Raw genomic sequence first — 237,348 nt, 5'->3', positions numbered from 1 at the left:
GGAAATGATTTATTTTTTTAAGTAATACAATAGAACTGCACAAGTAATGTAATATATGAGCACAGCACAGACTGGCAGGAATCGTGAAATGCAGGAAATACCCTGCATAAAACTTAAGTATCAAGGGCAACATTTTCACTATCAGAAAATAAGATGTAAAACTGGGCTTCCATTTCAAAAGATAATGTGTACTTAAGGTACTAATATGTACCATTTAAAAATAAATTATGTACAGACTAGGGCTGTCAAATGATTAATCACGATTAATCACATCCAAAATAAAAGTTTTGTTTACATAATATATGTGTGTATACTGTGTATATTTATTATGTATATATAAATACACTCACACACACATGCATGTATATATTTAAAAAAATTATATTTATTATGTATATATAAATACACTCACACACACGTAAAATATAAGAATATAAATATATAAATGTATATACATGTAAATATTTTCTAAATATATAATTTATGTGTGTGTATTTATATACACATAATAAATATACCCTGTACACATACATATATTATGTAAACAAAACTTTTATTTTGGATGTGATTAATCGTGATTAATCATTTGACAGCCCTAGTACATAATTGTTATTTTTTGTTTTTGTATTTATATTATGTAATGAAAGCTTTTTTTGTTTTGTTATAATAACAAGCAAAAAAAATAACATTTTATATTGATTTTATCATGCCGTAAATTAAGTTAGAATATAGAATCATTGTTGGACTGTTTTAAACATGCCAGTTTTTAACATACAGATAACACTTATTGAATGAATATAAGTAGATATCTAATCTTAGCAATACTGTGTCTCAGTGAACTGAGCAGATGTTAGGATGTTAGTAGATGTTAAGATGTAAGTTTAGAACTTGCTAGAGGAAGAGAGGAAATTTGCTGACATAATCCTAGAATGGGCAACCATTCACACCAGAATAGTTAATTGCATATATCAGTATTTCATAATAATAATAATAATAATAATAATAAAAACATACTCCTCATAATCTTTGATGAGATAGCCTGCTATTTTCACATCTGTAGGCTGAAGTGAGTAGAAATAGACCTTATCAACAATAAGTAGAGCTACAGTCTATATGACCCAAAACAAAAGAAACCTGATTATTACTTTACCCTTTTTGGAAAGAAGTAAAGGCAATCTAACAGTCTGTAGAGTCATAATTACATAGTTTGTATGGTCAGTCAGACAGTAGGGTAGGGAATCAATACTTATGTAGCCTATATTGTATATTAAAATAGCATGTGTGTAGGCATTAGGTGTTGTCCTCTTCTCTAAAAAAAAAAATAAAAATAAAAATAAAAATGCATTAAATACAGCTGGCTACTACATCATCTATTGTGTCTCTGGGAGGCTGTCCATAAAGCGTTTTGGGAAGTCCCATTCGTTTTAGTGAATCGGTTTGTTTAAATGAACCCGTTTAAAATGATTCACTGATTCGTTTGCAATTCCTCAGACGTTAAAAGAGTTCCCAAACGTTTACACAAGCCATTTTGTGTCGTTTTTGTTAAATAATATTAGTATATTTCTATTTATCTCCACGTTTTAGATAATTTTACATAAATCACCGTGTTTTCAGTTGTAAAGGTATCCCTAACAATTCGGTGATTTGTATTCGGTTCAATTGAATCATTACAAAACTCGACTCCAAAGAACAATTCATTCGCGAATCGGACACCAGTATACGGCACTGAAGAGTAACTTCAGCGTAAGATTAAGCTCTGTCATAGAAGACAGACGGATCGACCGCTGATAACGTATAAAAAACGACGGAGTGATGCTCAGAACTTACTGCGATCCGAGTTTGCATAGACATAGATTCAGGTTTTTAGAGTTTTTTTATTTTTATAATTATTACTAACCTGTTATAGGAGTACTTTTAACTAAAATAGATGTTCTCGGAACAACAGCATTCAACACCATACAAAGTTTGCAAAAGTATGGCTATGTTCGTAAAAACAGGGTCGGACTAATTGCGAACCTAATTTCCAAGCGCGTCTGTTTCCCCAGTCCGAGCGATATCCTCCTGGAACATGACATGCAGCGGTGTTATTTTGCGCTGTGAAAAGAGTAAGACAGTGTTATCCTCTGTTTTGATTTTCATTTTAACTTTAAGTTTAATTAGAGCGAATTGTTTTAGGTGCAATGCGCGGACGAATGGGAAGAAGTACGTTTCTTTTGACGCTTTTGACTACTTTTAGCGGCATTGTCAACTCAACATACGGAACATGGAAGAGCAGCTTTCATTCAAATCGTGTGAACAACGTGGAAAAGCCGTCATCTCAGCCGCACATCGTCTTTATTATGGTCGATGACCAAGGATTTCGCGACGTGGGGTATCATGGGTCTGAAATAAAGACCCCAACACTGGACAGACTCGCTGCAGCAGGAGTCAAACTGGAGAATTACTATGTTCAGCCTCTGTGTAGCCCCTCAAGGAGCCAACTGATGACCGGCAGGTGGGATATACAGCATTCATATGAATAGGCTAACATCTCTAACAGATATAATTGCCCCAAAAGTTTTTGTACACTTCAGCAACACTTTAAAATCAAAGAAATTCCATTAGATAACAAAGTATCATTAAGGGTGTCTTAGTTAATCACATTAAAGTTTGATAACCTACTTTTTGTCATTATTTTGAACAGCATACTATATAAAATAACCTTCTTTTGGGTTAAGTTTGTTCTTTGTAATTTTTAAATAAATGTCACTTGATCTTTGATATTTAATTTGTTGTATAATGTAATACATTTAGACATTTTGCAAATGTGGATTGAGTAACTAGCCTAAATATTTTTAGACTATACCCTATTACCCCTGTACTGTAAATACATGCACAATGTGCTTACTTCATAGACAGATATGTAGTGCTGTAACTACGTCATAACTAAACAATTTATTCATTTTTGGACAACAAAAGTATACCACAAACCCGTAATGGCCTTTTTTGCAATTGTAGATACTGCCGCAGAATAGTATCTGTGAAAAGTATGCTAATTGTATGGGATACTCAGATGGGACAAGATTGTGTTTTTGTGTGCATGTTCTCCACCCACAATAGTGTTAAAAGGCTGACACCAGAGTTCCCATAGTAGTGAAACATCTGGTCCACGCCTCAGGAAACAGGAAGGTTGCTAGGAATCTCTTTTGGCAATTTGCTTTGGAAGTAATGAATGAATCAGCCCCTCCCCACATTCATTTACAATGAATGTGCTGAACAGAATGGCTTTGTGGCTCTCTGTAATGGGGATTTGGGGTAATATAGATCACTCCAATGTGTATGACTGTTGTGTGGTTGCCCTAGAAAATTCAGAACACTCAGAATATATATGAGATTAACATCACAAATATCAAAAGAACTTTGCGGAGGTCCTACAGCTATAACACCAGTAGATAAATCTACCCATAGCTGCTACACTGTACTTGACTATTTTCAAATCTTATTTTACACTTAAGTACACTGCTTTTGAAAACCACAGTTTGAGCTCTTTAGGTTGATTTAATTTAGGGAGAAGCACAAAGATAAAACCTAACCTGGCAAATGGTGACCTTTGTTCCACCACTATCATTTTATTAGTAAAACTGCACCAAAATCAGAAAAATAAAGTGTTAAAAAAGCAACTACCTACCCTTCAGCTGTTTTTAGTAGTTAAACAGTTAACCTTTTAAACTATTATTTTTTTTAAACCCGCTATATTTGCTTAATCTTGAAAATGCTCTTCAACAAAAAGGGTCTTGACCAAATAAGATTACATTACAGAAAAAGAGGCAGAGTTGTTTATGTTGGCTTCTGCCAAGCCATCTTTTAAAGGTCTAAATGTAATTGAGAAGGATAAGCGTTGGTCATGTTTTTGCTGAAAAGCTTTATGCTTCTCTGATGGGTGCCTAAATCTGATGCCTTTTGATCCTAAGTCCAAAAACACCACATCTGCCCATATAAATAGCAAGCTCAGTTTCTCTTGCTAGCGTTTACCCTTTTAAGGTGTTCACTGCACTGATAAAAGAAATTAACTTCTCATAATCTTCCAAGTCTGTTACATGTTTTGTCTATTTATGTAACATTTTATGAGATAGTTTAGGTAGCATTTTATAAAATATTATTATTTAAGCTTATACAAAGGGTGCACAAATGACCCCACCTGTATGGGACAGTCCAGCTATAGCTAAAAAAAATTGCCAAGTAAAGCAAATCAAATCAGATAAACCCTAATTAAATTTTGGTCTTCAACAAGCTGCTGTATCAGCACTACATTAGAATGAATAGGACTGTGCTATATGTTTGAACCTTATTTGACACACCCAATTCCGTTCATAAGCACTCTGCTAACAAGCTGATGACTTAATGAGAAAATCAGATTGTTTAGATAAGGGAGACATTTAAAATGTGCAGTTTTGTGAAGCTCCAGCATTTGGAAAAACTGCCATAATGGACAAGCCTAAATGGTTAGATGCCTTTTAAACTGTATACTCTTAAATCATAATAAAACTCCTGTGGTGACTTGGGCCATTAAACTATGGTCAAAAAACAAAAAGAAACAAACAAACATAAAGGCACAAAAATGCGGTCTGCCATGTGCACTATATCCATTCAAGTCTTCTAAACCGTCTTTGTGTAAGTAATATCAGAAATATTGTGTATGTAAAATCTGCTCTAGTTCTCCGAGTATTTATGAGAGCTCATGAGAGAAGAACAAATTATACTTCTGAGTCAGATAATATTAATCGTGTGGTTGATTCACAAAACTGAAATATTTGTTCTCTAGTTCAACTCACTGACTAGATGTTGTAGGAAGAAAGAAGATCAAAAACATGTTTGTAAAATTATGAGGTTGAGTAAATGATGAGGGAATTGTCACTTTTGGGGGAACTAACCCCTTAAAATGAATTATATGAGAATCAAAAAATCATAGGATGGCTCTACTGAAATCAGACAAAAGGGCCTTGAGATGGTTAGTCACTGGGTTACTGAAAAGAGAAAGAGGGTGTAACGAATGGCTGGTGTAGTGGGAATGAGGGAACATGTTTTAATGCTCTGTGGTCTGAATTTGATTAGCTGTAGAGAGGAGTATGTCCCACTTATTGGAAGCAGATGTGGGAGGATGTTGGAGCAAGCAGAACATGGGTCATCAAGGCTTCCAGGAGTGCCTGGTTGTAGATTGTTATTTATTTTATTTTTTTTCTGTTGGATTTGGTGGCCAAAACATGTTTCGTGGGAAATTTGGGTTGTGTAGTAATTTGCTACATTATTTAAATTTGAAAAGTTACACTGGCTGCTTATAAACCAGAATGAGATTGGACCTGTGGTGTAGTGGGTAGTGGATAAGTGCTGTTGTTTCATGGGGATGGAGGTTTAGGCCTAATCCGATTCCCCCCTCTTTGTCTTCACTTGACCTGTCATATAAAAGCACCACAAGCACATTAATAAATATGCTGGTCAATATATTGAATATTCACAGTGATTCACAATATTGAGAACATTATGAATATGCTTTTTTATTTGGCCATTAAGATTCCTACAGGCTCATATACTGTGTCCAACCAAACATGATGCAATAAAGTAACAATCAATAAACAGTAACACTTACATGTAAATCAGAATCAGTCTCAACCATGACACTACATTTTTGCTTGACTTCTAGTTCTGTGGCATCAGGCTGTCAAGATCCACAATTGACAATTAAATAATATTATGATAATCAAAATTATCTGTCTCTCCTTGAACGTCAAGGGCATAATTAAAGGATAGTTCACCCCAAAAAGAAAATTGTCATCAATTCCAAAAAGGTCATAAAGATGTTGTAAAACAAATCCATATGAATGAATGAGCAGTTTACTTCAAGCCATGTGAAGAGATATGATTGCTTTAAATGATGAGCAGATCTAATTTAGGCTTTCATTTACATCTAATCAATGATAAACACACACACAGCACATTAAAATTTGGTTGATATGGATTTATTTTACAATAACTTTATGAAGTTTTATGTGCTTGGACCTTCAGTGGATGTACAGAAACCTTTCAGGTTTCATTAAAATAAATAAATTTTTATTTTTATTTTTTTAAACCAAAGATTAACCAACGTCTTATTGTTTGCATCGACATGAGGGCAAGTAAATGATGACAGAATTAAAATTTTTGGGTGAACTATACCATTAAGGCTTTTGCTGAAGCCAAAAGTAGAAAGGTTATTTTTCTAATAGCTGATAGGAGTCTGTAAATTCTTAAACATGATGTACAGTTAATCAAATGAAGGCTTTTCCTGAAGTTCATACAAAGATGAGTCATTTCTAATGATGTGGAATTTTGATGATGACCAAATTAGCAAATAATTGTTTTGTGTAATACGGTGCAGTTCAAAGTGAAATCATTGTAGTTAAAACTGTCTTTAGCAGGATATTGTGTGTGTGTGTGTGTGTGTGTGTGTGTGTGTTCTGTGGGGAAAACTAAGTGACAGAATTTACATTTTTGTGTGAATTTACACTTTAAATGTGTTTCATAGATTTGCAAATGTTTCATAGAAACTTTGTGTTTCAAAGATTAATTTAGAATTTGAGTTAGGTGGATCATATATTTGTAAAAGAGTCATTGTCACAGCTGTTTGCAGTAAGCTAATTGCAGCAAACTTTATTTACTAAAGGTAAATAAAATAAAATGGCTCTGGCTCCATCTTGGTCTCTGGCTTAGACTTTGGGTCTGTAGTAAATTAACTCAAAAGGGAAATGTATATAAATAATTACAATTAACTATAATTCATTACAATTATTTATATCAGCTGCCATTAGTAACCGTAGCCATCAACTAATCTGTTCGTCCAGCGAACATTCAGTGTAAGTTCATATCAACTCTAAGAAAGGATATTTTCATGTCCACAATTACAATTAATTATAATTTATTACAATTATTTATATCAGCTGCCAGTAGTACCCATAGCAGTAACATGTAAGCAGTAACATGTAGCATGCTTGCTGAACTGTGAGGCCTCTTCCATACTGATCACTACCAACTACTGCTCAACACCTACACTGAAATGTCACGGTTCCTACATATGATAACAAATAATATAGATAAAAAATAAACATTTCAAAACAAAAACACAGATACTTACAAGACCAAGTAGGAATGTCCTTTATCATTTGTTGTTTGACCGTTGCTCTCCGACAGGTAAACTTAGTGCTCTCTCATGTAAAAACATTTAACATGACATCATATTATCAAATGCAAGTAAACTTTTGAAACATTTAAATTAACATTATTTTTGGCATAATAAATAATGCTATAAATGAATTAAATAAAATATAAAATAATGCTAATCTCTACGTGAACATACTTTGAGAAAAACTGCATGGGAAGAGATTAGGTTTTATTAAAAGTCAGGGGGACACCTCCCCCGTGTATTGTACACCCATGCTACAGGGTGCCACCTTAGAGGGATGACCGTGGGTTGCTGACCCCTGACCTAGAGCGCAATGAAGCGTGTTTAAAATTCAAACAAGCAAGCATATAAAAGAATGACCTGCTGCATTTCATAAACATAGATTTGCTTTTATTATATTAGAGAATATTCTGTTCTATAAAGCACTTTTAATATTGTTTTATTATTTAAGTTTTACGCAGATATATATTTTTTGACAAATTCACAATATTAAACATGTAGTTAACATTGTGAGATACTGTTAGGGTATTAAGTCAATTTAAAACAGTTTTATGATAACTATTGCTATATTATTGTAAACGTCTATGACTGAACCAAGCTGAATCATTGCCAGAAGTGGCCTGGACTCTACAGCCAAATCCAGGCGGGTTATGGTGAACAGGAATCGGGTCAGTGCTTTACAGCCGCATCACAAACACATGCACAAGGGCGAGTAGTTTGCCACACTCAGCCTTGATAACACTCGCCAAAGCCGAGTCTGAGCCAAAGGCGCCGAGGGGCAGCCAAGCTCGGGCTGATTACTACATGTTCTCTGGGAACAGTCCTTTTAATTATAAACCACAGAAGAACAGGTATTCCAGCAAAGTATCCACAACCAAACAGCAACTTAAGCAACATTCATAACAGGCAGGGATTGAACAGAAATGGGGAATACTTATGCCAAAGCAAGAGCGGAACTAATGACTTAATAGAATGAACACAGGTAAACAGAATGAACTAATCAGGACACACAGGAAACTAGGTCAATGAAATAAACTAAGGCCGGAGAACAGGAACACAAACAAAAGTCTATAATTGTGGCAAATATGAATACACACAAAGCAACCCAGCTGAACCAAACAGAGGAGACAGGAGCCAAAAAGAGAACAGAGATGATTCACCAGGTAAATGTCCAAAACACAGAACGTAAACCTAACAATCATCATTTCAGCTTTACTTTAGGGTCCATATGGTATTAAAGTGACATTCACAATTTTTACATTAATGGATTAATCTCTCCAGAATCTCCTTGATGTAAAGCAGAACATTCTTACATTCTTGAGTACCAGGTTACACCATGCATGGTTAAGATAATTTTGATGGAATTATTATTTGTAGAAAGTTATAAATAATTATTACTGTACTGATGTTTTCGTTTATGTTTTTAAATTAAAGAGCATGGCAAGCATGAGAACAAATACTTTGTTGCGTGCTTACATAACCTTTGTCCAAATGTGAAGTTAGACATGGAGTAGAACAAACACTCAAAGGACGTGAAATGGAAAAACTGTCATTATATGCAAGAATGTATACAAAATGTCAAAGGCCTGTCATAAAATAAAAACACTGAACACTCTAAAACACTTCTCAAGTTTATATGTGATTTAAACATTCACTTGGCTGTTGTCTTAGCTGTTTCTCTTAAAATTCTTTAGAAAAAATAAAAGCAGTAGCAAAAGAGACAATTGTTGACAATAAGAGTATAGAGATATAATATTAAGCTGGACAATAGCCAGATAATTTAGTCTTGGACCAATTCAATGAAACATTTCTGTTGATAATGTTTGACTGCAGAATAATCTTTGGTACTTTGGCAAATCTGAATTGCCAAATCACAGTTTTTAGATTTCCAGTTTTAGATTATAAAACTCTAGAGGAGATGAGCAGATGAGAGATTAAACTGGGATGTTTTCCTCAAGAAAATCTAAGTTCTATCCTGACAATTCTCTGAAGATTTTAGCATGGTAATGGATATCAAAATGTTAATGTATTTGGTCTTGGCGGAATAGATCTGCTATGCTGCTGCTGCTAAATTGATGCTACTATTGGTTATTGCTGTTGTTGTAGATTATTGCTGCTGCAAGCAAGTACATGAATTTGCTACTGCCAATGAATATGGTGATAGAGTGATGTGGGTATTTAAGACATACTGCTGCTGCACAAATAGCATATAAAATAGCAAAATGCTCAAGTGGACGCTAACCAGCCATTTAAATTGAAGCAGTAAACTCATTGGCTGCATATGCAACATGAACCAATCAGCTTGTGCCAAGTCATTTAATGCTGTAAATATCAACACTTACTTTAAGTACCATCAATTTGTGCCATCTAGGGTTTCTATAAAGAACTAGACATTTAAGCAAAGTCATTATTTGCTCTAAATTTACCTCTCTGCTGTTTAGAACAAGAAATTTGATTTGACTTGATTTTCATAAAGTGATATTAAAACTATATCATATAGCCTATATAATTATTTAATATGACAGGAAAAATTGACCATATCTAGAAGAGGTTGCAAACTCTTTTCTTTCTGATGTCCTTAAAACAGTGTGTGTACTGTCTTGGTACTGTGTTTGTAAAATGAAGAAACGGTATGTTTGTGTTTATGCATCTGTGCTATTTTTATGTGCTTGTGATTTATTTAATTTATGCATTGTTTAATGTTTATATTCATTGTGGAGAAATGTTTACTTGTACATCATGAACAGCAAAACACTGTATAAGTGTGATGATTTGGATATTACTTGATACATGTATTTGCATGTAGAAGTAGAAAAGCTATAGATGTTAAGGTACTTGACTGAAATATTAAAGGGTTAGTTCACCCAAAAATGAAAATTAGTCTTAATCACCCTCAAAGCATCCTAGGTGTATGAGACTTTCTTCTTTCAAATGAATCCAATCAGAGTTATATTCAAATTTGTCCTGGCCCCTCCAAGCCTTTCAATGGGGGTAAGTGGGTGTTGGTTGTCAACAGTTCAGAAGACATAAAAAAAATAGCGCATCTGTAATAAAACATCCCTCACATGGCTCTGGGGGGTGAATAAAGACCTCCTATAGCGAATCCATGTATTTTTTGTAAGATAAATATCCATATTTCAAACATAATAAACACTTTTTTCTCACTTCCGCTGACTGTGGTACATGGAAGACGTTCAGGCAGATGACGTAGGACATATGCATCGTGCGTGTGCCTCTGAGAAATGCAGGAGCAAAGGAAACAAAGTTTCCTTACTTTAGCAAAGGAAAAGCCTCTTGGCTTACAGGTATATCGAAATCCTCCAATATTTTTCTTTACAAATCCTCATTTTGTACGGAGCCCTGCACATGACATGCAAGAAAAAATAAATAAATTGTGCGCACGATTTACTTATTCATTCCCTCAATGTACTAAAACGTGCACACGATTACTATTGCATTCCCTCGATTTGCTAAATCGTGCGCATGATTTAGCAAATCGAGGGAACGAATTAGTAAATTGTGTGCACAAATTACAAATCGAGTGAACAAAATAGTAAATCGAGGGAACGCAATAGTAATCTTGTGCACGTTTTAGTACATTGAGGGAATGAATTAATAAATCGTGCACACAGCCTACTATTTTTTTCCTGCATGTCAAGTCAAGTCTGCTTTATTGTCAATTCTTCCACATGTACAGTACATACATACAGAGAATCAAAATTGCGTTACTCTCAGACCCCCGGTGCATACAGATAACACAAACAGTAGAGTCTAAAAATCTAGATCAAATATAAAATATAAGATACAACTATACAGTAAGGGAATGTAAAAAAGACATATAATAAAAAATAAAAATAAAGTTAAATAAATGTGTAGGGCTCCATAATTTTGTGCTTCTAATACGTGAACAGTGTTTTGTTTTGTCTCCGCGTTCGTCACTAATCACGCAACGTCGATGTCTTCTGTCATCCGCTGGAATGGCTTCCCTATATGACAGTCAGTGGAAGAGAGGAAAAAAGTGTTTATTACGTTTGAAATATAGTATAAAATATACATACTACACTATAATAATATAAACACTATAAACTGTATTTAGTCAAAAACATTTTAATTTTCAGAGTTGATGTTAACTTCATTTTTACTAACGTAAAAAAGATGTCAGTTTTACAGCTTTTTTTTTTTTTTTTTTTTTGGATGGACAGTTAAAGTAATAGGTCATCTAAAATGAGGACCAAATGTCTGTTTTATTCAGTGCTTATCATTTATTGTTACTAACTGTTGTTTTATTTTTTATGTCTTAGATATCAAATCCACACTGGCCTCCAGCATTCCATCATCCGACCCAGTCAGCCAAATTGCCTCCCTTTGGAGAACATCACCCTTCCTCAGAAACTGAAGAACGCTGGGTACTCTACTCATATGGTGGGGAAGTGGCACCTTGGCTTCTATAAACGTGGCTGTATGCCTACACAGCGTGGCTTTGATACCTTCTTTGGCTCTTTGTTGGGTAGCGGTGACTACTACAGCCATTACAAATGTGACAGCCCAGGAATGTGTGGGTACGATCTTCATGAGGGGGAAGAAGCTGCCTGGGAGCAGGACCATGGCATCTATTCCACCATCATGTATACTCAAAAGGCAATAAACATCCTGGCCTCTCATAATCCTAAACGTCCCATCTTCCTTTACTTGGCCTACCAGGCTGTACACTCACCCTTGCAGGTTCCTGCCCGTTACCTTGAACGCTATAAGTCAATCCCAAACTTGCATCGCCGCAAGTATGCTGCAATGGTCAGCTGCTTGGATGAGGCAGTACGCAATCTAACTCTTGCTCTCAAGCAGTATGGCTATTATGACAACATGGTTATGGTGTACTCCTCAGACAATGGAGGTCAACCAATGGCAGGAGGCAGCAACTGGCCACTAAGAGGCAGTAAAGGAACTTACTGGGAAGGAGGAATACGAGCGGTAGGGTTTGTACACAGCCCTTTACTGGTCAAAAAGGGAACTAGAAGCAGGGCTCTGATCCATATTACTGATTGGTACCCAACACTGGTGATGCTTGGTGAAGGTACTCTAGATGAAAACCAGAACCTTGATGGTTATGATGTCTGGGAAGCAATCAGTGAGGGACGTCGCTCACCTCGACTGGATATTCTCCACAACATAGACCCTGTCTACACCAAAGCCAAGAATGGCTCTTGGAAAGCAGGCTATGGAATCTGGAACACGGCCATCCAGGCAGCACTGCGTGTAGGTGACTGGAAGCTCCTGACTGGTGTGCCAGGATATAGTGACTGGATTCCACCGCAGACTTTCTCCAAACTGCTGTTAGCCAATCGTTGGCACAATGAACGTGTGAACTGGGATCGAGGCAAATCTATATGGCTCTTCAACATTACAGCTGATCCGTATGAACGAGTGGACCTTTCTCGACGATACCCACATGTGGTGAAGAAGATGCTAATCAGGCTTCTTCGGTACAACAAAACAGCTGTGCCATGCCGCTACCCTCCCAAAGACTATCGCTCCAATCCTCAGTATAATGGGGGGGTCTGGGGTCCCTGGTACACAAATGATGATGAAGATGAGGATGATAACCTTCTCTCATATGATTTGGAACAGATGAAGAGTTGGAAGAAAGCAAAACGAAGAGGAAAATTCAAAAGAAAGACCTAAGGTCTATAGAAGTTTATGTTGTCTCCCATTTTGACTTTTGTGGTACCTTTTGTGGTATGAACTCAGGGATGACTGTAGTCTTTAACTTCCAGCACAGTCATTTTCACTGATTTATAGATTTACCTCCAATTTCAATTTAAACGTCAGTAGTGTGTAATTTAAATATTTTCTATTCCAGTTCAATGTGCAGAGAACTATAGGTGATTCATTCAACTTTTGTCTCAAACAATGCTGCAAGTTTGGGTAAGGACAACTAGTGGCAGATGAGAAAAGTGGAAGAACTCTGGTGCTACTAAAACCACAAAAATGACAAGCCTTCAATGAAAATGAAGAAAATAAAATAAAATGCATGATGAGGAAGGAAATCACTTGAATTCCTACTGTACGTCTTACAGCTTGAATAAATAAAAAACTAAAAAAACTTTTTGGGTTGCATAAGAAAGTTAAATGAAATTAATTATTGGCAAAAATTTGAATTCTATTACTGTATATATGTCTTATTTGATGTTTTGCCTGGTCTGGCACCAGTGAAACTTGAATTTAAGATCAATACATCTTTTTCTTATCCTCCTGTTTTCTCTAAATTTTGCTGTGTGTTACATTTCAAGTATCATTATGCTTAACTTGCTTAACATACCACTAATATTTTAGTATGTACCGTTTTACAATACATAGTGTATTCAACCAATAAGTACACATACTAAAATACACTCAAGCAGTCATTTTTTTCCTCTTGCAGTAGTTTGAAAAAATGAAGAATTTCTGTCATTTGAATGACTGTAAGTCAATACTAAACGTTTCTGCAAAATTGATTGTCCTCAGCAGGGATTTTAGATTTAGTCTGACAATTTAAAAAATACAATAATGAAATGAATATGGGCTCAACATATTATTAAAAAGAAATAAATAAAGAAAAGTATTGATTTTTTTCATCCTTTGGTACTATTTTTCAAGGTATAAACAAATACTTTGTACACTTACAAAAGCAACGAGCAAATTTTGTCATTAACTTTGTTTCAATATCTGTGCCATTGCAATGGTTTGTCCTGCCAAAAGTTAAATCTCTTTGGTGCACAATCACTTTCCACATAGCTGTATGATAAGCAACAAATACATATTGTATATTACTGTGCCATGTCACACAGCAGTTTCACATTCATTTTGCATGGTCTAATTGCTTGTTACTTGAATCTTGTTGCATTGTGCCTGTTTAGGACATGGTATATTACTTTCCTGCAGTCCATGTTTTACTGAGATTGTTACAGTGACTTTCAGCTGTGTGGTTATGTCAGTCAGTAAGCCAGATGCATATGAAGCTCAGAACATTCCAAAAAACAGAAAAAAAAAAATGAACATGAGTTTTATTGTTTGGTGCTACCCTAGAGCGTAACAAAATGACGCAGCTGGATTATGTAATCTGGACCATTTCCTTGAGAACAATCCAATGTCCCTGGCCAATACGCCACAGCTGTCTTCATAAAACTCATGTGAAGCAAAGCTGGAACAGATTACAATTCCCCACATTTAATGTACCAAATAACTAGCAGAATGACACCCTACCAACTTCATATGTCAACAGGAGGTATTAAGCTTGCCTGCAGGGCTGGATCTCTTGGCAGTGTTTTGCATTCCTTGAGGCTGAGCTATTCCATTTTTTTTGTAGGTATGCTGTTGGTTGGTTCACATTTGTCTATGCTGTCACTGGACTGTTATACCTTGTTAGAGGAGACACTTTCTGTATTGCATAATGTGCCCACATAGTAAAATTCATAGGCATAGTTCTAAGACATGTACTGTTTTAATTATACCTACCACAATATTTACTAATGGAAATAGAATAATTATCCACTGGCAAAGCTCTCAGTTGATTTGGAAAATGTTCCACAAACAAAATGTTAATGGGCCATAGTTACCGGATGATAAGGTTAATCGCAAAATGCCTGGCTAATACAGGATATGTTGGTAGGTATATATAAGCTATGTATTGATTTTGATGTACATAAACGTCTATGATAGGATATGAAGGTGTATTATGTGTATTTGTGTGTGTGTATGTAAAAGTCCTTCATCTTTATACATTATAGCTTTGATAAAGTTTGTTGGCTTGCATATTTGCATAAACTCCTGTTTCCTGTAATGGCCAGTTTAGCCAAGCATGACTGGAACTCTTTCTGGCAACCAGCAAAGGTTCGGCAGGTTCATATTTTTACACCGTATCTCCTTTATCCCTGTCTTTTCTCTTAAAAAGCTGCTCTTTTTATTTTGGTCTCTCTCATTCAAGTTCTATTACTACCTCTCAATCTTTTGTTTTTCCCTCAAAATTCTTGTAAAAACATGCATATGCAAATATTAGTATTTATTTTATGGCCATATATAACTTGCACCCACCCTGAACCCAAACACAAGAAATGGCATACAGCAGATAGGCTATATCATTCATGTAGCCTTTGGACTAATAGTGGTCTCACTTGGCAGTTTGTTTGCACAGAGTCTGAATTAATTACAATCATAAACAGAAATAGTTATAATGACTTAAATGTGTAGTAAAGTTTTTAGAAATATAATTGTCACAAAAAAAATTTCTGACAATAAATAAATAAATATAATTGGCCTTGTTGCAGTCTAAACCCTATTCTGCTGAAGTCAGGCTTTACTATGTTCTTTAAAATCTGAGAATGATACATCTAAATCTTTCAATTCACAATTTCATTGATCAAATGTCTCACTGCCTTTGTCTTTTTGCCTTTGTATCAAAGCATTGCTTAAAAAATAAAAGAAAAGAAAAGAAAAGAAAAGAAAAAAAAAGAAAAAGAAAAGATTCATTCCAATGATCTTACTTGGATTTATCTCTCAAAATGAATAAACCCTTTTTCACATGACATTAGGCAACTTTTGTTTTGACTCAGAGAAGTATGTGCATGCTGGAGCCACCAGCATGGAGTTCATTCAGTCTCTTGTCATAAATTTGGCTAGAGAATGACTGGCGCATCTACTCAGCTACTCTCACCTACATAAAAGGGTGATCAGTGAGATTTGTCATTTGCAATCAGGGAAAGAGTTTTTTTTTTTCTTCTTTGCACAAAGTTTCTGGCAAGTTCAACAGCCAGTGCTCCACACAGAGATCTGATCTCATCATCTTCCAGTCTGACTGGGATGACATGAAGAAACAGAACAAACTGAGACAGACTAAATTCAGAAGAACTGTGGCAATGTCTCCAAGATGCTTCAAGAAACCTACCTGCAAAGCTACAGTACTATTGAAAGTTTTAGGGACTTGTGTAAAAATGCTGTAAAATGAGGATGCTGTCAAAATAATGTTATAAACAGATTTTCTTTATTAATTAACTTCTATTAATTAAATTAAATCAACATTTGGTGTGACCATTTTTTTTTCATCTCAGTGTTTATTGTTTATTTAAAATGAGACAATTCTGCTATTATTTTAATCTCCAATTCTTTATTATTAAACCTTTATTTTTACAGGCAAGTCATTAAGAACAGGTTCTTATTTACAATGGCGGCCTGACAAGTGGAATAACCACTTAGGGAAAGGGAAGTAGGGCTAAAATAAATACAGAACATTAGAAATACATACAGGTTAGCAATTACATAAATATAATTTAAAACAACATAGTGGACAACAGACACTTATAACCAGCTAAGTGTACAGGTACATAGGAAAGTGATAGATGGTGAATCATCAATCTATTTGCTTTGAAAAAAAAAAAAAAAAAAAAATATATATATATATATATATATATATATATATATATATATATATATATATATATATATATATATATATATATATATATATATATATATATTATGTAGAGAAGTAACTGCATATGTCCGTGAACAAGTATAATATAATAGTTTTGAAGGATGAAATTGAAATTAGTTTATCCAGTTTGAGAATATTTTGCAGAGCATTCCAGTTGCGAGTGGCAGAAGATTGAAAAGATGCAAGACCAAACGCAGAGTTGGTTTTGGGAATGCTTAATTGAAGATGAAGAGAGGACCGGGTGTTATATGTGACGGGCTTTGGCTGCAGCAGGTGACCTAAGTAAGGCGGTGAGTGGCCGAGAAGGGTCTTGTAAATGAAAGTGAACCAGTGAATTTTACGGCGATTGTGAAGGGAGGGCCAGTTAACAGATGAATATAGAGCGCAGTGGTGTGTACTGAAAGGAGCATTTGTGGCAAACCTGATAGCGGAATGGTAAAGAGCATCAAGTTTTGATAGAGTGGACTTGCAAGCAACCCTGTATATAGTGTCTCCATAGTAGGTAGAATGGTCATTTGAATAAGAGTAAGTTTGGCAGAAGTGGTGAAGGAACAGCAGTTTCTGTAAAGGAAACCAAGCTTGGCTTTGACCTTAGATTGCAGCTTTGATATGTGGATAGAGAAAGAAAGTGAAGTTTCCAATCAGATGATCAGGTGATGTTAAGGGCAGGAGGAGGCATAGTACCCTTACGGTAAAACCACATGATTTTTGTTTTGGAGGTATTGAGAGTGAGTTTCAGTTGTGTAAAAGACTGCTGTAGTTGGTAAAAGCTATCTTGCAGGGTAGCTTGAACAGCATCAGGGGAGGAACCTGTGGCATAAAGGATTGTATCATCAGCATATAAGTGAATGAGTGAATTACCAACTGCCTGGGGAATGTTATTAATATAAATTGAGAAAAGTGTAGGGCCAAGGATGGAGCCTTGGGGGACACCTCTGGTATCTAGCAGTTTAGTTTTTTTAATTCTTCGCTAAGCGGGGAAGTCTTGGCCTAATGGTTAGAGAGTTGGACTCGCAATCCAAAGGTTGCGGGTTTGAGTCTCATACCGGCAGGGATTGTAGGTAGGGGGAGTGAGTGTACAGTGCTTTCTCCACCTTCAATACCATGACTGAGGTGCCCTTGAGCAAGGCACCGAACCCCCAACTGCTCCCCGGGCGCCGAAGCATAAATGGCTGCCCACTGCTCTGGGGTGCGTTTCCCAAAACCATAGTTGCTAACTAAGTTAGCAACTTTGTTGGTTGCAATGCAATTTTACCATTGCCAACCAACTAAGTTGCTAACAGGTTAGCAACTATGGTTTTGGGAAACGTACCCCTGGGTGTGTGTTCACGGGGTGTGTGTGTGTGTTCACTGCTGTATGTGTGCACTTTGGATGGGTTAAATGCAGAGCACAAATTCCGAGTATGGGTCACCATACTTGGCTGTATGTCATGTCATTTTTTATTTTTTTTTTGTCTTCATCAGAATTTTGTTTTTTCTTTTTTATTATACTCGGAATTTGTGCTCTGCATTTAACCCATCCAAGTGCACACACACACACAGCAGTGAGTATTGAACACACACCCAGAGCAGTGGGCAGCCCGGGAGTAGTTGGGGGTTCAATGCCTTGCTCAAGGGTTTCATCTCAGTCGTGGTATTGAAGGTGAAGAGAGTGCTGGTCATTCACTCCCCCCACCGACAATCCCAAGGCCGGTACTGAGACTCAAACCCACAACCTTTGGGTTACAAGCCCAACTCTCTAACCATTAAAGGGATAGTTCACCCAAAAATGAAAATTATGTCATTAATGACTCACCCTCATGTCGTTCCAAACCCGTGAGACCTCCGTTCATCTTCGGAACACAGTATAAGATATTTTAGATTTAGTCCGAGAGCTTTCTGTCCCTCCATTGAGAATGTATGTACAGTATACTGTCCACGTCCAGAAAGGTAATAAAAACATCTTCAAAGTAGTCCATGTGACATCAGAGGGTCCGTTAGAATTTTTTGAAGCATCGAAAATACATTTTGGTCCAAAAATATCAAAAACTACGACTTTATTCAGCCTTGACTTCTCTCCCGGGTCTGTTATGAGCGTGTTCACAAGACTAGTTTAGTGATATCCGGTTCGCGAACGAATCACTCGATGTAACCGGATCTTCTTGAACCAGTTCACCAAATCGAACTGAATCGTTTGAAACGGTTCGCGTCAACAATAAGCATTAATCCACAAATGACTTAAGCTGTTAACTTTTTTAACATGGCTGACACTCCCTCTGAGTTCAAATAAACCAATGCGTGATTCAGACTGATACACAGCGCGTCTGAACTGAACTGGTTCTTTTGGTGATTGATTCTGAACTGATTCTGTGCTAATGTTATGAGTGCGGGTAAACCAAAGGCTTGAATCAAGGGCAATCATCGCCAATGAAGTCATTACGTCGAGCGCAAAAAAAAACTGGTGAACCGTTTTCGGCAACCGGTTTATTGAATCAAACTGTCCGAAAGAACCGGTTCGCGGAAAAGAACAGAACTTCCCATCACTACCGGTGATCCGAAAAAACCGATGCAACCGGTTCTTGACTCGAGAACGAGTCAATGTTTCGTTCGTTATCTGGCTAGGTCAGAAGTTCAGTCAGTGTACTGTTTGAGTAAATGAATTACTCCGGGATATTGGTTTACTTGAACTCAGAGGAGTGTCAGCCATGTTAAAAAAGTTAACAGCTTAAGTCATTTGTGGATTAATGCTTATTGTTGACGTGAACCGTTTCAAACGATTCAGTTCGATTTGGTGAACTGGTTCAAGAAGATCCGGTTACATCGAGTGATTCGTTCGCGAGCCAGATATCACTAAACTGCAGTGTTGTGAACGTGCTCATAACAGACCCGGGAGAGAAGTCAATGCTGAATAAAGTCGTAGTTTTTGATATTTTTGGACCAAAATGTATTTTCGATGCTTCAAAAAATTCTAACGGACCCTCTGATGTCACATGGACTACTTTGAAGATGTTTTTATTACCTTTCTGGATGTGGACAGTATGCCGTACATACATTCTCAGTGGAGGGACAGAAAGCTCTCGGACTAAATCTAAAATATCTTATACTGTGTTCCGAAGATGAACGGAGGTCTCACGGGTTTGGAACGACATGAGGGTGAGTCATTAATGAAATAACTTTCATTTTTGGGTGAACTATCCCTTTAAGCAACGACTGCCACCAGATTTTATAAGAGATTTCCTGGCATGTTATAATAGTTTTATGATTTTTTTCGGGACATCATCCATTACGTTTGCAATTAATGCATTGCATGGGTAAAACACGGGGGAAAACGGGGAAGTCGTGGCCTAATGGTTAGAGAGTCGAACTTGCAATCCAAGGGTTGTGAGTTCGAGTCTCGAGCCGGCAGGAATTGTAGGTGGGGGGAGTGAATGTACAGCGCTCTCTCCACCCTCAATACCATGACTGAGGTGCCCTTCAGCAAGGCACCGATTAATATATTCACACCCGGGCGCCTCAGCATAAAGGGCTGCCCACTGCTCCGGGTGTGTGTTCACAGTGTGTGTGTGTTCACTGCTGTGTGTGTGCACTTTGGATGGGTTAAAAGCAGAGCATGAATTCCGAGTATGGGTTACCATACTTGGCTGTATGTCACGTCACTTTTTTTCACTTTCAAAATTAGTATGGAAAGTTATTTTATATTCGTATGTAAGAGAAAGTAAACCATTTCCACCTCTGAAATGTCTTTCCTTATGCTGAGGTCATCTATAGGCTTTGCGGGCTATTGGTAAGTGTTGGAACTGGAGTCCAAACAGCCAGTTAGACTACTGTTGTTGAGATCATGCTCTGCAGCATTGTCTGGTTTGGGAACTGCAGTGTCTCTGACCCCCCAGAGAGACTCCTCTCAGAGAATTCATCAGCAAAACATTGCATCTGCAGTGCATCTAGAATTATTGCTGACCCCTCACACCCATCCCATGAATGTAACACACTGCCATCTGGAAAAGGGTTTAAGAGTATCTATACCGCCACTACCAGACACTCTAACAGCTTTTTCCCGTCAGGCTGTTTAAGTCTCTGTCACTCCCTCCTACCCCACATCCCCCATCCCCTTCTGGAAATGATCTGACACTTTAACTCTTACTGCTCATAGTTTACATTACATTCTAAAAAATGTCTGTAAAAATACATCCCAGTGTGCAGTTTTATTTTGAAGGAATTTTTTTGTACTGATTCTTACAGATATTTTAAATGCATTGCATTATAGGTAATATAAAAAAAATTACTGCTCATTTTATGCCAGGACATTATCTGTTTTTCTACAGATGTTTTTTCTTCTTCTTCTTCTTCTTTTTTTTTTTTTTTATCAATTAAACATTTATGTTGACATACTATTGATTATTACATTCAACTTAATATTGTGTATTTCCAACTTCTTTTAGAATGTATTTTTCTTCTTTTTTTTACTATTTTCATTTATTTATTTATTTAGTTTTATTGTATTAGTAACATTGAATATTGGGCAGTGGATTTCTAGTTACAGTTTTCTGTAATTCACTACAAGAGAAAATATCTATTATTAATTGTGAAGAACTGACAAAAGGAATAGATGTAAGTGTGTGTACCTCAAAGTAAGTTCACTTTCATAAAACAACCTCATAATAAATATTCAGGTGAGTAAAGAGTGACAAATAGACCTAATCTGAAATGCCAAAGGAGGGAAAGGAGCTTTTTATCATCACATTGATTTTTAAGACAGTAGTAGATGAGGGAGAATGCTCCACCGGATTTACAGGATTAGTAATTTAAGAGGATAATTGGTCATCCCGTTAACTCAAGGTGACAGTGCTCAAGGATGAACAGTACTGTATGATGCTTCATTTTAGACTAGCGTTATCAGTCTATACACAAGTCTACGGTCACACATTTGCTAATTTCCTGCGATTTAAATAATCTATATACACTGTGGTCTTTCCAGACACTCGTACACGCGGGTTTGTGCCACCAGAGGGAGCTCTTACACTAGATTCAACAGCCGCTGTTACAGCAGGAAGCGACATGTGAGAGATTACTGTTGGGAAACTCGATTCACTTTAACGAATCGGTCAATCGAAATGATTCTTCTTTCCATGTGAATCATCACACAATTACAGATTTGCAGCTCTTTTTTTTTTTTTTGTAGTGAAATTAATTAAGCTAAATATCCTACTATTGTTTATCATAGGCTATATGTTTTTAATGGGTTTGTGATTGTTACATGCCAATTCATTCCAATTCATTTCTCATAAATGGCTTCATATACAAATGTGTTTTTAATACTTGATTGTAACAAAAAATGTAATTATTACAATGGGAAATGAATAAGAGATAATTAAGATTGCACTGTACTAATTTCAGACACATTTTTTGCTGACTGTATAAATTAAAATGCAACCTTTAGCATTATATTATAAAATACTGAAAAACAGAAGCATTTTCACAAGTGTTCTTGATTCTTTTACTTTGGTCAAATAACAGCATTAAATATTGTTTAATTTGTTTTCTAGTTTAAAATGTGCAAATATATATATATAAAGGCTACATATGTTGGTTTCAGTTTTATATAGTCTACGTTATTTTGGTATTCTTTCTATGTATATTGCGGACAAAATGAGCACGACATTTATTCATATATAGGTCTGTGTGAATTGAAACATTGACGTGTAACCTAATGAAAGTCCCCAAAAACTCGAATGATTCACACACGCTCGCGAATCGGTTCTATTGAATCGTTATAAAGAATCGGTTTAAAAGAACGATACGTTCACGAATCGGACATCTCTTGATCAGAAGAGGTGCGGCGCTTCAACTTCAGATAGGTGTCAAAACAGTGGCAGTCACAATCTCATACCTGCAAGAGGATTTGTAGTGACAGACTCGTACATTTTCATTTCTTTCCAGAGTTGAAACATTTACTTTCGGTCTGCACTGAGGATATACAGGAAGAGGTAACCGCAGATTTCACTTTTGCGCTCAGATTGTTCTTTCCTTGGCTCTCAGCATGGCTTCAACAACCTGCACCAGGTTTACCGACGAATATCAGCTGTATGAAGAACTGGGAAAGTAAGTATTAGTTATGCACACGCTTCTAATAACAATCTTCAACGTTTTTTTTAGAAAAGTGTAGGATGTTTAAAGGCACTGACAGTTACCTGTTAGTCCTTAACGTTACCTGATTCTGTACGTTACCTGCGTTCGGAAATCTCTTTTCGGCTCTTTCATGTGCTGTTATGACGTTATACTGTGCTGTTTATATTATTCTTTTCCCCTTTTCGGCGGGAAAAGTAACAGCGGAATTCCCCCATTTAAAACGTCATGCTTATTTACTTTAAGAACGGAGTTTTGTTGACGTTGAGAAGCATGTTCTTACAAATCGCACATATATTCTATGAATATTTAGTAGGGATATTCAAGACGAGGTTGTAGAAAAGCTTAAAACATGTTCTTTAAGAAAAGGCAGAGGGGATCGGAGTAGAATTTTCACAGGAGCAGGGAAACTCTGCATTACCAGAAATATATACACAAAGAAAATAAATAAATGAAAATAAACGTAGCTAATATTCATAGTCTTAATAAATGAAACAAAGTTGATTATATGTATATATTCTTTCTGATTTCCAGAGGAGCCTTTTCTGTGGTGAGAAGATGTATGAAAATCTCTACTGGTCAGGAATATGCTGCCAAAATCATCAACACCAAAAAGCTGTCTGCCAGAGGTGAGTTGAGTCTGTGTATGAGTTGAGCTCTTACATATGTAGCTTTAACTTAATATGTTCGGCCTGTTACATGTTGAAATGTTCAGTACTGTTTCATTATTATGTGTGTTATTGTGGTTGTACTGTAACCAGTTAGGTCATTGCTTTTGGACATGTACAAAACCACAGCTGTTTTCGGCCATGTAGTGTTAATAACGTAGTTACTAGAGGAAGCATTACTATTGCTACTGTTTATATTTAGGGTTAAGTAGAACGAACCCCTAGCCCTAAGTATTAAAGGGGTCATGAACTGCATTTTAATTTGTATAATGTCTCCTGAGGTGTGCTTATTATGTTAGAAGGATTTTTACATCAAAATTGTACACTGTAAACAGCTTAGAAATAATCATTTGTATATGATAAAATAATTAAGGCCTAATTTAGAAAATAAAAGGCCTTTTCTACCCTGATTTTAGACTGATTTAAAAAAACTGTTTAAATGGGCAGGTCTCCTTTAAGACCTCATTGTAAATGTCCGCTGATTGAGTAATATCCATAGACTGTATAAAAACATGGACGTAGAGTCCGTGACGTCACCCGCAGATTTCTGAAGAGCATATTTGAAGCACAAAGTAGGCAGAGCGGGGCGTCGCCATCTTGGCAGCACGTCACCGCGCGACTCTCCCGGATAATCGAAAATGGCCAAAAAGGCGGGAGCTGGTTGCTGAAGCCACGCCCACCTAGCTCGACGGCAGTGTCAGCAGCGGCAATCCACCTGTCCCTCAAGTGACCACGCCCTTAATTATGCAGAACTTTAAGGCTTAATATAATTTAAACGGATGAGTTATAAAAAAAAGAATCACCCCACTCACAGTTGTCATGAAGGGCAAAATTAGCTATATAGACCAAAATAATTTTTTGAACCAGGCTGTAAACATGTTTTTTTTTTTTTTTTATGTTTGGTTGTTTTTTTTTTGGGTGTGTGTGTGTGTGACTGCACTTTTTTTTGCAGCCTGAATCGGGCAGTCGATGAATTACAGTTTTAGTCACTTCCTTGTTGGCTTCACAAGAGAGAGTAGGTGGTTGCTGTTCTGTAATATCTCTGCATATGAAATAATTATTACATTACAGTTATTACATTTACTACGTTTTTACTATCAAAGCTACCGAGATGAACTAATCCTTAAATGTGCTGATTATAACATTAAATTTAGACCTACTCCCATTGCAGCACTAAGCATTGTGGCCTATCAAAGCCTTATCTGTCGAGCAAACAAATGCAGTGTCCTCACGATTTCTGCAATCTCATGAATGTTTTCATCATAACAGTGCAGACACAATGTAAATAAAGTATTCAATATGCAGTGTAGACAGTGTCATTGATTTTACTGAGAGTTTTGGCCAGTAATAAACTTGTGTGATTGACAGATCCACTGCTTATAAAGGGAGAGTTTATTGATCACTTTCTGTATGTTTCATACATAAAATGCCACAGTGATAACAGTGATGATATATGTTTTTTAGGACAGCTTAGAAGTATTACTCATGTATTTTATGTCATAGAATAAATGTGAATATATCTTGAGCATGTGTTAACCACAGACCTTATTTTAGACATTAACAACCCAATGACCTCAGTATGATGGATCCAGAAGTGCTAAAATGCTTACTTGTTTCCAGGTTTTAACCTACAAAAAAGTAATCTCTACAGTACTTTGTTACTGTAAAAGTCTTTCTGTAAAAGTCTGTTTGCAAAGCCTGAGTTGAATTGGGACTGGTTTAGCAAAGAATCCATAATGAAATGTACCCGAACAAACAAATATTGCTCTACTGAGACAATCGCATAGTTGAAAATAAACAGCCACTTTACTTTACAGCCTAACATTACCTTCCAGAGGATCCTAATGTTATTTTTAGTACAGTGATCCTGTTGTGCTTCTCCTGCCTCTCACTTCACTAATGCATCAGTGGCTGGGCCAAAGAGACCATGATGAAGAAGCAGGTGTTGATCTGTGTCTGTGCAGGCAGTCTCGTGCTGATTTAATCATCTTTATTACGTAATAAAATCCTGGAAGTAGAAAGTCATTTCGGCAGCATGGTTTTCAATAAAAGCTGTTTTTAGCTGTTTTTATTATTTTTCTAATTAAGCAGACTTGCGATTTTTGAAATAAAAATGGGCAAAAATCCCAGGGACAAGAATATCATAGAAAAGCCGGTAAATAACCACCTAGCAACCACCTAGAAAACTCTAGCAACTGCATAGCAGTGCGCCCCAAACAAAACCAGTCCAAACATAACTGCATAACCACGCCCAAACCATCCATAATACTGTTCCATTGTGGCTGTGAGATTTGCATGGGCAAGTACCAGAAGGTGTAAAATCCTAATGCAGCCTTCGGGCCGTAGGACATGTATTGAGAGACTGAATCTAAAACGCTTGGTCACACAGTTTTGTACAATTTAGATGATTTATACATTCCTTAAATACTTTCATTTTTTAATCTCTCCTATTCTGTGCCAAAAATGTTCTGTTCTAGGTTTCTGTGATTTTGAAATTGTAATTCTTTTGGAGTGTATAGCTCTACCGGGGTTGCGTTTTCCAAAACAACTATGGTCACAAATTCCGTCATTATTGAAGTTCAGTGGAACTTGCGACCATAGTTAGCTAACAATACTTTTGAGAAACGCACTCCAGATTACCACTACTGATTTAAACTGCTCAGTAACATTTGATCATATAGCACCACACATACAGACTTTGCTGGAAAATTACAGGTGAATTGCCATAAAGAGATCATGTGTTAACAGGCCCTTTTTAAAAATACCGGTAAATTACATTACATTACCAGTAAATTGCCGGAATCGCCGGGAATGCAGTGTCTTGTTCTGGTGCAATATGGACACACGACACGTTCCGAATTAATAAACTTTTAATAAACTACAGAACAGCGTGAACCAAAAGCAGCGCACATCACGCATGCAGGGCTTATATGCTCCGAAAACAGACATGGCACTAGTGATACAAAACACACAGGTCTGTTAAGAACAATACTTTTAATATAGACAAATTATTATTAGGCTGGGCTACTTTAAGTTTTTTATGGCTGCTGTATTCGCAAGTATTTGCCAAGCAAATTAACTACACATTTTTATCATGTGTAAAATTACTGATTAACATGGCGGATAAAAGCAGCTCGTTTTTTTATACACCAACAATATACTATAGGCATACTACTTAGAGAAATTAGATGATTTTTCAAACTTGATGTGCTGTTGTGGTAGGCCAGTTTCAAATCGCATATTTGGCACACTGCCTTTCTTGTCCTCACTCAATTTAAAGTGCTCCCACACAGCTGAGGTGTTCTGCATGTTTGTCTTATCTTCCAGATGAAATGAATCATGACGTTCATGAGCTTCACTCATGGGTGATTCATATTCAAACGAATGAGAACCATTTTGCGGGGGATGCCAGGGGTTAAAAAGAAAAAAAGAATATTCAAATCTCAAAATTGAAAATTGAATGCCAACCCACCGAACGAATATTCAAATAATCAAATATTCTGGTCCAGCCCTAGCAAACGGAGATATCTAATGTCTTTTAAAATTCTTGCAGTTTAATGCCCACAAAAACGGCTCACAGGGACTACAACGAGCTACTTCCCAGGTTTGTTACGTCACAAACACAGAAATTTACATAAACCCTGCCCCCGGGAACATGCAACAAAGGGGAAGGGGCCATGTTGCACAGTTTTAGAGAAGAAGAACAGTTGTTACAATGCCATCAAAACTAGGGGTGCACGAAAACATCTATTCATATATGAATCGCGATTCCATCTTCTAGCGATTCTAAAGGAGTCTTTAGTAATTTTCCACATACTGTACATTATTGTTTCTCCTCTATGCCCCGCCTTTCTGAAATGCATCGATTTTTACAAAGCTCATCGTTCTGAAAAACAAGGTGTGCTCTAATTGGCTAGCTATCCAGTGCGTTGCGATTGGCCGAATGCCTCAAGTGTGTGACGATAATGTTACGCCCCTTACCATACTGTGATGCCATGTCCTGGAGCGATAAGATAAAAACAATAAAACTCATTACAAACAAGGCATATGTTGCAACCAGTGGGGAAATAATTACGGATTATAATGACTTATACTGTCTTTTTATGCATTGCATATCGCGCCGCGTAAACATAAAACCATGTCTGCATTTTGTGATCGAGAAACAGCAAACAACAAGCGCTACTCTACACTGCTCAAAACTTGCGTTTGAATTGACAGTGGCAAATTCTTTAAATATGAAAACGTACTTACAGGCTGTGAGTCAGAAGCACCAGACTGTCCTTGCAAAGTTGGAGTTGCCCCACTTTATAGAAACAACATTCGTGCACAGCTTTTCCAGGTTCAGGGAAACAGTCCTCCGTAAAATATGCTGCACACATGTGAATATTTGGGTTGAACTGTTCTGGAACAGTGTTGTAAATACAACTTAACCACTGATTTCTAGTTGTGTCCTTTTTTGGAAGGCCAAACAAAGTATTTTTCCTTTCAGAATGAAACACAGCATCTCCACGACATGGAGGCGGCAGCAGCAACAATACTACAGTGAGAATCAAAGTTACGCCTTCTTTCTTTGCGTGGTGTTATGCAAATCTTCCCACACAGTGATGTAGACATGTGGGGGCGTGTTTAAACGAGGTGTTTTAGGAGGGTGTGGACGAGTCTTAACTTTTATGAAGAATATCTTTTTGAGTTTGAGACTTTAGTCTTTGCAACTTTAGGGATCTCATCAATGCATAAACAACTTGTAACACTCCAAAGAGAAAGGAAAACTTTAATCAGGATAAAACCATATATTAAAAGCTAACATAAGCAGTAGCATTTACAAATAACGGTGTATCTGAATGTATGAGACAACAACAAACAAAAAACATACCATCAAATTGATAAGCATCATAGACGACGTCATTGTTTACAAAACAACTGGAGCACATGCCACTGAGCTGGAGGGGTGTGACATTTAGACGCACACTGGCTGTTTAGCAAATCACAACACACTGAGCCAGCTGACCAATCTGAGCCCATCATGTATTTCTGAGGCAGGGGCTTCATAAAAACAGGATCACATCAGAGCGTTCAAATGAAAAGGGACAGAGCAGTGTAGAATAAAGGCAAGATATGTGAAAAATGTTTTTTTTTTTTTTTTTTTTTTTTTTTAACGAAGCATTAACACATATTAGATTGCACCCCATAAACACAATCAAGCCTAAAAAAAATAATAATTTGGTTTGTATTTTTGTATGCCTGTGCAGTTTGTAAAATAGTTTATTTTTGTTAATTTTCATTTTGTCATTTTTATTAAAATGGTACAGTGCAGTTTTATCTTTGTTAATATTTTATTATGATTAACAGTAGTCTTTAGACTGTAGCTTTGCTTTAAGTTGTCTTAAAAGGTTTTTTTTAATCATTTGACTTGAAAGGTAGTCTACCTTTAGAAGCTTGTGACATCACTTGCCGCCCACTGTAGAGCAGGCCCATTGCTTGCTTTTTTGGTCCTTCATGGGTCAATCTGTCAGTAGCATAATAGGCCAGGGGTGTTGTGGAAGCCTTGTGTTTTATGTCTGGCTGAGCTTTCAGAGGCAGCTGTTTGCTGAGTGCAAGCGTGGGATGGCTCTGGTGTCCCAGTATTGACTCATACTGACTGAGTCTTTAATAGACTATCAGGCGAATGAAAAAAAAAAATCAGTCCTTTGTGTATAAGAAAGACCCCTCACTTAGTTACTGTGAGGGCTACAAAGAAGTGTACAGAGAATCTAACAGTAAAAGCTGAAGGTCGACATGCAGGAGAAAATGTTGGAATGGGGTAGTTGGATGTGAAATTTTCCTCAAAAAACATCAAAATTAACAAATTTTAAAAAAAGTCCCCCCCCCCCACTCTCTCTCTCTCTCTCTCTCTCTCTCTCTCTCTCTCTCTCTCTCTCTCTCTCTCTTTTAATTTAAGGACAAAAAAATAAATGAATAGAGACTTGGACCTGAAAGTTAAGACTCCACTTTCAGGTACAATGCAAAGAAGACTAGATCTTTTGTAGTCAATTTTAGGTCACTTGAAAGTGGTCTAAATTCAGCTCTTTTAAAGAGGACTCAAGTTTTTTTTTGTTTTTTTTTTAGAAGCAATTGTATGGTATTGTATGGTATTGTAATTGGAGCACCATTACATCACAGAAACCCAGGGTAAAAACTATAGGAATAGGAATAGAGTTTCTCTGGGGATCCTGTGATGTGTATATATATATATATATATATATATATATATATATATATATATATATATATATATATATATATAGTCGTGCAATATGGCTTATAAATAAAGTGTCATATTGCTTTTATAAAACAGTTTGAAGGCACAAATGTGTAAATACAAAAGAAACAACAAAGGAGTGTCATAAAAACCCTCTTGTGTGTAGAACTACTTTGGCCACGTATTCAAATCTCAAGTTCACAGTTTAACAGGTGAGCCCAAGCATCCATTACTAATTCGTCATTACTATAGAACTAGAAACGAAGGAACACTGAGTTGATTCATTGAAGCTATTATATGTAAAAGTATTATGTAAAATAGTTCAAAGCTATATGCTATAAGATGTATGCTAAAGAATTGTGTGTGATTATCTGCTTTTATAAAGCATTTATTCGTCAGGTCAATCTTATATTCATTGTTTGAATGTCCTCTGAGGAAAATAACGTCTTTGTGGTAGCATCCTTTCATTGGTTTAGGGGATTTCTGATGAAAACGTTGGTCACTGCATTTTTTGGTTGTGTCTTACAAGGTGTTGTTAAAAAGTAAAAATAATGTCCTTGTTTCCAACCTTGTTTCAGTCCCTTTCAACAAAAATTGCCCGTTATATATACCCAAAACAAATTATATGGCATGTTTAACTACTATAGAGATATCAGTAGCAAATTCCAGAAGAACTGGCTGAAATAAGGCTGTTCTCACCAGTTGTACGTGAACACTGAAAGGCTGCTGACCTCCTGGAGCTTACATCTCTGAAAACGTCAAAGCAAATTTTCAAATGGGCATCCTTATTATGATTATATGATTGATATACCAATTGACTGTGAGATTTTTCCATTTTATATATATATATATATATATATATATATATATATATATATATATATATATATATATATATATATATATATATATATAAAGGGGCATCTAAAAAAATTATAACATCATGAAGCTTTCTTATATTATAGATTACATGTAAAGTAAAACATTTAAAAAAAATGTTTGTTTTGTTTTAATTTTGATGATTAGAGCTTATAGCTCATGGAAATCAAAAATCCAGCATCTCAAAATAATAGAATATTTCCTAAGATCAATCAAAAAAAAAAAAAAAAAAAAAAAAAAAGGAAAACAAGAACAAGCATATCAGAAAAGTTCAAATTCTTTAAAGTATGTTTATTTATGCACTCAATACTTGGTCGGGGCTCCTTTAGCACAAATGACAGCATCAGTGAGGTGTGGAATGTAATCAAGCAGCCTGTGACACTGCTGAGGCAATATTGAGCCTTCAGCTTGTCTGTATTGTTGGATCCACTGTTTCTCATCTTTCTCTTGAAAATGTCCCATAGATTTCATATAGGGCTCAGGTCAGGCATGTTTGCTGGCCAATCAAGCACAGTAATGTTATGGTTAGCAAACCACTAAGAAGTGGTTTTGGCACTGTGGGCAGGTACTAAAGTCCTGCTGGAAAAGGAAATCAGCATCTTCATGAAGCTTGTCAGCAGATGGAAGCATAAAGTGCTCCAAAATCTCCTGGTAGACGGCTGCATTGACTTTGGACTTGATAAAACACAATGTACCAACACCAGCAGACGCCACGGCACCCCAAATCATTACTGACTTCGGAAACTTCACACTGGACTTAAAGCAGCTTGAATTCTGTGCCCTTCCAGTCTTCCTCCAGACTCCAGACCTTGATTTCCAAATTAAATTCAGAATTTACTTTTATTTGAAAAGAGGACTTTGGACCACTGAGCAACGGTCCAGTTCTTTTTCTCCTTAGCCCAGGTAAGACTCCAGCTGCAGTCCACTACTTGTGAAGCTCTCCCAAGTGTTTGAATTCGCCTTGCTTGATGATATTCTCAAGCTTGCGGTCATCCCTGTTGCATGTGCACCTTTTCCTACCCATTTTCTTTCTTCCAGTCAACTTTGCGTTTAATATGTTTTGATACAGCACTCTGTGAACAGCCACCCTTTCAGTAATGACCTTCTGTGATTTACCCTCTTTGTGGAGGGTGTCGTTGATTGTCTTCTGGACCATTGCCAAATCAGCAGTCTTCCCCATTATTGTGGTTTCAAAGAACAAGAGATACCCAGAATTTATACTGTAGGGATCATTTAATGAATCTTAAATGTAAATATTCAAATATCTTGAGATACTGGATTTTTGACTTTCATGAGCTGCAAGCACTAATCATCAAAAAAAAAAAAAATTTATTTGTGATTTGAAAAATCTTTATTTTGTTTTCCAATACATATGTTGTATATATCAGGAAAGATATGTGAGCATGTGTGTCTGTGCACTGTTTAAATGTGTGTCAGAGAGAGAGACAGCAAGGGAGATGGAGAGCAAGAGAAGCCCATTTAACTTTCATCATCCACTGAAGGTCACCGCTGAATAGGGATTCCCTCTTCTTGACTCTGGGTTTGCACTCTGAATATTTAAAGATCTCTAGTTGGAAGCCTCTCACCACAGGGATTTATTGGCATGTTGATTCTGAATTAATCTCTCCCACTTTCTTTTTTTTTGTTTGTTTTTTTCTCTGCATTGGTAGTAGCCCATGTGGACTCATGCAATATTGAGTGTTAAAATAAATAGCAGTGAGCTCCTTTGATTTCATTAATTCTGCTTATGCTTTGACAGTCTAAATGGATGTGTCTTTATACAAGTTAATATTCATGGGCACAGTATCATGTGTGCTTGTTTTGTTTTAACATCCAATGGTAATTAAGAAACAAAAGATATTCTTAGTTCTTTAATTTGGTTCCATGTCATTAAGTGAAATCCATTGGTCTGTCAGCGCAGAATGAGTAGAATATAAAATGGCAAATGTATAATATGGGTTTGTTAAATCAATAATTTATACTGTACTGGCATATTAATTTCTAGTGTAATTCATAAACTTTTTTTCCATCATTAACAACACGTTCAGAACATTTGTATCAGTGAATACAGGGGATCTTTAAAAATTGATGCTGGGAAAGCAGTGGAGACTAGAGAGAATTAATGTATAGAAGCAGCAATGTTAAAAAACCGAAGTGCCATCAGCTGACTAGGAGATTGACCAAGATAATTCAGGATTCTACAGGAGATTACAAAGCTTTGTAAAGAGAATAATCACATAAAGCAAGAGCTTGATAACATAAAGAATTGGCCATCATCAACATATTGATGCTATATGGAAGCTAGGGCTGTGACAGTCGCCTTGACAACCCCATCAGACCACCGCGGTTTTTTACTGCCACCGGCAGTAGTGCATGTGATGTCACGCACTTTATAACAAGTGTAATACAAAGTTTTGTATGCAAGTATAATAACAGTAATAGTTGCAAATTGTTTTATTTAGACTGTAAGTCTATGGTGATTCTTAGACTGATGATTCTTCTGCACAATCTGACTTTGCTGCAGCCTGGAATTGAACTGCTGGTTTCCTCTGGTCAGAGGAGAACTGGCCCCCCGACTGAGCCTGGTTTCTCCCAAGTTATGTTTCTCCATTCTGTCACTGATGGAGTTTTGGTTCCTTGCCGCTGTCGCCTCTGGCTTGCTTAGTTGGGGACACTTCATTTACAGCGATATCGTTGACTTGATTGCAAATTATTGCACAGATACCATTTAAACTGAACTGAGCTGCATGATGACATCACTGAATTCAATGATGAACTGCCTTTAACTGTCATTTTGCATTATTGACACACTGTTTTCCTAATTAATGTTGCTCAGTTGCTTTGACGCAATCTTTTTTGTTAAAAGCGCTATATAAATAGAGATGACTTGACTTGACTTGACTATGGTAATTCACACATTTCCTCTAATGCCGTACACAGTGTTTCCTTTAGATTGGCAGGTTTGAGCACAGGAAAATACAGTTTATACATTCAGCAAATTAATTTTGTGTTGGGTGATGGAGATTGTTGGGAAATCAAATACTACATCGCCGATCTGGAGCCATCTCCATTCATGTCACCCATCCGCGTTTGTACAAGTTTCTTCAAGTTCCCATGATCACAAATGCCTGGGTGGTCAGGTTTGGTGAGGCTTTCTCCAAACTGGCCAAATACAAATGAGACAGCAATAAATGAAAGATGTTAACAAGAAATGTGGGAACAATTCCTATTTCAAAGAGAGCGCATGCAGACGAGGAGTTAAAGGGTTAGTTCACCCAAATATTAAAATTATGTCATTAATGACACCCTCATGTCGTTTCAAACCCGTAAGACCTCCGTTCATCTTCGGAACACAGTCTAAGATATTTTAGATTTAGTCCGAGAGCTTTCAGTCCCTCCATTGAGAATGTATGTAGGGTATACTGTCCACATCCAGAAAGGTAATAAAAACATCTTCAAAGTAGTCCATGTGACATCAGAGGGTCCGTTAGAATTTTTTGAAGCATCGAAAATACATTTTGGTCCAAAAATATCAAAAACTACGACTTTATTCAGCGTTGTCTTCTCTTCTGGGTCTGTTATGAGCGCGTTCACAGCACTGCAGTGTAGTGATATCCGGTTCGTGAACGAATCACTCGATGTAACCGGATCTTCTTAAACCAGTTCACCATATCGAACTGAATCGTTTGAAATGGTTCACGTCTCCAATAAGCATTAATCCACAAATGACTTAAGCTGTTAACTTTTTTAATGTGGCTGACACTCCCTCTGAGTCAAAATAAACCAATATCCCAGAGTAATCCATTTACTCAAACAGTACACTGACTGAACTGCTGCGAAGAAAGAACTGAAGATGAACACCGAGCCGAGCCAGATAACGAACGAAAGATTGACTCGTTCTGGAGTCAAGAACCGGTTGCATTGGTTTTCGGATCACTAGTAGTGATGGGAAGTTCTGTTCTTTTCCATACAATAAATGAGACTAACCGGTTTGGTTAAAAATATGCAATTATTGAGAAAAATGCTGCTCTCCAGATTTGTTTTTGCTAACTATCAAATTATGGGTATTGAATGGCTTTTCTGAGGTAAATGTAGTGTTGTTACATATTGTTTGCAAGCTGTTTTACTGACATCTTTGGGTTGACAATAACAATTAATCTGTTTTCATTTTGATGAACCGATATAGATTTGACATGTACTTGACCTGATATATCCAAGCAAATCCATATCAGATCTAATCATGAGCTTGTGAATTAGAATGAAATCATTTTGTGACATCTGTGTTAATATTAAAAACCCTTGTTAGATATAGAATATTGATTGTACACATCTGTTATGGCCAAGGGGTTGTGTGATACCGCTGTCAGATTTGGTACATTTGTTGCAAACAACAGATAATGTAAGGCTTAAAACATGCTGTACATATTATGCACCACATTGAAAAGAACAATGTAAATGCTAGAAGTATGGATGCTGATATTTGAAACATTTTGTGTAACTGTGCCTGAAATTGAACCAGACAATAGAGAGATATGGCCAAGAGGGTTCCGTAAGTCGAGGAGCTGGTAGTTTGACAGTAACCAGACATTTGACGATCAACATGAAACATGGTCCACCTATTTGCTAATTTTGGCCATGAACCACCCACTTAGACTGGAAGAGGCTGTCTTACTAACATTTTAAATCATGGTTCACTTTCTTGTGATGTTTAGGGGAATTTTAAGGCAGACATGAAACCCGATAATTCTGAGAACAAAATGGAATATGCAGGTGTGCTCAAAGATTTCTTGTTTACTTGCAGTGTCTGAACAGAATGTCTTTCAAAGGCAGTTTACAATAAAAAAGAATGTGTCATTTTATTTCATGTTCACACATGTAGGCTAATAGATCATATTTGAAAGTAAATGTGATAATGATTATGAGTATAAATGTTTAATAATCATTTGACTGAGATTTAGATTAATTTTCAAACATACGGTGATCCAGCAGCAAGAATGCGTGCACAAAACAGAAACAGCAGATTGGCTGAATGAAAATTCAATTCACAGGTGGCGATTATGGAACAGTAGTGATATAGTTTTTCCTTGGTTACTGCTGTAAACAAAGCAGCACTGCACTTATAAACATTACTTTAATATGCATTATAGAGAGGTAAGATGAAAATAAGATACAATCTAAACCTTTCTATAGACAGTCAGATCCCCTCAGCGATACATTCATAGAAACCCCCAATTCAGTATTTAGGACTCTCTTCCAATATTTTGTACGTCATGAACAGTGGAGTTTGCTCTGCCTGCTACTGTACAGTATTTTCACATCTTTGCGTCCGTCTTCAGCGTCTCTGGCCTCTGCTAGTGGCCGTTTACAGACTTCGTAATGTTTCCACACAAATTACATTTTGGAAAATGTTTGCAATGCAGTTTGTGCAAGTCTTTAACAGAGTTTGGTTGAAATAAAACAAAAATACGGCCACTTTCCGATTGTGTAAGTTCCAGGGGTTCACCTCCTTCAGCCATCCTACACAGAGTGCAGCTTTTGTTTAAAGGTGAGGGTGGGTACTGAAAATGTGTTTGTTACTTTACTTAAGGAGAATTTAGCTCATGTCAGTGCTCATGAACAGTTTGTTAGCTAGCTCTGAAATTATTTTACAATTCAGTGATGTGAAAAAAACTATAAATAAATTTGATTATATTAAATCATGTATGGGAATCATGTAAAATCACTTTGAGATTACTTAAATTCGTCACTTCAAAATAACTTAACTTGATGAGGTGGAAGTTATGTGAGTAAATTATGTTTTTAAATGCTACAGGAATGTATTTGCAGGTGTGTTATAAATGCTCATTACAGACACAAATATTTATCCACTTTTACTTAATTTTATTTAAACAGATCTCAAAAAATGGTCAGACAATCTTAGCGTCATGCACTCATACACACACATGCCAAGTCTTATGTAACAGTGATTAGCTCACCAGAGAGAAAACTACAGCTTACACGTGCTTAGAGCACACATAAAGACAAAAACAGAAAAACCCCACAATTTCTCTGTGTTTGGGCAACCGTCCATTCTCCAGTGAATTCACCACTGACATGCTGCAGATACATCAAACAAGCATTTCACAAATGTTTGTGTTGGTCAGATATAACCAGAGGCTTTCCGGCAGCACTGTGTGTCTAAAATTAGCTAATTTAAAGTCAAACCAAGAGAGACAATGCTATGTTTACCCGGTTTGAAATAAAATGATGATGAATTTCTGCTGTCTTCTTAAATATTTTTTCTGCCATTACTTCCCACGCATTTTCCCACTTTCGTCTTTCAGTGTCAGCCATAGGTTAGCTTCTTTTCGTGCCTAGAACATGTCTGTTTATATCCGAGAGGTTGACTTCCTCAGGAGCTTTGCCAATATATCAGACCAGATGTCATTGTTATGCAACCCAAGACTCTCCATTCACAAATCTATCATATGAGTTGTTGTGGATGATGTTTTTATTCCCTTAGTTGATAAGATCTGATTTGGCTAGAAATCTCTCTTAGTTTTCTTAAAATCATTGTTAAGCTTTTCCAGAGAATTACCGTTTGAACATGTGAACAGGACCTTTTTAAAAATACCGGTAAATCATTTGGCAATTTTTCTGGCATTACTGGTACTTCTAGATCACATATGAGGTTTGGATGTGCTGAAGTAAGAGGTGTGGGCCAATCATAAAGATGATGCAATTATTCTGTGTTGTTTACATTAAAGGGGTCATATGATGTTGTTAAAAAGAACATTATTTTGTGTATTCAGTGTAATGAAATGTTTTTATGTGGTTTACGGTTCAAAAAACACATTATTTTCCACATACTGTACATTATTGTTTCTCCTCTATGCCCCGCCTTTCTGTAATGTGTAATTTTTTACAAAGGTCATTGTCTGAAAAGCGAGGTGTGCTCTGATTGGCCAGCTATCCAGTGTGTTGTGATTGGCCGAATGCTTCAAGCGTGTGACGGAAATGTTACGCCTCTTGCCATACTGTGATGCAAGACCCGGCCAGAACACTGGCGCTACAAGACAAAAAACAATAAAACCCATTACAAACGAGCCATTTGTTGTATCCAGTGGGACATAATTACGGATTATAATGACTTATACTGTGTTTTTATGCGTTGCGTTGCATCGCACTGCGTAAACATAAAACCATGTCTGCATTTGTGATTGGAGAAACGACAAGCGATACTCTGCACCAGTGGTTCTCAATTCCAGTCCTCGTGCCCCTTAGCTCTGCATATTTTGCATGTCTCTCTTTGTTAACACACCTGATTCAGATAATCAGCTCGTTAGAATTGAGCTCCGTGCATGAACTGTGTTCCCATTGACATGGTCCTTACACAGTGTTCATTACTTCCTACTCCCTGAGCAGGGGAAATCTGTTGAAGTTTACCTCACATTCATTCAAGGATTTGCGCTGTGCAAAGTTCTTTTTACACGGACAAGTGTGACATCATATACCTCTGTAACTAAATACAATTTAAATTCACGTCTCGCACATTTTAATGCACTTTGAATGGAACATATATGTTTGCTTCAAACTGGAATCATGGCAGAATATCCTTTGATGTCCACTTTGCAGGGCACTTGCATTCGAACAGAACAAAGGTCTGAAGCCATAAGAGAAACATACAAAATATGCAGAGCAGGGAGGCGCGAGGACAGGAATTGAGAACTGCTGCTCTACGCTGCTCAAAACTTGCATTTGAATCATCAGTGGCAAATCTTTTACATATGTAAATACTTACAGACTGTGAGTCAGAAGCACTGGCATTGTAGTCTTCTCTCCCAGGTTCAGGAAACAGTCCTCCATAAAATGATCTGCACACACTCGAATATTTGGGTTGAACTGTTCTGGAACAGTGTTGTAAATACAACTTAATCACTGATTTCTAGTTATGTCCTCTTTTGGAAGGCCAAACAAAGTAGTTTTGCTTTCACAATGAAAACGCGTCTCCACCACATGGCGCCTGCAGCAACAGCGATAATCAAAGGTTACGCCTTCTTTTTTTGTGGCGTTATGCAAATCTTCCCACATCGTGACGTAGACATGTGTGGGTGTGTTTAAACGAGGTGTTTTAGGAGGGCGTGGACGACTCCTAACTTTTATAAAGAATATCTCTTTGGGTTTGAGACTTTAATCTTTGCAACTTTACAGTTCTTATTTATGCACCAAGAGCTTGTAACACTCCAAAGAGAAAGGAAAACTTGAAATCGCATCATATGACCCCTTTAAAGACCTGTTAACACAGAACATGTTGTTTAATGTGCTGCTTTTTAATTGTTTATTGATGTAAACATCCCAGACAAACGTCTTTGACTGTTGTGCCATGTCTCGCTGCTTTTTCAGCATCTTGTTCATGAGCTTTCAGCATTTTGTTAATGAGCTTTCAGCATCAGCACATTCTGCGTGATCTGTCCCTTAAGACTGTCAAAAAAAAAAAAAAAAAAAAAAAATATAGACGGATAGTGAAACGTCTTTTCCAATGACTAACATCACTGGGTTTATTGGTATTTTGGTGCTGGTGTGTAAATGGTATGTTAACTGTAAAAAGACGGAAAGCCAATGCTTACAGTATGTGAACAGCAATGTCTATTGTGATTTGTATTAGTAGAATAGAGATTGTTGATGGGTGTTGTGCAACATTTTTGAGTTATTATTTTATATATTTATTTTATGAATGTTTCGGTTACGTACGTAACCCTCATTCCCTGATGGAGGGAACGAAGATATTATGTCGTGACGACATATTGGGGTCTCACTTGGGAACCCAATCATCTCTGAATTTAAGAGAAAACACCAATGAGAATTGGCTTGTGGATTTTTCATGCTGAGCCACTCCCCGTGCACATGGGTATATAAGGCAACAGCGTGCATCCTCTCATATCCCGGCAACAGCGAATAGTTCAGAGTGGAGTGAGCTCTCACTCCCGGTGGTCACGGCTCGTCTTGGGATTGGTAAGCCAAGGCGATTGTATTCACTATCCAGTGGGCCAACCTCTGCTCGGAGATGGCCTTCCGTTTCTGCTGACCTCCAAAGCAGACAAGGAGCTGCTCAGAGCTTCTGAAACTTTGGGTGCAGTCCACATATATGCGTAACGCTCTTAAGGGACACAGCAAAGCCAAGGCTAGATCTGTCTCCTATATGGGCAGCGCTTGCAGGTTCACCACCTGATCTCGGAAGGGAGTGGTTGGAATCTTGGGTGGGTATCCAGGACGGGGTCTCAGGACAATGTGAGAGTAGGCCAGCCCGAACACAAGGCACTCTTCACTTACCGAAAATGCTTGGAGGTCTCCGACCCTCTTGATTGAAGTGAGCGTGATCAGGAGCACTGTCGTGAAAGATAGGAACTTCAGCTCAACTGAATCAAACAGCTCAAAGAGACCCCTATGAAGTCCAGCCAGGACAATGGAGAGATCCCAGGAGGGTATCAGGGTTGTCCTAGCAGGATTCAACGTTCTGGCACCCCTCAGGAACCTAACGATCAGGTCAGGGACCGGCCGTCCACTGCATTGTGATGTGCTGCGATTGCAGCAACATACACTTTCAAGGTGGAGGGTGACAGCCTACGTTCTAACCTTTTTTGCAGGAAAGAAAGCGCAACTCTAATCGAGCATCTCTGGGGGTCCTCTCGGTGAGAAGAGTATCATTTTGTGAACAGACTACACTTCAAAGCATAGGCCTGCCAAAATTGAGCTCCCCTGGAATGTGGACGGCACTCAGCAACTTAAGCCACATCTGACTCCAGAGGAGGAGGACATGATTGTAGACCTCCCTGATGGTTGATGTATGAAACAGCTGCAGTGTTGTCCGTGCGGACCAACATGTGCTTGTCCAACAGCAGCGGCCGGAACTGCCGCAAGGCTAGATGCACTGTCAGCAACTTCAGACAGTTGATGTGCCAAAGCAGTCTGTATTGGAGGCATCTGTCGTGACAACGACATGCTGGGACACTTGTTCTAAGGGCACCTCGGCCCCTCTGAAGGAACTCAGCACCGACTGGGCACGTTTGTTGGTGAGACGTGCTGTCATTCTCACCGAGTCTAACTCCATACCGAGATAAGAGATTCTCTGCACAGGGAAGAGCTTGCTCTTCTCTCAGTTGACCTGAAGCCCCAACTGACTGAGGTGCCGAAGCACCAGGTCCCTGTGATCACACAACTCCTCTCGCGACCAGGCCATGATAAGCCAGTCGTTGAGATAATTGAGGATCCTGATGCCCACTTCCCATAGTGGGGCAAGGGCGCCCTCCACGACTTTCGTGAGCAGGGGGGGACAGGGAGAGCCTGAAGGCATTTGGCGGATATGAATGAATTAGCATTTTGCTAAATGGCTAACGGAGCTAAACAGTGTTGCCATTTGTTTACATGCCACAACATAAAATTGCCCCTTCCCCTTTGTTGCGTGCTCCCAGGGGGCAGGGTTTTTGTAAATTTCAGGGTTTTTGATGTCACTAACCCAAGAAGCATGGTCTTTGAGCATCCTAACTTGTTGTTTATGTCCAAACGGCCACATTACACATAACTAAAGTTAAAAAGGTGAAATTGTAATCTATGACTCCTTTAACAATGTGCGGTTTCGGTTTTTCTCTTCCAAATGCTTTACAAAGGCATAATTTTATTGACAGACGGCTCCTTTCAAATGCTCACATGCAATTTTTTGTGCGTTTGTTGTGAAGCTGTTCATGGCTGAGCATATTCTGACCTACAACTCAGAAAATTAATTATTAATTAATTTATTACAAGTAGCTTTGCTGCCACATACATACTTTTCTTTTCATGTTGGTTCTTTGCAGTGCTGGGATATATCCTGGCAAATGCAACCTTCCAGTTCTATTAGTTTTATTAATAAGCAATACTGGAAGTAAGTCATGACTGTACATTATCTCTTATTATTATTTATTGATATATTCAGACTATTCTGGATAAATACAATATTTAATTGTACACAACTGATGTGATTTCATCACCGGCCTGAATGGATTTGAGTGATAGTTTTTTGCTACTCACATAGCTTGGATAGAAATTTTATTAAACAAATAATAGTTAGATAGTGGTCATGATGATATTTAAATAAGATCGATTGCTAAACACAACCTTTCCTCCAACTAATACGCTCGTATAGGTCGTTTGTCCAAATCCCTGAAATACGACCCATCAGAGCGTATACTACAATTGCGCCCCTATCGGCAAAAGGTTGTTTTCATATTAATGTTTTGTACTCTTTTATTTGCACTGTGATTTGCGTTTCGTGTAGCTCAGTTGGTAGTTTATTGCGTTATACCTTGATATGCAATCATGCTATCATGGGTTCGATCCCAGAGAACGGACGTGCATGTAAAATGTATATGCTCAATAAATAATAATTTAGCATGATTTCTGTGAGGGTTAGGTTTAGGGAGTGGGGTTAGGTGTGGTCATTCGAACGAATAAGCCACCTAGTAAAATATGTACGAATTACTGTGAGATCGGTGTAAAAAGTCCACACGTTGCATTTAAATAAACATGCGTTTTGATTGGTAATGACGTTATACGTCATTTCATGACGACAGACGCAATGCGATACTGTCATTATTTTTACGCCCGCTAGAGGCCACTTAACTTTAAAACGTAAATATAGGTCGTAATAAGGTGCTTGCACAAACGACCTATATGGTTGTTTTTTGTTGGAGGACAGGCTCGCTAAACAACATTACAGTATAAGACAAACTCAGCTATAGTGCTATATGAGAACTTATTCATAAGCAGTGGTTGTGTGTGCCCTCAGATGTACATTTTTTGTTAAGCTGTTGGCTAAAGTTTTTGTCACCTGAAACCAGAACCCTTAGAAAAGAATAGAAAAAGAAATAGTAGGTGAGATTGGCTTTATACTAGAACAAAGACACTGACGGGTTTCATGTTGTGATATTAGAATGGTGCAGGGTTGTCAGTTTATAAGCAGGTTGTCAGGTTCACCATTACTATATCACAATGAGAAGGAGCTTGATTATTATTTAATTATTTATTCTCGGAAGAACTGAGTAGAGTGTTGTAACTATAGAATAACCACCATTATCAGCTAAATGTCTATATTTGCTTTTCTTATCCAAAAGCTACTTTACCACACCACTGTCTCATCTGTGCTACATACAAACTTCTATCCAGGTAATCCATAGACATTTTACCCATCACAGAATACTGTCTAAACAGGCTCCTCACTGTATCTATTATGTCTGTCATGTGCAATTAGGTGGATAGCTAGTATTTGATGTGATGTGGATCTCTGCAGACTTACAGACATGGTTCCTCTAGTAATTACACCTGTCTGAATGTCTCCCCATGTTAAGAGAGATAGGAGAGCTCAAGAAGACAACATAATGAGGTGCACTGTTTTAAAACCACAATAATGAGGCTGATTTACAAGCTGTTCTTTTACTGTCATACTTTGCTGGCAGAATAACATATAACAGGGTTCACGTTGTTGTAGACAACTTTGGTTTTAATATCAGTTTTCAGAGGTAATGAGAAGCATTTTAATTGGTCTAGAGGCCTATTAGCAGTAATCACAGTTCATACTAATGACTGAGTTTTGAGCACTGTGAGCAGCAGATGGGTTTTTAAGTTCCACTTTTTAATTAAGGCTAAATAAACATAATAAAAATGGAGGAAAAAAAGCTTAAAGCATCAGCATTTTGGGATTATTCTGGATAAATAATATAAATAATACATACTTTAATGCTGGCCTAAATTCCATTAATTCAAATTAATAAGCATGATTAAAACATCAATATAAATAAGCAACAATTATAACTCGGATGATAGTGACTCAGATGTTTTTCAGCAAGAAAACTATCAAGTAAATCATTGTAAAATCACTGCACAGATTCAAGTGACTTACTGTTTTTGAAGAGTAACTCTAACAGCAGTTTGTTAAAATGAACAATGTTCAATAAATAATAAAATGTCATCTAATCAGCTATGCTGTTTACTGTTTTAGTGATTTGTCTCAGGATAGTTTGGTATGTTTATGGTTTGACAGTGTTAATGTAATTTGTCTTGGCGGACTAGATCTGCTACACATTTTGCTGTTGTTATTGCTTTTGTATAGAGATTTGCTCCTGCCAATACATACAATGAGCATGTAGTCATGCCTCTGCTGTGCAAATAGAATACATAGAATTACCTGTAGGAGATCTAGACAGTTGGAACTTGTGGATGTGGAGGGTTTCAGAGGAACTGCTTTGAAATGTGTAGCGTTATTCTACTGTATTGTTGACGTAAGTTTAACTGAAACAGGAAGACAGGGTGGGACATATCAAACAGCTCTGTCCCTTTTTTAAAATAGCCAATAGCATTTTGTTTATATTACAGCTTGGGCTAGAGCCCAGTCATAAGCTGTCAAATGGAAGCTCAGTCTAATAAATTACCCCTTTAATGTCAATATGAAATTGTTACTAAAGCAAAACAGTGATCATAATCATGCTGAGAATGTGTAGTGTAAAAAGTGTTTAATTTATTGGTGAATGGGGGTGGGGGGGTGAGGGCAGCATTACATGAATAACATTTTACAGTTAAATTCTGGTTCTCTTTGAGAGTTCAAAAATTAAGAGCTCTAACACAGGTTCAGTGTACAAACTAAACAAAGAAAAAAGCTGGTGTATTGAATCGTACTTGAAGTTTAAAGGAGACTCAGTCCTCTTTTAAGTTGTGATATAGGCCTAATGTCTCAGTCTAAATTACACTCACATCAGTGAATTTGGAAGCCAAACAAATTAGAACATAATAATACTGTAAACTGAATGATACTCTCTGACAGTAGGTGGCACTTATGGAACAGCAGAGATATGAGGGGGAAAAAACCAATGGAAGGGAAAAAATGCCACGTCATTTCCCTTCAGAAATACATTCATATAAACCCCCACCCAGTATTTACATTTTTCTTCCAATAAAGCCTGCTCTGCCTGTACCGTATTTTCTTTGTGTGCATCTGTTAATTTTTGCAAGTGATAAACCTATTAATTTTTATTTTTTTTATTTTTGCAGTTTAGCTTTTATTTTGGTGGAAAACTCCAGCTTCTGTGAAAACAGGTTAACAACGTGTTTTATTACAAATCTAATGAAATACTGTAAACATTTGCCCATTAAAATGTTGAAAATTATGCTAATGTGAAAACAGAGTGTAACTGGTGCCCATTGCATTCTCAGATGCGCGCTAAACTCACAGCACATTTAAAAAGAGAGTTCACTGCATTCACTGTCAATGGAGCCGCTCTGAGACGTGAAAAAAACCAGGTCACAAGCTAATCGCATGAACAAAGTGTGCACTTGGCTTTGCCCACACTTAATTCCAAAATCCCACTCCTAGACTAAGCTTTAACACGAATAGAATAGAATAGTATAGAATAGAATAAGATTGACTGATGTGATGCTTTTATAAATGTAAACAAAACACATGAATATTGTCTGAAATAGTTCATTTTAAATAGATGAACTTATTTTGTATAAAGGATTTACAGTGTCCAATGAAGAATTTGAAAATTGACATTATAATTCATTGTCTTATAAGTGATTACACTGTAAAACATTTCACGTTGGTTAAACTTAAAAACGAAATATCACCTGCTGCCTTAAAATGTGAGTTAACTCAACTTAAAGATACTCTTTGTTTCAACTCAAGAAGTTACGTTTTACAATTTATTAAACTAATCATTTTAGGTCATTTGTTGTTTCAACTTGATGCTCTGAGTTAAAACAACTTACTATGTTTCATTATCAGTTCAAGAAAACTCAAATCAGCTCATAATAAATATGCTTGTAACTGGTCTGCTCAAAAATTAAAAAAAAAAAAATGATTGAAATAAATTCAAGCATAGTTGTACAAGCTTTAACATTGGTTTGAGAATAAAAATTATTGTTAGGAAAACAGGTTTTAAAAAGCCATTTAAGAACACAAGTGCTTAAACATCCATTTCATCAAAACATCAAAGTTTCTCTAATATTATACAGAACTAGAAGAAAGGTAGATGAGTGGTATAAAAGAGGTATAGAAAACGTAACTGGGGGTGGGGGGCAGGCATGAATTGGGGAAAAATGAGGAGTGGCAGGCCGTGTGTAATGATACAAAATAACGGCTCATCAATTACTTTAAAGATCACAAGTGTACTCTGTATAAACAAGTACATGTAACTTTTTGACCTTTGAATGATTTGCACAATATATGGTCATTGACTGTGTTGAACAATACTCAAGTAGTAAACTCTTACTAAAAGCAATAAGAACAAGCATGTGAAATTTGTCTATTTCTAATGATGCTCAAAGGTTTTTACTTATAGTAAACACTTGAACAACATTCAGCATTTGAGATTTCAGATAAAGAAAAAAAAGAAAATTTAATATTTTGTTACAGTTGTACTTATATTTGTACATGATATTATTGATGACATGTTTAGGCATGATATATAGTATAGTACTTAGATTGACTGACAGTCAAAAAAGCATTTTAGTATACATTATTACTGATTCTGGGATAAAATAATAATAATATGATATTATTAAAATACAAATACAAAATAATACATATATTGCAATAGTTAAGTGGATTGTCTTTTTCCCTACACATACTGCTCTACAATGAATTCAGTATCATCAGTACATTAAGGTGTAAACATATTTTCTTACATCACACAACTCGATTATCTCAGAAGTATCCTCTGAAAGGAAGCGTAGAAGGCCAAGTAAGGCAGCTTTTCTTCTGTTCCGATTTGTATCCTACATACAATTATAAACAAGACTTAGTGACTCCAATATATAAATTAGAACACTTATATTAGTGCAAATTGAGTTCATTTTTATTCATACCTCCTTATCAAGGCACTGTATAACACTGCTAAGACTAAACCTCCTGCTTGATGATATAGCTGCTTTGTACAGCTCTATAAGACACCAAGGCATCTAGTCCATCAAAGAATGACTGCAGTTGATCAGTGGTGACTACTCTGTTGAACTGTGTCCTTATTGGAAACAGACACATAAGACAGGAGGAAAAATGGAGCCACAGAGACTAGTGGTGGGCAGCAAGTACAGATGGAAAGTAATCACATATTTAAATCACATGGCATCTTATAGCATTAATGATTAAAGAGGTCATGACACAAGTAATTAAATCAATAATAATAAGTAAAATGAATGTCCTTCACACATCTTGACTGACTCAGGAAAACTCTGTAGGGTGACACCTTATATCATGAGGTGACAATAACTTTGAAGAGGAATCAACAGCTGTAACTGAGTGAAAAAGCAGAGCATATCAGTAGAAGCAATATAAACTAAGTGTATGAAATTGCACTATACAAAAATTAGTAGACAAACAGCTGTCAGAAATCTTTAAAAGTAACCAACTAAACTATAAGCATTGAAAACCGAAGTGAAATATTAAGCTATTTTAGCATTTGAGGCTCTAGTAAACTGTAAAATTAGCGAGGTGTCCTTACATTGCCCCAGTCAAGAGTGTCTTCATCTGTGAACACACGGTCAAGCAGCCGCTGCCTGGATTTGAATTATTTTTGAATTACAATACAAATGCTTGGTGTGGCCAAAAAGCTGAGAAAGACGCTTTTTGTAAGCTTAATGTATCACAACACCTTAATTCCACAAACAGACGTGCAGCAAAATCCAGGCGACGGCTGGCTTGACCGGGGTTTCACAGATGGTGGCTCAATTGTCCGCGGTCTTACATTCGCGGAGCACGGTCAATAAAAATAAATAATAATAACTAACGTACAGACTTCAGAACGAAGACCAACTAAAATATTAGCACTGTGAACCAAAGTGATATAACGTAACTATTTTAGCGTTTGAGGCTCTGAAAAACAGTGAATTAACAAGGGAAAAAAATAATTTTCACGCAATAAATCGCAACATTATTTGTTGCGTTCAGCGTGACCGCGCTTCACTGTGCTGATATAGCCGATGTGGAGGATGATGTTTTATGTCGATGAAAGTACCAACACTATATAATAAATAATATTTTAGCATCCAGATACGTCAGGAACATGGAAACATTTTGATTTTTGCCGAATGAGAGAAGTAGCATCAGCTTCACCTTAAATTAATTTGTTTTTGGATTGACATTTTTATAGCCTAAACTTTAGAGGATTTGTTTCGGAGAGAAACTAATAACTGTTTTTATAATGTTTGTAAACATTTTGCTTTAGTCTACAGGCATTTTAGCCTTCATTATTTTGGAAAGTAATAGAGCAAATAAAATGCAACGTTGGCCGCGACTTATGTTTTTTTTCACTCTCAAAACGCAATCTTATACAAGTGTATTTTTTTTAACAATGCAGCAAACATTTTTAAATATCTTAAAAATACTTTGATGTCTTTAAAGTGTTGATAGAATTTTTTTAGTAAAGATGATGCTGTATTGGCTGAGAATAAGCTCAGCTGGTTATTGGCTAATGTTTCCAGATCTCTTCTTTTTTTCTCTCATTTATTATTATTATTAGGCAAATTATAGGCAAAGACAATTGTTTTTTTTTTTTATAAAGTTATTAACCGGGATTTCTTCCACCCAAACCGGTTTTGGAACGGTAATAATATCAGAGGAACGCAGTAACAGAAATGTTAAAATATTGATTCTGCTAGGAGTGAACCAATTGATTTTTTTTTTTTCGTTTTCAAGCCCTGCATGCAATGCTGCTAAAATCTATTGCCTTTGTATTTCAACCTTTGATTTGTTCTAACACTTAATTAACATGCAGTTAGTTCAGGTAACTTTGCCCTAAATTCCTGTGCTTCTGCAAGTGGCATAATCTTGTGCTAATCTATTTAATGGTCTGTATTTAGCTTAGCTTGTCAGTTGATGTTGGGGCATTTTTTCTGAACTGAAAACAGGCTGTAGTGATTATTTTAAAAAGCTAAATCAAATTTCTCAAGACAAAGATTAAGTTAGTAAAACCATTGCATTATATATATATTAGGCATGGGCCGGTATGAGATTTTGACGGTATGATAACCTTAAGCAAAAAATATCACGGTTTCACAGTATCACGGTATTATTGTTACAGCTCTGAAATGTGTTATTTTTAAATGACTAGCCAAAAAAAAAAAAAACAGCTGGACACAATATATTTTGTTTTTGAGCAACATACAGAATATTAGAAACAGTAGAATTAGTTTATTTTTTATTTGATTTGTTTCGACAAAAGAAAAAAATACTGACATCTTTATTTAACCTAAATCTGTAATTAAAGATATTTAATATTAGTTTTAGAATTCATATACATATAATTTAATATCATTTAGTTATATAATAATAATCATACACATAATTTGATTTAATAATAACCCAATTTGATGCAAAAACAGAATGTTCTGAGGATTGTCTTGCACAGGATTCTTGTTGTGCTTTTTTTCTGTTATAAAGTCATACACACCTAGCCCCCCCCCCCCCCACTCACCCCCAAAAAAAAAAATCACGGGCTATATGAAGGACTGAGAATAACAGGGTCTTTATTAAAATATATATACACAAAGTAAAACACTGAAATACAGCACTCAATCACCTTAACTACTACTAATAATATCATAGAAAAACATGACTTTTTAGTGTTAGTTTTAGTCTTTTTTTGTAATTTGGGTTATTTGTCAGGGGCAAGATTCAAAAAGGTCAGAAAAAGTATTGTGTAATAATAACTCAACAAAAACATCATACAATTTTAGAAAATATTCTCTCATAAATAAAATCAGTACATAAAATGTACATATGGGGCACACATATGTAAACAGTCTCAACACTCCGCAGTAAGTGCAAAATGTGTAAGTGACGTGTGCCAGTAAAATACCTAAAGAGCCAACAGACTAAAGAAGACATACATGAACCGAATGTGTTCAACCCATTTTGAGCCACAACAAGACATTTCTGTCAGATTGTCAGGGAGCTTAATCTGAGAAAAGAACATGACAAATAACAAAAATAAAAGAAAACTTTAAATACAGCATAATTTTTTTAGTGTGTGTGTGTGTGCTGGGGGTGTGTGCATGAGTGAGTGTGCATGGGTGAGAAAGAGAGAGAGGGCTTTACTTTAGTCAAGCAATAATTTTCTATACAGAATTCACACCCTATACAGATTCCACAGCTGTACAATTTTCACACCCTATACTAAATTTACCCTATACAATAGCCTACTCATCTGGAATGAAGGAGCAAACATTCAGTGTAAGAGTAAAAAAATGACATAACATTATTTAATATTTATACTACGGGGCCGTTGAATGCTTGAATCTGATTGGCTGACGAACGTTCTGAGGCGTGACATTATTTTCTGGGAAAAGCATGGCGAACGTAGTTCCAGGCAGCTCTCTTGACCGCATTACAGTTCCATATCACTTCGCATAGTAAAACTGTAATAAAGGAAATTACAGGACTAACAAAAACAACAACATGACAGACGATTTTCCAAAAGTACACATGACATTTCTCACTAGCGAGGTAATAACAGCGCTGTTTAGAGACGCTGCTGCAGTCTAATTCACACAATGTCTGTCTGTTTTTTTTTTTTTTTTTTTTTTTTTTCTCTCTCTCTCTGTTTTTTTTGTGTGTGTGTGTGTCTCTGTCTCTCTCGCTCTCTTTCTAATAACTTAATTAATAACTGCATTATAATACTATCAACGGCTCAAGCCTCCATTACCAGCTTTAAAATGACATTGTGAAACCAGCAAAAGAAGCGTTGGATGAGATGCGGAAGAAATAGTCCTACCCACAATAGCGATTAAGTACAAAAAAACCGGACTAATCCCTTAAAATATATCATCTGATCGATGTCTTGAGGTGTGGTAACCGTGGTATAAGCGGAATAATTGATTCCGCTTCGAGCCGTGACCGAATCACCACCTCAGGTGTGCATTATTTTTCTAATAATTCAAACGGCCCGTCGTCAATTATTCCTAACTTGAATCACAGCTTAAATAGTGTTTTGACATCGACAACCCAAGTGCATTTTACCTCAAACTTGCGTCTAGTTAACTTTCTAAAGTAGCAATCGCTTCTCGGGTCGACATTAACACACTGACAAAATTTATTCAGAATTAAAAATATTTTTATACCACTTTTTAATGTGTGATTGTGTAATGGTTTTCACGAGATACCAAACTTTCGCGAACTTGCTTCCAACACTCGTTCTCATGGAGACGCGGTGTGCACGGAGGGGAGGGCTGTGCGCGTGCGCGCGAGAGTAACGTTATGTGAGAGAGACGCGTGAGTGAGAGACGCAGGGAAATGAAATGCAGCTGAACGTTTGCTCTATGAAAGACATTGACAAAGACGAAAACTAAGGACATTTAATCTATAATTTTATTTTATTTTAGTTAGGTTTTGCCAAACACACATTACAGTTTTGGTTAGTTATCGTTTTTTTGTAATGCCTCGTTTTTATTTTTATTTCAGTTAACACAATTTTTTTCCCAACTAGTTTTCGTTTTTTCGTTTGTTTTCGTTAACGATTATAACCTTACTATTACTTTTCCGACAACGTTGAGTCGTCTCACCCGACAACCGCGACAATCTCCTTCTAGGGCTGCTCATGCAGGCTCAGCTCAGGTGCCGGTCGCGTGCAGCGCTGCAGCCACGTAAAGAGAGTTTGCCCTTCCCCTACCGACTTTCACTTTCGGACGGGTGCCCGAATATGGAAGTGAATGAGGCTTTGCGATTTTTATTTATTTATTTATTTATTTTTATCTAGGCCTACGTGAAATTCTGCATCCATTGTACGATTTTTTTATTTATTTTTTTTCCACCTCGGAAGGGCAACGTGAGTCGAGAAGGGCATATGGGCAGTTGCCCGGGCAACCTGAGCAACCCCCCTGTGCACGTCCCTGGTTCTGACAAGCTTTGTGAAATTATACTACATGCCTGAACGAAACCATCAGCAGAAGCTCAGAATGAGATGCATATTCACTCTCTGACAGCAGGAGGCGCCTCTGGAACACCAGATACAGCGTTTCCTTGGTTACCGCTGTAAACAAAGCTGCTCTGTGCTGAATCACTGCTTTAATATGAACTATACAGAGACGAGATGAAAAGAAAATACCACGTAAACTTTTCAGAAGACAGTCAGCTCCCCTCAGAAACACCTTCATATAAACCCCCCAATCAATATTGAGGATTTTCTTCCAATAGTTTGTGCATCATGAACAGTGAGTGATCTGCCTGCTACAGTATTTTTCTCTGTGCGTCCATCTTCTGCGTCTCTGGCCTGTGTTAATGGGCGTTAAAAGACTTCATATTTTCACATAAATGACATTTTGTCGGCATTTGTCACCGTCGGCATTACGTTATTTTCATCATCAAGAGGGCTCGCGCACCCCTTGGTACTGCGCTTGTGTCGAGCTCATCTGTCCGCGCTCATCTGCGGTTCAGTATACTTTAGAAAGCTGTGCGGACTCGGCTGTGCGCGAGACTGCAATGAACGCTGAATGTGAAGTGTACCCAGGCCATCCTACACACACGTGACTGACCGCTCACTCGCACCAACAGGAGGAGGACGGGTCAGTGTTACTCTCTACACTGCACTCAGCCTGAGGGATTCCTACTCTTTTAGTCATTGAGGAGACCTGGAAAACAACACACTAACGGAATAATGGAAAATATTAGTGGTTTTGAAACCGTGACATTTTCAAATCGCGGTATACCTTGAATATTAATCCTCATATATATATAAGAAAAGTGTCCTAGCGAAAGTAAACTATATATATATATATATATATAATATATATATATATATATATATATATATATATATATATATAGTTTACCTTCGCTAGGACACTTTTCTTAATACTTAGGCTACCAACTTTCATCTTGGCACATCAGTGAATTTAACATACGAAAATAATAAAACTACCAATTTTTTTCATGTCTCAAATCAGCTCATTCTTCCATTACACTAGTAAAGTTTGTGACCTAACACACTTATTCACTCATGAAACAATGACCTAAAAACACTAACACCAGTTAGACAGTATTTCATTTTGAAGATTTGGAATGCATTTCAATATGTAGAAATGTGGCAAAATGCTGTCTTACACAATGTTGTATAATGTTAAGTGACATAAGTATTGAGAAATGGGCAAGCAAACAAATAAATAATGAATTGTTCCTATTTATAATGAATAAATAAATACTTAAACATGACTGGAAGAGATCCTCAGAAGTTTCCATTTGAATATAATTAAAACCTTGTGAGATGCTGTATTTTCTCTTTCATCCGTATATACAAATATTTTCATTTGTTCTATGTTTATTTATATTGTAGAAAAAAATTCTGAATCATACTTGTGAGAGATATGTTATCTGCCCATTGTTGGAAGCCAGTCTCTTATCATCTTAAAATGAAGACCTTGTTCTATGTGCGGGTATTATGCAAATGTGACAGGAGATGTGCATCAGCGTTTCTTTCTTTCTTTCTTTTTTACGTGAATGGAAATCTGAACTTTGAATACCTCTGTAATTGGCTACTGTGCATGCTCAATGCATGATTAACTACTAAGCAAAAGAAACTTTAAAAAAACTCATGAATGGATAATTATGTTACTTTATTTAAGCAACCTTAGAAGTTCTGTTGGTGTGCTGTCAACATTTGAACCATATCTATTTCATGTTTCATGTCATTTCTTGGTGATTTCCTGAGGCAAGTGAAACTTAATGATTTTTGCATGCTGGATGATATAACGGGTGAAAAATTCTTACATTGAAAAAGGAATGCAAGCCACAGACTTGATAGTACTGTACACTACAACAAGTAGAATTAAAATGTTGAGCTAAACGTGAGACATAAAAACACACATGCTTTTTGTCCATGACGTTCCTGGGTTGGAACTTCACTAAAACTGATAATAGTTGCAGTGAGATTTCACCTCAATACATCATTCAGTTATCTTTAGCTTCCACCTTTTAAAACCAAAAACCACCCATTTTTGAAATGGAATCAACATGCCCTCTAGCAGCTAGTGAAGAATGAGAGGAATTTTTGTTTGCTGTTCATTAACAAGTCAGAACATGTAGATAGACAAAAAATATGTATGACGCATATATCAAAGGGGGACGAGGCCCAACCACATTCATGCTAACCCAACTCAACAAATTTCCTCACAGTTGCTATGGAGACTGCACTGCATTCCTTTGGGGGTTTAGATGACGTAATCCCAGATTATACACCCCAAAACATACACACACTCACTCTTTGGCTTTCATCGTAAAACAGAGCTCTCATTCAGAAAGCCTTTGCCTGGAACAATGGATTTGATGCCACAAATGTCACGCATATCATCTTCTACTAGAAGCGTTGCTTCAAGCTGCCTCAGACTTTGGTCATGTCTTACAATATGTATTGCAAAGGGAATCTATTTCTTTGAAGCAAATGTCGGAAAATATGTTGCATTACAAATTCAAAAGTCATTCCTACCATGCAACACATTATAACATTAACATACAGTATGTGTAGCAATATTAAATATTAAACTGACAAATATTTTAAAGATGGAAATCATCAGTTACCTTTTATCATAATATCACATAACATTAGATTTTAAATAATTGTTGTAAATTCTTTGTTTTGTTGTATTACTCTGTTTCATCACATTCAAACCTGTTTACTAAAAACTGGTATGTTAATGAAAAAAAAAGGTTAAAATATAATGGTTAAAATTATAAACATCAACTTCAATTGACAATACATAGTCATGTAGAAGACAACTTTATTGATGACTTAATGTATGATGACAGTAGCAGAATGAATTTGGAATGATAAAAAAAAAAAAATTTGCTACCAATATTCAAGAAAATGCCACCAGACTCATCAGAAAGCACTTCCTATTGGATCAGGACAATGACCCAAAACACCCTGCCAGTTCAGTCAAGGAGTTTATCAGGGCAAAGAAATGGAAAGTCTTAGATTGCCCAAGTCCCAATCTCCAGATTTAAATCCATAAATTTCACCAGCTGAAGAGTAGACTAAAGGCAGAAACTCCCCAAAACAAGCAACAGTTGGAATTGGCTGCGTTAAAGGCTGGGAAAAGCATTTCAAAGGATGAGACCAAGATTCTGGTGATGTCTATGGGTCGCAGACTCACTGCTCTGATTGCACGCAAGGGATTTGCAACTAAATAATAGCTTTTAATCTTATACATCTGCCTTAAGTTCACCTGTCCCAATACTTATATATAAACCCTCTATTGCATGAAATATTATTAATAATATTATCATGTTTTTACTAATCATGTTTTTACTACTTAAAATGAGCTAAATAACAGATATATATAAAAAAAAAAAAATTAAGAAAAAGTTTAAAGGGGGGTCGTTGGTAAATTGTTGCCATATGGCAACAATATGCAATTGTGGAAAGTACCATAAAATCAATTTTTTTTTTCAAAAAACTCATTTTATTTAAACCAAGACTCACAAATCCATCTCATACTTAGTGAAATGTTTAAACAAATATTTATACAGTAAAAACATTATATAATTTCAACAGTTATCTGAAATGTCTGGTAATAATAATCAGGAACCTGGAACCTGTCTCACTGAAATACACTATTCATTTGTTTCATTTCATTTCATTCTATTCATGCCTTGTGAAAGTCAACAAAGCAGTTCCTCTCTGCAGTGAAGCAGATGAAAACTGCACACTTGGAGCACTTGCTTCTCACAATGCCCTTGCATCCTGGCATTTTGCATCTGCCCTTCTCAGATGCATGCAAGGGCCAGTGGTCTGTGCGGTTTCTGCGGACAGGATCTGGCGGGACAAAGCTTTGGGGCCCTCTTTTATTTTTCCCCACCACAACAGCTTGTGAAGGTCTCCCCTTCCTCTTGTTGCTCACCTTGCTCTTCATGCACAAGCATGAGGCCACTTGGATTTTGAAGTCCAACAGTGGGAGATGGGCAATCTCTGGCATCTGGGACTGGCAGTCTCTTCTGTAAAGCAGCCACGCATTTACCAGGGTCATGTCAAGCATGTGGAATACAATGCGGTGGTACCATTTCTTGGACCGGATCTTGGTGTGATAGAGGGCTTAAATCACAAAATAAAATAAAAAATATATAATGTTTTTACCTTTAAAATATAGGCAAAAGTTGTAAACATAGTCTCAGAGTAGTTTCATGCTATGTAAGTCAATGGGACTCCATTAGGTTGAATGCAACAGGACGTTTCCATACAGTATTTGCATATAGTTGCCATATGGCAACAAATGTATTTTAGCATATTACAAAAAACATATAAAATCAAAACTGAATGTAATGTTAAAAAATTAAATATTACTTACCCCAGATAGTGATTACAATTTTTTATTTGATGAAAATTTTCCAAAATTCTGAATAAAAGGCAATCTTCGGGAGCCCCAGACAGTGATGTTTGCATGTCAATGTCCATGAGTAAAAAGGACTGGCAAACAGGATATCCTGGTCATGTGACCTCATAAATTGTATTTCCTTTAAAGTAAAAGCCCCCTTTTCACAACTAACTGTAAAAACGTAGATTTTATATCACAGCTTTTTGGAAAATTAAAATAAAGTAATTGTTGACATATGGCAACGCTATGCAATAGAGGGTTAATGGAGAATATTGACCTATTGTGCGCCTTGTTGCCGAGCCCCGCCTAGGTATAATGAATGACAGGTTGGGGGCATGATCAGCTTGGAACGCATTTTCAAATCCACATTGACTAGTCTACACTGATCGCAGGGTATTTAATGAAAATGCAATTCAAACCTCTTAAGTGTAAGTGTCAATGCATTTAAGAAAAAACAAAAGACATTTAAATCACCATTTTTGCTATATTTTGCTGCACATTTGGCTCAGAATGCATTTTGATTTTTCACACTGCAGTTTGCTACATTTATCACGTGGTATCACGATGGAGAAGCAATCTCAAGTGTCCTACCCGTAAGTCTAAATGCATTTAGGAAAAAATGGCATTTAAATTATAATTTTGCTCCAGTTTTTGCTTGGACTTGTTAAACATATCTAATCAATTTGAGTAATACAATTTCATTTTAATTTTGCAACTTATAAAACATTAAAAGATTTTTTATTTATTTTTTTATTTAACATAGTAAACCTAGTGTAGGATAGTGGAAAGTGTTTTATATATATATATATATATATATATATATATATATATATATATATATATATATATATATATATATATATATATAATAATATATTGTCTTATATATATATATATATAAAAGATTGTCTTGCTCTTTTTAGGCAGAAGCCTTATTCGATTTAATATTGTATTTGCTAATAGCCATTTCTGCAGTCTTCTCGTATGTCCTGTAAATGTAATCCAACTATTCAAATGAGCATTTGTGGTGAAAAACAATGCAGGGTCTGAGTCCTTAGCTCATTTGAATAAGGCTGGAGTTATCAGATGCACATTTGCATATACAGACACGGGGGAGGTTGCCAAAAATAGAGGATTAAAAAAAGAACCATAGATACATAAACAGACAGCAGTAGTTTGACTGACAGACTGACATTGCCTAAAGAACATCCAGAGAGACAGTAAATGAAAGATGGACAGCTTGCTAGAGAAGGAGAACTAATGGGCATTCACCATAGTTATAAAGTAATATGAACAAATAATGGCATAAGATTCAATTCTTGGTAATCTAAAGTTTTCATGAAAAGGAAATTGAAGTAGTAGAAATGGAAGTAGTAGAATTCCAGCATCTACAAGTCCTTGCTGTGTGTAGATTTCTTCAGTGCAGTCTATTCAGTTCTAAGTCTGTTTGTCCAGCCGCTTTATCGTGTTAGCAGCCAGTGGTTTTCTCTTATACTTTAACAAACTGATATTTCCACATCCCCCTTTTGTCTTGGGCCCCATAAAATTAGGTTACTGCCCTGCCTACACAAGTTGTGTCTGTATAAACCAATCTAACACTTTGTCCTAATGAGGCGTGACAAGACAATTTCCAGCATCAAGTAATTTTTCTTCCACACTGAGAGCAAGCCGCATGTTAAGTGATGTGGGGCGAGATGTGGCAGAAAGATGGCTAAAATTCAGTTAAGTCAGTTTTTCCTCATTAAGTGTTTTGCTTTTGTCCCTTTAATGTGTAATGTAAGTATATTTTAACACTGTATTTAACACGTCAGCACTACCATAATTTTGTGAGGTATATCCTCATCCTTTGATAATTTTTTGAAAAAGAACACATTTGAGTTAATTGATTGAAGGACTGATTCACATAAACATAAAAATGCTGTCGTCATTTATTCACGCACATGTCGCTCTAAACCCATATGGCTTTCTTGCTATTAATGGTTGCTCTTTTTCATGCAGTTGCAATGAATGTGGTCTGTTTCTTTTACAGAGCTATTGTATGACTGAATTTTTCTACTTTCATGATGCAGTTGTGTTCATGCAAAAAAAAATGTGCATCTTGACTCCTACCTGGTCTCATTGCAAAAAAGGGTATTTGGGGGCACTTTTTCGCGAGATGCGAAATACAAACCAATAAGTACATGTCACTGCAGTTTCATTAGAGGCAGTAAAACTCTTGACACCTTTTATTCCTTTTCACAAGTTTACAGAGTTTCGATTAATAAAGCGTCATTTTCGCACAATTACTTGAAAAATATTATGTTATGACTTCAAAACAACTGGAATATGCTGGAAGATTTAAAAACGGATGCTTTTAAATGTTAGCATAACACATATCCAGCTCCATATCTATGGGTTTTCATAGACGGTAGGTTTGTTCGGTAGCTTACGGAGTACGGAGATGTACTTTAGAGGTGAGGAGCTCCGGTTCGAATCCCGTGTAACTACGGTTCGACAAAACAGTTCAAATCTGCATAAGGAAGTTCAAATAACACAGTTGCATTAACAAATGCGTTTTTATATCAGTTTTGCATTTGTCAACATTATCGGGTAGGTTTAGGGTTGGGTTTGGTGTAGGGCATATTTCCAAAATGAGTGATTAACTTTTAGCGACACACCACGGATATTTAAATTCTGAACCAGTGGTACCTGTAGCAACATAATAAAAGCACAACAATACATACCTATATCAAAGTAATAAAAACGTGCCAGGGTTCACGTACTGAACCTGTGTTTTAACGCCACTCAGTGGACATTTCTCTTTGAAACTGTGGCGAAATCACCAGGAAGGTACGCAAAAACGGTGTTGCAGAAAAGTACCCAGAGGTATTTATTTTTATGAGACCAGGTTGCTTGACTCATTTGTGTCTAAAACTAGGAAAATTAAACATTTATTTGAAAATAAAAAAAATATAGGCATATGTTTTCGAAATAACTGTGCACCACTTGTCACATGACTTCACTGCTGCATGTTTAATTCAAATTTAGCACAGACAAAATGAGGTCAATATAACAATATGGTTTGAAATATTTATCATTACATTCTGCATGCTTCACAAACACAAAGCTGTCACTGGGGAAGTAACCTAAGATACAAAAACTAAAAGGTACATCTTATTTATCCCTAAATAGTATATTAAAAGTACATATTAGTACTTAGAGTGTACATATTTACATACAAAAGTGTACCTTTTGAAAGGGTATTTCTTTCTCATTTCATTCCACCACTCTATTTCAAGTTTCTCTTTCACCTCTTTTGCACTAATTTGCTTCTTATGCAAACTTTGTACCTGCCAAGCTGCTACTGAACACCAGGCCTCTGTTGACCTCTGTTTACTTCTGTTAATGTGATATTTGAATGAATGAAACTTGCATTAGCTGGAGAGAACTATGGTTGTGGAGATCTGCCTTATACAGTAGCACCACATCAAAATAATACAGTTTTTATCAGTTCTTAATGTACTTTATTTACTTGATTTTTATACTGTTTTTACAAATAGTGTTTTGGGAGCTGTTGTCAAATTTAGCTCAACTCTGGGTACAAATTTGTCTCAAAAATATAGTTAAGTAGCACAGTAGGTTTTGTACACTGAGTGGATGGCCCGTTTTACTCTTATTTTAGGTTTATGTTATCTCAGAAGATATGGGAATGTTTAGAAAACCTGCTTAAAAACAATAATTCTTTTGCAGTTTTGTCTAGTGTCAATACTGGTGCAGATATTGAACACAATTCAATCTAAAACTGGAATTTCTTTAATTATATATCGATTTCTGCAGTACACTGAGCTCCATCTACCATTTTCCATTTAACAATTTTTCAATTACAATCAGAAAAAAAAAATCCATTTGGACATGGTAATGACTTATTCACCTATTTTTCTTTCTTGCACTATGCATGTCAATGGACAGTTGACTTGATATGACAACTTTGAAAATAGCTGCCCCATTTCTGGCATTCGCTCAATTTCTGTCAGATGGGAACTGACTGAACTGGGTCAATGCAACACTTAAAATATGCAAAAACTAGATTTGAATGAAAAACTCTCCATCTGGGACATTTAATGAAGAACATGGAATTTGGCCAAACTTTTCTAGTAATGAGGATAGGACAAAATTGATAACACTTGTCCACAATGAGTAACAGGCTGTTATTTTACATTAACATGAAGCCACAGACAGAAAAGGACATTTAGACTCTTGTCACTATTGCAAGCAATCAGTTTAATCCTGTTATGTCACAAGTTTCCATTCTTCCTTTTAGACATGTACCTGATTAGACAGACTCTAGACAGCATGCTGTGCCTCATTAATGCCTCAAGCGGTTGGGATTATGGCGGCAAAAGCACATCTGATTGGAGCTCTGGGATTAAGACTTCAGAGACTAACAATCTTATTGGCTAAACAGCATCTAGAGGGATTGGTGAATTCCATTTCCACCACCCATCCTACTGCTGCTGTCTCCTTATGAGCAAAGTGCTCAACTTACCAGAGGCCAAAAGTATCAAAAGAAAATATTTTTTGTTAATAGTGGTGTGCAGTATGTATCAAGTCCAGTAAATTAAAATGTAATCAAATTAAAAGCACATTTTTTTTTTCTTTCCAATTGCTAAAATGCATTGGTCAAAGCTGAATTCACATTGACTTCTGTTTTGCTGACTTTGTGAAGATTTTGAATGATTGAAACCTGTCTGTGGATAATTTTTCATTACTTTCACTTGTAAAACACTTTATATTTGTGCCACTTTAAAAAAAAAACAAAAAAAAACAAAAGCTAACACTGCTTTCAAAACTGCTAAAATATTCTTCAGAATAGAATAATGTCATACATCTGCAATAATTCTATTGAAATATACTGTATAGGAAATCTTAGTATAACATTTACAATAAAACTGTAATAATAATTCCAAACACAACTTTTAGTAATATCAGCTGAAAATCATCATTTTGTAAAAGGGGACGACTTCTAAATAATTTTGTTTGGAAACATAAGTGAAAGAGGGCAGGAAATGTAAAATATGAGGATATTTTCCAAACTTAATTTTTTCAAGCATAATAATAATAATAATAATAATAATAATAATAATAACATTGCGGCATTTCTTGTTACATATGCTTCAGTAAAGTCAATCAATTGGAATGGTGTTATTCATATACCATAAGGACTGATTGATGTGAAAATCATTCTAACTGCAAAGATAAAAGTTCATCAGTTATGCAATGCTCTCTGTTGTTAGTGTTTTTAGGTCAGTATGTTGACAGTGTGTGCCTTCTGAGTGAGAATTGATGCCAGTGTAATTGTTAAACAAACAAACTTATTTTGAAATGTATGAAGTATTTTGGTGATTTGAGAGGGTTTTGGAAGTGATGTTAACTGTTTGCCAATATTTATGTTGGTAATGCATAGTGTATGAAAAGTTCTTAAAAAATTGGTTGTATTCAGTATTATTAGATATTACTGGCACCCATTCACAAACAGTACTCTTTGTCTATATCCAGGGGTCGGCAACCTACGGCACGTGTGCCAACAGTGGCACGCAGAGGGATAAGCGCTGGCACGCGAGCAACAGGGAAAACTACACACTGACGTACATTTAGAGTTAATAATTTATCATAGTCACACAGCCTGTTAGAAGCTATAAATACTATTAAAGTGTGAGAATTAACTTGCGCTAGTCTACGGAGGCGCGTGTGACCGCTGCACATACTAGGCGCCTCAGATCAAAGCCTCAGCGTCAGCGGTCTAACAGCACTCGTCAGTGTCAAAATGACTGAGATGGCCAATCAAATCAAAGTAGGTGGGGTTTACTGTTGACAGAAGCAGAGTGCGAAGCGTCAATTTAACGTTAAAGAGAGCGAGGTAAGATGAAGGTGCAAATAATTTAATATTAGTCAACTTTTAACGATACGTTTTACGACAGAAATGTTAAATGACTGACAGCTATATCCAGTGATGCAAAATTTTCTGAAATATGGCCATTTTGAGAGAGAGAGAGAGAGAAAGAGAGAGAGAGATGTATAAATTGTCTACGTCTGTCTCTCTCTCTACAAACAATACAGCTGAGTTTAGTTACTTAAAACAGCGATTTTACCCCCCTCGTTGCGGAGAAATATAATGTAGCGATTCAGTATCGATTAATAAAAGTCATGTGGCAGCTCTGACAACAAGTTTCTGAGCTTTTAAATGTTACTTTTTGTACATCGATCTCAGATCTCTGTGTGTGCATGCGCGCATCAATTAATACAGTGCATTATTAGAACAGTGATTAAACTTGTCTCACACACGCACACATACAGTGGTGTTCAGTATGGTCTTATCGGGCGATGTTGGCACAGTGGTTAAAAAAAACGAAAAGGTTGCCGTCCCCTGGTCTATATCAATTACATTTGCAGTGTATTGATTCTGGTTTGTCAGGTAGCTGCAGAGCTTTCAGCTCAAGGCCCCCGGCAATCACAGGCCCCAGGCTGCTAGTCCCATTGCCCTGGACCATAATCCACCCATAGTGGTATCTTGCACATTTATACAGTTAGACACATATATACACCAGCACATTCTGTCTTTATTTCCATCTTCCACCTTCATTTGCACACCAGAACACAATGATTTTTAAAAGGTCAGTACTTAGGTGAATTTTCACATTGACCAGAACTTGTCCTCTGTCAGTGTAAGAATATAATATAATTCCACACATTTTACTTTTACACAAAAAATAGATGAAGTTATAGTACAGTAAAAGATTGTCATAAAAATATCACAAACAATAAAAATGTGAATAATAATACATAGAAAATAAAATAATATATGCTTTCATTTTTTGTTTCATCAACAAGATTTGCATGAAATTCACCCAAAAAAGCTTTAAGACTTTTTTTTGAAGTATTCACATTTCATCAAAATTAAATATTAGAGTTCATCATTAGATTGCAATACCTGTTGTTTGTTTGTTTATATTGTTTGTATATTTGTATGTTCTGTCTAATCACTTGACCTCAGAGGAATGAGAAGAAACAACATTTATTACCTTTTTTGGTTTTCCTCATTTAAACAAGCAGAGCAGAGTTCAGATCCAAAACATTTATGTCCTGTTATATTTACTAAATTTCTATTGCTAAACAAACATTTACATTTTACATCATTCAGCAGAAACTTTTATCCAAAGACAAGTTAAACAGTCAAGTGCTTCTAAAAGAGTCTGTGTTGTTTTGTTGTTGTTGTTGGGTTTTTTTTTTGAACAAACACAAACATATTTTTTTTTTGTTTTTTTTGTAGATCACCAAAAACTGGAACGAGAGGCCCGAATTTGTCGTCTGCTCAAGCATCCCAACATTGGTAAGTGCCGACACACACACATTCTCCAGTGAAGGTTCACTTGCCATGGCCTTACAGCACTAAAACTGCCACTTTTTTATGAGCTGTTTTATGTACAGCATTTAAAATATAATAAGTATTCAAACAAGTTGTAGCATGCCAATGTTCAAGCTTCAAAGTAATTTTTCTGTCCTCAGTGAAAGCAAAAATTACCTAGCTGTCTGGTGAGCGTGACTGGGATGCGAGCGAAAAATGTAAACCCTGGTGTGGATCCAGGGCAAAAAAGTGATTACAGAATACTTTTAGCATGTATTGAAAGCCTGGGGAAGCCCATGAGGGCAAAGAGGCAGTGGCTTAGACATGTAGCTTCAACTCCCTGTGCACTTCCTTGGCTGCTGAGGCTACCCAGTGTCAAAATGAAGCAACCGACAAAAGACTCTTATCACTTGTTGTAGCTAGTTTGGAGAAAACCTTGTTCATACAGCATTGCAACATTGCATTGCAAGAGTATCGAGTATGGATTTTCACTCTGCTTTGAGCACGGTACTCTGTTTTAAGTTATATTAAGACAATTCAATTTCTTTCATAGTGCTCACATTCATGGATTTTTCAGTGCTGAGTGATTCATCCTAATTAGGTCACGCAAATCTGACCTCTAGTTGTTAAGGTGGTAACAGCTAAAAATGGCCATGTTTTTCTGCCCACACTCACCCACCTCCTAGCCAGCTGCAAGATTACAAGCGTGGGTGAATTCTAGCAGTAATTATGGCTATAACACAACGCAACAGATAAGCTGAAAAATTTAGTATCACATTCCCGCCCCCATATGTTCATCCATTACATGAGAACACTAAGCCATTGAAACTATTCAGTCTGTTTTTGTTCCAGAGTTTACATCAGATGACAGAAACTTTTTACAGTTTTATTCTAATTTAAATTTGACTACCTTACTATCTGTCTGTCTGTCTGTATTCATTGGCATTACTTTAAACAGAACAATATTGCCAAAGCTTGTAATTTATGTGCAAAAAAAAAAAAAAACATAATTACAGTGAAAAGATCAAAATATCTGTATATACTTTTTGACACAAATATGACAGCAATGCACAATTAATACTTCAATGTTTGTGATTCCAAATTTTAAGTAATAACATGTTTGGGCATTTGCAGTCAACAGTCAGATTTTCATTATTACTGTATGACATCTGTTACTCATAACATAAAACCTAGTGGCTTTCCTAAACTAACAGAGGGATTTCTCCTCTCCAAAGCAACCATCAGCTGGAAAGCCATTCTCTTTCTGTTACTATGGCAACAGGTTTGAGCAACCATCTGTGTCATAGATGAGAGAAGATGCATGAGATATTTATATAGAGGGGATTCCTCCCCATCTCTTTGTTTCCCCATGTAATCCATCCATATTTCTAAAACAAAAGGTCAAGCCTTTCGATTCCTTTTGCTCACTTTAATCAAGTAGCTGTCATGATCTCTTTGGTTTCATTGCAAGATTTCCACTTTTCATTTTGCTGTGTAGCAAGACTGAGTTATTGTTAATACTGATGTGCAAAGGTCTGAATTCTAAATACCTAGACAGCATTTTTAGGCATCGTAGGCGTGCTGTTTATGTGAAGGATGTTCCAGTTAGCAACAATTGATGTCTACCATATAAATACCTATTTTTGTCCATTTTAAGGTAGCCCTTTATGTACCCACCATTTAACGTAAGAACGGGTGGCATCTTTGGAGTCAGAGTAGCTGTGTCAAGCTGGCATCCCACCACCAGAGTATTTTCACTTTCAAGGATAGAAGGGATAGAAGAAAGTATTTTAACCAAAAAAAAAAAAAAAAAAACAAAGAAACACACATCAGTTTTAATGGATCTGCTCTTTATTCATCTTTTACAATGAAAGGAAACAGAAGCAGAAATAATTCAAATTTATGGAGTAAATGAGTCTATGAAAATCTCACTCCCTCTTTCTAATGAGTATGAAAGTGAGCTGCTCCATACAATCTAATCAGTGTCTCTCTCTCTATGTTTTCTCGACAGTGAGGCTCCATGACAGCATATCAGAGGAGGGTGTTCACTACCTCGTCTTTGATTTGTGAGTGATTTTTTTGTGTGTGTGTCTCTGTCTGTATGAGGTCACGTCTCCGGTTCTCCTATTAAATGAGTGTGACTGTTAACGAGAGCTCCTCCACTCACCAAATAAATGAGACTGAACCCAGATCAGGAAAGAGCCACAATAAGTGAGCTACTTAGACACTGTAGATTGCCATGATTGCGAAGCTACAAGCTCATAATTTAAATGAATTAAACAGTCAAGTATACATACTTGATATACTTGCTGCTCAAGGAACTTTTCTGATTTTTATTAATGGAAAAACAGTTGTGCTACTTATGCAGAAACCATATACTAACATTCAAATGTTTAGTATGTGTGTGTGTTTGTGTGTGTGTGTTTTAATAGAAATTAATACACCAGTCAGCAAAGAAGCATTCAATTGATCAAAAGTCAAATGTTACAAAAGATTCTAGCACAAATAATTACTGAGCAGCAATGCAGTATATTAGAATGATTTCTGAAGGATCATGTGATTCTGTAGACTGGAGTAATGATGCTGAAAATCCAGCTTTACGAAATAGAAACAAGACAGAACTACAAACTAAAAGTAACATAGCAAAAGTAAAGAAACTGGATGTCAATTTTTGATCATTTCCATGATCGATCGTCGTTAAAATTAATGATCAATTAATCAATTAATCGTTAACCTTAATGCCAATCAAAAAAAAAAAAAAAAAAACGCTTTCTCACCCGGATTACAGGGGTTTTAGTCTGAACAAAAATAATAGTAGCAGGATTATAAAATGAATAGATGTGATTATTATGATCATTTGATAAAATGAAGAGAGTGTGCCATACATTTGAGATAATTTTACTTTGTTGACTATTTCCTATCCCCTCACAGAGACCGCTGAACGTGCCTCTTTAAATGGTTTCATGGTGCTTGTTGTTGTATTTTAAAACACAATTGCAATGTTTCAACTAACATTATGGCATTTAAAATAAAATTATCTCAGATGTAACTGTGGTGCGTGTGGCTGTTCTGCGCATTCAGCGAACCGCTTCCATCGTTGCTGCTGCATCAAAACACTGTTGCTCACATCAAACATTTTTATGTGAGTATTATGCCCAGTACTTAATTTGATCCTGCTGGATCCTGTTCCGGGAAATGTCAGATTTTGAATTTTTGTGTTCCAGTAGGCCTGTTTGTTTTTAAAAATCCAGCATTTACAGTGCACTAGATGGTGACAGTGCGTGCGTGCATACAAGGATGGAGCAAGTGCGAGTTTGGCTAGATTTATTTTGAAGTTATTGCTCACGTCTCATTCAGCACAAATCCAAATGTTTCCAAATTCGCAATGTATTTGAATGTTAAATTCTGAAGCACCGGCCAGATGGCAAAAGTTCAAAAAGGAGATAACTTGGATGTGAGGGATCCAGAGTGATTTTCTGAGCCCTTTTCCTCACTCTGGATGTATACAGTTCTTGAAGGGTGGGCAGGGGAACACCAATAGTAGAACTGTTTCAGCAGCTCCTGTGGCAGGTTAAACTTCCGCAGCTGGCGAAGGAAGTACAACCTTTGTTGGGCCTTTTTAACAATGGAGTCAATGTGATTGTCCCACTTCAGGTCCTGAGAGATGGTGGTTCCCAGGAATCTGAATGACACCACTGCAGCCACAGTGCTGTCTATGATGGTGAGTGGAGGGAGTGCAGGGGGGTTTCTTCTGAAGTCCACTGTCATCTCCACTGTTTTGAGAGTGTTCAGCTCCAGGTTGTTAAGACTGCACCAGACAGCCAGCTGCTCAACCTCTTGTAAGCAGACTCGTCACCGTCCTGGATGAGACCGAAAACTGTAGTGTCATCTGCAAATTTCAGGAGCTTGACAGAGTGGTCTCTAGAGGTGCAGTCGTTGGTGCAGAGGGAGAAGAGCAGTGGGGAGAGAACACATCCCTGAGGGGCACCAGTATTGTCTCGCTAGCTGTTGCCTATCTGTCAGAAAGTCAAGTCTGCTTTATTGTCAATTCTTCCACATGTACAGTACATACATACAGAGAATTTAAATTGCGTTACTCTCAGACCCCTGGTGCATACAGATAACACTAACAGTAGAGCCTAAAAATCTAGATCAAATATAAAATATAAGATACAACTATACAATAAGGAAATGTAAAAAAAAGACATATAATAAAAATAAAAATAAAGTTAAATAAAGCAGCGCAAGGCATATGGCAGATAGAGTGCAACCAGTGAACAAACAGTGCAGATAAAAGATTTTTAGTGCAAAAGAAAAAAGCTTATTCAGCCTGGTTAAAGTGACAAAAGGGTTCAAGAGCAGTTATTTTATTTAAACTGACTGAACAGGTAGTAGAATGAGGTCAGTTCCAAGGTGAATGAGGTAGTGAGCAGACCAATGCTGCACAAAGTGACTGGTGCATGTCATTGTATGTTAGTGGAAGGGGGGGTGGAAGGACCTGGGGATGTGGGATCTGGGGGGGGGTTCATAGTTTAGTGGTGCCTGGGGTAGAAAAGGGACAGGAGGGGGGCAAGTTCGGGAGCGAGTTCAGCTTCCTGACAGCCTGATGGATGAAGCTGTCCTTTAGTCTGCTGGTCCTGGCCTGGAGACTCCGCAGTCTCCTCCCTGATGGCAGCAGACTGAAGAAGCTGTGTGACGGGTGGGTGGGGTCACCTGCGATGCAGAGGGCTTTTCGAGTGAGACGGATTCCGTAAATTTCCTGGAGGGAGGGGAGAGAGACACCAATGATCTTCTCAGCTGCTCACACTATGCGTTGCAGAGTCTTCCTGCAGGACGCGTTGCAGGCGCCATACCACACAGTGATGCAGCTGGTCAGGATGCTCTCGATGGTGCCTCTGTAGAAGGTGTACATGATGGGGGGGTGGGGCTCTGGCTCTCCTCAGTTTGCGGAGGAAGTAGAGACGCTGTTGTGATTTCTTGGCCAGTGCTGCGGTGTTGTCGATCCAGGAGAGGTCCTCTGTGATATGCACACCCAGGAACTTAGTGCTGCTCACTCTCTCCACAGTCGCACCGTTGATGGTCAGAGGAGCATGCTGAGTGTGCACTCTCCTGAAGTCAACAACAATCTCCTTCGTCTTCTCCACGTTCAGAGAGAGATTGTTGCACCACCCGGCCAGGCGGCTCACCTCGCTCCTGTAGTTTGTCTCGTCTCTGTTGCTAATGAGACCCACCACAGTCGTGTCATCCGCAAACTTAATGAAGAGGTTGGAGTTGTGTGACGGTGTGCAGTCGTAGGTCGGCAGAGTGAAGAGGAGGGGGCTCAGCACATATCCTTGGGGGGCCCCAGTGTTCAGAGTGATGCTGCTGGATGTGTTGCTTCCGATCCATACTGCCTGAGGTCTTCCAGTCAGAAAGTCCAACAGCCAGTTGCACAGCGAAGTGTTGTGCCCCAGCTCAACCAGTTTGTGAATGAGCTGTTGAGGGATGATTGTGTTGAATGCTGAACTGAAGTCTATGAACAGCATTCCGACGTATGAGTCCTTTTTGTCTAGATGGGTGAGTGCTGAGTGGATGGCATTAGTGATGGCATCATCGGTCGAGCAGTTGGACCGATATGCAAACTGGTAGGGGTCCACAGAGGGGGGGAGTGCAGACTTGATGTGGTGCATGACTAGCCGTTCAAAGCACTTCATGAGAATGGGAGTAAGTGCAACAGGACGGTAGTCATTGAAGCAGGATGGAGGTGGCTTCTTCGGGACTGGAATGATGGTGGTAGTTTTGAAACATGTGGGAACAACAGCCTGACTAAGTGAGATGTTGAAAATGTCTGTGAAGACATCAGTGAGTTCTGCTGCACAGTCGCTTAGTACACGCCCAGGAATGTTGTCAGGTCCCGGAGCTTTGCGTGCATTGATCCTGCTGAAGGATCTCCTCACGCTGTCCGGGGTCAGTGTCATCACCTGGTCACCGGGAGGAGGTGGAGTCTTCTGTGCAGTGGTGCTGTTTTGTTTCTCAAAGCGAGCGAAGAAGGTGTTCAGCTCGTTCAGCAGAGAGATGTTGCTGTTACAGGTCCGTGATGGGGGCTTGTAGTCCGTAATGGTCTGTATCCCCTGCCACAGGCTCCGAGTGTCTCTGCTGTCACTGAATTGATGGGCTATCCTCCTGGAGTACTGTCTCTTAGCCTCTCTAAAGCCGCGGGATAGGTTGGCCCTGGCTGTTCTCAGGCCCACCTCATCTCCAGCTCTGAATGCAGCGTTCCGCGTCTCCAGGAGTCTGTAGACCTCCCCTGTCATCCATGGCTTCTGGTTGGCCCGGGCAGTGATAGTTTTTGTGACTGTTACATCATCAATACACTTGTTGATGTAGGCAGTGACAGTCTCTGAGTACTCCTGGAGGTCAGTGGTGTTATTGTAAGTGGCAGCCTGCTTAAACATATTCCAGTCAGTTGTATCAAAGCAGTCTTGAAGAACCTCTGAGGATCCTTCCGGCCACACTTGAATCTGTTTTTGAACTGGTTTGGCAACTTTAATGAGCGGTCTGTATGCAGGCATTAGCATGACAGTGATGTGGTCTGAGGCACCGAGGTGGGGGAGTGGGAGGGCTTTGTAAGCTCCTCTCTGTGTGGTATAAACAATGTCTAAAATGTTTTTACCTCTTGTTGGAAAGTTAATGTGTTGTTGTATTTTTGGAAACACAGTCCTTAAGTCAGCATGGTTGAAATCCCTAGCTATGATGAGAAAAGCATCAGGGTGTGCTGTCTGCTGGTGATCCACTAAAAGTTTGAGCTAGGAACAGAGAGCTGGGTCAGTTTGGTCTGGAGGGCTGTTGGGATGATGGTGTTGAGAGCTGTAGAGAGCGGAGATTTGCCAGATGGACGCTAGGCAACAGAGTTCAAAATCCACGCTTTCTGAGTTTCACAACCGCACTGGCTCTATTCCCCTGTCTGCGCGTCCTGAAGCGATTGATCAGCGCAGCTGCTCTGCCGACTACAACGTTCAGTAAAACATCCTAATAATTGAAATCTGGTAAAAGTTTTTGTGGTGTGTTCTGCCCAATGTTAAGCAGTTCATCCCTGGTGAAACCGATCATGTTTGATAAACACAAAACTGGAAAAACAAACATAAACAGTACAAACACTGGAGAGCCAAGCACTGAAGCAGCCATGTGCGGGCACCATCGAGAGCACACGGCAGGATTATGAAAACAAATTGTTATTTTTAATTTAGGCCTATTACTTACATAGGCTATTCATTTTCCTTAAAGCATCCCATTTTGTCCAAGAGCTTGAAAACCTGTGCCCTAGGCTAGTTAGGTCCATGCAGAAACATGTGAAAGATGCTCGTATGTGGCGTTACCGTTTAGTGACATCATTGAATGCTCTGGAAAAACGTGTTGTCAGTGTCGATCACATCACCTTTTAATTGCTGTTTTGAATCCAGCAATTGTTTATTTACAAATTGTAAGCTCTGATTATGACAAGGGTGGTATAAAAGCTTTGTTTATTAGAGGAATAATAGGTTAGCTGGTAAATGTTACACCGCGACCATGCTTTTGGATGCCATTCTAGTCCATATAGCCTTTATGCGGCTTTATTCTGGTATGCCGGTTAGTCAAGAATTTCCACAAATTCAATAATATTTAGCCATTGTTTCTTTTCTTAAATCCTAACCATCTAACCCTCTAATTTTGCAGGTTTATTTTATTGTCTTTCACTTTTAATCACTGTTTTCGCATCTCTTACTGTGGTAAACATGCAGGAAGGGAAATGAAAGATTTCACGGTCATGAATTAAGAATTTGTTCGATTTATTAATTTGTTCCCTCATTTCAGTCAAATCATGGGTTATTTAAAGAACAAAATTAATGAAACATGGACAGTTGCCACAAATTAATCAGTCGTAGGAACGATTTAACAAGTTGTAGGAATGAATAGCCTATCTGTCCTGTGTCCCGCAGCCCTGCAAAGTGCACAATATGAAACAGTTATCTGGGGAAATGACTTAGTAACTACATTTCTATTGCTCTACATGTTGAAGTACTTTGTGTTGTTTCTATTTTAATGTACTTTTAAAGTTTAAATCACATTAAAAGCTTAATTTGTACATTATGAATGAATGAAGATGCATTTATATATGCATTTATGTCACGTCACACTTTTCCGCATGAGCCACACACAGCCCAAAATTAAATAGCTTAATCGACCATTGATAGCTTTAAATCAATTGCATCTCTTATCGACAATTAATCGATCATTGATTAATCGTTGACATCCCTACACTAAATACATTGCAGTATATAATGCAAAATTTATAACAGTTTGTGTCTTCTGGTTTGACTGGCAAAAAAGACATGCCATTTTTTCACATAAATTACCTAGACTTTATGTGTAATTTACAGTGCAGTTGTATTACAATAGTAATATATTACCTGTCTTAGGGTTAATAATAATATTGAAAATTAGTCATTTTAGTGTTTGCATGATGATGTACTGCACCTGGTCATGTAAAATGGCCTCTTTTTACTTGCTTGTTATGAAACCATGCAGAGGAATTGTTGGAGTTAATGACTCCCATGAGGAAGATGGCCATACCATTTATGAAGAGTAGGCAACAGGAAGTGTGGGTGAAGGCATCCTTTTACTTTGTCCAAATATGAATCATCAGACACATATTACTTTTTCCATGGCTCAGAATTTCAGCTCATTTTGAAGTTGTATTACTGAGACAGTCTACTCATTAGGCAGCATCACAACTGAAATAGAATGTTGTGACTGAATTGAAGCTTCCACATAGGCAACAGACACATTAAGACTCACTCAGTGCTCTCATTGTCATGCAAATAGTGTTATTCACATGAAGTGCATGAGAGACTTGACAAAAAAATCGCTAAGTGAGTTTTTACTTTGATTTTTTAATATTTAAGTAATATATGTTTAAAGAGGTCATGTGTTGCGATTTAAATTTTTCCTTTCTATTTGGAGTGTTACAAGCTCTTGCTGCATAAAGAAGATCTGTAAAGTTACAAAGACTAAAGTCTCAAATCCAAAGAGATATTCTTTATAAATGTTAAGAGTCAACCATGCCCTCCTAAAACGGCTCATTTTAACATGCCCTCACATGTCTACATCGATGTCTACACGATGTAGGAAGATTTGTGTTACGCCGCCTAAATGTGCACACAAAGAAAGAAGGCATAACTTTTGGCGCTGCTGCCATGTTGTGGAAACACTTTGTGTTTATTGTGAAAGCGAAACTACTTTGTTTGGCCTTCCAAAAGAGGACACAACTAGAAATCAGTGGTTAAGTTGTATTTACAACACTGTTTCAGAACAGTCTAGAAGTATAGACAAAACCAAAATTTTCTTTTTAGCCAAACAAGGTTATCTTATTATATTATTGTTACCTTATAGACTCAAGAATACATCCATTCCAGACACAGAAGACTCTCTGATTTGAATTTACAACATCTATTTTACCAACCAAACATGTTAGAAGTACACACACACAAATTTATATAAAATAAATAAAATAAATAAAAAAATAATAATAATAATCTGCTAATTTTTCTCCCAAAGACGAACCCCGGCTGGCCAGCCATCGGTCCCTTTCTCTGCTGATTTATACTCGACGTGTCCGCAATTTCGCTTGGGTGAGCGCGGAAAATATGACGTCATCGCGGTGTTGCTGGAAGTTCGCTTAGAGTGCGCGCGAACTATTCGCGTGGCGGAGTGCACAGCATTTTTTGTAACTTTCCGCATCTGAACATGCACGTCTGTGTCGGCGTTTGTGTGAAACAGAAGCAGTTTAATGTGTAGTTCAAACTCCATCAGGTGCTTTTTGACGGAAAACGCTTTTTTTGGAAAAAATTTTTGCATAGTTTCTCCAAGGCTTCTTATTTGAAGTACGTTTTATTTTTATTGTATAAAATAGAATTAGAATTCATTTAGATATTAATTATACACTATTTGCTTAAAGTTGTCTTGTTTGATGCGTAATACAGCCAATAGTTTAAGATTGTTTTAAGTTTGTACATAAAGAAATTATTAATTCATCAACTCATTCATCACAAGACTTGTACTGGCCATACTGGCAAATGACTTCTCACCGGTGATTCCGGACAGTTTTAGGGGACAGTTACTCCTCATCGCTCCCCTGTCATTTCAAAGAATAGTACAACAGCGAACGCGGCAAGTATATAAGCCTCATCCATTTGGGAAGGTGCGCTCGCAGTCAGCGGAGCCAGGCGAAAGTACAAATCCCGCTTATCTTTGTTTGTTGTCATCTTCTAATAATGGCGCGAGTGGGACTTGAGGAAGTGACGTCGGTCGCGTCTGCGCAGTGAGACACAGGAAACAGAAATACTGCAAAATAATAATAATAACGACTAAACGAGACAAAAATAACGTTAAAACATTTAGTTTCGTCTCGTTTTGGTCAACGAAAATGAAGATGAGACATTTTATCATAGTTTTTATTTTGTAAACCACATTTAGTCTCGTTTTTATTCGTCAACGATATTGCATTACACATTTAATTATAGTCATCTTCACATGACCAGCATTTACGTTGCGTCTTGTCTCGTTTTCGTCACATGATAAAGGTTCGTTGATGACGATATTTAGTCATAATTTTCGTTGACGAAAGCAACACTACTTGTATGGTGATCATAATCTACATCAGATCTCAAACAGAAATTACTTCAAACACTCGCTGTCTGAAAGTGAATTTTGAGCTAAAATTATTTTAAAACTCTTTAATGCTGCCGTTAGCTGTTAACTTTCTGAAATGATTTGTGAAACTCCGCCTTTGTTCATAACCACTCATCTAGCCCTAGCTGGCCCGCTTTGGCCCAAGGTTTTTGTCGTGCCAAAAAACCCAGGCCGTTGGCCCCGAGGAAGCACAGACGAGGCATGATCAAGCCCCGGAAGTGACAGTGGAAATGCGACTGGCCCTGGCACGCACTACTACGCCCGCTTTTGGCCCGACAGTGGAAACACGGCTGTTTAGTGAGATGGCAGACTCTGAAATCACCCCGGGCGTCACGCGCGCTTCAGTATGTGTGTAGTAAATTAAACCGCACGTCTGCTCCATTCATTAACAGAGACAAGCAGAACATGCATGATTCATATTTAAATCAACTTCTGCGGCTAAATATTTACAGATACTAGTCCATATCACAATTTGATTTAAAGACCTACTTTTGATTCATTCATTCAAAATTGGACAAATTCCGTGACATTCCGCATTAAACTGTGAATTCGATTTTTATTACTGGATTCCACAATTCTTTCAGTGTTTTCCGCATCACAGAAATCATAGGGCCCTGGGGCCTTCATGAATATGACTAATGTACTGATGAGTAAAAAGAATATTCTCGAGCTGATTTTTTTAACCTCCTAATTGTCCATAATGTTCACTATTATTTCAATGAAAAGTTATGATGGTCTTATTTAATTTAATCTGATCTGTTCCTTCCATTTAGACCACATGCCAATTGTCCACGACTCTTGACAAGTAGATTCCAGCCTCCTCTGGTGTGTCAAATGTTTTAGTCTCATCTTCTTTTGCAGTCACGATAAGTTTATGGGAATCGAAACCCATACTTGATGCCGAGATTTTTGCATTTTTTCTTTATTTCAGCAAATTAGTATCTCTGCTTCAACACATCCAAGGTCAAATCTGGAAAAATGTACACCCTTTTTCCTTTGTATTCTAGAGATTTCTCTCTGTCCAACTTCATGATTAGCTCTTTCATTTGGAAATGATGTACCCTGATGACAAACGCACTTGGATGATAATCTCTCGGTCTTCGCTGAGCTCTGTGCGCACTATCAATCTGGATAGGTTTGCTGAGGTTTTCTGAAACAGCAGTTTTGGAAGTAATTCCGCTATGAACTCGGTAGGTCTGCCGTTTTCTTCCTTCTCTGCAACTCCTATCAGCCGAATGTTAATGTGTCTGGAGTGGGACTCGAGGTTGTTACATTTATCTCTGAGTCTCTTACACACATCCAGTAGTTCTGCACACTGTTTTTCCACACGTCAGATGGGTTTCTTGGTTCATGGTAGCCTCTTCGATCGTTGTGACTTTTTCTGCCATGGTTGTCAGCGTTGATCGTAGCTCAGTCAGTGTTTGTGTGAACACTGCAAACGAAAGGAACCATTAAAGGGATGATTGATTGCGATTTCACTTTTTTTTAACATTAGTTAGTGTGTAATGTTGCTGTTTGAGCATAAATCATATCTGTATAGTTGCAGCGCTGAAAGTTCAATGCAAACAGAAATATCTTGTCTTTTAAAAGTCTGGCAGTTTAATGCCTACTAAAATGGCTGGTAAGGGACTACAACGAGCTTCTTCCCGGGTCTGTTACATCACGAACCCAGATAAACCCCACCCCCGGGAACACACAACAAAGGGGACGATGTCATGTTGTGCAGCTTTAGAGAAGAGGAAGAGAAAACTAGGGGTGCACGTAAAAATCTGTCATATATGAATCGCGATTCTGTCTTCTAACGATTCAAATGGATTCACAAGTTTCAAAACCAATGTTCTAAAGCAGAGGTTCTCAGTCCTGTTCCTCGCATTGCCCTGCTCTGCATGTTCTCTCTTTCTCTCATTCAGATCGTCAGATCAGTTCCAACACACTGTTCCATTTATACACTTATTTTCACATAGCAATGAGAAGCGTTATACATGGACGTGCGTGCATTTGCTGTACTGTATTAAAGCTTTAATCAGGATAAAACCATATATTAAAATCTAACAGAAGCAATAGCATTTACAAACAACAGCGTATCTAAAAGTATGAGACAACAACAAACAAACATACCATTAAGAGCCGTGCTTGCACAGGTTCTGTGTGATCCTCTTCATTAATATTCTCTGAGTCTCAATCGGGCTCAAATTGATAAGCAATATAGAGGACGTCATTGTTTAAAATACAACCGGAGCACATTCTGAGTTTGAGGGGCGGGATGTTCAGACGTGCTCTAGAGGCGGTTTAGCGAATCACAATACACTGACCAATCTCAGCCCATCACGTATTTCTGAGGGAGGGGCTTTAAAATAATAGCAAATAATCTAGCCGTTTGTCAGAGAAGGGACAGATCGGTGTTGAATAAAGGTAAATTATGTGAAAAAAATGTTTTTTTAAAAAACAAAGCATAAAAAGTTAGAATGCACCCCATAAACACAATCAAGCCTAGAAAAAAAAAACTGTCAACCACTCCTCTAAGGAAGGGCTGTTATGGTGTCTATAAAGTGTCTTGAGTGCTAGGAGAAGTTGTGCTAGCATTAGCGCCAGTTGGCCTTGGCTCCCCCATAGCATTGCTCGAGGCCTTGCCCTGATCGTAGTTTCATGTAGTTTGCTGTCTTTTTTCAGATGTTTTGGAATTGTAGTGGTTTTATTAACTTCTTGACTTACTTCTAAACAACTTTAAAAGTTAAACGTTAAATTTCAGATTCATTTATTACTAAATCATTCAGAGGATTAGCGGAGCTTAGACGAAAGCGGCTTTCTCCATGTGAATCGGCCAGAGGTAAATTATTTAGGATACTAGCTGATTTTTAAATCAATTGTAAATAAATCTGAAAACAATATTTGCATAAAGTATATTTGCTATAACATTCTGAACTGCTATAATGAATTTTGCTGCAGGGTTGTCTAGGTAACATTCTAATTCAAAAGATAGGTAGTGACATATGTGTTCAAGTAAGTGTAAAGTACCCTTCAGAGTCCTTACTTAAGTGCTCTGCCCTTCAGAGTGAGGAGGGCAGGGTGATGCTCAGTTTCGAATATAATTTGCCACAAGTTATTTGTGTCCAGTGTAGAGGCACTCTTGGAGATTTATTTATGTTATTTATTTATTTTATTTATTGATTTTTAAACTTCTATTCTCTCTCTCTCTCTCTCTCTCTCTCTCTCTCTCTCTCTCTCTCTCTCTCTCTCTATCTATATATATATATATATATATATATATATATATATATATATATATATATTTGTGTGTGTGTGTGTAAAGACAAGAGACATACACTGTATACTGTATATACACTATTGCATTCTCTTCACTCATAATGTCATGCCAAAAATGTAAATCAGACCTTCCTGCTTATTAAAGGTGCTGCAATTAGACTGTTTGATGTGTTGACTCTGAATGTGAACTTTTTCAGAGTCACAGGAGGGGAGCTGTTTGAAGATATTGTTGCCAGAGAGTACTACAGTGAGGCCGATGCCAGGTTAGTGCTTGTATGCAAATGTAAACCCATTTAAAACCCACTCATTAGAATGCATGAATTAAATAAACAGCTCAATTAGCTTAAATAGACAACACACTAAACTATAATATAAAGCATATCATATAGGCCTTTAACATATGGTATTTTTTCAACAATAATGGATTTACAGTGGAAGTTTATGGGGCAAGACACTTCATCCATTACAGTATAACTGCTTCTGCAGCTGCCATTCTCTCCTCCCACCAAATGAGGGAGCCATCACCAAAATACTAACGTCTGGGTTTCCTTCATACCTAATCTTATTCCCTCATTATTAGACTTCTTATATAGCCCATCCTTACAGTGCTTCTTTGCAAAGTCTTGTTTATTGTTTATGCTGGCAATTCTGAATGTTCTCTTCTAAATTGCATTTAGTGTTATGTTCAGCCTTGCTGCTTTGCCCATTTTCACTTTTTTACTGTTCTGGATTTCATTGTATGGGCTGCATTACAGTTCACAGTTTTGGCTGCTGTCTGTTTACTGACCCTGTTCTTACCCTGTTAAATCCTCTGCACATGCTTCCTTTCTTGTTACAGCATTGAGTTGCTGTAAAAATTACATTAGATCAGTAACAAGAAAGAAAAGAAATTATTCTGTCTAGCAAAGTAAACCACTGAGAAAAAGTTTAGAGACCTACATCTAAAACACACAGTGCAAAGGAATTAATAAATGAATTATATTCAGTTATATGTATGCTTTTAAATACTCCAGAAAATCTTGCCCTATAGACCTCCATTGTAAGTGCATTATTGTAAACACTTTTTAGCTTATTTTTACAAACTGACCATAAATTCAAACATTTTATGTGGTAAGAGCTTTACTTACAAGAAAGCCAGAACATTCCATACATACCAGTCACTTATAAAACGTAAAGTGCAAGTCTCGTAAGAACCATATTTTATTATCACTGTCTGTGTGTGCATAATATGGTTATTTTTCTCAGTCAGGTATGGGGGCAATCATATCTGTAACCTTATCATAGGTCCAGTGACTACGTTTACATGGACATCAGTAATCTAATTATTTACCTTATACTAAATAAGCCAATATTATGATCATGGTGTTTACATGAGTTGCTTTTAGAATATTCCTTGCATGTTCCCGTTTTACATGTTATAGTTCATAGTATTGTATATTAATGGCACACGTCATTACATCACCACACGACGCCATTCGATGTCCCCTCGGGAATTTCACATATAAACATATAGTTCGTCTTCTTAATGATGATGCCATATACAGTTTTGGGGGTTTCATTTTTAATTTTATGAAAGCTTCAAGTGCAGTTAATTATTTGTTCATGCATACAGACGATGGCTGTGTTGAAGCTCTTTTATTTGCCGTCAAACGGTTGACCACTATAATAATATGATTAAGGTGTTTAAATGTCTGTACTGCACTTCAATAATGTGACTAAAATAGGAATACTCCACATGTCTAAATTCAATTTCTGTTTACTTCGATTATGACTTTAGCCAGATTAAGGTAATCTAAAATCTCTGTTTATATGGTAGGTTCTTAATCAGAGTATTGTCTTAATCGTGTTAAAATCGGATTATTGTTGTCCATGTAAAAGTACTCAATGAATGAGCAAATTTCATAATATTGTTCATGTATCATAAATAAAGGTTTTCTAGCATTTAAACCTTCTAGCATTTTTTTAAGTGTCTGGCACTACAATGTCTTCCAATGTATATGTACTTGCAATGTCTGTCTGTAGTTTGTTTTTTTCTTTTCTTTCTATGCTGCTTATTTGCTGAGGGTGTTATCTTAATTTGGGTTGTTTAAGCTTGTCTTTTTGTGTGCTACTGTGATATTTTTATTATTATTTTTAAAAGAATAGTTCACCCAGAAATGAAAATTGTCATCCTTTACACACACATACATCATTCCAACCCAATTTGACTCTTCTATGTAACACAGAATGAGAAATTAAGACTTTTTCTGTGTTCTTTTCTGTGACATTACAGTGAACAAAGACTGAAGCATTCAAGCTGCAAAAAGGACACAAATGCATCATAGAAGTATTATAAATGTAGTCCAGATGACTCAATATCCCAGTTCATCTGAAATAATACAAACACCAAGGTGGTTATTTACTCCTCCATTCTTGGCCATTCACGTGAGATCATACAGTGGCATGAATAAGTTTTAAATCCTTTAAAAACATCTGGATTTTTAGGCTGTTTAATTTAACTCAAAATTATAGACAAACACAATCTAACAAAACTAATAACACAAAAAGTAGTGCTTTTCACATTTTTTTGGAGTAATTCATAGTAATCATGCACAGTCCAGGCCTTGAGGCAGTAAAGCAGCACTAAATCATGATGTTCCTTCAGCCATTCCTGCCAGTTGGGTTGAGGTTTTGGTGTGGATGTGCAGTGCCATTTTTCCTTTGAATAATAAAAGCATTTTTCTCAACTGTCCACAGAACATGTTCCCAGAAGCACAATGGAACATCCAGTTGGCCTTGGGAAAACACAACACACGCCACAGTATTTTTGGCCACAGTGGTTTCCAATGTGTTGTCCTTAGATGAACAATATTCTTGTTCAGTGCTATTTTTCTCTGATAGTTGGAACATGAGTTATGACTTCCAGAGTTTTCTGGAGGTTTTGTCTTTTTTTCCTGTGGTTCTTTCAGAATTCTCCATTGTGCTCTTAAAGTGATCTTTGCAGGATTGCTCCTAGGGAGAGTAACAATAGTCTAAAATTTCCCACATTTGTAGACACGGTATCTTACCGTTTATTCAACACTCACCTTTACCAATGCTTTTTGTAGCATTTTCCTTTTTTTGTGCCACTCTGTAATCCCTTTTTCAAAGTCCTGTGAAAACTTTTGGGCTCAAGGCATGGTTCACACTAAGAGATGTCAAACTCCTGGAGAGCCACAGCCCTGCAGAGTTTAGCTCAAACTCTAATTAAACACACCTGAACCAACTAATCAGGGTCTTCAGAATTAAGCTGGACATACACTGTGCGATTTTAGCAACATTTTTGTTAAATACCAACTCTCACTTTATAAGTAAATTGCATGCAATGTCAAGCCAAACCTCAGGATCTATGTGCTCACACTATACAGTACGAGTTGCAAACTGACTGTAATTGTAAAATTTTGGTTTGTTAACGGAGTTTAAATGATGAAGTAAAACAACAATAACATTATAAAATAACATTGTAACATACTTAAAAACCATTAGAAAATTTACAGTGAGTTAATTTCAAAATGTGGGATAGTCTTAGGCTGCAGTCTACGGATCAAAAATTAAAAGAAAGACCTTTACACAAAGGCTCTTGCTGCATGCTATTGTTATTAAACATAAATACACAAGGCAAGGCAAATGTTTTAATTTCAGTTCATTCTTGGCAAAAAAAAAAAAAGCATATTCATATGCAGAGCAAAATGAGAACGGTCCAGCATTTAGAAATAATTCTTATTAACTCTGCTATTAATCTTGATTTTTCAAGAATTATGCCTTTACTGTGTGACCAAAAACTGAGTATTTTCTGTTTTATGGCACCGTGCCATAAGGCGTGAGTAGCGGTCCACTTTGGCATATTTTTTCCTCATTATCATTTTTTTCCGTCAATACTGAAACACAGTGAACTAGAAAGCCTATTTTACCTGAATAATAGTTAAGCTTCAAAATGGGCAACATCACAAATATGGAAACGTTTAGATTTGTCCTGAATGAAAGAGGTAAGCCCAACCTTACCTTATGTTTCGCTTTGAATTATTATTATGATTTGTTTTTGTTTATAGCTAAGCCTATATTATTATATACTGCAATTATATTTATCAATTAGAATTATATATTTTTAATTCTTGTTCTGTTCTGATAGTTAAATTTAAAGGATTTGTCGTAAAGTGAGGGAAACTAAAAAATATTCTGTTGGTACATTATAACATTATTAGGGCTGCCGTTATTATTTCTGAATGTAATAAAATGCGACTTATACATGACATATTTTTTTTCCTCTCAAAAACAATTTATTTTTAGCATGTTTTTAAAAAACATGCAGCAAACGAAAATAGGTGATTAATCAGTTAAAATTTCAATGTTAAGCAGAATTTATACAAACGCGTATAAAATGCTTTAAAAACTTTAACTGAGATGTCTAGAGGGTATTTAATAATCAATAATCAAGGAGTATTTGCTTTCATTTTGAATTGGTTTGTTTAAAAGTAGACATTTCAAGCTTTCTGTTGATATACTTCTCATGTATGTAAGGCACCCCAGTTTTAAGTTATTTCATTATCAGGAGAAAAAAAAGAAAAAAAATGATTGCCAGGGTGCCTCCCTGTCATGCATGCGCATCAATAATTTTCAGCAAAAAACACTTGAATATGAATAGTAAAAGAGCACATTTCTTTTAGGTTACAGTATGGGATCCGCATTAAAAATAAATCTTCACAAGTCTACAACCGAGACAACCTGTATAACCTGTAAATTAGAGTTTAGACTATTTGACGTTATAAAATTATCTGGCTAATGCCGCTTCAATTCATTGATTTTGATTGTTTTAATAAATCTTTTTACATTAAATAATAAAGATACAATGCAGGTTAAGTTAGATATTATTGTACAAATAATTATAAAATGCTATAGACTGCGAATAAGATTTCAGTTCCACATTTTGCATTTGCATTACAAAGTTAATATTTTTTTACATGCAATGATACAAAAAAAAGATTTGTAATTAAGAAAAAATAAGTAGACAAATAAGAATAAATGTTGTGCGTCGCACTCAGCTTCATGCGCACCACGCAAATCTTGCACTCTGATATTTTAAGGAATATAATACACTCCTGTATTTAAATGTGGCTGCAATTTTACAATTTTATGAAGCCCTTTTTTACATCGTGTGCACTTTGTTGATTATAATGAGAGAACTTGAGTTTAAACGTGAGGACATTTTATTAATCCGTCCATTCTTTTCAGTTTCAATGATTTAGCTAAATCGTAGAGAGCTTTAATTTATTCATTTCTTGTTTTAGTTTGGCCTAAATAATGGGAGCGAAATTATTCAGTGCCTCACGTTTTACTAAAATAATGGAAATAATTTATAAAATAGGCAACAATTTTTTTTAATCAGTGTACAGACAGATATCTTTTCCCCAAGTAGTTATCTGTCAAAATAAATGACAGGTAACGAGGGGCAACCAAAATTTCTGACCAGAAATTCATCCGGTCGGGAAAGGATAATCTCCTTCCGTTACCCCCTGTACACAAAGCTGAAATTCGGCCTGATTCAAAAAAAAAAAAAAAAAACTAGTATGACTTGGCTCAAAATCAGGCAAAAATCGCAGTGTTTGCCCAGCTTGCCCAGCTGAAAACTAAAGGTGAGTGTGTTAGGGCAGGATGGAGCTTAACTCCCCGAGCTAAGTTTGACACCCATTTACTATCTTAACAGATTTGTCAGTAAAGAGACTTTGCATACCCTTTTGTAAAGGGCAAGGTACCTGTGCAACCCATACTTCCAAATTTCATCTGCATAATGACCAATTTTTTAATGAGTAATCAATGCAGAAATCCACATATTTTCAAAGGGTTCTCTGAAACTTTTTCCTGCCAATGTATAAGACATTATACAGGGTGCATGAAATTTCTTCGCAAACCTTCCATCAGTTGGCCTATTTGACTAGTTGATTAAGTAAACAATGCTCGATAGCAACAGCTTTTCTCTGCCCGAGTCCTGCAATAAATCTTCATATATCCCTCTGATCTCCCAGTTGAAGGTTAGTTTTAAAGTAACCAAAAGTTTAATGTTTAACAGTTTGCCAATGACTAATAATAATAATATATTATGTGTCAGGCAAGCAATGGTATGCACTTGTCAAGGAGGATTAACCCAACTCCAACCACTGAATCTATTGAGAGACATATAAGTATAGAGGACAGGTACACATTAATAGTGTTTAGAAAAAAGTCTGGACAGCATGATACAAAATATAAAGCCACTTCCATCAACCCCATCAAATACAAATGACAAAATCCTATTTTATATTTGAAATACATGTATCATAAATACTGCCCATCCCTGATTGCTACGATATGAGGTTAAGCTAAAACTGACATTTCTGGGTGAAATATTGATTTAAATCCATCTTCGTTTAGAATTATAACAAAAATTGCATTATTTTTAACAGCCTAGTACTCACTGGAGTACAGTATTTGTTCCTGCCCAAGCTAAATTTGCTTTCTGGTTGCATTGTTTGTTTGCCAGCTGCATTTATTTTCTGACTGTGCTTGCTGAACTGTTCAATCTCTCTTCTTTGGCTTCCTCGCTGTGTCTTTCTTTCTCACAGTCATTGCATACAGCAGATTCTAGAGAGTGTTAATCATTGTCACCTAAATGGCATTGTACATCGAGACTTGAAGGTTAGTATAACAGGCTTAAGCCTCCAACCTGCTGGCAATGTTCTTTAAAGGGGTGGTTCATTGCGATTTCACTTTTTTAATGTTAGTTAGTGTGTAATGTTTTAGTTTGAGCATAAATAATATCTGCAAAGTTCAATGCAAACGGAGAGGTCGTCTTTCAAAATTCTGGCAGTTTAATGCCTACTAAAACAGCTGGAACAACAAGTTACTTCCCGGGTTCGAGACATAACAAACCCAGATAAACCCTGCCACCGGGAAAAGGAAGCAAAAGGGGCAAGGCCATGCTGCACTGCTTTAGAGAAGAGGAAGAGAAAACAAGAGGTGTACGTAAAAATCTATTCATATATGAATCGCAATTCTGTCTTCAAACGATTCTAATGAATTCAGAAGTTTCAAAATCAATGTTCTAAAGCAGCAGCTCTTAATACTGTTCCTTGCGTCGCTCTGCACAAGCTCCACATCTCTCTCTCTCTCTCTCTCTCTCTCTCTCTCATTCAACTCAGCTCCAACAAAGAACTGTTCCAATTATACACTTATTTTCACACAACTATGAGAGGCGTTAAACATGGACGTGCGTGCAGTTGCCGTACTGTATTAAAGTTTACATCAGGATAAAATGGTAAATTAAAAGCTAACATAAGCAGTTGCATTTACAAATAACAACGTATCTAAAAGTATGAGACAACCACAAACAAAAAAACATAGGCCTACCATTAAAATCCATGCTTGCACATGTTCTGCACTATCATCTTCAATAATATCCTCTGTTTATCAGTCGGGCTCAAACTGATAAGCGACGCTGTTGTTTACAATACAACCAGAGCACATGCCGCTGAGGTGATGGGCGGGACGTTTAGACACGCACTAGAGGCGGTTTAGCCAATCACAACACACTGGGCTAGCTAACCAATCAGAGCCCATCGCCTATTTCTGAAGGAGGGGCTTCATAAAAGGAGATTACCAGCGTATTTCACAGAGAAGGGATATAGGGTAAAGGTAAATTATTTGAAAAATAATGTTTTTTAAAAAACAAAGCATTAACACATGTTAGACTGCACCCCATAAACACAATCAAGCCTAGAAAAAAAAAAACCGTGAACCACTCCTTTAAACAAACAATAAACCGTGGGTTCCCATTTTGGAAGCCTCCTCTGCTCACCCCAACCTGGTCCCTCAAAACACAGCTACACACCAATATATGTGTGTAGCAGTGGGCTGAGGGGTAATAACACAAATGATGACCTCAGAGCAAAGGTTGTGCATGTAGCACCTCAGAAATGTGCATAGTCAGGGCTGTGCGTTTGACTCTGTAGGACTCACTTTTTTATGTGTGTTGATGGTGACTGTACCCTTTTTGATTGAAATGCAAAACGGGTATCAGAACCCATAACTCAGTGATTTTAGTGGGTCAAGCACACAGTCACCCAAGCAAACACCACTTCAGGATTGAGATTTGGAGAGTAAGACAAGAGAGGTAATGATGATGATGGACTGACGATATATATATATATACTAATATATAACTATATTTAATAGCATACAAATATTTCAAAACAAAAGTTTATTACAACACAGTAGGGCTGGGCAATAAAGCATCTAGTCATTGTCACAGTTTGGATGTGCAAATAAACATGATGAAAGCAGATGAAGTTCAAATTCAGTCTTTACTAGATAATCCACAATATGTATAACAAAGAAGACAGAAGAATGCACACCTTACATATACACTGAAGAGACAGGACAATGAACAGAACAGGGAGTACTTATACCAGAACTAAACGAGGGGACTAATGAGTTGATTAACAAGGGACAGGTGAATGAGATGAAATAATGAAACACATGGGAAAACTGAGTCAAAACAAAATGAGCAAACAGAAAGTAAACACAGTAGGCTTGATCAGCTTCATATGGCACCACAAAGATTGGCTGCCACCTGAAAAAAGCAATACATTAGGCATTAAGAAAATTTGTCTAACTTTGATTGGCACTGCAGCTGCCTTACAATCACATGTGCCATCAAAGTACCGCAAGAGCAAAATAAGACCAGGCACTGCAGTTGCTCAAAATGGCTGCAAAACCCTTGATGATGACACACTTTATTCTCATTGGTCAGATTCTGTGATGACCAGGGGCCCGTTCTTCGTACGTCGCTTATTACATCCGAGATGAAATGTCACATCCAAGATGATATCATCGTGCTAATCAAGATCTGGCTAACTTAGTTCTTCAAACGCACCTGTTGTTGATGATTAATATGGCTGGATTGCGTTATTTGTGATAATTGCGCGTTCATGGTTTGGTTTAAAAGGGGTTATGTATCGATACTCGAAACCATGATCAGCAGTGCAGCGATTGGCTGGCGGCAACACAGCAACGTGACATCATATAATAAAAAAAGACACATGACAAGCCAAGTGAACAAAACTACATAAATGTTATGATAGATAAATGAAATGTGCACTGTATTTATTTTATTTTAATTCTTTACATGATTCCCAATTATTTATATTCACGATTTCTAATATGTGTACAGGCTTTACATTTTTATTTCAATGTAGCCATTAGCAATTCATTTAATTTTATATTTGAACAGATTTGTTACATGACAGCATTAATTCAAGTTTCTTAAGGGGCAAAATCATGTTATCTGCATCTCCTGCGCTCCATCAAGCCACTCACTGTCACCACTCAAATTAATGCACCATTCTACATTATCTGCATGTGTGTGTACGACTCTAATACAAATATGAAGTAATTATTTTATGACAAATACATTTTTCAGTGAGTAAAACTGGCTGTGTCTATATTAAAGACTACACAACATTATTGTATTATCTTTAAATTAATTTTTAAATGATTATAATTTTGAATTATTGTCCCTGGATCAGTAGGATACTCTTGTAATAAAGTAGCGGTGACTGGGACAGATTTTAAGTATCAATTCTGGTTAAAAAGATGCGATCTAATCCTGTTTACATGAAATAAGCCTGCTCCCGAGCAGGTTTAAGCTTAAGGATCTGTTGCTATGACAGCAATTCTGGGATGAGCTTCGAAGAACCAAACAATCCAAGATCATGCCAAATCATCAACGATCAAATCCAGCTAACTGAGTTAGCGACGTACGAAGAACGGGACCCAGGAAGAGGTGTGTTGCGTGTTTTTTCTTAGACAAGTTCCTGTATTTAAACTTTAAATTTAATCTTGATATTGAATATCTGATATTCAAACAAAACACACAAAACATTAACAAAAATAATGATTAGGCTATCTAATAAATACGTATTATTATATAAGAATAAAAATTTGGATAAAAAAATGTTTTGGATAACCTATTGCTTATATTTGCAAAATTAATGACGATGGTTTACCACACAACAGAAAGCACAAAGTGTCTGACCTGACAGTCTCTTTACTCCTTCCCAGATCTCGCCAGCCGGTAGCAGTTCATCTCGAACAAGCCTAATGAAAACAAAAAAATCACATGACAAATTTATATTTCAAATGCACTGAGAGTTGCTTTGGATAAATACATCTGCCAGTTGCATAAATGTTAAAATTTGCAATATATATATATAGAGAGAGAGAGAGAGAGAGAGAGAGAGAGAGAGAGAGAGAGAGAGAGAGAGAGAGAGAGAATATATACCTGGGGAGAAGATAAAAAGGAACCAATCATAAAGTGAAACTACAAAGGATTAACATAGGAAGGAACAGAGAAGAATTAATATTTAAGTCTAAACAAAGCAGATCATGCATGACTGGATCTTTATGGGCTTTTATCTGGCCATTTAAATATGACTAAATAACTACTGCTAATACCCTAATATCCCCTCCTTTGATTTACAAACCAGTTGACCCTTCCCTAAACTGCCCTTCTTAGTTACTGTTGCTTTGTCCTACAAACCATGCCACTCTCACACAACACCTCATGTTCTCACGCAGTGAAAAATATAGAGAAGCAAAGAGCAAACTGACAACATGCTCACAAACAAGACAAAGCAAAATGTACATTTCTTGTATGAAAAAAGGTCTCTGCTTTTAAAATGTAGGTTTTTTTTTTTTTTTTTAGAAATTCAAATAATAAATACCATTTTGTGGCTCTTTAATGTGTCGTGACAGATGACTATATTGCCTCAGTTCAAGCGGCACGTGAACTGATCATCTTTTCATATTTACTTAAAGCACAAAATAAACACGAATTAACATCAGAATGTATTTTATTTCAACCACGGAAAGACATACTCAATACAAACTATTTTTCAAGTTTAAGTCCACCGAAGTTAATCCACAGTGCATCTGGAAAGTATTCACAGCACTTCATTTTTTCCACATTTTGTTATGTTACAGCCTTATTCCAAAATGGATTAAATTCATCATTCTCCTCAAAATTCTACAAACAATATCCCATAATGACAACGTTAAAGAAGATTGTTTAAAATCTTTGCAAATTTATTAAAAACAAACAAAAAAAATCACATGTACATAAGTATTCACAGACTTTGCCATGACACTCAAAATGAGCTCAGGTTCATCCTGTTTCCACTGATCTCCCTTGAGATGTTTCTACAACCTGATTGGAGTCCACATGTGGTAAATTCAGTTGACTGGCCATGATTTGGAAAGGCTCACACCTGTCTATATAAGGTCCTATAGTTAAGAGTGCAGATCAGAGCAAAAACCAAGCCCTAAGGTCAAAATAAATGCCTGTAGAGCTCAGAGACAGGCAGTGGCAAGGCACAGATCTGGGGAAGAATAAAAAAAAAACCCTGCTGCATAGAAGGTTCACAAAAGCATGTAGCCTCCATTATCCATAATGGAAGATGTTTGGAACAACTGGGACTTTTCCTAGAGCTGGCCTCCTGGCCAAACTGAGCAATTGATGGAGAAGGGCCTCCGGCCTCTACTCACTCAAGGCCACGGTGTGTGACGCTGTTTCGTTGAGAAAGCGAAACTACTTTGTTTGGCCTTCCAAAAGAGGACACGACTAGAAATCATGTTTATATCACATTTATAATGGGTTTTATGTTTATGTCTCGTCGCTCCAACCGGATAGGGCATCACAATATGTTAAGAGGGGTAACATTTCGTTCAAAAGCTTGAGGTTTTCAGCCAATCAAGACACACTGGACAGCTGGCTAATCAGAGAACATCTCGCTTGTCAGACCGATGAGCTTTGTAAAATCGATGCATTTCAGAAGGCGGGGCATAGAGGAGAAACAATAATGTACAGTATGTGGAAAAAAAATGTGTTTTTTGAAGCTTAAACCGCATAAACACATTTCATTACACCAAATACACAAAATAATGTTCTTTTTAGCAGCATCATATGACCCCTTTAATCCATTTTGGAATCCATTAGTCTAAAACTGGAAATTGGCTGAGTTTACCATGGCAGAGGACTGTGAATGCACAAGATTCGAACCGCTTCCTGAACCTGTCTGGCCAAGTGAGGCTTCGAACGTCATCAATGACGTCATTGCTCTAAAACGATACAAGCCTCGATATGCGATTCACTGAAAGCTGCTGGGATTTCTCGACACATGCTCTGAAGCCTCGGCACAGAACGTAACATCACTAATAAATACTGTTGTTAATGCAGCGTTTCCCAACCCAGTTCCTGGAAACACACCACCACACTCTACCCAATCAAACACACCTGATTGAACTCATGAACTTATTAGTAGATTTCAAGACCTGAAATGGATAGGTCAAAAAATTGAGGCATCCAAAATGTCTGTTGGTATGCCTCGAAGTTGGGAAATACAGTATAAATATTCCATACATAGAAATGAATGCCTTTATTATTTTTACTAGATTTTAACAGTACACAGTATTTTTTCAGTAGTTAATGTACTTTTGAAAATATCACCCAGCCCTACTGCAAAGTGTCACGCATAATCATGCAACACTGAGACTTTAATTAATGAGAAGTTCATCACCTCTAAGCCAATGCTCCCTTACTCTCAATGCTGTGCACAGATAGTGAGTGTGTGTTTGTCACTAACCCACACCCCCTGGTGTTTGCATGCAGTCATTGCATTCAGCAGATCCTTGAGGCTGTTCTCCACTGCCACCAGATGGGAGTGGTCCATCGTGACCTTAAGGTGAGTAGAGACGCAGAGGGTTTTAAACACCAAGTCCTACTTATTTGTCCTCTTACACAGATCCAGTATCTTGTGTGGCCTTTATTAAGGTCTACAAATGGCTTATGAAATTGTAATTCAAATCATCTAAGATTATACAAGTGCTTAGTAACATATGAAGTCTATGTTTGTCTTGGAGATGGGAATCAAGTGATCACTGGTATTCATTTTTAAAATAATGAAGCCTACACAGATTTAGATTGGAATGGTGTTTTCTGTCCATCTTTAAACCAAATCCACCACAAGCTCTTGTCAGTGCTCTTGTCAGTGCTAATTTGCCAATCAAATGAGCCAGGTGCAACCAGGAGATTGTTTTCCCTCTTATTATCTTCACCTGAATTTGCATCAGCCTGAATTCTGCTAAGTGATTGGCTGCTGCCATAGAGTTACCATGGTGAACAGTGACTTTGCACCATAAAAAAGAACACAGAACAAAACGAAAACAATAGATACAAAACATTAAGTAAAATATACTGTATATTTAAATTTGTGTAATATAATTTGAAATATCAACGCTCATAGTGTAAGAATTTTGCATCCCTGCATATAGGCCTACATTTCTCTCCTACTAGCAGCTCTCAGATAATATGATCTTATTAAAGAAAGACTTCACCCATAAATTTAAATTTAATTTACTCACCCTCATGTCATTCTAAACCATTTGAATGTACAGTCTGTACATTGACCACAGAGTGTTGAGGTCTAAAATGCTCTATAAATAGGCAAAATGGGCGCATAGAGACTGGCTACAAGACAGATATTTGAATATGAATAAGCACAAATGAGATTTATTAGCTGTGGCAAGTTATTTGGAACAACATGAGTGTTGTTGGCCTAAGCACAACAAAGCAACAAGCGCTATATTCTCTTCCATGTTAATCAGAGTTTTTAAGTCCTTACCAGGCATGTCAAGGGACAAATTTGAATCAAACAGCACACAGTTGTGGATGCAGTGTTTTACCTTCCCTGTTTAGGAATGTCACTTGAAAGCTTGCTAGCAAAAAGGAGGTCTAACTTTCTTGTTATGACTTGCCCAACAATTTAAATAATGAGCTGTTGGAGGTGTGCTCTCAGAAAGTCATGTAATTAAAATTTATTGAAGTTATATATGGTTTATATAGAGCCCCTAAAAAGATTGTGTAACAGCCATTTACAAAAAACAATATTGTATAATTATGAGGACAAATTATTAGTCATGTAGGGCAGACATTATGGAATGGGGAAGGTTTTACTATGCTAATATGTAGGGCAAAAAAAGAACACTTGCAATAATGCACTACGAAATTCAAATTATTCTTAGGGGAATCATAGATCTGCTCTGTAAATCTACTCAATTTGTCATTATCTCTCTCTTGTGCGCACTTCTCTAACAAAGGACAACATCCAGCTATTCTTTATTTTATCCTGACACCTCTGTAATTAGCTTCCGCAGTACTCAAGTTTCCTCCCTTGCCTCGGGTATTTGAAGCTGAAACTTGAGTATAATACATGTAGCTTCTGTCTCTGTAAAGAACAGCACTTCTTAGCTGTTGTTTTTGCGAAGTCAAGACTAGTTTCTAGTTTGCTAAGGCTGGAAAGACCAGACACTGAGAATGAAAATTCATTCTGGCCACCCACAGTTGGTCCCGTGAATGATTTTGCTGTTGTAGGCTGCACGATTGGTCACAATGGCACATCTCATCAGCAAGGCTTTGTGCAAAATGAAAACTAAGTCTTGCCTGTCCGGTTATCTCTTTATTGGAGACATAATATTAACTTATTATGAAGATGCTTGTGGAAGCGACATGCAATTACAAATATATTGTAGTAAAGAAGCTGCAATGGCTCTCAGAATCAGCAGGGTGCTTCTGAAGGCCTACCATCCTGCACAATTTAGTTCCAACCCTAATTAAACACAGTTGAACCAGCTAATCAATGTCTTTAGGATTACTTAAAAAAAAAAAAAAAAAAAAAAAAAAAAAAAACAGCGAGGTGGGTTGGAGCAGGGTTGGAACTGATTTCCGTAGGCAGTCTTGTGTGTTAGCTGAACAAATTTAAGGATGTAGGATTGGTTTCAAGTTGGCAAAACCAAATCAATCTATTCAATCTTTGTTTGTACCATGACACTGATCCTCAACTTTCTCTGCAAACTTTGATTTTGAGTTCATGAATAACTATGGAGCAAGTGTGCATGAAAGATGTATCTCTGGATATTTTACTGGTTAAATCAGTAGCAAACAATCACATGCCGTGAAACATACTAAAACAGCAAACTATGGAGCCTCCCTGCCAATCATTTACTAGGCCACCATACCCTAGCCTAGCATAAAGTCAGGGCAACTCATTCTCACTCCCAACTTGTCACATATTGACATTTGGTCAGGATCCCTCTCTATCACTTTTTAACCCTTTAGCATCAGAAGTGCAGGGTGCTCCGTTGCTTCGAATAAGACACCTTTGGTGTCATACACAGACGTGATGGACATGGGAATATCGTCATGATGAAATAACATATTAGACTTTTAATAAATACATTTTAATTAGGGAAGGATTGGGGTTAGGGTTGTTTGTAAGGTATGGAAAAGCAATGACTGCATGTCAGTTTCAATTGCACTAGCATTTTAGCACCTTGATCATCCCAAGGCATAAAGTGAATGCTGAAACAACTAACTGCACCTGACAAATTAGCCTTGTGTCCTTTGCTAATGCTCTGGTTGTAAAATAATCACAAGAAAATTAGTTTTTAATAAAGTTTTGACTTCTCTTTCTAGATTCCCCTGACATAAGAGTCCTAATCAATGTATTGATGATTGGATATTCAGGTCTAAACTTATTTAAAAAAATACAAAAAAAATAATAATATGAATATAATTACTATAAATAATTCATTTCTGTCAGTAAATGCATATTTAATGAATTTATTACAAGGCTTATATGAAAGGGGTTGTCTGAAGTTTTTCAGTTTGTTTGAAGTACTGTCTATGGTTTATAATTACTGTAGTTCATTAACTTTCTTTCTTTCTCTCTTTCTTTCTTTCAACATTTATAACAAAAATAACAAACATAATTTGTCATGTGCAGAGTTGAATATCATATAATGATTTCCTCCAGTCTTAATGGGTTATGCAGAGATTGCTAGTCACCTATAACATTTTATGTACAAATTATGCTTTTTGCAAAGAAATGTAAATATCATTCACATGCATATAAAACAATTATGAGAAATATTGCAAAAACACAAAATGTCCTTTTTTTCCTCAGACATTTCTAATGCAACACCATTTGTTTCTAACAATTACATCAGAGTTGCAACATTGTAGTTTGTGTGATTATTAATTTTTAGATGAGTTTTAAATTAACTGTTTTTGCTCTGTCAAAACATTGTTCAAGTCTGGTCACATAGCTCTTCATGAAGTGCTGCATAACCCTGGAGGCTGTACTGATGTTTTCAGAAGACTTGGTTCAAAATATGTTTTATCAGAGCTTGTCTATTTAAATCAAAATTTTAAATCCATTTTTTGAAATCTAGGGAAAAGGTCATTATCTTTCTTTTCCTAGTACATGGTATTCTTGTACATTTTGACCCAAGTCTTCTACGAGTCATCAGTTTATTGATGATGAGTGATGTCATTTGTTCTCTATAACACATATAATTTGTATAAATTTTCTCAATATATTTTGAAGCTGTTGTTTTGTCTGTTACCCAAAGCCAGAGAATCTTCTCTTGGCCAGCAAACTGAAGGGCGCAGCAGTGAAACTGGCTGATTTTGGATTGGCTATTGAGGTTCAAGGAGACCAACAAGCGTGGTTTGGTTAGTAATCACCAAGCAGCACTGGTTTAAAAATGCAATATACTAGTACTGTGATGACAAGACAAAATGTGCTGTGACATAATCAGAGCATGTTAAAATGCTTAAAATCTTTCCAACTAAGATTCCCATGGTTATGCCTTTTATCCTGAAAAAATTAGGTGAATCTAGTCCACTTCTATTTAATATTCTCTTCTGGTAGTGTTGAAGATGCTGATCAAATTAAATCTAATTACATTATGCAAAAATGTTAGTGATATTTATATATTTATTTATTTATATTTTTACTTTAGACTTTGATGTGCATAACTTTTTGGTGTAATTTTTCAATATTTTGTGATGTTAGTGAATGCTATGGGATAGTCTAGGGAGAAGGTGTTTTTTTTTATTATTATTACTGTCAAATTATGTATGATAAAAATATCTAAATAGCTTTTGCATCTAAAAATGACTTTAATTAAAGAAAGGATTATTATTATTATTATTATTATTATTATTATTATTAGCACTAAGTTTTATGTGGGGGTTGTGTGATTAGTCTTACTTTTGGACAGACCCTGATGGTGTTAGGGTTTAATTACAATGATCTCTGGGGCTTTATACTCAGCTCCAGTTTTTCTCTTTGGCTGCTCTCTCATTATGGGCTTTTTGCCTCTGAGGGCTTGATGGGACGTCAGGGACTAAAGTTATTTTAGAATTAGGCTGCAATCCAAAGACAAAAATGCCTTAAGTAAATTCTTAAGAGAGAATTTAGAGGGAGCTCATTTTCTAGACTGTTTAAAGAAGAAGAAAAAAAGCTAAGGTTTAATTGAGGTCTGTGCTATATTTTGTAGGGTTTGCTGGAACTCCAGGTTATCTGTCTCCTGAGGTGCTGAGGAAGGAGCCTTATGGCAAACCAGTGGACATGTGGGCATGTGGTAGGTTGCTAATCACAAGCATTATGTGGATATTTTCTGCTGCCAATTAAATTGTATTTGTAACATTTCTGTTCATAATGTTCATAACATAACAGATCCTTTGCTTTACAGTCCGAGTTGTACTGAGAATTGTTTTCACTAAATAATTATAGCTGAATTGGCAAAAGAAAATCAATAAATATACATCTATGTACATTAATTACATTAGAGTTCCACATACTTCAATATATGATTATAAATGGAGTGATACAGTTTGATTGCAACAGTTGACGTTTTATTTAGTTTAATTTTGTTGGCACTATGGTGATAATAATGGGCCAGTTGTCTAAATAAAATACTTTTTCATCTTATTTGCAGATTTAAAGCTTGCCGTAAGTCTCTTGCAGTGAATATTTGATAAAGTGTGAAATGAAATCCAGAACAATATGAGAGTGGATGAAATCATGAGTAACCAGTTAGCAAATTATGTTTTCTATACTTGCTGTAATAGCAAACTCATTGTAATTCTGTAATTTAATGAGAAAACAACTGCATTAAAAGGAGCACAGTTTTCAACCGTTTTCTGAACTTAAGTTTATTCAGATAGGGAAAAAAGAGCTGTATTTGGATATCCTAGTAAATTCACGCTTTAAAAATTACTCATAAAATTAAATGTACAAAGTATGTCTATCAATAGGTCTGATCATGATTATTTATATATTCAGATTTTATATATATATATATATTTATATATTCAGAGTCCACCCCAACTGTCTTCTAGCCATTTAGTATTTACTAAATTATAAAAGTACTTTCGTTTTGGGTGGTTAGTAAGCAGTCTTTGAATGGTACATGGTCTCAGTCTGAGACTGGAACTGTCTATCTTTTATATAATATAATAAAATATATTGATACAATATACTTTATTATAACTTATACCTACAGTGCTTTGAATAGGTTTTTGCCCCCTTCCTGTTTTTTACTTGTTTTTTTTTGTTTTTGTTTTTTTTTGCATATTTGTCACACTTAAAAGATTCAGATCATCAAACTAATTTTAATATTACACGAAGATAATGCAAGTAAATACAAAATGCAGTTTTTAAATGATGATTTCATTTATTAAGGGAAAAAAAGCTGTCCAAATCTACCTTGCCCTACGTGAAAAATTAATTGCCCCCTCCTGTTAATTCATGAAAGAACTGTGATTAACCACATTATTTTAGAAAGTGGAGTAAAATTTCACTAGCCACACCCAGGCCCGATTACTGCCAGACCTGTTGAATCAAGAAATCACTTAAATAGAACTAAAACATTAAATAGAACTAAAACATAAAAAAAAACACATTAAATAGAAAAAAAAGTGAAGCATGCTTAAAGTGCAACACATCATGCCGTGATCTAAAGAAATTCAAGAGCACACGAGAAACAAAATATTTGACATGTATCAGTCTGGAAAGGGTTATAAAACCATTTCTAAGGCTTTGGGACTCCAGCGAACCATGATCAGAGCCATTATCCACAAATGGAGAAAATTTGGAACAGTGGTGAACCTTCCCAGGAGTGGGCAGCCTAACAAAATTACTCCAAGAGCACAACGACGACTCATCCAGGAGGTCATAAAAGAACCAAGAACAACATCTAAAGAAATGCAGGCCTCACTTGCCTCAATTAAGGTCAGTGTTCATGATTCAACAATAAGAAAGAGACTGGGCAAAACGGCATCCATGGGAGAGTTCCAAGGCAAAAGCCACTGCTGACCAAAAAGAACACAAAGGCTTGTCTCACATTTGCCAAAAATATCTTGATTATCCCCAAGACTTTTGAGCTAATATTCTGTGGACTGATGAGACAAAAGTTGAACTTTTTGGAAGGTGTGTTTCCCATTACATCTGGCGTAAAACCAACACAGCAATTCATAAAAAGAACATCATACCAACAGTCAAACGTGGTGGTAGTGTAATAGTCTGGGGCTGCTTTGCAGCTTCAGGACCTGGACGACTCGCCATAATTGATGGAAGCATGAATTCTGCACTCTATCAGAAAATCCTGAAAGAGAGTGTCCGGCCCTCAGTTTGTGATCTCAAGCTCAAACACACTTGGGTTACGCAGCAGGTCAGTGATCCCAAACACACCAGCAAGTCTGCCTCTGAATGGCTCAAGAAAAACAAAATTAAGGTTTTGGAGTGGCCAAATCAAAGACAAGACTTAAATCCAATTGAGATGCTGTGGTGTGAGCTTAAGCAGTCCTTTCATGCTCGAAAACACTCCAGTGTGGCTGAATTAAAACAATTCTGTAAGGAAGAGTGGGCCAAATTCGTCCACAGCGATGTGACAGACTCATTGCCAGTTATCAAAAACACTTGATGGCAGTTGTTGCTGTAAAGGGTGGCACAACTGGTTATTAGATTTAGGGGGCAATTACTTTTTCACGTAGTGCCAGGCAGGTTTGGACAGCTTTTTTCCCTTAATAAATGAAATAATCGTTTAAAAACTGGATTTTGCATTTACTTGGATTATCTTTGTGTAATATGAAATATTTGTTTGATGATCTGAATCTTTTAAGTGTGATAAAAATGCCAAAAAAAAAAAAGGAAGTGGCCAAAACCTTTTTCACACCACTGGACATAATTTTTTTCTTTCTTGAATAGGTGTTATTCTGTACATCCTTCTTGTGGGTTACCCTCCTTTCTGGGATGAAGACCAACATCGACTTTACCAGCAGATCAAAGCTGGTGCATATGATGTAAGATTTCTTACACAGATATACAGTATATCATATATAAGTTACGTAACAATAACATACTTGATTCTTTAAAAAATGCTGAGTATGCTTCATTTATGCTTCTTACAATACTAGATATTGTCCTGACATATTACATTTACAATTGTCCTCATTCAACTATTTTCTACTTATGATACTCTCTGACAATTAATAAAGAGAAAGCAACAGATGTAGTAACTCACTGCAAATCATAATTCTGTGTAATTTATTTTGTGTTAGGCAAATCATACTTTTCCATCAGAGAGTGAAGGAGAAAGTAACAGCGAATGAGCAGTCCATTGGCTTTTGTCCAGCTTGGCTCAGATGCCCAGCTATTTAGTATATGTGGATGAGACTAAATTATCTAAACGCCCTTCCAAACATTGCCTCATTTGGCTTCTTTGGACCTGATCTTCTGAAAGGCTCTATCTGTTATTAATAGGACATTCAGAATTTTTATTTCATAAATAATGTACTATTTATGCAGAATAGTACATTATAATGCAGCAGCATCACTTTAGACAATTTTTTTGTTTTCAGTCATGTTTCTGCACTGGACAATTTGTCTCTCTTATCTCACACACTCAGTTCAGTTCATGAAGTTCTCTCCTAGCTGATGATCTGAATCACGTGTTAAACATACTGTGTGTGTCGCTCCCCAGATCCAGGAATGAAAACCACTGTTCAGTGTGGTATCAATGAACAGCCTAAGGTCTGTTGAATTTGTGTGCATGTGTGTGTGCTTTCTTTCCCTAGTTTCCCTCTCCTGAGTGGGACACAGTGACACCAGAGGCCAAAGATCTGATCAACAAGATGCTGACTATAAACCCTGCCAAACGCATCACAGCAGCTGAGGCCCTCAAACACCCCTGGATCTGTGTATGTCTACTAGCTTTCTCTTACACACACAAGTTTGCTGTTCTATTTAAAAGGGGATGTAGACTGCATAGATTCCTAATGTTGTTTTATTATGTTTTATATTTTGTCCCTTAAAATATGGTTAGGGAGGTACAGACATGCATTAACACACACACACATTTTTATTATCTACACTATAATTGCATACTGTCATCAGTGTTGGGGAACATCACTTTTAAAGTAATGCATTATATTATATTTGATTACTCCTAATCAAAGTTATTCATTCCATTTTAATTGTTTTAAGCCAGTTATCATTATTATTGTGTAATGTTAATAAATAATGAAGTAATAATTAAAATGATTTTAGTACTTCACCAGAAAGTGTCTCTATGCACAATTACTTCTGCGTTTAGCTTCTGCTAAGATAAATTGCAGGTGGTGCAACTGTTAAATGAATGTGCACCAAATGTTTGTTACTGACATTGATTCTAAATAATGTGCAGGAATTGTATGCTTTTTTTCCCCCTGCAAAGATAGTTTTCAAGAATAGATCTGAAACAGTTTTTGATTTATTGTTTGCCTGTCTGTATCATAGCAACGTTCCACAGTGGCATCCATGATGCACAGACAGGAGACAGTGGAATGCCTGAAGAAATTCAATGCCAGGAGGAAGCTTAAGGTAAGGAACAGAGTCATGTAAATGCACAGACACGCAGCATTCTAATTGAAAACATATTGCACATAATGCTAAATGACAAATGCTAAAACATAATGCTGACTAATAACCACAAAAAGCACTTTTTAGCACTTCTTGGGGCTGTTACCTATAATAAATTGATTTGAATCTCTTTAAGAGTTGGATAATGTAAATTTTTGTTTCATATTGACTTTAGTCTATGTGAGTTTTTAGCCTGAATTACATAATTTAAAAGGCTTAACTAGATTAATCTTTATCCACTAGCATTGACTAATAATTTACACAGCTACCAAGACTCATGATTAAGTTGATCTTTGCCTTTCTGTTGTTTTTGGACTGTTTTAGGGTGCTATCCTTACTACAATGCTTGCTACACGGAACTTCTCAAGTAAGAAACTCTCTTCAGTTTACTTTCCATTTGCTTTTTAATAGTTGTTTTTGAATCATGCCAAAGGTTGAAGTTATGCTCTTTTTATATTTGGGAAGATGCTAAGCATCCTAGATAATAAAGAAGATTTTAACATTTTCATTGCAGAAGGGCTGTAAAATTAGCTGGTTTAAGGTCAGAATGGCCTTGTCCAATTACTAAACTGTAAAAGGCTAGGATTTAATAAATAAAATGTTAATGTGCAAATAAAATGTTAATAGCCCATTGTAAATGGGCTATATCTGTGTCATTTTTGTCTTTTTGTGCTAGAAGCTTGTGATATCCAAAGCAACAGCAAAATTACATATTTATCATATCATGGTTCAAATGCATATCAAAATAATCACAATTTTTATTTGTATTAATACTTATTAAAATGTACAGCCCTGTAACAAAGTGTTTCAAAAGTAGCATTTCACTGTATAGTAAATATTTTTGTTTGTCTTATTACAAAATGCCCCTAACCCTTTCCTTTCTTATTCCACTTTATGTTCACAATTATTCTTTTCATTTTACTCAACAGGCAAGAATCCATACAAGAAACCTGATGGTGTTAAGGTAGGTTACTGTATGTAAGCTAAGTATTAAACTTTGAAACATACTATACTGAATGTGCCATGGACATGAACTATTATTTTTGTCTAGCAAATGACAAAAAGTGTGACAAAAAAAAAAAAAAAAAAAAAAAAAATATATATATATATATATATATATATATATATATATATATATATATATATATATATATATATATATATATATAATTAGGTGAATGTATATATATTAATTAGGTGAATGTCTTTCACCCAGCTGTATTTAGTAAGTAATTTGTGGTAGGTAAATGGACATGAACCATAGTAGTATTCCTACTATCTATATGAATTGATGCTGCACCCCTGGACCTACACTTAATATATAACACAGAGCTGTTTTGTTTGGTTCCTGGTCAGCAACTGCATGTTTGTTTAGAATGTTTAATGAGTGAGCATGTGCATACATTAGTTCTCTTTTGGGTAATGGCTTTTTCTGGAGGATAGGTCAGCTCCAATGGGGACATATAGAGACATTTTTTTTTTTTTAGTTTGATTGGGTATGTAGGACTATGTATATAATATATATCTCTCCTACGATCCTGTACGCATTTTTTATAAACAATTCTCATTGCCTTTCTTACAAACAATTCTCATTGTCTACATACTACTTTGCTTTCAGTATTCACATTATTAATTTTATTTTATTTTTTTACACTCTCCCTTTTTAAATAAAATATATAAGACTCTTCTGTTCTTGAGGTCCAGCTTTTAGGGTCACTGAGTAACCCATATCTTTATATCTCACACACCAAATTACTGTTGTCACTCCAACTGATTCATATTAGCTAACACATGGGTTGTGCCTTTCGAACCATGTGAAAGCAGTGTTAATCTGTGCTGATGCTGAATGAGTTTTGGAATAGTGTTTTAAGTTATAGGCTGTATCCGAGTTTTATTCAAGATCAGGCATAGAGTGTCTGAAATTATCAAAGTAGGCATATGTTGGAAGAACTTATGTCAAATGTGACTTGATTTTTAGGGGATTATCAAAAATTAAAAAAAAAAAAAACCTTGGTTTTGAGAATGATGCATTATGGTGATATGGAAATGTGTGTGTTTGAAAGGTATCAAATCTGTCAATTTTTATAGCAATTTGTTGCAGTGAGAAGGCTAATTGTGTGTATTTAGAAAAAGCTGGGTATGTGTATAGTAGTTGCAAGTTAGAGTTCTAAGTTCATTGTGCAGTAATATGGAAATCTTTATGGTATGGGAGATATGAAATCTTGTTTTGTTAAATGGTATTAAATGTTTTGTTACATTTATAAGCTGTGAAAGGGATATGATTTTGGTTGTATTGGAGAGTGTCCTCACTGCAGACTGTAGCAAGGTGACGTCATGTATTTTGACGTCACGCATGTCTTAGTGTTCATGTGCAAAGTGACATAACGCATGCGCCATAACTGCATTATTGCGTCTTACTCGCGTTATTGCTAGGGTTTTGTTACTTTTTAATATGACTTTTTTCTTTTACTTTAGCTTTCATGATTTTGATAGTTTTCAAATGTCTCAGTAGAGGTAAAATTACATAGGCTTAATTATAAATAATTAAAGAGAACACTCTGATTTCTGTGCTTAATAGATGCTGTTTTGGGTACAGAGCTTACCATGGAAACATCTCTATGTCTGCTGCACCATAACTTCTGTCAGACAGTCAATTTATGCTTTTATTCAGTCTGTCTTCTGTTTTAGTTTATACTAATGCAAAAATTGGACCAAATATTTTCTTAAATGATTTTAAGGATGAAATGTGAGGTTTATCATTCTATGAAACTTTAGTTTTTACACTTTCATTGTTTTTATTTATTTTTATGCATTACATTTGTGCATGTTTCTGTGCTGTTTATTTGGCCACTTAAAAAAAAAGTTTAAATGTTAGTAAAAACAATCATGCCAATAAAATAGTTTGAAATTGAATTTAACACATACAGTACATAGTCTACATCCCATGTTTTGCCCAGCACCTCATTAAAACTATCAGGTAATCACAATAGAGATTTATTTAAATAATAATAATAATAATAATAATAATAATAATAATAATAATAATAATAATAATAATGTTGTCTGACTGCCTGAGGGAAGAAGCTGTTTCGCAGCCACCTGGCACTGGTCCTGGCTGCAGACTACTTAGAGTGCCCATGATGACCACTGTCCACCACCAAATGTGTCTACAATTGGCACATGAGTGTCAGTTCTAGACCATGGAGCAATGAAAGATGTTTGCCTGGTCTGATAAATCGCAGGACTCCGCTCTTGCCATCTCTAACATCCTTGTGTTCTTTGTTGAAGACACTCCAGTTTATGTCAACTGTTGTCATTTTAAACAATGATTTAGATAATACAGAGAACAAACAATGTTCAAAATAAGGTTGGAAGAAAGGCATTTGCATAGTTTGAAGCAAACTTTGAAACAATTTTATGCATTATCTCTTGCTTGTTGTAAGAATCTTGCATATCACTGTGTGTCAGCCAAATTCTTAAAATATATATCCTTATGTTGCAGTCAGCCATAGAGGGAAATAGAACAAGTTTAGGCCAAAACTAGACCTCCACTGTTGCTAAACATTTAGAAGGGGTCACCAAGCTCTTTTTAGTTTGGCGTTATAAGCATCACAGCACATAATACAGTGTGACAATAAACCACTATAGCATTCCCAACTTTATTTTTTATCAGATAATATTTTAATTATCATTAAAACCGTATTTGATTACCGTGTTTTAAAATAATGTAAATACTGTCCAGTATTAAACATAGTTAGCAACAGTCTCACACAGGCACAAGCGTTCAGCATAATATAATTTCATGTAAAAACATGAAAACATGACACGAGGCAGTGATTATGAATGTTAAAACAGGAAACGCTTGAAAAAAGGTCAGGAACCACTGGTCTAATAGTCTAGAAATGAAGGGGCTTAGAATAAAAGTTGCTTTTAACCAATCAAATTAGAGAAAGAAAAAAAATACTTCCAACCTTGCAATTTATGTATTGACTTGGTACTTCACTATAGAAGAGTGGTTTTCAGTTCCAGTCTTGGCAGTTGATGGGGTGCATTCGTGTATACCAGCCCTGGTATACAGTTTAAACTAAACTGAGTTAGTGTGTCTGAGTCCCAAACTGTGCTAGGAAACCAGCGCTATTCTATAGTTTAGGAGCCATGGATGTAATAAATGGCGCAATAGAAAGTCACATAAGTAATGAGGGTCTAGATCCAGACCATTCAAAGATTTGTGTATAATGAGCATAATGTAACAGGCAATCAGTGAAGTGATGATAAAATTGAGCTGATATGGCAATATTTCTTGGTTATAGTAACTTTTTTTGATTCTACAAGACATCCATTGGGTTGCACATTACATCCAAAGACAGATTATATTCTGAGGATCCAATAATTGAGTAACTTGGTCCAATGACTAATACCTTTGATCTGTCAAAATTTAGAAGAATTAAATCACTAGCCATCCATTTTTTTTATTGATATCACACTCAAATACACTCAATATCAGTTTGGTAAATTGAAATGTTTCAGTAGGTCTGGGGGAAATATAAACCTAATTATCATTTGTGTAACAGTGGAAACTGTTGCCATGGATAACCCAGATTGCACATCTGATGGCAGATGGAGTATTCTGACAATGACTTTCATACCTTTTATAGCCCTTGACCCTGTTATTTACTTGGCAGTCTATGGGACAGTCACAGGCCTCCTGGTTTTCATTCAGAATATCTTAAATTGTGTTCTGAAGACGAACAGAGCTTTTACGGGTTTGGAACGACATGGTGTAAGTGATTAATGACAAAATTTTCATTTTGGGGTGGAGTATCCCTTTAATTCTTGAGCCTATTCAAAAGAATGTCATAGTCTATAGCTGTGGTTCCCAACCATGTTCCTAGAGCTCCCCTAACACTGTACATGTTTAATCAAATGCACCCAATTCAGGTCATCATTTCCTTGGTAGAGATTCTGATTCCTTGAAATGAGTCATACAAGGGACACATAAGTGTTAGCTAAATTTTTAAGTTTGCATTAATCTGAATGTATTAAAATATGCCCCTTTTATAGGTTCAGTTGACACCCTTCAGGTGTGACTGTTGTCTGAAGCGCATTTTTTGCTAATGATGCACACACTACCCTCCGAGGCACTTAGTTGCCAGAGCCCCAAAAGGTTGCATTAACACCATCGCTCCTCAAGTTTCTAATTTTCTGGAGGACATTTTATCAGGCCATGGTTTTTGAGAAGCTTTTGGATGATTATTTAGATATCATGTATTATCAACCCACGTCAAGTTTATCTTTTCTCACAGAGGAACTGGATATTTTTCCGTAAGTGTGTGCTACTGTATGCTCCTTTCATTATGAACAAGAACACACACGCAATAAGTGTGTTTAGTGTTTTGACTTTAAACATGTTAAAGCAGTGTTTAACAACTGTTCAAACTGCATACACTATGATATTTTCAAGATTAAAAAGCTTCGCTCAAGGCTGGCCTTCTTATCGAGAAAAGTAGGACAATCAGCCATCCCCCATCAGCACATGTTGAATATCTGCTTTGTTGGACAAACCCATTTCACATCTAGGTGTCTTTACTAATGAAGTGATGATCTGAATTAGGTGTGCTTGATTAGGGAGGCATGCAAAATGTGCAGCATCGGGGGTCCAGTAGTTCTGCAGTTGCTGAGGCACTGCATGAGCTACATTGGATCTTGGGGATCTGATGTTGTGTTTGAGGCTATGGAGGAAGACCCAACAGATTTTTCCCTTTTTCTGTCATTCTCACCGGAATACATGCAACATATTTCTTCAATGGAATTTGCATGTGCCCAAGCCTGAACGTTTGTGATGCAATCTCCTTCAGGCTTGGTGTTCTCTCCACTGCTGCTTCAGAATCTTGACTGTCAGGCAGGTGTTCTTCCTCCAAGTAGTCAGAAAATGCATGAGCCAGCCCAGCCAGAGGAACAGTCTAAATTAGACAAACTCTTCTTGGCTGGCAAGAAGGTCACTGCCATTTTTTAAGGATCTCCGTAAAGTCCTGGAGGTCCTTAAAAGTCTTTCACTCAGCACACATCAATAATCATGCTGCTTCAGACTTTACCATTTTCAGTTTGTTGTAGCAAGGGTATACTGAAATGCCTACAGTTGAAGAGATTTTCAGAGAGAGACAGCCCCCTCAGAAAGATTGGTGTTTGCGGACTCACACAGTGGCACATTTGTGCCCACTCAGGCGTATAGATCTGAGGTCAAAAGCTACAGCTCCTCAACCATTGTTCCCAGAGGACCGCTCTTGGTCAGATGGCCCAAAAACAGACTGACGATTATGTCAAAGAGCAGAAGTGTATTTGTCTTTCCCCTCAATGTCCTCCAGATTCTCTTCTGTCAGTGCTGTCATGTTTCACATTTCAGGCAACAGTATATCGACCGTGCATCTTGAAACATGGTCTTCACACTTGTACTCCACACAACGGTAACTTTGAAGTTATTTATTTGAAAAAGTAACTTGATATTTTATTGTAGTTTAATAAGAATTGTTTTACTTCAAATAATCTGATTATGTAACGTGCATTACACTTGTAATGTGTATAAACCATAATACTCAGGTCTGGGCTTTGAACAGACCAGTTAAGTACATTCCCAATAGAGTCTGTATACCACTTTTTTTACAAAACTCACTGTGTTCACATATTGTCAATTTAGAACAGGAAAAAAAAATAAAAATCCAAAAACTAAATTCTCTACAATGCAATCGCATGGGGTAGCATTAATATTAGTTTTTTTAATTAAATATCTAAAACCCTTAATTATAAGAGAAGGTCCACATATATAAAGTTCAAAAGTATACTGTACAAAGTGGGATACAGTCTCTTTGTCCCAATCAAACATGGCAAAGCTGGAAAAAAGAAAAAAAAAAAAGTTTATGTAGACAAAGTTTTAATGTTTTTCCTGTTATATACAGTAAGCTTTGATAAAAGCCTTTCCTTTTCATGAGAGGATAATATAATTGTTGCCACAGTTTTTGCTCCAGAATTAGTACGATGAGAAATGCATAGCATGGTGATAATAAGGTTTTATTTTTATGTTTTACTACATCAAACTGCAGAAAAGGAAGCATAACTCTACAGAAGTTGCAATGGTGAGACGTGCTAGTTATAATATTCTCTTTTTTTGTATAATTCTCTAGTTACTAGTACTGTAGTTCTCTTCTTTATAGCTCAGTTTTAGATGTAGACTGAACACCTTTTCAGTTGTATACTGTTCTTTGGTAAAATTCTGGATTATTTAGAACATCCCAGTTTTTAATATTATAAGGACCCAAGGCATTATGCCTGTAAACATGTATTACATGTCTGCTTCATATGCTTTATGGTTTTCTTCATTGATCCCAACAGCAAAATAGGGGTAGGTTTAATTGGCTTAAGAATGAAAAGCATATTAACATGATTGTTACTGGAATATTATATTCAGGGTTACTTTAAGTTCAGTTAGATTATAGTCTCTGTAGTCTTTAGGGAACACTGTATGTATTTAATAGGAGTGAGTTTTTCTTTTTCTTTGTCTTCTTACATGACACATGTATAGTCCATCAAAAAAATAATGACTGCCTCAAGAGAAGAGGATTTTGAGAGGTTTGGTAGGATAATTTGATGCCAATGAAAAGTCTTTTCTGCTTCATGCTGTTTAATGATCTAGTTGTTTCCTTGGGAATCTGTGAATTACATTAACTTCTCTACAAGATTATTCTGTTGTGAACTTTAGAAGTCAGACTTTTATGCCTGTTAGACTTTTATGGCTTTTAAATAACTTGTCATTTCCACAGCATAATTCAGACAGAATTGTAAATGCCATTTTGCATAAATGACCGTTTCCAATGAAAAAACGAATTATTTGACGGTCCAATTTTGCTGTAGTTGAGGAATAGTTAATTGTAATTATGATCAAATATGCTATTGAACTATTACTTAAACATCCATGTAGCACAAGCTTTGTAATATCAGTTAAATTTTTAGATTTTAGATTAATAGAATTTGACGTTTCCCTTGCTGTTCTAAAGCTTTGCTTGTCTGCCTATGTCCCCTCCCACCTATAGATCAACAACAAAACCAACGTAATCACCAGCCCTAAAGAACCTGCTCCCTCTCCAGCTCTGGTATTTTGTTTGTATGACTGTTTGTCAGTTGCTTTTTCTTACCACTGGCTTCACATTTCTCTCTTTTTCTTTCTTTGTTGGCATGCCCTTTCTCCTTAAAATCAGTTCAGCACCTTCTTCATGTTTGAAATCCTGCATTAAAATAAGGCAGTTGGTCTAATAATTAGCGATATTCTGAAAGTGTGGGTATGTTTTCTGCATTGATATATCAATGCAGAGAGAGAATAATTCTAAAGTATTTCAAATAGTGGTAACAATTACTGTGACAAAAATGTGTACTGTGGACTAGAGTGCTAAATAAAGTATAATGTTTTATTTTGTTTGTATTACAACATTCAAGTAAACATATAAATAAGCAGACATATTTATATTGCTTATACTGTATATAGAACAGTTATATTTAATAATTAAATTTTATATAGGCTATACTTTATGTAATGATTGAGGTTTTAAGTACATTCTAAAATGCTTAATCAGATATGTCCATTGGTGTCATTAGTCCATACATATGCAAGTTCCATGTAGTCATTAATCAGTAATCATTAACACTGTGTGTTCAAAGAACACCTGAGTGAGGTACTAAATAAATAGACTGCTTCATTGTACAGCTGTTTTTACAGGGTATAATATATTTACAGACCATATTTGAAATGTTTGAAATGAATGTACAAGATTTTTTCCTGTTTGCAAATTTGTCATGCTGATAGTTTAGTGTATAGTTTAGTAAGGGTTTTGTGCTTGTAACTGATAACCCCACAATAAGAAAGTTTTCATGTTCTTAAAATTGACCTTATAGAGTTTATTTTTGGGAGGTTCACTTCATGCTGTGCTCAAGGCCTCTCCATGTAACCTTTGGTCGGTGCTTGTGTGTTTGTTTGCTAACTGACTATTCTTTCCTTGTGCATACATGAGTTAACCATGTTTTTAAAAGGTGCATAATTTTGTATTAAAGGGTTAGTTCACCCAAAAATGAAATATATGGCATGTTTTACTCACCCTCAAGGCATCCTACATAGGTGTATATGACTTTCTTCTTTCAGACGAATTGTCCTGGCTCTTCCAAGTGTTAGAATGGGTGTAGGCAGGTGTTTTTGATCAACAGTCCAAAAGTAGTTAAATAAAGTGCGTGCATCCATAATAAAACATGCATCACATGGATCCAGGGGTGAAAAAAGGGCTCCTGTAGTGAATTGATGCATTTAAAAAAAAAAAAAAAAAAAAAAAAAAAAAAAACTTTTGTAAAATGATATAATGTGTGTGATACATGTTTTAATTTGCTCCCATGAATGAAACATATGCAATAACAAAACAAACCCCAGAGACTGAATGAAGGTTTTGAAAGGTTGGCTTGTGTTCTTCCTGATACTTTCTTGTGTTACTGCATGCTTTGGCTGGGTATGCTGTTCTTTTGCTCTAGTGAAAATGTACTGTAGTAGTTATTACCCATATTTCCATCTCACTGACATGACCAATTGTCTAAACCAGTATGTTCTTCTTCTTTTCTAAAGTTCACCAAGCTTTGTTAGAAAAAGTTACTTTAAGATGACCTCACGTTGCTGACTTCATGTGATTATTAATTTCAACATTGTCATTCATTTCTGTCAGCTGAATTTGTAATTCATGTAATTTTTGCTAATTACTACTGCTAAAATTCTTCAGTAAATACTTTACATGAATATGGTTAAACATTAGATGCATTATCTTGCACACAATTTACATGGGGATTTTTAATGATAAACTGCTATCTACCATAATAAATTTACCTGAGCACATTCAGGACAGTAACATCTAGGCTCTCACTGACTCAGCGTGTAATCCTTGGTGTCCTTTAACTCTTTAACTCACTACTACTTATTCTGACACACTTTATCTCTTGTTATTTTGTTTTATCTTCCTTTCTCTCCCTACGCACCTCTATATCAGGAGCCTCAAACTACTGTTATCCACAATCCCACTGATGGAAATAAGGTATTAAGTGTTAGATAAGGATCAAGTGTTTTTGAAATTTTAAGATACATGGGATATTGTGAGTTATTTTGAACTTAATGTCTATGTAGCGTGTCTGATGCATGCTGTCTGTTATCTCAGAGATAATAATTCAGTTTGTAAAGATACAGCCTAGCAAGCAAGTGGAATGGAAGGTTTAAAGTCTGAAATGTTAAGCTTGTTAAGCTTGTTTACCCTCATTTAATTAAAATTTTTAAACAATTCTGTGCATATAGAATTGTCAGTGAGGTCCGAATTTTGTTAGAAGTATTGAAAAGGAATACATTTTACAAAATAATTGATAATTTAACTTAATTTAACAGTGACAGACAAGCACAATCTGACTACAGTAACACAAAAACAATTGTAAGTGTAGTTTTTTTATTGAATTCATTGAGTAATATTCAATGCAATTTTAAGAACAACTCAGTGTTATTAGTTAAGTCAGAGAGTGACTTTCTATAATTGTGACTTCGATGAAGATAATCATAAACTGGATGCAATGTAGCTTATTTAGACTACTAGAAATAATTGTGTGTTGGTTGCAAGGACTTTTTTTTTCTAGAATATACAGTTACAGTTTTTAAAATATACAGATACACTTTTGTCAGTGTATGAACAACATTTGTAGCATGTTGTTGATTACCAGAGTATAAAACTAGATACTGTCAGAGTTCACAAACGTATTATTGGCACTGTATGTTTGCTAGGGCATCATATACAGTACAATACTTGTCAGTGACAAGTTGTCATACTTTTGTTCAGATGTCTTTAGTATCTCAATAGTTCGGTTCACTTTGCACAGTGGGAATAAGTGCTGTTCTTGTTTGATTAGGAAATAGAATACATGATGTTGAAATTTTATAATCAAACTTTTCTGGGTCAATCATCACATCAAAATCGCATAATTTTTGTTTTATCTAAAGCAATGTTAATAAAATGCATCAAGTCAGTTATTCTGCAATGTGAAATAAGGTTTGAACCTTCTGGAAATTGCAGTTTGCTGGCCAAACTAGTGTTTATCTAACTAACCCAAAGCTCCTCTATCAATACATGGAGGTCAATTAACCACTTCATACCACAGGCTGGTTCCAGCTTCTTTTTACAAGGGGGTTACTATTTCTGACCATTTTAATCTTCATTTAACTTGAGCCTATTTAAAATTCTAATTATTAGTAAATTACTATTTACATTATTGAATTATTTGTTTGCTTGTTTGTTTATGTGTGTATTTTTGTTCCCTTTCAGGAATCATCAGAGAGCGCCAACACCACTATCGAAGATGAAGACATTAAAGGTACAGTTGAAACTAAACCAAACTTAAATTGTACATTGTACAATAAGTTGGTACCCTGTGGTCCAGTGCATTCTTGCTCTACCTATTATTCCTATAATATTTATATTTATATTCATATTCACCAGTTTAGTAAACAAAAAATGGTTGTTCTCAGACAGGAAACATCTGTGCTTCAGATTTCCAGGATTCTTAAGAAATATTTTAGTTGAAAACACTACTGTTGAACTGTCCTGCTTCAGGCCTAAAGTACCACCATAGGGTGATGCCCACTCCACCCCCATACACCCCACCAGTTTTTAGATAAGTGGTCAATAATTATGGGGGGGTTTTTAACTATTGCTTTCACACAATAAATATAGGTTGAATGCAGCCTTTCACTGTACTTATGTACTGTATCATGCTATTAAAAGTGGAAACAAGCAGAATGAACATCGCTGACCACCTGTTTCCTGCATGTGCACTTTATTATTAGTTTGGCCCGCTGTACCCAACTTGGTGGTCACAGTTGGTGAATATCTGTTGAGATGAAGGTTTTTATTTCAAGCTTTCTTTTCACATGACTGCTAACTTTCTGTTCCTCTTTTTTTTTCTTTTTTTTTTTGCTGTTATGAGCTTTGAAGGTAGAACAATGATTCTGTCTCTTTAATGCAACTGTGTCTTCTTGTGTAATTATGTGTAGATTAGGTTGTGTGATGTGAATGCGGGTGGTCAAGTGACAGTTTATGTGTGTGCATTTGTGCCATGATTTTTAATGGCATTTAATGGTATTTTAATTTGTTATTTATTTTCAAGTTGTAAAAGGTTGAATCTCATGACATCTGTTAATAACTTATTATTTTTTTAATGTATTTTTAATACCCAATATTTTCCTTTGCATAAAGAAACCTATTTGTACAGTAGGATATTTAAGATTTCTGTACATACAGTACATACCCCCCTTACTGCTTATATGAAATACAAAAATTATGGAATTGGTTCTTGTGTAACTTGCAAACTGAACACCATAATGTCAAATATAATAATGTATTTAAAAAAAAAAAAAAAAAAAAAAAACATTTCAACAAATCGCAACCATAGAACTCACTTAAGTCTGCAAAGTGTGAAAGATGAATGCATTTAAAAGGGAGATATTTCTGTACCATCTGTCTTTCCTTGCTGTTTCATTAATGTCTTTGTTTCCAGGGGATGCCCTGCAAACAATATATTATTCTGTTATTCACCTTATGTCATTTCTACTCATTTTATACTTTTTCTCCTCTTTTTAACAACCTTACCCTTGCTTTTTACCCTCCCACTATCAATCCGTGTCTTAATTTATTTGCTTTCCTGTCCACCAATCTGTCCACTCAATCATTCATCTGTCTTTCTATCCATCCACCCATCCTGTCCTTGATGTTCTTCCCATATTAATATAACCTCCAAATGGCACATTTACTAGGACCAGTATACCACCTGCCTACCGCTTCTCCTAGAATGTACAAACGCGAACGATCTCATTCCCAGCAGTCTTGTTCTTCCACTTCCTCCTCTGTCTCATCCTGCTGGTACCTCCCAAACATGTGGCCTGAAGAAGTCTGCTGTAACCGCATTCTCAAAGCCCTCCTGGCACTCTACCTGCTTGTTTTTCTATTCGCCTTTTTGGTCTTCCTCTACATCAACTCAACTGCCGATTGTGGCCAGTGCATTAATCCCAAGGCTGCTCCCAAACGGTCTCAGCCAATCCAGAGCCACATCACCATTCAGTGTAAGTGACAGGGGAGGGAGACAGGAAGTCAATGCACAGTTTTAAAATGATGTACACTGATAGCTGAACCATTAGACATGATTGCAAATGAGTAAAAATGACTTGATGTGTATACTTTTTTTTTTTTTCCTGGGATTTGCACACACAAGACCTCAGCTGTTGTTAGTGAAGCCAAGCGATATCTTATTTTAAGGTGCTGGATCTGGGTTTCTACTGAACTCTGTAACAGTATTTAATGTTGTGTGATTCAGTCTGGAATTTATTTACATTTTTGTTAGGTGATATATATCCAGAAGAATATATACTGTAAAAGTAATCCAAAGATTAAGGATTAGCTAAACATGCAGCTCCAAAAATGGTGCAACACAAGTTTCCATAAGGGAGTTCATTTTCATACATCCATTGTGTCTATAGAGCTATTTCATAATATTTTTTTTTGACTTTTGAAAACAAGTCTGCTGAAAACATGGGTGATCACGGCGCTCTCCGTTTATGAAATGAGATTTCTTTGTGAGTGAGCCTGCCCAGTGCTTAATTTGAGCCGGATCCTACCGGATCCTGTTCCGGAAAATGTCTGATTTTGGATTTTTGTGTTTGGTATTTGTTTTTAAAGATCTGGCATTAACAAGTGCATTAGATTGTGACATACTCGACATAGTGAGTATTTAGATGTATTTGGAGGTTATGTATTGGTCCTCAACATATTTTTGACCAATCAGCTTTCTTAAGCACTGATTGGTGCTTACTGCTTATTTTGTGAGCAGTGGAACGTTTAGAGAGAGTGTATGTATGTACATGATAATATATATAACAGCAGAGTAGACCAGTGTTCATGCTGAATGGCAAAGATTATATAACGGACTATTTAAAAATGACCAGTGCAACCTTTTATTTGTTTGATTGACTGTATTTAATTTTGATAATGAATAGACTGCGATGTCAAATTTGAATTGCTAAAATATGTGGTGTGTGTGTGTGTGCGCGAGACACTGGTGCAATTAAACAGCTGAAACAAAAAATACTCCATGATTTTTGGTCATACAGATAAGAATAAGACATAATTCGAAAACGCTAAATGTGTATACTTTTATTTTTGCACACTCACAATAAAAACAGAACATTTGTGCTTTTGTAAAATAAAGCAAACAAACAGGATGCGCGTTCTGTCATCTCAGTTCTTGGTTTCCTTTCCGTGAACTTGTTTGCGGACCGCTGCGCCTCACATCTGTTTTAAATCTGTTAGTTAAACTAAGTTTAAGTCTGTGAAGATATTTTTCACATATTTATACCTTTTATACTTAGACTATGATTTTATTTTATTTTTATGAAAACAATTTTTGTTATTTTTGTTATTTTATTTTTAAAGAAACATATACATTTTCCTTAAATCATCCTGTGACCCATTTTTGACTGAGGGTTTGAAAACCTGGGCTAGTTAGGTCCATGCAGAAACTGTTATAGTTGTGGCATTACTGTTTAGTGACATCACTGAATCTTCTGGGAAAACTGAAGTTGTGTTGTCATGTCAGTCACATCGTCTTTTAATTGCTGTTTTGGATCCGGCAATTATTCATTTACAAATTAAGCTCTGAGTCTGCCCAACATTATACAACAGAACCAAGCAAACAACCAACTCCTGTTGTGGTGGTTGATGGTTAGGACAAAACCTTAAAGGGGTAGTCAACCCAAAAATGAAAATCATCTAGCATTTACTCAACCTAAGGTTGTTCCAAAAATTTATAAATGTTCTTTATTTGTTGTAACTGTTTTGTTCACCAACATTTGTCAACATATCTTTTATTAGCATTCCACATAATAAAGAAATGCATATGTTTAGAATGACATGAGGTTGAGTAAATTATGACAGTATTTGAACTTTTGAATAGACTATCACTTTAAAGATAACAGATTAAAAACTGCCATTGACACTGATCTGCAAAGCTTACAAAGATGCTGTATTGTTGGTCAGTAATAAGCATTCTGCTCTTTTGGTTTATTTCTTTTTTGGTGGGCTGCAGAAACCATCACTATTAAACCCCTGACCACAAAGGCATTACCACTAAACAAGACAGCATTTCATTTTGACAATGCATCAGGTTTTCCAAAGAAAAAAAAGTAATACATAATGTGACATATTGTGACTAAAAAATCAATTAGTTACAATAGCCTTATCTATCTTGCTTACAATCAATTACATTATGTGTCTGCACTGCCATTGGTTGTCTGAGCATTGTGTTGCTCTTTCTTCTCATTTGCATTAGTCAAATCACCACCTTTCAGTGAAATCAAATGACTTTCAGTGGCTCTGAAAACCATTGAACAAACCTTACCATGAGAAAGATAGACATTTGTATGATTTGTAAACCTGGTTGGACACAATGAGTATATATTTAAACAAGATTTTCACACTCTTAAGAACATTTCATTTTCTTTCTTGTCATATTTAGTGTTCGAAAAGATACAGTGAGTGTGAATTTGGTGCTGTTATTTTATCACTGTCACTGAAGCACTGAAGCATCACTGCAAACATCTGGGGTTGTTCCTCATTGTGATTGTAAATGTCCCTCGAGGTGCTGGTGTAATAAGACTTTTACGGCTATTGTGATGCATTAGTGCCCTCTAGTGGCAATCAAAATAAATGCACAGTCAAAAAAAAAAAGCCATCTCAAAGCCGCTTCATGTCAGAAAGCACAATTTCACTGTCTGTCTGGAATTTTATAGGCTTTTTCTGTTCACCTTAGAAGATATATAATAACTGGAGAAGCTATCCTTGAGCATTTCCATTTAATGGCAGTTGTTAGGCTGTCACAAGACCCCACAGAAAACTGCCATCTTTGCTCATGGGTGCTTCTTTGTGCTGCCAGGTTTTTTAAGCCAATCATTCTGACTAATCACTCTAGAGCTGCATGAAAATGACGTCAATGCTGATGACTCCACAAGACCGCATAATCCCAAACCATAAGCGCCTGTCTTGAGCTAAGAACTGAAACAGACAGGGCAAAATAGTAATTCTTTGTGCTTTTAAGAGCCCTACAAAAATACTATAATATAATGAAATTTAAAGATTATTTTGAATTTTTTGATTGTCAGTGGAGAAAGAATGTTTTGCAGCCAAATAATGCAGCACAATGCACCCTCTAACTACTCCCGTCTACAGTATAATCACATTGGTTCAAAATCACACTCCATGTGTTAATAAACACTACATATGTTCTGTTATGGCTGTGATTTTGTCACTTCACTGAACATTTTTTCTTTTAGTGAGGAAGGAACAGTGTAGCTGAAAGCACAGTGTCTGATTAGGACATCTTGAGATGTGGGGGTGTATGTGACTGAGTTTGCTTGTGTGTAGGTTCATTCTTGTATGTGTAGATGTTCACATATTATGCATATTGTTCATGCATTGTGACAAGTACTTTACTAAAAACAAAATGGCAAGTACGTCAATGGTTTACATATGATGATAAAAATATTGTTTGAGGACAGTCTTGTTTGTGATTTTTTAAATTTGCACTTTGTTTTTGAATGCAAATAAATTTTCATAGCCGCTTGATATTTGTTAGTTTAATATTAAATTGTTTTTTAGACAGAAAAAGATGATTTTGTTGACAGTTTTCCTGGTTCTGGAGAATGATTTTGTTTGTGCTCCTGGACAGACAGCATGGCATAACTAGATTTTTTTATTTTTCTGATAAATGTGAAGAGCATTTTTAATTTGGACCTTAAATGTTGCATCTGTTTCGTTGTACTTCTTAAATTTGTATAAATTTGTCTTGTTTTCTAAAAAGTATTGTTTGTATTGTTTGTAGTTAAGCCTGTTGAGTTGTAATCCTTTATGTACACACTGAGCCCCTGGTTTAGTTTATGAAGGTTTATTTTAACCTTAGATGCAAAGTGTTAGACAACAACAAACCAGCCCAAAGACTGCTAGGAAAAAAAAAGAAAAAACTATGTGCTATACTGGCTGTGTTACACTCTTCCTGAACAAGTGACATTAGGCTGAGCAGTTGCAGCAACAGTGGCACCAGTGGCAGGTACTTGGATTTGGGATGGTAATACTGCAAATGCAGTTAGGCGTTGGGTTGAGGAGTGGTGCCCTGTGCAACCACCTGTTGAAATCCTGTCTGCATCCTTATAGTCTGACTCAGTTGTAAAGGCAGAAGACTGTGGGCATTACAGTCATAGTATTATTTGCTTTTCTTTTTCTTCCTGGCCAGTACTGCCTTGATGTTGAGGCATACAAAAAGTTTCAGCCTGCCTTGAGCTCAGCTCAGCTCGTGCACCTAGAGAGGAGGAGTTAGGCAGGGGATGGCAGGTCATCCCATGGAAGATTACGCAGATGAAGTAAAGCAGCTTTTATATCACTTCACTCCCTATAGTACTTCTCCAGCAGATGTTTAACAGATTGCCCTGCGCACTCTGTAAGGCCACTAGAGAGTAGTAGTGAGGGCTACTCCAAATGTGCTCGAAGTCTCGTGTATGTGCAAAATAAAAAAAATTATTGCATACTGCTGTGCATTATAAGTAATGAGTGGGTCCATGTAGGCACATGACCACTGTTTTGATATGGCTAAAGAACATACTATTTCACTATATTATTCCACTGTCTTCACAAAGAAGTGTCTAGAGACATAAAATGATTATGTCTAGTCTTCAACTATATTTTTGTCCTGTTGTTTTATGATCATGGCTTTTTTTATGCAGGCTACACTAATCACTTTTCATAAGTCAATGTAAGCTAAACAAGCCTGCACTGACAAAGAGAATCAGAAGGAAGTAAATACATATTTGGGTGATGTAATATTACAATACAATGTCATTAATCAATATATTAAAGATAAATAATGTTATTTAGATTACTAAAATAGCCTATAGACAATGATGAGCAGTAATAATTCACCAGACTGCATGATGCAATGACAAATTCAAGCTCACAACTTCACCTAATTAATTATTAATTTGTTTGGTTATATCATTTGTCATTCGAATAAGAGAACAACACCAATACATTTCTGGTAATCAAAAAAATTTTTTATTCATTATATCATTGATCAGATTTTTATTTATGTATTTTATTTATTTATTTATGCATTTATTTATTCAGGAAACGGCCATGCAGAATAAATCGCAACACAGCTCTCTCTCTATAGGAGATCTGCTAATATCCATTCTGTGCACTCACTGAGCGCTCTTTTCTCTCTATCATTACTAGACATGCCCCTTATTGCTAATTTGCTGCAAGTGTGTTTTGGGACATGGTCTGTCAAAAGCGTTTTCAAATATTGCTTAGTGCACCTTTGAATAATGCGTCTTCTAAAGGGATTTGCCAAAATCTGCATTTTGGGTCAAGGATACTGAAGACCTTGGCACCCTGCATGTCAACATTGACCAGTTTTCAGGGGATGATGTTGCCCACGAAGTTTCTTTCTGAGTCTATGCATATCCTTACAAAGCCACAGTCATTCTCTCAAGCTCAGCTATAATTTATTCTCTCATTGCAATGAGTAACTTCTAGGGCACACATTCAGGGGGCGCCACTGATCTTGTTATAGACAACAGGCTGTTTAGTGAGTGACAGTGAGTGACGTGACATTACAGCCAAGTATGGTGACCCATACTCAGAATTTGTGCTCTGCACTTAACCCATCCATAGTGCACACACACAGCAGTGAACACACACACACCGTGAACACACACCCGGAGCAGTGGGCAGCCATTTTTTATGCTGTGGTGCCCGGGGAGCAGTTGGGGGTTCGGTGCCTTGCTCAAGGGCACCTCAGTCGTGGTATTGCTGGCCCGAGACTCGAACCCACGAACCCCCTTAGGGTTAGGAGTCAAAGTCACTAACCACTAGGCCATGACTTCCCCTTTGCCAAGCATTGTGGTCACACAGGTCACTGAATTCCTATACCACAGTTCACTTTTTCATCATAGAATGAGATTTACTTGTTGATCAGATATACAGTAATGTTGCATTTAGCTCCTGTAAACCTTTTTTTTTTTTTTTTTTTTTTTTTTTTTTTAGTTGCCAGACCCATGTTTTAGTTGCAGTGCTGTTAATATTTCACTTTTCTGAGTGACATCATCCACTGTTTCACAATAGTAGGTTTCATCCGGTGCTTCTAGAGATGTGTCCAGTTCATTCACCCAGTTGAATTTGGTGTTTTTGAATTGCACTGCACTTCTGCAGCTCACTTGGGTGGGTAATCATAACTTTGAGGTTGAAAGTTGCTGGTTTGTGGGACAAAGCAACATTTTCCACTTGTCTGATAGACTGCAATTGCAATATATGTGCCATTCTTTTTTAAATTTCTCCAGTTGTAAGATATAATTTCATCAGAAATTTGTGGATTAATGTGGCGAAGATCTTTTGCCTTATTTAACCACTTCTGACACTATGTAAATTGTCCCAAGAAGCAGCATATGCAGTTCCACCAGAACAAACTTTTTATTTGCCTACATTAAAAGTTAAAGCAGTACTACCTTACTAATATATATATTTATATTGCTACTTTAAAGGGTTAGTTCACCCAAAAATACAAATTAGACTGTGTTTTACTTTCCCTCGAAGCATCCTAGGTGTATATGACGTTCTTCTTTCAGACGAATCCAGTCGGAGTTATATTAAAAATTGTCCTAGCTATTCCAAGCTCTATCATTGCAGTCAGCGGGTGTTGCAGTTGAACAGTTCAGAAGTCGTCAGATAAAGCTTGCGCATTCATAATAAAACGTGCCGCAGACAGCTCCAGGGGATGAATAAAGGCCCCCTGTAGTGAATCCATATGTTAATCATCTTATGTCGTCCGCCGGAACTGCTTCAGTGCATGACAGTCAGCAGAAGTGAGAGAAAAGTGTTTATTATGTTTGAAATATGGATATTTTTCTTACAAAAACTCATGGATTCGCTACAGGAGGCCTTTATTTATCCCCCAGAGCTGTCTGCGGCACAAAGAACAAGAAAATAAAATCCCTCCATAGGCACTAATACACTTCTTTAGTTGTATTAAATGTGCTGTTTTGTTTTTAATAAGAAAAATGGGTGACAGCGATGTATCTAGTGATGTATTCAACTCTGGTCTGACAGGTGTTGGGGGATTTTTCATACCAAATGTTTTATTTTCAAAAACATCTTGCACCATTAACTTTGATAACCATGTTCATGTGATAAATATGTCATATACTATAATATGTCATATTATATCATATTTTGTGCTCATATTATGCAAGGTGCTTTAATACTATATGGTACATGAACAAAACATGCTGCCTAAGGTACACGTCTGAAAACATGGTAATGCCCAGTGATTTTAATGGTAAGTGCTTTTGTGTAACTGTAAATGATAGCATAAATTTCAGCATATTGTTATTAGTGGATTTTAAGTAAATACTCCACTTTATCCATGTGCCATTTATATTCTCTCCCTGATAATATATTGTCGCATTATTTTACCGCAAATGACTTATTACAGAGTAAAATGATTCAGACCAATTAACAAATTTTTGCTTACTGTATGATGCATTTATTGAGAAGAAATGAAGGCATTGCTAGTAACAGTACAGTTCTCCACTTAATTAAACTTTATTTTGTTAAGGGGTTAACATTTGATTTACATTGATACAGTTGAACATACACTGAACATTTGATTTACATTGGTAGCTGGCCAGTCCCTTACAGACATATTTGTGAATCTGTTTAATTCATTTTAAAGAACAGACTCATAAGAGCCATTCACTGGAGAATCAAACATCACTCTCTTGTATGGTTTAAAATTAATGTATTTCACAGTCTGGTCTGTTCATCAGCTAAAGGATAATTATTACAGTCTTTTGCGCAGTTCTTCACTTTTTTTTTTTTCTTTATGTGGTTCAGCACGGAAACAGGAGATAATTAAAGTCACAGAGCTGCTGATCGAAGCCATTAATAATGGAGATTTTGAAGCATACACGTGAGCGTTTATTTCATTATTTCATGCCATAATTTTTTTTGTATTTATTTATTTTATTTTGCTTTCACTCTGTTAAAGAATGCCTTATTATGTCTTTTAGTTTTTATATTATGTTTTATTCCACAGGAAAATTTGTGACCCTGGACTGACATCTTTTGAACCTGAGGCTTTGGGAAACCTAGTGGAGGGGACAGAGTTCCACAGGTTCTACTTTGAAAACTGTAAGACTTGACATGATGTTACATGTTAAAGGAATAATTGATGTTTTCATACTAAGAAAGTGAGTGAGCTGTTGAGCTCCAACAATGAAAAAAAAAAAGAAGCATATATTCCAAGTCTTCTGAAGTCATGCTATAGCTTAATGTTATGATTAGTGCAAATTGTTCACAAGAACAAGGAAAAATATTGTTGTAGGATTTGCTTTGAAACTATTTTTGCTAGTAAATTTCACAAATAAAAAGTAATCACAGTATTATAGTATTTGAATTATAGTAAATGTGAAATTTTGAAATAGAAAGATTTTTTGTCAAACATACTGTAATAATATCCGTTTGATTTACAACTTCATAATTTATTAATTATTTAATTAATTGATTTATTTTTGAGTGAAAATGAAAATGAAAATCAGCTCCAGCATCAGCCACAACATGAGCACAACATGAGAACAAACTGTGTTTGGTTTTACTGATGTCAGACCTCGCACATTATATCTTCATATGACAAGTTTGATGTGAGAGCTACACTGGAGAAGGTTAACAGTGAATGACTGTTCCTCATAAAAAGCTATCATATACTAATGTTTATCATTTTTGTGTGTGCCATTTTGGTGCTTGGCTGTCCTCACTTTTGCTATAAAGAAATTAATGATAAAGCATATTCAAAAATATTCATATTTAAAAAAATACAAAAAAAAATCTAGTTTTGTGTTCCACAGAAGAAAATTGTGAAATGTGTTTGGAGTGATATGAAGATGAGTTTGTTTGGTATAAAATCTACTGCATTTTACAAGTGTTGTGACTAAAGTATTATTGTCCTCTGCTCTAGCTCTCTCCAAAGGCCACAAACCCATCCACACCATCTTGCTGAACCCTCATGTACACCTGATCGGTGAGGATGCTGCATGCATCGCTTATATAAGGCTCACCCAATACATGGATGTCAGCAATATGCCTCGCACCATGCAGTCTGAAGAAACGCGTGTCTGGCACCGTCGTGATGGCAAATGGCAGAACATCCACTTCCATCGGTCTGGCTCACCAACTGTGCCCACCAAGTGAGGTCTGTGTTTGTGTGTGTGCATGGTCCCATACATCTATGTTAGAGAGACCTGTTTTTCCAGGCTGGTTAATGCTAATTAATGTTGGTCTGATTCTGGACTAGCTTTTAAAGAAAAACAAGTATGTGTTGTATTCTGTGTTACAGCAGAAAGGTGCTACACTGTAAAAATAATGATTCCAAATACTATTGCAAACCATTGTGGGTTCCCTAAAGAACCTTCAGTGAACAGTTCCTAAAATAGTTCTGTTTTTTTTTTTTTTTTTTTTTTTTTTTTTTTCTTAGTGTGAAGAAGATTTTAAAGGGAAAATTCTGTCATTATTTACTCAACTTGGTGTTGTTCTAGTGCCCTTCTTTGTTTTTTGGACCACAAAAGGAGAATCTGTTCGTGCCCGTCCATATAAAGGCAGTGAATAGTGACCAGCATCAAGTTTTATAAATATGTCTCAAAAGTATCACAGTATCAGAAGTATCAGTCTTCTGTACTTTAATGTACATCAAGATGAATAAAACCACACAAAAAGTATTATGTGCTGTGTTGTCTCTGCTGAGTTGAATATCTCTGGACTGTAACTCTTTTTGTCAGATAGGTCAGAAAGACCGTTGACAGCTGACTTGCTGCAACCTTTCGGCAAACACAGCAGATAATATCACCTCAGAGAAGAAAGTACATGGATTATATTTTGTCACATTTATATAAATCTTGATTTCTCGCAACTTTTCTTAATGTGCTTTTCTGAGTGAGTTGGAGTAAATTTTCATTAAATAAAGTAAATTACAGGTTTTTTTTGTTTTTTTCAACTGCTTACATTTTCAAAACTTTGCCTCTTTTTTTCACAACTTTACACATAAATCCAAGAATTGCACACACAAAATGCAAAATGCCTCACATCTCTTGCAAACTTCATTCTGGAACTTAATTAGTAATTGCACAGGAAGATGTTACCACCTGCTGGGCATTGCTGCCTGTCGCACCTCCTCCAGTGCCCATGGGTCAGCCGCAGGGTCATCAGCCAGAAAACCACCATTCACCAACGTTTCGCTCCTTTAATTCTGGAACGTCTCCTGGTGGTGGAGCAGTGACAGGGATGTCTCCGTGTCACCCCCTGCAGCTGATCGCTGCTCTCCCTGCAGCTGTTGTCTGGGGTTAGGTGTTCTTCCCCCAACACCTATCTTTCCTCCTCAGCCAGAGCCAAAAGCTACCTTTCTCTGCCTCCTCTGCCAGATCCTTTGTTGCCCTCCTTAACCTCCCTCCGGTCACTCCTGCTTCCCTCAAGAGGCGTATGGTTGACAACCCAAGCAAACCTCTGCATCCGACCTCCACTGGGTAGATGTTCATCTTCCAGCCAGCCTCCCGGCACTCAGCAGCGAGTTCTGAGTACCTGGCCTTCTTCCGTTCGAAGGCGGCCTCGATTCCCTCCTCCAGTGGTACAGTAATCTCAATGAGGTTTATCGATCTTGCTTTGGTTGACCACACCACTATGTCTGGCCGGAGAGATGTGGTGGTTATCTCCGTTGGGAACCGGAGCTGCCTGTCCAGGTCGACCCTCATATTCCACTCCTGGTTGGGGGAGAAGGGCCTTGCTGTTTCTCTTGATCTGGTGCTTCTCCTTACCCCTCCTTCCGACACAAAGATGGTGGGGTCCTCTGCTGGTGGTGGTTGTTTGCTACCCTGTCGACACTCCTCCAGTACTTCGGCTAGCTTTCTCAGGACCTGATCGTGGCGCCATCTGTAGCGTCCCTGTGAGAGAGCGATCTTACAGCCTAACAAAATGTGCTGGAGACCTGCGTTGGGGGCATTGCAGAGTACACAGGATTCTGCATTCCCAAACCACTGTTGGAGGTTCCGAGGGCAGGGAAGCGTGTCGTAGGTTGAAACGGATGAGGAAGCTAAGTCTTGCCTGTGGGATCTTCCACACGTCTGACCAACTGATGTTCCGGTTCATGATTCCCTCCCAGGTTGTCCAGCTTCCTTGTCGACCCTGCGACACGGCCTTGATTTTGTAGCGATCTTCCTCCATCCTCGTCACCTCTGCTACCACCATCTCCTTCCTTTGCTTGCGATTGGCCTTGGACCAAAAGCATGGCGTCTCTCCCCATCCTAGCCCTGCTCTTCCTGCCTGAACTCTGCCCATGATCTCCCGGTGTTGTAGCCGACCGACAGCTTGATCGACCTCAGTTTGGGCATTCCACTTGAGGCCGGTAGGAACCTTAACATTTGCGTTCCTCACTGACTCGTCTGTGGACTCCCTCAGCTCGAGAACCAACCTGGTCTTTTCCTGCATGTAGCCCAACTGTATGGACTGTAGTGGCAGCTGCAGCATGTTTTTTCCAAAGAGACCGGTTTCAGATAGGCAACCCCAACCACTTTCGGATGAATGAGTTGGCTTTTCCATCCATCTTACTTACGGTTGATGAGGGAATCTCACTCATTTTCAGGGGCCACATTACCCTCCTGTAGAGTGTAAACTGGTAGCACCAGACCTTATACTTCCCAGGGAGTTGGCTTTGATCGATCCTTGCCAGTCCGTCAGAGAGCTGCTTCATGATGGTTTTCCCCATCTGTTTGTCAGATAGGTCTGAAGTGTACTGCCTCCCCAGGCTTTTGATGGGTTGCTCTGATAGGAGTGGGATTTTTTCCCCTCCAACAACGAAGGTGGTATTGTCATTTCTGACTCCTCTTCTGAGGGACAAGCTCCGGGACTTGGAGGGCTTGATCTTCATTTCGTCCACCCTCTTCAGCAGTCTTGATGTACATGCTGCTGTCTGAAGGAGGCTGGTGACATCATCCATGTAACTCCTCAGTGGAGGAAGCCTCTTACCAGTTGGGAGTTTGATCCCCCCAACCATTTGCCTTGCCCCGATGAGGATTATCTCAAATGCTGCTACAAACAGTATTGGAGATATGGTACACCCCATAGCGATTCCTACTTCGAGCCGCTGCCACCCGGTGGTGAAGTCCTGGAGGGAGAAACACATCTGCTAGTTGCTAAAGTACTGAGCTACCAGGTTCTTGATGCAGGTGGGCATGTGTAAAAAAATTCCATGGCATAGTTGACCAGCTGATGCGGGACTGATCCGTACGCATTGGCAAGGTCGAGCCAGATGACATGCAGGTCAGTTTTCTCCCGCTTGGCCTTCTGGATCTGGTCCCAGATCATAGTGGAGTGCTCTACACATCCTGGGAAACCTGGAACTCCTGCCTTCTGGCAGTTGGTGTCAACATAGCCGTTCTCGATCAGATAGTTGGTCATGCTCCTGGCTAGCACTGAGAAGAAGATCTTTACTTCTACATTCAGTAGTGCAATGTTTCGGAATTGGCTAATGTCTTTGGAGTTCGCTTCCTTAGGGATGAAGACTGCTACCGCTCTTTGCCACTCCGATGGAATGATTTGCTTTTTCCAGGCAGTTCTCATCAGATACCATAGCAGCTCTAGTACCTTGGGGCAGTTCTTATAGAGCTTGTAGGGGACCCCATTGGGCCCAGGTGCGGAAGAGGACCTTGCCTTCTCCACGACTTGCCTGACTTCGCTGAGCTTGAGGGGCATGATGTTAAACTCAACTGTCGGCTTTGCCGGCTGGGGTACGTATCCTGGAGTTCCTAAAGGGACGCTCCTTTGTGGATCACTGTACTGCTCTTTGACATGCTGTTCCAATTCCTCCCTGGTGGTTCCTAGCTAGCCTCCACCAGGGGACCTTCCTCTGTGATTCTCGTGCCTTCAGCAACGTTAGGTCCTTCGGCTCTGTGGTTTTTTCCCTGGCTTTTGGTCCTTCTTGTCTCACCTGCTGAAGCAGTGCAAGGTTGCTGTTGGCCTTTCTGTCCACGCTTTGTTTTCCCCTGGTGGATCCATAAGCCTCTAAACGTGGTCACTTTCTCCCATCCACATGCACACTTTCGGAGGGTCTTCTCCTCATTTGCTGGAGTTCTGGTATTCTCGTTATCCGTATTAATTGCCGTCGTCACCGTGTGGTCTGTCCTGTTGGGCCCATCTTTCGTCCCGCCTCTCGGAGGGCCCGCGGGTTGTTTCTCATTATGTTTCTTTGTAGTTAGCATTTGGGTGTCTCTTTCGCAAAAGACTAGTGGGTTAGGTAACTAGCCACCCACTCCCGGTGCGGTCTTTCCCTGCTGCCATCCAGTCTTTCCTGGCTGTCCTCCAGTCTTCCCTGGACTCCAACTGCCCAATTCACAGTAGTCACTGGGTTCGCCAGAACTTCAGTAATTGCACAGGAAGATGTTACCACCTGCTGGGCATTGCTGCCTGTCGTACCTCCTCCAGTGCCCATGGGTCAGCCGCAGGGTCATCAGCCAGAAAACCACCATTCACCAACGTTTCACTCCTTTAAATCTGGAACGTCTCCTGGTGGTCTCCCTGTCACCCCCTGCAGCTGATCGCTGCTCTTAGCACTGCACAGTGTCTTAATTGTTTGATTTCTGCATAGACCTGCGTTTGACTTTCAATATTTACACTACATGATGAATCAGGGGGCGGGGCTAAACTGTCAGTAATGTAGAAGCAGACATTGATCTTCTGCAGAGGTGGTGTTTATCCACACTATTCCATCATAAACTGGCACATTCCGCAACCGGTGTACACAAATATTAGCTATTTTTGACTAATGAGAAAGTTTTGAGTTCTGAAACTTAAAGGATGTTTTTATAGTACAATGATATGTCAAAAGGCAATTTTGATTTTGCAGGTATTTTATTGTACTCTTTTTTTAAAAAAAAAAAAACAACAGGGCAAGTAAATCACAAGTTAATAAATGACGAGTTAATTTAAATTTTTATGTGAACTAACCCTGTAATAAACTATAGTACCTTTTTCCTATATTTAGAACCTTTTGTGTAATTGATCAAAACCTTTATTTTTGAGTTAAAGTGACAATTAGTGGGTGTTTTTGTTTTGATTTTATTTGATTTGTTTTTGTTTCGATGCTATCCCTTAAAAAGTCACACTGTAGAACTTTGTCAATGTATAACAAAAAAAAAAGTTATTTGTGATGAGGTAATGAGTCATTTCTTCTTTTTTTTCAGTTAATAAAGTCTCCAGAGCACAGCCTTTCCTGTCAACTGAGCTTCAACAAGTGTCTGGCCCAACTCAATCATGATCTTCATAGTTTACTCTACTGTACCAGAGTCTTGTTTACATTTACTGTTGGACTAATAGAATATAGAAGGTTTCAGATCAGGATGTGGTGTGTTTGTATGTGAGTACATTTACATGTATTGAGTATGCTGTTTACACAGTATACTCATTTATGTGAAAAGCATGTTCTTACTTAGTACTTTAATCTTTTTTAAGGGTTACATTTTTCTATAACAATATATATGGAGCCATTTGTTAGTAATCTGTGGTGTTTTGGTACAGGGGTACTGTATATCAGAAAATAATTAATCAAGGTTTTTTTGTTAATTTGTTTGTTTGTTTGTTTGTTTTAATAATTTGTCAAGATCTAAAATTTACTTATTTCTTAAAATGACAAATATGAGCTTGCTTCTGGTTTTCAGTGATGTACATTTTGTGAAGTTATGTGAAGTGCTATTTCTGCTTTACACTTTGGAGTATTACCAGTTTATTTTTAGCACATACTGTAGGAAGCAATGTGCTATTTTCTTGGATAACCCAAAATTCTGAGAAGGGAAACGTTTTAGGGTTTTATTTTTTTTGCTCATGAATTGTCATACAGTTATCGTGCATCTGGGTATATGAAAAAAGAATGTAATAACTCAAACTTCACTACACCAGATAAGCTCAGATGCTCATTCTGTAAAAAAAAAAGCAAATAGCTTGCAAAGATAAGTTTCCAGATAAGTTTTTCCTTTCTTTTCAATAATTTGTTTGAAATTTAGTTTTGTTGTGGTAACTTAATTGCATGCTCGTTCAAATGTTTCTGCTTCTCAGTGAAATTTGTGGTACTCTTTGAGGAAAATCTAACAGGTTGGTTTCTAATTTTTATCTTTTATGAATAATGCATGACATTTCACTATTAGTCATCTCTCATACAGATCCAAAACCTTCCTCCCCATTTCTTATGTAAGTCTTTGTCTTGACAGACCAACGTAGACTGAAGATCTCATGCAGAATAAATTAAAGTCAATGTTCTGTACACATAATCCACTACACACTATTACTTACACAATACGAAGAATGTAACATGGTGAAGCCACAGTGTACTATTAAAACAGGCAGATTGTTTGTCAGATACAATTTTTATTCTTCTAAGTTCAGTTCATTATGATAATATATTAAGTTACAGTACAACATTATAGAATAAGGATATTACTATAGAGGAATTGATATAATAGATTTCTAAATATGTGAAACATCTAATAAAATGTGTGATTTCTGCAAAATACTTGTGTTGATTCTTTTTTTCCCATTTTATGCTTTTCAAAAATTAATTCCATCTAAACTAACCAACAACAAATTTGTGGAAGAATTAGCCATAAAGTAGGTATATGGTAGGCTTTATTATTAAAGTAATATTTCATTAAAATCAAGTACAACTAAAGCCTTTATGATTCCACAAACATCTGTGGTATACAGTTGATTGCCACAGATACATGTGCCTCTAATGATGATTTAACCAAATTTGCAGATCTAATTGTGTAGAGATTCATTATTGTACTGTACAATTAGTAACTGACACAAACTGTTTAAATTGTATAACAGAATATTTTTTTAATGTGTGTTTTATTTGTTTTTTGTTTTTTTGTTTAGGCATTAATGCATGCTGCATGTGTAAGCTGTCATTGTCATAGAAAAATAAGTTTAACTAAATCTCCTTTTCTTTTCTCTTTATTTTTTGTTTTTTTACTTCAAATCTGATGCTTTTCAACAGTACTGACGGAGGACACGGCTGCTTTTCCTTAAGGATTTACTCTAACTAATATATACAAAACCACATTATTTTCATTTTTGACTGTAAAGACAATTATATCCACAGTTTATATTTGTCTACAAAATTCAGGCTTTAATTCATTTTAGCATGTCTTTGATTCAAACTTGAATTCAGTAAAGTACAGTATAACCAAACTTTTAAATAGTAGTGTATGTTCTCAAAACTACAAAATGTAAGTTAAATTGTTAAAAGAAATTGAATCAAAGCTCAATTAAGGTAATATTTTCCTGTCTCCAATGAAATGTCTTTATTCACCTAAACAAAAGTCTTAAATTACTTAAATTCAGCATATTTTTCCTAATAGAAGATAAGGTAACAGTGAGATTAACGTTTCAGTTTTTTATTATTATTGTTATTATTTTACATCATTGCAACAGCAGAAAAAAAAAAAAAAAAACAGGCAAATTTTTAATCACTTTTCCTCCATGTTCTGAGTTCTACTGTAAGCACCTAGAGGAGCATCACATATAGGGAAGATACAAGTCAAGCCCACAAGCACAGTTTTGGAGGGGAACTCAAATTATTATTGAATTCAGTCATAAAAACAATATAAATATGGGACTGCACAAAACAGAAAACGGGATTAATTTAACATTCATTCATTAAAAAAAAAAAAATGTTTTCAAAAAACAAACATAGTTGCGTTGTCACAGAGGAGATCTGAGAACACACACATATTCTGTACATAGGTTAGACAGTGAAAACAAATAGGTCAGTGACACAAAATAGCTGGATAATGTGTAGATAATGACAGCATTCTTTCACTTAAAACTGAAAAAATCTCACGTAATCTGTGTAAAAACCATTCAGAAGCATTCTGGGATTAAGAAAGACTACAGCATGATATTTATTTGGTGCTTTTAAATTTCAATCATAGCCAGTATAAATACATAGCCAGTTATATCAGATAGCTGATTGCTTGCACTTGATTAACTGTGGTTACAAACTCACATGCCCCAAAGATACTTAGATGATATTTTATCAGGTCTGTTGTGAGATTTTTAGCAAGTAATCTGACATGTTTTTAATTACAGCAGTCCATTGATGCAGTTGTACAGCAGTTACAGGAGACAAAAGAGTATATATGACAGTGTTTTAAAACATTTTCAAAGTCAATTATTTACAAATGTCTTCACACCTTTAGTGGCCAGACAATGAGCTCAGCATTTGTTACTATGTTTAGTTCTGCTTCTATAGTACCACAGCAACCAAAATGACACGCACACACCCACACATACACAAACACACACACACACACAAAACATCTATGTTCATACAAATCACTCAGCAATTCAGGTTACACTATCTTTGGTCACAAAAAAAAAGAAAAGAAAAGAAAAGAAAATCAGTCAGGAACTGCTCTCCTAAAACAAAACAAAAAACATTCAGCCATAATGCAGTTAAAATGTTTCCATTATTTGCTATGAATGAAAAGATCAAGCAATAAATAGGGGATCTGGTAAGCAAGTGAAGAATTATTTTGACTTATTAGAAAGGGCTACAGATATAAATATGCAGAAATTTGTATTAAATGCCTGCCACAACCAAACACACATACAGCAGGAGTTGATGCTTTATTGTTTGTCCTGCTCTCCTGCGTCTGAATCTTGTCCTACATCAGGCTCTTCGGTCACCTCTGGGGTACAGTAGCGTTGAAGCAGCTGATGCAGGTGCTGCTGTAGGTCATCAGGTCGCAGGGAATCCGGGGTGTCCTCCAGTCGTTCCAGGTGGGTTTGTTTGGCTTGGCCATCCTTCACTACTGTGCTTTTCTGAGTTCGCGTCTTATGCATCCGGGTCCTAAAAAAATCAACATGGCAGAGTCACAACTGGTGTGAAAAGATGTGAACATCTTTGAAATTTAATTATTAGTTCATTATATAATAACCTTGTTAGCCATTCCTTTGTATAACAGTTAAGTTACACTCTCTAGACATTAAAAATATATAACTGCAAATGACACATCACTTAATGACCAGTCTTACTTTAGCAGCTATTTAACTTTAATTTAACTTTAATTTATCTTTAATTCATTTATACATGAATTCAGGTCAAAATAGAGGCTATAGACTCCATTTTTTGCAGGTTGCGTAAAAAAAAAAAAACGCTGCTGATTAGCATTGTAATACTGGCTACCAGCCTGAACTAACCAACAAATATGTGCTGGTGTAAACTGGTGCAATAAAAAAATAAAATAAAAAACAACATTGAATGCATTCATAAAAACTGTGTCCAAATCTGATGTTCTAGAAAGCATGCAATAAGTAAAGGAGGTGGAGCTTGGCAATGGCTCAAGTGAGTATGAGAATATGTTAGTAAAATAACACACTATAGCTTAGAAGGATACAAAGCAGGTTGGTTTTTATCACAAACATGCCTCTGCAAAGACATTTTATCTGCATAACCTCTCATATTTCACCAAACTTTCTGATTTAGCATAATACCCTTTTTTAAAATGATCAATAAACTATGAAAACAGTCTTCCTTTTTATTGTAATGTTGCTGTCTGTGCATGAAAAAGATCTGCAAAGCACAAAGTCCACTCCAAACAAAGTTATTCACTATCAGTAAGTGCTGTTTCTAAACTTCCTCAAATTCCTCAATTGTAGTCCTGAGAATTATTATTATTATTATTATTTTATTTTATTTTTTTCTGGAATGTACACATCACAATACCCTGAATTTAAGAAATTCCCCCCAAGGCTTGGATGAATTGCTCTAGTAGTGTGCTGTCATCATGTCCAAGAGACACTATGTCACAGATCTAATAGACTGACACACATACAGCTGTTTACATTCACGTTTTGGAACATAAGCTTTCAAAAACAGCATGTTTTTGCTTCCAGGCAAAAGGGGACATTTACAGTATGGTATAATAAATGACCTGTAGGACATTTTGAGCTGAAACTTCAGAGACGCTCTGAATCTGGAGACATCATTCTTGTTAAAATGGGCATAATTGGACATCTTTTAAAAATGCATTTCGTTGTAACACTTGGTGGATTAGGTATTAGTAACTGCTCTTTTATTATCACACCATTCTCCTAAACAGCTAGATGTTAAACGGACATGCCAATGTCCAGACCTTCTGACCACTGATCCATCCTCTTTGACCATCTCTCTCTCAACTAAATGAGGCAGATGCACTTTTCCAAAGCTTCCTACATAGCTCAAAGCCTAGAAATATGAAAGAGAAATTACTGAGCCAAGAAGAGAATGCAAACAAGACATTTTGTACCTCTTGAACAATGAGCTGGTGTTGAAATTAAAGCTATATGGCATACATAATATTTACTATGACCAATAAAGTATTTGGATACCATCCATGAAATGTTTAAATGTCACTGCATTAGACAAGAAGCACATATCTAGACCTTTTCAAAGTCGTCTTTGGCTGATGGGAGATCCGATGAGAGTGAAGGGTCTCCAATTAGTTTTTCCATTCGTTCACCTTGCACAACCATAGTTTTGATGACTTTGCTGACCTTCCGACCTTGGACAGGCTCTTCCTCGAACTCAGAAGATGTCGCCCCAATGTAAGATAAAGGTTCAGAGAACGTTACCTGAAATGCATAGACAAGAGATGCTAAATGATTAGCATTACCTTGACAGAGGAGGCCTATACTATATGTGTGGTAATGAATTAGGAGTTTTTAACCAGGGTTTTCTTTCTTCTGCCGAACACATAGGAAAGAATTCTGATAACCAAACAGTTTTAGTTCACATTGACTTCCATTGTATTTTTGTACATACAATGAAAGTGAATAAGAACTAGAACTGTTTAGTAAACAACACAAAGGTTTGGAATGACATGAGAGTGAGTAAATGCTGACAATTTAAATTTTTATGTGGACTATCCCTTTAAGAAGGTCTATAATGTAAATACATTGACTTTATACAATATGAAATATAAATTCAAATATTCAAATCTGTATAGTTGCTACAGCACAGTGTTGAGCACATGTTGAGGACACATTCTTTACTCACTCAAACTGCTGGCAAGTTTGTAGTTAAACTGTTCGTACAGAAATTGAAATTGCAAAGAAATTATGTATAATGAGTGCTTCCCTACATTATGACAGAAAAATGTTATGTGATAACTGAACCGCTGCACTGGGGCAGCTCTAATTGAGCACTGATGACAGGTGAGCATTAAATGAGGCATTAAATGAAAGATAAAATATGACAGGACAACAAAAAGAACAGTGAAAATAACACAATCACATACAACATATTTGAACTGTCAAAATTAAGCAGGGAAATTACTAAAGGAAATGTCAATTCACTAAACAAATATGATTGATATTCATGCTAAAGAATTATTGATTGATTCATATTATAGTATTGTTTTTACAAATCCAATCGAGGCTTCACACCTCGGTCTGCTCTCCACCGCTCTGCACCACTGTCCTCTTCACAACTTTAGAGAAACCGTCAGCCTCATCCACAGTGACAGCTTCCTGCTGCTGACCCTCCAGCATCACTTCCTCTCTCTCCACTCCATCTGCTGACACATACTTACGGATGACTTTCCTTGTTATCTGTGTGGAGAAAATTACACAAGGATGGAAATGATCAAGGTTATCATATAAACTTAAAACATAAGATATACTGTCTGTGCTACCATTTTCAAGCATTTTAAGAAAATAATAATGAAAAAGTGTTTTGTGTGTTTGCAATATTTATCATATTCTTTTCAAAAGGATTGCAGTCATTCTGTTTGTGTGAAGCTTAAAGGGATACTCCACCCCAAAATGAAAATTTTGTCATTATTCACTTACCCCCATGTTGTTCCAAACCCGTAAAAGCTTCATGCGTCTTCGGAACACAATTTAAGATATTTTGGATGAAAACCAGTAGGCTTGTGACTGTCCCATAGACTGCCAAATAAAACAGTGTCAAGGTCCAGGAAAGTATGAAAAGCATCGTCAGAATACTCCGTCTGCCATCAGTGATTCAACTGTAAGATTGAGAAGCGACGAGAATACTATTGAGAATATTGTTTTCTTTGTGTACAAGAAAGTATTCTTGTTGCTTCATAACATTACGGTTGAATCACTGATGGTAGATGGAGTATTCTGACGATGCTTTTCATACTTTCCTGGACCTTGACACTGTTTTATTTGGCAGTCTATGGGACAGTCTCAAGCCTACTGGTTTTCATCCAAAATATCTTAAATTGTGTTCCGAAGACGAACAAAGTTTTTACGGGTTTGGAACAACATGGAGGTAAGTGATTAATGACAAAATTTGCATTTTGTGGTGGAGTAACCCTTTAAGGCTGAGATTGAGACTAAAGGCCCATTCAAGAACGATAACTGTAAGCATCCGCACTAGCGGACAATATCATCTGTTTATTCCAAGCACACACTTGTCTGCTGCTTTAATCAAGCTTGTTATATCAGGATTGACTCTGATTGGGATGTTTTTATCATTCATCAGCTGGAAAAAATAAAATGTTCTGAAAGTGATTACAATGGTATCGTTTCTCTGCGTTTTTATCATCATAGCTGTTGTGTGGTTTATCACAGAAAAAAAAAAAATGCATGACACTAAAATAATCCAATAAACATTTAGCTTACCAAAAATACTAACTCCAGTTTTATATAATCAAATACACAAATATAATACATTTTTTAATTGTAAATGATAAGACAATTCATATTTCTTTAAAATAGCATGCATTATTTTAAAGGCAACCTACAATTAATCACTTAAAAGGATTATGCTGTAGGGTTTTTTCATTACCAACTGTAGCAGTTGTTGGGTAAAATCCCTGAATCCATGTAAAGACACAGAAAAGATGAAAGTTAAAGTATTTACCTTTTTGACCACCATGTTCCCATACTCGTCAGTGTATTTCTCTTCTGTCACAGTCTGAGGAGGGATTTCAGGCATCTCGTCACCCTAAAAAATATGATACAAATATATAGATGTAACAAAATTAATTCATGTGTTTTTAAAAGCTGTTTTAATTGAACATGTTATTGATAAAGAAATGTGTTCTGATTGTTAATGAGACACATTGAGTTTTTCTGTAAGATAATGGAAATTGACTCCACACCTATTTAAACTGATATACAGTCAAATTGTTTTGTTTTTTACTTAGTATATATTCACTTATAATTCATATAATAATATTTTCTTTCCTTTTCTTTTCTTTTCTTTTTTTTAAACTATGAGATTGAAAATGTCAATGGAAAGTCTTAAGACAAATACTTTTTATGGGAAATGAAATATAATGTTACTGTTTAATGCATATGTTTATTTATATATCATTGTACCAACAAATGAAAACACTTTTGTTCAATATAACACCAAAATATTGAAATGGGGGTCCAATGACACAAGCGCGCACACCCAAAACAGGTACCTGAATTACAACTCTGCGCCGCACCACCCTGGTGGTCAACACCTCCTCCTCTGAACTATCAGACAGCAAACCTAGTTCTTCAGCTATTTCCTAAGAGTAGCAGAGATGCATTGTGGTTGCATGTCTTAAGTACTGTCGTATATCTCGTATACTTGCACGTCATACCATGCAAAGCCTGTACTCTGGAAGTTCTGTTTACATGCAGTCATGAAATACATTGCTGCTTGTCAATTGTCACATTATATCCAACACATTAAGTTACTTAAGTGTAAGCAATGGAGTGCACACATATAAACTATGTTTATTATGTTTAATCAAAACACCAATATTAGTTTGCTGGTATTGAAATGTTTTAAAATGTTCCATTAGGGCTTGAGTAAGTTTGTTAGCATAGGCCAGGGAGAGACAACACTCTGCCTTCAGAAACTGAGCTCAAACATCATGCTAGATTGCTTACCCTGCCTAGAGAGTCATCATCGTCATCATATTCTGCTCCCTCTATTGTAGGTAGCTCTTCAGCAAATGAATGATCACCTGTATAATCATAAGGGAAATCCTTCTCCTCACCAACCTCACCAGTGTATTCATCCTCTGGCTCAAAAACTATGGGTAGGTCCTCACTGGCCCAGGATAAGGGCCGCTCATCCTTTTTCAACTGTGTGTGCTCTTTAAGTTTAGAGATGCCTGTCAGATATTCAGGGCTGCCCGATAAAGATGGAAGTTCCTCAACATGGTAAATTGTTTGAGGAACATCTAAAACTTCTGAAGATCCGACCTCTGGCTCAGATGTATCAGAAAACGTTTGCCGGCAATCAAAAAATTCACCATCTGACTCAATGCTATCTGCATGAACAGGTTTGGGCCTGGCTTTAAGATTGAGACTGTAAAGTGGAGAGTCAGCATCTAAAACTGCAGTGGCATCTAACTGCATTTGGTCACCTGTCAGCTCCTGAGTCACTTCCAGAGTACAAGGTGGCATCGCAGCTACAAGTGGATAAGTTCCAGGAAAAACTAAACTTAATTCAGGCTTATCACCACCTAAAGATGGTGATGCCTGTTCAAATTTAGAAACGACACATTTAAAATCTGATGAAAGCTGGACAATCCCTGCAGCACAAGATATTCTCTTGCCTAGAAATTCGTGGGAAGTGGATGTGTTTAATATAGGTGAAATGGAAGTGCCTGTTGATGGTGTTTGCATAGATCTTGAGGGTAAATTTTTATAATCAAGACCCAAACTAAATGCAGAAGAATCAGTTCGATTTAGTTCAACTCTTCTGTGAGAGTCTTTAAGATGAAACTGAAAAGAATTTACTTCTTGCAATCCACTTAATGCTTTAGTTTCTTCAGGTGATGAATCAGGAGTGGATTTGTGGGCCTCCAAATCAAAGACAGGCTGAGATCTGTTGTGCTCAGGTATGTTGGAGACACATGTGGCTAAATATGGCTCTTTTGATGATTCATTGGTCTTCAAGGATGCTATTAAATTTAAACTTTTTGAAACTGATGGTGTATCTCCTTTTCTCAGACTTGAATCTTTCACTTGAGGCACTAAATTAATTTCCTCTGAGACACTGTCCTGTGCAAAATGAAAGGAAACAAAACAATGTTTCTCCCTATTTGTTTAAATTACAGAAAGCAAATCCAACAGATTTTGCATTCCATTGCATGGAAACACTGAAAAAAAATGATATGCCTTAACATCAATAAGGACATCCCTTAATACTAAGATTCAAACATGCAGTTGAGAAAAAGTCTCATTACAAACAATGCAGTCTTAAAATTACATCAAAATAATTATGGTGAATTAGTAATCATTCTCAAAACTGACTATTCTCTTGTTAGTTGCAAAGTCCTCAAGAGTCGTCCATTTAGTCTTGATTTTTTTTTTTTTTTTTTTTTTTTTTGTTAGTAGATCAAGAACTGTGAAAATCTGTTTTACGCAGATTTGACACTACATTCCTCTTAGTTCATACATTGTTATGAACACACAAGATCCACACAGCTGCATGCTTATCTTCTTACCCTTTTTTTGTCATCTTTGGGGGCTAGTTTTCTTAAATCATGTCCTAGATCTTCTTTTTGTTGCTGTGGACTTTCCATGGTTCCCTTTTCATCTATTCTATGAATTTTGAGGCCTTTGCTAGTTCCTTCATTTGCAGATTCACTTGTTGCTGTGATTTTGTCCTGTTCTTCACAGTAAGTAATTGTCTTTGTTACACTTTGTGTGTCCTTTTGTGTTTGCTTGGATGCTATATCATGAGATGCATTTGGTTGTAGTTCATCATCAAATGAATGCTCAATCCTAATTTCAGAAACAGACGGAAGCTCCTCTATTTCACTTGGAGACTCGATTTGTTCCATGCTCTGTTCAAATGTCACTAGATTCAGCAAAGCAGGATCATTTTTGAGGACAGGTAAATCTTCCTTAATCTCATAAATGTCAGAAAATGACAAATCATTTAAATTCTCATAAATCTCATCTTCAGATTCAGTTGATTCAGGTTGATAAAATGTCTCACAAACTAAAGGTTCTGGAGTAATAGTTTCTGTTAGTTCTGTGTCTAATGTTACTGCTTCGGGTGATGGGTTTCGCACATCTGTTTCAAGACAGAACATTTGAGGTGATGAAGATCTAGAATCAGTGTCTGAAAAATCTGAGATAGATGATAAAGGTCTGTTTTCAGACATGATCCATTGTGGCAGTGGGTACCATAATGAGTACGATTCAGGATACACTGAGTCCATATAAGAACTTTGATCATTACTCACTGAAGGGGACAGTGGACTTAAAATGGATTTGTGTTGCATAAGTACCTCGCTAGATTCATATGTATGTTCATTTGGAACTGGTGATGGTGTTGAATATTCAGGTATTGGTGAATCAGGTGAAAGACTTTGAAATTCATTTACAGAGAAAATCGTCTCTGGGGATGAGGGTCGACTTTCGAACAAAAACTCTGCCCATGGTAATGAAGGTCTGTGCTCAGGAATTGGAGATTCAGGAGAGAGTCTCCTGTACTCATTTATAGATGTATATGATTCTGGTGAAGAGGCTCTCCTATCGGAAGAGTCCATTAGACATGCATTTAAACTTGTAAAATAAAACAAAGAATCAGTGGAAAATGCTTGATTTTTTACAAATAAATCAAACGATCCTGTTTGTACATGTGTTTGCAGAGAACTGGCATCAAAAGGTGAGGATGTTTCACTATAAGATACAGCTTTGTTGGAAATGTCATAATTGTGTTGCTCAGTGCATTCATTATTTGCCTTCTTTTTACATCCAGCATACTCAAACACACCTGACTTTGGACAGAAAGTTTCGCCTCTATATTGAGGATCATACAAATGGGAGATTAATGCTAAGGGAACAGCTTTGTACACAAGTTTATATTGAGGCTCCATTCTGAAAGTCTTGTTTAATGGCAGATTTGTCACAATGTTGGATAGCTCTTGGCCAGGTAATTTTTGGCTTTGATCATCAGTGTGATCATTTTCTATTTCTAAATTACATTGATCCACAGGAGATATTTCACCTGATGCAGGAGATAAGGGTCTATTTTCAGTCCATGTAACATCCTCAGATGCAAAGCTCGTCATGTCAAATTCTACATCAGATACAATTGATTCTAGGGAGGATGATCTGTATGTGGTTTTTGGAGCAACATTTACGTAAACTGATGACTTAAAGTCATAAATAGGTGAGTCTGGTGATAATGGTCTTTTTTCATTCAAGGATATGTTTGATTCAGGGGAGGAGGGTCTATGTTCAGTAGCTTGAGATGCAATTGCCCAAAGTTCAATATCTGACTCTGAGGTAGGTGACTCAGATGACTCTGATTGTTGTACATTTATTTCTGATATTTTATGTATACAAGAAAACTGTGGAACAAAGTCTGGAGGTAATGCTCTGTACTTTTCCAATGATATAAAGAATTCTGGAGATGTATGAGGTGACATTTGTCTGTAATCACTTAGTGAGTCAGGGGAAACGGGTCTAGGCTCAATTTCTGATATTACTGATTCAGGAGAGTTAGGCCTTTGCCCTATACTAAGGTCTGATGAATATAATTCATTTTCATCACTCAAAGAGACTGAGGACATTGATATAGAATCTGATTCTGGTATGAAAAATGTGGATGTGGATGGTGTGAACTCAGGAATAGGTGAATCAGGGGACAGTGGTCTGTTTTCTGTTACCAATATCATTGATTCTGGTGAGGATGTTCTAAGATCCATCAGCGAGTCATCAAATACATCTGTCTGCATTTCTATTTCTGATAATATCGTCTGATTAGATGTTGACCTGTATCCTGTTACCATTGTTGGTTCAAAGTGTGAAGCATAATACTGAAATACTGGAGAATCTAGCATGGGTATAGGTGAATCAGGGGAGAGAGATCTTCCTTCATTTATAGATTCTGGTGAATCTTCTGATGTTAAAACGTTAAGTTCCTCCTCTGACAATCCAGATTTAGGGGATGAGGACATATAATCTGATAAAGACCTATAATCTGGAACTGATTCAAAGAGTGCTGGGAAATACTGTGGCACAGGTGAGTCAGGTGAGAGCAATTTAAAGTCATTAACTAAGGTGTCAGAGTCTGTTGAGGATGCCCTAAAATAAGACAAATGAGATTTAATCTCACCTGAGGTGAGTTCATTCTCTGATACTAAATCCACTGAAGGAAGCCTATACTCACATGTTGATGCACTGTTCTCTAACTCATATAACTCGTAACCAACATCTGATGTCATAGACTCAGGCGAGGATGACCCATGACCTTTTATTGGCCTTGGTTCAATAAATAATTCTGAGTAATGTGGTATAGGTGAGTCAGGACATTTACATTCATTCATGGACACAATTGACTGTGGAGAAGAGCCTCTGATAAACAGGTCCTCAAAAGAAGGTTCATTTTCTGTTGTCCCTGAACACAGTGATTGAGGTGAACATGATCCACGTCCTAATACTGGCAAAGTAATCTCAGAGAATAATACACTGAATTGAGGTACAGGTGAGTCAGAGGACAGTGGTATACCCCCAGTTTCTGATATTATAGACTGGGGAGAGTCAGGTCTTTGTTCTGAAATAAAGTCAGTTTCATAAAGCGTATTTTCATCCTCCACACAGTCCAATTCCGGGGAAGTTGGACAGGAGCCTGTCTCTGGAATGATAAATGATTGTGTGGATAGTGTGAAGTCAGGAAAAGGTGAATCAGGGGAGACTGCTCTGTTTTCATCAGTTGATGCAACTGACTCCAAAGATGATCTTCTAAGATCAATCACCAAGTCATCAAATACATCAGTCTGCATATAAATTCCTGATAGCACTGATTCAGGGGATATTGATGTGTAACCTGTTACCATTGTTGGTTCAAAGTGAAAGTTATAATATTGAGATATTGGAGAATCAGGGGATAAAGATTTAAAGTCAGGTCTTTCATTATTTATAGATTCTGTTGATTCTGGAGAAGAATCTAGGGTGAAAACATTTAATTCACATTCCTCTTCTGATAATGGAGATTCAGGGGATGAGGACCTATAATCTGTTACAGAAACCGATTCAAAGACTGTTGGAATATACTGTGGTATAGGAGAGTCTGGAGATAGTGCTCCACATTCATTCATGGACCCATTTGACTGTAAAGAAGACCTTCTACTGTCTTTTAAAAGCATGGCAGGGTCAGGTGACATGGGTCTCCATTCATGCAAGGAGTCTGGAGAAAGTGGTCTTTTGTCAGTATCAGATAATATAGAATCAGGGGAATCTGGTCGATATTCTAGAGTAAGCACATCTTTAATGTAAGGTTCGCATTCTGTATTCTCTGAGCACAGTGACTGAGGTGAACATGATCTAGGTCTTGTTACTGGCAAAGTACTCTGAGGGAATAATGTCATGAATTGAGGCACAGGTGAGTCAGGGGACAGTGGTCTAATCTCAATCTCTGATATTATAGACTGAGGAGAGTCAGATCTTTGCTCTGGATAAAGGTCATACTGACATAATTCATTTTCAATGTCCAAAATGACTGATTCTGGAGTGGATGGTCGAGAGCCAGCGAATGGCATGATAAATGTGTGTGTGTCTATTGTGAACTCAGGAATAGGTGAATCAGGGGACAGAGGTCTGTTTTCATTAAGTGATGTGATTGACTCTGATGAGGACCTTCTAAGATCAGTCACTATGTCATCAAATAAATCATTCTGTACATCTGTGTCTGATGGCATTGATTCAGGGGATAGTGATACGTAACTTGTTGCCATTATTGGTTCAAAATGAAAGGCATTATACTGACTTATTGGAGAATCAGGGGACAACGATCTAAAGTCAATCCTTTCATCATTTATAGATTCTGTTGTTTCTGGAGAAGAATCTAGGGTGAAAACATTTAATTCCCATTCCTCTTCTGATAATTCAGATTCAGGGGATGAGGACCTATATGTTTTAACAGAAACTGATTCAAAGACTGCTGGAACATACTGTGTTATAGGCGAGTCTGGAGAAAGAGGTCTACATTCATTCATGGACCCATTTGACTGTGGAGAAGACCCTCTAATGTCTTTCAAAAGCATGGCAGAGTCAGGTGACATGGGTCTCCATTCAGACAAGGAGTCTGGAGAAAGTGGTCTTTTGTCAGTATCTGATAAAATTGAATCAGGAGAATCTGGTCGATTTTCTATAGTTAGCAATTCTTCAAGGTAAGGTTCATATTCTGTATTCTCTGAGCACAGTGACTGAGGTGAACATGATCTAGGTCTTGTTACTGGCAAAGTACTCTGAGGGAATAATGCCATGAATTGAGGCACAGGTGAGTCAGGGGACAGTGGTCTAATCTCAATCTCTGATATTATAGACTGAGGAGAGTCAGATCTTTTCTCTGGATAAAGGTCGGATTGACACAATTCGTTTTCAACATCAAAAGTGACTGATTCTGGAGTGGATGGTCGAGAGCCAGCGAATGGCATGATAGATGTGTGTGTGTCTATTGTGAACTCAGGAATAGGTGAATCAGGGGACAGAGGTCTGTTTTCATTAAGTGATGTGATTGACTCTGATGAGGACCTTCTAAGATCAGTAACAATGTCATCAAATAAATCGTTCTGTACATCCGTGTCTGATAAAATTGATTCGGGGGATAGTGATACATAACTTATTGCCATTGTTGGTTCAAAATGAAAGGCATTATACTGACTTATTGGAGAATCAGGGGGCAAAGATCTAAAGTCAATCCTTTCATCATTTATAGATTCTGTTGATTCTGGAGAAGAATCTAGGGTGAAAACATTTAATTCCCATTCCTCTTCTGATAATGCAGATTCAGGGGATGAGGACCTATATGTTTTAACAGAAACTGATTCAAAGACTGCTGGAACATACTGTGTTATAGGCGAGTCTGGAGAAAGAGGTCTACATTCATTCATGGACCCATTTGACTGTGGAGAAGACCCTCTAATGTCTTTCAAAAGCATGGCAGAGTCAGGTGACATGGGTCTCCATTCAGACAAGGAGTCTGGAGAAAGTGGTCTTTTGTCAGTATCTGATAAAATTGAATCAGGAGAATCTGGTCGATTTTCTATAGTTAGCAATTCTTCAAGGTAAGGTTCATATTCTGTATTCTCTGAGCACAGTGACTGAGGTGAACATGATCTAGCTCCTGTTACTGGCAAAATATTCTGAGGGAACAATGTCATGAATTGAGGCACAGGTGAGTCAGGGGACAGTGGTCTAATCTCAATCTCTGATATTATAGACTGAGGAGAGTCAGATCTTTGCTCTGGATAAATGTCGGACTGACACAATTCGTTTTCAACATCCAAAGTGACTGATTCTGGAGTGGATGGTCGAGAGCCAGTAAATGGCATGATAAATGTGTGTGTGGCTATTGTGAACTCAGGAATAGGTGAATCAGGGGACAGAGGTCTGTTTTCATTAAATGATGTGATTGACTCTGATGAGGACCTTCTAAGATCAGTCAATATTCCATCAAATAAATCGTTCTGTATATCTGTGTCTGATAGCATTGATTCGGGGGAAAGTGATACGTAACTTGATGCCATTGTTGGTTCAGAAGTAAAGGGATTATACTGACTTATTGGAGAATCAGGGGACAAAGATCTAAAGTCAAACATTTCATCATTTATAGATTCTGTTGTTTCTGGAGAAGAATCTAGGGTGAAAACATTTAATTCCCATTCCTCTTCTGATAATGCAGATTCAGGGGATGAGGACCTATATGATTTAACAGAAATTGATTCAAAGACTGCTGGAAAATATTGTGTTATAGGCGAGTCTGGAGAAAGGGGTCTACATTCATTCATGGACCCATTTGACTGTGGAGAATACCCTCTAATGTCTTTCAAAAGCATAGCAGAGTCAGGTGACATGGGTCTCCATTCAGGCAAGGAGTCTGGAGAAAGTGGTCTTTTGTCAGTATCTGATAAAACTGAATCAGGGGAATCTGGTCGATATTCTATAGTTAGCAATTCTTCAAGGTAAGGTTCATATTCTGTATTCTCTGAGCACAGTGACTGAGGTGAACATGATCTAGGTCTTTGTTACTGGAAAAATACTCTGAGGGAATAATGTCATGAATTGAGGCACAGGTGAGTCAGGGGACAGTGGTCTAATCTCAATCTCTGAGATTATAGACTGAGGAGAGTCAGGTCTTTGCTCTGGATAAAGGTCAGACTGACACAATTCGTTTTCAACATCCAAAGTGACTGATTCTGGAGTGGATAGTCGAGAGCCAGTAAATGGCATGATAAATGTGTGTGTGTCTATTGTGAACTCAGGAATAGGTGAATCAGGGGACAGAGGTCTGTTTTCATTAAATGATGTGATTGACTCTGATGAATCGTTCTGTATATCTGTGTCTGATAGCATTGATTCGGGGGAAAGTGACACGTAACTTGATGCCATTGTTGGTTCAGAAGTAAAGGGATTATACTGACTTATTGGAGAATCAGGGGACAAAGATCTAAAGTCAAACATTTCATCATTATAGATTCTGTTGTTTCTGGAGAAGAATCTAGGGTTGAAAACATTTAATTCCCATTCCTCTTCTGATAATGCAGATTCCGGGGATGAGGACCTATATGATTTAACAGAAATTGATTCAAAGACTGCTGGAAAATACTGTGTTATAGGCGAGTCTGGAGAAAGGGGTCTACATTCATTCATGGACCCATTTGACTGTGGAGAATACCCTCTAATGTCTTTCAAAAGCATAGCAGAGTCAGGTGACATGGGTCTCCATTCAGGCAAGGAGTCTGGAGAAAGTGGTCTTTTGTCAGTATCTGATAAAACTGAATCAGGGGAATCTGGTCGATATTCTATAGTTAGCAATTCTTCAAGGTAAGGTTCATATTCTGTATTCTCTGAGCACAGTGACTGAGGTGAACATGATCTAGGTCTTGTTACTGGAAAAATACTCTGAGGGAATAATGTCATGAATTGAGGCACAGGTGAGTCAGGGGACAGTGGTCTAATCTCAATCTCTGAGATTATAGACTGAGGAGAGTCGGGTCTTTGCTCTGGATAAAGGTCAGACTGACACAATTCGTTTTCAACATCCAAAGTGACTGATTCTGGAGTGGATAGTCGAGAGCCAGTAAATGGCATGATAAATGTGTGTGTGGCTATTGTGAACTCAGGAATAGGTGAATCAGGGGACAGAGGTCTGTTTTCATTAAGTGATGTGATTGACTCTGATGAGGACCTTCTAAGATCAGTCACTATGTCATCAAATAAATCATTCTGAACATCTGTGTCTGATATAATTGATTCAGGGGTTGATGATCTGTAAAACGTAGGTTCAAAGTGAGCATAATATTGAGGTACTGGAGAATCTGGTGCAGATATTGGTAAATCAGGAGAAAGAGGTCTGTGTTCATCATATGATTCTAGAGAAGCCACTGGAGTAAAAAGATCTACTTCATGTTCCTTTTCTGACAATGCAGATTCAGGGGATGAGGACCTAAAATCCTTAAAAGGAGTTGTTTCAAAGGATGTGAAAAATTGTGGCAATGGTGAGTCTGGTGAGAGCAATCTAAACTCATTCAGTGACGTGTCTGATTCTGGTGTGAATGCCCTGAAACAATTTTCTACAGTGTCCAAGTAAGGTTCATATTCTGTAATTTCTGAGCACAGTGAATGAGGTGAACAAGATCTATGACCGGCTACTGGAAAGGTATTCTGGGAGAAAAATCCACTGAATTCAGTTACAGGTGAGTCAGGTGATAGGGGCCTGAACTCATTAACTGATGATACTGATTCAGGAGACAAGGGTCTACACTCAGTTTCTTCAAGAGAGTCATCGAGCACAAGTGATTCTGGGGATATTGGTCTAAATTGATGATGTGACGAAAGTGGTTTGCATTGACTTTCAAAATTCAGTTCAATCTGAGGTAAATCCTGACTATTCACTGTACACTTGACAGGTAGGTATTGTTCAAAAGAAACGTGAATTTTGGATTCTGCAGAGGGTGGGTATATTATTTGCTCATCATGTAAAGTTGTTGAAACATCCCCAGTGTTGTCCAAAACAACGAGCTTGGAGCCACCTTTGTAGTGTGGATCAAATATTTTGGCAATACGATTGCTGAGCATAGCTTTTGACACAAAAGTATCCTTTGGTTCTGGCAATTCTTTCACGCTTTGTTCTTTATTGTATACTGATTCAGTGGGCTCAGTAGCTAATATTTCAGTGTATGTTTTTTCTATTGGCTCGCCTTCAAAAGTAACACTTTCCACTGCAACCGTGGACAAAGGAACATATTCAGGCTCTAAAATGAATGATTCTGGGGACTGAGATCTTGGCTCACAGATCACGGGTTCACAATGCGAATATTCAATATCAGATGTTTCTAATTCAGGAGATGAGTCTCTTTGGCTCCAAAATTGAATGACATTAAAGTGTAATGTGTTTCTATATACAGGCAAAGGTGAATCAGGTGAAAGTGGTCTGTGTTCATTTATCGATGTAAATGATTCAGGAGATGATATTCTGGTTTCAGGCAATACTTCTGATATTGGTTTGTTTTCATTATCTGAAAGGTCTGACTCAAATGAATCAGATCTATACAGTTTAGTTGGTATGAAACTTTCCCACACTGTTTGAGTAAAGCTGGGAAGAGGTGAATCAGGGGAAAGGCATCTCTGGTTATTGAGAGATGTAACTGATTCAGGGGATGATGGGCGACTTCCAGCTAGACACTCTAATGATATCAGATCACAGTCTATGTCTGAAAGTTCAGAATTTAGTGATGGTGATCTGTATCCTGTCATAAGTGCTAAAGAGTAATTTTGTACTTCTGTTGCAAAACATGGAACTGGGGAATCAGGGGGAAGTACTCTATATTCATTTACAGATGCAGTTGATTCTGGAGATGATGGTCTTAATCCAGTCAAAAATGCATAAGGAGATGGAGTATAGCTTTCAAAGCTTTTTTCAGTGGAGTGTTCGCTATCTAAAATGTCAGAACCGATGGACATAGGAGACCAAGATCTATTTGATTCAGGTGATAATGATTGGCAGAAAATCACAGAACCAGGTGAAATAGGTCTTTCTGTGTCATCAGTCACCTCCAAATAATATGCTCCTAGTGAATCTTCTGTATATCCTGTAAGAGGAACCATTTTTTCGCCAGTTGCATGTAATGTTTTGTATTCTTCAATATGTATTGTGAATTCAGATGTGTAATTTTCAAAAGTTGGCAATGGCGTAGCTGGTCTAAAATCAGGCAATGGAGAGTCAACAGAGAGAAGAGTGCAGTCATTCACTGAAGTTACAGACTCAGGTGAAGATACTCTTAATTCAGCCATTAATATGAATGAGTCTGGTGAAGACGGTCTATATTCAAACGGTACTGGTGAGTCTAAAGACAAAGAATCCACTGATTCTGGTGATGATCTATATTCAGATGAAGTCATTCCAAGGTTATCAAAATATTCAAACTCTAAATCTGGTGACAATGATCTTAGCTCAACTGGGAATGTTAAAGATTCAAGTGTAAGAGGTCTACACTCTACAACTTCCGCTGATATTGAGGTGGTATATTCCGTTTTTGTGCATTCAGCATCTGTTGGTTTGGTTAGAGTGATTGGCATGGCTATTTCAACTCTTGCCTCTGAAGAACCAGAATCAGTTATTGGAAGTGATAACATATGTGGCTGCTTGGTAACTGAATCAAGTGACATTTGATTGAGTGTAGAAGGGGTAATCTTCTCTGTAATGTCTGTTCCACTTACAAGTGCAAAAGACATGCTAGGTTGTTGAAGAGGACCGGAAATGATTTGGGATATGCTTTGTACTCTTTCAGTGGACAATTCTGTGATTTCAAACTGATTAACATCACTATCTTTGGAAACATCTGAAGATTCTTGTACACAGACAGGAATGATGTTACAATTCCCTTCATCCACAGAAGAAATCTCATTTTCAGGGAACCTATAAGTCTCTACAATAACACTATTTTCACATAGCTCAGGTAAGACATAACTTTCACCAAAAAGGGTTCTATAGAATTTGTCAGAAACTTCCTCAACGTGGCGCTGTATATACTCCTCACTTGGTTTCTTTGGAAGTGCAACCTCATATTTATTCGATGAGGTAGATGCAAATTCTGTCTTTCCATTTGATGGGGGTGTAAATAAATGTATTACACTGGAGACTGGTGAGGTAATATAATCTTCAGAATCTTGCTTGAACTCCACAGACAACTTATTGAAATCTGGCTCTGCATTCTCAGATTCCAACAGGGTGTGCCCAAAATCTGACAAGGTTGTTTGTCTCTGTCTCAGCTTGTACTCTTCAATTGAATTAATAGGTGGGACATTCTGTTCATCATCCTGTTGGGTGGATACTGGGATAAATTGACCCCCAGTAGCTCCTAACTCTTGGAGAGGATCGTTCACAGTTTCATGTGTATTGTCTGATGATTTGTTGGAAATAGTGCCACCTTTGCAAACTGAGCCATAAACGTGAGACTGCAGTCTCCAGGGAACAGCTTTGTACAGGGTGAAGAAGGGACTTACTTTTTTAATAGTGCCTGGAAATTGTTGCCTCAGTCCAACCATATCAACAGAACTATGTGCTGAGGCTCCGACCACCCTGACAAATAGAGAATCAAATTTAAATAACTTATTACAGTATATTATTAAAACATTTTTAATTGTACAGGTCAGGAATAGAATTAACTTACTCTGAACCCATCTCTTTGTCTGTCAGCAACCTCTCTTTCTGGGTATCATCAAGGGAAGATACATTGCAGGAGAGATCCTCGACAGATGCCACCAGAGGCCCAAGTTCAGATCCTTTTTGGGTGACTTCTGCTCGCCGAACTGGCCTGGGGCTGTCCATGTCCTCCTGTAGGGCTGAAAAACCTGCAAGGCCAACATAGTTTCTGTTGAAATGTTGTAAAATTGTTCTAAAAGTGAAGAGATTCATCATCTGCTGGAAAAGTGATAAATAATATTATGTAACTTTCTAAAAAAAAAAAAAAAAACACCAACCTAATAAGTTTCAAGTCATTATCATCCATACCTTCACTATGATCCAATGATATGGTTTGCTCAATTTCTGCATAGGTGTGTGATGTCTGGTCTTGATTGGACTGGATGATTTTTGTTTCGATGAGATGAACAATGTCCATACGATTTATTTTTGTAAGTGTCTTCATCAAAGTTGTCTCTGCTGATAAGCGGAGAGATTATGTTATGTATATTTTTGTCTACTAGAACACAACGGTCAACCAGACAATAGCTGGGTTTCCATCACCCTGCTTTTATGCGCATTTTGAAGTATCGCATCAGAATCGAGTGATGGAGACGCTGAATTTCGAATAAAAATGCCTTAATTTGCAAAAAAGTTTTATGCTCGCTTGAGGTGGTTTTTGACTTGTGTGAAAAAGGGTTAATTGGAATAATGGGAGATGGAAATGCTTTTCGCGAATAAATTCCTCCAAGCTCATCAAAAAAGTAGTGACTGTAAATCCAGACTAACCAGCGGACCGATCTTGTTCCACAGCATCTGAAATGTTGTTATATGGTCATTCGGAAATGCCCGAGCAAAGTCTTTCATCAAAGTATTTCTGTATGACTGCCTCCCAGAACTGTTAAACGACTGCGTTCCAAAACAGCAGCATCTAACACGGAAAGCAATAACCACATTCATTGTGTTTCGTCTGCTCGTTCTGAGGTGCAAGTAATTTATTATATAGGAAAATTATTATATTAAGTAGCTTCTCCTACTTTTCTTAGTGATGTACTGTATAGTGCCAGTTTATTAGGAAGTGACGATTTTGTTCTCTTTGACTTATTGGATGGAAACGGTGCTTGTTCGCAAATGTTTTGTGCGATATTCCAATTTTGCGCTCAAGTTAAATTTGCAACTTTGGATGGAAACCTGGCTAATGTTACTGGTCCTCCATCTTTGGCAGGATCTGCTGCCAAAATGACATAGTATTGTAATTTGTTTCTTTTTACTATGCACATAACACTAAGCATTACTATATTGCCCCAAGTCAAAAGAGCCCCATGTCTCTATGTCTAATTTTTCACCCAATTTTTCAACCAAATATGATATGTCTGATCACTTAAAAAAAGTCATAGCATATATTTCCTCATTTAGTCAGTCAGTTTACAACAATGGTGAGTTAAGTGCCAGAATGAGGAAGGGGAAGAAAAAAAAAACATTTAAAGCTACGCTACGGAATATTGTCCTCTATTTCCATGATACTGAAACATACAGTTGCATGTTACTTGCAAAATATTTATTTTACATCAGTTGTTTTTTGGCACTTCTTTACAGCGTGAATGAAGATGATGATTACCCCATGGTTACTGGTGCTCTCTGTATCAGACCAGATTTGTCATGCTGCACCAAAACAGTAATACGATATTCCGACAGAGTCTATTTAAGAAAAAAAGTCATCAGAGCAGGTACCATATCTGCCACTGTGGTTTGAACCTTGTTTTGACACAGGCTCTGTTGCTTTTCCTTTTTGATTACAGACTCTCTGGAGTTTGATGTTTTGATGATTCCACAGAGGTTAAAAAGGGTTGATGTTTAAAACGGTCCATGTTCATCACCAAATAGCTGATTAGTTCAAATTCAATGCTGTTTTGGGCACTGTTTTTAATGTACTTGCTCAAAAATTTAATTTTGTTTTTAACCAAAGATTTTCCTTGATGCATTTTTTTTTTATCTAATTGTAGAAAGTTTATTGAATTAAAATGAATTTTGTCTTTTTAGCAGTTGCTTCTGAATTAATTACACAAAATTGGATTCAGAAGGATGCTGCACATTGGTGCTGGCTGAGAGGGAAGCTTAATTATTTAAATTAAATCTCAGATTTAATAATGTTTGCTATCTGGTGAATAGAGCAATGCAAATTTAGATATAAACTAAAGGAAAACACATGATCAGTAATCTTACCTGTAGCATTTTTGCCCTCCCTTTCTTTCCATAGCCTTATGAGGGCATGGCTTTGGTCTTGTAGAGAATTTGGATTCTCATTTCTTATCTGATTGATCTGTACCTCACTGAATTCAAGCTCTCGAGCCAATTCTGATTGAACAAAAACACATTGGTAATAAATCATGTATTTAATTCAGACCAACAAAGTATTATGAAACAAAAATGTCCTAACTGCAAGGCAATATGTGTGGAAATAAGGTTAACAATAATAAAAAGTAGGTATGACAATTATTGCAAACATACGGAAGAGGATTAGGGCCACGCAATAATAAAAAATAAAACCATCTTGAGATTAAAACTCTTTAAATTTTGAGAAAAAAGTCAAAATAAAATGTTGCAATAAAACTAATTAAATTACAAGAAAAAACTCACTAAATTTCGAGAAAAAATTCGGCGGAGGTTAGAGAGTAGTGTATTTGGGATTTTGGTATTATATGATTTAGTGTGTTGTTGTTTTTATTTTGTTGGACTAAAATTTTCTTGCTTTTCTCATCAAATATCACATTGGAAAAGTGGAAATCAATTGCTTAAAGCGTGTTTAATAGTAATGTATTAATAAGGCTATAGGGAGGGCTTATTTGTCCCAATAAGGCAGCATCTAATTAATAATTTCAACAAATAAAATCATTGTTATTAAAATCAATGTTATTATTGCATCTTGTTAATGTACAACAACATTGTGGTGAGGTTAGTATATTATATTATTTTTTTTTTTAGTTAGCATCTAATTAGCTACTATTTATTTACACTTATTGCAAAGATCTGCTACTTTTACTTAACGTAAATATCTAAATTAAATCTCAAATGCTGCTGTTGTCACTTAGTGTAAATAGTACATATAAATATTTTCACTGTAAATAGCAACTAACAGGGGTGTCCAAAGTCCGGCCACGGGCCAAATACAGCCTATGGATGAATTTTAAATTTTCTAAAGCTTGTATATTGTATTTTGGGATGTTATATGTGGCCCGCCAATCATAATTTACAAATCATGCAGTTTCATGATGTCAACACAAGGTGACAGCACTAAATTTTAGGCCAGATGTATCAGTAAAATGTGAGTGACAACAATTTGATAACTCTTATGTGCTGTCATTTCTTTAGCGCACCAAAAGCGGAAGAGCGCTACTCGTGTGAAGCGCGCTGCACGGGCCGTTATTTGCTCTGCCTAAACAGCACAACACAAGCCCAGAACAAATGCATTTACTCACAGGTATCGATCAGGCGACCACTGAACAGCGCTGTGAGAAACGCTTGAGTTTGAAGCTGAGCTCTCTGATACAGACCACAGATGTCACAGTGATTTAAACTAGTTTAAAAGAAGATGAAACCGCTCTGCCATTCTCAACAACACTGACGTGGAAAACCGAAGAAACACAGTGTGACAACAATCCAGTCAGAATACTTTTCAATCCATAAATTAATATTTATAATGGATTTACTGTAGTAACACTAAACCTACCTACTTAATACATTATTATTAAACACTCGTTAAGCAAATGATTTCCAATTTTCCGATGTAATATTTGAGGAAGAAAAGCGAGTTTGGAAAAAGATAGACTCGAACCCAGATGATCGTATCATTCCCTACTCCCCAATGCATCACTCTACAACCCACCCCACTGAAGACGTTAATTAACGGCGTCCAATGAGATGAAATTAACAAGACATGAGTGTGTTTATTCTAGACTTTTTTTCTCGCAATTTAATGATTTTTTTCTCGTTTTTTTTTTCATTATTTAATGAGTTTATTCTCAAATTTTTTTCTCAACTTTTTTCTTGAAATTTAAAAAGATTTTCTCGAAATTTAACAACTTTAATCTCAAGATGGTTTTATGTTTTTATTATTGCTTGGCCCTAATCCTCTTTCGTACAAACAAATGCAACTATAATGTAAAAGTATCCCAACCTCTTAAACAATTCTACTATTTTAACCACAATGTCTTTTCCAGTATTGCTGGGTCACTCTTAAACCGTATGATGAAGTATTGTACTGCATACTGACATTTAAAAAAAAATGTCAGTATGGAGCAGTGGTTCCCAAATGAAACCAAGGCACCTGTTTAAAGTTTATATACAGGTCCTTCTCAAAAAATTAGCATATTGTGATAAAAGTTCATTATTTTCCATAATGTAATGATAAAATTAAACTTTCATATATTTTAGATTCATTGCACACCAACTGAAATATTTCAGGTCTTTTATTGTTTTAATACTGATGATTTTGGCATACCAGCAAATGAAAACCCAAAAATTCCTATCTCAAAAAATTAGCATATTTCATCCGACCAATAAAAGAAAAGTGTTTTTAATACAAAAAAAAGTCAAACCTTCGAATAATTATGTTCAGTTATGCACTCAATACTTGGTCGGGGATCCTTTTGCAGAAATGACTGCTTCAATGCGGCGTGGCATGGAGGCAATCAGCCTGTGGCACTGCTGAGGTGTTGTGGAGGCCCAGGATGCTTCGATAGCGGCCTTAAGCTCATCCAGAGTGTTGGGTCTTGCGTCTCTCAACTTTCTCTTCACAATATCCCACAGATTCTCTATGGGGTTCAGGTTCAGGAGAGTTGGCAGGCCATTTGAGCACAGTAATACCATGGTCAGTAAACCATTTACCAGTGGTTTTGGCACTGTGAGCAGGTGCCAGGTCGTGCTGAAAAACGAAATCTTCATCTCCAAAAGCTTTTCAGCAGATGGAAGCATGAAGTGCTCCAAAATCTCCTGATAGCTAGCTGCATTGACCCTGCCCTTGATAAAACACAGTGGACCAAAACACCAGCAGCTGACATGGCACCCCAGACCATCACTGACTGTGGGTACTTGACACTGGACTTCAGGCATTTTGGCATTTCCTTCTCCCCAGTCTTCCTCCAGACTCTGGCACCTTGATTTCCGAATGACATGCAAAATTTGCTTTCATCCGAAAAAAGTACTTTGGACCACTGAGCAACAGTCCAGTGCTGCTTCTCTGTAGCCCAGGTCAGGCGCTTCTGCCGCTGTTTCTGGTTCAAAAGCACACGCCTGTGCACGGTGGCTCTGGATGTTTCTACTCCAGACTCAGTCCACTGCTTCCGCAGGTCCCCCAAGGTCTGGAATCGGTCCTTCTCCACAATCTTCCTCAGGGTCCGGTCATCTCTTCTCGTTGTGCAGCGTTTTTTGCCACACTTTTTTCCTTCCCACAGACTTTCCCACTGAGGTGCCTTGATACAGCACTCTGGGAACAGCCTATTCATTCAGAAATTTCTTTCTGTGTCTTACCCTCTCGCTTGAGGGTGTCAATGATGGCCTTCTGGACAGCAGTCAGGTCGGCAGTCTTACCCATGATTGCGGTTTTGAGTAATGAACCAGGCTGGGAGTTTTTAAAAGCCTCAGGAATCTTTTGCAGGTGTTTAGAGTTAATTAGTTGATTCAGATGATTAGGTTAATAGCCCGTTTAGAGAACCTTTTCATGATATGCTAATTTTTTGAGATAGGAATTTTGGTTTTTCATGAGCTGTATGCCAAAATCATCCGTATTAAAACAATAAAAGACCTGAAATATTTCAGTTGGTGTGCAATGAATCTAAAATATATGAAAGTTTAATTTTATCATTACATTATGGAAAATAATGAACTTTTATCACAATATGCTAATTTTTTGAGAAGGACCTGTAAATACTTTCTGTGTAACTTTGTATATTCACTGCATTCCTCTGTCAACATCTAAGCTCTCTGCTCGCAAGTCACTATAATGGAATTAACATAATAACAGCATTTCTGAAAGCTGGTTAATTGATATTCAAAAAAGCCGCTTACCTGACCAGCTGAAACCAAGGTGATCTGCTATTACAGCCAGACGCCCCTCTTTCCTGTCAGCCTCATCCTGTGGATCTACTGCAAATTCCAGCAAAGCAGCAAGAGCCACGTAAGCACATAAATACAATGCTAAAAAAAAAATCTACAATTTATCATTTATTGTTAAGATAAATAAGGTCACTGGCTTTCTCATGTAGAAAATACATCAATTAATATTTTAACTATACTTTTTAAACCAACATTTCTGACTAATTTCAACTTTCAAGCAATGAGCAAATACTAGATAAACTATCAATCATGAATAAATACTATGAATAACTTTCCTAGGATGTGCGAACATTGTAAAGAAACCGTATCTCACAACTCATGTTTTAAATTTAACCAATTCTGTCATAATGTAATATGTATAGTGAATATACTGGCAAAAAAACACTCTAAATACACCCCACTGCATTTGGTTTTATATTAATGTTGAAATTTAAGTCAAATAAAACGAAAAGAGACAGTCACAAACATAGCCCATACATCAAAGCAGCACCACGAAGAGTTGAAGCATTAGTTACAACACAGAGAAGCAGCACTTTCATCATTGAGGTTTCTGAGGCAGATGAGAAAGAGATAATGGGCCCCAAGAGATGGGGGATACCTTGACTTCGGACTTTATCAGCAGGGATTCGTTCCATCTGCGTCTCAGCAGGGTTGTCCAATCGGGGCCTAATGACCAAGGAATCCTCAGGGAAAGGCATTTGCATGTCAATGAAAGGTTCACTCTCTATTACTGATGCATTAATGGTGCTGCTTTCATCATTAGATAAGGCAGCAACTTCATGTTTGTCTTTCTCTGCCTGAGCCAAACTCTCGACTACCTTAGCTGCTTCCTGACTAATCTCTTTAAAAAATGCAATGGACTGTTTGTTTGTGTCAGTTGGCCGATCCTTTTTTTGTTTTGCTGGTGTGGAAGTTTGAACTGGCTGGCCAGGCTTTCCCCTGATTGGTAATCTTGAAGGAAGTGTCTTAGTTGTGCTGGATAGATCAGTACTTGTTGGACGATTCTGGTCCTTTTTGGCTGGTTTCTTGGTGGAATCACTTTCACAGAAGCTCTTGGCTTTGGAAGACTTTGTATAACTGGAGGTTATGGATGGGCTTGTGTCTGTTTCAGATTTTCTCCTTGATTGAGGTTTTATGGGCAACTTTGACTTCTTGTTCTTGGCAGGTTCTACATATTCAGACCTGAGGGAGCTGGCCTTAACAGGGATTCGGGATTTTGGTTCCTCTTCCTCTTTGGAGGTGGACATATCTTTTCTAGCCGTAGATGATAGAGACATTGCTGTGTAACTTTTAGAGACAGGTTTACTTTGGGATTCTGTCTTTTCATGGGTTTTGGTTTTTTCTATTACTGAGTGCTGATCTTTTGAGGACTCTTGGTCTTGTTGGGAATGAACTGATCTAATAACTGTTGACACTGCTGTCTGGACATTGGCTATGACAGTGTCAGAGGAACCAGGATCAGATACTAAATGTCCCTCACTCATAACTTTGTCTGATTTAACCTCTAACATTGTTTGGTCCTTTTCTAAAATTTTGGTTGAGGCAGAGTCATCCAATTTGATTGAGGTTTTAGACTTTGAAAAATCTGACTTTGTAGCTGCAGCCAGATTATCCCCAGCAGGAGAATGTACAGATAAATCTGTAGCCTCTTTAAGGAGGTCTTCATCCTCCTCTGGTTTTATTTGCAAAGACAGGTTGCAACCAATCTCATTCTCAGCATCATTGGATGCTCTAACAGGTTCATTACCTTCATCTTCAGCTATGCCCTCTACAATGGGTTGCTCTATTTGGTAAAATGCAAACCCTTCCTCCTCGTAACTCCTTTTTGTCATGTCTATTGCACCACTTCTTGTCATCTCAAAAAGTTTTCCTTCCTGGAAAAGGAAAGGATTTTGTTCACTTGTTGGTGTACCCTCCTCAGTGGGTGTCCTTGCTGGTGTTGTGTCTGGAGTCGCCCCTTGGGAATGCCGATCTACAGCCAGACCCAAGATCCTTTGCTCTTCCTCTTTGAGTCTTGCTGCAAATGCATCATCATCTTCTCGCATTGAATTCCATGCGTCTGTCTCTGCTTTTGCTGTAACTCCTCTAGATTCAGTCTTAGGAGGTTCCTCCTCAGCATCATCTTCCTCTGTGTCATCATAAATACATATTTCTGGTTTAAATGTTTCTTTTGTTTGCCCAATAATTATTGGAATAGTATCAATATCTAAGCTGCCACTACAAATATCAACATAAGATGTCCCTGCATTCCTCATGTAATCCCCTTTAATCTCATCCGTTACATTAGACTCTTCCTGACTATGTGATTTGTAGTCAGCATTTTGGTAATTAGCTGCCTCCTTCTGCTGTTCGTGACTGTAAACTTCTTGATTTCCTTTTGATCTTTTTAAGCTTTGCTCTTTTTGTTCATCAGTTATATTTTTGCTGTTAGATGCAGTTTTGTTTAGCTGTACTAACTCTGAATCAACATAATCTTTGTCCTTAATTTTCTCACTATGAGATTCTTGAAGGTGTGGTTTTATGGTATGCTTTTCTGAGACAAACTGAGGTCTCCTCATTGCTGATTCAGCTGAAGATGCTGCACTGTGGGCCATGGTTTGTTGAATGTCGTCAGATGTTTGGGGGCTCATATGAATACCTGCTGGAAAAGGAGAGGGAGGTTGTACTTTAATGATCGGTTCAACAGACCGTCCTATCTCTGAGGCTTGTTTGAGTTCACTAAACCCAACATCATCCACAGAGGATGTTTCATGTTTGGATGCAAGCTCAAACAGTTTGAAGCTGTCATCTTCTGCATCAGAAGCTAGCAAGGCCTGAAAGGATTCACAATCTTTTCTATTGTCCTTTTTGTCTTTTGCATCTTGCTCCATTTCATCAAATGTTTTTATTTTGGCAGCCATTTTAAACATCTCTTCTTCTGGAGTAATTTTCCTCTGTGTCAGGCCACACTTCAACTCATCATCTTCTACTGTCTCCTCTGGGATTACTGATGGCTTACAGGGAACAATCAGGACCATGGGGTCTGGGGTTTTGGGATTGACCTCATAACTTACCTCTTCAGAACTTGGTGTGTCAGGTGAGAAAGGACTCTTACCCGAACTTGTCATCAGGGATGTCTGCTCACAACTGTCATCGTCGGCATTACCCTCCTGTTCTTTGAGCATTCTACTACGCAAACTGTCTGGGGGCATTTCAGGGGCTTTGGAGAATGTCAGGGGCCCTGTGGTCACACTGGGTTGTTCTACTGTAGGTGGAAAAGCCAGGTTGGTTTTCATCTCTATGGGGCTGCTTTCTAAAGAGTCACGGCACGGGGATTCTTTTGTTGGACTAGGCTCAATAGAGTCTGGGGTTTTATGGGAAGAGTTGTCATCCATCAAGGGACTACCCTCTAAAGAGTCCTTGTGGCTAATATTAAAAGAGTCATCAGCTACTGGACTAAGGTTCTCTGAATCTTGGTGTCTAAGAGGTAGCACTAAACCACCATGATCCTGTGTAGCTGCCCTTGAGGCCAGGGAATCAGCAGAGGTTGGTATTGGTTGACCATCAAAGGATTCCTCATCACTCAAAAAACACTCTAGGGTTTCAGATGTTCTTTTTGTCAGTTTTCGAGCTTTAGATGGCTTGGATGACACAGAAACAATGTCCTTATCCATAGAAGTTTGTTCACCCTCAAAGTTCACCCCCCTATTTCCATGAGGAATAGACATAGACTCACTCTTTGTTGGTTCATCCACTGCTTTGCTCAATGCTGGATGATGAACTGAAGCTTCAGATGCCTGTTCATTAGTTGTCTTCATCTCAGTAGTAAAGGAAACATATACTTTACTTGTCTTGACTTTAGGGGTGACTGCTACTGATTTTGAGGTCTTTGCAAGTATAGACTGAGCTGTTTTTTTAGGTGATAATGAGAGGCTCTCAGGGCTTGTTTCTGGAGTCTCAGCCAAGCCCTCATGTTTGTAACTTTCCTCAGAACTCAATGGGGCTTCTGCTTCAGCAAGGCTGGCACTGGGCGAGTCGACCAATGCTACATGTCTAATGCTGTCAGAGCTGTCATCAAATGCACTGTTCTCTGTACCGTTGCCAGGCAAAAGATCTCTGTGCTGTTCTGACCAATTTTGAGGAATTGTTGTTGTCATGCTTGAGTGAGTAAAAGGACCTGCTGACACTATTCCAGAAACCACAGCCTTACCAATCTTTTCCTGTGGACACTGATGACTCTTTTGACTTGCTTTTGTATCTTCTTCAGTGTCTTCAGATTTTTTTATGTGTGGACTACTTTTTACTTCTTTTTCTTCATGGTGATCTTCAGGCTTTAAAACATCAAGAGACACTTCATGTGGCTTTATTAGGATAGCCTCTGGTTTACTCACTGTTGTGTCTTCTGTTTTGGAAGGACCTTTGTGCTCAAAGAGCCCAGACTTTCTTTTTGAGGGGTCTTGGCCAGTTTGAAATGCTCTCATTAGTTCTCTTACAGACATGGTTTCTTCTAGTCTCCCAGGCTCAGACCCTGTTGACCTAGAAGGAGACTGTTTCTGGGGTGAAGAAGTCTGTTTTTTCAGGCCTGATGTTTTCTGATCTTTGACAACAGAGGATGCTTTGGCTTCTGTTGCTTTATATGGAGGTTTTTGGCCTGTTTGTTTTTTCTGACCTTTTTGTTCTTCCTCTACTTTCTTTTGAAGAGCCTTAACTTTCTCTTTAATGGAACCGATTGGTGTCTCCTCAACCACTGGTGAAACGGGAGAATTTTTTTTGTCTCCAGGGACGGGTAGAAAGGCATCCCCTTCAGACGACTTCCCAGTGCTTTTACTAACAATACTTTCTTTTGTGCTAGATGACTGGGTTTCATCTGTATGTCCTTGAAGCCCTTTTCTTCGTATGGGCTTTTTTACATCTGTTGTATGGGCCTTAGTGTCTTTTGCCACTGTAGGGACTATTTTCCGACCACCTCTGCGCAGAACAACCTCAGTGAACCTTTGCTGTGATGGAGACTCTTGGGATTCAGGCCTAGATGCATCAGAAACATCCAATAAGTATTCCTTAACTTCACCACTGGGAACAGTTTCTATGCCAGGCCTGTCCCTAGCACCCTTTGGTCTCTGTGATCCTCTGTTGATTCGAACTTCCTTCAGAAGTGATTCTTGAGATTCAAAGGCAGCCATCATTTTTGCCTCTTCGATTTCACTTTCTGTTAGTAGAACCCACCCCTCATCCATCCTATATGGACGGCTGTCTGTTTTTATAGACTCTTCCTTGTCACATGTTCCACTTCTCAGAATTTCACTAACTTTTTCCAAATCCTCTTTGACTTTTTCCATTATCTCAAAAGGCTCTGCTGACACCTCCTCCACCCCCTTATCTAAATAATCCCCTTGCATGGGTCCTGCTTTCTCTGAGGAATCAGTGGTCAGAATAGCAGTCATTTTGATAAGGTCTTGTTTCATCTCTGACACTTCAGAGAGTAAATCTGGACTTGCAAGGGCAGGGGAGTCTCGGATCAATTGTGTTTTCAGGAATGATGTTGCAGTTGTTTCAGTGTCTTCATCATCTTCCATTTTGATGACATTTAAGGAGCAAATTAACCAAAATTTAAATTAAAGGGACAGAGATTGGAAAAGGAGATAAGGGATAAATTCAAGTTTCAAGGACCAGAAGGCATCAAGATGACAAAGAGCTAAGTGGACTGTGGGATAATGAGTGGTGGAGAGTCTACTGGACTCATGGGAAAATAACAACTGCAAAGCAAATACTAATCAAATCTTAAAGACCACAGAAGAATAAGCAGGAAACTTGCTTATTCACATTTGGTTCAACAGCACACTCACACACAAACAAAAAGACAAACTAACGCGATAATTAAAAAGGGAGATGAAAATAAGCCAACCCAAACACTTGGACATGTACTGAAAAACAGTGACACAAAGTAGACATTGCTCATGTATAACTCATGACTACAGAAGAAAGAAAGAGAGAGAAAGAGAGAATTCAGAGAATTCAAGAGAGAACTTTATAAAACTGAACTTAGTAAAACTATTTTTTTATTCTTATTTTATTTTTTAAGAAAGCCAGTGATATGCAACTAAAATGGAATAACAGTAAAACATAAATGTGATTTTAGAATGTGGAAATAAATGCATTTGAAAAACAACATAAGCAGAATTTTTTTTATTAGTAGTAGTAGTGGCAATGATGAATAGTGTTAATTAAACAAGGTGCAGTTCTGAAAAATCATTCACACACACACACACACACACACACACACACACACACACACACACACACACACACACACACACACACACACACACACACACACACACACAAGACAGCATTCATAATACTCTATGTTAGCTGTTATTTCCTTAGTAAACTAACATGTTATTGTGTACTAAGTTCCATGTAGTAATAAATCTGGATTCTAATTTTTACACCTAAACATTAACATAATGCATGTACTATACTTGTAGGTCACATTACATAGTGTGGTGATTTTGATTCTCTCTAAAGCAATAGTAAGCAAACTATACAATGTTAATATCCAACTGATAAAGCCACACATCTAATAAATAAATAAATAAATACATACAAATAAACTGGTATATACAGGTTTATATCATATGCCCACTTCAGTTTTTTGTACATTCTTACAGCATATAAAGAAAGGGAAGAGTCTTGCAAGGCTGGGTTATTTAAAAAAAAAAAAAAAGGCACTAAAAAGGTAATGAGGGTGACTCATACAGATTTAGATGGAAATCATAATTTGCTTTGCAGATTGTTATTGTGTAATGAAGGGAACAGGGCTCTAAAACAGTTGAAAACATAAACATCACCACAGTATGAATGAATTTCACATTGTACAAAAAAAGTGATTATTCAAAAACCTCTCCCTCTATCATGATTCATAAACTGATCAGAATGATACTAATATGAAAAAAGAAAGCTACACTCACTAATATCACCTAAAATAAGAAAATGGGGACCACAGCTCTGCACATTTTTATTTCCCTTATTCAACTGAACTGTGTGAGATAAGAGAGACATACAAAACATGTAGAGCAATGGGTCCCAGAACCAAAAGAATAGTTCACCAAAAATGAAAAATTATCCACAAGTAATCCATACAACTCCAGCTCATCAATAAATGTCTTGTGAAGTGAATATCTGCATGTTTGTAATAAATCCCTAATTAATATGTTTTTGACTTTTTACTTTTTTAACCACCTCTATCCATAATATTGCTTTCTCTTTAGTGAAAAAGACACCTTATCTAAATCAGAAGAGAAATACCCAAAGGTCAAGAACAGTTTACAAGCAAAAACTGTCCAAAATGGTTTTAAGTTAAAATGCCTTAATAAAGGATGGATTTGTGTCTTACACGCATGCAGTTTTTTACTTCACAAGACCTTAAATGATGGATTACAGTTGATGCAAGTCATGCAATGCTAAATGTCTCTAAATCTGTTCCGATGGAGAAACAAACTCATTTATGTTTTGGATGACATAGCATGAGGGTGAGAACATTTTTAGGAAATGTTCATTTTTGGTTGAACTATTCATTTAAAACCACTGGTCTAAAGAGAGAGAAAGGTTGAGTAGTCATTATAAAATGGGTGCTTTTGTGTCTCATATCCGTATATTAATTAACATAGCACAATGCAATTAATTACCACCTAAAGAAAAATGTTTGATAGAATGTTTAAAAGTACACTACATAACTTTTGGTGCTCTAGCGGTTAATAAACAAAATAATTGCATCTTGTGAAAGAACACTGAAGCCAGAGCTACTTTGCATACTGAGCTACTTTGTAGTGTCCTGCTCGGTCTAAAATAGTACCAATATAAACATTATAGGTGTACCATAGTGAGTCAGAAAAAGACAAAAAATGTTTTGGTAGATGTATTCACAATCTACCTGCTCATATAAAGTTTGTAAATTTTGTACAAAAAAGTTACATAGTGTACCTTCAAAGTCTTACAGAATTTTACTGTTAAAATTTGCTTTTTCCATAGCAAAAGGAACCCATTTTATATATTTTATATAGACCCTTATGTATATAATTTAATAGTAATTTTTGTTGTCAGAATCATTACCCTGAAACTTACATTAACTTTAATTTAACTGAGAAAAGTGTTGTACAACAGGCAAATAGTTAACTCACTCAGACACAAATAATTGTTTTGGAATGTTAATACCATGCTTTTTAAGTTATTTACAGTGGTGACATTCTCAGTTAGTAAGTTAAGTGGAAAGGTGTCTGGTGCAAGACAACATATTTTAATTAAATTAGACATCTTACATTTCTCAAGTGTTCCGCTTGTCTGTAAAGAAAAACAGGTGAAGAAAATTCAGTTGTATACTGTACATGCTATGCATTAATAGACATAAATATTTTTATATGTCTGGATACTGACATTACATCTATCACAGCTGGTACAGCAAACAATATATATTTATGAGAAAATGTGTGTAAACCCTTTATAATGATCTGTATTTTATGAAATTAAGCTATTGCTACTAAAAAAAAAAAAAACATTTGAAGAGCCATTCATGACATTCTAAGGGTTACAAAACATTTTCCCAGTATTAATGTTCACGCAACAGCTTATCTCTGTGCACTAACATAATACTACTAGTACTATTAATAATAATTAAAGCCAGCGAGACTGAAGACTGGAGTTTTGAACTGAGACAATAGAGGAAAGCAAAGGACATTTTTTGTAAAGTGCAAAATTGCAGTTACCTCCTCATCAGGTTCTTGTTCTGAATCTGATTCCTTTGAGGAGCAAAAAGCAGCAAAAGAGGAAGAGAGCGCCGGGAAGATAGAAAGGACAGAAGTAGAAGAAAGACAGAAGGGGACAGAGAGAGCAGGCAAAGCAGTTACCACAGCAACAGAACATGTCTGTGGCCAGCCAGTGAAGTGTGACAGGGGTTAAATGCAACAGAAATGCATAAAAGCATTTATCAGTTTTAACCCCAACAAATTACAATATTAAACAAGGAAATAAAATAAAGAAAAGAATGAAAAGATGAGTTGTGTAATAGACTAAAATTTTATGGTGCTTCATCTATGTCTGATAAAGTTACTCACATGTTAAAGTTTATATAAAGCTATGTAGATATTGTGGCCTGAAACAATCATATAACGACAACAAAATGAACGTAATGCATGCAAACCTGCCATAAAAGCTGACAAAATAAACAAACACAAAAGAAATGGAAATTTCACTGGACAATGCATTTTGCAGCTCTGTAATGTCAGTAATAGCGTAGGGCAGTGTTTACCAATCCTGGTCCTGGAGAATCCCAACACTGCACATTTTCGGTGTCTCTTATCTGACACACACATTTGAGGTCTTGGAGTCTTCACTAATGAACTGATGAGTTGAATCAGGTGAGTTTGAATAGGGAGACATCTAAAATGTGTGGTGTTGGAGGTTCTCCAAGACCATGATTGGGAACCACTGGCAAAGGGCATGAACTTACCTTAGAGTAAGCTGGCAGAGTGATGTTTAAATTGCATATTGCACTATGAGTCAAAGTCCTATAAGATCTTGGCTCTTTTGTGAAGGACAAACGTCCACAAGGCTCTTGAGTGTTGTCTCGTATCTACAAGTGATTCATCAAGTGTGCGGTTAAACCATTGTATCAATCCAATTCTAATTCTTCAGATATATCATAGTTGACTTACTTTGATAAAAAGAGCCAGTCGATTCTCTTTAAAGGCATAGAAGCTGAAGACATGATGCTGGCCACTTTTTGTTAGAGGAACCAGGTTTCCAAAACAGTCTACATAGATTGGTTTACCTTCTAATACCTAGAATGCAACATAACATAACAATAACAGTGTCTTTGTTAAAAATGCATTCAAATGTGTGTGTGTGTGTGTGTGTGTGTGTGTGTGTGTGTGTGTGTGTGTGTGTGTGTGTGTGTGTGTGTGTGTGTGTGTGTGTGTGTGTGTGATTGTTAAATAATTTCCTAAATGTTGATGGTAATCAATTTTTGGGAGAATGTATCATATTCTTTTTATGGAAATCATTACTAAATTATATATTGCAAGAGCGGAAAGATCAGGAACCATGTGACTAAGAAAATAACATGTTGATTAATGTGAGGGGAGCAAAACAAAGTTAGGATGGCTACTAACTTATCCTAAACTAAAGAGAGTGTCTATATAACTGGTCAGAACCAGAACAAGTCATATACTGTAGCTAATCTAGTCTAATTTAAACTTCGCCCCAAAAGCTTTAGTTTCCCACTCATTTACTAAATGGTTTGTTCACGTTAAATCTGTGAAATAGAATGCATTGCTAGAAACTTCTGAACCACTTTTCTATTTTTTTTTTTTTTTTTACTTTCTTTCCTTCAGTCTTTCAGCTTGTTAGACATGTGTTACAACAATCAACATGTATTATAATGAATAAAATATATTTTTTAATAAAGTACTGTCTTTGAAGAGTATTGTATTTAAAGGGAAGTATCTTGTGCTCTGTGCTTACAAGTTAATGTCTTAATCTTTTTACCTTACTAATAAATAGTGATTTTACTTTACTATTATTCTAGGTGGTCAACAAAAGTAATAATCTTTCAGAGTTGATAATTATGGCCAGTTCAACCAATTGCAAGATGATTCATTTGATCAGCTGTAAAACAATAAATTTGTTACTATCTCAAATTCTCTGTAATTTAAATGCTCCCTTATAAATACGAGACATGTCTGAATCTGCTGTAAACCAGAACATGTAAAAAAAAAAGGACAGTCTATTCTGTCAAGTTGCATCAAGTTGCTAAACACTTAACAGCAATTTTTTTCAGTTAACACTGCAGCTGTGAAAATTATGTTGAATTCCAATTCCGAACAACAATTCCAATTATTTATATCAATTAATGTAAGTATTCCCCGTATACCGTTTTTTAGGAACACCTCTTTATATGCAGTAAAATTTACTGCAAACAGTCCAAAAAGGCTTTATATATATATATATACAATTAGTTGAGAAAAACTAGTTTAGACAATACAATACTGAGAAATATCTGCCTGGGCTGCAATCAAGTGTAGCAATACCCATGACTCACCTCCACATCTCGGCTTCGTGCCACTTCTGTGAAGTTCTCTTGCTGCTCCAAAGTTTTGTCCATTTTATCATCAGTCATACAGAAACAGCGCAATCGAGCCTCAATAGGGTCATGTGTTTTGGCAAAGATGACGAATTTGGCCATGTAAGGAACACAGATGATCTCACGATACACCTGAGTGGCGAAGTTCACCGACTCCTGAACCTGCCTGCAGTCTATGAGCCAGAATCTGATGAAGAAAATATGGGAGATATTGGTGCTTATTTTAATTAATTATTTTAATTAATTCATTATTGTTTGTTTGTGGGCTTCACTGAGGATTGGCGGCTAGAATGGGAAAATTTAATAAATTGAATAATGCTCTACCAGGCAATGCTTGTAGAGAAAATACCTGGCAGACACATTTGTGGTGAAAGACACAGAGTCACTGGTGAATGTTAATGGTGTAGTCCCAGTGATATCTTCCCATTGAGCAGGAGTGGTCCCACCTAAACATGCAAAAAAATGGTCTTTGGTTACAAAATTCAAATATGTTTATAAATTTAGTAACAATTTTTGTGGTATTTTCAAAGATTTTTAATGGTTTTCTTGATTTTTTCTCTCTTTCTTTCTTTCTCTCTCATTTGTCTTTTTTTCCCCTTTATAAAAATGTACAGACTGTAAAATCTTCTTCCAAACAGTCATTTTTAAGTGAAGATTCAGGAACTACAACAACAATTATAAACATATATAACCAGAAAATGGTAAGCCTTTTTATATCAAATCAGAAGCACACCATTAAACTCAGTGGAAGTAGATTATCGACTGCAATAGGCTCTACATGACTTAACCTATGCCACTAGTGCTACAGTGTTACACTTAACCTTTAATACACCTTTAATGTATATTGTGCTACCTTAAGAATGAAGAGCATTTTGTTTGGTTTCTGTATATTCCTGTGTACTTTCTCACCTGTGATGCTGCATAGCAAACGTAATGTAGGAGCATCTCCACCTCCAAAGCCACCAAGGATTGGGTCAGCGGAGCTCTTCGGGACAGGGATGGTCATGGTTATGGGTTTATGGAATTTCCTCCTCCGTGGTTCCAGAGTGACTATAGGGCTGAATGTGGCTTTATTACCCAAATTCTTCCTCACTACATCAATACTCATTGGTTGAGCCTGGCCAAAAAGCAAAAACAATAATGAATACAACTATCATAATGATAGGTTCAGAGCAAATTAATAATGTAAAGTACTGTAACACAATGGATCTCATTGTAATTTGTTCAAAATGTATTTAAATATTGTGACTGTTACCAACAGAATGCATGTGACAGCACAACAGCTCAATAACATAATAAAGCATTAAAATGTTATTTAAAATAACTATTATGTAAGTTTGAGAAGTGTAACTTTCATCGTAAACTTTTAAGTAAAATCAAAAAGACAGTGGCACACTGTAAGTACATTGTACTATTTCTACTACTTTGAATTGAATTACTGATTACTAAAATCAATCTTAATCTAGAAGAAATTGAACAAAATATTGTTGACACATCGAAGGAAAAAAAAAATGACTGTTATAACATTATTATAACATTAACATTATTATAATATTATAGCTAAATTAACAGCAATAACTGACAAATAAAATAAAATTAAATTAAACTAAAATAAGCTGTGTGCACTTTGATTCTACATTGTAATATTTTTTATTTAATCTCCATGCTACCTGCAGGCCAACACGGATGCGTTTAGTGAGAGCTCCCTCTGGGAAGACAGCCTGTACTTGAGGGACCACTGTGCTACTCAGAATACCACCTTCTGGACCAATGAGATTACTGTCTTGCTTAATTCGTGACACCACAGCAAAATACTGTGGAAAGTCCCGAGTGATAATGCGACAGATTCGCTTTTTCTCCAACTCTTCTGGTGGGTCCAGTCCTAAAAAAAAATATATATAATTTATACATAATGTATAGAGCAGCCAATGAGAAAGGGACCATTCAATTGTGCAAACCTGCATGACTATGTTAGAAAGAAGGAAGGTTATCATTTGCATTGGTCATATTCATGTTATGCTTATCTGTGGATGTGGTTTTTTTCTTACCCTCATCCATGCCGTTGAGGATCTGGTTGAGCTCTTCTTCTGTGTACTCACAATGATGCTCTTTCCAACTCTCTCCCGTTTCACTGCGTAAGATCACCAGCTCCCTCTCTTTTCCTCTTAGCGCCGCAAAGTGAGGGATCTCCACAATCACCGGCCTAACACCCAGCAGGAAGTTAAAGAATGTTATTCATAAAAACCTGTGTAAGTGTGTGTGTTTATGTATTTTGTATTCTATATTTGTGTACAAAGTCTATATATCTACCATATTATCTACAGTTAATCTAATAAATTTAGCTCTGAAATAACTGTAATAAATGATCTTGAGAGGCTTGCTGTTTTAATGTAATGCAATTGGTAGAATAATATTCAGAAACGGGAATGAGACATTTCCTATTACACTTACTTTTCTCTAGTTCAGTAACTGCAAAGATTAAAAGCAACTGGATCCAGTTTATATCATGTAGGCTCTACATAAATAATGTGTATTATATTGTATTACTATTGTTTTTTTGTTTTTTTTTTGTCTTTTATTAGAATGTTTAAAAACAAACTCAAAAAGAACATATTTAAAAAGAAAGTTTATGAAAAGCAACTGGTCTTGGCTTTTAATTCGTTTTAACTTCAGTGCTGAAACACCTTGATATGCCCAGATATCTCTTGATGCAAGTCTTAATACTTGATTAAAATTCTACTGGACATACCTACTAATAGACTACAGCCTAAATGAGTGAAAACTTTCACAAATATACTACAAAGTACCTGCCACATATAATAATATTCATATTATATCGATACCTAAAAATGCACACAACCACTGAAATTCATGCTGCAACAAAAGTAGCTCAGCAAATGGCAAAAAAAAAAAAGAAAAGAAAAAGGATGAGCACAAAGAGCTGGGCACAAACATTCATCTAAAGGAGCTAAATGAAACATGATTTAGAACAACACACTTCACTACAAATAGTATGACAATCACTACAAATAGTGTGATTTTGGAATGTTTTGATCATGAATTCCCAAACCTGTGAAATTTTGATAGCGATGTATAGAAGTATATCCACAATTTGTTAATCAGTTTCAACAAGTTTGGAAACACTCATGAGTAATCAAGACTAAAATGAAAAAAAATACCATACCCTATATGGTATGGTACCATACACTATATATACACTATACAGAGACACTTTACAATGAAAGCAAAATACAACACAATTAAAAAGAAGATAGTGTGAAAGGAGAAAGTGGGGTGTGGGACTGGCATCCATTGGTTGTTTTATGTGTCACTCCTACCCCAGAAATTTTGTCCCTGGTGGGCCCAGTTGCAGAATGCGGCTAACCAAACTCTCACTCTCATTCAGAGGGGGCGGGGCAGTAGGGAGGTGGAGCTTACTGTCATCCAATAGCAGCAGTGAGAAAAGAGAGCATAGATGGCATATTGTCGAGTTTCCTGTGTAGATCCATTTCCATTTAGAATAGAAAAGTCAGAAGAGCTTAAATTCCCCATTGTTTTTAGTAAGAGTACATTCCATTTTTTAAAAAAAAGATTTTGCAATTAGGTTTTTTTTTTCTTCTGGTTATTAGAAAAAAAAACTGTAAAATCTGTAGTTTTTGTAATACATGGGATTATTTTGACACTGTCTGCTTGATTAATTGTCAAATGCTAGAATTTTTTTTTTTTTTTTTGAAAAATCATCAGTAACTTTTAGGACACGGAAATATACTGTATATCAGATATTTACAATATATTATTTTGTTGGTGATATAAACGTAATAAGCAACTAATATTGTAATTATTTCCTAGTTTAGTTTCTTAAAGACCATGCTAAAAGCCTGTTCCATGCATGGGACTCATGGGAGCATTAAAACAGAAACATCATTAATAAAAATCTTTTCAAAAGTTCATTTTCCAATCTAATCTGAAACTGTCCAAATATTCATTACTACATTATTAAACTATTTGCTTGCATCATCATTCAGTCATGTTCATGCTAGTCTCCAGTTGGCATTTTGTTTGTGTCCAAATATAATATTTTTTTTTTATTATTATTATACATCATCCGAATAAATAAGCTTTCCATTGATGTATGGTTTGTTAGGATAGGACAATATTTGGAAGAGATACAACTATTTGAATATCTGGAGTCTGAGGGTCCAAAAAAAATTAAATATTGAGAAAATCACCTTTAAAGCTATCCAAATAAAGTCCTTAGCAATGCATATTACTAATCAAAAATTAGGTTTTTATATATTTACAAAATTTCTTCATGGAACATGATCTTTACTTAATATCCTAATGATTTTTAGCATACAGTAAAAGAAAAATCGATAATTTTCACCCATACATTGTTGGCTATTGCTACAAATACTGTATACCTGCGCTACTTATGACTGGTTTTGTGGTCCAGGGTCACATATACTGTATGTACTGTATAGGTATATTTCTTAATTAGGTTTATTACTAAATGTTTTTGCATATAAATAAAAATTATTTTGTTCATTTAGTAAAAAATGTGGAAAATAATTTTTTACTAGATTTTCAAATACAAATTTGAATCTATAACCCTGTCCCAAATAATACGCATAATCTCTTGTGCACAAAGGGGTCACTTGTGAGAACACTTCTGAAACTTAAAAGGACAAATAGGACACTCTGCAGTCTTCAAGTTCACGTTCAATTTTGCATGACTGCAAGTAAAAGCAGGCAACATTGTCTACCTGATCACAAAAATGGTTCCTCTAATTAAAACAATTTCCCCTTTAAACCATGTGCCCTTACTACCTGGTACATGATGGGCCCCTTATGTTAAATCAGGCGGTACATTCTCTCATTTTCAGAATGGCTAAATTATAGAACAGTTTTGGACCACTGATGTTTAGTAAAAGCATATCCACAGTTGTGCCCCTCCCAAAAGAAAGGCTTCTTCTTCATTGTCCTTGAGAATCTGCTCTGTCGGTTCCACCATGTTCCACTTTTTGGGCAACAACAGTTAAATTGAGCATTTTAAAAAAATTTTTTGTTTTTCGCAATAAAGCCTTACAGAGATATTCCATGAAAACTGAAAATGGCCTTTGTTATTATTGTAACCTCTATTTCCTGATTGGGGGAAAAAGTCAAGGCATTGTGTTGTTGTGTTGTGTTATGGCAGGAGGAACACTACAGTACATCTCATTCCCTCCATCAGGGAATGGAGTTTAAAACAGTATCCAAGAATTTCCCTATCTGTCAGTCATTTTGATGTTGTGTTTAACTACTGACATTAGGGGTCTCAATGGAAAGTGTCACAATCACTTAACTGAGTTACGAGGCTTGCATAGAGCAGGTGCTGGCAAGCAACTGTGTGCTGGGTAACAAGAGAACCCGGCTACATCATAAGCTTCACAACGCCTTATGTAACCTGTGTAGTCATTTTGATCTTTTCTGTTCTTTTTCTCCCACAGTTGTCTGCAGACCAGAGCATTAAGGAAATGCTCTTTCTCCCAAATGGGAGAAGGAAGGAAAGCTACTGAGACCACATCCTGCCCAAAGGGAGGTTAATATGTGGAGAATACATCACATGGATGAGCACTAGAATATGCAGATGCAGATGCCATCTTTTGGCGACACTGAGGACTTCAGTTGATGCAACGACAGTGCATGGGTATTCTTTAGCGACTAGCTGTTGAGGGTACATAGGTTTTGCACTTGCTACTGAGGTGCATTATTGAATTAAAAAAGTGCACTTTGTAATGTCCACTATGGTTTTGCACACCACTACAAATGGCTGTCCCCTCAAATAAGGCTCTATATAAGGATGTGAAGCAATATCTGACACAGCCCTGTAATTGCACTATATGTAGATTTCCATTTATCATTTGTTAGTCAGCAAGGGAAAAACATATAAAATCATGGAGCAATTTAAGGAGGATTAATTTTTTGCTGGTACAATGAATTTCACTGCAAGCCATTTAGCAAAATAAATAAATAATAAAATATTAACAAAGCTTAAGGTGTTACAACCTTGTTAAATACAGAAATGCAGGACCGACATCAGTCATTTTGATAGGAGATGAGTAATAAAAGCAGCAAACAAGTCCATAACAACATTGTACAATATTTCATCAAAGCATTGTTAAAATTGGAAAAACTGCTCCCTTTGAATATTATTAGTATTATTACATATACTACTAATAATAACTATTAACAGTTTATTGTTATTTTACACTGTCAACAACATTTTATCTAATTTGGAATTAAAATTAATGCATAGTTCAGTCATAAAACTCTCATGGGTAGCCGACTGGATCTTTCAAGCTGGCAACACAGTAAATCAATATCTCTTTCCTTTCTATGCAACCTTATTTATTTCCCCCCCAACCTGGTCCAACTCAGTACTGTGTGCCTTTAGCCCTCCTCCACCCCAGCACCACTTTTCTAGATCTGCTTGATTTTTACCATGCAACAGTAACATGTATCCATTGCAATTCTAAGTATGTTTCAGTATTAAGTAAAAGTGGAAATGCATACATTAAAGCTGAAAGGGAAAAAAACTTTTTCAGAACATTCTCACCAAAATATATGCTTGAGGGAAACAGTCATGGCTTTAAATTAAAAGTGTATGGTTTAAATTCAATCAATTTTGTTTGAGGGGTATAATCAGAAGCAAATATTTTATCACATTTTCTAAAATACCATTTTCAATGTAATTTAGTCTATTACCCACCCCTAAATGTTACTTAAAACAAGAAAAGTGTGATGGGTCATTTAACATGTAGATAAGAAGGTCCTTTCAGATCTAAAATAATCATTTTATTCAGAAAGTACGTTTATACTGGTGTGCAAGAAATGTTCAAGATACTGTGCAAAATACTGGTGTTTCCAGCATAGCCCAGTGCACCAGACTACTTTCAGCATTGATTAAAAGTTAGCATCTCTTTTTATTATAATTTAATAGTCAATATAAAAAGATAACATGTTCAGAGTTTAAATCATACACATTATTTTGTGTCTGAATTTAACTAACGGTCTGATCTGCCAAACAAACTAAAATCAATAGCTGCTTACCCAAGAAATTGAGCTCCAGAGGGTCCAACCTCAATCAGCCTGCTAGCTAGACCATCACCCTCTACCATGGGGGGCATGGTGGCCAGTCGGTGCCTTTTCACCAGTCTACAGGTGACTCGAGTAGGGGCACTGCATTTCCGTGGTGGAATGATCAGCCGTAGACCATTGTGGCGGCATCCACGCATGGCACCTCCACGGGCATCCACCATGAAGCTGACTAAGAAACTGCATTGAGGATGTACAATGTTAATATGTATTTTAAAAAGGCACCATATCTTCAGATGAAATAAGAGTTTAGTGATGTTTAATAAAGAACCACTTCAATGAAAACCATATGCATGTCATGAAATCACAAGTCATTTCAAAAGGTGATCATGATATTCCAGCCTGATATTATTTAGTAGGTATTAGTATGTAACATTTACAGTTAAAACAATATTTTTTTTTGTATGCTTGGATAGATACTGAAATGTACAATATGGATGGACTGACAACATCTAAAATGTAAACATTATTTGTGTATTTACACCTATAAAAACTGTAATATTAAACCTAAAACTAAACATAACCACTGTTTATAAAAAGAATATATAAATGTAATTTATAAATATAAGTTTAATATTTGTATTCTATGGCAAACACATGTAAGTCATAGTTAATTCCAAAAATGTTATTATTTTTTAAGATTTAAAGTGACGGCTTAATTAACATAAATTTTGAATCAAGTTAAATTAATAAATTAAATGAGCAACTGGCATAAACAAATGCAACTGAAATCATAACCTCCATGATCATAAATACAATATCAACCATAAATTTCATGAATTCGATATTCATAAATGATTATTTGTAAATATGTATGCCTTTACAGTTTTCATGTGCAATTAGCAACATTTTCAGATGCAATCAATATGGTAATATTGTACATTTTATTGTCTATGCAAACGTAAGTAAATGTATGTGTGGTAGAACGTCTTGATTACATACGTAACAATCATTTCTTGATGGAGGGAATGCAGAAGTTATGCCGTGACAACATATGGGGATTCACTTGGGAGCCCCAATCATCTCTGACTTTAATGGGGTCCATGGAGAGCGCCACAACCTGAACCCCGTCACAACCATAATGTATCGTAAATGTTGACAAGCATCCGCGTGTCAGACAAATGCCATGCAACGGTTGTAACCTACCCAATGCTCCACCGCAAATTCGCTGCCCTTGGTAACCCGCAGGGACCAGAGGGGAGTATAACACTGCTGGTGATGGCCATGCCGCTGTTCCTTTCACCACAGAAATTTCTTACCACAAGGGATTTCGACCTTCAATGAAAGATTTGCTTCAAGTCTTTCCTATTTGTTTTTACAGTTCGGCAGTACCGGTGGGGAAGCAAGCCTTCAGGAAAAAGGTGCTCAAGAGCTATATCCTACCCATAGAGAGGTACTGTATCATGTGGAGACACTGATATGGACTGACCCAGGCCTGGGGCAGTACTACATATGGAATGGGTCTCTGAGGCAGGTCCTACCTGAGAGTAGGGATGGAATGACTGCCAGCAGAGACTGACAGAATGATCTGTCAAAAGAAGACATGGGTTACCGAGAGGGAAACCTTACCATGGAGAATACACATATGGGATTGCCAGAAGTGAATCAAGCCATATGGACACCTAGCCCAGTAAAGGGGCTGACCAGAGACCTGGGTAAGCTAACACCTGATGCTAGGCCTAGCACTGCCCAGTCTGACTGCCAGGGGTGCTGGAGGATACTCAACCAGGGTTCGCTATCTGGGGAACTTACTGCAGGAGGAAAAAAAGTGCTCGGATCCCCGGGTGAGGGGGAATGGCGCAGCAAACATGACACTGGCCAGCTGTTCCCATCACTTACCTGTTACCCAACACACTGGAAGAAACTGGCTCAGCGCGGAGACTGTAAAATCTCACGAAGGTGTTCAGTGTTGCCCAGCCTGCAGCTCTGCTGATGTCTGCCAGAGAGGCGCCATGTGCCAACGCATAGGAGGAGGCAACAATCCGTGTGGAGTGAGCCCTCACCCCCAGGGACACGGCTAGCCTTGGGATTGGCACGCCAAGGTGAAGGCATCCACTATCCAGTGGGCCAACCTCTGCTTGGAGTCAGCCTTCCCCTTTCTGCTGAACTCCGTAGCAGACAGAGAGCTGCTCAGAGCTTTTTAAGCTCCAGGTGTGGTCCACGTAAATGCACAATGCTCTTACAGGAAACATCCCGTAGACTGGATCTGGATCTGCCTCCTCCGAGACCAGTGCTTGCAGGTTCACCTCCTGATCGCAAAAAGGTATAGTGGGAACAATGGGCACGTATCCAGGCCGGGGTCTCAGGGCAACGAGAGAGTAGGAGCTTACCGAAAATACTTGGATGTCCCTGACCCTCTTGATGGAAGAGAGCACAGACAGGAGTGCTGTCTTATCAGACAGGAATTTAAGCTTGACTGAATCCAGTGACTCAAAGGGGCCCCTCTGAATTCCAGCCAGGACTATAGAGAGATCCCAGGAGGGCACCCGGGGTGGCCTAGGAGGATGTAACCTTCTGGCACCCCTTAGGAAACTGATGATGAGCTTTCCCAGGGACTGGCCGTCCACTGCATCGTACATACATTTTCAAGGTGGAGGCTACGCTCCAACCTTTCTTGCAGGAAAGAAAGCACTACTCCAATCGTGCATCTTCGGGGTCTTCTCGGCAAGAAGAACCACAGATCGCAAACAGAATCCATGGCGAGCGAGCTTTTGACATGTGATGTGATCGTAGACAACCCTGCATGTTGATGGTCGCAGTGTTGTCCGTACAGACCAACACATGCTTGCCAAGTGGCAATGGCTGAAACCGCCGCAAGGCTAGTAGCACTGCCAGCAATTCGAGGCAGTTGATGTGCCAAAAGCAGTCGAGGCCCTGTCCAGAACCCAGAGGCTGCCTGCCCGTTGCATGTAGCCCACCAGCCCATACTGGAGGCATCCGTTGTGACAACGATATGCCGAGACACTTGTTCTAAGGGCACCCCGCCCTGTGAAAGACATGGTCCATCCATCCATCCAAAACGACGGCATGAAGGTCAAGTGAACTGTACCGCAGCGCTATGCCCCCCTCGGGACTCGGGAGTGTATCCAGTGCTGGAGGGGTCTCATATGAAGCAATCTGAGTGGCGTGACTGCAGCTTTGGATGCCATATGCCTCAGGAGCCTCTGAAAGTGTTTTAAGTGGTACCATCGTCCTGCCTCTGAAGGAAATCAGAATGGACTGGGCACGCTCGTTGGTGAGACACGCCGTCATACACACCGAGTCTAACTCCACATTGAGAAAAGTTATTCTCTGCACAGTAGAGAGTTTGTTTTTTTCCCAGTTGACTTGAAGCCCCATATGGCTGAGGTGGCAGAGCACCAGTTCCCTGTGATCGCACAACTGTTCTTGCGTGCGGGCCATGCTTGAGATAGTTGAGGATCCCAATGTCCACTTCCTGTGATGGGGCAAGGGCACCCTCCGCAACTTTCGTAAAGACATGAGGGACAGGGAAAGCCTGAAAGGGAGGAACCTGTACTGCCATGCCCGACCCTTGAACGCAAACCATAAGAACAGTCTGTGTCAAGGAAGAATTGAGACATGAAAGTAAGAGTCCTTCAGGTTGACCACTGCAAATCAATCCTGGTGTTAGATGCATCTGATAATGTGCTTCTGCGTCAGCACCTTGAACGGGAGCTTGTGAAGGGTCCGATTCAAGACTGGCAGATCAAGGATTGGCTAAAGGCCACCACCCTTCTTGGATACGATGAAGCAGACTGGGGTCTGGGCAAGATATGTTCAATGGCCTCTGCCTGCTTCTGTATTGCCAAGAACTGCTGGGCACAGCCCTCGACAGTGTCGCTGAACAGCCCAGTCTGTGAGAAGGGAGCGTTGAGAATGCGTGCTTTGTCGAAGTCTTTCATCTCTGCTAGGTTGAGCCAGAGATGGTGCTCTTGGACCACCAGAGTGGACATTGCCTTCCCGAGGGACTGCATCACGCCTTGGCTTGGTGAACCTGCAGGATAGCCATGGCATGCAGTGCAGAGTCGGCCTACCCCACAGCACCATAAGCTTTGGCCGCAAGAGCTGCCATCAGCTTACAGGCTTCTGAGAGGAGACGAGGACACTTCCTCCAAGTGGTGGCGTTTTGCGGACACAGGTGCACCACAACCGCACTCTCCACCTGGGGAATGTCAACGTACCCCCTTGCAGCCCCGCCATCAAAGGTAGTGAGGATGGAGGAGGCAGACGAGTGGCTTCTGGGCCGAAAAAGGGGCTGTCCATGACTTCATCAGATCCTCATGCACCTCAGGGAAGAAAGAAACCAGAGCAGGGCATGGTCGCAAGCCATGGCCTGTGCCAAGGAACCAGAAAAAGCATGACCATCAACTCTGGGTCCGATTCGGTGGTGGTGGCGACAACAACCGAGGGGGGCAGCCCCGCCGAATCTTCATCCCCAGAGGACAATATACCATCCCCCGATGCTGCTATCGACATCTGATCTTCTATCGGTGCGCCGAATGAAACGCTGGGCACACCCTAAGACGGCACAGCAGAATCACCGTGGAGCCACACAGAACAGCTGCTACGAGAGGGATGAGTGGTCTGTGGGGACTGGCCTGGTGGAGAGGCTCTCACTGTAACCCTCAGATCGCCCGGAGCACTAGCCAACGGTTCTCTGCTCGTGGCAGAGAAGCCAGTGCGGGAAGTGACAGAGGGAGCCCTTCCTATCCCCGTGAGGAGAGAGAGGCGCAGTCGCAGAGCCATGCTCATACGCTTACAGGTGAACACATGAACCATACACGAACGCAGCTTCAGCATGCTGGATGCCTAGACATTGAAGACTATGATTGTGGCTGTCAACGGAGGATAAGAACTGACCACAACCAAGAGGACACAAATGGAACGGCATCTTTAAAAAGATGCAAGTCGTCCGTGATTTGCTCTTTTAGTTGAAGTGCCCAGGGAAATCGCTGCAGACAGGGACACCACTGTTCATACCATCACGGCAACCAGAACAGCTTCCAGACAGAAGGATGAAATGGCTTTGTGGAGATCAAACATGTTCATCCACTCAGCTCCAAAGCTAAATTCTGAAGAGTGGATGCACCTGTCGCCTATTTATACCCATATGCACTGGGAGTGGCTCAAGTATGCAAAATCCACTAGCCAAATTTCATTGGCGTTTTCTCTTAAAGTCAGAGATGATTGGGGATCCCAAGTGTCACGACATAACTCGTAGTGACCGACAGATAGAGAACTACATTAACTACAGAACCACACTATGTAAAATACATACAAATACCCATGAGATACCGGTGGATATTCAAATACATAAACATGATCAAAACAACATATATCAGTGTTTGATTTTCATGCAAACACACACACATAACACCTGCACAAATTGTCTGGAAATGTGGATATACAATCCTAGAGACACAACATGCACAGCAAACATGTTTATGTATATGAAAATTCTGTTTGTGTAAAGTATACATAACTATATGTAAGTATATGTAATTTTGCAGGAATTAAAATTCTTATGCAATCACTTTTGTGCTGGTTATGGTAATGCCCTTAATTCACTTTCAGAAGTTAACTTGGTTAATCTGGATCTTTGTACACCAACACAAGCTTTCTTATTCTTTAAAATAAATCCTCAGAGAATGCATGTCAGCATTAAACAAATTATCACAGACTATTTTCTGCTCCTGAAACAAAGTGCACACTCTACTATTGTTCTTTCAAAGAAAACAGTTTGGTTGTTGTTGTTTTTTTTTTTTGTTTTTTTATGGCTCAATTTGTATAGGTATGTATCTTTGATACATTTAAATTTAAATTAAGCTTTTTTAAATATTGTTAGTAATATGATATAATATAATATAATAATAATAATAATAGTATGCTACAGTAATGGTGTAATATTACATTATACTTGGTAAATTTTGTCTGTCACAAAATCCACGATTAAACATATATTAAAAACAAATGAGAAACAGACAAATACTGTGTTAGTCTCCAAGAAATGTTTGTGAAATGACAAATAACATTCAGATGACTTCAAACTTGCAGTGCCTTTTAGCATATTTAGGGACTACTGTAAATATGTGTGTGTGTGTGTGTGTGTGTGTGTGTGTGTGTGTGTGTGTGTGTGTGTGTGTGTGTGTGTGTGTGTGTGTGTGTGTGTGTGTACAGCGTTTCCCACAGACTACACACTATGTGTGGCAGCACTTCCCCCAGGTGAAATATATATGTATATAATGTTAATGTAAAACAGCAGACGGGCTTATTAAAAGTCCAACTTCATGCTCTGCCAGTAGGAAGTGCTTTTGAAGCGACAGAAATAGTGGTTTCCCTAGTAACAGCTGTAATCAAAACAGCACTGCGCTCATGAATGCTAATATCAGGCATTATAAGAAAGATGAAATAAAAATGACATCAATACTTTTCTAAAGACAATTGGTTCCCTTCAAAGATACATTTATATAAAATAACCCATGCCGCATTTTGACTCATGTATATTCAACAAAGTCAAAGTCTTTTGGAAAATGTATTTGTGGCAGTCAGTGTTGATATTGTGGCAGGCTGCCACAAATAAACCAATGTATGGGAAACCCTGCACACACACACACACACACACACACACACACACACACACACACACACACACACACACATGCCTATTACAAATTGTAATAATCCAAAAGGCATAGCAAGAAGATGGCAGACTAGGTGATTCCTGTGCAGAATGCACACTGAAAGGAGCAGAGGAGGTCTGAGGTCAAATGACACGTTGCAGTCACCTGCTATTGTCATGGTCATGACATGGAGAACAATGGCTGAAGACCAAAAATACCATCCATCAGAGAGAAAAAGTCAGAAAGAGAGAATGAACTTTGAAAAACATAGGAATTTACAGTAAGTAATAAGTGATATAGTAACTTTGCATTTTCAAGGTCACCATCCTACAAGTTTCTGGTTGTTAAAAATGTGTGCAGATTATGTATGCATATTATATAAAAAAAATAATAATAATAATACCAAGGCAATGCCAATAAGACCAGTAACATATAAAAAAGTAAACAGATTAAATTGTGTTTCCACATTGACCATTAATACAAAAAGTTACAGTATTTTTGTGTATGAGTAAGAATGTGTTTGATGGGGAGCATGAAGTTGTTTTCCATACCCGGAATGAGCAGGACTTGAGGATAGTGCTATGTTGTCCAAGTTTTCAGTTTCCCAGCTATATGAGTCCTTTTCATTTTCTCCTGCAAGTGAAGACACCTGGAGTGGATAAAGACATCTTTGTTAATATTTGGGCTTTATCTACTAATACAGATATGAAGTGCAGAATTCAAGAAGCCAGAATCTTTAAAAATGTGTATATTTATATAAAAAAGTTGACTAATCTGTTCATTAATCATATCAATTATTGAAGGCCACCACAGGTTATCACAAATGAAGGCCTTCATATAAAACTTTATTTTACAATAAAAATAAATAAATAAATATATATGCATGAAAAAAATCCTCAACTTTACCTGGTTGCTGTATATCATATCCTCCATCATCCCATAGTGTCTTGCAGGGTAGTAACTTTGGTGAGTGGGTGTATAGGACCTGTCCAAACTAAAAAGATAAAAAGAAAAAACATACAGTTTACACAATCAGTAGGTTGTCATCTTTATTTATATATCACTTTATACAATACAGATTGTTTCAAAGTCATGTTAGTGTCATTACTGATAAAAATCTATCCATTCATGTAGCAACTAGTTCTTAAAATACACTGTATTAGAATAAAAATAGTGGGATCATTTTCAATATGATCACTGATTCGTAGAGAGTGCAGAGTTCCTCACATACCTTTGCAAGCGACTATGTCAGCATTAGCAGAAAGAAGAATACGTGAGTTACAAATAAATTTATACATTTAAATATAAAGCATTTAAAATTATACATTGTTATGTCTGAGTTATACTAAGGAACTGTAAGTATTCTGAAAGAAAGTGAGAACTGAATATGAAAAATGACAATTTTTCAAATGAAAAATTTCACTATAAGAAAATAGCAGGTTTTTCGAAAAGAAGTATAACTCTATTTATCAACTTATATTTCAATAAGTATCAAAACTAATGTACCTGTCTGATCGGCCTCCTTCTAAACTGAAGCGCAAGTAGTTCATGCCATCCAGGTACTGTCCAGGTAGAGAGTCATCTCCTAACTCTCTCAAATCCTCTGCTCTCAAATATTCTCCACCATCACCTGTCATGGTGTCATCACCTGTTGACAGACAGATGGTTATTACTGTTATCCCATCCCATACTGTATATCTACAATTTACAAACACATTTAAAGTATATAAACAAGATTATTATAATATAATAATCACTTGTTTAAAACGTAAGAGACCTTGAAAGAGAAAGAAAAAAAAAAAACCTGGACGCATTATAGACACACAAAAATGCACAAAAGCTTCACTTTACAGATTCTTTATTCTTTCCAATTATATTTGTTAATGACTGTATATTAAAGCCTATATGATTTGGTACGACAGCAATCTACAGTGAAGCAGTCCTAGGGCAATAACATCAAGGGTAGGCTAAATGAAGCAGCTCTGCCACAGTATGGCCAGCAGGGGCAGTGTCTCTAGCCTGTGCTGTAAGCCAATGAGCTGACATACTGTAGACCGACATTGGAGTTTGGCTTTCAGTTGCATATTGGCTGCCTAAAGTGTGGAACAATGGGAAAAACAACACAAAAGTTATGTAATATAATTAATAAATAATTAGCAATTTAACAAAAAGAAAAGGAAACTGTCTGAGTTTTAGATCTCAATGATACTATACTGTATGTGTTCAAACTTCCACACTTTTATTTTCTCCCTTAAAAATCAAAATATTTGTGTTGGTTTTTAGTTAATGTCTCTTTAAAATAATTAGCTGTATATGGTAGTGTACTCCAAAAGGTTGACAAAACACTTTTTAGTACATATATACAATATTAAAATATACAGTCTTCATGGGGGGAAAGGGGATGAAATTAGAATGAGATAAATAAGATAAAAGAGATAAAATAAAACTGAAAAAAAAAACATCAAGTAGCTTTCAAGGCAACATTTCTATTTTTTTTTACTTTAAGTTCAAGTATCTAAAATATATTAAAAAGTAATAAAAACTATATATATAAATTATTATTAGTAGTAGTAGTGGTAACAACAATAAAATAAATAGTAATAATAACAAAAACAAAAATTACTAAAGTTACTTAATTACTAAAAGTTTAAAACATGAACAAAAACTCCACTAGTATGATACTAAATTAACTGCTTAGTAACACCTACTTCTGCCTAGCAATAGTCATAGCTATTACTGGGATATTGATGTGTTTTTAGAGGGCTGGTTTTGCCAGGATGTGACACTAAAAGGTGATATTTATAAATCTAATGCCAAAATATTACCAGCCATGCCTTAATTGGGTCAGTATGTACACATTTTACAATTTTTACATATTTTACATATAATTTTAACTTCCAACTGGGAATTATTTGACCTTTTTAAAGAAGAATTTTGCTATTTTCAACTTATAAAAAAACACCAATGTTTAGTAGACTGCTTATTAACTTATTGGCTGCCCTACAATTCCAATAAATTACAGCAACAATAAAACAATAAATATAATTTTTTTTCATTATGTTTCATGAAAAATCATTAACCACTACAAAGTCAAGTCAAGTCACCTTTATTTATATAGCGCTTTCAACAAAAAAGATTGCGTCAAACCAACTGACCAACATTAATTAGGAAAACAAAAAAACAAAGTTTAGACAGTCATTTAGTAATATGGATTTAAAAGTAGCCAATTCCATCATGCCACACACACTTCCTGCATATACAGTACAACTATTATTAATATCAATAAAACCTGCAAGATCATTAAGAAAGGTTGAGCTTTTACACCACACCAATCCATGCTCTGTCACTCTATACCTTCAAAATCAATAGAGTCATCAGACATAGCCCCATCATCTAGCTGTCTTGGAACTGCAGGAAATTCCATGTTAATACACATTAGAAACTAGAATACAACTAAAAAATCTGTCAACATATTACAAGTGAAAACTTCAGACTTGCCAACATACTTGAGGAAATATTCCAGGACTGAGTGAGTGACTGACTGACTGATTAAATAAAGGAGTTAATAAAATAATAAAGCAATAAAATAATTATTTGTCACACTCACCCTCTTCGTCAGACACATCAAGGACTTCTGTCATGGTCTCTGGCACATTTAGCTTGTGTTTCTCTGTCACCGTCTACATAGAAACAAATGTGTTTTTTGTTTTTGTTGTTAATAGTTCAAATCCAAAACGCACATATTTTTATGAACTTCATATGAATGCACATTCTTGGGTAAACTTACCGTTGTTGTAGTGATAATTTCCTCTGTGACTACCCTCAGAGTGTCAACCACAGAAATGTAACCAAGGCGACGTGCGATGGCAAGAGCGGTGTTTCCATTCTACACAGTAGAGGACATAATATCAACAACAAGATTAGACATTTGCTTTCTTTTTCTTTGAAGCTGTTTTTTCCTTTTCAGGGGAACATGTATTAAAAACGTCTATAGGGTCCATTTTATGCTGATTTTATTGAATAATGTTTAAATGGAGTGCGCGTTTGTATGTTTGTGTGTGACTGTGTTTATATTTACTCACCACAGTGATGGCATTGGGCTTGGCTCCATGCTGGAGTAAGACATTAATGATGTGTGTGTTGCCTTGTTGTGCAGCCTGGTGTAGAGGTGTGTAACCATTCTGACAAGAATACAAATGTTATATTTCAGAATATGCCAATAACACATTGCAATCTTTTGTCTAATTAATACATTTATGTGGAAATCAATTTATGCTGTGGTTATATAGTTATTTTTGATTTATTTAAATATAAAAAGGTCTTTATATTAATATTAATATTAAAATTCATATATTAAGAAATACCTTTGTTTTAGCATTGACACTTGCCCCACTCTTCAACAGAAAATTAACCATCTTTGCATTTCCGTAGTGACAGGCAACAATAAGAGGTGTGTATCCCAACTGAAATAAAGATCATATTATTAGCATCGGTGATAGTTATTGGGAAAAATGTCTTTGGGATATAATAATAATCTTCTTACTTTTGTTTGTTGGTCAATGTTGGCACCGTGCTTAACTAAAATCTCACCAACACCTACTTTGTCTTCTTGGGCAGCAAGATGAAAGGATGTAAGTCCACTCTGAGAAAACATTATAAATAATAAGTGAGCCAATCAAACCAGAGACATTTACACAACAGAGCTGGAGTTCATCATCACAAAAAATCTGAAATAAAGTTTGTAATAGTCTTGACCTTAGCTATTCTTAAACAAATATAGGGCTTATAAGTGAACAAAAAGTCATGCACAACACACATCCATCAAGAGGTCAGATTAAATGGAAGATCGGCTGTTAATAGTTACAAAATGGCTTACCTGTTCTTCCATTTTCTTTTGTCATGTAAAACCTCAGTTTTACATACATGACCACATGAGTATATAAAACTATTCAAAAACACACAATTGTTGCATTGCTTTGTCCCATTGTTTATTTTTTGCTTGTTTGTTTGTTTGTTTGCTTGTTTTTTTTGCTCTTCTGTAATGTTAATTATTCCACTAGATTCATTTGATTTTGTATCTTTGTCTTATTTCAAATGTATTATGATTTATTGTGATAATGTTTCAAACTATGGAAACACAAAAGACCAGATAGCTAATTTTATTCTATTTCAAAGTGATGGAGAGCATATTTAATTATCATTCAATGTTTTTAAAATGCCTAATGCAATTTTGCAAACTCTGCCTTAAATGTCTTTTTTACAATGTTTGAATTTATTTGATATTCGCTGTTATTTGAAGTATTTTTATAATAATTCACCTTAGTGGGAACATTGACATTAGCTCCTCTTTGCAGAAGCAGAGCTGCCATCTCACTGTGTCCCTCTTGGGAAGCCAGATGGAGCGGCATCACACCCTGTTTGGTCTGGATGTTGGTCTCAGCTCCGTACTGTAGGAGTGTTGTAGCTATTTCCATTTGATTCTTTTTTGCTGCTATATGAAGGGGAGTGTATCCATTCTACATAAACAGAGAAAAGACACAGAGGACAGTTAGGCTGGTGAAGCTACAGAGAGTTTGCTAGAGAAAAAAGAAATGTTAAATTAAATTGCAAAGAAAAAAAGGCATGTCATATATATTTTACGATGACATCATCTCACCTTGGCTGTGGCATGGGGAGATGCTCCTTTGTCCAAAAGCAGGAGCGCCACCTTCTGGTTATCATAGTGAGCAGCAACATGTAGAGGAGTAAGACCATTCTGCTGGGATGATGGCCAGTGCAACATGATTAAGGGAGAACTGTTAGCATTGCAAAAAGCATTAAATCAAATCTGATGACACATGGAATATTTGATGAAAAAGCAGTGTTAACAGGGATTGTTATAGCGCGGTAAGTTTGAAAGTAAAGTTATCGTCTATATTAGAGTGCAAGCTCGAGAGCAATCAAAACCTGGTTCCTTATCAAAGAAAAAAGGAAGAAAACAATGTTGTTTCTTTTTCTTAACAAAATGTTATCAGTAATGAAACAATGCTTACCAGTACTCTTGCAGTCAACATAGCCTCAATGTATTTCTTTTAAACAACATTCCAAAAATTCTATGAATTAGGCTAAAACCAGTCATGTAAATATATATATATATATATATATATATATATATATATATATATATATATATAATAAATGAATAAAAAAACTGCACTTAATCATTTTGTCTTAATCTTAAAATTTGCAAAACAGATTGTCAGTTCAGTTTGCTTGTGCCTACCTTCCCAGCAATGTCAGGGGGTGCCCGTCGCTGTAGAAGTAGTTTTGCCACATCCAGGCTACCGTATTTTGATGCCACATGTAATGGTGTGAACCCTTTCTGTAAATATTTAAATGCAAAATACAGATAAATCAACTGATCCTTGTCAAACATAACAAACTAACTAGATGTATATTACATAATACACAATACTAATATATACTTAGTATAAACATATTCAAAACAGAAAATCATTAAAAACTAATAATATAACATTTTAAAGTAAGCCACAAATTACTGTAAAATTATTACAATAATTTTTTCTATCAGCTACTGTACTGTCAGGTGGACAATTGCCATGGGCCCTGTGAGAAGATGGGCAGACTAAATATGTTTTGAGATAGATGAGTGTATAGAGCCCACAATTTTGTACTGGGTCCAGTGAATTGAAGCAATAGCTCTGGCTGTCAAACAGTTCTGCTTACTCTTTACTATATGATTCAGATGTAGTTTTTGGTACTGTCAGCAGGAAGTGACAGTGAATCCTTCTGAACATAGTACTTTCTAGTTAATGTGGACTAATACCACAATAACTCAGTGGCAGTAACAATAACCGCAGTATTTTTACTATATCTGTAGTTATAGTTAATAACAGTTAATAATCCTTGAAAATAATAATAACTTGCAACATCTACATATCTGACACCTTTCCAACAGTGACTATTGATTTTGACATCAATATACAGTATTTTTTTTTTCTTTTTCACTTGCTGTGTGTCAAGTAAGGGTGACTATTGATTTTGACATCAATATACAGTATTTTTTTTTTCTTTTTCACTTGCTGTGTGTAAATCACTACAGGTACATGTAAAATCTTTTTTTTTTTTTTTGTCATTACACTGTATTATTTTCTTGCATTTTATTAGCCTCTGACCAAAAGCTACATAGGGATTACCCACTAGATATTTAATACAGTTTGTCTTCTTCAGTAGACAATACCTTTTGCAGATTCTACATAATGTAATTATAAAACTTAAATATATTTTAGATTCATTCACAATGATACTGGTTTTAAAATAGATTTTTTCAACAGTGAGGTGAAAAGGTTCTCTGGCTATTAACCTAATCTATCACTAACCTTGGTAGCTAAAGACTCCCAGTGAGCAATCATGGGTAGAGGTTAACCGCCCATTGCCTCAAGCAGACACAGCACTGAACGAGTAACGTAGGCTGTTCCCAGATGTCCCTCGCGTGCAGCGATATGAAGGGGTGTGTAACCATTAATGGTTGCTGCATCTGGATGAGCCATGTGTTGTAGCAGGAGCTGGACAATCTCTGTCTTACCCAGACGAGATGCAATGTGAAGCGGAGTCTGATCCTCCTGATGGGTGAGAAGTGTGATATTGGTACATAGGTGCATATAGGCACATTTTGAGTAAACACTGTGTTAAAGTTATAAGTTTAATTTCAGCAGTTTGGTGTATGTCTCATCTGTTGTCATTAAATTGTATTATTTATGGGCTAAGTATGTGCATTTTATTAGCCTCTGACCACCCTGCTCTCACAGACTCTTAAAAGCTTATAGTAGTTACCCACTACTTTTGACATTGTAATACAGTTTGAATACCTATTCTCTCTCAAATTAATACTTTTGACATTGTAATACAGTTTGAATACCTATTCTCTCTACTTTTTCACAATATGCTATTTTCACAATATGCTAATTTTTTGAGAAGGACCTGGCCTTTATCTTACCCTTGCTCTTGCATCCACCATGGCTCCATTCCTCAGAAGACAGCGAACAACTTCCATCTGTCCAGCACGGGCAGCCATGTGCAAAGCAGTCTCTCCACGTTAGAATACAGAGAGTGTATTTAATGCTCTAGACCAGAGATTTTTTCTTAGCTTAACCTCCACGGTTTAAATAATTAAAACACAAAGTGGGTTTCGAAAGGTAGGCTTAGGCATCTTCATTATCTTACCTTTAAGCCAGAATTAAAAATATGTTTAAAATGAAAAGGCATTTCTAGAATGCTTTGCACCAAATTCATGTTTATTCAGTGTACTCATGGATATTACTTAAATATACTGTATATTTATGCATAGATTTATTAAGCTCTATGTGTAAGGCATGCTGTGCCTGCAGAACAGTTTGACCATTTTTAAGGTTTCATGATGGAAGACACTCACTATATTGCTAACATCAGGGGAGGCTCCATTCTGCAGTAGTAAAAGAACAATGTTGAGGTGACCCATGAAGGCTGCCACGTGGATTGGTGTGAGACCAGACTAGAGAGAAAGATAGATGAAAAGATGACAACAACATCAGTCTAATTATCTAAATCAAATAAATCATCAACACACATCATCTACTAAGTGCTTCTACCAGTTAAGCACAACATGCACATATGAATATTAAGTACATACTGGTATTGTTATACAATTAACAAAAAGCAAAAAAAAAAAAAAAAAAAAAAAAAAAAAAAGGCCTCTTACACTAGCTTGCTAAAAAAAACAACAACCTTATTTTGTGTACTGAGTTAGGCTAACTGAGACTTGTCATAGCACTTGCATACTGCTCTTTTGTTGATTTTGATTGCTTCCATTGTCCTCATTTGTAAGTCACTTTGGATAAAAGCATCTGGTAAATGACTAAATGTAAATGTATTGTGATTATATTGATATACAGTATTGATCAGTAAAATGAATAGACCCAAAACAGATCTATTGTGTTCTGAATATATGTTTTTCTATGCTGACTGTGCATGAAAAAATTATGGAATTGATCAGAATGTGCTAAAATAATATATTTATTAGTAACTTTGAGTTATGTATGTAACCCTTGTTCCCTGAGCAAGGGATAAGAAGCTGCGTCAGTAGCTGACACTATGGAAACATTTGGTCAGTCATAAAATGGTGATTTTGTCCAAATTTCCAGTAAGTCATAAATCAATTTCCTATTCAAACGTGCAGAAACAGGATGGCATACTGTTCTAAAAAACCCATCAGGACACATTTGGCAGAAGTCTCCATGCTGGCAGATGGACAGAGAGAGGTGTCAGGTGCTCTGTCACTGAAACCTGTGACATAGGGCTCTGAATGGCCAAGTGTCTGTCTGAGCCTAAATGAGGTGACACGATCACCTGAGAATGTGCTGGAGCGAAAGAGCCTGCAACGTCTTGAGCCCAGTATGAATGATCGGGCACTGCTTGATGGAAATACAACACCGCAGGCATATGGGAAGAGGCATAACTCCTAAGGGGCCAGTGGGCTACACTCCTTTTCCTTACCAACAGTTCAGGGATGATTTTCTTGAATCAAAGACCAGGAAGACTTATCAGACAGGTCAATGCCCAATACATGGTTGCTGGACACACCCCAGCCTTTTGGAGGGAGAGGGCAGACCATATCAAAACTCCTCTGCTACTCTTTATGACACTGGAGCAAATTGCAAATTGCAAGAACAAACCTGCAGACATTACCAGGGCTGGACTGGGACAAAAAAATCAGCCCTGGCATTTTTTGGTCCAGGCGGCCCACCACCACTTCGATATATATATGTGTGTGTGTGTGTGTGTGTGTGTGTGTGTGTGTGTGTGTGTGTGTGTGTGTGTGTGTGACCACTCCACTATACCAGTCAAAAGTAATTTTAAACAGTAAGATTTTTAGCATCATTACTCCAGTATTATTTGCTGCTCAAAAAACATTTATTATTATTATTATTATTATTATTATTATTACTATTATTAGGTTAAATACAGCTGAGTGGATTTTTTTCAGGTTTCTTTCATGAATAGAAAGTTCAGATTTATCTGAAATATAATTTTTTGTAACATTATAAATTTATTTATTTTTTTTTTTTATCAATTTAAAGCATCCTTGCTAAATAAAAGATTTATCTGAAATATAATTTTTTGTAACATTATAATTTTATTTATCTGAATGTTATATGTATAATGTTACAAAAGCTTTTTATTTCAGATAAATGCTTATCTTTGGATCTTTCTATTGGATCTTTCTTACTGGTAGTGTATGTATGTCACATCTTGTTTTGGATAAGAATAAAACGTCAGGTCCAACAATATTGTGTCTTTTTAAATTTAAATCTAGCTTTATTCGCATTGGCCCATGGAAACCTCTATGAACACTAGGGTGACGATGTCCTGGCCAGGATTTCTATATTTCTATAATATCCAGGTTTTGGCTTTGGTTTCCTGTTTTCATACTTAATGAAGATAATGATCGTTTGACCAATAACATGCAGACACTGTACGTAATCGACCAATTGTGGTGCGTGAGAAGGTGAGATCTACAGAGTACATTCAACGAGATGCAAATACGTGTACATATTAGTGTTCGACTTGAAGCAGCACTGAGGATACCGATCGGTGTATCACACTGAAGTACCGTGAGAGTGATTCAAGAAGCCGTCTGCTCTCTAGAGCTCTCACGGTACTGGGACAATTGGTCTGTGCAGCGCAAACAAAGACAAAACGTGGATATTTTAGGCAATATAGAAATCCTGTCCAGGACGTGTCCTGAGAAAATGGCACGTTTGGTCACCCTAATGAATAACACTTGAATAAAAATCGCAGTGGACGAATTTACATTTTTCTTAAAAAGTATACGTATTCTACACTCATGGCACGCACACACATTAGGATAGGAAAATGCCCAGTATGCCCGATTACCAGTCCAGCCCTGGACATTACAAGCTCTCAAGTGTGTAAAGGAATGAACTGCTTGAAAATAGCTGAGTGCTGTTTTCTTGATGACAGATAAAAGCACAGACAGAGACACTGGACAGGGGCATTGAGCAAAAAGCTCTTCTTCTTTTTTTCTAATCTCTGTGAGATTTAGCCACAGATGCCTCTTTGTCGCAAAACAAACCTGCAATGGAGAGACTGACTGTGCAAACCATATGATTTGTGAGTAGAAGAGATAGATCAGCAGAACGGCGATGTTTGACTATTTGTGGGGTAACAAACCTGCAATGTAAAGACATCCTCTTAGCATGCCTGTAGTACTGCCATGGCCAGCAGCCATGTAGGACTTGCTAATCAGGAAAGATGTAGTCCTACAAGGATTCGATGGAAAGGTAGGTTTTGTTTTCAAAGATAGGACCAATGACAGTGATAAATTTCCTAAGAAAGGAAATAACCTTTGAAATATTCATATACCCTTGCTTCACTAAACCTATGATGGTGGTAAAGTCAGAAGTAGCCAGATTAGTGATACGATCTGAACAGCTGCTTTGAAGATCTTGATGACTCATTATGATAAATCTAGAATGTGGATGCAAATTACAACCAAGCAGAAAGCACTCATCCAACTTGGACTGCTCTCCCTGCTGGTCAGTATCTAGCCAGTTCAGCTTTAGCCTGTCCAAAGCACATGAAACCACCTTAGTAAGTTCTTTAAAGGCAAAAGAAAGCCACCTCAGAAACAGATTCTGATCTTCCATTCATCCTTAAAAATAAAGTGAGCCAAGAGCGAAGCACTTTTAACTCAAAAGTTGTCACAGTGCACAAAGTCAGAAATGCCAGTGACGCTTGTGCAATCTGAGTGAACCTATGAAAGGGAAATGCAGGGCTTTCTGAGAAATTCTGCACAGATTCTATGCAGGCTTAATGAAGATTCTGGTAAATCACTAAACTGAATAAATAACTGAAACTTTGTAAATACATATTATTATATCAACTGAGACAAAATACCTCCATGCTGTTTGTATGGGAGTGGTAGTCTCTGTGCTCATACCTCAGTGATAGCTTGAATGAATGCTCCATACTTGATCAAGAGCTCCATCACTTTGACTCTGTTTTTCTTACAGGCAATGTGTAGAGGAGTGAAACCATTCTAAAAAGAAGCAAACAAGCAAGAAAGTGTAAGATTATTAAAAACTTTATAGAGGAAACAGGACCAACAATAAGAAGAATGCATGTACCAATGCTCGAGCATTCGGGTTGGCTCTCTTGTCTAATAGAAGTTTGGTAACTCTGTAGTGACCACAGTGGGCGGCAACATGGAGGGCTGTCAGGTAGTCCAGTGTGACATCATCAACAGGTGCCTTGTGCTGCAGCAGGTGTTTGACACACTCCACATGGTCACCCTGCGCTGCCATGTGGAGTGGAGATAAACCGTTCTAGACACAACAAGAGTAAATTAAAAAAAGAAAGTATGAGAAAACGTTATAATTGACACATCACAAATGAGTCTGTATGTGTTTGGTAATGTAAAACATTTTTAAACTTTGAAACTTTAGGAGAGACAAAAGAAAACTGGTATGTGAGTCGTAGTGTAAAGTAATGCATGACATTATTAAGTAACTCTTACTCAAAGTAACTAACAAGATTTTTCAGCATTTAGAATTTAATTGAAAAAAGTTAAATTGAAATTAATAAAAATTAAATTAAATTAAAATAATTTCACAAAGTATTTCATGTTTAACAATACATATTATCAGAAACACAACACCATATCATTAGATAATATTAATAATCCAATTTTTGATATGCCTTTCAAAATTTGCATTTATTTAATTTATGTTACTGTGTTGATTTTTTAAACGGCTATTTCTTTAATATTCCCTTTGTGTTAATTATTTTAAGCAAATGATCATGCTATTCTTGAATTCACTTTTTCTTAAATCAGCTGGTTGAGGCAATCTCTCCTCCAAAACAATAGTACTTTTTTTTGCATGCATGCATGCATTATGCATCATTAGATGTTGCACTGCTTACAGTGTTGACAGTTTTGGTGATTTTGGAGTGTGTCTTTGTACTGTACATGTTGCAGTTTATACAAAATGTCATGTTATGGGAAGGGAAAGATTTTCAAAGCTATAACAGACATTACTTAGTAATTTAGGTATTAGGGTGTAATTTCAAACAGTAACATAAAGCTTTACCCTTTACATTCAACAACACATTACAGTTAACATCCAGAATTTATATTTATTATTACACAAAAACAATAGCATGTTATATTATAAAAGTCATCATTTCGATAGCTACCTTGGTTCTGGCCAGCATAGGGGCTCCTCTCTCCAATAAGAGCTCCACTGCTGTGTCATGGCCACTTCTTGCTGCGCAGTGTAAAGGTGTGAGGCCATCCTGCAACACAGACATTCTCACCTTAAGGTCTCATCAGTAATTTAATTACAAAGCACTTTGGAACTCGAAAAACCTCACAAATGTGACGTTATCTACATGTACATTCTCCTCAACCCCCACACTCTCAACCATAGTCTCTCTCCTGTGTCTTTTATAGTAGTGTATTCATCATTGCTTATAGCACATAAAAAGCACTGCTGAAGTCAGTAACAGCAGAGCGTGAAAGGGGGGTGTGTGTCTGTGTGTGTGTGTGTGTGTGTAGGATGATACATCAGACACTGCAGGAGGGAGACTGCAGAAGAAAGGGACAGAACACAACCAGCTGGACTCCACACTGCAGTCAAAATCTGAAGAAGAACACAGCCAGTCATGGCTTTAATCAGACCACACACACACACACACACACACAAATACACACAGCTACAGTGACTCATCATCACTGGTGACTGCACATAGGAATTGTGGTTTCCCCTAATATAAAGTGTACAATTCAGGCAAAAACAAATGTATGTGTATTTGAATATAGAAATACATTATATCTGTAGCATTTTAATATTTTGGCAAATTAAAGCCTATAAAGTTTAACTGGATGATGTAATTAAAATGGGATTATAACAATGCATGTAACAAAGGCTTTAAATACATCTGACTGCTTATTAGATCATCTGGATTGAGACTTTCAATTATTGAAGGTTCCAGTAGGCCTTTCCGTGATGATTTTGCATGTTTTTCACCTGTATTTGCAAGGGTTTCCTTCAGGGGCTCTGGTTTTCTGCACAAGTCGAGGACATGTAATGTCAGGGGAACTGGTGACACTAATTTGCTTATCGATTCAGAGTGTGAATGTGTTTGTCTGTGTTAGCCCTGTTATGAACTGGTCATCCATTCCCTCCATTTGGCCCAAGACAGCAGATAGCAAATGCAAGGTTTATTTTAATAATTTATTTTATATTAGTTATTTATTTTCATTTTCATATTTAAGAATGATCATCCTGTGTAAAATGTGCCAAAACAATGTGCTAATAATTTTGCTGTGGTGCAGACAGGAGCAGCCAAAGTAGAGAGAGAGTTTCTTAATTTCAGTAAGTAATTTTTACTGTTTATTAAGTAGTTTGACATGAAGCAGATTACACTTTTAAGAGCAACTTTTAAAAAACATAAATTCATAAATTAAATCTAATCATAGCATACCTTTTTTCCATTGCTAACTGACATCTAGCTTATATCAGACTCGTAAAATGGTAGCCATCTCAGCTATGTGTATGAAGTATGGACAAAACCAAAGTGCTAACAAATTGTTACTAACCCTTGTTTTGGCATCAATCTGAGCCCCTCTGTCCAACAGCAGATGAACCATATTAGTGTTTCCCCTCTTAGACGCTACGTGTAGTGGCGTGATCCCATTCTGTACAGACAAAAGAAACAAATATTTAAAAAAAATACATGTGCTGTCTTTAGAAATTAATTGAGCTGAGAATCATCTGTATACGTTTTAATAATAATTTCCGTAACTATATAATGTCAGATAGTTGTTAACTTTGGTCTCAACTCTCATCAGTTTTATGTTGTTTTATATTTGTTAACTTTGGTCTCAACTCTCATCAGAAAAAAAATAAATAAATTTAGGAAGTCAAGCTCATGTACATGTATGTAAAAGCTGTAAACACTCACCCTTGCAGTGAAGTCCACAGCAGCCCCTCGATTGAGGAGCAGTGTTGCAACATTTACGTTTCCATAGTGAGCAGCTATATGCAGGGGTGTGAATCCACTCTACAAAAAGAATCAACAAGGGGATGGGGCACAAGAAAAAAATAAAATAAAAAAAACATGAGATATAAGACAACATTCCTACAATGCTTTAGAGCCAAGCTGCCAATAAACACAGATCTGAAAACAGCTAACCTCGCCTATACAACCATGTTAACTTACAATTAAAAAGCTGGTTTCAGATCTGCATTGAGTGGCATCTTCAACTCCAGCCAAAAACTCCAACCCTGACTTTATATTGTTTCAATAGACTACATTAGCATGCAGCAGTCACATAAAAGTACAAAATGGACAATTGTGAAAAGATTGAGCTCATTGTTGCCTCAAAGGCACCTTTGGTCCCATCTGAAGAAGTCTGAAAAGAAACCTTAAACTTGATTTTTGACAACTAACACATAAACATACACATATAAACTTTAAGATTGGTCAAACTCCTAGACACAGGCATGCAAACAAATAAATGTACTAAAATTGCAAATAAATCAACTTAAAATAACAAGAAGCTGTTAACAGAACATAACAAAAGACAACATTTCAGATGACATAGTTTTAGTATAATGAAAACAAGGGGAAAAACATAATCAAATAACAAGACTAAAGAAAACATAAAAGTATCAAAAAACAAAAGTGCAGTATGCAGATAATATCAGTAATAAAATCATGTCTGGACTATAAGAAGGTAAAGATTGTAGAGGAGTTTGAATATGTGAAATTCTTGCCTTACCTTCCCATTCTGAAAGTCACGGTCCGATTTAATGTGAAAACATCATTTACAAAAGTGTGAAGAATATATTGACTGTGTGAAACACGTTCAAAGCTGGTGCAAAATCAAATATGCGATGCAGCATGCTGTGCAGTGGATAATTACATTAAAACCTAATAAAAACTTTGCAAACAGCAAATTGCCTGCAAAGGTTAAAGAAAGCCGATAATTTCGAAGTACATAATTATATAGATCACTAACTACAAAACCTTCATTCTGAACATAGTTTTGTAACATGTATGATATTGCATTGAGCTGTTAGCATTCATACATCCAGCTGTGTATCACATAATAATAATTCCATCAATAATAATAATAATATCAATTATATTCATAATCATATCAAAACATCATAACCGATAACACTAACACAACAACAGTTTAAAAATGTATATGCCACCTGCAAACACTCAAACATTATTTCTGGTGGATGTATGGATGTTGAAAAAAGAATGATTAATCCCTATATATAATATATTATTAAAGAGCTTAATGCAATGCTAATGCGTGCTGGAAGTCAAGCAATTTTTGTTGAAAGGCAAATTCATGCCACTGGGGTCTATTTGACCTTTAGGTAAGAGTAATGAAATAAACGTCCATTTCATTAAAGCCACGTGACTGGCTTCCCTAGGTTTGTGTATATTTCAGTTAAGGCAGCAAGCAAAGCCAATATAAGACAGTGTTGTGCACTTGTCTGAATATTTTTTATTAATTTATAAGAAACTAATGTATCTAAAAAGATTGATAATAAAACACTGATAATAAAACATTAAGACAATGCAAGCGAATAATAATAATAATAATCATTATAATTTTATATATTATGTATATTTTATGTATATGTATATGTATAAAATTTCAACTCAACTGAGCATGCAGTACTCTTGCATTAACAGTAAAGTGCCCTTGCAGCTTAAAACTGACTGTAAGTAAATGAAATAATAATTTATGATGAGGAGTGTTATAGATGTTAAGATAGACACTGTCTGCATTGACTTTTCAGCCTATCTCTGATTATAATAGCTCAAATTAAACATCAGCAGCAATCATGGCACTATTTATAACATATAACATTCGCATTCAATACATTTTACAAATAAAACTGAAATTTCTGACGTGACATATGCAAAGGGGTTTGGATGATGCTGTGAATGAGACTAACCAGCCATGCAAAGGTTCAAAAGAACTAAAAATGCTGAGTTAACAAACAGAAAAGCTCAATTCTATATGCCAAAAAGAGGACCAAAAATGAATACAATAAATCAATAGTTTTTATTTGCCAAAAAAATAAGGAACTAGATAAATATCTCTACCTCAGTTGTCCTATTGACCATCATCTGTTGCAGCAAAAACAGGGAAGGAAATAGGCTTGTTATATTTCATTCAAACACATTTGGGGTTGATAGCGGCAGCATGCAAATTGTGCCAGAGAAGCAAGAGGTCTTCATTTTTCTCTGAGGGACCATATCTATTACCCAGCCTGCCACTAGAAACCAATTCTTAAAGGTATACTAACATGAGATGACGAACGCTATGAGGTCATGCGACCACTCAAATCACATTATTTCAGTAATAACTCCTATTATCGCTTTCAGTTGCAAAATGAATTAACCCTTGTAATACATACTCTTGTAAATACTGTGGTTTTATGGTGGTCTTGGTCTCAAGAATTTGCTTTTGTGTGATGCTGCATGTCAATAGCTATCAAAAGACAGGAATACTAGCAAAACATAGACAAAATCTCACATTCACACATCTTATGATTGAACTTTAATTAAATTAAGGTTCTATATTTACAGGAATCTGTATGAAATATAGTAAATTAGACTAGACCAAAAATGTGCATTAAAAGCTGATAATAGTAATACATAAAAAATTACATTTCACATGGCATTTAAGCCAACAAATGTCTAACATTCTTTTTAAATTAATCACTAAACTTTTTTGGTTTGAAACTGAAACTAAAATTAAACTGGCACATTTTTCATCATCAGAAACATTCTGAATGTTGCATGTTTTCTTTGAACTATAATTAAAACAATACTTATAAATCATTGGCCATTTTTTTAAAAGAAAAATAAACACCTCTATTAGCATTTCCAAAAAACAAAGAGAGAAAACATTCAGTCTCAAACACACACAGCATACAACAGACATGCATGCACACTTTCACACAAATGTAGGCTGCGTGTCTGTGCACATTCATTTTGCAAGTGCATGCTGTTTCTGCATATTTACAGTCAGTTATGGTATACACTAAGAAGTGTATGTTTTTATGACTGATAAAATAAAGTAATGGGTAAGTAGATAAAACAGTGAAACCCGGATAGCGTCGGGATGGAAACACAGGATGCAGGCACATTTATACTGGAGAGAGAAACAGAGAAACGCAGAGAGACAAACACTGACAAAAGATTTCATCTGGCACAATAATGGAAGACACTAAAAACATCCTGAAACCACTGCAAGTCACATACAAACATAACCATAAACAAGACAGTTTTACAAGATGCTGATTCTGTAACGGTCTGTTAGTAGCGACATGCAGAGTGGGGATGGGAATCTTAAGATATGAAATGAATCTGATGATTTGTTTCAATTGGTGCTAACAATATACCTAAACATATAAAAACTGCTACTTTTTAACATCAGAGTTTTTAATTAAACTACCAGTTATTATGAAAAAACTGTTCTGAATGTATAACTACCAATTCAGTCATTAGCAGTGTTGGGTGTAACTAGTTACTAAGAAATTAGTTACTGTAGTTTAATTACTTTTCCCTTGAAAAACTTAAGTAAGGGATTACTCTTATTTTTTTCGGTAATTTAATTACAGTTACTTCTTATGTACTTAATACTGTGTATAGTCTGTAGAACATTTATATACAATACAATAGTGAATTTAACATCAAAATTTAATGTCTAACCAAAATGCATGCTTTTTATGTAACCTTCTCACTTTAAATACTTTGGCGAGTTAATAAGCATATTGGTAACACTTTAGTGTCCAATTCTCACTATTAACTAGTTGGTTATTAGCATATATTGGCTGTTTAGTATTACTTAAAAAGCACATATTCATGTCTTACTCAGCAAAACCTTATTCTAAATCGTTAATCCTACCCAATTCTTATCCAATAATTAAACTTTACAACTACTTTACTAAGCATTAATAAGCAGATATTAGGAGTATATTGAGGCAAAAGTCATAGTTAATAGTGAGAATTTGACCCTCATCTAAAGTGTGACCAGAATAATTTATGTAGTTATCTATTATTTATTTGAAAGAATTAAAAGAACCGTTTCATGTCTATCCTTGTATCATTTACTTGTCAAGGTTGATACAGGATTTAGAAAGTAATTAGTAATAAGTACTTCAATACTTTTTGGAGAGAGTAATTTGTACAGTAATCTAATGTCACTATTGAAGATGTAATTAGTAACTAGTTATTAATTACTTTTTTAGAGTAACTTACCCAACACTGGTCATTAGTCTGATTCAAATAGCAATTGTAGTCACATGCAAAGCATGCAAAATTACGGACCAAACACAACTCGCATCGAAACATGCAGCTTTAAAGTTTGTGTATTTTTATTTTTTTTTTTCAGCTGAGAGATTAGTCAAATGTCTTTGCACATGTCAGAGAAGACAAAAAAAGATTTTTTTAGCAGAGCCCCTGTCCCCTGGGAAGCTGGAAATTTGCTAAAAATGTGTATGCAGCAGAATCCTTACAGTTCTGTCAACGGAGGAAATACTTTTGAACAGTTTAAAACTTTTAAAGTTTAGACGGTTTACTTTTATTTACAGTGCTAGCGTGCACCCAGTGAGAACAATGATAGATGTGTGGATAGATGTAGTTGTCTTTGTATTATTTCACAGTACACAGTCTGTATTTTAAATAATATTCAATTTAGACTGCAAGCACAAGTCTGCTAAAACGTGAAAAATAATGAAGATGTATAAGAACCGTTACCAGAACAAATCTTGGGTCCCAACACTAATGCAGAGATTGGTAAATCCCGTCAAGGCCACACTCATTGTTATTATTCATTATGACATTATTCATCATACCAATAAACTTTTTTTTTTTTTTTTCATTTTGAAGCCAAATTTCAATTTCCTTTTCAATACATATTTCCTTATATATCCTTCCATCCTTGAACATACTACCCTCAGCTCTATGTTTTGCCCATATTTACCTTAGACTGTACATCGGCATTGTGGTCATTTTGGAGCAGCAGGGCAGCAGATTTTGTGTCGTCCTTTCGGGCTGCAATGTGCAAGGCAGGCAGACGTACTTTTCCCTTTGTATCATTCTCTAAAAGGATGGACACCACCTGATTATGGCCTTGTTGCAGTGCAATAGCTAAAGGTGTGAAGCCATCCTGCAAAAAGAGAAAAACTAATATTTTAAATAATGCACTTAACCTTGCATAATGCCAATAATTCTGACACAACAGTATGTGGATGCTATCTGGGTATACTTTAAGGATAAGCGTATGGTGTAGTTTAGGATAAGGGGTTAGGATTTGTTACAGCATGTAGGCAATCAGCATTTTGACATAAGCAAAGAAATCTTTAGGATCAGTTGTGGGGGGTTTTTGTTTTTGTTTTTTTCACCATTCTATACAATTTTAGAAGCACTTGCACTTTTTACCTCTGTTGCGGTGCTCTGGTTTCCACCATTCTCCAAAAGATAGCGCACCACATCTAAATGGTTTTCTTGAGAAGCCATGTACAGGGGAGTGAATCCATTCTATAAGAGCACAGATTTTAATGGTTTTTATTGTATTTATTTATTTTTCCTTTTGCTGGCATAAATGTCAAGCTAGTTCCTACCTGAGATTGTGCATTAATGTCTGCTCCCCTCTTGACCAGGATCTTTACAACCTCTCCTTGTCCTGCTAGTGAAGCGATGTGGAGAGCTGTATTTCCTTTCTGTGAGGCAAACAAACACATTCATCATTTACTCAGACATTTCTCTTTAAATTGCATGCCACAAATGATATCAGGGTTGCACCCAAAGCCGAATACCTTATTCAGAAAGGCATGGATAATAACTTCAAAACATGTTACAAAATCTAATAAATAATAGAACAAAAACTATTTTAGACAAGCTTCTGAATTTACAATGCAATATTGAGTGTGCAAAGTAATTAGGACAAAATTAGTGCAGCACGATCAGCCGTTTTGCCATTTCTTTATATAGTGTATCTATCAGAAATCAAGAAAAACATCAACTGAGATACCGTACAATACATATTTTCTATTATTTGATTTGCCTTATTGAATGTTTAAAAGCTTCCAAGAGAGTCATATAATAGAATGCTTCTCTGTCCATTGAATTAGTCTGGCATACAACCGGCTTAACAAATTGCAGTAAACTGTCTCAGTTACAAATTAGTGTGCTTATGATTACAATTACATCAAGCAGAAATAATGAACTGTTTTTGCAAAGCTAAAATAATTGCAAGCGGCTGACAGCAGATGTCTTGCACATTTATGTTTAAAATGGCTGCATCCAATCTTACATGATGTAAATATATTTAAAAAAAATTAAAAACGGAATCATTTCAACAGATCTAGTCTTCACATCTGTTTGTTTCAGGTTTGAATCAGGTCTCCTGTGATGGAATAGAATTGGCCAGGTGGCACGGTGTGTGCCGTAACTGCTTGAGGCTCTACCCAGGATGTATCAATACCAATGTTCCACATCCATTTGGACTTTGTGTCAGAGGTAGCATGATCATGTGAGGTATGTCATAAATAGAATGGGCCATTCAGTGTAGAGAGTGTCACTGATCATAAGGGGCTCTACTCTTTTTTGTAGTTTAGACCAATAGGAGCCAAATCATTTTAATTACCACAGATTCTTTGGAAAACAGATAAACAGACTGTACTAAAGAGCTAACATTAACCCTTTATTTAGTGTCCAGATATGCCCACTGTATTTTCTGTAAACTACCCAACCACATTTGAATTCAAGGGTAAATATTTTTGAAACATAAATACATACATACATAGTACATACATAAATAGATGAATGCTCCTTTGACCATTGATTACCCCTCTTAAATAGTAAAGAATATGTGGTGGGGTGAAAATGTATTTGGCCACCATATGCAGCGACATTTATTTGAAAGAAAACTCCCAAAACAGCTAGCAGAGCTTTTCATGAGTACATGTCTAGTAGCCTGGAGGAGCCTTAGTGGTCCTGCCTTTCAGCTCTTGTCATATTGACTGAAGTACTATGGCAGTCTGTCAGAGAAGGAAAGCATATCCTCAAAATGTCTATATTTAAAATGACAAAGTTTTAATACATCTCTATTGTACATACTTGTTTTGTATAAACATGAATTTAAGCAGTAGCACAGCATGAATGTCAAAGCGACCTGACAGCCTAATATAAGAACTGATATTCAAATGTCAATGTTGGCATAGCATGTTTCCCCGCTATTCATTTTGTGTATTAACAGGTGTTGGGTTGGTGATTGAAAGGTTGGGGAGTGCTGTTAAGACTATTTTAAGCTGTCAGGAAAAAAAGATAATCTGTGCATGGTTTTGATCAGCATTAATTTACACAAAGCCATTCCCAGAAAATTCCCAGAAACATCCCTCACAGAGTGCCAGTGCTGGAGAGCTAGAAACCATTCACATTTCAAGCAGTTCCAAATGCTTAACAGAAAAGTGATCTACAGAGTTGCTAGCATACCTTTTAAAGCACAGTATAATGTTACACCATTTTTTATTTTTTAAACTTGAGTTGTAACTTCCAACACAAGTACCACATACAGTATATATTTTTCTTAAGAAGCTCTACCTTGGTTGCAGAATCAACTGAAGACCCCCTGTCCAGCAGCTCCTGGACCAGGTCCACATGTCCTTCCTTTGCTGCCAAATGCAAAGCATTGAGGCCATTCTGTGGAGGTCAGAGACAGACGTTAGTACTTCATTCTCTACTAAAAGCAAAGCATCATTAAAATGATGTACTGGGGGAAGGAGACTCAAGTATACCTCCTGATCCATTCCCAAGGTATGTTTTCTGTCTTTGAGATTACAAACTCAAAATATGCATGTATTAAAGAGAGATAAATGTGCCAGGAGTTGTTTAATGTCAGGTCTATCCTATTAAACACAATGTGGAGCAATTGCAGTCTCAAAAAAGCAATGTGCAGTATTAAAAAAGTTCTATAGAGTAACAAAATGAGTGTCGCAAGCTAGCAAATGACTACTACTGGCTACCTTAAAATCTACCTTAAAATCTTAAAATCACACTGACATGTGGGATCTCTTTGGCAGCCAATCACTGACACAAGTGAAGTACCTGGAAATCCAATGTGATCTCATGATAATTTGTATGTATTTTACGTAAAATGTGGTTATGTAAAACGTACATTTACTTAAGTTTTTACAGGCACTAAAACATACAATACTGACATATTTTCAGCATCTAAATGTTGCTGGCTCATTAATATTTAACATACAATTATCATACTTGGCAGAAATGCAAATTTAAAAGGAACTAGTATCTATTAAGTTCAGGATATCAAGAAGTTACTAAAAGGTTACTAGTAACTAAAAAATAAGTACTAGTTCTATTTTTTTTTCTTAACAAGAAGAGTATAATTACATACTAGTCACTATTGGAATAAGTACTAGTATCTAATAAATAAGAACTAGTATCTAATGAATATGTACTGGTAACTGTCATGAGTTCGGGCCCTGCGATTCTCCCTCTCACCACCAGACTCCATTCCCCAAACTCCACACACCTGTCACTTATTACACCCTCAGCTGTTCCCCATTGTCATGGACAATTTATACACCGCACTCACGCTAATCTGTCTGGCTTATTAATTATTAGTTTGAAGCGTTTGGTTAATGCAAGCTCTTGTGGCCATATATGTATCCCGATCCTGTCATTCAGTTTTGAACCTGTTTGGTTTTGCCTTAAGTCTGTTTTTGTTTAGTAAATAAACCTGTATTTGGACCCAGACCCCTGTTTACATGGGGTTTTTTCTTTACCATACCGTGACAGTAACTTTACAAAAGACACCAGTACCTAAACAATAAACACAAGTACCTAACAAATAAGCATCAGTAGCTAAATAATAAGCACTAGTAGCTAAATAATAAGCACTAGTACCTAATGAATAAGTACTAGTACTTAATGGAAAAGATACTATTACCTAAAAATTCAGTACTAGTACCATGATAATAGATACTAGTATGGCTTACAGATTTAATGTTAAAATGGCTTTCAATATTAAGATATCTGAATCGTACCTGCTCCTGCTTGTGTGACATGAGACTAAAGGCTGATTTATACTTCTGCGTCAAAACCATAGGTTGTGCGTAGTATGTGCAGGCTGCAGCGTAGCCTGACGTTCACCTCTCCAAAAATGTCACATTGCATCAAATCTACGCAAGCGCTGTGATTGGTCTGCTAGTACCCCTCCCTCCGTATGTATTTGAATTTTGTGTATGTGTTTTGCACTTTAATATATTTTAATGTTACAAAATAAAACAAAGCAAAGAACAAGTGTTTTATCATTTATTATAAAATGTAGCATTAGCATTTTTATAAGTTGTTCTGCCATGGTACAAGTCCTTGTGGAGATCGAAAGAATGCCATCTTCTGCTGTTCCGTTGTCGTCTCTTTTTTGAAGTTTTAAATAAATGATCTGTTCTTTGATATTTATTTGCCGCCATCATGGCTGATGCTTCTCCGACAAGCTGCTTCTTTTTCAGCTTTTGCCGTGGTCTGCGGGTTACACAAGCAACATGCACGTGGACACTGCAGACTAGCGGTTTGCATGTGTACTGCATGTCGACGCGGACGCAGAAGTATAAATGAAAACCAATGCACATCCTACAGCATAGAGGCTATGCCGTCTGTCTGATGCAGAAGTATAAATTTACTCAGGTCCTCCCCCACACCATAGCCCTTCCCCTGCCTAGTGCTTAGTGCTAATGCTAACAACGGTATACTGCTTTTGTTGTCACAGAGAGAAAAGCTACTGGATTTATTACTTCAGGGGTTATTAAATAATATCTAGATGCATTTATATGGTAAAAGGTCCCCTGCATGCATGAATGTAGCACTGTGTGAATTTAAATCATGCCATAAAATGGACAAACTAGAGTGTAATGTTCAATAAAAAGAAACGCAAACTGCTCGTCTGAATTTATTTAATATATATTTGGAAAAGACATGTGAAGAACAATGGCAGTGTACACCAAAAAACATGAAAAATAGTAAAAAATATATAAATAAATAAATAAAGAATAATAATAAATAAAAGAAATAAAGAATAATGCTTCAGAATCAAGACAGACCTAGTCAAAAAAGGTGAAGGGTGATTTTAAAAAGATTACAAGGTAATAGAAGTTTAACATGTACTGATGATATTGATTAGTACATTACATTGTGTGTAGATTGAGTGTTCTCTGCATACCTTATGTTACTTTTACACGTGCACCAGCTACATTTTTATTTTGAATTACTTGGGTATAAGGCAGTTTAAAATTAACCAAATAGGCAGGAACTTTATTATACAATTCTTAGATAAAATGGCGGAAGACAAGGTAGGATTGGTCAATAAATTGTTTAAGCTGGGGCTTAAAAAAGGTGTTTTTGCATGCACATTTTAGATATCTATAAAGGAATTTTGACTAGTCACATTGTTAATTCCAGGTATCTATATTGAAATCCTGCCTATTGAAATCCCATCACAAAGCTAAATGCAGATCTTTTTTTTTGTCTCCAAAAAAAAAAAAAAAAAATCTTCCTAGTCAAAAATCAGATTGAGATATCCATAATTAAATTGCAGATATCTTTAAATGAGTTTTGTCTAGGAAGAATTAAAGTTCAAGATATCTCTTTTTAAGTTTTGCCTAGTCAAAAATAAAATTCAAGATATCTACTCTTGTAATTTGACTAGTAATAAATTACTTTCAGATATCTAATAATGTATTTTGGATATGTTTAAATATTATGAATTAAACATATCTTAAAGGGGTCATGGGATGCCCATTTTCCACAAGTTGATATGATTCTTTAGGGTCTTAATGAAAAGTCTGTAACATAGTTTGATTAAAATTTCTCAATGGTAGTGTAAAAAAACACCTTTTTTTTACCGTCAAAAACAGCTCTTTTCAGAGCAAGCCATTTTGAAGCATTTTCCTTTAAATGTTAATGAGCTCTGCTGACCCCGTCCCTCTCTTCCAAGCCGCTCTCTGAGGGACAGTTCACTTTAGCTGCATTCATTGTGAAACTTGCTAATTAGCACATTATTAGGAAAGGTGATTTGCAAAGATTCATTAAAAAAAAAACCTTATACTCACTTTTTCTGTAGGTGAGGCTGGATCACAAATGATTCGCGCGAAGATACACACTTTTAAGTAGATCAGGGGTGTGGTCCCTTCAGAAACAAATGTAATCCACTGGGTCTTCAGTGGCTCAGATGTTGGGTGTAAATGACGACTGCTATGTTCATCATTACATCCAACAACAAAACACCTCAATAGCCTAGGAGACATTCTTGTCTACATCTAGTCTGGTGTTGCTGTGTATTGAGTCAATAAATAAAAAGAAAGCATTCTGCATTTGCACACTCTAGTGTTGAATGTGATAATTGCAATTGTGCAGTAAAGACGTGTTCAAGCTAAGCTCCGATCAGAGTGTCTGTTTTTTATGTTATGTAACTGCACAAACATAACAGAACTGGGGATGAGATTTAAAAGGAACCTCTTGTGCAACAAATTACAGAGACCAGAAGCATTTGTGTCTTGCCTACCACGAAAGAGACGCCAAAAAGGTCTGCTACGGATGGCGAAGTGCACATGTAGGCCTAACGCATCATGAGTAAACTGCATCAGAGTTGTTTAAAGGAGATATACATTAATTGACTAAAACAAAAGAAGAAACGAAAATGTCTGGGTGTTTTGGACAAATGTATGCTTTTGACAGTACGGTGGAAGACTGGGCGACGTATGTGGAGAGAGTAGAACAGTATTGTTTAGCCAATGACATCGGGGACGAGAGAAAAGTGGCTGTTCTCTTGAGTGTAATGGGGGCGAAAACATACAACTTCTTGTGCGGTTTAACCGCACCAGTAAAGCCAGCTCAGAAAACATTTAAAGAAATTGTTGACGTGCTGCAAATGCATTTGAATCCAAAGGCCTTGATAATCGTGGATCATTTTCGCTTTCATAAGCGTAATCAACAAAAGACAGAATCTGTATCGGAGTACATGGCCGAGCTCCAGAAGCTCGCAGAGCACTGCCAATTTGGCGAAGCGTTGTCTGATGCGCTCAGAGATAGACTGGTTTGCGGACTGCACAGTGAGAGCACGCAAAAGAGGCTGCTTACTGAGAGAGAACTCACTCTGATGCGAGCACTAGAGATCGCAGTCTCTATGGAGACAGCCACGAAAGACGTGCTGGAATTGCAAAGAAAGGCATCAGCTAGATATCATGTAAACAAATTTGCAACAAAGCGAAGTGACAAAATATGTTTCAGATGTGGTAAAAAGTCCCATGACCCTGCTGAATGCTGGTTTAAAGAGAAGGAGTGCAGACAATGTAACAGAAAGGGACACATACAGAAAATGTGTAAAACAAAACCAAATGAGAAGAAGAGAAGGACGTTTGCAAAAAGAAATGCAAAGATAAATGAACTGGATGAACCTGACTCAGACAACTCTGATATAATAGTAATAGGAATAGGTATAGTAAAATTGAAGATGGAACTTGACACAGGATCAGAGCTGTTAATAATTTCATACAAGGATTACAAAGGCCATTTTGACAAACTGAAATTGAGGCACACTTCCATAATGCTTAAGACCTACACAGGAAAGAAAATTGCTCCATTGGGAAAACTTAAGGTCAGAGTAAGCTGTGAAAACAAAAAGTGCACTCTGGACATTTATGTGCTGAAAAAGTGTGGAGTACCCTTAATTGGATGTGAATGGCTTAGAAGCATTCAGCTCAATTGGCAGTCCATAAAAGCCATGCAAGTTACCCCCAAGGTAACAACGTGCTCTGTACAAGACAAATTAGAGAATGTGCTAGAGCAATCTGCACAAGTCTTCCAAGATGGCATTGGAACATTGAAGCACATTAAGGCAAGGCTTACTATTGAGAGCAATGTGCAGCCAAAATTTCACAAGGCACGCCCTGTGCCATATTCTGTACGCCAGAAGGTGGAGACTGAACTAAAGTGACTTGAAGACCAAGGAATCCTGTCTAAAGTAAGCTGGACTGAATGGGCCACACCTATAGTTCCAATTGTCAAGAAAAGTGGTGAGGTACGAATTTTTGGTGACTTCTAGTTCACAGTTAACCCAGTCTCGCAGGTGGACCAGTACCCGTTGCCTCGCATTGAGGACATCTTTGTGTCATTATCAGGTGAACAGCGTTTTTCAAAAATCGATCTGGCCCAGGCATATTTACAAATGGAGGTAGAGGAATCTTCAAAAAATTACCTGACAATAAATACGCATAAGGGTCTCTTCCGCTACAACATTTTTGGGGTGTCATCAGCACCAGCACAGTGGCAAATAGCCATAGATCAAGTTTTGCAAGAGATTCCAGGCACACAGTGCTATTTAGATGATATTATAGTCACTGGCCATGACGATGACGCCCACATATCAAACTTGAATGCTGTTCGTGAAAGGCTAGCAGAGTATGAACTGAGAGCAAACAAAAGCAATTGCAATTTTTTCAAGGACTCAGTTGAGTACTGTGGACACCAAATTGACAAGGATGGCCTTCACAAATCTCCAGATAAAATCAACGCAGTTTTGAGGGCACCAAGACCAGAAAATGTGAACCAGCTTCGTTCATTTCTTTATCATAAATTCTTGCCAAATCTGTCCACAGTGCTACATCCACTGAATGCGTTGCTACAACGGGAAAACAAATGGACGTGGTCCAAAGAGTGTGACACAGCTTTCAAAGCAGCTAAACAATTGATTACTTCAGAGACTGTGTTAACACACTATGACCCTAGTCTTCCCTTGCGTCTTCCGTGCGATGCATCGCCTTACAGAATAGGCGCTGTATTGTCTCACAAAATGACTGATGGATCTGAGAGACCGATCGCATTTGCATCTAGGTCCTTGACTGCCACAGAACGGAACTACGCCCAGAACGATCGAGAGGCTCTAAGCTTGATATGGGGAGTGAAGAAGTTTAATCAGTTCCTCTACGGGAAACACTTCATTCTGATTACTGATCATCAGCCTATAGTGGCTATTTTCAGCCCTAGTAAATGTGTTATGGTGATGGCAGCAGCACGACTACAGCGTTGGGCACTATTCCTTGGTGGTCATGACTATTCAATTGAGTTCAAAGGCACAAAGTACCATGGCAATGCAGATGGATTGTCGCACCTTCCTCAGGAGAAACCAGAGGAGGTCGAGGATGACACAGATATGTTTCACATCACTCAAATGGAACCCCTGCCTGTCACGAGTGCTCAAATTTAATGGGAGACAAATCGAGATCCTGTATTGGCCAAGGTGTTTGATCTGACCATGAAAGGATGGCCAGCTAAAGGTGATCCACAGCTTCCTGACTACTCAAACCATTGTGAACAGCTTTCTGTAACACAAGGATGTGTCATGTGGGGTACCCGAGTGATCGTGCCACCCAAGCTACTTGCCAGGGTACTTTCTGCCCTACATGAAGGACATTTAGGTGTCGTTAAAATAAAAAGCCTGGCTAGAAGCTATATTTGGTGGTGAGAACACCAAACTGAAGATCTAGCTAAAACATGTTCTGGGTGTCAACAGATTTAACGACAGCCACAAGTAGCACCTTTGCATGTGTGGGAATTTCCCACCAGTCCCTGGCAGCAAGTCCACATTGACTATGCAGGAACTTTTCTTGACAAAATGTTCCTGGTATTAGTGGATGCATATTCAAAATGGCCAGAGGTATTTCTTGTCAAAAACGCTACGTCCACAAAGACTGTTGAACTGCTTTGCACATTGGTCACCTGCACTGCACTGGCATTTGGTCACCGATAATTTCAGTCATTTGTTAAGGGCAATATAATTAAGCACACTACATCTGCTCCTTACCACCCTGCAACGAATGGCCTAGCTGAATGCTTTATTCAGTCCCTGAAACAGTCTCTGAAAGCCATGGAAGGGGAGAGAGTAACACTACAAGAAAAGATTGCAAATTTTCTCTTGGCCTATAGGTACTCAGCTCACTGAACCACAGGTCAGTCTCCAGCCACACTCTTTATGGGAAGGAGTCTTCGCTCACGTCTAGACTTACTTAAGCCTGACTTACACCGACATGTGCAAACCAAGCAGTGTAGCCAAAATCTAAAACGATCTGTGCTCAGGACCCTGCAAGTTGGTCAAAATGTGCCTTCTAGAGATTATAGACAATAACACCCAAAGTGGCAACACGGTACAATATTGTCTAAGACTGGACCTCTCACTTACACTGTACGAGTGGGTACTAACATGATTTGGCGTAGACACATTGATCAGCTTTTGGATGCAACCACAATACAGGTTAACTCTCCTCACAACACCACAGAGAGTGCGGAAACCTCACAATGCTCGGATGAGTATGCCCTTATGACAGCAGAGACTCCATCAATAGCCACTGAGGTGACTAGACCAGAAATTGTGGAACCGTCCAGCACACTATCTCTTCCTTAAAATGTGGAGTCTCAGGCGAAACGTTATCCCGAGCGCATTCGTAGACTGCCTAACAGACTGGACTTGTAGTTGTATATATGCTGACAGATGCCATGAACAGATGCCATGACTGCAGCAGCAATGCATTGTCATTTGGATTACTTTTGGTATTGTTTTTGACATTTGCAATAAATAAATGATTGTAATTGCATTTATCTGTCGGTCATGTTTTTCTTATACTGTACAGTAGAGCCCGACCGATATATCGGCCGGCCGATATTATCGGCCGATATGAGCTAATTGCATTTAAATCGGCATCGGCGTTTATAACGGCCGATGAAACATAAAAAAACAGAGTCTCATGCTTCACTCATGTTATGAGTGTTGCATAGTTTGCCCACCAGAGGGAGCTCTGCAGCTCCCCAGTTGACAACAGCGCCAGAAATCCACTACAGAAGAAAGCTATCAGCCGAGCCACTGAGATGTACTCTTTTGACGGTGAGTCTGTTGTTCGTCATGTGAAATGATTGTAGATTTAGTTCATACACTGTATATAAAAACAGTGTGGTAGTTCTAGCTAACGGTCCTATCATTATCACTTCTAAATATTCTGTAACATCACTTACAGCCGCTAATGCATTGCTATATTAGATTAGCCACAAAGCTAATACCATGTTTATCAGTGGAAGAGCGCGCGAACGTTAATAAGAGGTCAGACTATAACGTTAGCGTTTAACCTATTCTAAATATATCTGCAGTGTTTCCCACATAATGACCGCGTAACTGTGGCAGGGGGGCGCGTGTAGTCAATGACTAGAAGTTATGTACAGCGTGCCTCGAAAAAAAAAAAAAAAAAGTTACGTTATTCTAACGCAAACATAGCTTCCTTTTTAGCAGGCCCCTTAAATGCTTGCTATTAACTTGTTTGAAGGTGGTTCTTCTCAAAATTGACAGCGGTGTGTTCATGACACTAACGTTAACCATTCAACTTCGAATTGATTCCGTAATCTTCCGGTAACAGTAGGCTAACTTTACTTTCGCCAGCGCATGACGATGTTTTGATTCAGACTGCACAAAGAGAAGAGGAGAAGATATACGGGTCCGTTGTGAATGTGTCTGTGAGAGCAAATATAGTGTAGTTACAGTAACTACAGTAGGTGCGTCAGAAATGATTAAACCAGAGGGGACATGTAAATAAATGTGAGCTGAACAAGCGCTTTTTTTTTCTTCTTTTTTTACAGATTGTTTCAAAGCAGCTTTACAGACATAACAGGAATATGTTGTAATAATATAGTTAAATATAAGTAGGTAATAGGTAATACCTATTGCTTGACAAATAAAATATATATATATATATATATTTCTCATTTTTGCCTATGTAGGAGATCCCTGTTTATTATTATTATAATTCTAATGATGACATGAGTATTGATACATGGTGATATTATTAATACACATGCTTATTCTTTCTCTGTCTCTCTTTCTGCCCTACAGATGGCTGAAAAAGGTGAAAGCTGTAGCAGCAAAGTGTGGGACTACTTCTGCAAAGATTTCTCTAATGCAGTGTTCTTTTGATCATTAAAAAATATATACTTTTGATGTGCAATTGTTTAGTCATTGAGACTGTAATATAAGGCTTTTTTTAACATAATCCCTTCTGGAAAATGGTTTATACAGCCCACATACATAGAACAGGCAGATATTGTACTATTGAATGTTGTGTAAGTGTAGTTTATAGGAAATGGGTCTAATATCCAGTTTATTTTCAAAATCAAAATATCGGCTTATAAATCGGCTCTTTTCGAGTTAATATCGGCATCGGCATCGGCCCCCAAAAATCCATATCGGTCGGGCTCTACTGTACAGACATAGTTATGTTTAGGTTTGATGTAGGAGTGGGATTAGCGACTATAAAAATATTTTTTAGTGCTATACTGTTACTAAAATGGTTATTTTCCTGCATATTTCGGTCAATTGCGTTTTATATCCTTTTATATTCGCTATAAAATGGGTAGGTTAAGGCTTTGAGGCAGGTTAAAGGCACAATATGTAATTTAAATGAGCGTGACACACGTCTCGAAAGCAGCAGAGCTTTTATTATGCCACAGTTGACCGCTTCTGCTCCTCCCGGTCGTGCGTATGTGGTAAAAAATGCAGCACTGTTTTATCATACTAGATACTTTTGAAAGTTCTGTTATAATGCTACTCTGTGCGGTCGTCACCGGTCTATTAAAACGCAAAACATATTAAAGAGTCTTTTGTGTTTCCATATGTTTTCTACAAAAAATCTGATATTTTGGGGTTATGATGTCATTGGCAGGTGACACAATGACACTATGGACACGGTCCATGTCACTAGTTAAAATTGCTTATTTCTCTGGATTTAAACATTCTTTGAAACATTTGGGATAATGTAAGTACACAAGTCAACAAACACTATAACACTGTTCTAGTGGTTTTTGGATATTTTAATAAAAAAAATCTTACATATTGTGCCTTTAAGGGGTCTAAAAATATCAATTGCTTATTGATAAAAAAATGCATTGATACGAATATCTTAATGATATAAATGATACATATATATTAGTTTGATTTTAATTAATGAAAATAATTTTAATCACGATTAATCACATCCAAAATAAAAGTTTTGTTTACATAATATATGTGTATATACTGTGTATATTTATTATGTATATATAAATACACACACATGCATGTATATATTTAAGAAGAATATGTTATGTTTATATATTAAATATATTTATATATAATATAAAATATAAGAATATAAATATATAAATGTATATACATGTAAATATTTTCTAAATATATAAATTATGTGTGTGTATTTATATATACATAATAAATATACCCTGTACACATACATATATTATGTAAACAAAACTTTTATTTTGGATGTGATTAATCGTGATTAATCATTTGACAGCCCTAGTTTTTAGCAAAAAATATGTCACTATTTGTAGGTTTTAAACGTTGAAACTTCTAAATTATACATTTTAGTATAAATAAAATCATACAAAAATTTAGGTTTTGTGCTTGTAAATGTTGCGTATTGATACTGTACCTATGTATAAACAATGAGACCAGGCTGAGAAATCTAACTGTCTACACCTCGCTTTCAACAACCTAATTTGGAAAGCACAGTATGCATTTATTATGTCATTATTTATAGAATCACTACCTTTCAAAGGTTTGGAGATGTCTTGTTCTTTTTATTATCATTTTCCATATTGTAATAATTAATTAATTAATTAATAGAAAAGCAATCAAAACTAGAAAATAACACAAATGTAATTTGTGTAAATGCACTGGAAATATGTGATGAATATATGTAGTGATATAACATGAATGAACAGATTTAGAACTAAAAAAAAAAAAAACCACACATTCAATACTTTTCCCATATGCTCCTCTCAATCACATCAAGCCAAATGATGAGTACTTCTTGAATATATCATGTAACAAATGCTGTAAACTATTCTCTAGACTCAGGGGGTGGCTCAATTTACAACTTGTCTTATGCAACCCTGTGAAATTACTGCTTGTTAAAAGCCCCAGTATGGGCTGTTATTGTACATTTAAACATGCTAGATTAAACAGAACAGTCTGTTTTCATTTTATTTAAAGGGATTTTATGTAGAATTCACCGGTAGCCATTCAGTGAGTTGCACCCAATCCAACAATGCTCTGTGAGTCTGCAGCATTCAGCACTCCATCAGCTTTTGCAAATAAATATGTATTATTATTATTATTATTATATTCAAATGTCTAAATTGTGTCTTACTTGCTATTAAACATTTTCAAGCTAAACTTGCTAACATTACCTCTTATCCTTCTTAAATCATATTTGTATCACTGATGAAAAACTGTCACACCCTTTTGATTTTCACAGCAAAAATGCCCCAAGTCCTTCACATAAATTAATCTACAGGCTTTTATTAACAACCTAGGAAGTTGGAATTTTTACATTTCATTACAAGCTGTTCCCACATTGGCAATAAAAAAGTGATTATTTATTACATGCAAATTCTTACATATAGCCCCTTTAAAATGAATAGGATTGTAAAAAACAACAACAACAACCTATAAACTATAAACTCAAAAATAGACTCTTTAAATGATCATTGGAATACATACAACATTCTTTTTTTTTTAACATGGTTTGTCTTGGTTTATTTCTTGTTCAAGCTGGTCTACATAGAATAGTTGATCAGGTTAACTACTTTGGTGCGGTCAAGGTCAACCTGACAGACCCTTCTGTAGACAATCTCAGATCAGCAACAACACCATGCACATCTACTATGCTACCCCAAATAAACAGCATGCTAGCCAAAGGACATTCAATACTGCAGACCCAATAGTCATGTGCCTGCTGTTTACCACACTAGGCACACACTGTTGCCATAGCAGAGCTGTTAATAAGCTAACATGCTTTGCACGAGGTAGGCACTTGATAACAGAGCTCCTAAAATAGCAACAAACTCTCTGAGAGCATGATGAAGCACCAAGAAATCAGTGGCATGAAATAGTGTCAAAATGTGGTCTCTCAAAAATAATAAACTCATCAAAAAAGAAATAAATAAAAAGAAAAAAAGAAACATAACATAGAATATAGAAATATAAAATGTTGCATAAAAAATGAAATTATTATTATTTGAAATGTATTATATACAAAACTATACCCACCAGTAGGTGGCGACAAGTCTCAATCAATGAACCATAGAAACAAACCAGCTGATTCATTCATGAAGAAAACACCACTCTCACCTTGTTCCACATGGGATAAATCTGCCTCTAAAATACACTTCGGTGTGAGAATGATCATGGTTGCCATATTGAAGTGTTTAAGTGTCAAATTTAAGTGATTAAAACTGACCACTTCAAAGGGCCCTTTGATGGGTACAACTGATGGCCTCTTGACTTCCATGATTCTTTGCAGGGACTAGATTTACTAACAGCTTGCACCAGTGTAAACCCTATTTTGGTGTTTAAAAAGTACTGTCAGGAATTACTAAAGGCGTGCAGTGAAAAATTTGTAACAAAAAGGCATGAACATTCAGAAAAGTCATTTTTGCGGCTAACCTTATTGTATGTGCATTTGTAAGAGTTTCCCTTTCAGATGCAACATTTATGGGAGGACAGTATTTTGAATTGAATCATGCAACATGATTTACTAAGGTTTGCGGTAATTTACCAGCATTTGCGCCTTTATTTACCATCAAAAAACATGTCTTAACCCATTATGTGCTCCATATGGTTGAGATTGTTGCTGCCAAGAGGCACTGCAGAGAACAGAGAAATGTTTCCACTCATATTAATTTATTTGGATTGCCACAGAAAGACATTATCTAAACATACTGTTTGCTTTTTTTGCCCTCTTATGCTAATTTGTGCTGTTCTTTGTAGATTGCATTGGTCATTATGAAAAAGATATGACTGCTTCTGTGTTTTTTTTTCTTCTTTTCATTTGCACATAGCAATAGATCACCCACAAAATGTTCCACTCCCATCAAAACTTTTTTTGTAATTGCACTCTCACTAATATACCTAGTTTAGTAAATTTGGCCCTAGGTGTGTTTGACTTAAAGCAGCCTTGCACAGACTGGTCAGTGTATGAATTAAAGTACCGTGAGAGTGATTGGGGAACAGATGGTTCCGTTTGCTTTCAAATAGCTCTCATGGTACTTTGATGTCATACACCGATTGGTCTGTGAAGCTCTGCTTCAAGTTAAACAAACTTACTGGCACCTTTTTAATTGTCTCGTAAAGACGGCGCAAAAGTGCGTTCCAAGGAATAGACTTTTTGGTCTCCTACAGCCTTCACCCCTTAAAAGTTCTCCCTCTGAAGCATAAACCCTTGAGGAAATTAGGGCACAGGGATGAGCCCTTGAAAATGGAATGTACTGTAGCATGTTGCAGTGAGAAGCAACACTTCTGTTGGGAGAATAGAGCAAAAAGAGTCAAAACTTATAATGTTGTGTCTATAAAATTGACAATTAGTAAAATTAGGTTATTGCTTATTGAACTGCTGTGCTGTATAAAATTAATATCACACTTGCAATCATGCTGATATTTTTGATTATATTGCGTAACTATATTATGTTAAGAATTCAGATTCGATTACAAAGTGCACGCCAAAATATGCAGACATTGGAGGTATATTCAAAATGATCTATTATTATTTGTTTCCATTCGTTATTTATTAATAAATTATTTATTTATTTATTCCAATTGCCCTAACCCCAGCAAAACATTTATGTGTGGGCTAAATGAGCTGAATTTGAGCACCAATCCAGCCCTGATGATTTTCCTCTTCTAGGAACAGAAAGAATAACATCTATAAAACTATTTAAAGTATATTCCTTAAGGGAGCCATATATTCTCAAAAGTTTTTTGATTTCAAATATCTGGTGTTAATGTATTTATTCTTTTAAGGTGTTGTAGCCTGGAATATTTAGTTTACATACTCAATGTATCTCTGTATGCTGGAGATTTTATTTTATTAAAAACACAAATGATTCCTGTGGCAGAAAACACTGTGGCACCAATTACTATGAAGGGGGTCCCTTGGGTTTGTTATAGCCCCAAGGTCCTATGTGTTCTTAATACAGGCCTGAACATGTTAGGTCTTTACTCTTAGGGTCCAGATAAAAGATTAAGATATCCACTTTATTTTGCAATGTGTGAGTAAGCTATTTTACTTGAATTTGCAAGACTCATTAGTTGCGAATAGGCAAATAACTAAAATAATAATAAGTGCAGTAAATGGTCAAACTATTTTGCACTACAAATCAGTGTGTTTATGATTATGATAATGAATTAAAATAATATTATAACAAATAAATGTTTGCAATATTGAGCTGTTTTTGTACACGTAAAATAACTCCAAGCCAATGACAGCAGAAGCCTTGCACATTCATCTTACAACTGGCTGCATCCGCTCTTGAGGTTGTTTAAAATATGCTTTATTTTTCTAATTCACACTAGTAACTGCATACTCAATTCTGAACTGAGAAATCAAAATTCCCTTTATCTTTTGACATATAAGAGGTCATTGTATGATAAAAACATCCTGTAACTTTCATGTTAGTTTAAAACAGCTTATATTGAAGCCAACTGGCCAAAACGACAGGTTGTGAAATGTGACAATTTATGACGTAATAGTTTGGCTAAATACTGCCTCCGCAGAAGAAGATCAATGCCTGTTTCCACATCACTGCCTGTTTTGCCCCGCCCACTGATTTGCGCACATAGAGTAAATTCCAAGAGACACAAGCGCAAGTCTACACAGAAACCAAACAATAAAGATGGCTGTGCAGTGCCAAGTTGTGAAAAAACACAATCTTTGCATTGCCTTCATTATGATTCCAATATTAGGAAAGTGTCAGGATCATGGACTGTCTGTGTCATGTTTTGCCCCTGTTTCTGTTCCCTTATTTGGTCATGTTCCTGTCCTCATTTTCTTAATTAGTTTGATTATATTCCATTGATGTCACCTGAGTTCCCCTGATTGCCCTGCATTTAAAAGTCCTTCAGTTTGTGTTTGTCAGGTATACTCGTTCTCTAAGTGTGTTTGCGAAAGCTCCAATTGTGGATTATCCCCTGTTTTCCCTTGATTAAAGACAGTTCTCGTTTACTCGTTTCTCCTGTGTGCTTCATCAACAGCGTGATGTGACAGAAGACCTGACAAAAAACTGTAACCTCCGTGTTTTCCCCTCCATTTGTTTTCTCGTTTTTCTCTCAGAGTTTTTGTTTCTGTTGTATTTCCTGTTATGGATCCCTTCACCTGCCCGGAATTCCTCCTCCTCCTGCTGGAGCAGGGTTATAGATATCTCAAGGACCATACAAGACTATTCCAGCTGCTAGCAAGCACCACCAGCTACCCATCCGAAGATGGTCCTCGAGAGGATTTCGTTGCCGTCATGGAGTGGACTTTGGTGAGAAACGGGTCGTCATCCAGCACCTGCCCTGTGGATGATCTCGTCAGATCCACTCCAGACCCAGTGCCCAGCCCACCATCTCCCCACCATATCACCTTCAGTCCACCATCATTATGGTGCGAGCCCCGTGGTTCTGTCATCCTCCAGCGTCGCCACGGCTGGAGAATCCCTCACCTCCACGGCTGGAGAATCCCTCACCACCTCGGCCCATAGACCCAGCGGCTCCAACTTGGCACCTAGCTCCCTCGCCTCCACTGTCACCCATCGATCCACCGGGGTAACACAATAAGGGTAACACACTGATCCGCCAAAATCACATGAACCTGTCTGTTGCTGCCGGTCTGCATCTGCTTGTGCAGTGTGCCTTTAATTTTGACTATTATTCACATTTTAGAATAGTAAAGTCATCAAAATAATGAAATATTAGTATGGGAATGTGTAGGATGTTAAAAATGTTAAACAATCAAAATTGCCTATCTGGAGCTTTTCTGTTAGCTCTGCTCACTCCAGGCATTTTCTACTACATGAAATGCACACCGGAATGCTTTTAAAGAAAATTGTTGTCATGTAGCATATGCCTGCTAATGTTTGTATATGTATATGAACGTGGGATGGTTATTGGTGCCAGACGGGCTGGTCTGAGTATTTCAAAAACTGCTGATCTACTGGGATTTTCACACACAACCATCTCTAGGCTTTACAGAGAATGGTCCGAAAAAGAGAAAATATCCAGTGAGCAGCAGTTGTGTGGACAAAAATGCCTTGTTGAGGTCAGAGGAGAATATGCAAACTGGTTAGAGATGATAGAAAGGCAACAGTAACTCAAATAACCACTCGTTACAACCAAGGTATCCAGAATACCATCTCTGAACGCACAACACGTCGAACCCTGAATCAGATGGGCTACAGCAGCAGAAGACCACACACACACGGGTGCCACTCCTGTCAGCTAAGAACAGGAAACGGAGGCTACAATTCACATAGGCTCACCAAAATTGGACAATAGAAGATTGGAAAAACGTTGCCTGGTCTGATGAGTCTCGATTTCTGCTGCGACATTCAGATGGTAGGTTCAGAATTTGGCGTAAAGAACATGAAAGCATGGATCCATCCTGCCTTGTCTCAACGCTTCAGGCTGCTGGTGGTGGTGTAATGGTGTGGGTGATATTTTCTTGGCACACTTTGGGCCCCTTAGTACCAATTGAGCATTGTTTAAACGCCACAGCCTACCTGAGTATTGTTGCTGACCATGTCCATCCCTTTATGACTACAGTTTACATCTTCTGATGGCTACTTCCAGCAGGATAATGAACTATGTCACAAAGCTCAAATCATCTCAGACTGTTTTTTTGAACATGCCAATGAGTTCACTTTACTCAAATGGCCTCCACAGTCACCAGATTTCAATCCAATAGAGCAGGTTTGGGATGTGGTGGAACGGGAGATTCGCATCATGAATGTGCAACCGACAAATCTGCAGCAACTGCATGATGCAATCATGTCAATATGGACCAAAATCTCAGAGGAATGTTTCCAACACCTTGCTGAATCTATGCCACGAAGGATTAACGCAGTGCTAAGGGCAAAAGGGGGTCCAAGCCGGTACTAGCAAGGTGTACCTAATAAAGTGGCCAGTGAGTGTATATATACAGTACACCCCCCCCACCACCACACACACACACACATACCAGTAAAGAACACTATTTTTATTTGTCTGTGTTCATTAATTGCATTAATTTTTCAGGGGTGGCAGTAGCTGTATGGCTTGTGCTATGTTATGTGGCTCTCAGTTTAACATGTTAATTTGGTGCGATAAAGTATCAAAAAAAAATATTTGTTAACATTAATAATGCATTTAATGAATTTTGCTTCGGCACCAGATCTGTACATCTTTATACATTCCATGCAGTTGACAACATAATGATGACTAACTCCATTTAGCCAATTAAGAAGGCATTTTTGTCCTGTATTTTTTATCACAAGATATAGTTTAGCGATATCACACAAGCAAGAGTGTTGTTTTTCCGCCGCATATCTGCACAACTGCAAATGTGATATTGATTTTAGAAAACAGTTCACTAAACAAATGAATATTGTGCTTTAGACACACTTGTCATTATTATGCTTTTGCTAAATTTTGTCAGTGAAATAGAACGGGTGTACCTTTCCAAGCAATACACAGCAAAAACTTTTTTGTTACTGAATGAACATTTTAGAACAAATCGAGTGAGCCAATGATTCAGTGAGCCATTCAGTAAGACACCCAATTGCTTTTTACTTAAATGAATAAGCTGTTTGTATGAATTTGTTGAATGATTGTCTTATGCTGCATTCCATTCTGAAGATCTAACCCCTATGCCCTAATCCCTTTGAAGGGCTTGCCCTTCAGAGTAAGAGCTTCGAAGGGATGAAGGATGTAGGGGACCAAAAACTGTTCCTTAGAACACACTTCTGCATCATCTTGCAGAACCAATTAAAGAGGCGCCATTGTCAAACAATTAAACTTGCGCAAAGAATCATGGGAGCCAAGTGTCCATCACTTGTGTTTCAAAATCCTTCTTTCTAAAAGTGCCTTTTCAAGTTTTCAAGTTCCAGTTTTACCAGAATTCTACAGCACCCCTTAAAACCTCCAACAAAACCATTCAGGAGCTGACCATGTTCCAAGTTTTGTAAGAAATTCCAGTAGGAAACCTATACACATTCCTTTATGATATTTGACAAAATATACAAAGATTTTATTGGGTATCTATAAGAAAGAGACTCCTACCTGATTACAAGTGCTGATGTCTACTCCACCCTTCAAATACTCCAGAACCTTGTCGATATTTCCTGCTCTTGCTGCTCGAAGGAAACTGGTATTGCTGTCCGACTAGAAAAAAGAATAAAAAAAATTAAAATTGCATCATTAGTACAGGTTAACATCTTTACTTACATTTATTAATTTATCAGTTGCTTTACTCTAAAACAACATACAAATTCAGAATACAACAAGTGATTTATATTAAGAAGACAATAAAACAAGTGCTTAGAAATATTTCCTTAAAGGTTTCAAATATCTTACAGGATAGTACAATCTAGAACAGGGAGGGATAAGGGTTATAAGAAATATTGAAAACTTTTTTTTTTATTATTATTCAGCAGGATACAGTTAAGTACTCACAAAAGAGATGAGATTTCAGTTGTTTCTCAAAAAATGTCAACATTTTAAAATATATTATCTCTGAATTACTAGTCTGTTGTAACGTTCTGGGCCCGGTTCCCCAAAACGTTCTTATCGCTAAGTAGTTCTTAATCTATTCCTTAACCTCTCTCTTAACCTTATGGCATGATTCCCGACACATTCGTACGCTAAGTATATCTTCTGTAAGTCACACTTTCGTAAGGTTGGTCTGGACCATTCGTAAGCTCTCTCTTAGCGTTGTTTGAGCTCGAGACGCTAGTCGCCGCCACTGTAGCACTCTTTAGAAATCAGCGCAGCGCAGTACAAGTCAATATGTTGACAATTATTTGGCTCAACAATGATTTTATGTAATGGACATTTTTAATAAATATGTTCGCAATGGATACAGACATATTTATGAAGTTGACTTTATTTGGTATCAGAACTAATATGGTGTTAATTAGCCGAGGCTATTTCGTAATGTCATTAAAGCGTTTAAATTGGCAATCACTTTTGATAATTAAAATCTGGCAAACAATTTGGCTCTAAATGGCTAAGATCTATAAATGGGTAAGCATGGTGGTGGTGTCCAGTAAGCGACCAACTAAGGCAGCGATTCAACGTGTCCTTCTATTGAATCAAAGACGGCGCCGGCCGCGGAGCCGTTTAGTCCATGTCAATTTTTTTATTCGGCAAAACGTAAGCCCTTTTGACATTTTGCATGACGTGGCTATATTAAAAAAAATTTGCCTCCCAAGACAACTCATTATGGAGCTGCTGGACCTTCTCAGACCTTGCCAGGCCAGGCTAAGGCGGCGGAATTTTGCTTTAAGCCCTGAAGTCCAGCTGCTTGCAGCGCTAAGGTTTTTTGCTACAGGGAGCTTCATCGAGGTCGTGGGAGAGGGCTACGGCCTAAGCAAGGCCTCGGTGTGGAGGTGCGTCCACACTGTCACCAACGCCCTTCTGCGCCATGCAGGGGAATTCTGATTGTAATGTACCTTACCTTAATATAAAAGTGTATTACATAATTTTTATAAGTCGTTAAACCCATGTCAAGAAGCGGCACAAGTGGCACAACGGGATAAGGAGGGTGGATTATTAGCGAGGGATACCCGGTTCGTCTACCCGTCACAACATATCGTGTGAACATATTACTGACAATTTGATAATTTAATTAATAGTCTATATTTTACGGATTACTTAAACTATGTTAAAATAAATGTTACTGGAATAATTTGAGGAATGTTTCAATTGCATAGAACGTGTTGTCTTTCTTAACGCCGTAATGCACCTTCGCGTGAAGTGGAAAATCGATTCCTGAGCAATCGATGCCAACTTATTCAGCAACTTCACCTGGGACAGCGCCTTTGTAACGTCGAACGTAAGAGGCAGCGTGATAAGAAGCTTTCTAAGGGACACTTCGGGGAACACACTTAGGAACATAAACAACTTTGGTAAGATATATCTTTCGAGTCTTCTTAGCGCGCTAAGAGTGAGCGTTATCGGGGAACCGGGCCCTGAACATTAACTCACTACAAGTAATGTTTGATGTGGATAAAGGTGGATTTTTGAATATTCTGTTCTATAGAAATTGGCATCTTGAACAACATATTTAAAATAAACAGATAAAAAAAGATTGAAATGCATAAGGCTGTCAAAAGGGTTTTAAGAAATCTAGTGTTTGATGCAAAGATAGATTTGTAATGAGCAACAAAAAAAAAAAAAAAAAAAAAAAAACACGGTCTGCATAAAACTGCAATGCACCATTAGTACCTCAGCAGAAAGATTGCAGGCACTCAAAGCATTTATAAACAGCAGACAATGAGTGAGGAACTACTCAGCACACTTAGTGAACTGAGTATATAAATGTGAAGCATATGCAGAGCTTCAGAGAGAAAATTAATTCAGTGTTTATGAGCAAAAACTGTTACAGAAGTACATGCATTGTGCAATTGTTTTTAAAACAATTATATATGTGACCTTTGCTGGCAATATTAGTCACAATGAGCAAATTGTCAAAATGATTTTCACATTCCCCATTTAAAAACCTTCAAAGTGATAAATGATTTGTTGGAATCGGACGAAAAAGGACTGAGCTACTACACCCATTTAAGATGATGAAGTCAGCAAGTCAGTTCTGAGAAAAACCAAGTTTAAGTTTTCTGAAGGTTCCAAAGCAAAATCACCTAGCAATGCCATTATGTGTGCAATTCATGTGTCAGTCATCGGCAGCGTGAGAAGCGAGCAGAAAAAAAGGTAGGCTACTCCTCTCAGAAAATATACAAATAAAGATAATTTTAGATGTTTAATTATTATTTGGGGCACTGGGATTGCTAAACGAGGGCTTAATGAACTCATTTTTGTGAAAACCTGAAATTGACATTACCATTGCTGCACACCCCTACTTTCTACATACTCAAACTTTCCTTTAACCAAAAATTCATAAATAAATAAATAAATAATACAAGTGAAGAAACTGTATTTTTTTCTGAATGTGCTCATTTCAATTGGCCTTACAATTTCTTTCCTCTGCAGTGTCTGTTCCGAGTGTGATGCAACCTGTTTGTGTTTGTAAAGTGTCACTTCTCCAGGGGCTACAGCAGGCGTCTGTCTGGCTCCTACACTGTGTTTGTCCCTGTTTGCGATCTCCATATATAGGAGGCATCTTAGGATAGCACTCTGGAGAGTTAAGTCTGTGCTCAGGGAGATTGTGCTTTATGAGAAATGTAGCTACCTTAGTAACACATTTTAATTCAAAATATAAATCTTTTTTTTTTTTTTTTAAGTAACACTACCTAGGTGGGTAAGCTTACCATATTCAACCAAATGACTGACTCGATGCTGGATGACAAAATTACCTTGTAAAATTCATACATTAGACAATCAAGTACATACTGCATATTGTGTAATTCATTTGGGACATGTCATATAATGCTACAATGTAAAATAGTATTAGACATTAAACTAATGCCTATCATTTGAAAATCAAGGTTTGTATGTTTTGAATCATATTATAAGTGATAAACAATAAAATGTTAAAAACTTAACTAAATTAACTAAATTTTTTCCAGCCTAACCATCATAAAAGCCAACAAACATTATATAAGGCAATGGATCACTAGTTGGGTAGTTGAGCATAAAACATTCATTCAGAGAGTGCTTCTCTGCTTGAATCCATACACTGTGTGAAGGATTTATGAATAATTTATTATCCCATGACAAGTAAAGCTAGAAACATTCTCATCCCAGCCCAGTAACCAAGGAGACCGGCAGTTCTGCCCTTCTCTGAAACCACACAACAAATGCTCTTGTCTGTCAAGACAAATAACACATTTAAAATCATTTCCCCACATTATAAGCTGCATTCCCTGCAAAAAAAAAAGTTTACCTAGTTTACCTAGCTAGTTTACCACTATGGCCATACTGGTCTCAAGCAAATCTTAACTGGTGAAACTAGATAACCAGCGTGATCTGATGACAATAGTGAATTAAGAAACTCTTGCTGGTCAAGCTAGTTAAAGAGCTAGGTTGGGACACCTGTTTGGATGATTGGTCTCCAGGCCTGAAATGTCCAAAATATCTCTAAAACCTTCAAAACAAACAAGCTTAACTAACTTGCAGATATCTGCCTATTAGCATGTTTATAATTGTTATCATTAGTACTAATCTACATATAGTATAAAACTGAAGACTTTCATTGTTTCAAAACCTAGTGAAGGCTATATATTTGATCCAGAAATATCCCCGTTGAGCCATTGCCTCAGTAAGATATTTTCTAGTGAAGTGTATCTTGACATAAGAATGGAGACATGCAAAAAAAGAAAATAATTTTATACCAAAAAAATAAATAATTAAATAATTAAATAAAAAAACAACAACAACAACAAAAACTCATACAAAATTAAATGTTATATTTATGTAAAGGCTTAAAGAAAATAAATAGTTTTTAGACACTGTAAACCATGCAATTTCAGAACAAACACATGCATACAAGACATAAAAAGAAACAAATGAGCATCTGCTTTAATGCCAACTGAAATATCCAACCCACAAAAACACAGCTGTACTTAGTATAAGAGAACTGTCAGGATCATGGACCTGTTTTGTCTTGTTTTGCCCCTGTTTCTGTTCCTGTGTTCCCTTATTTGGTCATGTACCTGTCCTCATTTAGTTTAATTAGTCATTCAGTGCACCTGCATTTGTTAATTATCCCTAGCATTTAAGTTCCTGTCTGTGCGTTTCTCCCCTGTCGGGTCTACTTCGTCCGTACATATGTCATTCCTTGCTCCTGTGTTTGAATTAACCTTGTGTTTCGAGAATTAAAAGACTGTTGATTGCACTCCTTGTCTCTATCGTTCCTCCGACAGTGTAAGTGTGACAGAAGACCCAACCAAATCAGTTATCTCTGTATGGCCCCTCTGTTTTTATTTCACATTTTACCCAGTGTCTTTTTGTTTCCGTTGTGTTTCCTTGGATCACCTCTCCCGTCTGGAATACTTCCTCCTCCTGCTGAAGCAGGGGGAGAGATCGCTCGAGGGCCATACCAGACTGTTCCTGGTCCTTGCTGCTCTAACCAGCTACCCAAACAATATGCTCTGTGTGTTCTACGATGCAGTTTAAACATCTCGTGCAGAGAGCTGTCGTCCGAAGATGGTCCTTGAGCCAATTTCGCCACCTTAGTGGAGTGGACATTGGCGAGAAACGGATCTCCATTCCCCGCCTGTTCCCAGGAGAATCTCGCCAGTTCCACTCCTGACCCAGTGCCCAGCCCACCATCTCCTCGATGCACAGAGCGCATGCCAGAGCCCACCACTGATGGAGAGCCGGAGCCCGCCGCGACCAACGAGCCATCGCCGCACAGAGTGACAGAGCTGAGGATCGCTGCAGAGCTGGTGCTGCAAGTGACGTCAATCAAGGTGCGAGAGCCGCCAATGGAGCCAGCCATGAGGGAGATTGCCGCGGACATAAAGAGGGTAAGCTGATTCTACAGCTGGGACAGCTGGACTTTTAGGGAGACCTTATAGGCTGGGAAACAAAGCTGAAAGCCGACTTGCCCCCTCTCCTCTCTCTTTTGACCCAGTTGGTCCCGTCCAGCCCTGAGTGGGCTCTCGTTTTCCCAGTCCAGTAAAGAGAGGTCTCCAGTCCCCGAGTCTAGCCCAGAGAAAATTCCTGTTCCTATGACTAGCCCAGAGAAAGTTCCTGTTTCTACATTCAGCCCTGAGAAGGCTCCCGGTTCCAAGTAAAGCCCGGAGGCTCACAAATGCCCCTCTGCTTGCCCTTAGCCCACCATCAACACGATGCAAGCTCCACGGAATTGCCATCCTCCAGCATCGCCAGGGCTGGAGTTTCCCTTGCCTCCAGCCCCTGGTCTGGCATCAACCATCCTGCGCCTTGGGACACCACTCCTCCGGCTGCGCCTCGTTCCTTCGTCCCTCAGGCTCCTTCATCCCTTCAGCTCCTCCACAGTCCTCTGTAGCTCCAGCTCCACTGCGGCCTTTCGGATCCACGCCTACGTGTCAGTCGCCGGCGCCATCTACTCCACCTTGTTCCCCCAGATCCTCCCCATCGCCCTGGCTCATCGGCTCTCCATCTCTGCCTCCTCCACCACCTGCTCCGCCGCCATCGGTCGGCCCCCTGGGGTAGGTGGTCAGTCGTCACTGGTGGGTTCTTCCTCCATCTGCACCACCGGGGGTCGCCATCATGGCTGTGGCCTGGGTCCAGTTGGACTTCTCCTGCTCCAAGTCCTTCCTGTTTCCTACCTGGCTCCTCCCTCCATCTGATCCACCCCTACACCCCCCAAATGTTGTTCTAGGGTGCACCTTCCGGGTTGGGGGCGATGTGTCAGGATGTTTTACCCCTCTTTCTATTCCTGTGTTCCCTTATTTGGTCATGTTCCTGTCCTCATTTAGTTTAGTTAGTCTCTTAGTGCACCTGTGTTTGTTCATTTTCCCTAGCATTTTAGTTCCTGTCTGTGCATTTCTCCCCTGTCAGGTCTACTTCATCCGTACATGTGTCATTCCTCACTCCTGTGTTTGGATTACCCTTCTGTCTCGAGAATTAAAAGATAGTTGATTGCACTACTTGTCTCCAGCGTTCCTTCAACAGTGTAAGTGTGACAAGAACGTAGTGAAGCACCATTTTTACAAATATCCGTGAACTGCAGTGTACAAATGCAGTGTTGTTTCACCAGTTTATGTATGTAATTATAGCATACGGGTTTACCCAACATATAGGCCTACTGCACTTAGTAAACCACTTAGCAGGCAACAGTGGTTTTTGGTTTTGTTGATGCAGTTTCTTTTAATTGAACTGCTAAATGAGGGCCTTATAGAATTTGAGAGATTATGGCTGAAATGTTCTGTAAGGCTTCTTTGACAATGTATATTGTTTAAAGGTCTAAATAAATAAAATATACTTGACCTGACAACAGTTGATATATTCAGGGATAATATGCAAATGTCTGATGATCGCACAAATAAAATATCTAGAACATATAGTATGAATAATATCAACTGCTATTTTACTTTTTTTCAGCCACTGGCTTAAGGGTTAGAGAAAAAACAAACTGGCTAAGACAGACTTGCAGAATTGATTTGATAGATTTTCTGCAGTGCTCAAGGACACAGGAAGTCAAGAGGATAGAGTTGTGTACAGCAGCAGTTTTGAATACTGCAGCCAAAGTACTTTCTTAGTCATGCTCAGCTTGATGCAGGAAACTAATGTCACAGTTCGCAGGTTAAGAGGCAACAAATTCAACACTATAAATGCACAAAAGCACACACACTAATTTACAAAAATAAAGCAGCTGTCATTCAAGGCCAAATGACCCAAATGAACACTCATAAAGATATAGACAGACAAGAACACACATGCTTCTCTCTCCTTCTACTGAGTGCTTATCATGCATTGTTTCATGATAGAGTCACACAGGATGTGTATACCATTTTCTGTAATGATGCCAAGTTTATTTTCACAGTGCTTTTCATATGACATATTGTTCCAAAGCAGCATTACAGAAATTAAATTTTTATAGTACACACTGAGCACTTTATGGGGGTCAAATAGTGTGTAGCACTGTCTCTGGTGTCTCTCCTGGAGGAACTTCCTTGGGAGATCCCAATTGGAGTACATCTACTTTCCCAAGTTTGGGCTACTGTGCATCCCTGGCTGGAAATATTGTGTTTGACCTCCGCATTATGGATTTACACTGACCGTATAAGCCAATAGTGTAAATCTTATCAGCTGTTTGCTTGTTTTGGTTGCCACAACAGGGACAACAGGATTGTTGCTGCTACAAAACAAAGGACATTGTATGAGGTGTGTGGGTTAACTACGCACACTTTTTTAAAAATATTTTGTAAAAATTATACAAGGGCTTGACTCTGATGTAGCATCAAATGAATCTATGAAAGGGAATGTCTTGGTTACGTGTGTAATCCTAGTTACCTGAGTAGGGAACAAAATGCTGAGCAGCTGCCATATTTCTATATTACTTCTGCAATTCCTTTGTAGAAAAATTTAAGAAGTATGGACCTCAGATGTGGCTATTTTAACCTAAATGTTTAGTGTTGAGTAGAGTAAAAGCACAATATTATGTGAAGCTTTCTGCTGGAATTCTGTGGGTGTAGGCTTTGTGCAGACTACTCACCCACAAGATTAAAACAAGCATTTAATTCACCTACTGCTTTATATCTCTGTCTGGCTCAATCTCCTCCCCACCCCCCTCAATACTTCATAAACTAAGGAGATACAGCAGATCCAACTATAACTGTTTATCAATTCAATCTCTGTAACAATCACTAATTGCTTTTTAAACATTGCACACGCAGTCTATGTGCAACAGAGATTTATCTGACATTTGTAGCTGTATTTGACTCCACAAAATACCTAGCATACTTATCTACTTTAACTTAACATCACAATTTTGATCCCACTCACATTCATATGAAAGGTCATGCCAGGATTATAGCTGCCATGGAAACAGCCTTTTTAAAACCTTACAACACAAAGAACAAAAACCCATGTAGTCTGCTAAGCAGACTCTGCTACTGCAGGTGAAAAGAGTGTTGATGACTTTATTCAAAAAACTGACATTAGCGCCAAAACAAAGTAGTTAGTCATTTTGTCAATGAGATTTATTTTAACATTTGACTAATTGCTTAACTAATTAATTTTATTATTATTTGAAATTCTGTATCTCTCCAACAACAAAATTTAATTATCTTGCCATCAATACTTATCTCAGAAGCCCCGGGGGTTTATATCAGAGCTGATTCCTTGACCCAATCCACAAAGGAAAGCAAGTCAAATAAGTTTAACATCAATAGCTTAATGACTACACACTCGTGAAATATTAATATAATACATAGTGTTATCAAAATACAAAAGTAATCACATTGCCTAAAAGAACACTCAGATTCATTTTTGCATGTTTTAAACACCATTTACACATGGTTGGGAGCAGCTGTAGTTTACTAACATCTTGAAAATATGAACACTAGAATGAATCACATACAATCACAATGCTTTACATACAATTTACACAAAAATTCATTTTGCTAGTGTTTTATGAATGAGCCCCAATGTATTCAGAAATTCTTTCTGCTCACGTTTCAAGAGTAAGGCCTAAAGAGTCTGTATATGGAAAACATAATATATATTGTATATTGCTTATTGTAAACACATACATCAAAATAAACCAATAGAGGACACCATACACATGCACATAAGGCCATAAAATGTCCCAAATATACATAATCAGTGCAACACTGTATTCTTGATGGATTAAGTAGAATTAAACTATGTAAAACTGGGCCTTATAAGCTGCTGAAGTTTTGCTGCCTGTCAAGAAGTATCTCATCAGCGACTATATCGAAGGCACAAAAATATCACAGCAAACTTGGATTGATATAAGGTTGCCATAGTCTTCGATGTTTTGTCGATCATTTATTACCTGCGACTAATCTTTCAGGGAAATGTCACATTCAGCTTTGTAGCAAAATGTATTATGAACATCAAGGTGCTAATTCTGCACTTCTACAGATCCAGATTTATCAATTTATCATGTCTGCTCAATAATAGAATAGAAACACTTTGCAAAAATCTCCCTCACTGAAACTGCATATGAGACAGTTACCTAAGCAAATATGTATAAAAAATATTAAATCTTACCAGGGAGTCCATGCTTTCACTTTGACCTGATTCAATGTTTGTAAGCATATCATCTTGTTCAGGATTTTCGACTCTATGTGCCTTACGCATTGCTGCATTGCCCATGGTGGATATAAAGGATGTAAAAAGAAATCCTGAAACCATCAAATAAGACTATTCCTTTGGGTTCCCATTTCAGAGCCCAACAGAGACTGTCCTACCAGTTTATCTATCACTTAGAAAGACAACTAGTCCCTTCCATAACCAGTGCAGATCTACCGCAGTTAACCACTGCTAATGCTTCTCCTTCATTGCTAATTTGAGCCCTGACTATTTTTACACCCACAAGCCAAGCTATGCATGTCAATGGTGGCATGTTTGGGATGTGAGAACAGGGAGGATGACATGGCCAAAACAGGGAGGTAAGGTGGGACATTGCAGGGGCTCCTTCTCAGCACCCAGTTCTCCAATGGCCACCAAGGATCACGTTAACAGAAGTGCCTCTATCCAATGAGCATTAAACAAACATGCCAATTAAAGTATTCGTGATGTCAGAAGTGTGGGTGGGGAGTAGAGAACATTCAAGGTTATTTGCTCACATTACTGTAAGTTACTCAGTATTACTTGTTTATACAACTTTGATAAAATAAATAACATTGCACTTACATATGTGCTTGTTAGTGTCATGTTGACAATTTTTATCAAAAATTCACAGTACAACAGTGCAAATATGTTTGTATTGATTAATGTATTGATTTAACCTTCATGATCAATGACACAATTAATTTGTCATTCCTTGTCCTTTGAGTTGCCATTTCTTGGTGTGTGTGTGTGTGTGTGTGTGTGTGTGTGTGTGTGTGTGTGTGTGTGTGTGTGTGTGTGTGTGTGTGTGTGTGTGTGTGTGTGTGTGTGTGTGTGTGCGTGTGTGTGTGTGTGCGTGCAAGTGTGTATGTGTTTAAAAGAAATGGTTGGAACTTGTGTGTGTGAATGTATGACATGTTTAACACAGAAGCAAATGCCCTTGTTCTCCTTTGAGCTGACATTTAATGAGCTCAACAGTAGACCTTCTCTACACAATAAACCAACTGTTTTGGCTAAAATATTTTCCCATTCAGTTAAATATTTTAGCATGGAGCCCATTCAACAAAAAAACCATTTAAAGGTCCATACACTTCAGCTAACCCCAAACCATATTTTTAGTGTGGTGTAAAGAGACATTATCAGACTGTCATCATTATCCAAATATACCACATAACATTTTCATTCTGGTCCCTACATCAAACGATCATATGGCTTCAGAAGACATTCTTCTTAAGAATATTTACCAGAATCTTTACCCTCTTGTGACCATCTTTACTTCCTCATTCTTTGGCAGTTAAATTATCTATTTAGAAGACTTACATCTTGATATTTGAGTAAAGATTTGCTCTAAGCTTCAGAAAGCACAGATGAATTTTCCAATGCAAACCACCAATTACAAAGCCCCTCCCCTTATCATGCACCATGTCTTTCCACTAAACAAACATCACGTTCCTGCACTGATAGAGGATTTTATTTCAATTTTCCCCTTGCTGCATCCAAACTAGACAACATAATCTTTTGGTCTGGACAGACAACAAACCTTTAATCTCTAGTAAACCATATGGCCGGGGTGAGCGTGGTGGAGCAAAAGAGCTACTCAGTCCTGCTGTGGGGAACATAACCACTTTATGCACAACAGGCAGAATTCTTAAGAACCACTTACATAAATTTACCATAATGTATTAAACTCAACTCACAGTTACTTCCAAAAATAATCTAGTTGTGTTGTGTTTGCCCAAGCATTACTCACTGCCACAATACTGGGGTATTGTGGGTGGCTGTAAGGTTTTGCTGTCAGTTGCTAAGGTTCTTATTGAACATGCCTTTATGTGGTTGCTTGGGTATTTCTGGGTGGTTGTCTAGCTTTAAATCTCTATGATATTCGGGTCCTAGATATACCTGTTCCCCTTCAGTGTTAGTCTATGGGATTACACCCCCCCCCTTCTTCCCCCAATATATTATTATGAAAATGCATGTTTCTAAAGAAGTCATAAAGTCATAGAATGTTAAACAAGGATTCTTAACTTGGAGGGATGGGAGTTGAATAATCACTGTTTTTCTGTTCAAAGTCTGTGCAAACTCTGGCCTAATATGAACAGAAAGATATGTATTTAATAACTTTAATAACACTGTCATCATTTAGAGACATAATGGTTGTTTAAAAGGTCACAACACTGATAGAACTTTCATGGCAGTGATTCTTCCTATAACACACACACACACACATACACAAATCAAACAAATAAAGTGTCTGGGGCTATGTTTCCATAGAAACTCAGACATCTACACTGCATCGCATTTTAAAACATTAAACCCATGAAAGCCCTTGATGTTGCTACAAAGCAGAAAGCCTGGACTGATGATGCACATTATTACCTCTGGACAAAGATAAATGAATATTCTAATCTCTTCTGTAATGTTATGTAGGTCAATCATTTTGCTTAGTTTCAAGCAGTACTATTTAACATGAAAAACGTCACATTTTTAACCATGAAAGAGTATTTAGAGTTGTTTAATTAAATGAACAGAAAACGTGTAATACAGTAATTTTCTAATTGATTTTGACTTAATTAATCGGTCATACTTTGTTGGAACATTTAGAGTATCTTAATTTGGATGCAGTTCACTAGTGTACACCCAGGTTAGAGTACTCTGGTTAAAATCTCTAGTATGAAAGCGGTCTTCAAAAAAGTTTTATAATGTTCTAATGCTGAGTAAATTACAACAGAATTCCATTTTTGGATGAACTATTCCTTTTATCCTAACTAAAATGACTGGACATAATATTGTAGAGTACTGTGAGAGCACACTGAAAAAGTTTATTTTGTCTCCTTTCTTGTTTTGGCTGGAGGTTGGTGATTTGTCTATATTGGTCTCTGAGTGAGACAGCTGTCACCTGAGAGTTAATTTAATTTAAAAAATTGTATACACTTGATCAAATATCCTACAGCTCAATGAAAATCACATATTACATTAAAAAGCCAACCACCGCACATTTAGTTAATCACACTCAGTGGACCCAGGTCATTTTGCAATTATACTAAAATAACAATTTTTGCATTATAAATTACCTGCACAGTGATGTATTATGCCACCACCATCATCCCACAAAATATAAATAACACCTACACATTCTCAGAAATGATGGTATGCAGTATGCTAAACAGTTGAATTAAATTAACAGCAATGAAACATTTAATTTGTAATGTTCTTCTGACATCTTTCCTGAAGACTGATTAGTAACTCAAGGTAATGGGTGTGAATATATATATTATTTAATTTTATTTATTATTTATTTATTTATTTATTTTTTGGTGGGTAATAATACCACACTGTCCTTGTTGTTACATCAATGTTATGATGTTTTTTTTGTTTGTTTGTTTCGTTGTTAAGTATACTGAGGTAAATATTTAGTGTTGGTATGTCCAGCATTTTTTATTTGTATTTCAATAGACACATAAAAGATTAGTGGAGAGGCTGTCAATTCATAAAATGATTGGCTGTGTCCTCAGAAGTCAGTCACTGAATACAGCACATTGAAGCCTTTCATCCATTGACATCTATTCAACAATCCGTTCTCACTTCCAAGGCATTAGTTAATAATAAAAAAAATCCTGTCCCAAATATCATGATGACAAAATTATAGACCAGCATATAATTAAATTTTAATACAATTTCTATACCCTGTGTGTCACTTACTAGGTTATAGGCTATTGATGGAAAAAATATTGTTGAAAGAAAAAAATTGGCCTTGTCTCCTCTCCAATGCATAATTTCCTTTCCTAAACCAGTCAGGAGATTTTATTGGTGAACTCCATCACACGGTCAACTGTCAAGAAAAGCTCAGGGTAACACTTTACAATAAGGTTGCATTAGTTAACATTAGTTAATGCATTAGTTAACATGAACTAACCACAAACGACACCTATGTTCAGCATTAGTTAATCTTTGTTAGCGTTAACTCACACATATATTAATGCACCTATTCACGTTAACAGCGCAATTAGTTAACATTAGTTGATGCATTAGTTAACATGAACTAACCACGAACGACACCTATGTTCAGCATTAGTTAATATTTGTTAACGTTAACTCACACATATATTAATGCACCTATTCACGTTAACAGCGCAATTAGTTAACATTAGTTGATGCATTAGTTAACATGAACTAACCACGAATGACACCTATGTTCAGCATTAGTTAATCTTCGTTGGCATTAACTCACACATATATTAATGCATCTATTCAAGTTAACAGTGCAATTAGTTAACATTAGTTGATGCATTGATGCATTGATGCAAGGTTCACTTACTGTACATATTTACATTAGTTTATTTAGCAGTTGACACACTAAGGGTGAATATTTCTAACTCACGATCTTACCCATTAGTTAATGTTAGTTAATGCATTAGTTAACAATGAACTACGCATCTGTTCAGCATTAATTAATCTTTGTTCATGTTAACTTATTCATATACTAATGTATTAGTTAATACATTAGTTAATATGAACTAACAATGAACAACTCCACTCTTCAGGATTACTTAATGTTTTGTTAATGTTAACTTACACATTTACTAATGCATCTCTTCACATTAACAGATTAACTGGTTAATGATGTGGTTAATGCATTAGTTAAAATGAACTAAAAATTAACAACACACGTTCAGCATTATTTTATCTTTGCTCATGTTAACTTTTTCATATGCTTCTCTTCACATTAACAACTTAATTAGTTAACGCTGGTTAATGCATTAGTAACCATGAACTAACAATGAACTATACCTATAGACAGCTTTATTTAATAAGCTTTATTTAATTATACTACATACAGTATAAACACGGTTATTTAGCAGCTAACACACACAATGGATAAACAATACTAACTCCCCATTTGGGAATTGATTTGGGCTATTGGTAAACTTGGAAACTAAACATCAACTGATAATGCTTCTCATGTTTTTAGACTGTTTATTAACATGACTTACCATTAACTAAGCATTTACTTAGGGGATTTGTGAACCTTATTGTAAAGTGTGCACTAGTTCAACATTAACTAACGTTTAACTAACATGTGAAGACTGTTTATTAACATGACTTACCATTAATAAAGCATTTACTAAGGGAATTTGTGAACCTTGTAAAGTGTGCACTAGTCAAACATTAACTGATGTTTAACCCTTTCGCACGTGAGTTTAAAATATTCAAGCTGAGACCCCGTCGTGAGTTCTTTTTCAGGCGACCGTTATTTAGAGTGTGCCGCCTTACTGTTTCCATGGCGACGCGTCATGCTTGTCATGTGACACACCAAAGCCAAAATAGATCTGTATGACACATGGATCGCTTTTTATTTCGCTTTTCCTGTTTTATTCAAAATATTCACAAACATGCTCACTATATTATGGTTTACCTGATATTCCGATTCTAAAATATATGCAAGTAAATATATTTGGTAGTTTAAACACTTTTATATCGACCGTGTTAGTTAATCTATACCGGGTGATGGGCGCCGCCATGTTAGTTCGCGCTGAATCCGAGCTGTGGGATTTACAACACGCAAATTCATCCTTTCCTCCCGAAACACATTAAAAGTAGGTCTCCGGTAAACTCGGAGAAGGGCAGAGTAAACTTTATAGTTACCTACACAATCTGTATATGATATCAATAAAAACATGTAGTCAAATTATATTTCTTAGGGTCATTATTGCCGTTTCCATAGACATCAGCGTGTATTTTACAAACTGTAAATGTATGGTTTTGCAAGTACTTATGTGTTTTTAAATATCTGAAACCTAAAATAAGCATTATATGGTTGAAAACACTGAATATTTGTGATAATATGTCCAGCGCTTAGCGCATCCGATCTGGCTCTGCGCCAGCCAAAGCGCGAAAGCGGATTTAAATTTAGCAGTTGATGACGTGATGCACTGAAAGTTCTAATCACACCGGTGTGATCGTACGCTTCAGGGACCAGCCAAGACTGATCACACCGGTGTGATCGTACGCGCTAAAGGGTTAACTAACATGTGTAGACTGTTTATTAACATGACTTAACATTAATAAAGCATTTACTAAGGGAATTTGTGAACCTTATTGTAAAGTGTGCACTAGTCAAACATTAACTAACGTTTAACTAACATGTGTAGACTGTTTATTAACATGACTTAACATTAATAAAGCATTTACTAAGGGAATTTGTGAACCTTATTGTAAAGTGTGCACTAGTTCAACATTAACTAATGTTTAACTAACATGTGTAGACTGTTTATTAACATGACTTAACATTACCACTACCATTAACTAACTATTAAATAACAAAGCAGTCATTATTGATTATTTACTGGACCTTAAATGAGTGAAAGCCATTCATGCATCTCTTACAGAAACTATTACATATTATATTATTACATAACAGTTGTATACATTATATACATTTATATTATATAATCATTGCATTAAATAAATAAAGAAACAAACTTAGAGAAGAAGGAGGTGTTTTTCCTGACGTTAACTGGAAGTGAGCAACCATGGTCAGGATGATGGACAAATAGTTGGTAATCACCTTTGCGTTTTAAAGCTGCTATTTACGATGAATGTCACTGAGAAGTCTTCCAAGAGGACCATTTCTATCCCGCTTTCTAAGTCAGTTAATCCACTCCATCAGACGATGTTTCTGTAGGTCCAGTCCGTCCTGGTCCCGCGAGCGATTTAACCGCCGAACCCCGAGAACAAATGTGTGCGCGCTCAGTAGATCGTCACGTGGAACGAAGCGATTTTCAAAGGAAAACGGAAGCATTACTCTCCTCCAGTTCGCGCTGTAATATATAAAGTTCATGTTCACACCGTCTCCACGACTTCATCCAGACCTTTTTCCCCCCGCGAACTTTGGGTAAAAAGATATTATATCAAATATTATAATCGCTATTTCTTCTTGCAAGTCGTCCGCCATTTGTTTATTCTAAAGTCACGTTTGCCCGCGTGAGATTTCCCTCATTTACAGTCGTGATTTTGATTTGAATGGGATCCTGTGTGGTGTGCTGTCACCATAGACAGTAAAAAAAAAAAAAAAAAAAAAAAACCCTATAGGAACAAACCTGTTAAATCTATGTGTTTTTTTTTTTTTTTTTTTTTTTTTTTGGCATGCCTTAATCGTGTTAATAAACAGTCTACAAATATTAGGAACACATCAGTTAATGTTGGACTAGTGTAAACATTACAATAACGTTCACAAATTAATTCCCTTAAATATTTTTTTTAGTAGTAAGTCATGTTAATAAACAGTCTACAAATATGAGAAGCATTATCAGTTGATGTTTAGATAGTTTCCAAGTTTACCAATAGCCCAAATCAGTGTCCAAATGGGGAGTTAGTATTGTTTATCCATTGTGTGTTTTTTGTGTTATATGTTAATTTATTTTTTGTTTAAATATTGTATTTTAATAAAGCTTATTAAATAAAGCTATCGACAAGCTA

At 37.0% G+C, this 237,348-nt stretch overlaps 4 protein-coding genes, 1 long non-coding RNA gene and 1 other non-coding gene across 14 annotated transcripts; 3 read left to right on the top strand and 3 right to left on the bottom strand.

Moving 5' to 3' along the window:
* Positions 1-1,725: 1,725 nt before the first annotated feature.
* On the top strand, positions 1,726-15,263 carry arsj (arylsulfatase family, member J). Its single transcript, XM_042728453.1, has 2 exons — positions 1,726-2,494; positions 11,494-15,263. The coding sequence occupies exons 1-2, from the start codon at positions 2,181-2,183 to the stop codon at positions 12,869-12,871; spliced, it is 1,692 nt and encodes a 563-aa protein (XP_042584387.1). The 5' UTR covers positions 1,726-2,180; the 3' UTR covers positions 12,872-15,263.
* A 7,176-nt stretch (positions 15,264-22,439) lies between these two features.
* camk2d1 (calcium/calmodulin-dependent protein kinase (CaM kinase) II delta 1) lies at positions 22,440-127,848 on the top strand. 9 transcript variants are annotated; one of them, XM_042728445.1, is made up of 20 exons: positions 22,440-22,733; positions 23,292-23,386; positions 63,208-63,267; positions 65,294-65,348; positions 77,451-77,516; positions 89,969-90,041; positions 93,769-93,871; positions 94,702-94,785; positions 97,413-97,507; positions 98,282-98,404; positions 98,982-99,065; positions 99,429-99,471; positions 100,034-100,068; positions 107,186-107,245; positions 109,169-109,213; positions 110,480-110,528; positions 120,143-120,218; positions 120,345-120,439; positions 121,263-121,491; positions 126,529-127,848. In XM_042728445.1, the coding sequence occupies exons 1-20, from the start codon at positions 22,672-22,674 to the stop codon at positions 126,530-126,532; spliced, it is 1,536 nt and encodes a 511-aa protein (XP_042584379.1). In that variant the 5' UTR covers positions 22,440-22,671; the 3' UTR covers positions 126,533-127,848. The 9 variants fall into 9 exon arrangements, with proteins under 9 accessions (XP_042584379.1, XP_042584378.1, XP_042584380.1 ...); XM_042728444.1 differs by lacking the exon at positions 89,969-90,041 and adding an exon at positions 83,868-83,940 and having other exon boundaries at positions 121,263-121,496; XM_042728442.1 differs by having other exon boundaries at positions 22,441-22,733; positions 121,263-121,496.
* LOC122138110 lies at positions 35,691-35,757 on the top strand. The gene has a single exon (XR_006155322.1). It is a non-coding gene; the product is annotated as a small nucleolar RNA SNORD19 (small nucleolar RNA).
* LOC122138019 lies at positions 85,669-90,061 on the bottom strand. The gene is made up of 3 exons (XR_006155254.1): positions 89,943-90,061; positions 87,338-87,399; positions 85,669-85,873 (listed from the first exon to the last, which is right to left on the bottom strand). It is a non-coding gene; the product is annotated as an uncharacterized LOC122138019 (long non-coding RNA).
* Positions 127,849-128,720: 872 nt separating the features above from the next.
* Positions 128,721-143,329, bottom strand: LOC109058161. The gene is made up of 8 exons (XM_042728441.1): positions 136,792-143,329; positions 135,224-136,345; positions 134,767-134,856; positions 134,217-134,300; positions 132,770-132,934; positions 131,768-131,956; positions 131,479-131,570; positions 128,721-130,193 (listed from the first exon to the last, which is right to left on the bottom strand). Exons 1-8 carry the CDS (start codon positions 143,155-143,157, stop codon positions 129,971-129,973), a joined length of 8,331 nt encoding a protein of 2,776 aa, XP_042584375.1. The 5' UTR covers positions 143,158-143,329; the 3' UTR covers positions 128,721-129,970.
* A 4,988-nt stretch (positions 143,330-148,317) lies between these two features.
* LOC109057566 (ankyrin-2-like) lies at positions 148,318-230,094 on the bottom strand. The gene is given in 42 exon segments (XM_042728440.1): positions 148,318-148,466; positions 150,210-150,341; positions 154,050-159,642; positions 162,392-162,413; positions 162,836-162,868; positions 163,579-163,701; positions 163,784-163,909; positions 165,169-165,397; positions 165,560-165,656; positions 166,120-166,327; positions 166,881-167,092; positions 167,259-167,413; positions 168,549-168,647; positions 172,300-172,524; positions 179,130-179,165; positions 179,516-179,613; positions 179,871-179,958; positions 180,196-180,207; positions 180,471-180,612; positions 182,319-182,372; positions 182,572-182,644; positions 182,752-182,850; positions 183,047-183,145; positions 183,329-183,427; positions 183,508-183,606; positions 184,283-184,480; positions 184,621-184,722; positions 185,227-185,325; positions 186,344-186,586; positions 186,961-187,059; positions 187,396-187,494; positions 190,963-191,061; positions 191,150-191,347; positions 192,219-192,317; positions 193,624-193,722; positions 193,989-194,087; positions 199,048-199,233; positions 199,506-199,654; positions 199,657-199,786; positions 201,669-201,767; positions 220,249-220,350; positions 229,813-230,094. Coding segments are annotated over 40 exon segments (9,759 nt in total). The 5' UTR covers positions 229,957-230,094; the 3' UTR covers positions 148,318-148,466; positions 150,210-150,341; positions 154,050-154,555.
* Between the last annotated feature and the right edge of the window lie 7,254 nt (positions 230,095-237,348).

This window comes from Cyprinus carpio, chromosome B7 (assembly GCF_018340385.1).
Source record: "Cyprinus carpio isolate SPL01 chromosome B7, ASM1834038v1, whole genome shotgun sequence".
NCBI classification, from domain to species: domain Eukaryota; kingdom Metazoa; phylum Chordata; class Actinopteri; order Cypriniformes; family Cyprinidae; genus Cyprinus; species Cyprinus carpio.
Note: the sequence above shows the minus strand (reverse complement) of the source record. Positions and strands in the feature narration are given on the sequence as shown.

Excerpts from the sequence above, each read along its gene's own strand:
- arsj (XM_042728453.1), top strand. The coding sequence starts at position 2,181 with ATGCGCGGACGAATGGGAAGAAGTACGTTTCTTTTGACGCTTTTGACT. Across the intron at positions 2,495-11,493 it reads AGCCAACTGATGACCGGCAG|ATATCAAATCCACACTGGCC; the intron begins GTGGGATATACA and ends TTTATGTCTTAG.
- camk2d1 (XM_042728445.1), top strand. The coding sequence starts at position 22,672 with ATGGCTTCAACAACCTGCACCAGGTTTACCGACGAATATCAGCTGTAT. Across the intron at positions 100,069-107,185 it reads AGAAACCTGATGGTGTTAAG|ATCAACAACAAAACCAACGT; the intron begins GTAGGTTACTGT and ends TCCCACCTATAG. Across the intron at positions 109,214-110,479 it reads ATCCCACTGATGGAAATAAG|GAATCATCAGAGAGCGCCAA; the intron begins GTATTAAGTGTT and ends GTTCCCTTTCAG.
- LOC109058161 (XM_042728441.1), bottom strand. The coding sequence starts at position 143,157 with ATGTCACCTGACTCTGCTATGCTTTTGAAAGACATTAGAGGGTATTCT. Across the intron at positions 134,301-134,766 it reads GGCGCAGAGTTGTAATTCAG|GGTGACGAGATGCCTGAAAT; the intron begins GTACCTGTTTTG and ends CATATTTTTTAG. Across the intron at positions 131,571-131,767 it reads CCAAAGACGACTTTGAAAAG|GCTTTGAGCTATGTAGGAAG; the intron begins GTCTAGATATGT and ends TCATATTTCTAG.